Source organism: Perognathus longimembris, chromosome 24 (assembly GCF_023159225.1).
Source record: "Perognathus longimembris pacificus isolate PPM17 chromosome 24, ASM2315922v1, whole genome shotgun sequence".
Lineage (NCBI taxonomy): Eukaryota > Metazoa > Chordata > Mammalia > Rodentia > Heteromyidae > Perognathus > Perognathus longimembris.
The window spans coordinates 33,822,606-34,110,963 of record NC_063184.1 but is presented as its reverse complement, the minus strand read 5'-3'; positions in this window follow the sequence as shown (position 1 = coordinate 34,110,963).

Sequence of the window (288,358 nt, the reverse complement as noted above, 5' to 3'; positions counted from 1 at the left end):
TGCAGTCCAGTGCTGGGCACGTCCCCTGGGGTGACACCCCAAGCGACACCCGTGTGCAGAGGCGGTGTCTGGCCCCCGCCACGCGTGTCCCTCTCCACGCGTGTCCGCTCTCTGTGGCTCTGCCCTGGACGCAGGGATGTGCGTGTACAGACACTCCTGGAGTAAACGACGCAGCAAATGAATGAGGCCCTGTGACCTGGCCGGGCGCTGTCTCCGTGCCTCGAGCGTGCGGGGTGCAGGGGTTGCTTCAAACGCGGGAGCCCAGAGGAACTGCGGTTAGAAGGTAACCAGGAGCTGCCAGGAGGGAATACCAAATTGGTTTTGTTTTTCAAACAAGGGGAAATGTTTGCTTTCGAACATGGCCTGAAGGAATTTTCCTTTCGCTCTACAAGCAAATGAATTCAAAGGGAGTTGGAAAACAAAGCAAAGTAAAGTACTGTGTAACTATTCAAACCGGGCACAGTAGCGTACTGAGAATTAATATACTACAGCCACAACATGGGAGGCGTATTTATATGCTTTTCCTTTATGCTACTGGAGTCTTACTCAGGGAAAAAAACAAAAACATCAGATCAAACTAACCTGCAACATTCGATCACCAAGCCCATGAAACACAGTGCATTTCGGAATTGGGTCCTGGATCAGAAATTGAAAATAAAAATGGGTGGAGAAGCGAGTGAGCTCCACGGTTGATCAGGTTTTGATGGGAGGATCACCGCCCTTATTGTGTGGACAGCGTGGCCGTGTCGTTAGTCCCTGGAGTCTCGGGGGCGGTAATGTGCCAGCCTGGGGAAGAGAAAGGATGAGCCCCAAGTCCACTTGGTTGCTTCTGGTCTTGCAGCCGGCATCGACCCCACATCTAGGGGTTGCCTGGCCCTTGGCCTGGACAGCGGCCGGGTGCTGAGACCACACAGCGCCTCTCAGAAGACACAGGAACCAGAGTGTCCACCTTGTGGAACCCCGGGCCAATCTGGGAACGGTTTTCTAGTCACGGAACCAAAGGCGAGAGCACCTATAAACTCCAAAGAGTTCAGTCTTAAATATTAATGGCAAATTTGTTATGGGAAGCTGGGTTGCTAAGAGACCAATTAGGAGAGAAATGACATCCACATTTTTAGAGTCATTGTTATTCTGCTCAAGTAGACAGAAGTTTCCAGCGTGTGCGAGTAGGATTCAGGGACAGCTCAGTGCAGACGGAGACCCTCCCTGACACACACGCGTGAGTGCATCCCTGCTCCTGACCTCTAGAAACTTCTCGTCACGCTTAACAGAAACTCTGCACCTAGGAACTAGAATTCCCGACGTCACCCTCACCAGCGTTCTGGGTGAGAATTGGTCGATGCGTTCTCTCTCTTCATCTGAGGTAAGTGGAGTCAGGGCACATCTTGTCTGACTTGCTCAACTCGGCACAATGGCCTCCTGCTACTCGTTCTAGAGACTATCAGAAAATCCTTCCCTTCAGCTGGAGCAGATTCCATTTTACTTGCATTCTACATTTCACTGGTCTACTCATCCTGGCTTTTGAGTTGTTCTTGCTTAAAAATAAAGGTGCTCTCACGATTGGACGCTGCCCTGTTTTCATTCTTTGGGCAGGGACTGGGTAACACAGTGATGTATTTGTTGCTGTTGTTTTGATCTAGGGGCGTGAATTTAGAGCTTGGACCCTGTCTCTGAGCTACTTTGCTCCAGGCTAGTGCTCTACCACTTTCAGCTCCTTGGTGGTTACTTGGAGATAAGAATCTCACTCAAGGATGTTCCTGCCTGAGCTGACTTTAAACACAAATCCTCAGATCTCAGCCTCCAAACTAGCAATGATTACAGGTGTGAGCTACCAGCCTGGCTCTTCTGGTTTCTTTTGTTTATTTTGAGGAACTGGCCTCGTATCATCTACCAGTTCTCTTTTAAAGAAAAATTACTCTGTTTTTGTTTTTCAGTATTATTTCAATCTAGAAAAGATGGCAACACATTAACACAACCTTTTTTTTCTATTTTTGTTACTTTTACTCTGAAAATCATAGAAAACTGAGTTATGAAAAGAAAAGCATGATACCAGAGTGTACCTCTAACCTTTCTTTCACGATCATTTTTATTTCAGAGATATTAAAATTTATTACTTACAATTAAATGTTTAATTTACCCTAGGTAATGTGTCAAGCATGGTCATTCAAGCAAATTATATACTGTAGTTTGAGTATACTAAAAAGCTCTGAGTAATTTAAAGAGCTATTTTAATCATGTATATCCTAAATCTCACAATTCGCTTTCTTTTACAGATTTAATTTTGATTTTACTGTCCTCTCTTTCAGTAGACCGTTCTCTCTGCAGTGTATAACTCAGTGATTAGTCACTTCCAGGGTTGACTTTTGGATGGAGTTTGTAGAGAGCTTTCTTTTTCTTAGCCCTTTGCCACATGAATAGAGATGTACTGGTGAAGGAAATCTACTTGTCACCCATTGTTAGAACGACAAAACTGTGGTCACCAGTCCCTTGGGATCTTAGTGCTCTCGGAATTTGTTTGGTTTTATGCCAGCTCACAGGCAGCTTCTTTGCTAGAGTATTTTCACATATAATGATTTCATCTGGCCATTCCACTTCATGTATTTCTTTTAGGACGTATTTCCAAGTGACAGGCCTACTTTGGTGCGCAGGAAGACTTGAACGAAGCCAGGACTACGGCATCATTTCACTGAAGTGATTATTGGAGGAAAAAAATGTCTTCTATTTGGAAATTTGTGTGCTTTATCAGCAAGGACAATGGTCAGTCTAGCCAGGTTATTGCCCCCCCCCTTATGTCTTTCCTTTGATTCTTGCTTTCTGTGGGTGCTGGAGTCCTCACCGAGGGCACTGGTCTTGTTAGGCAATCATGCTATTACTTGAACTTCCCACCACCCGACTGCACATTTCATTACAATCTAAAGTTTTACTACAAATAAAGGTTTCAAAGAAAACCATGGAAGAGAGGGAAAAGAGAAATTTATAATGTTCACTAACCTTTGACACGTAGTCATATTCGACTGCGTTTTCTCCTCATAGACGTGGTAATGTATGACTCATAGTAATGACATGACTACAACCACAGTGATTGTGAGTTGTGAGGCATACTTTCTTATATTCTCTAATTATTAACCACGAGCAGGAGTTCCTTTATGAATTAGAAAGACAACGTAAACAGTAAGAAAAATGTCAACGGTCATTTTCAGCAAAGCGGTTGGTCTTTGATAAGCTCCGTAGAGTTCAGAAGAAGAACTGAAGTACGACATGCCGGCTAAGTCTCTGGCAGAGCTGTTGGATTGCTGGCACGTGAGCTGGTAGACGCTCCCGTCTGCAGATGGAGAGCGATAGCTTCCCAGATGAGAGGCGTCGCCCCCCGAGAGGCGGCGGCAGCTCTGCGGGGCTGTGAAGACGATTTACAGCGGGCAGCCGCGGAGACGGTGCCTGTCGCACTGACTGCCCAGCCAGGCCGTGTCGTCTCCTTAGACTCGCTACTCATAAATTGTAAGCCAAAGACCAAACCGGCTAATAAAAACGGCCCAATAATGACTAATGTCTACATTTTATAAAGATGATTTCATTGCCTCTTCTTACATTTTTCTCAGCCACAAAACCTCCTTTGATTTGCGATTCTGCAACAGTATGCGTTTCAGCTCTCCATTTCCTAAATTGTTGTTCACATAATGTGCAAAAATCAGGAGCAAACTTTGAAAATTATTCTATGGATGTTAGCTAGTGCACAGTAATCATTGAAATAACTCAAAATACTGAAAATAAGAAGACGATGATTAGATTCCAAATGTACATTTGATACACATAAATATTGATGAGCTAGTTAGGTCATATTTATAATTCCATCATGTGTCTGTGTGCACAGATTATGTATGCATATGCAAATACGTGTATATGCGTAAATATAATGCAATGCTATTGTAATTCATAACACTTAGGAAAAGAAGTACTATTGATACAATGATTTCACTTACTGTGTTACATTTGTACACATCATTACAGATTTGTCTTTCTCTCCTAGTAGTAGCTTTACAGGATACCTACATTTATTTATCCCAGGAGATGTCATGGTTCTAGGACATAACTGATGATATTCTTTCCGTTTGAAGAGCTTAAACCTAACCTTCTTGATTAGAACATCTGGAACATTCCCATGATATCAAGCCTTTGCAAAGTATTTTCCACAAAAATAGTTCAAGTTTATTTAAATGCTTCCCCCAAACTCCTGTGTTATATATGTGTATAACTTTCCTCTGTTTTGAAAGGTGTGTTTGGTATATTAACTTTTATTTAAAAAAAAAAAACAACTTTGTGATTTACAGCACTGCGTTTGTCACCATAAAAATAATTTCCTTACAAGCTTCTATATGTATGAATAATCTTTAGGGCATGAGCATACTCAAATGTATTTAAAGAAATGATTTACTTGATGGTATTTCAAGCATTTCCTCAAAAATGAACCTTTTAATCTGAAGAACTCACAATGCTTGAATCATATAACAATTGTGCATGCATTTACACAGAAGCGCAATTGCTATGTCATATTTACATCACTATTTACATATCTATGGAAGATATACTAGAGCCAACATTGATGAAGAAGCCAAAAGCAGAAAAATTACAAATTTCCTTGATATGGTTTAACGTTTTTTTTTGGGGGGGGGGAGATAAACACAAATAACAATCACATGTGTCTTATCTCATACACACACACACATACACACACACATATACACACACGTACAGCGAGGGAAAAACAGAGCTCAAGTGCGGTGAATGTCTGACCTAAGGAAGCACCATTGGGAAAAATGAAGGAAGTCTCAAGAGAAAGATGGCACTGCAGGTAGGTTGGACCAGTGGATTGCAAGAGTCTATACTCCTCATCAAAGGGAAAAGGTCTACAAAGATTAACTGGCTATCCAGGGAACAGATTGGCTTTCATCTGTGCTGTAGCATATGGTATGTGATAAAAACCAGACAGGGATCAAGTTTGAAAGCCATGATGTAGCCTGTAGTGCCAGAGAGTTTGTATTTCATATGGCATTACAAAATTATTTTTTTTCTGTGAAGATTAAGCATCACCAGAAATTGTCTTGCAGGAATTTAACGCTTAAGGTCAAACAAGGAAGAGTCACTCATCAAACTTAATTCTCCTGTGTACATCTTTACAGATATGTGATATCTATTTGCACACGTTTTTCTGTCTGTGATTACAGATGTGAGTTTTGGCCATCTAATTCTTTCCCTTCCCATGGAAGATGAGTTATTCTTGAGTCAACTTGAACCCACTTGGCATTCAATGCCTGCTGGCTGCTCAGTGAACACAAACCAGGTGTGTGTCCCGAGAGCTTGTCTTCATTTTCTGTGATGATGTCAGCCTGCATCTAGCTGCTCAGAGATGACAGCAACCGTCGTCTGAACGATATTCTGTAAACTTCATTGGCACGTGCCAAATTGAATGTAACTGAGGGGCATTTCTATACCTGCTTATCAGGGGAACTTTTAATTAAAAAAAAATCTCTGGCCTCTATTCAAGTCTGTTTCCTAGTTCTTGTTTCAACGCAATTCAATGTGTACTCTGCCTTGTAAGAAGCACTCTCCTGCGTGAATTCCCATATTTCACGATTACCTGTCATAGGAATAAGATTTCGAAGTAGCAGTTGTTGACCTTATTTGTTCCAAATTCCCCAAGGTTCTCTTTTGCTTTAGGATAAAGAACCACACCTCTGAGCTTTGCAGGAAAGACCCTGGCAGGCGTTTCCTGCCATTTCCATGTCTTTCCTGCCTGGCTCTTCTGGAACTTTCCCCTCCCACCCTGAACTCCTGCTGAGTTCCCTGAAAAGGGTCCCCCACGTTCTCCTCGCTGGGATCTGCACTCAGCAAGTGCCCTTTCCTGCCTCCAGCCGTCCAAGGCTGCTCCCGCCCTTCCTGCTCAGAACTCTTTGTTCTCTCTCCATGATGGAATCGCATGGCCACATTGTGGACAGCCAGGGACTCCGAACATTTCTTCATGCATTTATTGGCCAGCTGGATTTCCTCTGAGAAGCGTCTGCTTAGCTCCTTTGCCTGACCAGGGTGGAGTGGACACATAAATGGACGTGTTACGTTGTCACTTCCCGTACAACTGTTTGAAAGTCTAAACAAACAACCCAAAAAGGAATCCGCTGGGTGCTAGTTGCTTACTCCTTCCTGTACTTTTGGCTACTCACGAGGCCAAGATCTGGTGGATACTAGTTTGAAACCAGTCCAGGCAGAAAAACATCATGAGGTTGCCTCTCAATGAAACAGCACAATATCAGCCTGAAGACAGGGCTCACGCCCAAGGAGGCTCACGGAGCAAGCCGGCTAAGCAACCCTGACAGCCCAAGACCCCGAGTTCACACTCGGAAGATGTGTGCGCCTGCGTCTGTGTGTGTGCACTAACACACACTTGATAGATATGAGAGAGGATTGACACTTCTCCAATTTGTACACTCTTACATATATTCTTAATCATAAATCACTGTTAGGTTATTTTAAATGTATTGAGTGAGTCAGTAACAAAATCGGACATCTAAGTCAGAAGATTGAGCTAAATTATTTTCAAGGGAAAAAAAGCAATTATTTTCAAGAAAACTGCAAGCTAGCACATTTGTATTATGGATTATTATTACTTTTTTCAGCCTGAATAGTTCATATAAAATATTATTATGGAAAAGACAAGCCAGAGCATGGAAAATACAAGTTAATTAAGAAAAATACAATAGAAAATGAGGGATTGATTAGTAGTAAACCTGAGCTTGGTTAACACTAGTTTTATAATGCTAATAGACCATATTTCTGTAAAATAAAAAATTTGATAAATCTTCCATGAATTATTCGATTTATTGATTTTATATATGTAATTGAGAATTAATATGTCTGGCAAAAATAGTTTTTAAAAATGGTTTTAGTACATTATAGGAAATACCATCTCCACTTAACCAGAGCACATTTTTTTTTTTTTTTGGCCAGTCCTGGGGTTGGACTCAGGGCCTGAGCACTGTTCCTGGCTTCTTTTTTGCTCAAGGCTAGCACTCTGCCACTTGAGCCATAGTGCCACTTCTGGCCATTTTCTGTATATGTGGTGCTGGGGAATTGAACCCAGGGCTTCATGTATACGAGGCAAGCGCTCTTGCCACTAGGCCTTATCCCCAGCCCCACATTTTCTTATAATATCTCTTGCAAAACAGTTTTGTTGTCTTTAGTATATAGTGCAATAATAAGAAAAACAAAACCCTAATAATGTCTATTGCTTTGCTTTAATTAGGGAAATTTTGTAAATTAATTATCTCTTTATCCTTTAAGTTTTTGTTTTTTTTTTTAAATTCAAGGACTCACTTCCAATCCACTGTATTAAATAATTTGAGAGATGGGAAATATTTCAATTTTATATGGGTTTAAGTTTAAATGGATTTAAGTTTAAATGTACTTATTAATGCAAAATATTATGTTTATGACCTCTTGGATGCTGATTTAAAATAAAGTGTTTTTAATCATTTATAGGTAGACATTTAATAGACTTTATAATACTTTTTTTATTCCTTTAAATAAAATACTGTGGCATTGAGCAATAATAATTTTGTTTTCCAATAAGTTTTAATAGAAGGCAGGTGCCCTGGGAACTTTTGAAGACATAATGGCTCCTATCCTGTACTATCACATACATTAGTAAACGCTTCTTGTAAAAGTATTGGTTTATTCATAGCTACTAAACAATTGAAGAGAAAATTGTTGTTAGGCATGTGTGCTAAACCACATAGTTATAACAACTAATTGAATTTATGCAAACAGTCCTGAAAGAACTCTCATCGAAGGAACTTCTCTGTGAGTTATAAGTTCATGTATTTATGCTTAGCCTATTACTTAAGAGCCATTTACAGTTGTAACTTTCGTAAAGTATAAAGATTTGTGAGTCGAATTTTTTATATACTGTGATAGTTTACCAATTTAATATGATATTTTAACAAATAAGCGTATTCATAAGTAAGGGATAAACAGCAATTACTTAATGTTTGGATATGAATAGCAAGAGATTGACTGACTATTTATATCTGAATTTTGTACCGAGTATCATGGAGGCTAGATTTGACTTTTGCCATTTTTCACAATCGTCTTGAAGTGAACACACAAAAGCACACTGAAACAACAAGAATCCCAGGGTTGAGAGCCATGCCGTGGCAACCGTGCCCAGCTCCAGGATGCTGGGCTTGGCACTCTGTGTGTGAAAACTTAATCACACTCAATGTCCTCAGTTCCACGGCAAGGTCAGGATCGCGGGTGATCCATAAAGAAAAAGTGGTCTTCAGAAGAGCACTGAGGGTCTAGTTGAAGCCTACCAAGATGGGAAATAGGAGGCATCGTTCACAGTGGAAACAGGAAGGCACGATGCAGTACACAGGACCTCGTGTTCTAATCAGAGGAATCTGCCACGGGAAGCAAGATGTCAAGCTGGCGTGTAGCCACTCGAAGAACAACAGCGGGAGGGGAAGTCCTTTAGGTGTGGCACAAAGGACGCAGGTTTTGAAGTGAAGTTGCCGCGCAACGTTTACGGCTTGTTCAAAAGCATCCCCATGCAGGGAATGAATGGCTCGCTGCCTTACAAAGCAAAGCCTTGGGTGTGAACGGCCACACAGCCCGCACGTGCTCCGGAGGCCTCAGCCCAACTTAGTGGCACCGTTAGGAGCTGATGGGCTGTGAGCGGGTGAGCGGCCAGGGGATTAATCCACCTGGATGACCCGTCCTCAGCCGTCCAGTCCCTCACCAGCCAGCCACCCCTCAGGTGCCCTGAGCGGCCCCCCAGCAGGCAGTCACCCCTGGAGACACAGAGCATGCAGGGGCTTCTGGGAGGGGACGGTTGTGATTCCTGCCACCACCAGGAGAGCAGGGCTTTTGTGTCACACATTCCTCACCGCGATTCACGGTAGGATTCCTCGATACCCGCACGACAGACACGGGGCCCAGGGACGGGGGACTGACATCGCTGAAACCACCAACGGAACTAAATACTTCCTCCTTTGAATTTGTTTGTCCCTCCTTTCAATTGAGTATTTTGTCAGAGTGACGGAAGGCAGACTGAAGGCAAGCATCAGGAAGTTAATGGCATATTCTTGTCTCGGGCATCACTGTGCATGTGACTATTCTGGTATAAATCTAATTATGTGCCTACACAGATACCTATCCCTCTCCAAATTTACCCCCAGACCAGCGCCCATTATAAGGGCAGGCTCCCCAAAACAAATATACAAAATATGACTTTGGTTTAAAGCTTTCTGTCTCAGATTGCAAAAATGTATGTATACCAGCAAAGGTAAGTTATTTGCAATATGTAGTGGCAAAGCAAGCTGTAGTCAGTCTAAGATGATGATGGTGGTGGTGATGATGACTAATATGTATGTAGTCAAATAAAACTCACACAGTAGGTCCAATCAACTAAAATAACTGCAGCATGTGAAAACCAAATGAAAGAACTGGAACCTCCTGTTCCATTTGAGGATTATTCTGGAGGTTACTAAATAGTGACTATATTACACTTCAATATATATTAGTCATCTGGTTAAGAGCAGCCCAACATAAGTACTTTTAATATCAGCTCATACCATGAATAGGTATATTAAACCACATATCAGATGCATAGTGTTCTCTTTAAAATCTAGAGGACACTAGTAAAAATAACTGACAAGAGTCCAATTGATTTCCAGTAACAAACAGGAGTTAATCTTTGCACTAATTATTTTTTGTATAAATCATATTCCTCTCAATATCAGTCCAGATCCCTATTGAAAAAACTCTGCAAAACAATCCCTCAGATAATTAAAATCAATAGTATATTTTTCATGCAGTCTCTTCTCTGACACATACCGTGAAGAATAGAAAAACATTTCTACGAGAAGATCAAAGTAGAAATTACCTGGAGCTATTAATACCTCATCAAGTTTATGCTTTACCAATGCCTGTCCGCTTTTCAGAAATCAAGTCAATGGATTTTAAGGAGGACCCTGGGCTTTGCCATTAAAAACGCTATGGGCTTTATTTAACAAAATATTCACACTGAAACCCAGAGCCCCACAGTCCATCTGAAAGCCCATGTGACTAAGCGGAAAATACACAACACCAAGCCCCCGAGGGAGAAGGACCTGGGAAGGATGATGCAGTAAGCCTCTGCGTTTATGATGTGGAGAGACTTCTGGAAACGGCGGACAGCGGGAATGGCAGTGCAGCATTCCGAATGCAGTTGCGGTTAAAATAATCACCTTGTTGTGTTTTATCAGCATAGACAATGGGCAGTCAGCCCGGCCGGTCCACAGGCCTTGTCCCGCCTGGTCATCGCTTGTCACTTCGGGTCGCGTGGGGACCCTCCGAAGTTGCGTGTGTGTGTGTGTGGGGGGGGTGTCTGCCTTCCTAACCCCTTCTCGCATCCGTTGTTGATGGCTTGGCATTGCCCAGGAAAAGGTAAAAGCCAGGCCTGGAAGGAGAAGGCTGGCCTCCCCTGGGTGCCCGGGCACCAGGCGGTCAGGCCAGGAGGACCAGCTCCCTGGGGAGTCAGGGTGCCTTTCCTAGACCCACGAAAGCCCTCCAAGTCTGCGCGGGCAGGGAGTCACTAATAGGTGCTTCCCGTCGCCAGGCAGCCCTGCAGCTACTCCTGTGAGTACCTACTTAGTGAATGTGACTGTCAGTTCCTGCTTCAAGGAGCCCTGGGTTCCCTGCACCCACCCATCAGACGCCTGCAGACCCAGCTGCGGGGCGGGCGGGGTGGGAAAACTCGTCTTCCCGCACACGCAGAGCATTTACAGCAACCCCCAAGGGGACAGGTCAGCAGTGCCGTGGCATGGCGCTGGAGGGAAGCAAGCACGAGGAATCTCCTGAGCTCGAGAATGACACCGGCCTGGAGAGCCCGAAATGCCAGCGCACAGGTCAGCGCAGGAGAGGCCCGTGTCCGGGGTGCCCGTGTCTACCGTGAGCCCCCGTGCCCGCTGACACACCCGCTGAGCCGGAGGGCAGCCGCCCCAGCGGAAACACACGGGCCGCAGTGGAATCACCGTGCGAGGCAACGTGCCATGCCATGGTCATTCCCGGTCTTCTGGCTTTCTCTCGTTTCCGTTTACAAACCTACTCCACTGGAACATTTTACCCTTCTAATAAAAATATTTGTATAGGGACTAGTTTATAAGCGCAATAAAACATCCCATGCTGTGAATTATGGCGTAATAATTCAGGCCGGGTGTGTTAACTAGAGCTCGGTACAGCCTTATCTTCCACCATGCAAAGGATGTGAATTACTGCGCCATAATTCACTTCCTGTTGTGTGAGGCTACTTAAATTTCAACTCTTTTGCTGAAAAAAAAAATGCCACTTTCTAATCATCTATCTTCTTCTACGGTTTGGATGAGGATGCCTGCCTGCGGAGGACTGTACAGGAACGCAAGACACCCCATAATTCAGTGCTGTGCGGGACGGGGGGTAGAGTTTCTATCACACGTGATCTGCCGCCATGGGCTGATTTAAATCAAAATGGATGACCGTAATAACAAAAGCACTGAATAAGGAAATCATACTTCTTTTCCAATGCAAACTTACCCATCTGTCAGGTTGCCTTCATTGTTGTCCGGAATGTAATATTTGGTCTGTGTCCAATGTATTTTGTAAGTGGAGGCGTGGATTGTACGTAAGTTGTCTGGACGTTACTCAGATAGTAAGTAATGCGTCTTTCACGGGTAGGGATTTATGTAGGTGAAGACTTCAAACGTCCCATTTAATTGTTACCTCTGGACAGGCTGTGGTGTTGTCAGTACATTTGTCAAAGTACACACATTGGAAACCTGTCCCAGTGCCCCTGTGTGGAGAGAATTCGCCACATTACATGAGTTACTTTGGCCATGGGCTCTGGAGAAAGCCTGCCCTCCTCCTCCTCCTCCTCCTCCTCCTCCTCCTCCTCCTCCTCCTCCTCCTCCTCCTCCTCCTCCTCCTCCTCTTTTTCCTCCTCCTCCTCCTCCTCTTTTTCCTCCTCCTCCTCCTCCTTGTCCTCCTCCTCCTCCTCCTCCTCCTGCTCCTCCTTCTCTTCCTCCCCCTCCCCTTCCTCCTCGTCCTTGTCCTCCTCCTCCTTGTCCTCCTCCTCCTCCTCCTCCTCCTCCTCCTCCTCCTCCTCCTCCTCCTCCTCCTCCTCCTCCTCCTCCTCCTCCTCCTCCTCCTCCTCCTCCTCCTTGTCCTCCTCCTCTTCCTCTCCCTTCTTCCAGAGGAAGATGTAAACAAATCCCATGGAAGCTGCTCTTTGCCCTGGGAATCATCGGGCCCTGTCCTGGCTGTCAGTTGTCTCCTGACACCTGAGTCTCAGCGTGGCTCTCAGTCTACCCCTGATGCAAGGCCGAAGAGCCTTGGAGGCCATATCCTTCTTGACTTATGCTTGTTTTCAAAGGTGCCTGTATCGCATGCTACCGTTTGCGCCTGAGTGTATACATAACTTAATTGCCCGGCTCCTGAGTATAGTGCATTTAGTGTGTTGACATAAAATGAGAGGTGGCAGACCCAACTGCCTGCTTGTTTCCTCCCCGCTGACATCCCAGCACACATGAGTCATCTAAGGTTAATGTAGGCCCCAATAATCCAGGTATTTTGATATTTTAAGCGTAAACAGCAACAAAGACTAAATATGCAGGAAGGTCATTTTGGCACCAGTAATAACAGTATATGTAAAAACCAAGGGTTATTACATATTTTTTTTCTATCAAGAGAGCCAAAATAAAAAATGCAAATCCTCTCTCACAAGGTTATGGGGCAGAGAAAGACAGGAGAAATCTAACTGCAATATATCCTGTAATGGAATCACGGCCTGTGTAGAGCTGATTAAGGTTAATTTGAATCGCATCAATTTGAATTAACGTGGCCTTTCTAGAATGAATGACACCTTAGAGCTAACATGATCAATTAGTACTTCCAACTCCATACATCTGCCTGGAAAGGTGAGATTGATTAGTTCCTGGGGTAACATTTTAGAATGCAAACCCACGTGACTTTGTTTCCTCTTACCCTTCCCACCCAGGCACCTGGTAAGGCTCAGGACAGCGTGTCTGTCAGTCACAACTTCCATTAGGGGAGTAAGAAAATCAAGGCCAGAGTGGCTCCGTTTTCCTTATCTGTGAATGTCGTACAAAACGATCAGGTTGCCCACTTATGTCAAAAATCATAATTCAGGACGAATAATTATTAGGCACAGAGTTCCTGGTTACCCTTTTTTTAAAATTTCAGACTTTAGACTTCTAGGATCCTTTAGGCTTTTAGGGATGGTTTGTTTAGATTTCCTTATCAATTAAGAGATGCAGTAATTTGGCTATAGCAGTGCAAAAAAAAAACCCAGGCCAAAATTCAGGTCTGGATAACACATGTTTTTCATTACATAATTTCTACTGAACCGGGTATTTTATGCCGATTATGTACATGTGCACATATGCTACTGCAAAAAATGCTAGACATTTTTTTTAAAAAAATCAATACATTTTTGTGGTATCAGCAGTGAGGTTATTGGTGATGTTCTCGGAAAAGCCAACTTTTGCCTGACTTGTAGAAACTCCCAGAAAACGTACCTTGGTGTGGGCCAATGCACCTGTCGGTAGAGTGTGGCTTTCCTGGCAGGCTGCCTTGCAAGGCCATAGGAAAGGACAGCGTGGTGGCTTCAGGGTCTTCCCTGTGTCTCGGGTTGGGAGCGCAGGCCTGGCATGATTCTCAGGGGACATTGCAGACAGGACACATGCGTTAATGGTGTCCAAAGGGATTAGAAAGCCCGAGACACCGCGGAGGTGGAGGGTCGGATTTAGAAATAGTGTCTGTGGATCAGAATATTTGCTCGAAGAACACACGGTGTCCTGAAACAAGGTGTCAGGGTATGTCCCCCGGAGACAGACTGATCTCAAAATGGTTTATTGCTCCAGGTGGACTGAGACTTTGATTCTACAGGCTGTGTGTGTACCCCTGCTTTAATGACAATAACTCATATATTTGTTTTATTTAGTGGCCGTCTGCATTTGGCCCTTGTTTGTATTTATTCTCATACATCTTCATGAATGTAGGCGCTTTAGGGAGTCAAAGAAAGGCAACTATTGAGCGAAGTGAAATTTTCCTTGGGGCAAAATGTCAGGACTGAGACGTGAACAAAGTGAAGAATTCATCAAGCTGCAGGCTGACTGGCACACTCCAGAGGTATGGGGCTTGCTCCCTCCAGCAATCCCCTCCGCCTCTCCATCCTCTTCCTTCCTGAGAGAAACGGTTGCCAACCTTCGGAAACAATCCACGTGGAATGGTGCAGGTTCGTGAGTGGACGCTTCATAAAACCATTCTTTAGGACCGATTAGTAACCACCATTTAATGCTCCCTTGCTTGCTTCTTCTTCTCCTTTCCTTCTTTCCTCCTTTCTTTTCTTTTCTTTCTTTCTTTCTCTTCTCTTTCTTTCTTTCTTTCTTTCTTTCTTTCTTTCTTTCTTTCTTTCCTTCTTTTCTTCTTTTAAGCAGCAGGGGTAGGTTTGCTGTTCATTCTTCAAACATGTGACACAGAGAATCAAGGACCTAGATGAATAAAACTTGCGTCAGAGATCAGAAGGCCTGTAGACTAGATGTTTTGAAACAAAATATAATTACATATAACAGATATTTTATACACACCTTTTTAAAAGTCTTTAATGTATTGAGAACTGGCTAGAGACAGAAGAGACCTTGTTTTCCACTAGGAATTTAAAGAAGGAAGAGATTGTGTCTTGCTTTAGCCATAGCCTTGCTTACACTCACTGGGATTTCTCAATTGTGAGTTTCTCAATTAATTTCATTAGCTTTCTATTTCTGTTCATTATGTTGAAGGCTGTGAAAAAGATCTACTTGAAATGCGTCTCCAGAGATACCTTTCTCTCAGCTACAAAATCATTATAATGTGAAATTTATCTACTAGACACAGTGCCTGGATACAATAAACAAACTCAGAACATATATATGATATATATATATATATATATTCATAAGATATAAATTTTATAACAGAAGTAGAGGGGGAAAAAAGCCAGGAAAAATGTTTTCATATGGGTTAGAAATGACCAAGGAAGCGAAAAGCTCGATGCAGAGTGAAGGCTTAACACGTCCCCCCACCCAAATAGAGCAAAGCGTGCCGTAAGTGGGACTGCCAAGGGCAAGCTGATCATGGAAATGGATGTGGAAAATGAGGAGCGCTTGCTGACCAGGAGTCCACTCTCTGAGATTGGACCCTGATTGAGGATCACAGAGGAGAGCGCAGTGTAGGACAATGGTCAATCAACATCTCTCTTGCTGTGAAGATTTTCTGGCCCTGATAGTTACCGTAAGGCTAGTGTTCACGTGGCCGTATTTGACGCATTCTCCATGTATAACTATGCAGCATAACGCAAGACAAATATTCTCATAATTATTTTTTATTAACACCACAGATTTTATAATAGTTTCTAGCAGTCGATATAAAAGTTGATAAAATATCACGAAAATATCCTTGAGCAAACACTAGTTTGTGAATTTAAAATATTGACATCTAGTTTTGAAATATGTTGACATAAACTTCCTAAAATTAAAATTGTCACAGATGATCATCTGCACTTTATTTGGCTGAATATTTTTCTGTTTTCTTTTAATCTGGTATTCAAGGAACATTCATGACTTTTAAAAGATCTATTTCCTGTCATTCTAGTTTAATAATCATGGCTGGTGTTTCTTCGTTTTAACTCATTTCATTTTCACCAACGCAAATAGCCCGGCTTTATTTGTGGGACTCAAAACGATGTCAGGGTAAATATTGAGTGTTTTATTTAACCCAACAAATAATTGTTGTGTGTAGCTCTGTTGTTGCTATTCTATATTTAAAATGTACAATTTTATGTGTGAGTATGTATGCTCATAGACGCGCATATATATTTGCGTTTAAATGTGAGCACTTGGACCGCTTTGCATTGTCTTTCCGCAACATCCGTTTGAAATGCTATGCGGTTGCGAGCTGCTTGGTGCACCGCACCGTAATATTAATGAGTTCCTCTTGAACAGATTTGAGAAAGTATGAGACAAAGTTAGACATTATGGAAAATAAACCAGCCATGAAAAAAAAATGTAATGAAATTGGAAAAGGAAAACAAAATACAGTTCCATTATGCACTATACATCTGTGAAAATGGAACCAAGCAACCTGACAGGAGCGGGGGGGGGGGGTTGTGGGAGATGGGGGAGAAGGATGCGAGAGGCCACAGTGGTGGGGCCGCATTGTGCTCATAAATCCATATGTCAGATCGAATCCCCCTCCTTAAGTACCAAAATAAATAATGTTGGTGCCGTGACAGTTGTTAGACGGTATTAGCCGCACTCGCTTAGTAAGCGATCGGAAGCCTGCGGTCTGGATCATGTTGTTTCCAGCCCCCGTGGCATGGATGTCAGAAAACTTCAGATGTACGGTGCCACTTGTAGGACGATTCAATCCCTGCCAAGCTTGCTGTGGACCAGCTCGCGTCTTCAGGACCGGCCCGAGGGACTCGGCAGCGTCTCAGTGAGCCGGCGTGGCGTGGGCCAGGTGCGGGAGGGGAGGCCGGGGAGGGGCTGCATTGGTGAGATGGTGGCAGGGACACTGCGGGGGGGGTAGGGTGTGGGGGGGGTCTTGACATGGCCTGTGCTCAGGGCTGTGTGGCCGCAGAGGTGGGTCAGTCAGTCAGAAGCCGTCTGTCTGTCTGTCTGTCTGTCTGCCCATCAGTGAGGAGGCCGCCCAGCAAGGCTCCCCCCCTCCCCCCACCCCCCCCAACCGAGGCGGTGTCATCCACCCTCCTGGGGCACAGGAGTCCTCCCCATGGCCAGCCACCAGCAAGACACCTGTGAATGGCCTGTTTCCACCACCAGCCCGCCCACCGCAGAGGGTGGTCAGGGGAGCCCAGAGCGAGGCAGAGCGAGGGTGAACGAGTGTGAACACGAGCGTGCGGGGGAAGGTCACTCTGGACACACGCAGAAGCCTGGACAGTCAGCGGCCGTCGGAGGCACCGCCTGGCCTCCCGCCCACCGTGGGAACTGCAGAGGGTGCTTCGACTCAGTCATCCTGGGCAGGAGGAGGGAGGACGTGGGGGTGGAGGGGACTGAGAGGAGGGACTGCACCAGGGCACAGACCAAAAGAGAAAGGCGCAGCACTTTTAGTGAGGAAAGAGGGAACTCCAGCTTGCAGGCTTTGCAGGAACGGGTGCCGCCCAGAGCTCTGGCTGGTTTGCCCGTCGTGGGGGGACTATGAACACTTCCCAGTCAAAGTGAATCCACGCCGACCCGAGGTGGAACCAGTTTTATTGACAGGCGCACCTGATTTGCCACTGCTGAATCCTACGGCCATCGCTTAGCACATGGTTCTGTAGTCCTCTCCCTTTCGGGCACTAAGTGAACGAGCTCTTCCCGGGGAGGGGCCCGCGTCCCTCCTCTCCCCCTCCTCTCCCCCTCCTCTTTCGGGTTTGTGATCCAGTGCAGTAGCACCCAACGGACAGTTTTGCTGGCCGGTGGAAGGAAATGATAAATAAACACGATGTTGCTTGACAAATTTAATTCTAGATTAAGGTTGACTTTCCATAGTATTGCGAATAACCCGAGGGGAAGGAAACTCAAAGTGAGGACTGCAAGCAGTGAGGCAGAGCAGAGAAGCCACGTCAACAGCCCCACAGGTTTTGTTGGGGTTGAAGCCCCGGGAAGGGCACCCGAGTCTCCTTCAGCCTGGTGGAGGGGAAATGGCGCCCGCCCCTTCCAACCAGGGTCTCTTTAAAGATTCATTAGGCAGAAACGGTGACCACCAGGGGCGTCGGCGCCCTGTGCGGCCTTGGTCTCAGGCTCTCTTCCAGGATTCCCGGGTGCGTGTGTCCAGGGCAGGGAGGGGAGATGATTCAGGGGTGGCAGCGAGGGATGGGTGTCGGGGCGGCTTTCCATCAAGGGTCATCGAGGAATTTACTAAAAATAAAGGAAACAGATATTGTGAAGTTCACTGAGGCTGGCATTGTGATGAGTTATCTCTCTGCGCTATCTCCTTTAATGCCCCCCCCCCCCCCCCGCCATCCTGGTCTCTCTTCTCAGGTAGGATAACCAGAGCCTGTCCTGATCGAGTCAAAGGCTGGGAGGAGGGAGGCTTGATCCTGACATGCTCACATCTGTTTTCAGCTAAAGCCCATTTCCAGCACCTCCCCCTTCCTCTAATCTCCCTTCCTCCAGTCCATTTGACCTGGGAGCTGAAATTCGATCAAATCCTTCCAAGGGATCTGCGTGAGCACAGCACACGTGCTACGGCATCCTGCGAGACGCCAGGTTCTTCTGGAAGGAACTCTTGGCCTCATTTGTTCTGATCCACACTGCCCATATACCGCTAAGAAGCTGATAGGGAAGGCCAGGTTTCTTGTGAAAATTATGAAAACAAGCCCAGCATCTCTTCTATACAGTAGTTATTCCTAAGTATTTACTGAGCAAATACACTTCCTTAGTATCATCGAGTGAGTGGCGTTACTGCCGTGTGTTTGGTGATGGGGGGGGGAGGTGACTTCAGCTTCTTTGTTTTGCATAATCTCACACCTTGCACGTGAACAGATGTCTTTCACTGCCCCCCAGACGGTCTCCCTGTAGCCTCAGTATATTCTTAAGGTCTGTCCTGACCAGCAGGACACTAACTCCAGAATAATATTTCTTTTATCTTGTTTACACTTGCAAGGTAAAAGAGATAAAAAAAGAAAACTCTTGGCAGGTCACATAAATTTATGTCCTCTTAAGTATTTTTCTTCTTGCACCCTAACAGAAGTGCAGGCCACCACACCGTATTTTATTGACATTGTAGATAATGATTTAAAAGCAATGGTTTCTGTCCTTAGGATTTTCTCCCTGCTATGGCTGTCCTGAAGCTTTAGGGGGAAAAAAAAATCTAAAAATAAATACATCCAAGTAGTTCTCTCTCTTAGCCCTGCTACCTTATGACCTATCCTGAATACTCTCATTCGAAACATGTTGAGTTAAACTAACAAGACCGGAGAATTGAGAGGACAAAGAAGCACAAATGTAGCTAGAGCACCAACTAACAAAATGATTGCAAGGGGAGTGGCAAGCGCTAGGGACGGCCCATTAAGGAGCCCTGGGGCGAGGCTTGGAGACAATGCGTGGCATACCTGGGTCTTCAGATATGTATGCACTCAGATATGTATGGGGGGCAGCTTTCACCTGACATTAATGAATGGTGGATGTCTCCAGACTACAGGAGGACGCCGCAAGATGCCGCCAGCCAAGGTGAGATGCCTAGCTCACGAACGGAGATCGCTGCCTTTGCGACCCCACCTTGTATCTTCCCCTTAACACATCCAGGAGACACTTGCAACGTCACGTTGGATTCGAAGTTCCGCCTCTGCGTACTCTGCTGATTAGTTTGTGATCTACTCCAGCACCTAGATTAGAGTAGGCAGACGGTAAAGGCAAATGAGCCAATAGTATAAATTGGATCCTTTCTAGAAATATCAAGTGTTAAAAATGATCTCCTCCTCATTTGTTCAGACACCTTGCTTTTCTGTATTTTGTATCACCAATGTCACAGAGGCTAGCTTAGGACATTTGTAGAGGGTGTTTTGTAAGCATGAAAGCGTAGGACATAGGTACACATGGGAGAACTTTGAAACACATGAAAGGGTAGTGAAAAGGCACAGGGGAAGTTTCCAGTAGAAGGCAAGTCAGAAATACGTGGCTCAGTGTCTCCGCTTGCTTTTCTGGCTTTTTGTTTTCCCATCGTTCTCATATTTCACCTTCACCATCCTCTTCAAGAAGATTAGAGCCTCCATGTCATATTTACAAGGTGGAATAGAACTTAAAACAAAAAATGATTGACTTTGTTCTATTTTTATCCCAGGAATGCTTTCTCCTTTCTATCTCTGCTGCCCATTGTTCTTAGCACCAGCCAGCTCAAGAGATTCCATTGTGGATCTCACAGTTTTGTCTTCAGAAATCAAAGGACTGAGGTTTGGACCCAAATGGCAACTTGGTTATCAGACCCTTTTGGAAGCTAGCTGAGGTCTTTTATGCTCAGGACCTTCATACAATATATGTCAAAAGCAGCCAACTGGATACAAAAGTATAAAGTTTTCTTTAAGAAAAGTGAGCCATGTCCTTAAATACAAATTTAGTTTGAACAAGGGTTAGTCGTACGATTTTCTGTTTAAAATTTAAATTTCAATCACCTGTTAAAAAGGGAAATGCTTTTCCTTCTGAAGAAGCACAATGTAATTAAAATGTACTTGACGAAATTTAGATGAACAAAACCTAAAATGAACAAATCACCCCCTTCTGATATTAAAAATAGGTGGACATCTTATGGCAAATGAAGCTTAAATCTGAACAGATTATTAAAATGATCAACTATTCGAAAAAACAACAACAACAACAAAAACAAACGACTTTGACCTGTATGGGAAATTCACTCACTGGGACCTACTTGGTGATCTATAGTCGTGGGTGATTTTCAGTCCTTGGGTGATTTTCATAGTCACTGACTCCAGGGATGGGGAGACTATTCCTGGGGGAGGGGGTTACCATGAGACAGGAGTCATAAGTAACAAGGGGAAGCATTTGTGGAACATTTTATGCTCTGGAACAAAACGCCTTTCTGCTAACGCCGAGTAGCCATCAAAGCTCTGCTTTGACAATTCCTAACTCCAGTGACTCTACCTGGACAACTGAAGATGGGAACTGGGCTGAGCCTGCCCTGGCTGTTACTTTAAATCCAAGTGACCATAGCAACAGATCTACTCAATGCCCCCCTGCCCCTTCCTGTCCTCCAGTGCTTCCGGAAGGGCTTTGCGCTTGTGCAGACCTCAAACATAGGGAATGCAAAACTGTGAAAAGAGTTGGGGGAAAATTAAGTATGGAGATAAAAAACAGCAAATAAAAATACATAGACATATCTCAATTTGAATTTTTATTGCCAAAAGTTTGTGCATGCTAAGAGAATTCTTTAACATTATTTGTATACCTTTTAATATAGAATTGTTTAATGACGTCATCAGTATAAAGCTGTAGAAGGGAATAGCATCAAAATTATGAGACCCATCGGATGCCTGATTCATTTTTTTCCCATAATAGGACCCTACCTCCACCAAAGATATGTAACTTTTCACAAATCTCAGATATCAACTTAATTTTCACTTTATCAGTTTCATTTTTGATTAAACGCACCTACTTTTCCCTTGTTTTATGGGTGCCATTCTCCCTCTGGGAGTCAAATCTTCACAGAATGAGGTAGAAAGGAACCCTTACCTGTTCACACAGTGACTTTCATTCAGTTGACAGCAGGACGCAGATCCGGAGGGCGAAGGGCATCTCCGTATCATCTTACCTGTGAAACGCAAGCACGGGGAATTATACATCCTTTCTACGTTTGAAGCTTCCTTCAGTTTTTAGAATTCCTTTCTATTTGGCCCACACTTGGTATAATATTCCAAGAATAAGTTGGGCTTGTTGCACACGTATGTACTTGCATGCACACGTGTGTGCACATTTGTGCATGCATGTGCCTGTGTGTAGATGTGAATGCCCAGCAGGTGGCCTAAATACCAAAAAAAAAAAAAAAAAAAACAACAACAACAACAATGTAAAACATGCTCACCTTTTGGGAGGGGTATTGAGGGAGAGGAGAGACATTTATAGACCTGGCCCCTGTAATGACTTCGTCAAAAGTAAAGAAATACTATCAACCCATGAAACTTTTGATGAGCTTCAAAGAAGCAATTGAACATACTACTTAAGTATGTTGGAAGAAACCTGTCTTGTAGTAAAACTCAGATGGAGAATGCGTTATCTATGTGAAACTACTGGGTATATGCATATGTATTGGAGAGTGAACTTAAATTTTAAATGCACGAAATATATCCTTTCATTCATTAGGGTAAAATGATGTGAAAATTTGGACCAAAATGAAAAAAATAAGATGAAATATAAAATGAAATATAAATATATGAACTATAAAAGATAAAAAATAAGATGAAAAAAAATAAGACATATACGGTATGGAAGATTTTCTAGCTTATCTTGAATCATGTAACTACAAAAATAATTTTATTTCAAAATGTATGTAAAACTGATCTCAAGCATGTATTTTGAATCTAAAGTAAACGAAACTAGAAACAAGTGAAAATTTTTTAAGCAGTACAGTCTTTGAGAGCTAGATGCATTTAATACCTTTAATATTTGGGGTGGAGCTATCCGTATCACATGAATGCCAGTGGATCTATAATGGATCAACATTTATATCTGTATCAAAAAGTGCATGAGAGTTCTTCAAGATGCAGAAGTAAAATCTGTCCCCCCACCAAGGCAAAAACCAAGTAATCACAGCTCTATAATCTAAGCTTAAAATAGATATGTTTAGTGTACGTCAGAACTATACAGCCAGTTGTGCTGTTAGTAGTAACTTACTGTATGATAGGATTCACTGTGAGACAGATGACTGGTATGCGGATGGAGGGCTTAGCCTGCACTGATGATATCAGCTCACGTCCTAATAAGAAATCTAAGTAGCTCCAAAGCCATGCATGGGCTCTGCCCTTCTCCTTTCATTTGTTTTTGCCTCCAAGCTAACAGCTGACTTTATTCGCTTTACTTTTTTTTTTTTCTTTTGAAGATTAAAGACATGGCTAGCTTTGTACCACCACTGCCGGGACAGTTGACAGCCTATTAAACTAAAGTCATACAAGCTGTACATGTTAACGCCTGATTCCAAAGCACAGGCAGAGCGACGGAGCTCTGTCTGCAAGGAAGTGAGTTTCTGAAACATTCTGAGATGGAGAACTAACAGTTTCATAAAGCACTCTTGGCCTTCCGCCTTTTTAGAAACACATCTAAGTCAACGAGGCTGATTAAGGTCTTTTTATATATTTTTCTCTCGCGGGACTTCTAAAGGAATTTTAGCGACAGAAAGCTTGCAGTTCTGATTTATTATTAACTCTGGAATGACTTGGAGAGTACAGATATAATTGCAGAAGTCTGAATCGAATGTGAGCTTCTGTAGATGTGGCTGGAATCAATTACCTCATAAAGGTAAAAAGTCTCCTAAGATCATGTAGTAATAAAAACATGGATCCTGAGAAGAGACCCTCACCCAATCACATGATGATCAGTCGACTTCCTAATTCAGGACACATGCTGTTTTATTGTGCACCTGGGATGATAATGCCGTAATTTACATTTATTTCACATCACAGTTTAATTTTACAAAGTCTCCCCCTTCCAGACACTTACTGGTCAAGAGCGTTTTTCGTGTACAAAGCATGTTGTAGTATAGGGCATCCTTCCTTTGCAAGACTCCCCCCCCCCCCCCCCCCCCCCCAGGAAGTGAAATCAGCAGAAGGAAAAGTGGAATCTGCAAGGACGCTAATGTGTGCTTCAAATAACGCCAGGCTTTACACCTGGAAGCAGTTCTCGAGCCCGCTCCAGCAAGATCTGCCTGCTCCTGAAATTGCCCAGGTGGATGTGTGGGGAGGTGGGGGGTGTTGGCTGGGTGGCCCACACTGGATCGCATTGCGAGGGCGGGGGCGGTCCTCCTCTGATGTCTCTGGCACCCCTGCCCACCACCGGCTCTGAGCTCCACTCCACAGCCAGAACAAACGGCCCATGAGCTTCGCAGCCGCACCCATTGGAAGTGCTGAATTTTTATGTGTTGGCACTCCATAGATAAAAATTTACATAACCAGATAAAAGGAGCCGTTTGTTTTTTTATTTAAGTGAATAAGTGCGAAGGAAACAAGTAAATTTGACATAAATAGCAACACTTGTAAACACGAGTTTAACAAGTCTAAATTATAATAGCGTATTTTCCAAAGCAATGAAATGTACAAATTGATTTTTTAAATGCTGAAACTAAATTGAGGACTTGAGAACCTAAGCTATATAGTTTGTGGAAATGATCAAAGCATCCAGCTTTTCGGCTCACTCTTCTTATTTATTAAACGAATCAAACAACAATGATAAGAAACCATTGAGCGCTAATTGGAATGTAGTACATGCAAATTGCCACATGTTATTTTGGGGTTGGAAATTTCATTCAGGGGAAAATAAAATGTTTCTGTAGAGGATTCTAAAATAACAGTCATATTTTTGAACATTTGCACGTAGTCTATGTCAATTGATTCTATTAAGCTCCATTTGTAAATATTTTCAGAGTTGTTACTTTGTGCAAGACATAATGTTTAGAAAATTACCTACCAATATAGTCTCCACATTTTCTTATTTCAGTTACAAAATTAGGTAGCAACCTCAATTAATGTTAACCACACCTGACAGTCTGCTTCTCTTTGCAAAATGTAACGGACTCACTTTCTGGGAGTCTGCACAGATTCTAAAACAACTGAAAAATTTCAAAAGGTATCAGGGTTCTATTTTACATCTTAAGAATAAAGGGAATTTAAAAATCTATTTTGAACAACCTGAGGATGTGTGTGTGTGTGTGTGTGTGTGTGTGTGTGTTCATTCAAATTATCCACAAGGATTTGTTAGCATTCCTATTGGTAATAAAATGACTTAATTTTTTTTTGGCTAATTCTACATCTCTATGTGGCAATAAATGAACATTTCTTTATTCTGACATTACTGGCTGTAAGTATTTAATGCTAGTGGATGAAGTATCTTCATGACACAACTTTAGTTTGGTAATTTTCTACTTTCTGTACCACGATTGAGCATAATTCTCACTCACAAATTACTTTGTCATCCTGTTTCCTTCTTTCTCAACGCAGATTTCAGGTTTATGCTGTCGGAAACCCTAGAATATTAAAATAAATAAGTAAATAAAACGGGAACAGAAAGACCCATGATTTTGCTCATGCTTGGGTCTGAAAATGTTGATCTCACGGAGAAGTTGAGAGCTGAGCAGAGTAGGCGGGAGTAAAGCAAGGAAGAGAGAGTGCAGGTGCTCAGCAGATAATTAACCATAGCTCGGTAGGTAAGATAGGAAGCCAGGAACTTTCCCACGGCCCGGAGAATAAATAGCTGAAATGCACCGCTGCCCGTTTCACAAAGCTAGTAGAAAGGATCTTTAAAGGGTTCACCATGAAGAAATGATAAATGTTGTAGGAGACTTATGCTAAAATTGATTTAATTTTTCAAATAGAATGTATACATGTATGGAACCATTGTGTGACAACTGTATAATAGCTACAATTGTGTATTCAGGAATTAAATAAAACTTAGGATTCAATCATACTGCCCAATTTTGTATAAACTATCTGCATAAGAAACTAGGGAAGGCCAAGCGAAGGGCCACAGCAGTTACCAGAAGCTTCTGTTGTTTGAGTGTTCAGGGAGGTGTTTCACAGCCGTGACTTCCGTGACGTGAACTGAGTTTGCGAGCTCATGGGAACTGACGTGGGGTTGCTCTGCTCCCCACAGCCCCCCAGTGGGATCCTTGCGGGCTGCGCTCTGCCCCTGCCCCCGTCCTCTGTGGGGTCTGCCCATCCTGCTCTTCCCCCCTCGCCTGCCTTCCCCACGCTCTCCTCTAGCCACCCGGCCCACTGCCACCCCGCAGGGCCCACGGGCATGGTCTGTGGATCTTCGCAAAGCACGGAAGCGTAAGGTGCGGCCCCTTCGCCTTCCTCTTGCCAGCGATGGCAGTCCACAGCAGGGGAAAGGAGTGGACGCAGCCGGAAGGAGGGAGGGGAAGGCGTCGGCTTCAGAGGCCTGCACTGAGCCTGCGCTTTCTACCGGGTGCAAACTCTCCGTTACCTGCACCAGGACGTCAGGGCCCATTGGGCCGAGTTCCTGCCCTTGCTGACACACCTGCTACAGTGCCACCCACCTTCGCTTTGGTTCTGATACAGCGTCTTCCGAGGGACATATGTCCCTCGAAGGCGAAGGTCATGAGTGTGCAATTCCACACGTACACAAGAAATAAGCAAACAATTGGTATATTTCAAAGAGTGCATTGTATACACACTATACGAATCCTACTTCAACATATATGTGGACAGAAACTCATATACTAAAATGATATCTCTCTAGATAACATACTATTTCCCATCCCAATGTATGTATATAAACTTATCTATTAAATATAGCTATAACATAATATTTACTTCTATTAAAACTTAATGCATACATAAATTAGGTACGAACAAAAATCGCGATACATGCTGCGTGTTTCTTCCTCTCTAGGTGTGGAAGGGAAATACACCAGGAGTGAGGTGTTTATGGAGACGTCTCCCTTCCTCCTAAGCTACCGGGATGGGGTGGGGATTGTCTGAACGCCTTCAGCAGGGAGGCTCTCACAGGGGTGGGGTGGATGCACGGGGACTCCGCCTTCCTCTGAGGAAGCCTGCAATGCCAGGAGGTTTGGACCCGTCCCCTGTCCCCTGTTGGCTGTGCTGGGTCCTGGAGCCGCTCAGCCCCGCCCACACCTGTGCCAGCGATCTACAATAGCTTCAGGGGCAGGAAGCCCATGGAGAGCAGGTGACCGCTTTTGTTTTTAAGGAAATCATCTTTAACTTGTGTGTGCCAATCTTTTCCTGACATTGTCTTCACTGGACGTGCATGTGTAGGATGAGAAAATATTAGCACATTTCCGTTTCTACATAAATGTGGGTCTATTTTTAGTTAGGCTATTTCCATTTTTTTATTGCATTTCTAGCCACAAACTTCGAAATCCTTGCATCTTCTATGCAGCTAAGGTTTCTTATGCATATCAGCGTTGATGCTGGTTTCGTTAATTGCATAAGGCTATTTTAATTTGTGTCACTTATACGAATTGTGTGAGTCCATTTCTGTTCTTAGTTCTTGCAGAAACATGTTCATACCAACACAGTATTGACAGCTTCCTTGAAGTGCAATCTAAACCTAATGAAATGAAAAGGCTTTGACCTAAGAACAACTAACCGGTATTGCAGGTTGTCAGTACTCTAACGCATCTGTTAAGTTCTGGCTTTCGTTCGGAATGGAGAGTGTTCTAAAATTAGCAGCTCTGGATGGCTTAGCAAGGGAAATCAGGTTTGATGCCCCTGTACTTAACATTTCAAGTTGAACACTGAACCGAGAGACTATTGGTGCTGTGCTTCAGCGCCCTGCTGGCACTGAACAAGAAGCAGGATGTGAATGTGTGCAGGCAAACCTTCCAGAAGCCTCCAGGTACTCTCCTGTCTTTAGTCTAACATGGCAGGCGCCAAATAACAGCCAGGCGTCAAGCAAAACGTACGCTGTCACCCAAGCTCGCAGAAACTCTACTTAGCCATGCAACATTTACCACAAACACCCAACAACAAAACACCCTGCCAGTGCTCTCTGTCACACACACACACACACACACACACACACACACACACACACAGGATGAGCTCTTAAAACTCGCACCGCTTTGCATCGCTCTCAGGCTCTTGGAAGCCTTTAGTCTCTGCTTCCGCTGAGTGTCTGCGAGGAGGCTGAGTCCCAACCTTGGTCTCGGTGCACCGGGTGACAGACAGCACGCTGCAATGTGCAACCCATTCCACGAGACTCAGCTGCCCGCAGGGAGAAGCCGATCCGGGCTTCCCAGAGAGGCCCTCATTAACTCGAGTCTGGCCATCATGAGGACACATCGGGGGCGGGAGGGGGGCTCTCGCTTACGAGATGGGGGAGGATTTTCTCCTGTGTACTGTAGGAAGAATGAGCAACAATCCTTGTTCGAATTACACTCGTGAGTACAGGGCTTAATGAATGCGTTGCTCCTGCGGGGACCGAAGAAGTCCGAAACTATCAGGAAGGAGGTGGACACGGAAGATGCTGCTCCTGTGGTTTCTCGTGGGATAAGCACTTGGCTGGAAATGGGAGAGCAGGCCATTGGGATGGCATCCTGCCATAGAAATGGTTTGTCTTCTTTCCCGACATGCCGTGAAAGGCTGGATTGGAAGGTGAGAGGTTAATCTGAGAGGAGAAGCCCATAGGCTCTTGAACCATTGAGGCTGTAGCTTGGTCACTGTCGGCTGCTCTTAGGCCGATTTGAGGTGAGAATCAGGACCGGACGAGGCAGAGCCCGAGGGCCGGAATGAGGTGCAGAAAGGGGAGGGCTCTTAGGGTGTGATGAGAAAGAAAGCAAGTGCTGGGTACTGGGACAAGAGGAAAGGCCGTGGGGCTCACCCATCGCAGCCAGCGTGGGAATGGGGTCCCCCTGAGGAGGGAGAACCTCATTGCACCCTGCTCCCAAGGGGCTGCCTGGGAATCAGCCAGCCAGAGGGAGCACACGCGGCAGCCACACCCCGACTGCCTGCCTGCCGGTGCTGGCTCTCGGGAGGGAGCAGTGTGCAAGGGGCCGTGGTACGCAGGGGGACGTGCACTCAGCTGGGTAGACGGGCAGGTGGCCATTTCCAATGTCATCTAGAAATTAAAGCTGAATTAGCTGGCTGTGGACACACGAAAGCTCTCTCACATGTCCGGTACATCGTAGTGAATCTGTCCCATGGTGGTCTGTGTGGAACGTTCTGTTGGGCGTGTTTTGGGTTTGTTTCTTTGCTTAGCTTTTATTCTACTTTTTTTTTTTTTTCTCAACAAAGGTCTGAACTTGGGAGGTTTGACGCTGACTTGAGTCATCTACACATCTGACAGCAAGAAAAAGTTGACTCAAATAATTATTGTCCTCGAATTTTGTGACTGCAATCACCAAACCACAGGTTGAGGCTAAATACAGAAAAAAATAAGTGGAAACATAAAAAAAAAATGTTTAACATCTTAAAAATATGACAAGCAAGCAAGATGAAAATTGTAGGGAGTTCACCCCGTATTCTCTGCTCTCAATGTACCTCATTTGCGAAGTTGTAGGTTTAGAATAGGTAATCAATGGGAAATCAAAATAAATGCTGTGAGGACATTTTTTAGTATTGAAATTCCAGAGAATTTTTCCGTCATATGTTCTTAATGAATATTTATTGAGTACAACTATACATCATCTAAGTACTAAAACATATAGTTGTATCTTTATTCAATCTATATAAGAGGGAAAATACACTTTTTCCAACATTTTGAAAATCCTGTGTCTATTCTCTTTTAAGATCAAGTGATAATATGTAAGATATTTTACTCAGAATATAAGAAATTCATATGCATGTCCTATTATGCTTCTTTTTCCAAATCATTTGCTGTTTTTAAATTGAAAGTAAACACACAAATGTTTGGATGATACGTGCATGTATCCATGGTATTTACACACATATGTGTATGCATATTTACACGTATTTATTGATCAGATTTTTAGATTTATTGTGCGGCTCACACTTCAGTTACTCCTGAGATTTCATATGACATTTAGAAACCTGATTTTAGTTTAAACAATGTATTTACTTTCACTCCTAACACTAAGTTTAAATTTAAAAAGTATGCAATTGTTTTACATTTCTGGTTTAATGGGAGGAACTTAACTTATAAACCAACGTCACAGTTGACGAAGGATCCCCAAATCCCACATTCTTCGAATAATGCATGCCTCATCTTGACCACAGGAAGAATTTCTGAATTCTTTACTGAGTATTTCTTTTTTTTTTTTTTTTTTTGGCCAGTCCTGGGCCTTGGGCTCAGGCCCTGAGCACTGTCCCTGAGCTTCTTTTTGCTCAAGGCTAGCACTCTGCCACTTGAGCCACAGCGCCGCTTCTGGCCGTTTTCTGTATATGTGGTGCTGGGGAATCGAACCTAGGGCCTCGTGTATCCGAGGCAGGCACTCTTGCCACCAGGCTATATCCCCAGCCCCTACTGAGTATTTCTTGCATCCTTTTTTTTTCGGGGGAGGGGGGAAACTATGCATTTTGCTTATGTGAATTACTGCAATACTTTCCAGGAGCAGCTCATATCTATTTTCTCTCATTCCTCTGTCAGCCCCACCTTGCAGTCCAGAAAGAAAGAAGAGTTAGAAGTGAGGTGGACCCTGCCCATACACTCACCTATGAGAAACTAGCTGAAACTCTCTCAGCCGAAATGTACTAAACAAAATGCTCCATGCTTTTCGTCTTAAGATGGGGAAAGCAGGAGCAGTATTTGTGCAACTAAATGGGTGTGTAGGTGAATGGGAAATGCCTCATTCTCTGAAAGAGACCCCAGGTTTGTAAAATGTCATTTTCTGTAGTTTTTCTATGCTGACTCTTCTCACTTCCGCTTTCTACAGTAGTAACTATTTTTCTATAGCCTCATTACTTAATATCTGTTTCGCTTTCTATGGCATGGATGTTAGACTCAATGCAAATAATAAGAGAAGAAATAAAAGCATTCCAATGACATGATCAAACTGACTTTGCCATTTTATGATAATATAGCTTTAAAGATGTCACTACAAGAAATAAATTCCAGGAGGAAGAAAATATTGTTCAAAACTAGCAGCGCCTGAAGGAGAGAATAATTAAAAAGTGAAGAAAAGACTACAATATAGAGCTTCCTATGTATTCCCTGTGATAAATGTTTTCATTCAGGAAAAGATGTTAGAAAGAAAAATCAAATAATAATTGAGCTGGGAACTTGTAGGCCAATTTTTAGCTTGGAGCAAGTATGTAATGTAGATATATAAATCTCTCCAAAAGGGTGTTTAATGATGAAAACCCTTAGGGTTAAAGTCTACCAGTGGTAATTTACTACTCTATGTAAAGTGTTACACTGTACTTTATTTATAGCAAATCATGTCTAAAATACTCAGACTTTTTGGAGAAAGTGAGAAGAGAGAGGAGTCTGTTTTCCTTGGGAGACAGATATGATTTATTTTACCTTTACCTAAACATGCCATTTTTTTCCTTTGTAATTTCCACTTAAAAGAATGATGGAAGAAGACCAGAGAAGAAAGGTATGGGCTGTTAGGAAACCCAGTAGCTTTAATGCAAAGGATGGGCCTTGTTAATTTGCAAGATGCTTTATATCTCTGCATTTCAGTTTCCTTCACTGTAGAGTATGGAAAACAACACAGTGAGGACTAATATATCTTCCTTTCTCTCTGATTTGTGTGTTACACGAATGAATTTAGACACTTTTCACATTAAATTTCACACAATATGGAAACTCAAGTTGCATTGTATTTCTATTTATACTAGGAAAAATCTGGGACAGAAATCTTCTCCATTCCTGACTCAAAGTCGCCAGGATTAGCAAAGCACGAAGAGACGTGGTTCAGAGATCTGGTTCCTGAGCTCATACCGACGATGTGTTCCACACTTGCAGAAACAGATGGATACCAAACCCCAGCACTGTGCTTAGTGCTCAGGAGGTGGTCAAGCGACCCTAGGTCCGATTTTATATTTCTGAAAGTCCTATGCTAAACACTTGCACTATTTTTCCATTCAAAATGATCATTATGCATATTCTACAAAGCATTTTTGATCTGTTCATGCGATCCTTTATGGAGACATGCAGAAAAATAAAGACGAATTAATAGAAGGAGGAAGACACGGTGAGAGACTGAGAGATGGTGAAGAGAAACGTACGAATTGAACGTACATAACCATCAGGATCTGTCCTTCAGTATCCACCAGCTATTAAACTACACAGGTGCCCGGTGGACGCACATCGATCTTCACTGTCACCTTCCACAAACCGTGATTGAGGAATAGATGAGTATTTGCATAGAGCTCTATATTCCATCATTGCCTGTCAGGCCCCTGTGCTGACTAAGTGAATCGTGTTGCTCTCTGATTAACTTGAAATAAAGAGCACTATCATTTCCATCAACATTTATCAGAGCCTTGTGGTTCAGGCAAACAGGTTTGTGCCACAACTATTTTTGGAGTTAGTTTCAGAAATTCTCATCTATCAGCAGAATTTGTTGCCCAGGATTTCCGAGTCGCATTCGTGAGGACTTCATTAACTTCTGCATAATGTTCTCTAGCTTATTTTCCGAAACCTGTACCTTGATCCATAAAATTACCTGGGTGAAACACAGAGCCGATGGGATTTTTGGTGGCTTTTAATGCTCATGTTGCACTAAAGAAATTAAAGAAATTAAAAAAAAAAAGGTTACCAAAGAGTTTTCCCATAGCTATGATTGTGAAGGGACAAGAGCAAGGGCTACCGATTCTGCACTGCAGACGAGCTGACTATACGTCAACAAAGAGCAAAACACAGTGTGTTATTACAACTACAGAGAAACTGCTTGAGCCCTCCCCAACACTGACGCCGTTCTAGTCTGTTGAGCGGGGCGTCCGTTTGTAGCTCAAGCCATCCTGGAGCTCATCACCTCCTCTCGCCTGAGCCGCACAAACTGGGATCGCAAGCATTTGCCCCTATTGCTGCCCTGGGTAGTTTTCCTTTCTCCTTTTCTCTTAAGCCAAGGATCAAAGTCGGAGTTATTTCAGAGACCGAGAACAAGAATCCACTACAGAATGTGAAGTGGCATCCCCCACCATCACCTTACTATGCAAAAGCGCTCCGAGGGGCCTTTTGAAACGTTTCTTCTGGAATAATTGCCTTGGCTATTTTTTCTGATTGTTTGATCTGCTTCAGTCAAATGGAACAGGCCCTCTGTTAATAACTAACCTCTGAGGGTCTCTTCCTTTCTTTAGGATGTAAAAAGCAATAACAGTGGTTGCGAAGGTCATCTCCTGGTCACATTTCACAAACTGTGTAGCACAATATCTCCAATGCTAATCACCGAGGGGAGAGAAATGGCCTGGCCTGTGCTAAAGGAGGAGCTCCGTCAGGGCAGCGTCAGCAATGGTACTGAGACTCGCGGGGACCAGGGCAAAGCCCACCTGCCGTCCCAATGCCTGGTGAGCGTAGCACCTCTGACTCCATGGTGGAACGAGATGGGCAGTACCTCTGTTATGCTCGGTTGGAGATAAGACATCCTATTCGGTACTACTAATCCACATTTAAACAAACTCCAATATGGACTCAATTGAAATGCTAAGTCACTCTATTATTTCAAGTAAATAATATATAGAACTGATAGACCACGTATTATAGCTTAAGTTATTGTTAGTACATAGTAAAGTAAGTGTAAAGACAATTAGAGTGTAATACAAAGATAAATGAATTTAGAATTTCCATGGGTAAGGTTAAAACTTACTTAGAGATGATGCGCAGAAATCTACTGAGCTGGAAGATAAAGAAGGAGCGTACTGTGAAAGAAATAAAGAACTGTCAGAGATGGAGAAGTTGATTAGAATTTTGAAATATTGTATTGCTAAGAAGTGAGAAAAATTTAAGAAAGGAAAGAATAGTAAGTGGTTTCAACTGGCACATGAAACTCAATAGCATGAAGCCAGATGTTAGTGGCTCACAGCTGTAATTCTAGCTACTCAGGAGGCTGAGATGTGAGGAACATCGTTTGAAGATAGCCTGGGCAGGAAAATCAGTGAGACTCCTATCTCTAACCAGCAAAAAGCCAAAAGCGGAGCTGTGGCTCAATTGGTAGAGCATTAGCCTTGAGTATAATCAAACAGTGACAGAGCCCCGGTCCTAAGTTCAAGGTCCAGGACCAGCCAAAAAGTTAGCATGACGTCTGGAAAGGGTCAGAGTCAGAGGCAATGTCTGATGTCTTTGGCAGTGACTTCTAGGGCACCTTTGGCGGTGCTGAAAGACACTCAGGTGTGTAGGAATTTGAGAAAGTAAGTATTATGAGGAAAAGTAGTGGACACTCTTTTCTGAGAAAGGTATAATTTTTAAAGGGAAGGGAATAGCTGAGACAGGAGAGATGCTGATTTTTATGTCAGTCCATGGTTACTTCACGAAAACAAAGCAACACTTGGAGAGAGAAGAGCTGAAGAGAAGAAAGCATGGAGGGGGAGGCTGGAGTTTCTGAGTGATAACACACAGTCATGAGGAAAGGTTTTCAGTAGTAAATCTAATTGAGACAGGAGGCAACTACAAATCTCAGTGGGGGAGCAGCAGAGAACAGTTACAAGCTTGAGAGCTGAAGGAAAAGAATTCTTGAAATCATTTTCTCTTCCTCATATGCTATGTTTTAGATATTGTATCACTAATGCTCCATTTTTCCAAGGTGATTACGTGCTGATGCATTGCAGCAGCTGAAAGAATAAAGGAACATACAAATCTAGGACTGTCTTATTTTGTAAGATGGACTGAATCCTAAAAGAATTGGAGTAGAAAGCCAGTCAAGTTGGCAGACATGGGGCTGAGGCAGAACACAGATTGATTGCAGGTTGGGTCAGCATCTCCTACCTCTTTACATGTTCCATGTCCAGCAACCTCAGGGGATTTGCTCTGTCACTGATTCCTTCTATCGTTTCAACATCTTCACTCTGAAACTCTTAACTCATCTATAACTGACATCTGCCGGAACATTGCTCACCTCATTGGCATCTGAGAACTGTATGTTTCCTTCAAGAAATGGGTGCTGTACGCTACATCATGATACATTGGGTTGGTGGATGGAAAGGTAAACCAAAGTGAACTGACGGAGACACATGCTTCCTAATGAACCAGGGGGCCTTAGACTGAAACGGGGCACGGAACGCACTGCTGCTTCACAGAGACGGAATGTCAAAGGAACAACAGGACCTTTAAGTCCGCGTTCTCTAGCAAAGTGCTAGTAACGATGACAGCTTCCTTTTCTTTTAAACTTTGCTTATTCTCTCCTTTCAGGAAATCGAACATAGAGGGTTTCCATTATTCTGAAAAGAAAACTTTTGTGTTCTGATGTTCCAAACTAACACATGCCATGCCAGACAGACAGAACAGATAGAGCCCTTTTCAAGTTTGGAAACAGTCAGTGTATTTTACCATCACGATCTTTTTTTGCTTAGTTTACTCAAAATGATTCAAAAAATAAATTTACGGACGGCTTTTTGTGTGTGTCTTTGCACTAGGATTCAGCATACAAACCTTTATACTTCAGCAATCATAGCAAAAGTAACATGATGTATCCACATTTCAGATTCAAGCAAACTAGTAAAAATAAAGCTTGTTCATGGTAAGCCAAAGAAAGACTCATTAATGGTCGTAACTGAAATCCTAGGGTCTTATTTTAGCTCATGGAGGCCAACGTGTTCTTGAATTAAACACAGGGAATGGAACAGAAAGTCAACGTCCACCCATTTTGACGTAACAGCAATTCATGAGTGGATCAAGAAGTAACACAGAGAACCGTTGAAACGACTTTCTCAGGAGTCAAAATCACAGTTGATGTAACGGTCAGCTGAGCACCATTCTCCTAGAACGTAACGTGCTTGGCCATGCATGGCGGCCCTCTGTTGCAGAGGTGAGACAGCAGAGCGCGTCTTAGAACCTCATCCATCGCAACGAGATGAATCTCACCTCATGTCATTAATGCAGTGGGTCTTGTTTAAAACACTCAGCCTCTCTTCATAGCTAAATATTAAAATATTAATATTAAAACTGTGACCAAGGAAGCTGAAGGGCTAGAAAGGGAGAGGATTTTGGAGTGTCTCAATTTCTGATTTGACCAAAAACTATTCTTTCATGAAATGCAAAAATAAAATAAAGTTTCTAAGCATTGAATTTGAGACTTCCAGGGACGGAATGTAGATAGATAATTAGTAGCCCATGGATGCAAAATGACATCCATAGTCATGAGGAATTCTAAACAAAATTATGCTTATTTTCACTTTCTATAGCAACCATCATGTAGTTTAGAGTATGCATCATGAATAAACATCTAATCATTTCCAAGGAGACCATTTGTTGAGGCAGTTAAACCACATATTGTCTATCACCTAGCATCAACATTTTATTAAATTAAAACAGGGCAAAATTTCCATGCCTCTTCCATACCATTAATATCATATAATGCACTGTCACTCACTGATTCAATCATCCATTCTTCATATATAAAAGTATTAGAGGCTTAACATGCAAGCAGCATTTCCTCCCCAAGCGCATTAGATTGGAACAAAATAGTACCATTTCCTGACTGCAGAGAGGGAAACTGGAAAATGTCCATTTATTCTTCCCAGACACAGAGGGACATTTTATGGTAATGATCAAAGAATTGGAAATTTTCTCCTCCGTATGGAGAACGGTGGTGGGGGGAGGAAGATTTTTCTTTTTAGAAGTATGTATTGCATAAGTGTGCTCAAAACTGTGCTGGTTCATGATTGCCAAGAAGGCAGTGTTGAACGACATCTTTGCTGTACTCTTCAACTTAATTAAACTTCTGACAAAAATCAATGAGATTGGACCCCTTAAAAGGTATTGACTATTTTTTTTAGTCAAGAGCAAAATAATTCTGAATTTGTGAATCGTATATGTCCAATTTTCTACATTAGAAAGAATTTTCTTCCAGCTGAGCTAAGAATGAAAGAAAATTTGTATTTCTTACTCTAGAAATGATTCGGTTGTAGCTACTTTTGCTCATACATAATGAAATCGTTATAGAAAATAGCATACACTTACTGAGGAGAGCAGTGTTCCAGAGAAAGGTGAGTCTTTAAATGCTTTTTTTAGAAGAGGTAAATTGCAATTTCTTCGGCTGCTCTGGGAGGCATGGATAAGAGAGGGGAGAGGTCAGGCCAGCCCAGAAACGAGGAGCAGGAGGCCTCCGACGGTCAAAGCCCACCCTTCTCTCCACCGCTTGCCTCCCCGGACTTCACAGGACACAGAGGGAACTCCTGAGAGCTTTCAGACTGCGGAGGAACAAGCAGTGTGGATGGGATCTCAGAGAAGCCGCTGGCCACGGGCTGTGGGACTCAGGGCTTGAGGGCTCAGGCTGATCCATCGCTAAAACAATTACTTTGTTCCGGAGCAGGGTGCTTGACTTAGCTGATTTCGGTAGCTTGGGATCAAATTCGCAGACAAAAATACAACCCAACGGCTTCTGAGCCCATGAGATGCATGCATTTTTTTTTTCTCCTTTTGGAAATGGCTATTTAAAATGAATTTTGCAGGGTTGCATTTAAGAAAAGAATCTGCGGATTGAATGACTCCCCCCCACCCCGCCCGAATGTGTGCCTCAGTGGCGTATCTCAGCTTTCTCACATATGTGAGAAGGAAGTGAGCTAGTTTATGCCTAGAACATTCTTTTGTGTCATTATCATCATTACAAACAGTAGCTACGGCATTAATACTTACAAGATTTATCACGTGGGACTATTAACATGATTTTTCTAGCTGCACTGGGCTAATTTGTCCCAAATTTGGTAAAAACAAAAAACAAAAACGTGTTTGCAACCATGTCTGATTTTTTTTTTTTTCCAGAATACTCTACGGCTCAACTCTTGTAAACAGATGGGAAGCAGATATAACCTTTCTCTCTTTTGCGAAGTTTTCTTCCTGGAACAAGAGAGGGAGAAAAAAGAAACATGAGAAAATAACATGTGTTATGGTCAGATGAGAACAGACGTTGGCTCCCGCCGGGAGCTTTACAGGGCTGCTAGGACTTGTAGAAAAGCAGACGAACGGAGTAGCACTCTTGGTGGTCATTTCCTGGACTGTTCACCAGTTTATGGGTCATGTTTGCTTTTTTCCTATTTTGTGTATCAAGCAGGTGAATGATAAAATGCCATTTTGTGGTTCATGAAATGTTTCCAATGCAGGAATTTATTATTCACATGTATACAGTAATTTTTCTTCCCAGAAGAATGACTCTGACAACCTTCAATAATCATTCATTATTAACAAAGTTACCAAGTTATGACATAAAACTCTCTTTTAGGGAGAAAGCTAATTACAGAATCTCCAAAGCGTTCCTAACTGAGCTAGAATACTTAATGTCTAGAAAATAAGATAACTGGTTTTAAGTCTCCTAAAAATTCCTCCCACAAATGCTTTCTAAATTAAACTATAATCCCCGCTCCCTCCCAACCATTTCCCTTCTTTGTAGAATTATGAGGGGGAAACTGCTGTACTTATACATGCTAAGATATAATTTCCCAAACTTGTGTCCCATCCAATTTTTCTAATAGCTCCGAGAGCCCAATATAGTTCTCATATTCAGGGTATATAAAGCCTGTCAACATCGAATTGTCTCTTTCTTGTCTGTCTGTATCCTACCCCAGTCTAACCTCCCTCTCCATTCTTAGTTGATAAAGTATTTAGCTCTTAGGACACTTCTTGATTTTTGTTTTAGTTCTTTATAGTATCTCAGAAGCAAGACTTTCCCTTTTCATTAAATAAAAGCTTATAGTCATTTAACCAGCATTTCCTCCCATTTTAAAAATGAATCACTTAGTAGTATATTTAGATTTGTCTCCTAAAGTGAGATATCAGACGGTTCTCATCATCAGCATATAAAGTGATATCAACTTTTATACTATTCTGGATTCTACCCACCTGTACTTTGACAAATGTCTGTTTTTTAACTTTCTTAAAAATTTATTCATAATGAAAGTACACTTGTATTGTTATTACATATAATTTATAATGAATACTTTTCACCAATATTTCATACGAAAAAATTCCATAGATCCATACATGATACATTTTAGGCATAATGGTTATGTAGGCACGTATTTTGAATTCTTTATTTTCCATATTATATTTCTAGTCCTAGACATAAATGATAAGTCATGTTTGTCACTTAATATTTTGTGTGTCATACAGTTGGCTAGCTAGCTTCCAACGTTGTTCTTGGAGAACCTCGACACAAACACTCCGATGGCCCGAAGCTGGTTGTGAAATATCTCCTAGAGATGTACTGTGTGGACACCGCGAAAGAGTGCTAGCTGCCCTGATCCACTCCAAGTTTTATAAATGTATATCAAGATAGATGATATTAATCAGCAATTAATTTGCCCACTTATCTAGTCTCTTTAATAATTACAATCTTCTTGGATATAGTTCAGGGAAGAAATAAATAGGAATGGCTAAACAATGTTGTTCTTGTGAATTTTAATGCCATGATAACCAGTCTCTAAACCCCAGTCCTCTAGATCTAACAGCAGAGAAGTGTTTAGATTACAAGTTGCTCTGGAGACAGAGGGGGGTGGGTATAAATGTCCAGGGTCACGCATGTGTGTCTCAGGTTATACATGGGCAATTCAAAGCCGGGTGACCCGCTAGGCTTCCTAACGGCCGAGTGGGAGCCGTGTCTCCACACGCAGCCTGGCTTCTCACGCACTGGGGTGAGGCACGTGCAAGATGCAAGGTCTGCCGTGCCTTGTTAGTAGTTCACCCGTCTCCCTACCACCGTTCCTAAGGTGCCTCATCTCCATAGCCACCGACCCATACGCAGTACCGCTAACCCAAGAGATGAGCAACTGTGCATGGGCTGGATGTGGCTTCTTGGTGCCTGGAGAGACTAGAGTTAAGGCAAGCACCGAGGTAAGCAACTTTATTTCATGTACGTATTCATTCAGATTTATTTGTGTATTCATTTTATTATTGTGTATTTCCAAGTCTAGAGGTTTATCCAGATATAAAATCTTTTACCTATTTCCAGTAGCTCACATGGGCCATTAACCCCTTCGTTACTCTTCTGTCCCATCAGTGAACTCGGCCAGCTCCTCCTCACGTTAGACCTCATTGCCCACGAAGCTCCAGCGCCCTGTGGTCTTCCTTCCCGAAGCCCAGTACTCTACAGGGGGTTCCTAATAGCCACTTTTCTACTTCTTTCCTACGATTTTCACTTCCAGCAAAAACCCAAGTCCCTCTACACTCCGATTTCAAACTCTGTGATAATCTAATTACCATCTTCTCATCAACTCCCCCAGCTAATCACACAAGAAAACTCCACGCAAGAGCTGACATCTTCCTCTCCTTCTCTACGCCACATCCGTGGCTCGCGCGTGCATCTGCCTCTCACCGAGTGCAGCCTCGCCCCGCGGCTTCCCATGCGGACAGGATCGAAGCCTGTCCCTTCTGCCCTTGGGCGATCGCCACAGCCTCCCTCGGTCTGGGTTTCACCACCTCCTCTTCCCACCTTCTCCCCCCTCCTCCCTCGCACCTCGGGCATATGTGCCGGGCTGTGGCTGAGACACCCAGACGCCCCTCCTTCTATTCCTGTCAGAAGAACAGGCAGAATGTATAGCTGTGTTGTAAAAATAATTCAACATTGCAAAGCGAGGCACCGCGCGCCATCTGCTCCCATTCCCAGAGCCAGACCTGAGGAATCCGCACCGAGGGTTTTGGTGGTTTTTTTTTTTTCTTTTTACTGAAACATATTTATTTGTTGGGTTTTTCAGGAAGGAAGAGTAGGAGACCATTACCGTGCATATCATCACATTACAAGGCATTGATACCTTTCCTACTCCCTCCTATCAAGGGTGGGTAGAATAAAGTATGCCCACCGTCTTCGCACTGTTTAACGAGTTCCTGACCCTCCAGTGAGCTTAGAGGAGACGTCAAGCTGCCGATAGGCCCGTGTGTGCAGGTCCTGCGAGCTGTCGGGGGGGCGGGGGGCAGATAGGAGAGGCGGGACAGAACACCCACAGCCAGAGGGTGTGACCCAGAAGTAAACGTGTGTTGGTGTGGTACCAAGGCCATTTCCACAGGAGCAGTGGGGGGGCGGGGGGGATCCAGAACCCCACCCCACCCCAGCGTCCACCGGAAGCATTTCAGTGGGGGCAAACACTGCGTGCCATCTGGAGGCAGAGTTGGATCCAAACAGGCCTGTAAGCAGGGGAGAGGGGGGACGGGCCACAGGACCGGCAGGTAGCACACGAATGCTTTTCCTACCCAGGCAGGTTTTCTTAGTCCCCTTGTGCTCTTCTCAGTCCTGCGTCCCCAGAGGCTGCCAGGGGCGGGGAGGATCTCCAGTGGGAAGGGAATACAGAAACTAGGTTCGCATGCTCTCCTCGCTTGCTGGAGGCTGACTGGCTGGTTTAATATGAAACAGTGCTTCAGATGAAGGAGTTTAACATGAAGGAAAGAACTGAGCTTACATTTGAATATTTATTCAAAATGAGCATCTTAAAAAACTAACAAATGCCTCGAGTACAAAACATACATCTCTCTCTCTATATATATATATACACACATATATATGTGTGTGTATTATGTATATATATACATAGTATGTGTATACTTAATGAGGTTTGAAGTATGGAAGTTCATCTTAATTACTAGATTAAATACTGTGACATATTTGAAGCATCATTAGAGATGGTTAATTCACATTGGTGAGATCTATAGAACGACAGATCTCTACCAGTTCCCTTGTCTAAGTATTTCCGTGGGGAAATAGCCAGCCTTCCCCCTCCTCTCTGTCACTTAGACTCTTTCCGGTTCAAAGATCTATGAACACAGAGAGCTGCCTCTACAAAACAAACATGCAGGCCACAGATACTGGCTCTACTTTGTTCGTAAGTGAGCTTTTCTTTGGTGAAGACATACTCTGACATGATTTGGATCTCAAGTGCACCCTCAAGCCCTTTGGTAATGACTGTGGAGCAGCGAGCCACGGGGAGGCGGCGGGTAGTGTGGGCGGAGTCTATCTGGAACCTTCAGGGCCTGGCAAATGCCATTCAAGGGCATGGAGACCAGTTCTTCCTTCTCCTTTCACTGCCTTCGCAGGAGGTCAGCAGCTAGCCCAGCCTCACCTTCTGCCCAAAAGACAATGAGCACATTTGATTGTGAACTGAAACTTCAAAAACTATGACACAAGCCAGGGGCTGGTGGCTCACGCTTGCAATCCTAGCTACTCAGGAGGCTGAGATCTGAGGATCATGGTTCAAAGCCAGCCCGGGCAGGAAAGTCCATGAGACTCTAATCTCCAGTTGACCAGCAGAAAAACGGAAGTGGCGCTGTGGCTCAAATGGTGGAGCGCTAGCCTTGAGCTGAAGAACTCAGGGACAGCGCCCAGGCCCAGGAGGAGGAGGAGGAGGAGGAGGAGGAGGAAAAAGAAGAGGAGGAGGAGGAGGAGGAGGAGGAGGAGGAGGAGGAGGAGGAGGACTTTCGTTTTCTTTTTTAAGATTATGGCTTCAAGCATCTTTTAGAGTACAATGAAAATAACCTGCTCAAAGTAAATATATTACATGAAAACATTCAAGTGATATTATTCATCCTTATAGTAAAGATTCTTATCGTATAAATTCACAGAAAGTCAAAATCAAAGTTCAGCAGAACAAAATACCAGGAAGCAAGTACGTACATCAGCTGGGGTGTAGTCAAGGGGAAAACGGTAGAAAAACTGAGAGAAGGGGAGAATGTAGACAATAATTCCACGTACATCCTACAAAATTCACCAGAGTGAGGGATGGGGTGGGTGGAGGAAGGAAGGGTAGGAATGTTGAAAGCGGTCACAGTGGTCAAAATATATTGTATTTGGAAAAATGCTTTGTTACATGAAAACTCCTTTGTATTTAAAGATGCAATCTCTAAATCAAAACATGAACTATTCTCATTTGCATGTCAAATATAGAGCTATTTGGAATAATGGCAAGAGAAATCAGTAAAATAATATAACCTTAGTCCTAAACTTCCTATAACCCAGCAGAGAAATGTGACATTGAAGTGGTCCTTGACATACGGATAGAAATAATAACTTGTTTATAGAAAATGTACTTTGATTGGTCTTGGATTAAACTTCTGAAGCATGAATCCCAAAAAAGGAACACTGAGGGCTGGGGATATAGCCTAGTGGCAAGAGTGCCTGCCTCGGATACACGAGGCCCTAGGTTCGATTCCCCAGCACCACATATACAGAAAACGGCCAGAAGCGGCTCTGTGGCTCAAGTGGCAGAGTGCTAGCCTTGAGCGGGAAGAAGCCAGGGACAGTGCTCAGGCCCTGAGTCCAAGGCCCAGGACTGGCCAAAAAAAAAAAAAAAAAAAAAAAAAAAAAAAAAAAAAGGAACACTGTGGCTTATTAATTTTGATTCAATCTCTGCTACTTTTGATGAATAATACAACTTCTTGTCGAACACACATAAAACGGAATCTAAAACTATTCCAGCAGTGTGTTTTAATTCTTCTAGCTTCTGATTTTGCTTAATTTATGTTTCTTCCTTCTTTATATTTCTTTGTTCGGTTATCTTCCTAAAATCCTCTACGCAGTGTCTTGTGACGTCTCCTTTAGAATCTGGGCTTCTCTCAGCCGAGGCTTTATACCCACCCGTTTCTAAACCAGCTTCCTTTGGTTTCAACTGTCACATCTGAGAATAAATTAGAGGCCTGACATCCACTGGCTGCTGAAGTTCATGAATTAATTGACTTGAATGTTTTGGCTTTCTTTGATCTAAGCTATTTTCTCAGTAATACTGTGATTTACCTGACATTAAAGGGCATCCTGAGAAATGAGCTTGCAGACCGACACCGTGAAAGGGACCAGCGTACCAATGAGCGGCATCGGCCCCACCGGGAGCGTGCTCGGGCGAGCAGCACGCAGGAGGAACGCTTTCACGACTTACTCCATACCGGACATGATCGCAAGGGTGATGGTGCTGGGCGGGGCACGTGCATGAGTTCTACTGAGTTAGCGTTCTTTGACACCGACTGTATGCAGGTATTCTGGAAAGGACCGGAAGCAGGTTGGGAGCAGCAGTGGGGAGGGGTGAGAGTGTCTGAAGTCTGACTCAGGCTCCCAGTTCCCACATCTCCACCTCCTTCAGGGTGCTGAGTCGCATCCGTCCGCTATTCCGCTTCTCTGGTCAACATACGAAGGCAAAATAGTGTGAGTAATTGAAGACATAACTCACCCAGCTTCACAGTCACTGAAATGGTAGCGTCTTAACTTCAGCCTGGGTAAACAGATGTGGAAAATGCAATTCTGACGGCATGCCTGGATGGCGGGGAAGATCTTGACGTGCATTTACATTTGCCACCGGGGGCATCCACTCCCCTTGCTTCCCCACTTGTCTTCCTGACATATTCTCTGGCTTGCTTGCCCAGCGCTTTGCTATTCCTGAAGGATTAAAAGAGCAGAGTTAAAACCACAGGGAAAGCACATGAGCTCCTTGCTACATTCCTTTCCTTTGTAGCGTTCTCTGCACTCCTTGATATTGCATATTTTCTCTTTGCTCTCATAGACCAAACTCTGGCAATTACGTAGCGAACTACATTACATTTTTGATGAGTCTTTCATCATGTAAAGCCCCTTCTAATGACCTGCAGTTGTGAGAGTCATGTTTTTAAAAAAGTATTAGTAGGTGGAGCTTAAAGAGGCAACAGTTGCAGTGATAGCACATTCACACTCTTCTTAGCAACTAGTGAGACTAAGCATGAGGCTGCCCGGGGGGTGTGAAGGCAGGAACGGGGGCTCGAGGGAGCCAAACACGACCTTTAGGTGGAGAACCGAGAGACATTTTAGCTGAGGTTGGAGGTGCGAGACTGTGGTGTCAGCGCACAGGGGAACGAAGGCAGGGCAATCGTCCTACTGAGGCCCCTCCTGTCCACATAGCAAAACCCGGTCCTCCGAAACAGACAGACATGCGAGCAGCCACCCCCAAGCCCCACAGATTCTCCTTCACTCGAGACCACGAGCTCGACACTTCTCCATGTGTTCATGTGACAAGGATTCTGTTGTTTCCTCTCCTGTTAGCTAGCGTATGTGGATCATAGGAATGGTTTTCACTGTACTATTTCTGTATATGCACAGGAACGACCGTTGACTGCAGTTGACCAGATTACTTTTTAAAATTCCTCCCTCCCTTCCCTGCAAACTGTTGCCTTGGCTTTCGTTGGCTCCGATTTCCCTTCTGAGTCCCATGGCTGTTCTTCACCCTCTCATTGCCCTTCCCTTCCCTGATGGCTCCCAGTCCCCACCAATGCCCCCATTCTACGCTGCGGGCCCCGGGCAGAATGTCTCCAGGGCCGTGTGTGGGGCTTCGGAAAGAAGGGAGCAGAAACCAACAAAGCAATAACAGAAAAGTCAGCGGCGTGTACTAACTGAAAACTTCAGAGATTCAGGAACAGCTAGGCCTAGGTTTTAAACAGGAAAAATTATGACTCAGTCATTTGTCTTTTTTGGCCAGTCCTGGGCCTTGGACTCAGGGCCTGAGCACTGTCCCTGGCCTCTTCTTGCTCAAGGCTGGCACTCTGCCACTTGAGCCACAGCGCCCCCTCTGGCCACTTCTTGTATATGTGGTGCTGGGGAATTGAACCCAGGGCCTCATGTATACGAGGCAAGCACTCTTGCCACTAGGCCATATCCCCAGCCAGTCATTTGTCTTTTCATCACTCGGAGTAATATAGTTTACAGTGCCACTTCTTTTTACTATTAATATGTGTCTCGTTTAAGATAACGAACCACACTTCTATAGGACCTATCATGAATGGAAACTGGGGTAAGTACTGTGTAGTGGATACTGATTTAAAAGTCCTCACTGTCTTATGTGGTAAAAGTATAACTGTTACACTGTAGTCACGTGACACCCACAGAATGAAGGTAGACCACAGCTTATCTTTTTACGGCTAAGAACACTATTGGCCATACAAATGGCATTAAACTATGCTTTAGCAGATGACACTAGAATGTGAACAGAACCCAGGGCCTGGAAGTTTGTTTTAGCAAGTGCATCATTCTCCTATTAGAACCAGGGAATGTGTGCTTGCCATGATGGAATGACACCCTTGCCCCCTTGGCTGAGGTGGGCAGCGGAGCGGAGCCTGCCCGCCCTCGGCCTGGGCTTGGCTGTCCCCAGAGGCAGGCGCGCTGTCAGCTGCCCACGGTCCCTGCTGGAGGCGCTGCACGGATGCCCACCCCTCCACAGGGTACAGTCCTCGCTGCTTCCTCTCAGGACTCGCTTCACTGCTAAGGGCCTTGCCCTACGCCGTGGGGGCTGGCCCCTCTTCTGATGGTCGGCAAAGCATGAACGAAACCCTGCTCAGAACCGAGCACTTTTCCTGTCCCACCTCTTCTCTCTCCAGACGGAAAGAGGCCCCTGATTTTCAGAGCTCACTCGATTAGACTGTGGCTGCCCACAGCACCCGGGGTACGCTCCCTACTTGCCGTTCCACATGAAATGGCACCCGGCAAAGCCCTCGGCCATGAAGGCCATCTGTTCCCAGGTTTCGGGCCACGGCGATTTTGAAGGAACATTTTGTTTGTCACACCGCACAGCCGTGTTTGTGTTCTTTATCGCATAGCATAGCGAAAGGAACATTCCTGCGCAAGCACCGACCCTGATAACCAAAATACTTCTAATACTATGGAGTACACGAGCATGGAAGTAGCTCTTGGTAAGAAATGCATGTGGCATCTCCATCACTGGCTTTGCTTAAAAGTAATTTCTCAGACAAGATAAAAATAGGCATGTTCAAACACCAGCAAAGACGGTCCTCGCAAAGTAGAACCGTGTTCAATTCAGTGGTCATCTTGACAGAAGTTTAATAAGTGCCCTGATGACTGAGATGAAAGACATTGTATCTTTTACAGGCATTTTCCTCAATGAACTTGAAATGCAATTATAACATACATGGTTAAAGCAGATGTCAAGCAAAACCACTGGGACCTTAATACCCAAAAAAGGATAAAGTAGCCACTGCACACCATTGTGAATTACCCTGCAGATTTCTTGTTCTCCCTTCAGAAGGGTAATCCCTTCTTCTTATTTTATTTTTCTTTCAGTTCTGCTTCCTGTATCTTGTCTTGTAAGTGAGCAGCTTAGATCTTACAGTTGGCGGTCGTTAGATCTCACCAGTCCAACCCCTTCAATTTGTAAGGAAGACCCAAACCCTTTTCATGCTTTTTAAGTTCTGTAAAAATATGTACTTAAGAGCAAGAAATTTTCCTTTCCTGGCCAGCCCTGTGTATTACTGTAATACATCTTCCAATGAGAAACTTAAAAAGACCACGACTGTACTTTAGAGTTTCTATTTCACAATACCCGAGGCACGCCTGCATTATGCATTCCTTAGTTATTCTCTAAATTCCTAAACTTTAATTTTTTTCTGAGTCCCTGAATTAGTATTATTTAGAGTATCATGTTTCTTAATCTTCTTTGTTCAAGACATAATACAACACTTAATCTATCTGATGCTGGTTTTCGCAACACTCTGAACTAAATGCTCTGTCACTGGAAAAATCAAAGCTATTGGAAACATAGTTCTTTTTTCTTCTTGTCTGTCTTGGGGCTTGAACTCAGGTCCTGGGCACTGTCCCTGAGCTCTTTTACTCAAGGCTCACACTTTGCTCTATCACCTTGAGCGACAGCGCCACTTGTGGTTTCCTTGTGGTGAGTTGGAGGTGAGAGTCTCTTGGGGACTTTCCTGGGCTGGCTTTGAAACAGGATCCTCAGATCTCAGGCTCCTGAGTAGCTAGATTCTGTGCTTCTATTCACACAGAGAAGGTAGTTGTGGATTCAACAGGTGTTTTGAGCAAACAGCTGCATCACAAACTCAGGGATTTCCAACTAAGGATAGGGAAGAAGGCAATTCCATGGATGCTACTGAACTACCAAACTGGTAACTGGGAAACGAAATAGTAGAAATGATGCATTGCCCATCTTAGGAGAGAAAGTGAGAAATGGTTTGCAAAATGCATCACATAGACCAGTATACCAGTCTGGAAAAAAAGAAGAGAAAGCCTCATGGTTTGGAGACAATCAAAACGGCTTAGAAGTTCTATTACAGAATACACACCACAAAACCTGATGGTCAGCCTAGGTAAGCATGCTTTTATGTGGTGTTGAGGACTAGAACTGTGCCTTTCAGGTCCTTGTGCAGAAGTAGACAGTTTCACCCACCATCCACTGCTGAAGTGAAGGGCCCAATGGCTTCTACAAGATGCCTACTGTAATTGCAATCAGGGACTAAAAAGCAAACAGGAACCACTTGGAGTCCACATGACCACAGATTTGAGATACTGGTCATTTTATAAAAATCATATAATAAGCTCGATGCAAATTCTGTGCTTGGAACAGACATGAGTATCAAATATGAGACCAGGAGCCTTCTTGAGAAACCAGTGAAGCAGGTAATAAAATAAGGGTCCATGTGAGCGTTAAGATCCTCAGCGAAAGCCAAGCATTAGATAGAATGCTGAAGCCACGACCCCAAGCTTCCAGTTCCTTGCAGTCGCCATACGCAAAGGAATGACCACACCGTGACAGCTCATTCTGATGCAGAAAGCTGGGAGAAGCTAGAGGTTATGACCCCATCATGTAAATGGGAGATGCCATGGCAAACAGATGATGCTGTTAAACTCAGTGACCAACTCATGTCAGCTCCTGCTTGTGCCTGCCATCTGTGGGCTAATGGGTAGCTGAACTAACAACATAAGCCGGTAACGGGCACATTCACGAGGTCCCTTTAAGTCAAGTGAACTATTAGAATAAGGCTTACTTCACCATTTAGAGGAGGACAGAGTAAGCAGTAGGCCGAATAACAGCAACACAAATCACTTGAGAAAGTAAACTGAGGGTGTGACCATAAGGCAAAAGAGGGAAATATTAGGATAAACCTACATAAACTGAAGAAAGGTTTAAATCTTCAAATGGATAGAGTTCCCACACTCCAAAACATTTAAAATAAATCCAGGATGACTCACATTGCTTCAGACGGGGTGGTCGAAGTCTGATACTAACCACGCCAAATCGAAGGCCACAAGTGGAAACCCTAGTACTGCCAAAATAAAAAAAAATAAAAGCAACGTAGAATGTCATATGAAATGTGTGTGGCGTGTGCGTGCGCGTGCATGTGCGTGAATGCGCGTGCACTCTCCACCACTGGAATTAAGAGTTCAGGAAGCTTTCACTGAGTAGAATCCTAGACTATGTGTAGGCAGAATGAAATATTCTCTAAATACTCAGAGTCATTGCTTTTGGAACCATTTTTGAAAGTAAAAATATACCATCACCACCACTAGCAAGCTCAAAACTGCCTGTTATTGTGGCCACGGCCAGGGAACGGAACACGTTCTGAGTTCAGATTGTGTCTCACAGAAGGGAAGCTCTCAGAGGGCAAACAACTCCAACAGAATGCTAGGAACTGGAGCCTCGGGTCCGCTACACCTGGCACAAGCCACCAGACGCCTGCCTTCCTTCAGAGATGGCGGGGGGAATGCCCCCCCAAGAAAGTGATGTCTAGAACATGGAGACTGGGCAAATAACACACACCCACTATGGGCACAGATGAGGCAATGGCAGGGAGATTAGAAACGAATAAATGTGCACATGTGGATTCTTCCTGATGTATGGAAAATAAATCTTAGGTTTCTTTATTTCCTTTTTTTATTTTCTTTTCTAGAACACACAAGGGGAAAAGCCCAAGGGCAGGTAGAATAAACGAGAAAAATGAAATGACAGAAAGAATTAAGTCTCAAGTGGCTTGGCTAAGCAAATTTAAATGCCTTGCTGTGTTTTAAAGAAAAAAAAAAAAGACTTGACTTTGTTCTGTATTTCTTTTTCTGGGGATTTTGGTCAGTCAGTACTTAATTATATTCTATTACGGGACGCAGTTTCGATTGGTTTCTTTCATTTACGTGGGTGGATCTGTTTAGGTGCATTCATTCAGCAGCAATTCACGTCCATACATCTGGGGAGCACAAATGACTTCTTTCCCCCAGTGTGTACTGACACAAATGATGGGGATTTTCTTTTCCTTTGGGTTGCTCCCCAGCCAGCCACCTGGTAGGAGGAGATAGTTCCTTCCAGGTGGCCCGGCTCTTGCTGCGTAAGAACAGAATTGGACGGGAAACGCCTCGGTCCCCGGGAGAAGGGGCTTTCAGTTTAAGGTGACTCCTCATCACGTTGCAGTTTTGTCCTGATGTCTTACCACAAGATGCTCTCGTTCCCGTGCAATCTGACACAGGAGTACCTGATGGCCGGGCTGTCACTTATCACCTTGACACCTGCGTTCCCCGAGGGGATTCAGGACGGCTGTGTTCTCACCTTCCTCACCCACTACAGCCCGGAGTGATGTCACCGCCTCGGACGGTCAACCTCGGCTGACAAGGAAGCATCACTTCCTGGAACCCACGGCTTGGGGCGTGACAGCCTCCTATAATCACCTCAGCAACGCGTCTGTGTAAATAACATTAATCAACGTCTTACTCGGTTAGTTTTCTATTTGTTTCATTATTCATCACCTATCTTGTTTTTTACTTTATTTCGCAGATTGCTGCTTTGTGAGTTTCTATTGAAGATTGATGTCGACTCCTTTTTTTTTTCTGTTGTTCCATATGCGTAATAGCAAAGTAATAAATCTTCATTCTCCAGATCAGCAGAACTAGCACAGACGAAGAATTTGAAGGCCTGGGTTTGTAAAGTTTAAGTTACTTTATAGAACCGATGAACCTTTAGCAGGTTTTGGTGATCACAAATATATGGTTTCAAGAGCAATAACAGACAACTAAAGGAAGAAAGGAAGTAGAGGAGATAAATTAAGGTGTAGATGAAGAGGATTAAATGTTTAAACTATGCCTTTACTCATATACAGAGACAACTGTATTTATGTTTGTGACCCAAAAAAGGCCAAGGCAGTGGCCATGGATTTTTTAGTCTCCTACACCATTCCTGCCAACATTAGCATCATTTGCTTGAAAAAGTCAAAGGCAGTACACATCACTTCTTTCCGATTAAAATTTCAGAATGATCCGTACATTGAATGCATGCAAATCATAGAGGTGAAAGTCTCCATCCCCTAATTTGAAAACGGAAAGGACATTTCTGATCCTCTGTCCCTCCCTATATCCTCACTCCGCTGCCTCATTCTCGTCCCTGACGGCAAGCTCTCCAGCCGCGGGAAGGACCACGGAGCGGGGGACCCAAGAGACAGGGACGGATGCTGACCTGAAAACACCTCTCACAAGGAGAACCAGATGGAAAAAAGCCACGGGCCAAAGAAACTCGGCATGAATGTGTTAGCTGAAAGTATCCAGTTCTTGCAAACGCTGGCCCAGAATCCTTCCCTCTTGCCCACAGTCTTACAGAGTTGTAACCCATTGCCAGTCGGCACTAAGGAAGTCGTCGGCGTGAGTCAGGTCTCAGGGCACAGAGCGTCCACGTTGTGTCCACCAGGGGCGTCAGTGCCCCGGGTGGCCTTGGTCTCAGGCTCTCTTCCAGGATTCCGGGGTGCGGTGCGTGTGCTCAGGGCAGGGAGGGGAGACGATTCAGGGGCGGTGGCAAGGACGGGGCTCAGCCATGGCCGTCCGGGAGGCTGGGGAGCGCTTCCAGTTTCAGTGATTTCCCCTCAGTGACACCTGGATTTCAGATATCAGATTTCCAAAAGACAAGTTCACACTGTCTTCTGCTGTTATAAATTAACACGCTATCCTTAGTATTCTCAATACACAATACGACCAAGAAATAAATATTATAAAAGTAACGCTGTACTGGGAGAAAACCAAAGGCATTTTCATTTATGTTTCTGGTGCTGATACTGGAGCTAGGCTGTTGATGCTCCAGGCTGGCGCTGTACCTGTCAGAAGCTTCCAGACTTTCACGTGTTCGTTAGGAATAAGAGTTGGCTGTGCTCCTTGATAGGAGAACACACGTGTATCTGCACACAATTGAAGTCGACTGAAAATCAGAAGACATAATGTAAAGTTAACCTGGGTAAGCCACTTGCCAACCAAGCAAGTTTGTGAAGTAGGTGCGTCAGATGATTGTGGCTGGATTTGCGGTGGAACGCCAGAAGGTGACAAGGGAGACAAAACCCCGGAAGCCAGGAAGCGCATGACAAAATGGTGGTAGTCATTGTCCACTCGTTAATTGTTTTCCTAAGTATAAGTGAATTGAATATACATTTGGGACCTGGCGACAGAGCCGGGCGTGGTGATACGTACTCGTGATCCCAGCTCGGAGGGAAGCGGACCTTGGAAGACTGTGGCCTAAGAATCCAGTCAGGTTTTAATTCACAACTGCAAATCCGTTACAGCTCATTCTGTTGCCTGTTTAAAGCTTATATAACCCTCGCCAATTCTACATAAAATGAGATGAGATCAAAGGCCTCTCTTCTAGTCAAAATGTGTAATAAACAGAACAAAAGGAAATAGAGATTTCATGTGGGAATTTGGTGTAATTTGATTCTTTTATTTCATTGTAATTTGACAAAATCATTATGTCAAAGTAATTTCTCACTTACTTGCAGGAATAGTGGAAAAATACTGACATGAATAATAAAGGATAGCAAATTTGTGATGCTTGTACTCTTAGGATAAGTCAGTCAGTACTAGGGTATCACTAAAACCAAACAATGTGTGTTTCTTTTGGCAGAGAGGAACTGGATTGCTGACATTCAACCCTTTCTTTCCTATAGAAACAGCAACATCTTATTGCTCGAAGTTAAGACAAGCTGGCAGAATTGTAAGTTTCTTGGTTGGTTTTGGCAAGAGATTTAAGTCTTGGGGTTATTGGACTGTTGCATTTTGTAATTACAAAGGAAGCCTGCAGAATTGGAAATGGATGGGGAGGAAATGCATGTAGTTGAGGTGAGGAGGAGGAGGAGGAGGAGGAGGAGGAGGAGGAGGAGGAGGAGGAGGAGGAGGAGGAGGAGGAAGGGGACTGAAGCTGAGAAGATGCATCTGCAGCCTGGGTCTACACTCTCAGGATAATAATGGCCAGAGCAGGTCCACAAAGGCACTGACAACATCTGGGTTTCAACTCACCTCCAAGGTTGAGCAATGCATGTCTGGGAGCACTTGGCATATTTTGTTAATCACTAAAGTCAAAGTGTGACAACCATAATTAGCCCACATTACCAACTCTCTCTCTCTCTCTCTCTCACACACACACACACACATGTCCTGCCCTAAGTATCTATCTTTACACTCTCAGCTCTAGGTAATTCATGCGTTCTTCTCAGCCCTGAGCGTGTCACAGGGTGTGTGACAGGCCTCTCCCCTGTGGTTAGGGCTGGAAGCTCGTCCTTGAGCTCATCTTTGGGCACATTCCCTTGCCTTCCTTGGGCTCTTTCTCCTCTCTCCAGCCTCTGTCTAAATGTTGATAGTAAAGCAGCCTGCTAGGGGGTAGTATGTATTTACCCAAGGAGTGGAATGAAACTAAACATAGGATAAAAGGTGATTTTAATGCAAATTATTTTTCCTATTGAAGACCATAAGTAATGAGGTACCACATATATATATAAAGAGAGAGAGACAGAGAGAGAGAGACAGAGAGAATACATATATATGCAACTGGGATTTTAATTCAAATAAAACATGTCTTTCCATTCAAACGTTTGTCAGTTTTGAGGGAGGGATTATTATCCATGTTCACCGTGTGGTTCCCTAGCAGACCAGATCTTGCGCCTATCTAAATGTAGGGAAATGCCTCTGTCACTCCCCTCCGCCTCTCCCTGGAACCAGCTCTACCCCGCCTCCTTTAACAGCCTCTGTTCTCCGGCTTTCTTCAGGGTCCATGTGTGGATTTCATATGTGAGTAGGACATATCCGGCATACATGTCCTTTCTGTCCCTGGCTTATTTTATTTACGTCGTGATCTTGAGTTCTACAGAGGTTATTGCACGTAATGAGATTTCTTTCTCCTTTTATGGTTAAGTACCATTGCCGAGAGTTTGTATCGTGTTGATCCATTTCCTGTTTGATGATACTGAAGCTGTCTGCGTTTCTCGACTATTAAACATAGCTGGGATGAACGTGGCATACCAGGTGTCTCTTTGACAGACTCATTTCATTTTCCATGGATATACTCCTGGGAGGAAGTTGTAGTTTTATGGCTGCAGAACTTTCATTCTGTTTTCCGTAGCGATTGAACTAGTTTACATTTCTGCAAACCGTGTGTGCACCAGTTGCGTTTTCATTAAGTCTCTGCTCACAGTTGTTATCTGAAGGGAGAAGTTAAAACATAATATTCTTCAGTGATTTGGGGGTATTCCATTGACAAAATGGGAGTCTTAAAACTAGAACTGATGGAGTTCCTCTCATGTATTTTATTTAAATTAAATTTGCATTCATTTCCTAGTAGTCTTATACATTTATATGTTATAATTCTTAAATAGAAATGTTTTGTGTCACACATTTCTATGAACAGCAGTCAATATAATACCATTCATAGTATTTACTCCAACCTTTAAGAGTGGGAATATGAAAGGTTAACAGAATTAAAACAGAAAAATTGAAGAAAAAGTTGTCAGCGATACATAGAAAAAGGTAAACAAAACTCTGAAAGTAACAAAAATTAAAAACTCAAATGACAGCACTTTTGCCTAGCAAAAGGCTGGCTTTGAGTTCAAAACCCAGTATGGCAGAAACAACACAAGATTCCAAGAAGAAACACAAATGAAATGTACTCCTTTTGTGAGAGGAATTAAAATGAAACCAATGCAACTCAGCAACAACTGGGAGCTAAACGATGAGACTTGATTCATGTTTAAATATCATAGCACAGGGACTTTATCCCTAGTTTCTGTCCTTCTAGATTTCCACATTGTAGAATGTTGTATGAAGTGAATTATATATGTTTCTATTTTTCAGTATTAAAGCTCTGATTAAGCACTCTACGTTTTTTTTGTCCCACAGTCCAGCCCTTTTCTTTTGTTTTAGCCCTTTTCTTTATACTTTGTTTCTTGAGACATCATTAAGCTGCCTTTTCCCCAAGAAGAAAACCAAAAGCCTCTACAATTTTTATTTTCCTCAGAGAAACTTCTGTAATACTTCCCTCTTTATCTATCCTAGCCTTGGATGATCAGGGCCTATTTATATTGTTTCTAATCAAGCTGTAACAAGTTCAGTGTTCGTATCATTACTAATGAATATTTTTTGTGGGTAAAAGAGTCTGGAGGACTTGTTGCACAAACAGACTAATCACAAATGGATGTGAGGCAAAGTTCGTGGGGCTTTCATTTCAAAACCTTCCTACTTGTTGTGATAATTCATTATGCTGCAAGTGAGTAATTTTTAAGAAAGGAAAAACCTGTGAGTTGATTTGTTAATTTGTACCATATGAGTCTTAGTACAGGTTCATTGAATTATACATTATGATGTCCACCAATACCAAAACAGGATGAAATCAAATACAATAAAGAGTCTTCACATTTCACTAGTGATAGAGTTTAATTTTGTAATTATGATTTAACCATCACAGAATATTAATCATACTCAATTGATAATGTGTGAATATCCATACTGAATTTAATTTTAGTATATGCATATTTAATTGAGGGAGAGGATAGCACATTAATATTTATAAACTTTGACATTGCCTGTTTCTCATTGAAAATACCAAAAAATAACCACTTCTTATCCATAGGTAATCTATTTTGGACTAATCTTTGAAACAGAAAGAAAATCTATTCTTATTTCATTTCTAGTAGCTGGAAATTGTTCTTTTTCCAAGAAAAAAAATGGACTTTATAAACATAAAACTTTCATTTGTATACAATTTTGTTTGGGGTTTTTCTATAATGGTAATTTCTGTCTACCTTATACTATTTATAGTTTTCCCTCTGGTGGGATGAGGTAATTAATTCGAAGTAGGCATGAGGTGGAATAAGAATTTCATAATATGAAAAGCTTATTTACTCATCTGTAAAATTATTTCCTTTATCAAAAGAGAAAATGTGCAAAGAGTCCAGGGATTTTCTTTTCTGGGGGCTGAAGAAAGATACTCTTGAAGGCATTCTGAAATTATCAGGGGATATTTCTTTTTCTACCTGGAATAATAAGAAGCCACATAGAAATACACTTGAGCATACCAAAGAACCCAGCAAAGCATAATTTTTCCGATTCTACTTTTATTTATATTTCTTTCCAGTTTTAATTCGTTTGGCTCTTCTTTCAGCCCATTCTGTACTTGTAGAATACGAATTGTTCTGAATAAAGAGTCTTGTGCCTGGTTTGCAGCTATTGATTCTATCCCTTCCCCTGAGCGGGTGTAGACACTGAGGTGCCAGACTTTGAAGTCAGGCCCCACCACGTGAACCCCATTTTAGAATCGAACCCTGAGCCAATCAGATTGGTACCTGTGTTCTAATCTTGCTTGCACAGCTGATTGTTGTAACCTTGTTCTTTGCCTTTATAAGCCCTGTGTAATCACAGCTCGGGGCTCCCTCCTAACCTCCGCTGTGTCGGTGGGTAGGACGAGGCCCGAGTTGGCAGCTCGTGTTAAATAAACCCTTGCCTTGCTTTTGCATTTCGGAGTGTCTGAATCTCGGTGGTCTTCTTGGGGGTGGTCTTGCAACTTGGCACAACATTTGGGGTTTCGTCCGGGATAGCCCCAGAGACCCCGAGATCCCAGACTCCGAAGGTAAGAAAACAGCACTGTTCATTTGTCTTGTCCTGTAATTTGTCTGTTTTGCTTTTGCTTGTAGGGCGCGAGTCAGTTTGGTTTTTGGCCGGAACTGACCAGGAGGGCCTCCTAAACGAGACTCAACCCGCCCACCTTGTACTTGGGTCTGCTCCTTCTGCTTATCTGGCAGGAGGTTGTGGGCCAACTCGGGTCCATTCCTTCTGCACCCTTGTAGGAGGTTGTGGGCCAGCTTGGGAGATCTCCAACTCGTAACTTTTCTTAGGCCTGTGTGTTTTCCTCCTTTTGTATTAATTGTTTTGTTTTTGTAGCCTTTTGGAAGAAATTTGGAAGTAAAATTGTCCTAAATAATTATTGCAAAGTGAGAAAAGGAGAATTATGGCTACCAAAATGTTTAATTGCCATTCCAGCTTCTTTGTAGGTTTTTTTGTAACAGTTTCCAGCAGGCCCACAGAGAAGCACAGGTGATTCCTACAAGTTTGTCAAGATCTAATACTGACCCTTAATAAGTTCCAGGTAAGAGAGCATGCTTAAAAACTACTTCTGTGTGGACCACCTTGTTGCTTATAATTGGAGTAAAGTGGCCCCTTATAAGACTCATTGATCTGAATCTGCGGTTCGAAGCCAGCCCGGGCAAAGAAAGGTCCCTGTGAGAGGCTTGTCTCTAATCAGCCAGCAGAGTGCTGGGAATGGAGTAGTGTGGAGCTCAAAAGTGGTACGGTGCTAGTCTTGAGCTGGAGAGCTGAGGGACAGCACTCAGGCCCTGAGTCCAAGTCGAAAGTCACTCCTCCTGGGACAAAAGTGATGGAGCATCCAGAGGCAGTAAGCCACTGCTTGGATGGCAGAGATGGTGTCAGATCCTAGAGTCACTACTGTTGGCCTTTCAAAAGTTAAAGCCGGGAAGTCCTAGAAGAATAGTTCATAAGCATGCCTTTCCAATGCCCATGTCTGTCTACTGGGCAGGAACTTGCCAGTCATCTGTGATAGTGGTTAGTAAGGGTAAGTTTGTCAAATGAGAGGATAGATTAAAATCTCACCCCCCGCATTTACTCAAAGCCCTGACTGGCAGTGAGAATTTTAAGCTCATACATCTGTTTAGTAAAGAAAGCTTGTAGACCTGAGATTGTGTCCTTATTGAGATCTGTTAAAGGCCTGCAAAGGTATATTGTTAAAAATTGCAAGATCTGTCAGCTTACCAATGCCCCCAATCAACAGATTACTAAAGGAGCTCGCCTCTGTGGGAATAGGCCAGGCGTGTATTGGGAAGTAGATTTCACAGAAATTACAAATATTTGCTAGCTTTTGTAGACACCTTTTCAGGATGGGTTGAAGTCTATCCAACAAAGCATGAGACTGCGAATGTAGTGGCTAAGAAGATCCTGAAAGAAATCCTACCCAGGAGACTAAACTCCTTAGAACCACGGTGGAAGGGACCCTAGACGGCATCGCCACTTGGGTTCATTGCTTCCACGCCAGGCCAGCTGACCCCTTTGCCCTGGATGACAACTACCGTGATGGAACATGGGAGGTCTCCAAGCACCCAACTCAGCCGCTTCGCCTTCGCCTCAAGAAAAGAAAGTTAGACTGAATATTGTTATAATTTTCTTTTTGCCTTCTTTCCTTACTACCCTGGCTAGTGTTGATGTCATTTTGGCAGCTCACTCCAAAGTGAGGTGACCCCCTTATTTTAGGTAGTTTTGAGCTTGCTCAGGAATACGGGTATAGCCACCCGACCCTTAGAGCACAGTTGAGAAGTTTATGTATTATTTTGTTGCTTACATTTGGATACTAAACACTATAGAGCTAATGGTAAGTCTGTATAGCTGAAAGTTAATTTTCAGTTTGCAGCAATCCTGCAGTCCCTTGGAAAAGTAGACTAAGGTTATAGGTTCCTGGCTAGGTAAGGTCAACGCCCCTGAGTCAGCCTGAAGAAATTACAGAAGATGGATGATCTTCACCCATCAGCCCCCCTTTAAAATCAAGGGACCAGAGTTGTTTTTGGGAAGATGAGGCAGGATAAACTAGAGACATGCAGAACAGAGGTACAGAGAATATTCTTGTAAGAAATGGTGACAGGCCCTTTGGTTACTACATTGGGTCCTACTGGCCCATGCCTTACCTCTATATCATCCCCTAGACATGCAAGCCATTGAAATGGACAGAATGGAGCCATGATTGGCTCCCAAGGTACCAAAAAGAAAAAGGGGGAAATGAGGTGCCAGACTTTGAAGTCAGGCCCCACCACGTGAACCCCATTTTAGAATCGAACCCTGAGCCAATCAGATTGGTACCTGTGTTCTAATCTTGCTTGCACAGCTGATTGTTGTAACCTTGTTCTTTGCCTTTATAAGCCCTGTGTAATCACAGCTCGGGGCTCCCTCCTAACCTCCGCTGTGTCGGTGGGTAGGACGAGGCCCGAGTTGGCAGCTCGTTCAATAAACCCTTGCCTTGCTTTTGCATTTCGGAGTGTCTGAATCTCGGTGGTCTTCTTGGGGGTGGTCTTGCAACTTGGCACAACAGACACAATAGTTCCTCTGTTAAAGAGAAGAAACAGTGGCACCAAGGAGGAAGAAGAAAAGAGACAGAGAGGGAGAGACAGAGGCAGTGTGATGGACAGACAGAGACAGAGTGAGACAGAGAGATAGAGAAATAGATGTGGAATGAGACAGAGAGCGCCAGAAAGACAGAGACGGTGAAAATGGTGGGGGAAAAGGGTGAGACAGAAGCGATGCAGAGAGAGACAGTGAGACCGAGATGGAGGGGCAGAGACACAGGGAACACGGGGCAGGAGGAGCCAGCAGAGGCCGGCGAGGGTGAGGGGTGGCTGGAGGGACCCCGCGCTGGCTCGCTCGCTTGCTGGTGGCTGACCGTTGCCTCCAGGCCCAGTGTGGGGGGCTTCTCACCCAGTGTTTGATCTCTGCATCTCATGCACGGAGTTATCTGTGATGCTGAAGTGGGTCTCGCGGGAGGTCCCCTTGTGCAGGATAGCAAGCTTCTAGGAAAGCTAGCGCCCCACGGAGTAGACCGGCCCCTCCCCGTGCTCTCCACTGCTCTCTCCCAACTCCTCATCTTACCTCCTCTTACTTGAGGAAGATATTCATGCGTTTAATAAATGTCCGGGTTGAATGAAACACAGGAGTGGCAATGTATCACGAGTATTAAAACTGCAAGAGAACACACACGCATTTCCCTTTTTGTTTCCCCTCCTGCTTCACTGAAGAATTATTTGGCTTAAAGTTTCAAAATAACCGACTTTGCTAAGAAGGACAAAACCAAAACCTACTGCCTACTTGCAAGTAAATGTGTGTCTGCAAGATGCCTCTCCTCTCTCTCTCTCTCTCTCTCCCTCTGAAGGAGAGAGAGAGAGAGAGAGAGAGAGAGAGAGAGAGAGAGAGAGAGAGAGAGAGAGAGAGAGCCCTGCACAGTGCAGTCACCGGGAGACAGAGAGGAAGGAATCCCTGAGGATGGGTCACATCCTGGGGATGGGGTCCCTGCCCGGGGTGGGGCGGGTCCCAGGGGTGCACACCAGGTCTTCCTTCTGGTACTTTCTAGTCGCCTGGATGCAGACAGAGAGAACTGGTTGGAAGGCATCCCAGCTTCTCGCCTTCCCGGCCGCCTGCACCTTTCCTGTTACCATGGTGACATGGCTTCCTTCCTCTTCTCCATGTTCACCTAGTGCCCTGATAAACAAACAAACAAACAAACAAACACGTCGGGGAGGATGCTGGGACCTGTGAACTGCTAGAATTTCAAGAGAGGAATTTCCTGCAAGTGTTCGGGGTTTCAACGCCATGCCAACTTCGTCCCCTGCGACTCAAGAGAAGTCACTCACTCACACACAAGGAAATCCTGCACAGTTGAGACTGGAAAAGCGCAGCACTGAGATCATTAATAAGAAGTAACCGCTCCCCCACCAACACAGAGAACACTCAACTATCTCCAGTCCAGAAAATCTTAATCACCTAACCATGTGAAAAGTAAAAGAAGGGGGGGGGGGGGGAGAAAGTCATTTTTCCGGCTGCTTCTCTATTGCTTATAAAATAAGCCCTGGAGTACAATGATAAGTTAAACGCTACTTTTGTATTCATGAGAAAGGAAGCAGTTTGAAAAGAGTGCAGCTGCTCCAGTACTTTCAAGAAAACCTTTTATCTTTTGCATAATCACACACAGATTTCAGTGCTGGCTTGTGTATGCACACACACACACACACACGTCTGAGCAGGTGGGAGAGATCATTCTCTTGTCTAATCTTCTACTGAAACACACTTTTTCTTGGTATCGGTTAATGATAAATTGATAGGTAGCAAGGAGAGAAAAGTTTTTAGTACAGAATTTTATTTTAAGATGGTTGTATAATTTTAAGATTTGATGTAATTTTTCAACTATTCCAAAGACAGTAGGGAGATGCGCTTTATGTGTAATGATGAAGGTTGTGATTGTGGCATTTAAAATATCCTCAGGCATCTTGCACAAATATTTTCACACTGCTCCAGTGAAATCAACCAATTAACCTTAAAAGTCAAGTTATATATATATATATGTGTGTGTATAAATTTCAAAATCTACAAAAATAAATAAAATATTGCTGATACTTTGAGTGTGTGTTTCATATACTTAATCATCTATTAATGGAACCATGAACTTTTCTTCTCTCTCCTCTTTTCAACCAAGAAATTCTCATATGCAGCCAAAGCTTCATTTTCTCCGTAGAAATTCCTGCCCAGAAAACACATTTTCTAGGGTGTTCCTCAAGCTTAAACAAGCCATCACTTACACTGACCCATATCCAAGCCTTATAACCAGAGAGTATTTCAAATTCTATGTATTATTAAAAGCCTCCAAACTTCTGTACCACGTCCCATCCCTATATCCCAAGGCCATTTCCCGTGGCAGAATTCCACCAAGCTCTTTCCTAAGAAAAGCTACCTTCTCTGTTTCTATCTCTTGGAGTGGATCAGACTCACTGATTCAAAGGGGGAAAAAAAAATCTTCTCAAATCCAATTCTCAGGCCCTTCTGAGAAGGTTTGCTTCTATCTGGATTATTATCTACTTGTAGAATTTCCCCCGATGCTCGTTGCTAACAATAATTACTTACTTTCAAAGCTTTTCTTTACTCTGCTTTTACTGACGCAAAATTTTACCTATTTTTCTATTATTGTATTTTCTTATGGGAGTATGATTGGATTATTGTGCCTCATAGAATTCAGTTAGTTCATTCTCTTAGGTTTTCCTAAGTAATAAATACTGTTTTTGTTATTATCTATTGCTGTATTGACATTTTTATCTGGAGCGTTAACAATACTGTACTGGAATTCACTGTGATGTTGCCAGAGTCTGCATGCAGTCTCGCCTGTTTACCAGGGATTTTTAGGCAGAAATTAAGTTATTTCTTGATTTTGATAAATAGAACTTATGTATCTCTTTGGTACTTATAAAGAAGTATCTATTCCTTTACCTAAAATGTTTTTCATGTCCCATATATATGTAGAACATGATTTTCATGGAAGTTCCTTCAGACTTTCCAATTATTTATACAATTTGTCTTGTGTTCAGCATTGTGTCTATCATATAACAGAAGGGAACCGCGAGCTGGGAGTGGCTCTGGGGTAGAAAATCTGTCCGGCAAGGGCAAGGCTCTGAATTCAAACCCCAGTGCCACTGAACAAATTACTTTTTTTCTAGATAAAGCATCTGAACAAGAGTATTTATGGTGATTATACTTAATTAGTTCTATCAAAGTCATCCATTATTGTGTATTTAAAGAAAACATATTTCTACACATCGTGATTTAGCTACCCAATAACTGGCACAATAGAACAAACGGCATAATGATAATAATATTTTAAATTTTAAAATAGAACTAAACTTGATGGCTAAAGGAGTCCAAACCCTGGTGCTGTATGGGAAAAAGACACGTTCAATTCATCTCAGCTCAGTGCCTGCAATTCCGCTCCCGGTGCGCGTCTTCCTAACCACTCTGCCTTCAGGTGAAGAAGTTTGAGACTCATTCCATAGAGGCCCGCCTCCACTCTCTGATCCCGATGATAGGACAGGAGCACCTGCCAAACTCGTGACCTACAAAGGGCCCACTGTGCCGCTCCATTACAGTTGCCTTAATAGAAGGAGACAAGAAAGCCAAAACTTGGATTTCAAGGATGAAGAGGGAGAAGCAAATAGGAACCTGATTCCAGCTGGATTGGGGCAACCACTCAGCCTTACTTCGTAAGTTTTGCTCATGCTAATAAAGAGTGGGTATTCCTTTACCCAAAAAGTGTTTCTTGGTGCCAAAACTTTTAAGTAAAATAACCTTTTATTTGGTATCAAAATCTTAATTCAATGCCAAGGTATCTAACAATGTATGTTAATCAACTAGGTCTTCCAAAGTGAAATTGAACATCCAGGTTGACTTGTAAGAAATTAGCTGATTCTCATTGTTATTTTACCAGAGTGTAGGAAACCATTGCTATAAATTTGTGATATAAACACTTAGAGTCAGCAATAGATACTAGTTAATCTCTTTCCTAACAATTTGAATAGTACTTCTACTTATAAACTTGCATTTTGACAATTAAATTCACACTATACACATCCGCGTATCCACTAATTGGAGCTAAAGTAATCTATTTACACTATTAGATTTAAGCAGTTGCATTTTATACAATTAGAGCTTGAACGTTGAGTGCTAGGAGAATAAAATATCCATATTAATTTTCTTCAAATACTGGGAAAGTCCTCTCTTGGAAATGATGCTACTACTTTGGAGGGTAGGGGAGGTAGCCACGACACTGCCATGGAGTAGGTGCGGTCCCGTTGTGTCTGGTCACGTCGTGAAGGTGGTTGAGTTGTGCATAATGTGTATTAGAAATAAGTCACTATAAATGGCCCTATGTATCCAACTAGGACATGGGTATTTGTTAGCCTTCTTTTCAGTATATGAAATAAAAAAAATAGAAACTTTATTCCTTTTTTTAAAAAAAAATTACATAAAATTTGGTTGTGAATTCTTTTGTTGTTTTCACAGAACCAAAGCTGGTTTTGAGCAGGTGAGTTCAGATTTCTATGTTTTACTTCCTTGGAGTGCTTTGTAGGAATATTTGTAAATACTGCGGTGGTTTGGATCTGAAGGTGCCTCTGTGTGGGCTTGGCTCTTAGTTCCTGGTCCTTTGTGCACAATTTGATACAGAGAGCTCTGACTTAAGGGATGCTTTGTTGCCTGGTCAGTTCGCAGCTTGATGAATGATTGGGAAGTAGTGGGCATGGAGGTGGAGCTACCCGAGGAAGTGGGTGTGGCCAGAGAGGCAGTTCTATCTATATTCTAACTATCAGTCTGTATTCTTCCACTCTGTCATTTCCTGGTTCCTTCCCTTAGATTTCTCAGTTTCTTGACATTGGGAGGATTTTCTGTGTCCAGCAGGTGGCCAAAACACATTTGTGCTTCCAACACATATGTGGCCTTCATATTTACAGGCAGGTTTCAAACTAATGCTAGTGTGTGCGTGTGTGTGTGTGTGTGTGTGTGTGTGTGTGTGTGTGCATTGTGGAAAATTGAGGATATGGAAACAAATGAGCTCATCCTGATTAAACAGGCGTGGGGATGGCGTAGCTGCATCACGCCATCTGACAAGGAGGTAGGATTTCTGTTTTAAGTTTGTGCCATTATGTGCATAATTGAGAGACCTGAGTATCTACTCTTTACTCTGCCTCTGTAAGTAGAAACACATCTAAAAATAACACCCAGGACCATTCTATACCAATATCTTATGAATAACCTAAGGTAAGTGATGTTTTCATTGGATATTCTACTTGATCCTCAGGCAATTTTATCCTGCTTCTGGAAGCTCTCAAAATATGGGCAGCCCTTTTGGTTTTCAATCAGCCTTCTTGTAGTAATGATTTAATTGAGCCCACCCAAACCAAGAAAATCCTCTCATGTCTTCTCCACTGCATTGACATGTGCACAGCCATTTTGGTAACAGGTGTGTGTAGCCTCAGGCTTGAAAGCACGGTGTAAGCGTTGTCCCCAAGCTTTAGAGCCACAGCAGGACTCTGGCTTTTTTTGGGTGGTTAATTGGAGAGAGTCTCACAGACATTCCTGCCTGGGTAAGCTTCAAACTGCAGCCCTCAGATCTCAGTCTCCTGAGTAGCTACCGTTATAGGCATGAGCCAACAGCACCGAGCTTTGCATAGCCATCTTTTTATGCCACTGAAGCATTTGAACATGATGATATAAATCCCCTCAGGGTTTTCCTAATAAATAATAATATTCATTTTGATTTGAATTTTTAAATATTGAAATTATTTAGTCAGATTGCAAGCTCTTTGAGGTTAACATGTCTTATAAAATGGATGTAATGTCTCCACTGATTAGAGCAATGTTATTTTTATAAATACTTAGCTTTGGGAGGAAGATAAAGTTTCAAAACAATGAGATGCCAATATTCTGATTAAAATGGGTGGCAAAAAAACATTTCTTTCTTTGAAAGGGATGCCTACGTAATTTGCAGGGAAAGGTATTTTGCCCCCTTGTGATCTTCTGGAGTGAACATATGGAACTAAATATAAAGCTAAATCAAACACTGAGGACAATAACTGTCCTTCACTTTTATCTTTTAACATATTTTTTCTCCCTTTTAACCCACATTGAATCTTTTTCCATATGTGGGTTTCTGTTTTAAAATAGCAACAATTTTCCCTAGATTGCTTTGATTTCACATTAACAACCGTAGAGTATAAATGCCATTAGCTATAGTTTGGGCCATTAGTTTCAGCCCACATTGTACAAAAGATGTACCATAAAAAGTTGTCTGTGGGGGTAATAGTGACTAATTTATCTCTCAATAAAGAAAACGTCTCAGAATGACTTGAAGGGCCATGAGTTACCTTAAGTAAGCCTAGCCAGGAAGGAGAAATTGTGAAGTTACAGCAATTAAGGATCAAGTCTGAAATGAATTTCCATACTTTGAATTTAAAAGAAAACAATTATTAAGAATTATATATATGTGAACTAGATTTGTTTCCAAGTTTAAAGCAGTGGAGTTGACAGAAAGAAGGTAAACAGCAGAGTATACAAGAGAAGGGAAATATAGCAACTTTGTTATATGATAAAAATAGAAAAAACAAACACCAAAATTGATTCACAAAGTTCAAAAGGATTACATGAGTATATAATTTTATACACTAATATGATACATAGATTTCATGTCAATGTATGTTATTCCTAATGTTTCATTCCATGTGTTTAAATTTGAAAAGCAAAAATTTTAAATGTGAACTTGATGTATTTTCTGATTCAAAAAATATTTTCAGCCAATATTTCCTTAAAAAACAAGAAACAAATGACTATATCAATTTAAATCTTTTAATAGCTATTAGGAGACCCCACATTTCAGTTTTAGGTACACACACACACACACACACACACACAATTTTATCTAGGCATCAGACTTTGTAAATCTCAGCTCCCAGGAGCAAAGAGTAAAATACAATCTATTGAAATGCCAGACCCAGCGAGCTAACTAAAAAAGTTGTATGGAATTTGTTGCTCAAACAAAGGCACATACCAACATAAATATCAAGCAAACAATCAAACACTCATGGAATACTGACAGTAAACAAATAGATGGACTTATTTGGTAGAAAATGACAGATTCTTTACTGAATAAATAAATTATTCTACAAGGCTCATCCCTTGGTTAACACGTTTGGGAAGAGGTGAGGCAACTCACAATCATTTATCAACCATTTCCATAGCCAAGTCAAATGGAACAGTCAACACAAGGCCCTTAACAAATAAACTTTGTCCTAGACATGCTAGGGAATCCTCCTGTCTGCCGTTCTTGCGCATTGGTTCTAATGGCAGATACTCAACGTTGATCGGAAGGTCCACGGCATTGTAATTCTGTAAAGTAATGACATATGGGCAGTACCATGTGAATTTCATGCCTTGTCATTTGTTCTTCACCCCTGTGTCTTACTTTCAGGCTCTGGCTTTGCATCGTCGCTGTTCTGACTGTCTCCAAAGGTAGACATACCTCATATACTGTGTCAGTGGTCCTTGTTCTTCGATGAGTGTTTGCTTCCTTTTGGAATAAGGCACTATCCACATTGCTCACTCTCTCCCGAGCTGTTACATGGTATCAAGAAGGAAGGCAGATTCCTCATTGATTTACAGAGAACTCTCCAGAAAAAGCAGAGTGGGCATAAAAATGGTGGTAAATTATCTTTCGACAGTGTGTAGTCTAACACACATGTATTAGAGCCCGTGACTTATGCAAAAAAGTGGAGTTTTACTTTTTTTTGTTATGCCTCCTTAACTACACAAATACACATATGAGTATAAAAGATTCCCCCCCCAGGGAAGTCAGTGATGAAATTGCCAATTCTTTTTATTAGGTTGATTTTTAAAATTATAACACTTGCCAATACTTTGGGATAATAAAGAAGGCAAAGTTTTAAATATGTTATAATCTTCCTGTTTTAATTAATTCTTCAACAGTTTCTAAAATGGTAGTATTGTTATCCTTCTCACTATCTGCATAAAAAATCAGGCAGGCACAAAAGTCTTAGACAGTATTTTCACTGACTGAGGTAGGAAATTGTACAATTGGATTCTCAATTGCCTTCCAGGATATAATGATTCAAATACATCACCACAGAGATTAGCAGTATGCACAGTTGCAAGACTCAGAGAAATATCTATGGCTCTTATGAACTAGTGATTTAGAGCCTCTTTGAGACTTGAAAGAACTGAAGTAAAGTTAGCAAACATATTCTTTCTCTTCCTTCTACAAGCTGTGTATTTCTGACAAAATCTAAGACAACTCTTCTTGAACTATTACTTATAAATAAGTCTGGTGACAGGTCTGATAAATATGGTTGTTTTAAAGTCATAGTATAGTTCTAGTTTTGTTACATTTCCACTTGTATGGTGTTTTATAGCTACAATTTTACTATTATTTTATACATCAGACAGAAATGGAAGTATAATTATTTAAAGAAAGGCAATTTTCATCTATATTTCATAGTATCATAAAAATGATCTTTAAATGTTTCATAGATGATATCTAATTTCTTTCAAAAATTAAAATGTACATCTGTTTTAAAGTGACCATCTGGGATCACAAGGCAGATAATCTTGAAGCTGTTCTTCCTTTTCCTTATTTCTTACCAAGCTATTTTGGCATTAGATTATTCACTGGAGAATAATCAAAGCATAATAGAAAGGCATATAAATTTAACCAGTCATTGCATTTTCCTCCTTGGCTTCATTTACTCTATAAAAAGCCCTGCAACATTACTACACTTGAATACAATTGTATTTGCAAGAATGAGTTCTATTTCTCATAGTTCTATGATTTCTAATAGTTCTGTATTTGTAATAGTTCTAATAAGCCCACCACTTATTTTTTCCATTATCTAACACTTATTTACTTCCGTTAGTTCACTTGATTTTTCATGGGTTTCCTCATGTGGGTGACATTTCTGCTTCTTGGCATAACTAGTGATTGTCTCTTGGTCACACTAGTTATTGTGGAGTGTTCAGATTGTTTCTGTTTATTTTTTATTTTTATTTTTTGCTTCATCTAAGGACTAGTGAAATTGGCTTTAACAGACAGTTACAAAGGAGGACCTGTTTTAAGGTTTCTCTCTTTTGCTTTTATTTCTTTTAGGAACTTTGGGGTAGTCTTTAATCAAGAGCTGCCAGTACCCAGATTCCTCTTGGCCCTCTCCTTTTCCACAGTGCTCTTTATTCTTCCCGGAGAGTATTTACATGGCTTTCATCCTTCCTGTAATCCAGGAGTCGCTAGCTAGTGCCATTTCACCCCATGCTTCTGTGCAGTAATTCTGGGTGGTATTGGGGGCAGTTGGTGGGCACCATATGCATTTCCGAGTTCCTTTCTTTCTCTTATTCTGTGACCATCAACACTCTCATTCTCCACAGACTCCAGTCCGTGTCTCTTCAGGACCAAACCAGGCCGCTGTCTTTGCTTTTCTCTTCTTGTTTTATCATCAGTAACTTACATAGGACAATGAAGAGCTCTCTGGCAAGACCGTCCCATGCTCTGTCACTGTAAGGAATTGTGCATGGCTTCATGCACTTTGTCCAGATTTCCAGTTGTTTGTGTTGGATGAGAAGCATTTTAGTTATTCCTTTAGAGAACTTGTCATGAGTCCTGATCAGAGAAATGTTGGGAGAACACTCATTTCTGCGTCTTTTTTTTTTTCTTTTCTGTTTCAGGAGGATGTTGGCATGGGTGGACCGGAGAGGATGGGAAGGAAGGCAGAGGAGGAAGTTTCAGGGAGGAGAGAGCTGTGGAGTTGGCCCGATCTGCCCAGTGGGAGGCTGAGACATTGCGCTGTCACAAAGGGAGACAGAAAGGCGGCCGGATGATGCTCGGGCATTAGCTACCTTTTCTCCCAACATTGTTCCCAAACTATTTTTTTTTCTAAAAATATGAAGGATTTGCAGAGGTGGATGTAAAAGCAAACAAAGATTTGCGTGATCCTTTAAAAGAATTATGCAATGTGCTAGCACTATTTAATACATCAATGACTGACGGCGTTTTCATGTAAATTTATTCTGGAGGGCAGCGCTGCCTAGCCCGGTGCGGCCTGATGAATCACCGCGCACCGCAGCCGCAGAGGGACGGTCTGCTCCCAGGTCTACAAAAAAGATCCAAGGTCAGTGCCGGGCTGACTCATCCTCTCCTGTACAGAGAGATATTTAACAGAATACAGAAGACATTTAAATGGAAACTAAGTATCTTACTTCTGGAATAAGCACTCAAAGTTCCTATTCATGAGCTTGATACTTTACATTCCTAAAGCAGGTCCACATGTTTTCGTTTCTTCTCAGACTGAACATAGATATATGGATTAAGAGATAATTCACATACAGCTATTACTGTGCTGAAAAACGTGTTAGCACTAAACCATCTTCTTTATCTTCTTTACCATTTGCAAATTACATTTTACCCATTTATTTTCTCTTTGTGCTATCTACCTCTTCTTTTTCAGAAGAAGAGGGCCTAGTATTTCCAGTTTTGAGTACTACAATTCTCTCTTCAACGCACTGCAGATATGATTATCATCTTACTCTTTCTAGTACTTTTCACATATCTTATAAGAATTTTGAAATAAATTGTGTACTTAACATCATGTAAAATATTTAATGATACTTGTATATGTTAACAAACACAATTGGTCTTATTTAACCTATCACACAAACAGCAATAATATTTCATGAATTAATCATTTCAGACTGATTATAAACAGCAGTAGCTTCAATGGTTTCTAGATCAAACCATCAAAAAGGAACTTAGGAAGCCAAATCACTGCTTGCTGCAAAAACCCAGGTCTCCTGTTTTCATGTAGTAAAAACATAAAGGTCCAAATGTGAACAAATACACTGGTCAAAGAAAATGAATTGAAACATTTTCTTCCCCAGCTGATAGATATTTATGGTTAAGACCAGCACAACCAATTCTTCTTCCTTCATCATTGAAAAGAAACTAAAAGCATATTTTCATAGCTGCTCTAGAGTTATCTTCTTGCAAGAAAATAGAGTTTCAGTGAAATCAGTTCTCAGAATCCTGATGGTTGAAACATGGCAGCCAAGGAACCTTCTGGTGCCTGAGCGATCAAACGCTTGGAAAGGGTTCCGATTCCACTCACCGGTCTTGGACCCGAAGCTCCCAGTGTTGTTGTTGAAGAGAGGTCAGATTCCACTCTGAACAGGCCCCTCGTGCTATTCGGAATGTGGCTTTTAATTCTAATCTGGAAGAACAGATGCCCAGTGCTTTGGTTTTGCAGGTTTTCATGGGTGATTTTCTGCCTCTACTCATTAAATGACAGGGAAGCTTAGAAAATATCATCGATAATATATCCTTTACTTAAATTGATGTGCAGTGCAGTCCAGAAAGCGGCCGTCAGAAATAACATGTAATTCCACTCCTCCCAAATTAGTTTGACAGATTGATGAAGAGAGGGGGGTCGTCTGAGGTCAAGAAGAGAAGGCTTTCCACACCCACGCAATGGGAGGCTTCATCATTTTGATACACACTGAGAAATGGACAGTAAAATTCAAGATATCTAAATATGTAGACGTTTGTGGCAGATACAGGAATGGCAAAGCCCTGTTATTAAGTTGGAATTTTGATGTTGTTCTGACATAAGGCCTTAGCAGTCGCCCTTGTGGATGTTACATTAATTTCTCAAAAAAAAAAAAAGAGAGAATATAACCATTACAAGGGAACACTGCAGAAACATTAGTGTGTGATAGTTTCTGAAGGTCTACAAATACTTTGTGACCGTGGCGATGTTCGCACACCACACGGCATGTTCCTGGGAACTTGGGTGGGGGCTGACGCCTGTGTTGATGGCGGGATCATTCAGAAGTGAACTCTATGCTTTACCCTTTTCCTTTGCCATATTGGCGACATCAAGGAAAAACAAATCATTGGGTTGGTTGACTTGTTCTTTAATTTCAGTGGTAAGACGTATTTTAGTGAAGATACGAATTTTCCAGCTGATTTGTGTCTCATCTATGTCAGCCAATGATAGTGCAATTTAAGGGGTAAATAAAACAGGAATGTCCATCGCATGGACAATGTGCTGAAATCAGGTTCAGTGGTTTCCTCAATACAGGTCGCTACACCACAGCCCCTAAGCTGAGCCCAACTCAACACCTGGTTTACAGTGCCAACAAACGAAGAATGACTTCACGTTTTGAAAAGAATACTGGTATTTGCTGATGTGTGAAAATTATGCAAATGTAAAAATTAGCATCCCGAGCTACCCGTGCAGTAAGGATAGCTGTATGTCCGGGTTCTGTTTCTGTCTACTGCGATTTCCTTACAGTGATCACAAGGGTGAGCAGCTGCCTAAACACCATTTGAACCTCAAAAGCTGAAGGATCAGCTGCCTGGACCTTTGCAGAAAAGCTCTGCTGAATTCTGCTCTGTGAACGAATGGGGCTGAGAAATGTAAGCCACATGTTACGTTCTAACACAGTGCCTGCCCTGTCTGCAATAATTTGAGACTGAAATCCTCTCTCGTGACTGGAATTTGCTACCTGGATCCGGAGATTCAAGGTGGTGGGCACCCACTTCTCCAATTCAATACCTCATTTTTATGCCAGAGAAGTGAAGTTTGCAAGGAAATTTGCCTATATGTATCCAGTTAGATAACAGTGTCACAATATATCTCAATCCAAGTTAGAATATAATAGTTGCCAGCATTATGCGTTTCTGTCTCTGTTGCTCCTTGATTTTGATGCATAATTCTGTAAGTAATTCACATCCATCTTGGGCAAGCGCTATGATCACCACTCGGTAGCTTAATTAGTTGAGCATCTCTGAGTTATTCCTCTATCACTTAAAGCCAGTAAGAGGTCGAGAGCTGTCCTAACTCGGATGTCTGTCTTGTAGGATGTGGAATGTATTACCAACTGAATGCCTGCCTGCCTTCAAGGGAAGTCTTCCTGTTTCTCCGTAAGGCTGTCAGCACATGTACATGTCCTGAGAAAGCAAAATTCGTCCAAAGAGGATGAATACGAGGGAGGGGTGCGTGAGCTGTAGCTCAATTTTTGCTTGAGGGAAACAGTGCTCATGGACGAGAAGGCAGTGCTTTTCCTCTGTTCCCTGATGAAGCCCTCGTCAACAACAGCAGCGTAAGCAGCTGAAAAGCGGCGGGCTCAAGGTCTCAAGCCTTTTTCCCTAGCGCCAGCATGGTGGTGCACCTTTACACAGTCTCAGGAGTGGCAGGATAGAAGCAAGAAGAAGCTTGTGGCCACCTTCCGCTGCCTAATGAATATGGGAACAATTAGGGGAGAACACTGGCAAGTTATCTACGCAAAAGTCACCATGGGAAACCAAGTTGCTCTTCCAGAGAATTTTTTTTTACCTCAATTTAAAAGAAAAATATTGCATATGCCTTTGATCATTTCAGCATAGCATCAATATATCCCTATGCATTGTATGATATTTTTGAGCCTATTACTGTATGTTTTTTTTTCCCTTTATTCGTAGATGAGGAATAGGCAGTGAAATAAGGTCACGATATGGCAAAGACTGAAGGTTCGAGCCCTATCCCACAGTACATAGGCCGACATCTAGACAACTGCTTGAGCTGGAAGGAATTCCATGCACAAACGTGTTTCCTTATTCACAGTGATAGACGGTGCTAACTGACTTCAAGATGAGCAGCATGTAATACAGGTGACTTTAAAGACAAATTTGCATACTCATTTTTTGTGTGTTTGTTTTGATTTACTGATGCAGATTTCTTTCAATTTGGTATTTAGTAAATAAATCTACTGTTTTTACCTGGTGTCCAGCCCCTCCTGAAACACATACAAGTACGAGATTAAATCTAAGTCGACAGATCTATTTTCCTGCCACTAATTGAATAGCATGACTTATTCAAATGTGTAGGCAGGGGACATTTTTCAGGAGTATTTTTCTTTTATTCTGCCAATCACGAACCCTCCCTGCTCAAGTATGAAAGGCTTCAGATGCAAAACAAATACGTCTTTGATTGGCCTGGTGGATTCTGTAGTGAGAGTTTCAGGGAACAGGTAGGCAGGCTTGATGAACTCCATTGTTCCCATTCTGAGAGCCTGCAGGTCTTCCTCAGAACAAAGAAGCTATGCCAGCGGCTCCATTTCCAATGTGAGCTCACAGATTGCAACCTTTCTCTTGCAGTGCCCAACAGAATACATTGAAATAGTTCTCACAGTCTATTTATTGGCTTCTGTTAAGAATAAGAAAAGGCATTTCTCTGAATAAATCCAAGTGAAATTGAAATCATACAAATGTGGAATTAGTTTCTCCTTTTCTTTAAAGCAACAAGGCGCTGTGGTCCACCCTAACTATCCTGAGACAGGCTCCTAGGACTCCTGCTGGCATTTAAAAAGTTGCCAATGATAGTTGTTATTGCAGTTGTTCATCTTTGTTCCTTGTGTTGGTGCTGAGGCATGTAGCGTAAGAAAATTAACAAATGAGGCTCTTACAAATCTAGAATCCATTAAAAAAAGAAAGCAGATTACATTGAACTGTCAATACTGTCCCAGGATAAGAGTTACAATAGTATAGGCTCAAAACTGACTGGAGAAATGTGTAATTACTTACTTCGAAGAAAGAAGAGGATGAGATTCTGGGAAGAAAGATTTGTTTTAGCTGAGTTGGCTTGGGAATTTGGAAATATTTTTCTTCAAAGGAATGCTCTGATGATTGAGTTCCAACTTCCACATTTCAAGGGAAAGAAGAGACAGTGATAACTGGAACCAAAAAATAATACTATTATTGAGTTTTCTGCTAGGCAGTAGTAGACATCAAAATTGAGCTCGACTCTATGGTAAGAGTTCTATGGGGACCATGCCTCAAGGGAGGTGGCCTGATGTCTTTGAAAGGGGAAGGGAAAGGGTGGACATGAAAGGTGGGAAAGCCTAAAATAATGGTTGCACTGTACCCAAGGAAAGCTGTCATTGACATAAAGTTACAGGTAACATTTGCAGAGCCTAAAGCGGTACTGTCCCGCAGGCCATTTCACCTGAATTGTTGAACCAGTGTGTTAATAAGGTCAAAAAGCCAGTCCAACCAGTTGTCTGACTTGAAAGATTTCATGGCTGAAATGCTTGGTGACAAGAACTACCCCTCAGGTATGCCACGCACCTTTTGATGCTGAACTCTTCTTCTTCTCTCTTCGCCATCTCCGTCTCCATCCATCTCTCTGCATCTCTCCATCTCTTCTTTTTCATGTGAAAGTCATTCTGTCTGTAGGAATCTTTCTCCATGCTTTGAACTCACAATTTCGCCTCAAAGCACGGGAAATTGCCTTACCTCTTTAATATTTTCATCAGATTCTAATTAAAGGAAGACTTTCCATTGGTGAATGAAATAATTTTGTTAACCTGATGTGACTGAAAAGCTTTCATTTCACTGTGATTCCACCCCACCCCAGTTAGAATGTCCACTATATGAAAACAGACAACAACACATGCTGGTAAAAATTGAAAAGGGATCTCTAAAACCCAGTTGGTGGGAACTTAAGCTTGTCCATCCACTCTAGAAAGCAGTGTGGAGGTTCCTCAGAAAACTAAACACAGACCTTCCATACTAGTCAGCCATTCCACTAGTGGGCATTTACCCAACTAACCACAAAGCAGCCACTAGGACAACCATGTTCATTGCAACACTGTTTACCAGAACCAAGGTATGGAATCATCTCAGATGTCCCTTAGTGGACAAATGGATCATGAAAATGTAGAATGGAATTTTATTCATCTGTTAGAAAGACTCATATTACAACATTCATAAGGAATTGGAAAGACTTGGGGAAAATTATATTAGGTAAAGTAAGCCAGACCCAGAAAAACAGAGTGTGCATGGTTTCCCTGGTTCCTGGTTGCTAGAATGTGCCTATAAATCTACAAACAAACACATCTGGTGGTGTGCAAGTGGTTACAAATGAATTAGCTGTAGTGTAGTAGGCTCAATGGAGAGCTCAAGCGTCATCAAGTTTTAGAATGACTAAGTCAAAGGGGGCGGATTGGGGACAAGGGGAGAAAGGGGGAGGAATGAAATGGGGAATGGAGGGGGAAAGCAGTCAAGAATGATCGCATAGACCACAAAACCAACAAAAGTAAGGAAGGGGGTGGGTCAGTGGGGGATGAGGTTGGTGAAGGTCTGACACAGATCAAGACACACTGTAGTCACAAGCTGCTTTGTTAAGCGACATCTCCCTTGTACAAGATTGCTTTTGCTATTTGGGTTCGTTAATGCTTCTGCATGATTTTGAGGGTGTAATTTTCTATGCTTCAAAGGAACATGTTGAGTTTTTGATGGGGAAATGCACTGATTCTATCAGTTCTTTTCATTCTATTTGAGGAAACTCTCAGCTCATTTTCAGTGGATATTATTTCCAGGAGGAATGAATACCATGACAGACAAAACATGGGGAACTGTCTCACCGGGTCTAACACAATCTATATATTCTGTATCCAGATTTGTAACAAATACAATTTTAACTTATTGTTGGCATAGTCAAAAATGCATTGTATTCAAGCCCATGAAAGAGAAGAGAAGAGGCAAATGACCCAAGCTGTGAATGGAAGTCTAGAGCCAAAAAGGGAAATAAGAAGAAAGATGTAGGAGACTAATATTTTCAAGAGTCTAACAGTAAATTTGAGTTACATTTTATAAGTTGCTATTACTTACGTTTTATGAGCACCTATTTTTTTCCACTAGGGAGATGGTGCTAATAAAGTATTTGGCTAAATTTTTAGTGTTAGGTTAATTATCTACCAATATCCATCTGGGCGGTATTTAAGATTTTATTGTTGTTTTTTCATGCATCACTTATTATTTTTCTTTCTCTACTTTACATGAAAATGGGTCCTAACCTCATCTGATTTACTACAATCATTTTTAATCGCACCAAGATGAATGTTATTTTAAAAATGATACCCCTTGGCCTTTATGAAGATAAGTAAAATGATTGCTAGATAACTTTAATAAGCAGAGTGAGATGTAATTTAAAAGATTCTATTACAAACATTCAGTTACAACAATGTATGCTACATTAGTTGAAACTGCCTAAATGGACAAAAAACATTATCAAAGCATTTATATTTTTCTGTTTCTCTCTTTTTATTTTTACCTGTAAGTAGTTGTAGAAAGGAATTGCCATTTCTAATTTCCAATTTTTACAAAGTCTATAACTTCTGAAAGGTATTTTGAAAGCCTGTGCTTCTAAGTACTATAAATAAATCTAATTTCACCCTAATACTTTTGGATGTGTCAGACTGAATCTTATACATCTATATTGATCATTCTACTATACTTGGTAGATGAATATTTTGCAAGCAATTTAGAACATTCCTTATAGAGTATGAAAAATCTATTTATGATGTCTCTGATGGATTTATCTATCCAAAATTTTGGTTTCTACTCATTTTCATATATTATATCTCATTTTACTACATTCCACAAAACATAAATTAGCAATAAGAAGTTGGAATCACATGTATGATCTATAATTAATTCATCATTCTTTTTTATGGTGTTTCCAAGTTCTGAGATTGTAGTAATTTGTGCAGAATTGTTAGTCATTCATAATTGACTGAATAAATCTTCCAAAACTCTTCTCCAAAGCTGATACACCTGAAAATGAAAACCCCAGAATGGTAGGCCAGGATTTGATTTGTTTCTGCTTAAGATATAGTCCATAGTTCCTTTCTTGAGAGCCTATAATATTTAAAATTCAAGTAATTGCTTAGTTAATCCCTGTCTATGCAGAACCAGAAGGATTAAAAAAATACAAATGTTTCTATCTTTACACCTTTATTTGGAGGGCTGTTTTTGGGGGCGGGGGATAGACTTAAACTCAGGGCCTGAGTCCCTGATCTCTTTAGCTCAAGGCTAATGCTCTACTATCTGAGTTACAGAGCCACTTCTGGTTTTCTGGTGGCTAATTGAAGGTAAGAGTTTCATAGACTTTCCTTTCTGGGCTGGCTTTGAACCTTGACCCTCAGATTTCAGCCTCCTGGGATTCTAGGTGTGAACCACCGACACCCGGCAATAATTGTTTTTTAAAATTCCTCCTTTAACTGACAGAATATAATTACGTACATTTTATACTCATGATTTCCAAATGAACAAATGGAAATCCTATCTGAAACTTTCCACTATTAGCATTTATTGATTTTTCTTATGAAGGATTATGATTTCTTAATTCCACATGTAATATGTATCAAGGATGTCTGTGCTTGGCATTGTAAGTAGTTCAATGATGCGTAGTTCAACCCTTGCAAATATTAAAAGATGGCATTATGGGGCATTTTGTGAGAATCTTTTTCCCATCTGACAAGCATTTGGTCACAGAGAAGAAACCATTCAGGACACTCCCGACTCCCGTGTTGGCACCGGCTTTTGCAGATTCACTTATAAACTACACCAGAAGCATTCTCAAGTATTGCAGCATTGACATCTACATAGTTACTAAAACAAACGTCAATGCAAGTTAAGGAAGGACAATGGTAAGGGGCTCTTGACTACTTTGTCAAGTCTGCCCATTGGCCAGACTAATTTTCACTTAAAATTTGGATAATGTACAAAACACCTGATATAACTGATAATGCATGTGTTTAAAAAATTAACTTAGTGTGTTTTATTTGATAAAGTCACATATTTATTTTACTGTTGACTGCTCTCTATTGGTCTTGAAGATAATAATTAACCTTAATTCTTATTGGAAAAACTCATTTCACAGAATTATGAATAGTTGATGAAAATCAGTAAGTCACTTGAAGAGTTTGTGTTTCCTCATCCCACCATATTAATAACAGTGCTTAAAACCCTTTGCTAGCTTTTTTTTTTTTTTTTTTTTTTTGGCCAGTCCTGGGCCTTGGACTCAGGGCCTGAGCACTGTCCCTGGCTTCTTCCCGCTCAAGGCTGGCACTCTGCCATTTGAGCCACAGCGCTGCTTCTGGCCATTTTCTGTATATGTGGTGCTGGGGAATTGAACCTAGGGCCTCGTGTTTCCGAGGCAGGCACTCTTGCCGCTAGGCTATATCCCCAGCCCCTATTGCTAGCGTTTTAATTGGGGACAAGTCCAGTTCCTTGGTGCAGCCTTAAGAATTGCTATTACTGGGCAGTGTTTCCCTCGCCCCCTTTCGGCTCCTTTTATCCTGAGGCCACAGCAATGGCTTCCAGTCCTTCAGAGGTGCATGTCCTTTCACATGTCAGAGAATTGTGTACATTCAGTTCCCCTTCAGCTTTGTGCCTCTCACGTCTCTGACAACATCTGCCTTCACCATTCTCAACTCTACCACGGGTAGCCACCAGGAAGGCAAGCACTGCACCTCTATCCGCAGAATTAGAGCCGTTGCCACAGCTGATGGAAGGCATGAGTGTAGTCATGACCTTTCTCTAGGTGGGCCGCAACACCTGGCCAATTTCTCCCTTTCTGAATCTTGGCTTGACCCCAGAACAACCCCTTTACCTACATGGTAACTTTGTAATTCTTGGAGGCAAGGATAGCATTCTTTAGTTTTCAATGTCGGAATTGAGGTCTGAAGGTAGCAGCAGTTGTAAAGGAAACATGACAAAGAAAACCCCAGTTATTCCAAAGCTGAACCTACTCCTTCCTACACGACCCAGCAAAAATGAGTTCTTCCTGATTCACAAACGCACCTGCTACACATTGAATGAAGAGACCTATAAGCAATGGAAACTTATTTTAGATTTCAAATTAAATATGATCAGTGTCACATAAATGTCAAGAAATCGTACTTCGCATATCTGGTATGCTTCCTTCACTGGTATTACACGGTCTTCCTACTCATGGCTAATGGATGGCTTGAGTCAATATTGTTCAACGAGATTTTTCCAGTAATAAAGCATAGCTTTGTATAACACTTTCAAAAGGAAGACACATGCATTCCTCGTTTGCACTGATTGCTACAACATAGGAAAAAAAACAGAAAAAAAGGGCAAGATGAACAGGAAGGTCCTCCCTGTGTTCACAATTTTGCATAAACGAAATAAAATTGCAGATATATTACAATTTTATTATATGACCAAAATGACGTTGTTTACAAAGTCTGAGTACAAGTAGAATTTTCATTTTAAGTAATTCATGATTTCAAGGAAAGGCAAACTTCACAATTTAAGAGAAAACTTTTTTGGTCAATTTCTGCATTATTATTTGTTGCAATGGAAATAGCAATAGAGACCCTTAGAAATGAGATATATAATAATTATACTTTATCAAATCTAAGGTGCCTCCAATGGAAGGATAAAACATGTTTATATTTTCCATCACACCTAAGAAGCAGCTACCTGCCAAATAAGCAGTGACATACTCGGTAAAAACAGTCCCTCTGAGCTCTCGCGCCAGCCTCTTGCTGCTTTGAATTTTCTTTCAAGTTTCTAGGGAATTTTTCAATCTTTCTCTTCTGATTTTATTGCCAGACATCCTGTATCCAACCCCCACAGCCTGTCAGCAACAAAACATAGGCTTGCTTCGCCCTCTTTGCAGCACACCTCCTTTCAATTCTACAAGGAATTGCTGCTTTGCAAGCAAGTGTAGTGGAAGACCAATGTTTACTTGGCCTGCATTTTCTTTACTGCTCTTCCAAATTGCATCCTTGTTTACCCCTGTGCCTTTACATTTCTTCATAGGCATTTGCTATAATACCAAGTCACACAGTCATCTTCTTTAAACTATGGAACAACCATTAAATACAAAATGTATGGCAAAAATTGCACATAAATCGGAGTACGAAAAAAGAATGAAAACACTATGACTGATTCCCTTTCTACGTAGCTTGCCAACTAATTCACAAAGTTCTATAAGGCAAGCAATAATTGTTAGCTGTCATAGGTAGTAAAAGTCTGAGATGCAGAAAAGGAAGAGCTCTAAAATGCTTTTATAGAAAAAAGAAGGAAGGAAGGAGGGAAGGAGGGGAGGAAGGAAGGGAGGGAGGGTGGGAGGGAGGGAGGGAGGGAGGGAGGGAGGGAAGGAAGGCAGGGAGGGAGGGTGGAGGAATAGAGAGAGGGCGCAAAGAAAGGCACTTGGAGAAATTGACTATATAAAGAAGGAAAGTAGATACAAATTACAGATATAAATACAGCCGTATTTATAAGAGGACCCTGCTCCTGCGCCCCTCAGTTCTGTGGCTTGATCTCAGAGCCTGGGTGCTATCCCTGAGCTCTTTTTGCTCCAGTTTATGGCTCTACCATTTTGAGCCATAGCTCCACTTCTGGTTGTTGAGTGGTTTATTGGGGGTAAGAAACTCATGGCGACTTTTCTGCCCAGGCTAGCTTTGCACTGGAATCTCAGATCTCAGCCCTCCTGAGTATCTAGGGTTACAGATGTGAGCCACTGGGGCCAGGCTGATGATCGTATTTTGAATAATACTGCTTTCAATTGGAAAGTGAGTAACAAACTATAAAAATGCATATTTAAAATATTTTGTTTTTCATAAAACATTTAGAAGATATAATAAAACATTATTTGGATTGTTGAACTCACATATATTACATATATGTGAGGTCCTATACAGAAAAATCATAATAAAATTGGTGGAAGTAAGTATCTTCAGAAATTTTAGCTTTCTAAGGGTAGCTGTCTAGATATATAGATCCTGAAATGTGCAGGCAAGAACAATTTCATGCAAGTCAGAGTCTTATAAAAAAATAAGTTTAAACATCTAACACACTAACATATTTATTTTTCAGAGGGACAAAAATAGCTGTGAATATGCAATGTAAATTGCTGCGATTACTGTGTTGCTTGTTCATTGAGAGGATTTACACGGCAATCAGTGTAACTTGTTTGCATTATTCAGAACTCAACACATAGGACTGAACGCCATCGTGCCTCTCATTCTAGATAGATTCTAGTCTGCTAATGGTGAGTGATTGCCGAGCTCTAGGGGGAAAGTGAGTGGTGCACATTAGACTTCCAATGACACAGGTAAGCACATATTCCTAACATTGCTACCAATTCAAGTCTTTCCAGAGGCAGGGACTCCTTTCCAGCCCCAGCTCTGTCTCAGAATTCTCATCTCTGACCATCAGAGAGTCCCTCGCCATCCCTCTCCCTTCACCAAGCTGCAGTGACAACCAAGGATCGAAACTTAGTATTTTGTATCCCCAGCAAATGGAATCATATTATATTGCTTATCCTGAAAAATGGCAAATAACTCCCGAAACCAAGAAGTGGATAAAGAAACCCCATATCTTAAGATACGGGGAGAAGTCCTCTCCTTAATGCTTCTTTACGAATGGCAAAGCTTTTAAAAGTTGAAACCTCCCATTCCAAAGCACCTGCCGGTCCCTGCTTCCTGTTTCTTCATCTTCAGAACTGCACTCTGGGCTGTATTAATGTTCTATAACTTCAGTTTTGAGGGAGTATTATTCAAACTCTTTCTAATAGCTCCTAAACATTTGCAAGCAGAATGATCCGGAATAAGTACTTTTGCCAAATGTTCATCTACCGCAAGAATTAGAGTCCCGTTTGACATAATATTCACATTTAATATTAAAATTTCAATTATGAATCTATAAAAGATATATAAGTACATAATACCTCTGACAGCTCTCTCCCATCGCCTCTCCTGAAGCCTCGTGTTAACATATGCTAGGAGCAGGCGTAATGAAGCAAAGTGTGCATAATGAGAAGATGTAGTGCCCAAGTTGTTTTAAGATACATATGTTTATGCACATTCTAAAAGAACCCTCCATAGTGCAAAATGAAGCCATTTATTCATATGTGTGTTTTACCCCTTGGCTGCCGGTTCATTCCATTGTTTGAGATGATGCCGGTTTCTGCGCTGGTCAACTCAACGGCAGAGGTCATCGTCAAGGACGGACTCTTGACACTAGAGTTGCAGAGAACAATACTACAGCAAAGATGAGAGTACAGGCGAACCCACAGATTTCCTTTCAGCCATATGACTGTTTTTAAAATAAAGAGTTATCAAAGAAACACGTAAGGAACAGCGCTTGGAAATGTGTCCTAATTTCAAAACACACCAGTACGAACTATTCAGATGCGAGCTGAACACCAAAGTCTGGAGAGCATTTTGACTGTAAATCTGGTATAGCAGAAATGTAAAGGATTGATACACGGTTCACTGTATAAAGTAATGCACATTTCAGTGTAGGAAAAAATAATTGGGGGAGGTTTTGTACTTCAAGCAGTAAAATGCACTGAAAGAATGCTAGCGGGCAGCAAGGGTGATTGGCAGGAGGACTGGCCACCCCGGAGCCGGAGGGAGGCCGTGGTGAGGACCCTGGAGGCACGGGCGGGCAGAGGGGGGCAGCTGGCCAGGGCATGCGGAGAAGGTGCTGTTGAGCAGGACGAGTCACTGGGTGCTGCTGGGGTGGGAAGGGCGGGCCTTCTGCGGGGCCCCCTGTTATTCACACAGTCCTGGGAGAGCCCTGCTGGCCACGGCTGGCCGTCCCGACAGTGAGCAGGGCACACCGGCCTGGCAGGGCGCAGCACAGGAGGGGGCCCCAGCCCTGACATTGGGGTGCCTGAGTCCCTTCTGCTCCGCCCCGAGCCTCCCGGGGACCCTCACAGCGCACGGCCCAGGGCAGGCTGTGATGCGTGACCTCCTTTGTGGGGTCCCCTCCACTGGTATCCACTAACTAGCCCAGGTCGGCACACCTCATAGACAGACCTCGTCATGCAATAATCCCTACGTAAAGTCACCCACTTCCCCCTTACTTCATGGGACCACGTTCCCCATCAGGGCGCTTGGACAGCAGCCATGGACCGTGTCTGTCTCCAGCGTCCTCCTGGGTTGACTCACCAGGAACCGCGCTAGTGACAACAAGGTTCTGACCTTCCCACCGTCACTTGTGGGACAGTGGCAGGATCATTTTCAGCATCTTTCAAGCCAGAAATTTCCTCCCTAGGAAAACAAGAGGGCAGCAAGGGGATTCTTTATATCAAGGACAATTATTCGCTGAAATGTTTTCTGAGTTTTAAAATATCCTCTCCTTGTGAAATCAAGAAATTTACACATTTCGACAACGTGGCCAGATAGAAATTAGACACCTGAACCGAGCTTACAAGCCCTGAGAAATGTGTCTGTAGGGAGAGGAGATGCAAGGTGAGGATTAGAAGCTTCGAGGATGTCAGTGTTACAGTGCAAGGCCTCAGTGTTGAATTTAAGTTCTAATATTGAGATGACTTAGTCTCTTGAATCCCCCCTTTTCCTTATAAATAAATGGGGTAGAACTAGTACTAGCTCACAAAGCTGGATAAACCATGCAATATGATAATGCATCTTGAACACTTGTTATGGCTCCTGGATAATTTACTCACACTCTGTCACCATTTCAAGCCAGGCAATAAAAAGCTACATGTAACCATAATCAATAAAAACCCCTGAACTATGTTGTGGGCTGAGAGATATCAGGTGTCTTACTCTACCTCAGTTCCAAACAACTTCCTTTCATACCTTCAATTTTAAGTAGAGGCTGATTTCGCCTCCCATTTTGAATAGTTACATAAAATTTTAAACTAGCTAATCCAGACTATATAAACTCTTAAAAGAGATGTAATAACTTAGAGTTATCTCTTGACATATTTTATTATGCCTTTCCATTCCCAGTAGGTAATTACTCCATCCTAATGTTAAAACTCAGGCTTATAAATGATGTTTATAAGACTATAAAGGCTCTTTTTTTCCTTCTGTGATCTTTCTTCTCTGTCTTGGCAGCCAGTTCAGTCTCTCACTATGAAAAAGAAACAGACATCAGCAATGTGGGGCGAAGCAAGTCTTAGGAAACAGAACACTGTCTAAAATTAAATAAAAGAGCTTGGTGTTAATTACTCACAATTACTCAACCTTTTGGTTGAAATCCATCCAATGCATAGATTAATTGGCCTGAAAGAAAGAGTGCTTAGACTCATTGTCTTAAAATATGCATGTGCACGTGTGCGTATATATGGTGTGTGTTACATGCATGTATATTATGCATAAATATGTCAATATGTTTCATATACCTTGTATAGATTTTTCTAGACTGCCTAATTTTTTACAAATACAGTTATTAAAATGATGACAACTTTTCAAACTTTATAGCAATACCTGTATTTTTAGAAAATTCTACCAATCCACTCTGGGATATTCCATAAAGATTTAGATAAATTGGACTAAATTGGCTTATGGAGAAAAACTATGGGGAGTCTTCAACATTTCCACATTAAAGTAGAGAGTCTCTGAGACATAAGCAAAAATACAGTGCAGATTTTAACTTGCACCATTTTTCCAGCTATGTGAATGAATAAGATAAGCTCCTTTGGTACAGTTTAAACATATGCAGCAAATTTATTGTCTAAAGATGTCTCACAGACTGAGTTAGGAAGCGTTGGTACTCTGGAACTCAGAAGCAGTGCAGTTCTATGCTTGTGTTCATGGCACTCCTCTGTGACGGCCACGGAGACTCAGCCTGCCATGCCTTTTTAGTCAATTTCCTTTCCAGTAAAAGCGACTTTTCTCAGGAGACCTGGACTGTCTGGTGGTGACTCACACTTGAAGTCCTAGCTACTCAGGGTGTTCAGATCTGGAGGAGTGTGCTATGACACCAGGCTGGGTAGAAAAATTTGCTAGACTCCATCTCCCAATAAACCAAAAAAGCTAGCAAAAATCAGGGCTGTTTTCACGGTTCAAATGGTAGAGAGCCAGGCTAGATTGTGGAAGCAACTGACTTCAAGGTCCGGTACTCTCCTTCCCAGAGGAAAATATTGTAACAGATCTATGTCTCTCCACCGTCCTGCCCCACTGCGTCTGCCTGCCAAGATATTACACACACAGTTATGCACCCTATGATTTACCTGTGAGAAAGCGAATGCACACTTAGTAAACTGCCATTCTTTGCCTCCTAAGTGATGAAAGACCAGGATAAAATAGCTGTTATCTTGACTTGACTTAACTTTTGTTAGCTTTTTGTCCTTCCTTCTTGCTTCTTGAGCTTTCGCACACCTCTGAGCTCAGCCGGAGCTTGCATGGCTCTGTTTAACAAAGCTCCGGCTCCAGGACGGCCCTCGTCACCCCCACCAGTCTAGCCCAGATGCTGCTGTTCACACCACGCTGCTGTATCCAGGGCCTCTGTTTACCGCGAGTGTCTGCGGATCGCCTGTGTGGAGCCCTGGCCTTCTGGGTGTGGCACCGGCCTGCCCTTGTGCCATCGCTGAATGAAGTCTGTCCTTTCCTGACAACAGAATTGTTTACTCCTTAAATACTTAGTAAACAGACTCACTGCAGTGTCCACCCTACAACGTCATCATGCTCTGTCATTGTCGAGGAAATGTAATCCTTATTACTGAAAGTGTAATCAAGGGGATTCTAATTTGAAAAACATGCAAGTCTCAAATTTGGCACACCTTGCCCCTAGAAAGTTTTTGCTATTATCCCTAGTCATCTCCATAATGTACTCATCTTGGGATAACGCCTCTTGCAAATGGATGACACACGAGTCTCGCCCTTCCTTTCCCGCTATAAAAACGGGGCGGGCCGGGGTCTCCTGGGGGGGCACGGCCACATGGTCAAGTCTCTTCACCTGAGTTTGGAAGTCATTGCCCTCTGCCGTCCGCACCCCAGGCTGCCTCCTTCCCGAATGCTCCCGCGTTCCTGCACGCGGCTTCATTACCAAATGACTCCTCATCAGGACCCGTGACCCTGAATTGTAATTATCTCTTTTACTTGCTGGCAGCATGTTCATTCCTTCCAGGGGGAATAAACTCACTAAAATAGGATGCTGACAAAAGTGCCTTCTGCAAAGCTTGAGTAACTCGATCTAGATTGCCACCACATCATAAATATAGTAGAAAAAGACCAGAACGCTTTGACATTGCCAGTCTGGTCAACTCTACTGTGCCCAAATAATGTAAGTTCAAGATTTCCTGCCGATCTGCTCCCAGGCTCCTGAAGAGAAGACGATTGCTTCTAATAACAATTGACACAGGAGCAAAGCCCAAATTTACAGCAAAGGGGAAAGGTTGCAGAAGGCAATCACATTTGAAAGATGTTACCTATTACCAGGCATACAATAAAGAAATCGGTTCTTCCTATTATGCAGAGCAGTTAGCATCCCATTGAACAAGCTTGAATAGGATCTTGATTTCAACTTTGAACAGAGAAGGCCCCGAGAAATGTTTGATTGGAATAAGAGACCCTTTTATTTCAGCCGTTCATAGAAGCACCGCAGAGCGGTGTCTGTGCTCTTCCTCCAGTGCTCCTGGCTTTGTTAGGTGAATCTTCTCAGTCTTGACAGCCTTCAAGCCTCTGCCATAGACTGCTCTGTGTCGTTTCTCCCTGTCTTCCCTAAGTTGATCCATTCCCGCTCTTATGTTTCAATAAATAGCCACATATATGTGCAAAAAGGGAAACCTCAAAGTGCTCCTAAAAATACTCAGTCAAAAACTGTAAATTCAATTCTCCACTTCTTTTCTTCCTAGACCTTTGTGGTACAAAGTTAATGGCAACAGATAAGCTGTTGCACAGGGCACAGCTTAGAGCAGAAATGGATGTAAAATTTGAATCTGATGCTTATCATTGAGGACCGATAGATAGCCTTGTGAAATAGAGTACAATACTGAGAATATGAACATTAACAAAAATTCAAGGATATTCTGATATATTTGGTCACGATCCTTATGAAAAATTCATACATAATTTTCAAGTTTATTGCTCAAATGACAGAGCACTCACAAGTAGTATGTATGCGTGCGAGTGTGTCTATGTGTTTGCGTGTGTGAGTGTGTGTGTAAATTTTGAACAGAGCAACTGCAGAAGACAACACTTCCTTTGTAAAGAATAAAATGTGGACCAAGCAGGAAATAATGGGTCACAATGTAATCAACAGGTGATTGCACAGGGGCGGAAGTGTGGTCTCTGCATCTCATACACAGTGATTACAAGAGAACCACTTCGCTCCCCTCCCTTGTGAACATGGAGTCTTTGCAGGCAGATGCCTATATGGAGGAATTAATCTAAGCACTCTCTCATTTTCCAGTTAAAACAATGGCACAAAAGAAGCACAAACACAAACATAGGAGTTGTATTACTTGAAGTTTACCCTTCTTTGCTTTTGTTTGTTTTTCTATACTTTTTTACCTACTTAGTTTACTCAAATATGGTACACACACTTACCTCAAATTTTCTTCAAATTAATTAACCAAATTATTGCTTCATATATATTGAATGAACATTTCAAACTTCACAAACAATGAAATAATTTTGGGAACAGGAGATTCTGATAAAGCTATTTGTAAGATATGTAACCAGCAATTCTATACATAGAAAAGCACCATCTTCTTTCACTGTATTTCACTTTCTGAGTTACGAGGCTCTATCTTTCAGTGTGCATTTTCACAAGTAATATGATTGCTTTCTCTTTACCTTTCAGCCATATGCCATTACGTCTCAGTGGAGTGAGGTTTAGCCCATGTCCTATTAGCGTATTGATTTTCGATGGTCTCCTGTTATCCCGACAGATGGCACTGCAGTGAAATCTCATTGTGGGACCTTGAGAGATGAAATATCCTAGTTTCCAGAAATAGAAGACTGCTGCATGAGGGTGTCTCTATAGATGCTTTGTTTCTAATGAGGTGAACACGTGGAAAGCAAATACAGCTCCCGTGTACTGCACATAAACAATCAGAAATACTTCCCTCCGAAAAGCAACGATGGGGTTGAAGTGACATCGCTGCACCTCCTTACAGAGGCAGGGGTTTCCAAATGAGAATATTATTTATTGCATGAAAATACCATTAACTACCTTAAGGAGTGATTTGACTTGTAGCCTCTTCTGTGAGATGCACACACACAAATGAGTAAGAATTCAAAACACTAAAGATACCCAGACTCTGTTGATGTTTGCTACAAATTGCCAAGAACTTTCATGGACTGTAAGGAAGGAGCTGACCATCTGAATAAACAGGTATAAACGTGAAGCAGGATTCAAACAGAATATTTCCCCTGAGTATTTGTGACCTTAGCCTCCCAGAACAAAGTGATGAATGCTGTTACAAATGTATGTTTGGAGTGATGTTAATAATAGCTCAGATAATGAGATGATGGTTTGTAAATGAACTCTGTGATTCACATAAACTCTACCGTAATCAATGCAATGCCCATCAAGTGCCAGGTAAAACCTCGTCACATTAAATTAACACATCCACCCCTCATAACATAACCAAATAAATGTAAAAACTTGTTGTACAGAATATTGCAAGAAAAAAGTGTGAAAATATCCATTAACTAAAGTATTTCCGACATCAATATATAGCTCTTTCAATGTGACAATGAACCGTAAATGTATGCAAAATGCACTACGGAGCGCTCGTTACTTTTTTTGGTATTAAAAACACTTAGAAAGTACTTTTTATAGTTTTTAGATAAAAATATAATAAAAGATCAAGAAATGGCCTCAAGCAAAGTTGGATGAAGAAATATAAGCCCTTCGTGTTTAACGAGTTATTTTTAAGTCATTCTTGGTGTCTTTACTAATGCTACTTTGAAATTCTTCCCAGAAAGTGGCTTACATGAATACTCTTAGGTAGGAAATATTAACTGCATTTGTGAGTAATTTGATTAGAACATGTTTATAGCTGTGAGTAATTTGAACTTTTCTCTTCTCTTTTCTTATAATACATTCATGATTGTGGGGATTGGGATATTTTTTGTTGTTGTTATTTTGGGTTTTGTTGTTGTTGTTGTTTGGTGCCAGCAAAACAATTGGAATTCTGGGTGTCGGTGCTGTCCCTGAGCATTTTTTGCTGTAGGCAGTGCTCTACCTTTTGAGCCATAACTCCACTTTTTTGTTTTTTGTTTTTTGTTTTTTGCCAGTCCTGGGGCTTGAACTCAGGGCCTGAGCACTGTCCCTGAGATTCTTTTGCTCAAGGCTAGCACTCTACCACTTGAGCCACAGCGCCATTTCTGGCTTTTTTTGTTTATGTATGAACCAGCACAGTGGGCTCATGTTTATGTTTTAAAGAAAAGAGAGTAGGGGGCTGGGGATATAGCCTAGTGGCAAGAGTGCCTGCCTCGAATACACGAGGCCCTAGGTTCGATTCCCCAGCACCACATATACAGAAAACGGCCAGAAGCGGCGCTGTAGCTCAGGTGGCAGAGTGCTAGCCTTGAGCGGGAAGAAGCCAGGGACAGTGCTCAGGCCCTGAGTCCAAGGCCCAGGACTGGCCAAAAAAAAAAAAAAAAAAAGAAAAGAGAGTAGAAGCATTTTTCATGGATTTAAACCTTGGTTCTAGCTTCCTAAAATTGTGTAAATTGTGATAGTGATTTTAACAATAATTGTTTCCATAAGCTTATCTGTAATGATCATCATAATATATCTGTCATGGAGATATTGTGATCAAAGAGGATAATTTATATGAAACTCATAAAATATCTTTGAAATATTTCTTAGGGTTAGTCATAATCCAATCAGGGATTTTTTAAAACTAAATAATTGTCATGTTTTTAACGTTGAAGAAATATAGTGTTTAGCAAAGTATTTTTTAAAATCCTAAAAATACATAAAATTATGTCCAAATATCCATGTGCTTGGAAATCATATTTTAAAATTAAAACGTAAATTAAATTTAGTTTCATTAATTAACACCATTCCTTAGAGGAAGACTGTCAAACATTATCTATACTACTAAATGAGGAAACACTTAGGGACAGCTTTTAATGCTTCAGGAATTTTGTCAGTCACATATCCACATTAATTCAAATTAGACAAGGCTGCTTTGAACTACTCAGAACCGTTGAGAAAACAATATTTTGGATCATGATTTAGAAATGCAGAAAAGTCTGCATCTATGCTATGCATGCCAACCTTCAATGTACGTGAGTGACAGTTCTCAGTCTGCTCTGGAATAAACGCACCATTTATCAAAGAATAAAGACTAGGGTAAGTCACATAAATATAGTCAGCACGTGTTTTAAACAAGTGTTTAATCGTGCGGCGATAGTCTTTGCAGCTTTTGTCCATGAGTATGAAACATGTGTGTCTGAACATAGACCCTAACCTTCCATTAGCAGTAAGTCAAATGCATCAGAGACCAAACATAAAATACAAACCATGCAATGCTTAGAAAAGCACTCATGGGGGGTGGGGGCAGGCAGGAAAATGGGGAGGGGGAAGGTGGGAAAGGGGGGGAGGTAACAAGTTGGGTAAGAAATGTACGCCCTGCCTTACATATGAAATTTTAACCCCTCTGTACATCACTTTGACAAAAAAATGAAGAAAAAAAAAAAAAAGAACATAGATGCAGATGACCTCGGGTGTGAAGGGAACCTTTAGATACAAAACCAAAAGCAAGTTCCATGAGTGAAATCGCCCACATGATCGTCCTACAGAAACCTTTGCTCCGTGAGGTAATGTTGGGGCAATGAGAAGACAAGCATAACTGAGATAAGATGTCTGTGGTGGATAGACCTGATTGAGGCCTGCTAGCCCAAATAATAAACAAAGCGTGAAAATAAACCAGCATGAAAATGAACAACTGAGTGAAAAATTGGCAAGGCTTTTTTTTTTTAACCAGCAGAGATAGAAATATAAATTACTTGTTATTTTGCAAAAATGGCGACTACATAATGTTAGCCCATGTTGATAAAGGGTAGATCATAGTAACAGAATGTAAGTGTGACTTCTGGTCTTTCTGAGTTTCTGAAAAGTAGCTTCTCCATGCCATTTATTTTTTTCTAGCACAGGTTCGTCTAAGAGCAATATAGTATTTTTAAAATCCCGTTTCAAAAGTATTGAAGATATAAGTTTAACAAGACACGGTAAAATCCCATTAGCAAAAGGAATCTTAGATTCCACACATACATAGCTAGACAGCTCTGCTGGCTTTAAACAATAAATCATGTCAAGATTTACAAACATTTAATTTTTCAAAATGAAAGTTAACATGATGTTAAATTTCATACCTCATTGATATATACTGAATTTCTATAATCAGTCATATCAGATGAAAGAACACGAACTAATGTTGGTTTTGCTTCATTTTCAAAAGTGCCCCGGAATCTACAGCCTTTTAGGAACACTTTTAATTCAGTTTATTTATTTGCTCATTTATCTTACCAGTTAAAGGAATTTTAGTGGAGAGATTCTAGAAAGGTAAAGTATTCTCTAAATGCAAGAGTACTCCGCAGAGACCGCACACATCACTAGCCATGAGCAGCAACCAATGCAGCAATGTGTGGAACTTACCAAGTATTTCTGTTCATGAACCTAGGAAATCCAGAGGGAGGTTAAGGTCTTCAAAACTATGCAAAGTGGTTAACAGTTATGTATAAGATCTGAAAAGGTTACTAATTGCAGAATTACTCAAAAACCCTCTTCAGATAATAGTAGGTTTCATTTCGATCATATGGTTGTCAAAGGAAATCAGAAAGCCATGCTTCTTAGGAATAACGAATCTAGAAATCCAAAATGTAGGAAGAGTCTCATGTCCTTTCCATTGTTAGGAAAATTATAATTAAATTCCTGCATGAAAAGGCAACCCCAACATTGTAATGTTTGTAAACATAGCGAAGAAAGAATAACTTCTTTATCTAGGCCATATGTTCTAGAATATTCCTCTAGTTTCCTGAAGAGAAAGTAGTGGCTACAAAGAAAGGTTTCATTTACAACTGTTACCACACCTGCTTTTAAAAAGACACTTAGTCAATGAAGTGAGTCTTCCTGGAAATAGAATAGTAAAATTTAAGAAAATTAACTCAAATGATGAAATAGTTTGACAAAGAAAGCAGGGTGTGGTCAAGAGATCTGGAAGGAATAATAAAATAGAACACAAACAAAACAAAATCCTTGAGTTAGAAATAGGATCAAAATTCTTGAAAGCTAGGAAAAAAAATAGGCTATTCGGGAAAGTCTTCAATTTTTCATAAGAAAATTGCAAACATTTGCAGAGGTTTGTTACCCTTCTCTAAAATAACACAATTCAGGAAGATTATGATGTGTTTAGAAGAAAAGAAATTAAATCCAAGTTGAACATTTCAATGGAGTTCTCACATATAGAACATTTAATACCCATTTAGCAATATTTATGCAGGTTACACTCTGATAATTTTGTAAAAGACAGCAAGAGAGGAGGCCAACAAAGCGCTGCCTTCTGTGAAGAAAGTCCAAATATCTACCTAAAGTATCTCTTTACAGGGCTTTCTTCTACTGAACTTGCTGGTGTTTTTGTCCCTAGCCTACTGAGTATATTTTTCTCTTAGCACAAAGCTCATGTCTGATGGTTAAACATTTTTCTTGGTTAATGCTTAAGACAGAATGTCACTCAGACCTTTGAGTCATTAGTTGCTTTCACAGAAAATAAAAATAATTAAAAATTAATTTAAACTAGAACATCAGATTTTAAACCAAAAGGAGAATAAAATAAATCATCAGATGTTTGAGCATCCAAGTTTGTGAATTATCAAATTTTACCTGACCTTCTCAGTTGTAATTTGGAGAGTATTAGGTAAGGAAGGGAGGCTAACATTGATCTACCAAAGAGCCACATGCATAATCGTTTTTGTTCAAAAAGACAGGCTGTCTGTTTCATGTAAGTATTAGCATAGAATCTGAGTTCGCATCTCAGTTTCAGATCCCCCTCACACTGCTCATTAGCACTTGGGTCCTCCCTCTAAATGGCTAGAGTGCCAGTTTAATTACGTGTGGAATAAGGATGAGAATAATCGATCTGGACACCCCCAAAACCTGTGAAATTGAGGTGCTGTGATGTAGGGGAAGTCCTATAGAACCTAGAAAGCAATATGCCAGTATGGCGTTATTCTGCTTTACCAAAGGAGAAAATAATTGCCATTCGCTTTAGATTGTGTTCCTCTGATATAATAGAGTAAGTACAGCAGACGGGGAGGCTGCCACACAGAAACTCTCAGATCAGAAACTGTCAGATCGCTGGAGGTGAGGAGTGACCGGTGAACTTGGGGGAAGCTCGGTTCTCTCCTAAGACTACAGGAATCTGCACCACCAATCCTCGAGCTTCTGGAAGTTTGCTGGCAACATTTGGCATTCTTAGCCTGCTTGGGTGCATTTCTATAATCTTGGTCATGTCAGCCTGACATTTTTTATGCATAATTGGTGTGACTTCTCTTTTTAAAAGACTTTAGGCATAACTGGATTATGACCACATGTTGATCCGCTATATCCATGGAGACTCTGCTTCCTACTGAGTCTATATTCTGAGGTACTAGAAATTAAGACTTAATACATATTTTCTTTTGGAGGCAACATGATTGAGCTCATATTTGTTTATCAAGAAATGGCTGTAGAGCCAACACTGTAATTCATCAGCAACAGCCCCTCAACACCACAGAAGTAATGCATCCCTGTCCCTTAATATTGCTGTGCTAGATGATAATAATAAGAAAAAGAATTTCACCAGTTCCTTCTCTATGTGCACAATTCCTGTGGATTTAGGAAACTTAGACATATTCAAATAATGGTAGATAAAAGTTTCTTTGTAGATCTATTACCGCAGTGCATTTTTTAATGATCTTTATCTTCCAAACAAAATGAGAGTGTGTGCAACTACCTTGGAATCACTAAGTCGTAAAGCAATGGGGAAAAATCATGTTTTCAACATTTCATATAATTTTAGAAAAATCTTCCTTTGGTGGGCTATACTAATAGTTAACAACCAATATGTACATTCAAAAATGAATATCTATTAACTATCATTTTTATTTAATATAACAAAAGCCAATGATAAATATTTACAAAGTGTGACCTATTTTAAACTAGAGTTTAGGGAGTATGTTGTGGAATATTTTTTTCTCAAACACACAACTATAAATACATAAAATACTTGAGCATTTAATTTTCCCCCACATTTCAATGATGGCCCAGGACTTGTGTGCCTTTTCCTGCCCCAGAGCCTTTCATTAAAGCGCACTGGTTCTGCAGGAACGGAGCACATTCTGGAATCGAGCTAGTAATGGAACAAGTAGGAATTACATAGCACACATCCTCGAGGTAAGCAGGGATGGGTAATTTAATTTCCAAGGTGACAAATTATCTTATCATGAGTGAGCAGGCAGCTCCTTCCTTGAAATAAACGAAGTAGGCCGGGACAGCTTTAACTAGATGGAATCATTATCCTTTTAAAAGACAGAAGTGTTGAATAAAGTTAATTTTCTTTGCTTTAGTGTGTTGGTAGAAACTGGCCTTGGAAATAGTGTTGCCTTCAGATAATGGTAACTTGTTTAATTTTGGTTTTAGTAGGGGAATACGATCAATATTGCTTCACAGAAATGTCTTAGTGTATGCACATCCATCCATCCATATTCTAATTAATTAGACGACAGTAAAAGACAAATTGTCCTGTGGGTGGGGGCGTGGTCCAGGGGAACAATCCTCATTTTGGCATGTAAACGTATTTACATCACACACACATATACATATTTACACACATGTTCATTACACACACACATATGTACATACATCTACACATACACATACCGCTTCACCTTACAAAATAGAAAGTAAATAAACATCCTTATGCCTCATCACCAATTTGAAAATCATTGTACAGGCTATACCTTTAACCATCGATTGATCCTCACCACCTTCCACTGCAGAGCATGCTGGGAACATCTCCTTGAGTGCGAAAGCTACCATCAGCACTTCCCTCCTCACGATTCCTCAGACCTTCCGCATACCATTTCTACCAAACACTAAAATGTATACCTACGTCTTCTTAGGGACCTCGATAGCAACGATTTCTCTCTGTCTCTAGAATATTCAGGATTCTATGCTTCTTACATTTCCTTAACCTTTTCTGTGAAGGGTTACAGAACCGAAATTAGCTTGGATTATGTGTCACGAAGCATAGTAGATTTCCGACGTCCTTAAATCCAGTACACACTGGGAAGGGGAAACTGAGGGAGAAAGCCACCCTGGAGCTCAACCATGCTTGTCTCTTTTCCTGTCATACTGAGAGCTCAAGATCCACTCAAGGTATCTCTGCCCAGGGGTCCCACTGCCCACACCCCACCCTCCCATGGGTTTCTTTCTTTAGAGAGTACTGGTTGTGAATTCAGCATCCTGTGCCTGCCAGATGGGTACTCTACCACCTGACCCACACCCTCCGTCCTATTTGATTTATTTTAAGGATGGGGCCTTGAACTCCAGTCCAGCTCTGGCGTTTGACTCACTTTCTCCTACCGGGGGCCTCATTCCACCCATCCTCCACGAGGCCCAGCTTGTTCGCATGTTTTGCCACCTGGGCAGGCCTCTGACCTCGGTCCTCCGTACCAGCCTCACCTTACAGGAGAGTTTTCAAGGTGGCATTTACTGCCATTCAACCCCAACCTCAGAGAGGAGACCAGCGCCTAACGCTTGGTCCAGCCAGGAGAAGAGCAGGTTGCTCCGGTCACCACGACAGCCAGCTCCTGCGGATCAGGACACACGGCCTCTGGCGTATGCAAGCATCCTCCAGGGGCTTTCTGCTTCACTTCTGGGGACCTGGGAGCCAGGGACAGGGTCCCCACCACGACGGATGCCCCCTGGACCGTGTGGATGAGGCTGGAGAAAGCTGGGCCTGTGGCCTCTGGCATCTGCAAATCGCAGGACAGTTGCTTCTTCGTGTTGTCATGGCAGGAAGGACGCTCATGGGGGCCTTCCTAGGCCAGTGTCCCTCTTGCCTGGCAGGCCAGAACTTGAGGGGGAGCTGCGTGTTTGAATGGGGCACTGTCTCCCTTGCACACACGCGAGGAGGACGTGAGCTGGAGAGCCGCACCGCTGTGACTCGTGTACAGCTACACAGTGTGGACTGGGTTTCCTTCGTGCTAAACGCACACCGACTACTGGGGAGCAACGCCACTGCTGGCTTTTGAAAGCGAGAGGGAGGAAGAGATCTTTCAGTTCATCAGTCAAAAGTCCTCTGTGACATTTGGAGTGACCGTATTTTCCACTCAGTACTGAGTTTAGTAAGTTGTTTGGATGAATTACAAATATGGAAATAAGTAAATGGAGCACAAAACCAGAATGTCTTGTCAAATGACTACTTAGTAGAAAAATTCAAAACCCAAATGGCATTTTATTCATTTATAATTTTAATATAAAGAGCCCCTCAATTATTAGTCATTCCACATTTAGAATCACAGTGTTCAATTAAAAGGCCTGGCAAGAATTCAAAAATGATTATAAGTTATCTGTCTTACACCGTATATTTTAGGGAATGAAATAAATCATTCTTTCACATTTCAGCTCTTGCATTTAATTCTGTGATGTTTTCCTTCCTCAAGCTCAGTCCACCTAACCTTCCTACACGTTGCGGATGATGAAATAGATCTCAGCAGAGAAGGTTGAGTTAAATTTTGCCAGTAGAAAAGACAAACATCTAATTGCATTTCTTCCTTAGGGTTTGATGTTTATTCATGAATTATATGTAGGTACATTTTTGCTACTACTCATAATTGAGTTTTACATCACATCAGCTAGATGCTTATCTCTAAATGACTTTGCTCTGTAAAATTTATATGAGTTATATGAAATATCGGTCTAGTTATGTTTCAGATAACACATGTTTTGGAGAATTTTCATACATATAGTGTATCTTAGGCATGAGATAGAATTCTGAGCACTAGATTTTTTTTTTCTTTCTTTTTTCTTTTTTGCCAGTCCCGGGGCTTGAACTCAGGGCCTTGGCATTGTCCTTGAGCTTCGTTTGCTCAAGGCTAGTGCTCTACTACTTAAGCCACAGAGCCACATCTGGCTTTTACTCTGTGTGTGTGTGTGTGTGTTTAAATTGGAGGTAAGAGTCTTATGGGCTTTCCTGCCTGGGCTGGTTTCCAACTGCAGTCCTCAGAGCTCAGCCTCCTGAGTAGCTAGAAGTAGAGGCGGGAGCCACCAGTGCTTCGCACTACAATATTGTAGGTTTTACAAAACCCATGTTCACAGTCCAACAGTGATTGTGCATAGTATTGACAGTGCAACTGTGTCTTACTGTTAAGTTATGGTAGTCTTTTGCTGCTCTGAAGCACTTCCCATTTCAGATTGTCAGGTTAAGGGCACTGATGGTGCCACTGAATAGAATCTGATTAAAAAAGCAACAACAACCATACATGGTTTTCCTTAAAATCATTAAAAAATGCATATCCTATCACAAGTTAACTTCTTGCTTACTGATGACTTCATGCTGAATTTCTAAGTGTTGGTTAAAAAGCTAAAAAGAACCTAATAGCTCTAGTACTGCGAAATGGCTTTTGTTTCTGTCAGCCGTATGATGGGAAATTTCTCCTCAAGAATGAGTCGATAGTATTTAATATGGAAAGCATCTTCAGAACAACTTCGAACCGAGAATGGAAATTAGTTGTAAATAAAGTGGAAGGTAGCGTTTCTGAGACGACTTTGTACCTTTAAAGGCGTTGACCATGCAGGTGTGGCTAACAATCAGATACTGTGGTTCCGTGTCTCTGTTTGGGATTCAGAACTCCGTGACTCACAGGGAATGACGCCCTGAGCGCGTCTTTGAGAGACTGCCGAGGTCGGCGACCTTGTGGCAGGCGTGCCTTGTGCTGGGACTTCTTCACCAGCTACGATCCAGAGCAGGCCTCTCCTCACAAAGCGCAAGAAACACGCCACTATGAAAACGTTCACGGGACGTCTCAGGGAGTCCTGGTTCCATCTCAACCCACTTAGCTTTCAGAGTTTTAGGAAATGCACTCCATTTTAGGATTTCGATTGGCTCGAATGGGGGCCTTGAATTCTGGGCCTGGAGGTTCCCCGGCAAGGACTCTCCCACTCGAGCCACAGCATCAGTGTTTGTTGTTGTTTTAGTTGGTTTTGACAGAGTCTTGTGATGCTCTCGATCAAGCTGAGCCAAACCACGATCCTCCCTTCTCTGCCTCCTGAATAGCTAGAATTACCGGCAAATAACAGCGGACCTGACCTTACCCAGAGAAGATTTTTAAGTGTTATGAACTCTAAAGATTCTTTATTTAGGTCAGACATTTTGTTTATAAATGCAGAGATAAGGTGGAGAGTCTTACTATTAGATAAAATTATGTATGAAAAAGGTAGATGGGCTGGGAATATGGCCTAGTGGTAGAGTGCTTGCCTCGTATACATGAGGCCCTGGGTTCGATTCCCCAGCACCACATATATAGAAAACGGCCAGAAGGGGCGCTGTGGCTCAGGTGGCAGAGTGTTAGCCTTGAGCAAAAAGAAGCCAGGGACAGTGCTCAGGCCCTGAGTTCAAGGCCCAGGACTGGCAAAAAGAAAAAAAAAGAATTTTCCTGGAGTGGAGATTATATAATGTGATAAAAATCTAAGTAAAAATGTGAAAGCTATTATTTAATAATATCAGTTCATACGAAGAGATTTTATTAGTTTTGTCATAATACGATTGGATTTTAATTATTCTCTGTTCATAATTTTATTATATATTCTTACATATTATATTGTATATCTTATACAATAGGTACTTCATATTAGGCATGTATGTACACTCTCATTTATATTGGTACATTGGCTTTTTCAGTTTATTTTTTTCTCCTCACTGCATAAGGAAGTAAACAATTTTGGATAAAGCAATTTCTTCTTTGATATTTCAACAAAAACCTCTTTAATGTACAATTTCCTACATTAGGTTCAAGTCTTGGTGTTGATAGGAAAGAAAAATCTGTTACTGAGGGATGATGAGAAGGAGTGGAATGCCTCCAAATTGCATTGCTGCCTAGTATTTTGGGGCAAATCGAGTTCAACGCTGTTCTAACTTAGAACTCTATTATGTTGTCCTTCAGAACTCTATTACCTGCCTCAAAGAGTACTGGCTTTGGAGGGTAGAAAGCATCCAGGATAGGCCCTCCTTTTCGCATCTTATTTCTCGAACTTGTGTGTTTTGATGTGTGTGTGTGTGTGTGTGTGTGTGTGTGTGTGTGTGCTGTGTATGCATGAAAGATTGTTGTTTTCGGTCACATTTTGTGTAAAAGTGCTCAGTAAGTATTTTTACAAAGAAAATATGAGGCTGCTCTTTCTCTCCTCTGAGTCTCTAGGCAGAAATCTGGGACAGTGATTGATGTATCAGTTTTGAATCTGCAATGGTCTTTATGGTTTTCGTTATGAATATGTATGAAAGATCATCTTTAGTAACTCTGCTATTAGAGAGATGGTCTGGGACTATAATTCAATAGTAATTTCCTTAAAAGACAAAGGAACTCGAATTACAATGGAATAAGTGTTGATAATGGAATGTCTTCTTGAAAAATAGCTTTGTGTGCTCTGGCACATTCTGAAGTGGTGACAAGGAGCCGTGAGTCACGGGCGCAGACCCTCGCTGGACCCGGCCCCCGGGCCATGCTGAGATCCTGTGGGCCTGTGACTCAGTGTGGACACCTTGCGGAGCCCCCATCCACACGGCACTACGCCGCCTTCACCGCAGGGACAGTGCCCGCCTCCCTCCCCTCTGTGTGCACACTCACAGAAACGGTGCGCGTGTGCTGGGCACGAACCACAATCACACGGTGCACAGAGGGCGCACACCGTCTGTGCCTGAACCGCACAGTATGTGTTGAGGTGAACGTCTTGGTGCTTCCCAAACAATGGCCGTCGATGGATTCAATGCGTTTCAGATAAAAAAACAATGCCATTCAATTGTCTGCAGTGAACACGGACACAAGCTTACTTTCTTGCCACCATCCCTCCAACAAATACGGTATGACGGGAGATTTAGACCACCTTAGACACCTCTGGCGCTCTAGAGAAGCTTCAGCCTGCCTTGGGGGATGTGCCCGGTGCTAAGCACACACCATGCCACAGAAGAGAAAGGTCAGGTGTCTGTGGAAATAGTGCACACACTCCCGCACGCCCACTGACAGGTGGGAGTACTTGGGCCTACAACAGTTTGGTGCTTCTACTTATTTGAAATGCTGTAGTAGCAACAGTGCATACGTTCATCGGCAAATCAGACTTTCCTTTACACTTGAATGCATCCTTTTCAGGATTCGTTCAGGGAGACAAAGTTCAAGCTCGGGCGTGCACCGAGGCAGCCCGGTTCAGCAGTGGGTATTTCTGCACTGCGGTTTCACAAATAGGTATTTGCCTCCCTAACATACTTTCCATTTTGTTTTGATGTTTTGTTGAGATTTGTGTTGCTGCAAATTAGTCGAGTTTCTTGACAGAAACTCAGATGCACACGAAGATACCAGGATTAAAAAAAAATATCTTTAAGTCATTGTACATGTCATTTTATGAGTCCAATGCTTCTTGAACAACGTTATCTTTTCCTCCATCCTGGCTCTCTTCCCCAACTGCACTTAACCCCTCAAGCTCCGGGTCCCAGTTTCAGAGGCATGCATGGGGACATGAAGCTTTGATGCATCCATCCTTCCTTCCTCCAGCCTTCTGCTCCCAATCCCCTTCAGAGCTCCTCAAAACCCCTGGATTAAAACAACCCCTCTGCAGATGCAATTTAGGAAGGACAGAAAACCCTTGTGCTTACTGAATAGCAGGTACTTTATCATGTCCCGCCTTGTATGGAAATAATCTCATTTGCTCCTATGAATACCTCCTAAGCTGTAATGTAGCAAAGCAGAATAGATTTCTTTTTCCTCTAATGTTCTAAAAACACACACACACACACACACACACACACACACACACAACCATGGTGCTTTTCAGCTGCGAATGTTCCAACGTAGCTAAACCAGAAGGAAAATAAAAGGAGCAAGCGAAGCGAGCAAGCACAGGGCCAGGAGCCGGGGCCTTCAAGGTGGTGGGCGCCGGCCGCCAGCCATGGAGACACGAGCAGCAGAGTCTGTTTTCCACGGCTGGGCCAACTGCACCGCATCTATTATTTAGGACACAACATAAAATGTTAGAAGTACATAATGGAAAGCTGTAAATGACTCGACCTCCCTGACACGCAGACTCCCAGGCACCAGGTTAATGTCACGGGGCAAACTGGCCGGGCTCTGCTCGCCACCAGGAGCCAGAGGCTGCATCTCGAGAACAGGGGCCGCAGGAGGAGACTCGGGCAGGCGGGTACTCAGGGCAGAATTTCAGGGCGGCGGCAGGGGACCAGCCGAGCCGGGGAGACTTGATCTCAGCCCTGGCCGGGAGGGGCGGCAGTCAAAATAACAGGAGTCAGCTAGAGATAATGCCATCATTGCTCTTTCAAAGCGATTCTATGGAGTGAAGCCCCACGCTGTTGGTGTAATGTGCCCACGGGTCACGTTAATTCCATTTGGGGCAATCTATCTATCTCTATCTCTATCTATCTATCTATCTATCTATCTATCTATCTATCTATCTATCTATCTATCTATCTGTCTGTCTGTCTGTCTGTCTGTCTATCCGTCTATCTATCCATCCATTCATCTATCTATTTATCTATCTATCTATCTATCTATCTATCTATCTATCTATCTATCACCTATCATCATTTATCTATCCATCTTCCTATGTATTTATCATCCAGCTATCCATTTATTCATCTATCTCTATCCATCTATCTTCTATCTATCCTCTATGTATCTATCATCTCTCGATCGATCAATCAATATATCCTCCCATGACCACATATGTTCTCATTTGCTTAGGCTGATTCACTTAGGATCACATTTCCCAGAACCTGATGAAAATGCAGGGCTGCTGGTAAAAATCCCGACCACTTCAGGGCGATGGTGTGCCTTCACGAGGAGACCCCACCCTTCACACTCCATACAAAGGTGCCAGTTCACGCCATGAAAAATAACAAGCGTGCAATGTGCCGGGTGGGATTTCTTTCCGCATGTGAGCCAGCCGTGTAGTCAGGGTTTCAGGCGGCTCTCCCGCGAATTGATGCTCATGCCAAGTTTGTATATTCCTAAAAACACATGTTTTCTTTTTTCCTTTTCATTCTCAACTGTGTTGGTGTATGTTTGCACTGACTCTCAACAGAGTTACATATATGTTACATGTGAATAAAGAATCCTTAACAGAGGGCTATTGTGACCAAAGGACTACATGAATAATTATTGTTTATTTAAAATTAAATTCAAACACTAAAATGTGACTTTACTTCTAAGTACAATTTTGCTGTATTTCAAACCATTGATAGGTCTTCCCCTTATTTCTGATGCAAGATATGCATCTGAAGAATCATAAAAAGCCTGTAAGTTTTTATGTACTATCGTATAAATAATAAATTCACTAATGAATTTTATCATTCACCAATAACTTCTGTATTTATTACAAATAGAAATAAAAAGTTTATGTGAATTGAATTCAATATAATGTATGGCTAAGGCTAATTTTGCTGGTTTCTTGATACAGCTTTCAATACGAACAATGAGATTTGATAAATTCACATATGGCTCATGTCATACTTTTTGTTGGTAAACAGAAGCATTTGTCTTTTATTTTTTATTTTTTAATATATTTGTATTATCAAACTGAATTACAGAGAGGTTACAGTTTCATACATTAGGCATTGGATACATTTCTTGTACTGTTTGTTACCTCGTCCCTCATTCCCCCTTCCCCCCTCTGCATTTCCCTTCCCCCCACATGAGTTGTTCAGTTGTTCAGTTCATTTTCACCAAACAGTTTGTAAGTATTGCTTTTGAAGTTGTTTGTCTTTTTTACCCTGTGTCTCTTGGTTTTGGTATTCCCTTCCAATTTCCTAGTTCTAATACCAGTATACCCAGTTTCCAATATACTCAGATAAGATACAGAGATAGTGTAGGTACAACCACAGGAAGGGGATACAAGAACATCATCAATAATAGAAGCTACAGATACACATGGGACGTTGAAAGTGGTTACAACTGTGATATAACAATCGTTTCCATAACATGGAGTTCATTTCACTTAGCATCATCTTATGTGTTCATAAGGGCATAGCTATTGGGCCTTGTGATGCTCTGCTATGACTTGCCTAAACCTGTACTAATTATTCCCAATAAGGGAGACCATAGAGTCCATGTTTCTTTGGGTCTGGCTCACTTCACTTAGTATAATTTTTTCCAAGTCCTTCCATTTCCTTACAAATGGGGCAATGTCATTCTTTCAGATAGAGGTATAAAATTCCATTGTGTATATGTACCACATTTTCCTGATCCATTCATCTACTGAGGGACATCTGGGTTGGTTCCAGATTCTCGCTATGACAAATTGTGCTGCGATGAACATTGTTGTGCTGGTGGCATTATTGTGATTTTGTTTGTGGTCTTTTGGATAGATACCCAAAAGTGGGGCTGCGGGGTCATAGGGGAGTTCTATATTGAGCCTTCTGAGGAATCTCATACTGCTTACCAGAGTGGCTGAACCTGTTTACATTCCCACCAACAATGAAGTAAGGTTCCCTTTTGGCCACATCCCCTCCAACAGTTGTTATTGTTAGTTTTCTTGATATATGGACATTCTTACTGGGGTGAGATGGAATCTCAATGTTGTTTTGATTTGCATTTCTTTTATGGCCAGTGATGTAGAGCACTTTTTCATGTGTCTCTTGGCCATTCTCATTTCCTCATCAGAGATGTCTCTTTTTAAGTCTCTAGCCCACTTCATGAGGGTGCTATTGGTTCTTTGCGGTTTTGTTTTGGATGAAGTTAATTTTTTTAGTTCTGCATATATTTTAGATATGAGGACTTTGTCCGTTGAAAGGCCGGTAAAGATCTTCTCCCAGTCTGTGGGCTTTCTATTTATCTTGTGAGCTATGTCCTTTGCCCTGCAGAAGCTCTGTAGTTTGATGTAGATATTGAACATTGTGAAGTCTTCCTCACAATATTATCTATTCCTGACAGAATAAGTAGTTTTCCCCCCAAATATGGATCAAGAAATTCCTAAGAAAGTGGAAATAGAACTCATTTCAGAGTCCAGTCACTACTTCATGGACTGGAGAGTGGCTTGGTGCTATAGAAAGAGGACAGGTGACAGAGTATGTGTAGAGTGAGCCCAGGGCATCGAGGTTTTCCTCCTCAGTGCGATCCCATCGTCATCTTTTTTAAAGATAAGAAACTGTCACTGTTGCTTGTCTGATTTTCTATCATAAATGATAGGACAATTTGAAGAAAATTAATTGATATGTCTTAGAAAATGTTGCCTTGCTTCCATTAGCCAAATTAGAAATGAACGCCGCTTGAGTTATTGCTATGTTTTTATCTCAGCAGACACTCCTGCGGAAGGCGTTAGTTGCGCTGACTGGTGGCAGGCTTTGGGCTGGGGTGACGTGAGCGGAGCTTTCTGGGTAAGGTTTGTACGGCTCCAGGCATGCCCTCCTCACTTTGTCCTTAGAAGGAGACTCCCGTTGGGCCTGCTCTAACATTTCTTCCGTTTAAACAGAAAAGTTCATAATTACTGATCTAAATCTTCCTTCTATGTAAGAATGGTCATAAATGTACCCCCTCTAAATTAAACAGAAAATAATTTCTAAGGATTGATGCCAGTCTACTTGTTTTTTGCTCAATTTGGGTTGATTTTATATTCAACACCTGTCATATACTTCAAATAATACTATCACACTTTGAATATATTGCATTTAAAGAAAAGTATCCCAAAGACAATTATTGTTTTTAACACAATGTAATTGCTTTCTTTAAATACATTGACTATCATTCTTACCTTTTTGCGATTCCTGTATGAAATATGAAATGATTTTCGTTATTTCTCAGTTCATCAATATATGCATGGAACTTATCATAGTGACAGACTGCATGATGACATCTTAGCAGGTAGTAATGCTTTGCGCTGTTAATAAAAATTTTCACTTTAAGTAGGTAGAAAAGTCAGAAAATATTGTATTCTTGTCATTTTAACAATGCCAATTGCATTGACAAAACCTAACATATAACTAAGGTACTGTGTCCTCTACAAATTTAAGTGAGCAATTTTAATAAACAAAGACTTGCTTAAAACTTTCACACATTTTCTTTTTCCTTTCCTTTTGACAGTATTAGAGCTTGAGCTCAGAGTTTCAAGTTTCCGAGACAAGGTCCATTACTACTTGTTCCATGCCCTTGCTCTGATTATTTGAAAATGATATTCCTATGTTTCTGCTATAGCAGGAATGACAGGCCTGAACCACCAGAGCCAGTTATTGGTTGAGATGGAATATCTTGAACTTCTGCCTCAAATAACCACCTTCACGTCCCAACTGCCTAATATTAGAGGTTCAAAGTTAGCATAATTGTCTTATGCAAATAGTATTATACGAATAAAATTTTGGCATTACTTTTTACTGTTAGTTGCCCACAAATCATATATATATAGAAAGACGATTATATATTACATATAATTACAACCAAAGAATAATAAATGTTAAGCATTCTCTACATTTGCAAATCCTTTAAAAGATAAGGCATGCTAAACTTGAAGTATATTAGCTCTTTCCACTATCTGCAGAATTAGAAATCAATCATCTTTTACTCTTAAAATAGTCAACTTTAAATATGTACATTAAGATGCATACCAAATATGAACTTTTTAAATTTGGTTACATCTGTCTAAAAACTGGATCATCTTTCTTTTTGGAAATTTTAACAGGAGTTTAATTTTAAATATACACTGTAAAACTGACGTCAATTGTGAACTGCAATTTTAAACAATACTCCAATATGTGGGTTGTGTTTTGACACAGTCCTGCAGTGAACCCACAGGGCCTTGAACATAAACCCTCCGGTATCAGACAACAGCATGTCCGGACATCCACTTCGTTTATATGCACAAACTGGAGACACCATGAAGTCATTTAAGTTTTACTTTTAAACACATATGGAGAATATGTGCTATACCACTTTCATCCCATTTCAAGGAAAATTTTAAGAATAACTGAAAGCACTCCAGTGAATGAGACCCAATTTAACTGGGAGACACTCCGGGAACAAGAACACGAATTAAAGCGCCTAGCTTCTAGCTTCCTTTCAGTTCATGGTGTGCCATCCAATTTCAGGCAGCAAAAGACAGTGTAGAATTTGCTCCTAAATTTTACAAGGCTGAGCATATTCAGACCTACCCTGTCTTTGTTCATGTTTCTTTTAAAGGCTAGAATACTGAAATTAAAATAGTCACAGTGATCATTGCATAGAAGAGTCATATAATCCCAAATGTGTGACTCTTTCCAGACTTGGGAGAGCCAATATTACGATTATTCAGGAAGCATGCCATTTTGTGAATATTTTCTTCAGCCTCTTTGTTTCTTATACCCACGAGGTTTGGTTTCCCTAGAGTTAATTCTAGAGAATCAGATCCACAACTCTGAAACTCTTAGGAACTTTTTAACACTCCTGGCATTTGATGCATTTAAATGATCTATCTCCCTGGGTGGGACGGTTTTCACCAGGGGGAGGAGTAAGTGCTACAAGTCGGAGCATTTTCCCCAAGAAGAGCTTGAGCACTTTCCTGCACATCTCGTGACATCCGGTCCTGGGGGTGGACTGAGGTTTCACCCGGAAGGAGTTAGGACATTACTTTGTCCAGTTGTGACCTCCACTTTGGTCCTGCAGTGCTCTCCTAATGTCCTCACTGCCCATGCCTGATTTTGAAATTCAAATCACTCGTATGTGGAATCAATGGAGCTCCCTGAGAAACACTACACATATAGGAAATGCCTTCCAGGTTCTTCGCATCAAATCAGGGTAAAATCCATCATTCCTCAGCAGAGTTCTAGCAGGGCTGTAGGTGCCTGAAGAATGTGTAGGTCCTCAAGAGAGGGTAAAAAATGCTCCTGCAGCGCATGTTAAACAACAAAGGGAAACCAACGAACTTAGCTCCAGCAAGCACTGCGATTGACAGCCGACTTCTTGATGATCATTGACAATGCTCAGAATGATTTTAAAAAATGAGCAAAATGGGAGATTTTTGTCTCAGCCTCTCCTCGGGGACATTCCGGTCTCTTATTTCAGAGACCATCACCATGGACACATGGAGAGCAATGACGCAGAAGCCCACCCACAAGCTCATTCCACACAGCGACAGGCTGATGAAGCACACAGGGCGCAAGGCAGAGGATACACTCCGGCCTCCCTGACGATCTCACCCCCAGTCATCGTGCGTCCCCCCCGGACATGCCGTTCACACCAGGTTGACTTTTTCTTGTCGAGATTTCTACACAGGGTTCAGCAGAAGGAAGCCAACTGCGCCTCAGGTCGACTTTATTTCTAACTACAGTTAATGTTAAAAGTAATTATTGCGTGCTGCAGGAGACCTTCCAGCAGTAAATTTGACCAGGGAGAGAAAAAGCTTGAGGCCGAGACGAATGTCTGCAGATAATTGGGAAAGAAAGCTGAAATGAGGGAGACCCGGTCCTCACAGGGCAAGCCCGGCTGGCTTCTTCCTGCTTTACGAACAGTCTCGTGTGGGACTGGAAGAAAGAGGAGGAAGGTTGATAGAGCAAAGACGAAAGATGATCAACAGAAGGAAGAAAGAAGGAAGGGAAAGGAGATCCATTCTCAGAACAGGGAACATAATGTCGCACTAGGCACGTGTTGCGCTTAATGATGAGAGGAAATGATGATGAGAAAATCAGTGCATTGGCAAAAGCATAGCTCTGCCAACGTTTGAGGAGTGGCCGCGAAAGAGTAACTTGGCATGCTGAGTTTCGAGGCAAGACCCTTGTGAGCTGGTTCTACAGAATATATACTGGTGGTAGGAGATCTGGAATAGTATCCATAAATACAATTGCAGTGCTTTCTTTAGAGGTCTCTGACCCAGTCTGTACCATTTTATATTGCACTTAACTTGAAGAGAAAATTTCATATTTCATTTATTTTTATAATGTCATTGACATCATTGAATTTACAATACTTATGGGAGAAAATCAAAAACCCACATTAAACTTTAGAATGTATTTTTATTAACCTATTATGCATCATTGGAGTATTAATTTTAAATATGCAAATATAACCAATCATAGATGAATTTAATGGCTTGTATCAAATTACACTGAATTCGGGCAACTGGTTATTTTCTTCATCCAACTGGGAATTGTGTTAGATTGGTTTGCAAATGTTACAAACACAAGTTTTATTTATTGAATATGTATCTAATGTTAAATGAACATAACACGAGTATTCATTTGCATAACTTTTTGAATAAAGTATTTTGAAATAAAGAACATCTGAAGGAAATTTAAAATTGGATGCAATGATTCTCATCAACATCTTTCTTGGTGTATATTCTTTTCATAAGTAGATTTCTCACAATGCTTTTCTTTTAAATACCTTTTTAATATTTTCTGTAAGATTTTCAAAGCTTTCCCAGTTTGAACCATCTGGAATGCTTTTGCATGTATGTATGGCGAGTGAAATCTTATTTTCACATGGTTATTTTAGAACAAGGCTGAGTTTTGCTGTCCCTTTTTAAATTTCCACATCTGCAAATATCCACATGTCCATGTGTGTTCTTCTAGATGCAGATCTCTCTTTTGCTCTGCCAGATCACACTGTATAAATCACTGTATTTTCAGTGTGTCTTGATATTTGGTATGATAATTTCCCATCCCTGTCTTTACTTTTCTTGTAGCATTCTGCATTAAAATCATTAAAATTTTATATCCATTTTATAATTAGCACGTTGATTTTCATGAATAATGACTTTGAAATATTGGTGAAGCTTGTAAATGAATTTATAGGTTAATTTAAAGAATTTCAAAATATACAATTTGTAATGAGTATGGTATACATCCCCCAAACAGAAGCTTTTTACATCTACTTTCTAAGAACTCAGGTAATTTGCAATATTTGACCTACATAGCCCTAAGGAGAGAGGGAGAGAGAGAGAGAGAGAGAGAGACAGAGACAGAGACAGAGACAGAGACAGAGAGAAAGGGAGGGAGGGAGGGAGAGGTGGAGGGGGAGAGGGAGAGGGAGAGAGAGGGGGGAAGGAAGAAGGGAGGGAGGGAGGAAGAGTTTATAAAATTCCTTCAGCTCAACATACTTAATTTTATGTTGAGATCCAGAAACAAAGGAAATCCATTTCTGTGGTTTCTAGTACAATGCAGAAAGTCACCGATGGAACCATGGATGGGCTGCTCCTGCCGTGGCTTCCATCTTCTTTACCAGGAAAGCCTTCAACAGTGTGTGAGCAAACAAACCTGCGCCAACAAAGCAAGCTATGCAGGTACACCGGGGGCGATATTTCTAGAAGTTAGGAGCAGAATGCAAGACTTTAGAGAGGAAAATGCATGAATCATTGCAAGAATTTTCAGACCACTGAGCCAGACAGGGAACACTAGGAATACCATCACAATGTTAAGTGTTCGGATTCTCTCTAAATGAATTTTTTTTTTAATAATCACATGGCTTACGAAGTAACTTTTTTTTATTAGAGAAATTGCAATTGGAATCCCAGATATTTGGAAGCCTACTGTAAGAAGACTGAGAGTAGTGAGTCAGACTGGACACTACAGTGATATGATATCCAGTCTCCAAAATAAGTAGATATGTAGAGTCATCGAGTGGTAGAAAGATAGATAGGTGATAGATAGACAGTAGAGGTAGGTTAAAGATAAATGATAGAGACAGATGGTAGGTGATAGATGGATGGTGGATGATGGACACACGTGGTGAATGATAAATAATAGATAAGAAACAGACAATAAACAGATGATAGGTAAGAGAAGTCAGAAGGCAAAGAAGAAGTGTCAGTGGATAAGCAAGCTCTAGTCAATGAGAGCAATAGCTGTGAAAGTGAGGAGAAATTGTTTGTTTACGAAGCACTGCCATGAGTCCCAGGAGACTCCTCATTCGTTCCTTGTTCCCAGAAGTTGGAAGATCACTCACCTTTGTGTGTGTGTGTGTGTGTGTGTGTGTGTGTGTGTGTACTACAATGAGCGTGTGCACACACAGAAAGGAGATGTACTTCAAGCTAGATGATTGGAAAATTTGTTCTATGTTTTTACCTTAGCGAGTTTGATGTGTGAAGAATTAGTTCTGAGCTTTTTCCTGACTACATTTCTGATTTTCTGGTTGGCTCTATTTTTCAGCTGATTTTTACTTTTGGAAGTGGCTTCTTTGTCTTTCGTGCATTAAAAATGAATTTGTGGACCTACACAGTATTTTCCAGGGTTTATTTCTGTATGCCAGCTTAATAAACCTTCACACTAATGTTATGCACCTCCATTCTGGTTATTCGAATGTGAGCAGCCCACCCAGGGAGACCTGGAGACGGTCTCGGGAGAAATATGGCACGCTTGAACACATAGGAAGCGATAACAGGGATCTTGCCTTAAGTCAACCGCTGTATCGTGCTCCCCAAAAGTAATTCAACGAAATTGACAGCGTAGTTAAACCATTTCGGAACTAAGTTTGGTGGCGGTCACATAATCCGGGCGTAGCAGGGAAGGTAGTGCTCCATGAAGAAGCTGCAGTTTCTTTTGAGGATCTTATCACATCACCATTCCAGAACCTTCCACACATGATGAGAAGTAAACGTGAGGTTAGACTTGTGAAAGTGTGTTAGATTTCAAGAGGGGCCAGGAGAAAAGATGCCTGCTAGATACTACCCAACAATTCAAATTAGCTGTGACAAGATGGATTTGAGAACCTGGTACATTTTATCATTCTATAAAACTACTGACAAATAATATGCTTCTGTTTTGTTCAACTTACACAAAAACAAAAAAGGGAGCATAGTTTTTCAGTTTTGTCAGTGTTAAAAAGTTATGTAGGGGGCTGGGAATATGGCCTAGTGGTAGAGAGCTCGCCTCGTATACATGAAGCCCCGGGTTCGATTCCTCAGTACCACATATATAGAAAAAGCGGGAAGTGGCGCTGTGATGTGGGGCACACCTGGAAGTCGACTAGCTGCCCCGCCTGTCTCTCAGTCTTGGGGCCACGTGTGGCTAAGATGGCACCTCACAACAACGCGCAGCTGCTACACGTGTCTTTGGTGATAACCCAGAGGCGGTTCTGTGGGCGGTGACGCTCCCCGGCTCTTCCGCCCTTACACCCTCCCCTTCCTGCCGATCTTAGACCTGATTGGCTCCTGTGCCTTATATTAGTGGCACGTACGTCCCCAATAAACGAGATCTTGCTTCGACTTGACTCCCAGGCCGTCTGACTGTCCTCCGGTGAGGGAGGGTTGGGTGGGGCGGCCTGCCGACCCTTTCCTTGCTTGGCTTCTCTGTTGGGGGCGTGCCTTCCCCGTCTCTCCCACGGGTCGGGGGAGCGCGGGGAGGGGGGCTAAAAACCCGGACAGTGGCTCAAGAGGTAGAGTTGTAGCCTTGAGCAAAAAGAAGCCAGGGACAGTGCTCAGGCCCTGAGTTCAAGGCCCAGGACTGACAAAACAAAAACAAAAACAAAAAATGTTAGCTGTGTATTTATTTAATTAAAATCGCCGGTTACTTGTTAGTTGTCAGCTGGAGTTCCTGGGAGGAAGTCCACAGGTGCAGTAGATCACTCCTGTAAGTTTTGTTCTTCAGTCAGAATGAATCATCACTTGCTCAATGGAAACAGCTGAGTGGCCAGTTGTAAAGCTCTGCGTAACCCTCACTGTCTGCATCTGTGATTCATTGTGTTCCCATCCCAGGATTTTCTCAATATTCTTCCATTTCTCCTGTTGCTTGCTATTTCCGAACCTTTATTCTGTCTTTCCTTCAGTTCATATTTATGCAGCTACTATCCTGTGTATGTCATGAGAGACACAGTTAATGCCATAATTGTTTTTAAAATACCTTGGGGATGATGAGATTCAATTTTATCTAGTTAATAAAAGGAGAATATTCTCGATCATAAGCTAACATAATATTTATTAGGTAAGGCTTACATGTGTGACTGATTTAGGAAGGAATATTTAAAATCACACGGTGGCATTTAAAAGAAGAAAATGTATGCAGAATTATTAGAATAACCAGACTTAAACAGACCTTGTAATAAATATTCATAAAATTCATAACATTTCAATAATTAATATATACATTTAAAATAAGCAAAATTCATAATACGCTAATGGGAAAAGAAATTATTAAAACTTTTTGTGTAAATACTAAATTGTCATTTGTTCTTTAAGATTTAATATTGTAATACTGAACTCTAATATAAATAAATGAGACTGGAAAAATTTGCCTGAAATTAAAACTTACATTTAATAAATAAGGAATTTTTCTCTTCACGAGAATCTTTTTTTTTTTTTTTCTGATTTAAAGGAGCACCTATGTTGAAAAGTCCATCAAGGGCACATGTTTTGAATTTAAATGAGATAGGATGTAATCATGTCATCATTTTTACTCAAAATGTATTAAATATAAGAATATCTGGATTAGATTAGATTGAAATGCTTTAAAATATAGAGATTTATTGCATCATCTAGAAGTTTCGTAGTTTTTTTTAGTTTCACGTTTGTATCAGCGGTTTGCTTTGAGTTCTGTGTGTGTGTGTGTGTGTGTGTGTGTGTGTGTGTGTGTGTGAAGGATATGAAGTTTATACCCAGTTTAACATTTTTGCACCTGGATATCTACTGTTCCAGCTTTTTTTTTTTTTTTTTGCAAAGGTTCTTTACTCACTAATTTCTTATTGTTCCCTTGTCAAAAATCAGTGAGCTTTCTTCTTGTGGTTGAGACTCTGCCCCTCCAGCCACCTCCCCGTCCTTCCACTCACACTGAGCTGCTTGGAACACAAAAGCTTTGAAATAAATCCTGTAGTGAGGTAGCGTCAATCTAATGACTTTCTGTCTTTCTCTGTGAACTTTATAACCGCTGCACTGACAGCCACACAGTCATTTTTCTGAGGTTTCATTGGAATTTCATGAAGTTTATGAAAACGTAAAAAGCTGACGACCAAAACATATTGATTCTTTGTAACTATGAACATGAAATATCAATTCATTTACTCAAGCCTTGTATTCTCTAATCCACTTCCACATAGTATACATCTATGAATTTCCTTTAGTTTTATGACATATGAACCTTATTGGGTTTAATTTCCATTAAAAATAAACCTACCAAATTAATTAAATGATTAATATTAAACAAATATATCTTATTGACACGTATGCACATGTATGTGCATGTTTACATGCATCTTTTTAAGCACATTCAGATTTTGTAGTTAGAATAATCTATAGACTCTGCCATCTGAGAAGAAATATAATTCTATTTCTTTTTTTTTATTTTATTTTATTTTTTTTTTGGCCAGTCCTGGGCCTTGGACTCAGGGCCTGAGCACTGTCCTTGGCTTCTTCCCACTCAAGGCTAGCACTCTGCCACGTGAGCCACAGCGCCGCTTCTGGCCGTTTTCTGTATATGTGGTGCTGGGGAATCGAACCTAGGGCCTCGTGTATCCGAGGCAGGCACTCTTGCCACTAGGCTATATCCCCAGCCCTCTATTTCTTTTTTAATTTCTTTTTCTTGTCATATTACAACAGCTAAGGTTTTTTAATATGCTATAAATAGTTATATGGAGAAGAGCCATGTTTACCTGTTGATGGTGCTAGATGAAATCATCAGGTTACTCATAGGTTTAAGAATTTACTTGTACTTTTCTATCTTTCCTTTCTCTACGCTGTATTGTTTTAATAGAGCAATATTCCTTATCCACTTTAACTCACACTGCACTATTGCATGTGTGTTTTCCTCTGTCATCAATAGATTTTTCTAGGTATTTAATGTACATTAAAACTGAGATACAAAATGTAATTCGCAGGAAAATTTGAAGTTATACAGTACTGTCATATGCGATTCATTCTTTTCATATTCGAAACAATGAACTTTATGTGCAGATATATTCCTTTGTAAAAGGGAAATGTAAAAGCAAGGCTACGCCTACAAGCTTCTCAGAGAGGCGAAGAGCTTCAGAAACTCCTTATTAAAGACAGGAGAAAATAGTAAAAGCTCCAACATCAAACTCTGCAGGGCCCCACCTCTGAGATTCCTGCACAACGTTGGAATGCCTGTGAAACATTCTTCCATTTCCATGCTTTTCTTGAAGACCACTGTATCACTTACACTTACACCTGAACTTTGTTAATAAAGACGCAGGATATCTGTTTTCCAGATAGGAAATGTATTCACTCTTTGGCGGTTCACCGAGTGAAGCCGTGCAGCTTTGTCAGCTCCTCGGGGGTGCGAAGCTCTGAGTCTTGGCCTTTGTCCCTTCCTCGGTAGTGCTGCTCTGCTCGGATGACCGGAGCGTTCATGATTCCCACACCCTGCTTAACAATGAAACATTAAAATCAGCGATTATTTATGAGGTACTTGGTGTGATTAAGTTTTCTATTGATGAAGTGTTTTGGAACTTCTAGAATGCAGACACGTTCTCATGGATTGCAATTTGATCGCCAGGTATTAAAAGCAGAAGTAGAGGGTCTCAATCCCCGCCATTAGTGCCCTGCCTGTAGGCGTAGGTGAGCTGACAGTGCTGACTGGCTTGGAATATTAAATCTCAAAAACCAGTCAGATCATACAGGGGAATGTACTACTCTTTGTTTGTTTTTCCCCCCTATAAAATTATTTTGGCTCCTTTAGAGGGCTCATCGCTTTAGCAAAGGTTAAATCTTAAAATAATTGAAGGAAAATAAAACTACTTGTGGGCCGACATTCACTCATAGGGAGACGGAATATCCAAATGAGCTATGTTGACCTAGAAGACATGCCGAAGATCATGTAGAAGGCTTCATTAGGCCACATCGAATCCATTATAATCGTGTCTCTGGTATCCAATGGCCCCCAACTGCCCCCTGGCACTGCAGGGAGCCTGCTGACATGTGCGAGCTTCAGGGCCAAGGCTGAGGTGGCGGCTCTGACAGGAGAGCTCCTTCCTGAGACTCTGCTCATTAGGCGCAGGTGCCCCGTAGTGCCCCCGCCCCTCCGCCTGAGTCACACACATCGCTGGGTGTCACCAGGCAGTCCCTGGATAACTCACTCAAGGCTTCCAAGTCCACCTGCCCGGGTCTGTAGAAGAAGAGGATGACTTAGGCCCAAGGATGTTTTCCTTCTCGCTGACATACATATTTGACACTTTCACCAACTCCTGTTTAATAGCCGTCTTCCAATTCTGTCTTAAATAGTATTTACCACACTACCGTGACCCCAAGTGCTTCGATAGAAGAAAGATGCTTTTCGATATGACTGGACCCTTCTTGAGACAGGTTTCTCCTGGAATGAAAATATTAGCAGATTATCTGTCAGAGTGGGGAGAAAAGGGGGGGAATCGGGTATATTACAGGCAAGACCCAACAACACAGTCCTTAGCAGCGACTTGTGACACGTTCAATTTTTCTAACTGATTGGTTCCATTCCCCTGCACTTCATGGTTTGTAGTCCACTACTTATATTTAGACTATTTCTAATGTTTCTTTTTTTTTTTTAATTTTTTTTATTATCAATTGAACATAAATTTTTTTTACAAGGTGCTGTGCAAAGAGGGTGCAGTTACATAGTAGGGCAGTGTGTACATTTCTTGTGATATCTTACAACCTGTTTTCCCATCCCTTGTCTAGGTCAGGTAGACCCATATGCAGTATACAATGTATCAAGCACATATACAGTGTTCACAGACTTGGTCTCTACTGTCTCTCCATCTCCCTTTGTTAACAGTCATATATCAGGGAGATCATGCCCCTTTGTTTTCTGTGTTCTAGGCTTGTCTCACTCAACATTATTTGTTCGAGTTCTGACCATTTCCCTGCAAATAACAATATTTCACCATTCCTGATCGCTATGTAGTATTCCATTGTGTATAAGTACCATATTTTTTGGATCCATTCATCTGTGGAGGGGCATCTGGGTTGTTTCCAAATTTTGGCTATTGTGAATTGTGCTGCGATAAACATGGAAGTACAAATGTCCTTTTGATATCTTGGGTTTTGCTGTTTAGGATAGATGCCTAGGAGTGGTATGGCTGGGTCATAGGGTAGGTCTATATTGAGCTTTTTGAGAAACCTCCATACTGTTCTCCAAAGTGGCTGTACTAATTTGCACTCCCACCAACAATGGAGAAGGGTTCCTCTTTCCCCACAGCCCCTCCAGCATTTGTTGTTTCCTGAGTTCAGAGTATAGGCCATTCTAACTGGGGTGAGGTGGTATCTCAGGGTTGTTTTTATTTGCATTTCCTTTACTAGCAGGGATGTTGAGCATTTCCTCATGTGTTTCTTTGCCATTTTTATATCTTCTCTTGTGAAGTCTCTCTTTAGCTCTTTTGCCCATTTCCTAATAGGTTTATTGGGCTTGGAGGGGCTTAGTTTTTTGAGTTCTCTGTAGATGACAGATATCAGGCCTTTGTCTGTTGCTGTGCTGGTAAATATCCTTTCCCATATCGTTGGCTGTCTTTCTATTTTGGTGGCTATGACCTTAGCTGTGCAGAAACTTTTTAATTTGTAGTAGTCCCATTTGTTGAGTCTTTCCCCTATTTGTTGTGCGCCTGGGACTCTATTCAGGAAGTTCCTTCCTGTGCCTATAAGTTCTAGTGTCTTTCCTACTCTGTCCTTCAGTAGTTTCAAGGATTCAGGTCTGATGTTGAGGTCCTTGATCCATTTTGAGTTGATCTTGGTGCATGGTGATAGGCTTGGGTCTACTTTGAGTTTTCTGCATATGGCTGCCCAGTTCTCCCAGCACCAGTAGTTGAAGAGGCTATGTTTACTCCATTGTATGTCTTTAGCTCCTTTGTCGAATATCAGTTGGCTGTAAGAGTGCGGTTTTATTTCTGGGTCTTCAATTCTAATCCACTGGTCTTCCGATCTGTTTTTATACCAATACCATGCTGTTTTTGTTATGATGGCCTTGTAGTAGAGCTTGAAGTCTGGTATGGTGATACCTCCTGCACTATGTTTTTTGCCTAGAATTGCTTTGGCTATTCTAAGTTTTTTGCTGTTCCATATGAATTTATGGATTGGTTTTTCTATTTCAGTGAAGAATGTGGCTGGGATTTTGATAGGTATTGCATTGAATTTGTATAACAATTTGGGCAGTATGGCCATTTTCACTATATTGATTCTGCCTACCCATGAGCATGGGAGGTCTTTCCATCTCCTTGTGTCTTCTTTGATTTCCCTTATTAGATTTTTGTAGTTTTCATTGAATAGGTCCGTCACGTCCTTGGTTAAGTTGATCCCTAGGTACTTTATTCTTTTTTTGGCTACTGTAAATGGAATTGTTTCCATAATTTCCTTTTCTGTCTAATGTTTCTTAACTTCTCTGACAAACAGGCTAAGGAAATGAAATGTACACCTGCATGTTCTATTTCTGTTATTGATAGATAAAAAGAGAATGCTCTCCATAGTTACAAAAATATAGAAAATATTTAAAAGTACGTAGGGTAATAGGGAAGATAAAGCCTATATATGTATAGATTATAAGAAACAATAATATAAGAAGCATATAAATAAATATACATATATGAAGCAATCATGACTGGCGTATTCAAATTTTTGGTTACTCAAATAGTGAGACTAGCATCTGCTCTCTGCTCTTTCTCTGATTTCAATGAGAAGATACATTTTCTCACACCTAAACTAAGCTTCATATTTGTGTTTTGAGACTTTCTTCCTCTAGCCTGTCACTGAGTAAACATTTTCATATAATTATTTATTCTGAGGGATTTTCCTTTGAAGCGTAAAGAACCAATCATCCTAACCATAGACCAATAGCAGCAAGAAGAAGTCCATGCGTGATAACTTAACATACTTACTGTCTTAAAAAATGTGGCCATTCTTCCCAGTCCCCTTCAAAGCCCTGTGGCTTGATTGCAATATGTGATTTCTCAGTTTTCAGGATTCTAAAAGTGTATATGATATCTATTAGGCAAACTGACTACTATATAGTGCTTTCTTTCACATTATGTATCTGAAAATGAGGTGCTTATGAAAGTTCAATAACCTTTTTCTCAGTCACATATAATTGTGGAGCTGGAATAAAAATGCAGGGAGACTAGATCAGTGACATAAGATCTAGAAATTTCACTATTAAATCTATATTACTACTATTTTGTATTTCACAACTAATAGAAAAAATGTTTTCTAATTCAGGTAAGAAATTATTATTATTGCCAGTCTTGGTGCTTGGACTCAGGGCCTGAGCACTGTCCCTGGCTTCTTTTTGCTCAGTGGCTCTTCTGGCCTTTTCTATATATGTGGTGCTAAGGAATCGAACCCAGGGCTTCATGTGTATGAGGTAAGCACTCTTGCCACTAGGCCATATCCCCAGCCCAGAAGAAATGATTTTTAAAAGTTAGAATAGAAACCTAATCAAGAAAGATTTTAAAATATGGCCTGGGAATGTGGCTTGGTGGTAGAGTGCTTGCCTAGCATGCATGAGGCCCTGGGTTTGATTCCCTGGTGCCACAAAAACAAAAATCTAATTTAAAAAATCCTAGTTTAAAGAATGCCTTAAGTTATTTTTCCTGTGATGATTAATTTGTTAAATTATTACAGATATTGGAATACATCATTAAATAAGAACTAAATTCACTGACAATTATCTAGTGTGAGTTAATATTTTTTATCCACCAAAAGGACACACATTTATGTGAAGGTATAAAATTTTTACCAAAATTAGTATTTTTTGCCAGTCTGTTGTTCTGAAGTAAGTGAAGCATTACAAAAATATTAATTCTTATTCAATTTTAACCTGTGTCATTTGACCTTCAGCTACCCTAAACACTTTTAAACAAAGTATTTAAAATATATTTTAGGTTATTTGATTTTTATATTCCATTTGCTGAAATTTATTCTGATCTCAATGGGAATGACTCTACCTCTGAGGCAATGTATTTTTATGAAAAAAAAACAGATTTTTGAATGAGTTATATTTTTAGGATGAAAGCATTCACATTATTGTAAATTCTACATTTTTGTTGTGTCTCGCGGTTATGTAATTCTCTGCAAATTCAAAAGTTTGGTTTTTCAAATATACAAAAGTTCTTAAAAATTAAATATTTTATTATTTAGTTATTGGAGTTAATAACAAGATATAGCAATATAGCTTTATATTTACATATTTTGGATAGTACAACCCTTTATGTTTGGTAAGCAATCTGTTATTTTTCACAAGAAACGTACATTAGTAAATCTAATCATGAAACCATGATGATATGGCTAAGAACTCTTAACTTCTGAGTTTCTATTTAAGGTATACTTAAGTAGAAGAATGATGTACTCAAGGTAATCTCTCTCTCACCCTCTATGTGTAGTAGTTTTCAAAGGATAATTCTCTGTGCAGTCTGAAGCTAGTAGGTAATTCTGCTGGTTCCTCTCAGGTGTTAGGTTTCTGAGCGGGAAATCCCTGTGGCTGGATGGGAGCCCTTCCTGGCTTTCAGACAGTGGGAAAGTTCCAGGCCAGCCCCTCCCCAGGGGGAGTCCTCTCCCAGCACACAGCAGGCCAGAGCCTACTCCTGTCTCTGCTGTAGCTGCCTCTCCTGGTTCTCGTCTGTCTTTTTGCTTGGTGTGCCCAAACTAAAGATGAGCTGGAGTTTGGCCTCTGGAAGGTTTACCAGATGCTCCCTGGGCCCTGTGGCCTTGGTCTTGGAGTTAAGGCTAAGCCATCTTTCAGCGCTTCAGGTTTGAGGTCTTTCATAGCCATCACAGTCACCCGAGGTCCAAACTCTACCAATCCCCGCCGAACGCCAGAGCAGCTATTAAGTCCGTGTCTGTATGTATCTATAACTACCCGTGGATAGATCCCTATGCACGTTTAGACGGATAGACACACACATCCCACTAAACACAGTGGCTACTTTGAAAGTTTCATTCTTCTACCGACTCTGAGTGTTGAAAAGATTTGCTAAATAGTGTTTCATCGTGTTTGAGTTAATTGTTATTAAACGAGAAGAGATGTTACAAGATGATAACCTAGTCTAACCAGGCTCTCCATTTCCTTGCTAGATCTTTAACTTCAGGGTGAAGGGGAATGCAGTTATTTAATATAAAAGCATGCATATGCTACTCTGGATCGTACGAGTAATCTGTGCTAGTTTTTACTCTGTGGGTAATATTAGCCATGAGGAAGAGCTGACAGAAACTAGCCATATACATATATATGGACATATATATGTTAACCCATGCTCATTCATATTTATATGATAATTAACTATATTTACTCCATGTAACAAAAGAGTTGGCAGGTTATTCCTTGATTATAATATCTGAAGAAGAAAATTGAATATATTATATATTAATCACATTTAAATTTCTTAAGGAAACTTGCTTACCTAAGGGCAAACCCTTCAAATATGGCTTTTTAATTAATTTCACTAGATAAAATATTAATTTTTAAAGAAAAGAAGGAGAAAATATTTTGTACCCTGAGGCCAACTTCAAATACACCAAAAGGTAGGTTGGCAGGGAAAGTGCCAAATGTATAATTGAATTGATAGGATGATTTCTCACGCACTTAATTAGGTGCTTTTGATTGCTTTAACACTATTAACCAGTTTCTTTGAGAAAGCAGAAAATGTTATGATTAACTGTTTTGAATTTCTCATTTCATAGTACAAAGTCATGTGTTGTCATTTCGTAGCAAGTCTTGCAACAAAATGAGCAGCGGTTCTTCACTACTACCTCAGTGTTCCTCGAGGTCTACTTGAAAATGAAACTGTCAGGTCTCAGAGAATGCACCAGTACCTGCAGCAAGGCTACGGAGCTATGTTCCTGAAGCTTTTCTCATAGATTATGATCAGAACCATGCCATCATTTTAGGTAGCGTTAGTCACGATATTTTCCACCATCAATAACGTGCACACACACGTATGTAGGATGTCAGCGTGTGCACCACTTGGTCGAGTCGGGTAGTTTTCATTCAGTCCCAGCGGGGAGGGGCTGGATGGGTGGGGTGCTGGTGACTGTGCGATTCTCAGCCGGGGTCAGCTCAGGGCCTGGCACGAGGTGAGGGAGGGATGGTTCAGGTGCGTGCCACACACGTGCACGTCAGCTGAGCCACACTGGCGGGCAGGGGGTGAGGCGAATGGCAGGACACCTCACGCACAGGCAGCGTTGTCAGTCAGTTCCGGCTGTTGGCTGTTAGTACTGTGCTCAAGCAGGAGTAGAAGGGGAAAGGGAGGGGTCCCTGCCCTCCCGGGCCTGCCCTCCAGCTTTGATTTTGTTCTTTCCGGACGGATGGAGGTTTCCTATAGCATGCATCTTCTTGAATCACCAAGAATCCCTGCACAGAGCTTGTGTGGCCCGAAGTCCAGTCCCCGTGTCGAGCTGGCCACTCTCCACCTGTGCTGGTCACCGGGCCTCCTGTGGATGAACAGGACGTTTTAGCTCCAGGAGAGAGAAGATCAAGGACTCGTGTGAGGTGAGCTTGTAGGAAGGAAGAGAAACCCACGATCCTATTTAGAAAAACAGTGAAGGACTGTGAACAGAAGGAGTGGGGTTTGTAGAGCAGCTTAGAAAGTCTTGCAACCAGCCAACCTAACTATGGCTCCTCAGTGATGCAGAGGCTCGGCTTAAAGACTTTGCAGCCCGGGGCTGACGTAGCACCGTGTGTGCTCCGTGTTCACCCTGTGGTCCACTGCGTGCTGTTTGCACGGCGGGCTGCATTCCCAGGCAGGCACCCGGGGCCCCAGGGAACTCCAGGCTGAGGACGCGTCCCTGGGAAGAGCCCTCCGCTGCGCGCTGGGGCTCGCACCGTAGGGACAGCTCTCGTGGACCAAGGGGAAAACGTGCAGCTCACGTGGGTTCAATGTGTCTGTGGACGCGCAAATGCACCGGCTAGTAGGAAAACACAGAGGGAAAGCCGCACAGCCGCCCTGACCAGGACTGTCCTCCACCTGGCAAAGCGGGTGAGGCAGATCTGCTCCGGGGATGTGCGTGGATTTGAGAGTGTATGCGGTCCCGTCATGAATTCAAAGCGTGCGGAGAGGAAAGGGTGCTAGCCGTGGAGTTATTGTACACATGTGATGCCCTCTAATCAATTCTGAACAAAGAGCCCAAGATCGTGGTTTGAAATTATTTCTTTGTGGAGGGCCAACCTTTTCCTTGACAGACAAATGTTGTCACCAACCTTCTCAGAGTGACTTACAAAGTGTCACTCTTCCCTGTGAGTGAAAATGGAGAAGAAGGCCCAACTGTCGTGGACGATGAAGGCCTGTCTGCCTTTCCTTTTCGGAGTCCAGGGATCAGGGCAGAAGCATGATACTGCCGTCCAAGCCAGCTCGTTTCTCCCACCCTCTATATAAGTATGTGTGTATGTATGTATGTGTGTATGCATGTGTGGATGTATTCATGTGTGTATGTATGTGTGGATGTATGTATGTATGTGTGTATGCATGTGTATGTATGTATGTGTATGTATGTATGTGTGTGGATGTATTTATGTGTGTATGTATGTGTGTATATATGTATGTATGTATGTGTGTATGTATGTGTGTATGCATGCATGTATGTATGTATGTGTATATGTGTGTATGTATGTGTGTATGTGTGTATGTATGTGTGTATGTGTGTGTATGTATGTGTGTATGTATGTGTGTATGTATGTGTGTGTATATATGTATGTATGTGTGTGTATGTGTGTATGTATGTGTATATGTATGTGTGTATGTGTGTATGTATGCATGTGTATGTATGTATGTGTATGTATGTATGTGTGTGGATGTATTTATGTGTGTATGTATGTGTGTATATATGTATGTATGTGTGTATGTATGTGTGTATGTATGTATGTATGTATGTATGTATGTGTATATGTGTGTATGTATGTGTGTATGTATGTGTGTGTATGTATGTGTGTATGTGTGTATATGTATGTATGTGTGTTTGTATGTGTGCATGTATGTGTATATGTATGTGTGCATGTATGTGTATGTATGTGTGTATGTGTGTATGTGTGTATGTATGTATGTGTGTATGTATGTATGTGTATATATGTGTATGTATGTATGTATGTGTATGTATGTGTATGTATGTGTGTATGTATGTGTATATGTATGTGTGTATATATGTGTGTATGTATGTGTGTATGAGTGTATGTATGTGTGTATGTATGTGTATATGTATGTGTGTGTATATATGTGTGTATGTATGTGTGTATGAGTGTATGTATGTGTGTATGTATGTATTTAGTATACACTCCATCCATCTGACTCTGCCACTTCCTTACATTCTTTGGGCTTCCAGACTGATTACAGCCTAACTTTTCTGGCATGCTGTCTCTATGTCCCTGTCAGAATCACTGGGCCCTTCGGCTCTGCGTCTCCTCGGGCTCCCTCTTGGGGCTCCTGGTTTGTCCTTTGTGCCACCCGTTTCCCTCCAGCTCCGTGTCACCAGGTCTTAGCTGGCATGGGAGCCTCTCAGCCCACACCGTCCACCCGAGTCTCTTTCTCTGTGTCCTTCCCACCCCGCCACTCGTGAGCCAATGATAGGTGTTCCCAATTCAGAATCTCCCCTAGGTGTGCAGGATGCACCTCCGCTGCAGCAATCTCCAGGCCTGGGCGCTCCCGTCATTAACCTCCAGTCTGTGTAGTCTGCCTGAAGCCCTGCCCTACCCTGCTTCTGTTCCAGGTCTCTCATCTACCTCTGTCTCACCTGTGTCAGTGGCCTGCGGGACCCCCAAGGGCGAGTCTGGGGGATGCAGGGAGGAGTGGCTACCTCCAGGCTTCTGGATGCAGTCAGCCTTGAACTCGTGGGGACAGGGCAGAGCAGGCAAGGAAGAGGTGATAGAGACACAGTTGTCTCCACAGAAATTAAACCTTTCGCCTAGGCATGTGCTAGATGGAATTGCATGCGCAATCTGCTTGTGTACATTGAACTTGGCCTGGGGGCGGGGGGGGGGCGGGGGACCCACTCAAGGCCCTGCCCCTCAAGAGTCCACGCGCCAGGCTGTCCTCTGCCCCCAGGGCGTCCTCCAAGGCACCAAGTGCCACCAGATGACCACGTCTGTCCCCCCTTGGGGTTCTGCGAGTCTCCTGTGAACGGCTGTTATTCACGAGGCCGGACCTACTCTCCGTGGCAGGATGGGAGCCGTGTTGAGTGATGAAGTCGCCCTCACCAACCACTGCGCTCTCGCGGGGAAGGGCAGGGTGATAACTCAGGAAGCACTGACACTCTGTGGAACAGCATGCTGAGGAGCATCGTGTGCACCAAGTCCATTCCGATTCCACAACATTCTGTGCGTGCTATGCAAATCCTTTAGGTAATTTTCAAGCTAGTATAAATCATTAGCTCCCTATAGCATCTTTTGCATTTTAGGTATTTTGGGGGGATTTTATGAGGGCCTAGTGATGTTTAAATCTTTCAAAACACGATGGAATATATCACATATTTTATGCAAACATTCTTTGCAGTCTCTGAATTTGAATAACAATACATCTACAGAGTTCCTGACCAACTATCAAAAGGGAAAAAAAGATCTGCAGTGAAGAGCTAATATGGTTATTTTATAGCCTACCGTTCAGATGCCCGAACTATGGGGAACTCTTGGGAATAATTAAATTTCCATACCTTATGTGTGGTGGCCAGTAAAGAGGAGACTGCTATTGTGAACCAGTTAGAAAGACCTGGGCTTCTAGCACTTTCTATTGTAATCCTATCAATTTTAAGTTCTACATAATTTGCAATTCATGAATTTAAATATTCTTCCTGCATCATAGACTAGTAATGGTTATTATATACACAATATTAGTAACAGTAGTGAGAAGGAGGTTTAATACTAAATCGAACTAACAATTAATTCTGAAACTTCTATTGCTCTACCCTGTTCTTTCCTTCTTCATTTGGAGCTGTTAGATTGCAAATTTTGAGGTACTAGTAGGTTAATTCTCAGAGGATATGAATATACCAAGACAGACTTTTGGTCATTTTCCAAATAGCATGAACTCTTTTGTGTTCTGTATTGCTATGGGTGTGGAAAAAAATTCTGAAATATAAATAAAAGGAGAAGCATCACTTGTAAGTTCAAAAATGTAGAATGTTGGAAAAATGGTTAAAGATGAGGTGGGAAATGGAGAGATTAAAACAGGCGGTGAAAAATCAGAATTTTGGAAACAGCAAAGTGATATTTAAAACAGCATTCAGACAGTTCTCTTTTCCAAATGATCTTACTAAACTGAATTCCAGCTGTGTTTGTTTTTGTGTTCTCTAACCATAATCCCCCCTCTCTAGTCATGAGGCTTAATTTCTTTAGTCCAAGTGAAAGATTTGGGGGGGGGGAGTTCTTTTCTTTTATTTTTTTTTCCAGTCCTAGGCCTTGGACTCAGGGCCTGAGCACTGTTCCTGGCTTCTTTTTTTTTTTTTTTTCAAATTTTTATTACCAAACTAATGTACAGAGAGGTTACAGTTTCATACGTTAGGCATTGGATACATTTCTTGTATTGTTTGTTACCTTGTCCCTCATACCCCCCTCCCTCCTCCCCCTTTCCTTCCCCCCCCCCCCCGCCGAGGTGTTCAGTTCACTTACACCAAACAGTTTTGCAAGTATTGCTTTTGTAGTTGTTTGTCATTTTTTACCCTGTGTCTCTCAAATTTGGTATGCCCTTTCAATTTCCTACTTCCAATACCAGTATACACGGTTTCCAATATACTCAGATAAGATTACAGAGATAGTGTAGGTACAACCACAGGAAGGTAATACAAGAACATCATCAATAATAGAAGCTACAGATACACATGGGACGTTGAAAGTAGTTACAACTGTGATATAACAATTGTTTCCATAACATGGAGTTCATTTCACTTAGCATCATCTTATGTGTTCATAAGGGCATAGCTATTGGGCCTTGTGATGCTCTGCTATGACTTGCCTAAACCTGTACTAATTATTCCCAATAAGGGAGACCATAGAGTCCATGTTTCTTTGGGTCTGGCTCACTTCACTTAGTATCATTTTTTCCAAGTCCTTCCATTTCCTTACAAATGGGGCAATGTCATTCTTTCAGATAGAGGCATAAAATTCCATTGTGTATATGTACCACATTTTCCTGATCCATTCGTCTACTGAGGGACATCTGGGTTGGTTCCAGATTCTAGCTATGACAAATTGTGCTGCTATGAACATTGTTGTGCTGGTGGCATTACTGTGATTTTGTTTGTGGTCTTTTGGATAGATACCCAAAAGTAGGGCTGCTGGGTCATAGGGGAGTTCTATATTGAGCCTTCTGAGGAATCTCCATACTGCTTGCCAGAGTGGCTGAACCAGTTTACATTCCCATCAACAATGAAGTAGGGTTCCCTTTTGGCCACATCCCCTCCAACAATTGTTATCGTTAGTTTTCTTGATATATGACATTCTTACTGGGGTGAGATGGAATCTCAATGTTTTTTTTTTTTTTTTTTTTGGCCAGTCCTGGGCCTTGGACTCAGGGCCTGAGCACTGTCCCTGGCTTCTTCCTGCTCAAGGCTAGCACTCTGCCACTTGAGCCACAGCGCCGCTTCTGGCCGTTTTCTGTATATGTGGTGCTGGGGAATCGAACCTAGGGCCTCGTGTATCCGAGGCAGGCACTCTTGCCACTAGGCTATATCCCCAGCCCTCAATGTTGTTTTGATTTGCATTTCTTTTATGGCCAGTGATGTAGAGCACTTTTTCATATGTCTCTTGGCCATTCTCATTTCCTCAACAGAGAAGTCTCTTTGTAAGTCTTTAGCCCACTTGATGAGGGGCTATTGGTTCTTTGCGGTTTTGTTTTGGAAGAAGGTAATTTTTTTAGTTCTACATATGTTTTAGAGATGAGGCCTTTGTCTGTTGAATGGCAGGTAAAGATCTTCTCCCAGTCTGTGGGCTTTCTGTTTATCTTGCGAGCTATGTCCTTTGCCGTGCAGAAGCTCTGCAGTTTGATGCAGTCCCATTTGTCCAACCTTTCTTTGATTTGTACTGGCTTCTTTTTGTTCAAGGTTAGTACTCTACCACTAGAGCCATAGCACCACTTCTTTCTGGCTTTTTCTTTTTTTTTTTTTTTTTTTTGGCCAGTCCTGGGCCTTGGACTCAGGGCCCGAGCACCGTCCCTGGCTTCTTCCTGCTCAAGGCTAGCACTCTGCCACTTGAGCCACAGCGCCGCTTCTGGCCATTTTCTGTATATGTGGTGCTGGGGAATCGAACCTAGGGCCTCGTGTATCCGAGGCAGGCACTCTTGCCACTAGGCTATATCCCCAGCCCCATGGCTTTTTCTATATATGTGGTGCTGAGTAATTGAACCCAGGGCTTCATTTATGTGAGATAAGCACTCTACCACTAGGCCACATTCCCAGCCCTGAAATTTTCTTAATTATTACATAAATATTACTTCAATTGAGTTTCTGGTTTTTTTTTTAATTTATAGTCTAGGTCTGGTGTTTATTCAGTGACACAGAATGCTTTTCATTTAGACATTCAATTTTTTTATTTTATTTAATTTTTTTCTCAAATTTTTATTATCAAACTGATGTACAGAGAGGTTACAGTATCATACGTTGGGCATTGGATACATTTCTTGTACTGTTTGTTGCCTTGTCCCTCATGCCCCCCTCCCTACCCCCCTTTCCCTCCCCCCCCAGGTGTTCAGTTCACTTACACCAAACAGTTTTGCAAGTATTGCTTTTGTAGTTATTTCTCTTTTTTTACCCTGTGTCTCTCAAATTTGGTATTCCCTTTGAATTTCCTACTTCCAATACCAGTAAACACGGTTTCCAATATACTCAGATAAGATTACAGAGATAGTGTAGATACAACCACAGGAAGGGGATACAAGAACATCATCAATAATAGAAACTACACATACACATAGGACGTTGAAAGTAGTTACAACTGTGATATATCAATTGTTTCCATAACATAGAGTTCATTTCACTTAGCATCATCTTATGTGTTCATAAGTGTATAGCTATTGGGCCTTGTGATGCTCTGCTATGGCTTGCCTAAACCTGTACTAATTATTCCCAATAAGGGAGGCCATAGAGTCCATGTTTCTTTGGGTCTGGCTCACTTCACTTAGTATAACTTTTTCCAAGTCCTTCCATTTCCTTACAAATGGAACAATGTCATTCTTTCTGATAGAGGCATAAAATTCCATTGTGTATATGTACCACATTTTCCTGATCCATTCATCTATGGAGGGGCATTCAATTTTGAGGCCATAATTTTACTGTGGATAAGTGTACTGTATTAGAAATGTGAAAAATATTAGCACTATTAATTTAAAATTAATATAGAAATAAATGCCTCTCCCTTTTTTTTTTTTTTTTTTTTTGCCAGTCCTGGGCCTTGGACTCAGGGCCTGAGCACTGTCGCTGACTTCTTTTTGCTCAAGGCTAGCACTCTGCCACTTGAGCCACAGCGCCACTTCTGGCCATTTTCTGTATATGTGGTGCTGGAGAATCGAACCCAGGGATTCATGTATACGAGGCAAATGCTCTTGCCACTAGGCCATATCCCCAGCAAATGCCTCTTCCTTATAAGCAATGGGGCTACAGAATAGGATAATCTTTCCACAGACAACTAAATTTTAATTAATGTGAGGAAACATTTCTTCAGTAAGAAACAATTAAAATTCTAAAACAAAATATAGTTAAGACATCCTTTTTCTGGTTTTAAAACCAATAAAATTCACCCAAATCTTGACAACACACACACACACACACACACACACACACACACACACACACACACGATCATGAAAGTGAAGTTATGATTTTCCTTTTGCGAATGGTTTTCTCTTATTTAGTATATCGAGGTTTGTAGGTTAACTAGTTATTATATATTTTACTTATTTACTCAGATGTTTTGAGTCTTAGGTACTTCTTATGCTATTTATCTGTAAGCATTCTCCAGCACATTACTTTCCCTAGTTCTATTTACATTTCCCTTGTTTGCTCATTTGTATAGTTTTCCATTTACCCAGGCAATGCATTGGCTGACGAAACCGTAAGACATGGATCACCAATGATAACTAATGAGCACAGTGCTCATTGCCAATGTCAGCACAGGGCTACTGCTTCCTACACTCATCACGGAGGTAAATCAAAATACTTGAAGTGGAAACGGAAGCTCCAGCTGAGAGGGGAAGCAGGCTCCTGGAGCTTTGCTTGTGTCCTGCGATTCTGAAGCATCTCTAGCTAATTCAATCAGGATACCAGTCCTGTCAAATTCACTCCATGTCATGTCTAATGCAAAACACGGTCATATTTTAGCACAGGTAACGATCTTGGTTTCTTAAGGACAATTCTAAAATGTGTGTGTGTGAGAGAGAGAGAGAGTGAGAGAGAGAGAGAAAGAGAGAGAGAGAGAGAAGCATTGACTCACTTGAGAACACTACTTGGTTCAAAGTCTTTCCAATCATATCATTAGAAATTCTGAACTGTGGGCTTGGCAGGTGAGATGCCAGTGAAGTGGAAAAGCGGGGAAAGCATCAGGCTTTCAGAGAAACATCAAGAACTGTACTTGCAGAAGTTTAATGTATCAGCAACCCGAGCGTCAACTGCCAGCTCTCTGAACCTGCTTCTCAAACTCACATCCTCCCTTCCCACAGAAAAGTAGAAGGCGTGCTTCCTAAAGAGGCGACGGTTTGATAACTAACTGGACAGCGTATGTAAACCAGTTTTGATCAGTAGTTTCCAATATTGTGTTGCTGGGCCTAAGCAACATGAGGAGAATAAACTTGAAGAGTTGGCTAACGCAACGTCAATCAAGTATGGGCTAAGTGGTCAGACAGAAGGTTTGAATCGAATTCAGATCTGAAGCTTACTAAGTGGCTTGCTGGGGGTCTGGCCGTGGCAGAGCGTTTGGGAGTGGTGTGAGGACTTTGGGGGACAGTCACTGCAGGTCTGGGCGGGGGACCTGGCTCCCCTCAAGCTGACGCTGGACTGTCCACCCTGGCTGGCCTCCCACGCTGCACATGGCTGCGTCGGAAGATCTCCCCCTCCCCCTGCAGAAAAGCCCCAGGCTCAGATTTCTTTGTTCTAACTTCTTTTTCTCAGCGCCTAATGCCTTTCACTTCAAAGCTGTGAATTTTACATCAAAACTCCTCATTATCTTTGTATTTCTATTTTAGATTCATCTGTGGATTTTTTGCCCAACCGATGTGACAGTAAATCCTAGTCTGACCCATATAAGAGGAGCAATTGAAAAGTATCTCTCACTCTCTGATGATTAAATTAAAGAATTTGATTAGGAAAAAAAAAGCACCAAGAAAGTTCAGTTCATATGCCTGAAATTAACATTTGTCTCAAATCCTGTTGATCTTCTCACCTTGTTTGTGCTAAATATGGGTCTGTCTTCAAGTAAATGAATAATTTTATCCTCTGTAGACTTCAATTCCAAATAGCTTCAAAAGCTAAAATTAATTATAAAAATGAAAAGAAGACACACATCAAAGATTCATTTTTAAAGTTGGTATTTACATAGCATTTTAATTCCATTTAAAACTGTTCTAGCTTATTCTTTATTTTTCCTCACAATTAAAAGTTTGATATATTGTAAAACTGCCCTGAACTGTAAAGTTAATGTTATGTAACTTGATATAAAACACTCTTTGACAAAAACATTGCAGATACATTATACTGAAACAAATATCTGACTATTTTATTTGTATTCCTTAATATTTTGAAAAAAGAATAATTGAACCAAAAGTAAATTCTCGGCCTTCTACATAGACAGTTGTGGTATTTGACATGTTTTTAATGTAATTCTTTTTAATTTGCTTAAGTATTGGGATATTTAAAGTGATTGGTTGTGGGTTTAATTATTTACCATAACAAAAGATATGTTGAAATTCTGCTAATAAGTGCCTAAATATGTGTCCTTATTTAAAAAGCCAATGCAGATTCAATTAAGTTATGATGTTTGGTCTGTGATAAATCCTAAATTCAACACAGGTCATTGTAGGAGTGGAAATCAAGAAAGATGAGTGAGGTCAAGAAGATTAAAGAACATTGTGTTTATGTGTGTGTGTACCCCCTGCATGAACATGTATCTCTTCTATAATTATCATCTTTTTATCTAACTTCCTATCATCTATCAAGTGAGAACAGAATAAAAATACAAGTAACATATTATGAGGAGAAAATGTTTTTGAATTATGTATCTGAACTACAAACCTCTCAGAATGGTGAGACTCCAAATCCATTATGACAGAAAATTCTTGTAAGGAGGTTGAAGTGTCCTTAACACTCACTGGTTTCTCTAGAAGCTCTAATTTTGATATTTCTTCAATTAAGTTTCAAATTTAAATATTATATAATTTGGGCTCACCATAGGCTCTATTATGCTTCAGTTAATTCATTTGTAACTACTTGCATACCACCCAGTGTGTTTGCTTGTAGATTTATTTATGGGTACATTCTAGTCACCAAAAATGAGGGAAACTACAAAGCTTGACTTTCTGTGGGTCTAGATTACTTCACCTAATGTAATTTTCCCACAACTTTCCATCCCTAGGGATGGTACAATAACATTTTTTCTGATGGATAAGTAGAATTCCACTGTGCATATATACCACATTTCGGGATCCATTTGTACATTGCGGGGTATTTGGGCTGTTTGCACATTTTGGTTATGGTAACTAATTCTGCAATGAACATTGTTGTGCTGGTAGCTTTGGTGTGGTCTTGTTTGTACTCTATTGGGCAAATACCCAGGAGTGGAATGGCTGGGTCCCAGGGTAGTTCTAGGCTTTCCAGAGTGGTTGAAAATGCTTACATTCCATCAACAGTGCAATAGAATTCCCTTTTGGTGAGATCCATGCCAACATTTGTTATTGTTAATTTTCCTGAGATTGACCACTCTTAACTAGCATGATGTGGAATCTCAGTGTTCTTTTTATCTTCATTTTCTTTCAAAAGCCCAAGTTAAGGCCCAAGAGAATAAGTACCAGGATGTGGACACTTGCCACAGGGGAGGGGAGTAGAGCATGAAGGGGGGAAGGGAGGAGAACATATACCACAGAATGGAGAAGTACAAGAAAAGGGGTAGCTGCTAGTAAAGGAAATGCAAATAAAAACAACCCTGAGATACCACCTCACCCCAGTTAGAATGGCCTATACTCTGAACTCAGGAAACAACAAATGCTGGAGGGGCTGTGGGGAAAGAGGAACCCTTCTCCATTGTTGGTGGGAGTGCAAATTAGTACAACCACTTTGGAGAACAGTATGGAGGTTTCTCAAAAAGCTCAATATAGGCCTACCCTATGACCCAGCCATACCACTCCTAGGTATCTATCCTAAAACAGCAAAACCCAAGATATCAAAAAGACATTTGTACTTCCATGTTTATCGCGGCACAATTCACAATAGCCAAAATATGGAAACAACCCAGATGCCCCTCCACAGACGAATGTATCCAAAAAATATGGTACCTATACACAATGGAATACTACGTAGTGATTAGGAATGGTGAAATATTGTTGTTCGCAGGGAAATGGTCAGAACTCAAACAAATAATGTTGAGCGAGACAAGCCTAGAACACAGAAAACAAAGGGGCATTATCTCCCTGATATATGACTGTTAACAAAGGAAGATGGAGAGACAGTAGAGACCAAGTCTGTGAATACTGTATATGTTCTTGATACATTGTATATTGTATATATGTCTACCTGACCTAGACAAGGGTTAGAAAAACAGGACGTAAGATATCACAAGAAATGTACACACTGCCCTACTATGTAACTGTACACTTTTTGCACAACACCTTGTAAAAAAATTTATGTTCAATTAATAAACAAATAAAAAAAAAGAAAAGGGGTAGGTTGAAGGTGTGTGAAGAAGTTGTAGTGATGACACAGACCAAGATGCACTGTACACATAGACTGCTTTGTGACATGGTAAAAACTTTGATACATAACCTGAAAAATAAAAAGGAAGTGAGGGAAGGGAGCTTGTGAGGGATAAGGGAGGGTGTCGAAAGGGGAGACATCGTCAAGATGCACTGTAGTCACAAACTGCTCTGTTGATGGCAACTCCTTTGTACAACTACTTCAAGATCATCGAAAGTATTCACAAAGTGGTGGACCTTTAAATACACACAAAACCTCTCCACCAATATTTTAGTGGCTTTATTCATTCACAACTTCCAAAACACAGAAGCAACTAAAACGTCCCAGTAGGTACGTGGATTCACTGTCATATGTGCTTACAATGATTTTCTTTGTTTCTGAGTTGCAAAGGTAATGAGCAAGCGAACTCTAAAAGACAGGAGAAAAACAATTTTGCTACGAGAGAAGAGCCCAGGGAAATGCCACATTCTCTGACTCCTACCACGTGGCGTTTTGGAAGTGGTGAGGCTGTAGCATCCTATCCCCTGGGGGTCAGGGTTGGGAGAAAGGAGGAGAGAATCTGCAGGAGCGGCGCCAGGTCTGTGAGACCCAGGAGGGCTGAGTGCAGAAGGCCTTGCCTGTGGCTAAGCCCCCGGGATCCACAGCACCATGTGGGAGCCCTTGAGCCCCCGTGGCCCCTCGGTTGGAATACTGTCGCCAATTTTAAGGGCTCACTGGTCCTGCTGCCCGGGGCAGACAGGGCAGCACCCTGCACTTGCAGATCAGGGATTAAGTCAGAGCCCGCAGCTGCACTATCCATTCAACTTCGCTGTGAGCCTGGAATGCTCCAAAAATTAAATACATAGACATGATAGAGACTCGCGCAACGCTTTATGTCCAAGAAAAGAACATTACCAACACAGGTGGTGAAATCTCCTCACTAATAAATAGTGTGAAGTGTCGGTCGCATCCAGTTTTGACCTCCCTGAATGCATCAGCTGTGAGCTGTGCCAGCCACCTCCCTGGCTCCCAGTTGTCACCCACCAGGGCAAGGATGGAGGAGTTCCCAACCTACGGCCTTGTTGACTCCCTGGCCCCAACGTGAGAGACCACCCCAGGCTCTTCCAACACCTGCTCTGCCATCACAGGAAGAAAATGCATCGCTAGGCGCCAGCCCTTGCTGTCAGAGCACAGAACAAGAGAAGAAACTATAACCTATGGTTCTGAGATGGTTTCACAATGCTGCCCAGGTTCGTGTTGAGCCCCTCAGGCCAAGCTGCTGGGAATAGAAGCAGTCGGGAGCCCGTCTAGCTTCGAAATTTAATGTTTCCATGTTAGATCTCATCTACTGACGCAATTACAGTGCACTTTCTTAGGAAGGATAAGTAAACGCATGGAGAGGGGTACTCAAAATAGGGTGGGTGGGGTCGAGGGGAGAGGGGTGTACAAATGAGGAGAATTCACAGTGTGTCCTGTAGAATGAAGGACCAGGAAGGCCCTAGGGGGTGCGGGAAGGATGGGTGAATGTGTTAGAAGGGGGACCTGATCACGATATATTGCACCTCCTTTGTGCAATGTCAACTCCTTTGAATAACTACTCGAAGATAATCGATTTTTTCACTTTTATATTCTTTTAAATTAATTTTATTTTTATTGTTAAGGTGATGTGCATAGGGATTACAGTTACATGGGTGAGGTGTACATTTCTTGTCAAACTAGTTACCTCCTCCTTCATTTTTCTCCCACGAACCCCCTCGCCCCCAGTGGAACAGTTGATTTACAGCATACTATCTTGTAAGTATTGCTGTTACATTGGTTCACCTTTACCCTTTGTCTCACAATTTTGAGGTTCCTTTCCTTTCCAAGTTCAGATAATCCTATAGACAATACCCAGGGAACCAAAATCAAATGCAATGACAGCAGGTGCTAAAAATCCATAGGGAAGAAAAACAAAAGAAAAAGGCAGAATTTCACATAGTATGTTGAAAATCGAATTATATAAACTATCTTTTTAGTTCCCTTACTTCCAAAATATTACATCTATATTATATTTATGCTAAGGTTTTTCCTTCGATTAAGTTCTTGAATTAGAACACTCTTTACCTTCTTGTTTTTACCTCTCCTGTTTTCATTTCTATCTCTATAATTTGGAAGGTTTCTCCCCAGGGTATTCCGTGCAAGCCTGCACTTTCAGACAGGGCTACACACAGAACCACTAAAGCAGATGGCTGACTGTCTCATTCCTACGGATGCGCAGGGAGAAGTATCAGCAATGCTCCCTTGGTAGTGAACTTTTGGTGTTTGAACAACCCTTAATGTCAATACGTTGTTTCATACATCGCACCTGACTGGCCCATTCTCAAACACAAGTTTCTCCCGCTTTTGTTTTACGCTCCATGGAGAGCAGGGACAGATGGTGAGTATCAAGTTTTGAAAAAATGGTTCGTACACTAGGAGACAGTTGCTAACAAGACCTTTTGTGCGATCTTAAATTTAATTATTTCTATTCATTTAATGCAAGTGACAGGAGTTATCAGAAGTTCATCCAGACTAAGAACTCAAAATGGAAGGCAGGCAGGCATTGTATTACTATATATTGTTATGTCTGAAAATATGTTAACAATATCTGATAATTGATGATGTCTGGGAGATTTATAAGCTTACTTTCAGGTTAACGTTCCACAGAAACTGGATGATAAAGCAAATCTGTTTGAATTTTCCTGGCTCTGCAGTTTTCACCTCTTTCTTGCCATCACCAGTCTCTCTCCTGAGACTCCTAAGCCTCACCTGCCCGGGCCACTGTGGCCATGCTGGCTTTAGTGTTTGTCATTTCATTGCCTCAGGATTAGATGAGGAAAAGCCCAGAAACAGTGCCAGTCACTTAGCTTGTAGAACACAAGATGCACTCCCACGATACAGACATTATGTTAATAACCATCAGAAAACCTAAACACACTTGTAAAATGAAAACGTGCTGCCTTTATTTCAGACAATCTCTATCACATAGCGAATAAAATGTTGGTAGTTTAATGAAAATAGACCAAGGTAGCAGAACTTAATGTTTTCAAAATAGACAAAATAAGATTGCAGCAATAACACTCATATATCTTCTGGATTCTGATTTTTTTAATAAACATAATTGAAACAATTGGGAAATTGTGTTGTCAGATAGAAAAACGTGGGCAAATATCAATTCGCAAAATGATAGAATTGGGAAGAAAGGCAGAAATTAAAAACTTAGCAGAGGTGGGTTTAACAGAACATAAAAAACCCAGCTAGAAAGAGAATGAATATTGGAGCGGGAAAGGGGAGAGAGCAGAGGAGAGCTAAGAAAGGGCTAAATTTAATGGTAAGAGAATATTGAGGGGAATGACATCGATGAAGACCCACTGTATACTGCTTCGTATACTACTTAAAGATTTAAAAAAAATAAAAAACTAAACTTGAAAGCCTACAATGTGTGTATTTTGAGTCTCTGTGACTCGCAATGTATTCTTTAGTATGTATTCTTTAGTAATACTATGCTATTTTCTATAGTAAGAACATAGGGCATTGGGGATATATTTACTCTTTGGTCCTTAAATATTTTTACTATGTATTGTATTTTATAGAGAAATTCACAAGCATCTAAACTTGTGAGATAACCATAGGACTCTGAAGGTAATTCACTGTGGTAATTGTTTTCTGTTTCCAATAAGATATAGTGTAATGAAGAGTATGTATCATCTTGTTGTGTTTTTCCTCCTATGTTGATGCTCTTTATTCTGTATACTCTAGTATACATTAATTTCATAAGTTACAGTAGTTATTTCAATTTCAATACTTTGTAGCCTATTCAGAATTTCCATTTGTTTTTATGTTCGATAAATATATGCCATCCTCATACTTCTTTTTCCTTATATTTCCACTTAACCAATACTTCTGTGAAATAAATATTTATTCACTACTCAAGATGTCATAACATTGAAAAAAGTTGCCTGTTATGGTACACCGTGCCTTTGTTTCCTGGACCTCTCTTAACCACGTAAGTTCTGATTAAATCTATCCAGATACTTACACAGAAATTCATTCATGTTTGTGCCTTGACTTTTCCAACATCAAGCCTAACTTAGCTCACATAGATTTTACTGATACCAAGATAAAGTTTAATCCAAATTCAATACACATCACCTAAACTATGCAAAGAGGATGATTTCTTTCTATATCTTGTTTTGCTTAAGATATTTAATTTCTGAAGGCCACAAGATCTCTCCCCTTTAGTGTAACTTCATACAATGCACTCTGACCTGAGATAAGAAGTATTTTACTCTCAGAGCTTAATCATGATTCCTTTAATATCCCATAGGCAAGTTATTTCCAGCGATTACAAGTAAGCTTTATAGTCTTTCCGAATAAGATGACAGACTGAATTCAGGACAGGGCCTTGAGTTATTAAGGAAAACCGGTATGATTTTGCCTAATTTCTCCCAGGCACTGTCCCAAATTTAATGTGTACATCCCTCAATGTCGCAGGCTGGACTCCTCATGTGTGTGGTGGAGCCGTTAGATGGGAAGGAGCAAGCGATGCCGACCAAACCCCTTCTGTGAGACCCAGTAGCCCTCTCCCCCTCTCCCCCATGGAAATGCAGAGAAGATGCCTGCCAGAGAAGATGCTATCACGTCTTTATTTTCAGTCTAAATACTTGTAATATTGCAATGAGTCTCAATATGTACAATATTATAACTAGTGAAAATATCTCCCAGATACTAAGAGTTGGCTGCTGACTGGTTGTGTACAAAGAGTAGATGTGGAAATCAAGAGGAATTCTGAATTTCTCTTTCACTTTTTCACCTCCATCAAGGTGTTGAGGGTGTGATGTAAGTTGTCAGTCATGGGTCATGCTAAATGGCCAATTCTGCATTTTGATTTAATTTTAAATGCTCAGCCTCCATTAGAGAAAAGTCCTGAGCATAAGAGATTTTCTCTGAATGAGCACTTAAACTTCCCTTGAATTCTCTCTCCAATATTCGATTTCCAAATCAGGCACTGGCAATCAACAGTTTCCATGAATACCCAATCAAAAACTCACACTGCATAGGTAGTGATAGACACAGATAAAGAGCGACAGGAAAAGAAGAGGCTGGTGACCGCACTGAACACCAAGGTAATTTACTTGGATATAAAATATTCATTCCAAAATAATCGGAGTAGAGAGAGGGAATAAAAACAGCACATGCTGGTGTGTGGTGTTCCTGACCTCAGGCAGCAGGCCGCGGGACGGACTGACTTTAAATCCAAGTGTGAACTCCTCCTCCAGTAAGTCGGCCTCTCTGCTTGAGATGCAGATCGTGTGGCGTTCCAGCCAGCAGGGCTGTAGCTTCGTGTTTTCTGTGCTGTAGCTACGGCGAGAATCTGTTCACTAGAGAAAAAGGAATGTGCCATTTTCTGTTCTTCATGTTTGAGAAGTCTCCCCGGGGACTCAACCAAGTGGATTTTTTTTCAATATAAAATATACACATAATTGAAAGCAATTATATGAGATACTTTTTAAACGCTGTTTAATAACCAATGGTAAATGGCTGAAAGGAGGTAAATCTGTAGGTTCTGTTTTGAGTTTATTGGTTCCTGGCAGAACGCTAGGCAGGAACTTAGCTGGCTTCACATTCCCAAACAGATTTCTATTTCACACTTTGGCTCTTCCTCTACATTTAGGATATGGGTACTCTGTTAGGATTTTTAGCTGAATTTTTCAACATGGAATTTTTTCATGACCACGGTGAATGGATAATATCTGGTTAGTTTCTGATGATGAGTTTTCCTATGACGTGCCCAGTAGCTGTAGTAGTCAGTAGCATTGTTGGCTCAGCCTTTGCTTGTTTGTAAGTCAAAGGGCTTCCATAGCTAATGCCCTTGGGATTATAATACCATTAAAATACCCATTATACTTCCCATGGGTTTGTAAGGGACCAAACAAATCAAACCACTGGGCTTGTATGGAGTCTACCTCCATTTTCCAGGACATCACAAAGGACAAGCCTGAACAAGGTCATTGGCCACAGTGGGGACAGAATGCACAATCCACAACATCTCCTTCTACAGTTTCATTAAAGGAAATATGAATAAAGGTAATAACTGCTACAGCTTGCTTTATGGTTGCTGAAATATATGTATATACATTATATAACATGCAATGAAAGAACTCTGGAGTTAAGTCGATATAAACACATTCACATTTCAGTGCTATATTTTCTCGTATGATAAACTGTATATTAGGTCTGTACTTTCACATATGGAGGTCTGTACTTAACAGCAACTCCGTAGTGATTTCTCATATAGATAATATTTGCTTATTCTTACTTCTACACTATGATAGGAATGAAGAAGAAAAAAGTTGGTATTTCTGTAATTACACACACACATTATCTATCTCTCCCTATTCATCTATCTATCTATCTAGTATGCCTGCTTTATGCACAAACTGATTGTGTGTGGCTTTGACCAAACATAGTAACATAAATATAAATAAGTAAATGAAGACACAAATAAATTTCAAAAATAAAATTTATATTCCCGTATGTGCATTCTGAAGCTCAGGTGACGTGAAGAAGTTTTCAGTCAGTCTGAATGATGTCCGGTTGGGTTTAGTCAGTGTGTGATTTGTTGAGTGCTTCTTTGTCTTTAATCTTATGAAAATCCACCCCTAAAATATAATAAGCTGGGCAGCCGTGGCTCAGGCCTGTAATTCTAGCTACTCAGGAGGATGAAATCTGAGGGTGGAGGTTCAATGCTAGCCTGAGCAGGAAGGTCTGTGAGATGCTTATCTGTAGTAAACTACCAAAATGCCAGAAGAAGTGGACTCCAAAGTAGTTAACGTTGTTATTACTAATGATAAAATCTCTAAAAAATTATAAGTTAGAGCATTCCTGCTGTTCACATGAATTAATTATGTCAAAGCTTTTTAGTATATAATTAAGCTTTTTTCAGAACATTGTTTTTACATTCAATGACACTTTTATTGAAGGTACCTATAAGTACAATTTTATTAAAATTTTGTGATGAAAGATTAATCTGAACTTACAATTACTTCTTTCAAGTAATATTATTTCCTTCTAATGATTGTCAATAAACTTATGCAAACTCTTTCACAGAACAAATATAAAGATGATTTTTATTAGATAAATATTTTTCTATTCAAATGTTCTATCAAATACTATTATTTTCATTTTTGTTAAGTAAACAGTGTTAAATTTTGACATTTAAAATATTAGGCAAGGGAATTGAAATACATTTTAAAAGAAAATTAATGGCAGATCTTACTATGTTTTTCTGCCTTTTTATTATTTAGTAGTAGACTTAAGTGATAAAAGAGTTGCTTCTTTTTAGATGTCAAGGATTGAGAAATGAATAGTGTTTTTCTAAGATGATATGATGATAGATGATTCATTCTTTTCCTTGCTTTCTTTATGCAGCACACATTTAAAATTTTTATTCTTTTATTGATTAGATATTTTCTACTGTGTAAGGAGCAATCATTTGTATGTTAATATACATGTACCACACAATACAATGATTTTAAGAAGGCTTTAAGTTTCTATAATGTTACCACAATTTTTAACAGGAAATACTAGACTCAAGTATTGAGTAGGCTAAAGTTTAAACATACAAATACGTAAATACATACGTGCAAGGAGTGGTCATAGTGAGAAGATTTTATGGATGAGCTTTTCAAATTCCATTAAAATTGTCAGGAGACTGCTATTCCGTCACTGGTCAAGGCTTATGGATCGATTCTAGTCAGAACCAAATATATCTCTTCCTGAACTGCACGCTAAACTGCATTCAAGGCACATGGAAGAGACTCTGATGATAAGCAAACAAATTAGTCCTTGGGATTCCACCAGCACTTAACTATGGTTACTGATGCCACCCTAATCATGCTTCAGGACATTTTTTTGTCTGAGTGTGCGTCTAATCACTGAATCTCGAGCCTCACATCTACCATATAGGAACTCAACCACCTGAGCAAGGCACACAGCCCAGGACATGTGCTACTGGAAATGAATTTTATCAAACCTGTACATGTTTGTAGTTCTGTGATATTTATGTCTTTATTGCTGTAAACAGAGCATCTTTGTCAGTTTTACGGCTTATGTTTTTTTTTTCTTGTGTTCATTATGGAATGAACAAGCTTTCAAAACTGGATAAAATATTTTCTTGTCTTTTTATTTTGAAAAACCTGCCTTTATTTCTGTGCTTTCGTTTCGTTTCCTCTTTATTGAGAACAAGACTTATGTGTACAGTGCAATACATGGGGTCATTTGCCAATTATTCCACTGCAGTTAGGAGAAAAGAAAGAACTGCCCTTTGGAGAGGAGGGAGGAAGAAGAGATCTGGCAATGCAAGCTGCTTGAACCCTGTCCCCGCGTCACCCCCGGATGAAGAACCGTTTATCTGCAATCACAGAGAACGAAGTGCGATTCAATAGTTGCATCCACAAGGATGTTACTGTAATGAAAGGGGCTGGCTCAGAGGACAGGAATAAATTCATTGTCTTCAGGTCACTGATGTGGTTGACACGCAGTCCACCATGGCAGAGTAGGCCAGCATGGAGCTCTCCACTGGGTGGAAGGCCGCTTCTCTGAACTCAGCGCACAAAAGGCAATTATGCCTGGCGTGTTAGAGACAATGGTGAAACCCATTCTGCTGCATGTTTGATGAATTAAACGACTGTGGGTATTTTGTCTTCATTCTCCTTGCTATGTAGTGAAGCCCTGTCTTATCCCAAGACGGGGAAGACCTCTGGACCCTGCACAATGATTTCTAGGCCACTGGACTGTCTTTTCTTTTCTTTTCTTTTTTCGGCACCTACACAGTGAAATGATGTGTGTAAAGAGGATTTCGTGAGAGCAGGAAGAGTTGGCTTTACCTCAGAAGGATCTGGAGAAAAAGAACATCAACCCTACCCTGGCCCCAGCAGAGGCCTGAGACATACAGCATCCATGGGGACTCGTGGGGACTGAGCTCCTGTGCACACTCACATAACAGAGCCACCAGGCCAGCCCTGATGACTTGTGCCCACAGGTGTGGGCACATACATCCATGAACATGTACACATGTGAACATGTGTGGCAGTACACGTACGGCGCGTGGAACTGGGAGCCGAGGAAGCTGGTGTTCGCTGCTTCCCTGGGTTCCGACCTCTGAAGCTGTGCTTCAGCTTGAAGTCTCATGGGGCCCGGTGAATGGTGTGCACCCCACTGAAGTGGAATTCAAGAAGAGCCTTGTGGGGTTCTGTGCTCTAGACTTCCCTTTGGTGTGGGACGCGGTCCATTTTGCCTGAGCTGTTAGTGGCAAATTGCAGGACCCCGGTGCTTGTTAATAGGCGGCAGCCCACAAAAGTTTCTGGAATGTGCTGTGCTGCCAATGAGAAAGATGGCTGGATGTGGAGCCAATAGTAAATAAACAAACCTGTCTTTGAAACTGCCTTCTGAATAGTTCTATTCGAACATCTTGTTCTTAAAGCTATGAATGCATCTACTTAGGCAGGCACAGCCAGAAAAGTAAAAGTAAATTGCAGGAAAAAAAAAAGTAGCAACTGTATTTTCCAAATTGTACCTGGCAGAAAAATGGAGAAACTCACATCTGTTCCTGGGAATTAATACTCCCTCGTCACAGAAGAGAACTACCGTAGGTTATTTGTTATAGCTGTCATGAAAGAAAACATCGAAGTGAAACACAAATCGAGTGCTATATTTTGAGTCCTTGGGGAATATTCTCAAGTGGCTGCAGGTCTACAAAACAACAAGGAACGTACTCACTAAAATGAATAAAAAGAAATCACATAAATGGTGTCACTTGTCAGATTTGGCATAAAATAAATTTTTCTAAATCAACTATACAAGAATGGGAATTGTTCATTAGCATTCTTGTCTTAAAATAATGTGCCCACGGAATATTTCATATTGCTTGACATTATCATATTAACCGCTCACATTGTATCAAGTTTCATGATTTAGGTTTCATGGCATGGGAAAATGGATGCCTATATTTTACTAATTTTTAGTTACTAAAAGATTGTGGATTAAGGTCACAGAAAAAGCTTTTACTTCAAATGATATGGTATGTTGCAATGAGAACTTTTTGCCTTTCCAGTCTAGCATAAAGGAACTAGGAGTAGTTGGAAATAAAAAAAGGACAAACACTCATATTAGCAGATAAAATATAGACACTGTGAATGCATAAACATTTTCTCCACAATTAGGAGTCAACCTCCTCCTAACTTACATATCATAAGGCTCTTTTAGTCAAATAAGTATAAGCTGTTCTCCGGGATACCATACCAGGTCATTCTCAAAATAGTTTAGCTTCAAAATGACAAGCAAAACAATAACGGGCATCTAGGATCACTAGAATGAGAACTCTGCTCCCAAAGCATTTCAGAATGGTCTGTTTTGGTTGGCTTCTGGCACCTTTGCACGATGTCATGACTGACCCAATAGTTGTGACCTGAAGCGTGAGGGAATTTCTGTGACTTCTTCAGGAGCTGTAAGTGCTTCCCTTTATTACAATGCTCACCTTTGAAATAATGTTGGGAACAATGCAGCACTGGTTATGGTTATCCGGCTGCGAGCTGTCAGAGTCCGCAGGGGTTCTTCCCAGGCAGGCTTCTCCCTGCCCGGATGAGAGGCCTGGTCCTGCCATCTCCACTCAGCTAGGCTGTGGGCACTGGAGGGAGGTAGTACGCTTTCCTCTGCTTAAAAATAAACACACACACACACACACACACACACACACACAAAACAATGATGATATTATCAGGTGAACATCATTTTAACACATTTTAATTTCTTAAATGAGAAGCTATATGAAAGAAGCCACACCCAATCATATTTCATCAACATTTCCAGTGCACTGTTTAAATTGTTTTGTTGGCCTATAAACCTGATTTTATTTCCATATGATAGTATCTCTTGACTATCAGTATATGAATGCTGTAAAGTATGAAATACCCAGAATGTAATTAAGTGACAAAGGTTAAAACTTATGTGTAAAAATGGTACAGAATTGAAGTTCTTTAGTCAATAACCCTTATCCTCTATGTTACGTTTTGTTTATTTTTACATACAGTGTTTAAGAATAACCTCTGCTCAGCCTGCGGGGTGTGATGCTGGTCTTTTTCGGGGGGATATCTAGCTCACACTCTGTCTCCATCCCTGTCTCCATTTGAATTCTGCATAGGACGTCGTATGACCTCGCATTCATTGGTGAAATAGCCACGCCACTTGCTTAATGTTTTTCTGTTTGGAGCCAAAGTACCTCAATTTTGTTATTTCCAATTCTGTGCCGCCTGTGACTTCTATTTGAATATTTTTTTTTTTTGGAAGTGTATCATGGAAAGTCTCTGAAAGAAGATTCTCCAACGAAAACATAGGCGGTCGATTGCTCTGAATGAAGAGGGCCCTGAGGTCAGGAAGCGCATCTGGCTGAGAGATGGCCGCTGTATGGCCAGCACATAGCATCACAGGCAGCTTTCGGTGAGATTATCCCTCTCTTCCATAACAGAGGGCCTAAAAGTTTCAACCCTCAAACTTCACTAAAGGTTCATTGTGTTTTGTGAGGACTTACTCTTTAATTTTGTCGCTATGATATTTAAGACCTACATGCTTTATGTTATTCATTATGCCTCTGACCATCCAATCTCCTACAGCACGTAGGTCAAGCATTGGAGAAGCCCTGGTTGGTGATGGACCACACAGGCAGAGCGTATAGGAACACAGAATTAATTGGAAGGCATGGCTGTAACAATGACGCTGATGGAGTTACTATTCAGATTATACCCTTTCCCGTAACTCATGCGCTGTGTTTACTGCCTTGGCCTTTGGGACAAGCTAGCCGCTGCGGGACCAAAGCTCACAGCGCACCGACTTACTCTGGTCACATGTGTTCAAGTCGGGTTTGCGTGAGAACAATCGTGTGTGAAAATCACGGTGTGAGCATTAAATGCAGGCTCCTTTCTCTGTTCGGGGGCACGTTTTGATCATGTTTTCCTTTCATAGTTAAGATGGCAGTCTCTGGAACACGGAAAGGTGTACGTGGGGAATTTTCTCCCCTTGAAATAATTTCAGCTTGGGAATGTGTAATTTTCCGGGGCAGGAGCCGGCCGGGTGGGGACCGGTGCGGGGTCTCATTACAAGTGGCGCCCTGGGGTTATGTCACCAAGAGAGTGACGGGGGCTGGAGAAGCGCAAGGGGGCCGCAGGTGCGCTCTGCTGGGGCCTCCTCCGCCTTGCCCCTGTCCCAGGGAGGAAGGCGAGGGCCAGCCTCGGAGAGCGCACGGCACCAATGGGACCCCGCGCGCACGCCTCCTAGGCTGTCCACCCCCACGCGCGCCCGAGCAGCTGGCTCCATCTGAACCCACAGGAGGCCCTGCGGCGCACGGGGGTCGGGAGTGCATGCGTGCGTGCGCTCTCCTGGAGCTCGCCTTTGAGCTCTGAATCTCCCCTTCCCGGGGCTGGGAATGGAAAGGGCGACCTTGCACCTGCCAGCGAGGTGCCCTGCTCCTGCCCAGCCCGCCCCCACCCCCCCGGGGCCGGTTAGGGTTAGGTTTGTATTTTGGTGCTGAGATTGGCTTTATAAAATTTGCCCCTGCCCCGCGGACCTGGGGCCGCCTCCCCAGGGCGTTCCAGGGAGGGTGGCCCGCCCAATCACCTGCAAGTTTCCATTCCCCCATGAAGTCACCTTCTTTCATGAAGCTGCTCAAAGTCTCTCCTGGATCCTCAGGCCACCTAGCAGGTGTCGCTCCGTTTTGTGGGGGTGGGAGTACCTCATTCGTGGTTCTGTATTCTTTTTCTTTTTTGCCAGTCCTGGGCCTTGAACTCAGGGCCTGAGCACTGCCCGGGACTTCTTTTTGCTCAAGGCTAGCACTCTTATCACTTGAGCCACAGCTCCACCTCTGGCTTTTTCTATATGTGTGGTGCTCAGGAAAGGAACCCAGGGCTTCATGTATTCAACTCGACACACTAAGCCACATTCCCAGCCCTGTGGTTCTGTATTCTTTTTTTTTTTTTTTTTTTTTGGCCAGTCCTGGGCCTTGGACTCAGGGCCTGAGCACTGTCCCTGGCTTCCTTTTGCTCAAGGCTAGCACTCTACCACTTGAGCCACAGCGCCACTTCTGGCCGTTTTCTGTATATGTGGTGCTGGGGAATCGAACCCAGGGCCTCATGTATACGAGGCAAGCTCTCTTGCCACTAGGCCATATCCCCAGCCCCATATTCTTAGGCTCTGAATTGGCTTCTGCGGCAGTGAGCGTTCAGGATAAAGGTGCCTACTTGTGGAGTCCCACGCGGCTTCTGTGTGGAGAGCCGGGAAACTCGGCTCCTACCCACGGATTTTACACACTCTCAACGTGAATCTCAGTGTCAACCATCAACGCTCAGATTCCCGGCTACTTCTTCTCATTGTGGCATCCAGATGAAAAATCCTCAATTGAATTGCCCGTCAAATCTCACCCTAAAATAGGCACTAGCCTAACTTCAGCCAAAATTCTGAACACTCTACTTGTCTAAGTTACATCCCAACCTTAACTTCGTTATTAGTTGGCAATAGTGAAGCATTTCCAAGGGGTTTTCTTTAAAATAACGACATACTGCAAACTACCCCATATTTTCAGCTGGTGTTCATCTGACCTTTAGAATTGCTGAGTTAGGTTTAGCATTAAAGCAATTAATCTCAGTTTTTCTGTCACCCCTTACCTGCCCTGAGCAATCTGGGTGTGTTCGAATACGTGTTCGTGCAAGGAAAACAGGATCTGACACAAATTAGGCTTTCACGGCTCCTAAACGATGTTGTGATTTTTAGTGAAATTCAGGAAGGAGAGTTATAGGCAAAATTTTAATGTCATATTTATAACATTTATAAATTATTCCACTGAAATTGGGTTTCTGGGCTAACTCTAGCTGACAGTCTTCTTTAAATACTTAGGTGCCAGCCACGTCCTCATGCAACTCTGGTGCCTTTTGCAAGGCTCAGGGGTAACTTTGCAATTTGAGGGTCTGCTCTTAGATATTTGGGGAGAAAAAGAAATTCAGGTGCTAGCAAGCAAGTGTATGGCGCTGAAGTAGAGAGCAATGAGCGGGGAACCCTCTGGCATTAGGAGGTGCACGTATACCTCTGAGTTACGAACTGTATTGATTCTGTGGGGAGGGCAGAGCCAGGCCTCCAGGCCTTCTCCCCTGGGGTCCGTCCCCTCTCCCCTTCCGTCACTGAGAGGGGAGTTGTATTTACTGTTACTTGCATATAGAACTTCACAACAGGGTCCATTTTCACTGTAAGTATAATTTGCTTGAAATCCTCCTGGCAGAATTCACAAGGAATGTTTCCTTGACCCCATGCTTCTTCAAGGCTGTGAGTATTTCCACTTGGCAGATGTCCTTCGTGGATGTGGACATTTTAGCACTCTCCAAACACGGTTGTTAACTGCAGAACACAATACTTTCATTAAGCACATAAACAGAGAACAGTGACTAGTGTTTGGGGAAAGGCCAGATACCAGCTTTTCTTCATGTTTTTTTCTCCCATATAAAGGAATTGAAATGCACCTTGGCCCCGAACTGCCTTCATAATGACAATATAAATAATGTGTCCTGAATCATAATCAAGTATAGCCAGCCTTTATTCAATAACCCAGACAACTAATTATATGCCATGCTAGATAAATCAGTGTAAATATAACAGAAGCTAGAAACATCTGGGGGACTGTCGAGGGATTTTTGAAGCTTTCCCTTCTACGGATAAACTCAGCCTAGCATGGACACATTAACTTACTCCAAAGAATGTGGGACTATTGGAAAATTCTACTTAGGAAAAACTGTAAATGAAAGGTATCTATTTACTTCCTCATAATAGTATCTTGGATGATGACACAATATAATGTCTAATAATAAAGGAAATGTGAAAATTAATGGAAGAATGGCTAGTTATAGAAGAAAGCCTCTGTAAACAAATGTGTCATTCTGGGTGGTTTTCACATCATGGTGAGCAAATTTAATTTTTTATCTGTCTCCAAATACATGAATGCTTTGAAGTCTGCTGCTCTGAGGACGGATTCCACTGGCACCCACACAGAGACAGCCCCGGCCTGGGAGCCCAGTGTATTCTGTAAACGTCTTCCTCTCGTTTCCCATCGCTACGATTCCTGGAACTGCTGTTCTTCTTCTTTTTAATATTACTTTTTTCTAGCATTTACTGCCCTATTAAAAACTATTACTTGAAGCAGATTCTCAAGCCAGGATGGGTGAGAGAGGAGCCTTTTCTTCTGCATGATAAACAGCACTCACTTTTTCCTCTCGCTTATCTCTCTTGCACCCACAGCCAGGGAAGTGAAGCATTTAGAAGGGCTGGGAAAAAGCATTGCATTTACTCCCCCATGGGCCCCGCCCCCCGAATTTAGCTTTGCTAGAGTAAGAAGCTTTCTTATTCCTAGGATCCCTTCCATTTCTTCGGGTTTTAGACTCTTTTTCCTGATCCTAACCTCAGGATGCGGATGGAGAAGCGGCAGAGCTGTAGACAGCCAGCAGTCTGTGGATGGGCAGGGGTGGTGGTAAACCTGGATTGTGCCGGTCCCCCGAAAGGAAGGCTGGCCACTGAGCTTTCCATTCCTCGCCAGGTTGGAGATGGAGAAGGAAGTCTATACTGCTTTATCATCCCTTTGTTGTTGTTCACTGAGATGGGATCATGGATTTTGCTTTTTCAGTTAAAAATATTCTCAACAAAATTAGGTTTTAGAACACATTTTGTGGAACAACATTTCTTCGCTCCACACTTAATCTGGAAAGCAGATCTAGCCGACGGGCCAAGAATGTCCCAGTTTGACATAGGCCGTGTCAAAACACTTTTCTGCTTCATTTCATGGTTTTAATGAGAAATCATTTGGCATCATTTGCAAATTTGTACTTCAAATTAATAAAGGCAATCTTAGTGACCTTGCTTATCTCTCATTAGACGTGGCAAACCGTGACCTTTTCACACCTCACATCACCTAACTCGTTTCTCTAAGAACCGCGGGTGGGGCGGGGTCCGGGGGATTTCTTACTCAGTGTCTGAACTGCGTGTGGGTCATCCGCTAGACCCGCACCTTACCACCTGGGCTGCAACATGTCTGATCCCGTTCTCAGCTGTGTAGAATTGGAATTACACTTGACCCCAACTCATGAGGTAAAGGAGTGAGAATAAAAATAGATGAGGATAACGGAGATGATGATGGCAATGATGATGAAATGTTGACGGTAGATGATATCCATAGATAGAAGGATGGTAGGGAAACAGCTAGCCAGCTAGATAAGAGGACAGGTTGCACAGAGCCTGACACAATAGAATCTAAGCAACGTTACTGTTGTTTGCCTCCTGTCTCTTCCTTCTTTTCCTTCCTCACCTCCTTTTCACTTTTGCTTTGTTTCTTTCGGTCAATGAAACGTCAGTCCCCTCGTTGTTACAAGTGCAGTTATGAGTGGGGTGTTTTAGGCCTTTCTATTATTTTGCTCCATCTAAACTAATTTCGGATGCATTCGTACCTGCCTCCGATGTATATTTGCAGTTGTCGACTGCAATGGTCTCAGGAGCGCTTCGATGACACTCACGTTTTTCTAAGTCAGTTTGCGTCACCTCACTTTTAGTATCAAACCTTCAGCATCTTCCCAACTCATAATGAAGTCTACCTTTCTTGCTTCTTTTTCTAGTGATGCTATGGGATAAGAGAGCAGCAGTTGTTTCAACATTAGAAGAGTTGATGTTTGCCGCTATGATGGGTTTTCCGCAATTGTGCTGATGGCCTGCACCTTGCCCATCACCTGCACTGATGGACACGCGTGGAGTGGTGGACATGCTAGACAGACGATGGAGAATGACTTAGCTAAAGCACTCACCTTTCCTTTGAAGGTCCTATCTGTAGTCAAACAACACCCAGAGGTGTCACGGTGAGCTCAGCATGGGGCCAGGGCACAGTGTGGGAGAGAGAAGACAGTGGAGGAGGACCTGCTCCTGCTAAGCCCCCAGCCCCGGGAAAACAGTGCTCCACTGATGACCTGGGTACCAAGACCCCAGCACCCCCATGACCCACCCCAACCCCTCAAGACTGCTTCCATTTTCCCATGAGCTCTGCTGGAAGAAGCAAGTAGTTAAACCAATAGCCAGAGCAGTAGTTAAACACATCGGAACCATTAGCCTTATTTCTCTTTCTGATACAGGTATATTATCCTGTATATAGCTATATTATATGGAAATTTATTTTGACCAGAGTTTTACATATATGCCACGGGGCTTGATACTTGATTATTACTCCATCTTATGATTTGTATAACTTCTGTTTCTTTATTATTTGTTTATTATATGTTATTCCATTACCTTATAGTTTTCTTATTTAAATTTCATACTTCAGATTCTTTCATCCTAATTCTATTTTATGAAACCTAGTGATGTTTCCTTTATACCCTAGCACATAAATTTTAACCTTTCCGTGCATGAGAATAGTGTATTTTATTCCAGAGGTATAGATTTAGTGAACATTCGAAATTATCTTATGTGTTCTAAAGACATATTTTTTAATTTAATTTTTTTCTACTAGTCTTGAAGTGACAATATTACCATTTTTGTGGTATAGTTCTATTTTTTTGTTTTTTGTTTTTGTAACTGTTTTTTCTGTTACTTGGTGCATATATAGTGAGAAAATGTATTTTCATTGAAGAACGTAGCTATAAATATCGACTTATTTCCCTCAGTGAAAGCTTTGTGGCTCAAATTACAGTTTCTAAAAATCTTGCCACCCATTCTTATCTCTTTGTTTACTGTTGTTGGGTAAATAGATGCCTCCTCTTGCATTTTTTAGTCTTTTGCAATGGCAGATTTAAATTGCTATCTTGAATAGAGCATAAAATTGAGTTTGTTTTATGAACTAATTTGAGACTCTGTTTTGTTTGCTTGTTTGGGGGAGGCTAGTTAGGGCCAAAAAGTATTTATTGGCATAGCTATCTTGTTTGGTCTCAAATCTGTCTAACATATGATAATTACTGAGTGTTATAGTTACTGTGTTTGATAAATATTTTCTTGTGCATGTTCCCTGAAAAATTTTTTACTGCCTGGAAGGCTTTGGATTTTTATGTTAGGAATTACTTTTGTTTGAGTAATTTTAAAGGATTTTTCTTTCTAAACCTTTAGCTGTCATTTATAGTATTTTATATGATGTCCTTCTATAAGCATCTACTGGGTTGAAAACATCAGTTAATTTATTCCATGTTTTATTCCACGTACCTCGGGCCATGTGGAGGAAATAGACTCATTGTTTAGTTTGTGAAGTAGCATGGTGATGGAGCAAAGAAAACTCAAGTTTCTTAACTAATGATTCTTGTTAATTACTTATGAGACACCTCTGCCTTGACATTACAAAAGGGATATGCATCAGACCTCTCATGTGTTTAGACTTAGATTTGTACTGTAAAAATCTGCAAAGAATGTTAGCATTAGGCAGCTTGTCAATGAAGCTCCCTTGCATGCTTGATCAGTAATACGTATTTAGCTTTCAAAATAAAATAAACAGTAAATTAAAAAAAAACCCAAATCTCATTTTCCTGTCCCAGTGTTCTATAACAGTAAAACAATCATGGTTTTCAAGACTCCTGGGATAACTCAGGATTTTTCATTAAATATGTAATTTCATTAGATATGAACCAAATGCAAAAACAAGATGACGGTTATTAAAATCAGGATTGTTTACCTCCTGAAACTATGAAGCTGTTTTCCATCTGTAAGTCCCGGGGCCTGTTGGAGCCATTGGCTTCATTTTCAGTTTTTCAATCTGAAAAAACCTTCCCAGCACTTGGGGAATTAGCTAGCCACCTTGGACACATTCTCTCTGCAGATTATTATTTGCACTGTAAATTTTAATATATAAAAAAGGAGTCCAATGCAAATATATGTGATTCACTTTCAATCACAGACTTTCTGCTTTTATTCGATGGAACAAAAGACATAAAAAGGAGTTATTTTAGGCTCATGTTAGTATGACTGATTCATTACTGTTTCCACCCACTGCTTTTAACTATTACTTTTCAGTTCTTTGAGATTCACCCAATTTTATGCAATAACATTTTATATATCAGAACGATGGCTCCTGTGGAATACCGTGCTGCTAGGAAGTGTGTTTGTATTCCAGTTTGTTTTATTTTGTCTTTCCCTTCGTAGTGAACGCTAACTTTTGCCTACAGAAGACTTTTGCCTACGCAGGACAGGAACGGAGGGTGGGTCACAGCGAAGCCACGCGGAGAAGCCACCAGCACCGCTTCCTGCCGTCACCCGGAGGGCCAGGCCCCTCTTCACACTTCCCCATGACTGCCTTCCTGGACCACGCCTTCAGACGTCACCAACTGTCTGAAACTAACACACACACACACACACACACACACACAGGTGTGTATACACGTATATGCATGATTATATTATATTATACATGTATATGTATATAATACTGTCACACTGCTGTCAGGGTAGAATAACATACTCTCCATGCATTTTAGTCGAGTGAAGGTTCTATCTCTGAAAATCAAGAAATCCACCCAGGGGAATATCCATGTAGCACTTTTCCTGGCTGCAGAAAGCATCGAGGCAAGGACACGGGCCTTCAGCTCTGCTTGTGATGCAGACTAGCCTTGAGTGAAAGGCGACACGCACACGTGACCACAAGCACCTCTAGCCTGCTCATGCTCCCTAAGTCCAGTGTCCTCTGGGTTCATTTCAAATACACATCACTCTTCAGACTAATGTCCATAACTTTGTAACTAAAATGAATCCTACCATACTCGCCTTCGTCAGTAGATACTGGTCATGGGCTGGAATGTTTTCTCCCAAAGATAGTTGTCTTTACAGAACAGCCTGTTGTGCGCTTAAAAATAGCAAGTTAAAGATGGGCTATATCTCTGTTCTCCATGCATATACTATGCCATGTAAGCCACTGAAATACAGAGTCATAAGAAGATAGGGAACACCACAAGTTAAAATTTTCCCTAACATACACCAAACGCACTCTCCGTGCCCTGCCATTGAAGGAGAAACGCAAGAGTGTGAACATTTTCCCCACCGTGTTCAGTCATGGTTGTATGTTGTCAACGAAATACTACTATTTACTCTTTTCATTATTTGATAAAGGGTGCTTTTTTGTAATTCAACTGATACTTTCAGAAGCAATGAGCTCTAGGAGTAAAATCAGAATAGACTAAATTCACAATGAGCTGCATGGTTTGTCTTCTTAAAGGAACTGTACTGATTTCCACATGGTACTGGTAGACGTTTGCCCTCCACATGAAAGCCGCCTAACACAGCAGCGACACTGGAAGACACACAACACAGGCCCTCAGCTCTGCCTCCAGGCTTCGCATGAAAGGAGGCTGTGCTGGAAAATGATGACACAGCCCCTGAGAGGCACAATGTCCATTCCTGTGACTGTACCGTATCATGAGCTATTGAAGTTGCTACCGTGTTCTTCAAAGCCAATTCCACCGACTTCAATGCTGAGAGAGCGAGTGGATTTACTACCTTGGCTCCATGCGCAGATGACAACGTTGTAAACAAATTATTTCAACTTCTGACCCATGCCATCAGCTCTGGAGAACAGAAAACAGTCATTTCCAAACCGATGGACGTGGTTTCTCCAAGCTTTGGGTTTCCAGTTGTGGTGAAGCGGTTTCTCCCAGCTTTGGGTTTCCAGTTGTGGTGAAGCCTGTGACTCCGCTGTTAACGTCTGGCGTTTTAACAGGATGGAAGTTCCTCACTTTGCCCACTCTTTTATCACATTCAGAGAAAAGAGGAAAGAAGAAATCACAAAAACCAACAAACCAACCAACCAACCAACCAAACAAACAAACAAAAAAACTCCAAAAGAATGCTTCCCCCTTTTCAGTGAGAATGGTATAACTTACAACATGGAGACTCTTAGGACACAATCTGTGATAAGCCATTTTTCCTGGAAAGCAGCTCATTCACTCACGATATCTTCAGAAAGGTGAATCAGTATTTGTGAATGAATGCTCACAGAATTCACGGCATGCGTCGAGAAGTTACACATTGAATCATAAGGAATAAAGCTCTTTTATTGGACAGTTTGCATACCATAAATTAACACTGTGTGAATGGTTACAATACAAACTCTCATGACAATGAAATCTCATTTCTTTAGATTGTAGAATTAAAATATTACTTGAGACTACTAAGTGGGCATAAGATGCTATTGAGCATAGTGCATTCTAGAAAGCCTGTCAGAATCTGGCCTTGGAAGACAAATGCACAGGAGGGGTTTCATGTTACAAAGGAATAAAAAGGAGAACAGAATTTACAAAGAGCATTTGGATTTGGGCGCCCAGCTGAATTGATTTATAATCATCTATGGCTTGAATAATGGTGTGAATATAGCATTTCAGGGAGCATACTATGATATGAAATTGATTCTCAAATAATAGATGTTATTCCATTTGAAATACATCTCAAAAAATCAAATAACTATAATGTGCAAGTGGTATTTCCTCTGAACAACTAATCTCTAGTTTACCTATCTGTACATGTGTTCTGAATATTAAGTGCTCACTCTACCACAAGGATAGAATTAGGAAGCACACAAATGGGACGAAGTAAAATAATTTATCTGGGCAAATATTTACACAGATATAGAATATAACAAACTCCATAACAATTCGGTAAATCAACCTGAGCTACTTAAATAACTTGGTCATGAGTTCAAGGCTATCTGTGAATATAGTTTACCATAGGAATTTTTCACATCAAACATTCATTTTTAATCTTCACTTTAACCATGAAATGCAAAAATTATCATCGCATTTTTTTTAGATACAAACACTTAAGTATGAAGCTGGAAATTTAAACACAGATTTATATGATTCGAAATTCATACTGATAACCACTGTGCAAAGACATTGCCAGTCATTCTTTCTGCCCTTATGGAAGGAAGACACATTGAGAATGCACAGTTAGCTAATAGTTCAGTCTGGTTTATAATCCTTAGTGCTCATTTTTAATAAGAAATTTAAAGTATTTGTAAATTTATTCATGCTTAATTCGCATAAAATAACATATGCAATTTTGTGAAATTAAGACTCATGTAAATATTTCAGAAAAATAAACCATTTAAAGTTGAAATAATTGCTATAAACATTTTAAATGTAAAAATTCTACACAAATTGGGTATGCAGTCTTGAATATTTCATTTCATGCAAAATGATTTTGTCTCCACACAGAAATTCCTAAACCTGTGAATTATTAGTTTTAAGCAGTGCAACATTAATTTTCTTTTCCAAGAGACTTTTAACTTCTGTTCCCAAAATCAAGAGGCTTAGATATGTGGCCCTAGTTAAAATGCCAACCATTTTAAAACCAAGTCTGTGCATGAAGAAATGCTATTATGTTTTCTCACAAACAGTATTTAAATTGCTCAACTGGGTAAATTTGATGGTAACAATGAAGACAGTACGTTTACAGGTTGTCCTTGAATGAATAAAAAGTAGGTATCCGAAAACAAAAAGATCTATTTGTGAATGAACACCCAAGTATGGGCGGGGCCCTATAACAAAGATCAAAATACTACTTTTCTTATTTTACACTTTGAGCAGGAGATAAGGTCCGTACAGAACTGGTCCACATCTCCACCCTAAGCTTCCGTGTAGTGAACATGGCACAACACCCCGGTGCCCGGGTGTTTGCATAGCGTGAAAGCGTGAATAATTGATTGGAGAAAAAAATAAACAAAATCCTACTAGCAATAAGAATTGTGAGGCATTAAATTAGACTTAAAATGGGTATTTTTGTGTTTAAGTGTATTGAATACTTTTCAACCACTGAGGACTTTTTTTCTGAATTTATATTTAAGTTTTTAAAATAATAAATGAAAATTAATAGATCAGATAAAATATGTTGGATAATATGGAGTAACGTTGAAACTCAGAATATTACCAATGCTTCTGGAAACCAGAGCTATAACATTATAATACTGGCACTTCAATTTTATACATCTGAGGGAGAAATAGGACTCATACTTGAGGAAATGCCAATAGACTAAAGCTCAAGCCAGTGCAACATAGAAGATATGTAATTTTACTAGAAAAACATTGATAAAATTTACCCCTGGATGTGGGGTAAATGCTAAAATTAACCAGCAATAAATATGTTTAATTTAACCAGTTTTAAGGATCCCTCTTGTTAACAAAATTACGAAATGGATAATTCTCAGTTGTACAAGGTTTTAACAAATTGATGTTTTACACTATCACCTTTTATTTATGTGAATCAATTATTTGAAGGGTTTAACATGATGAGACCTCATTCAAATAAGCAAAGTCAAAAAATTAATCATAAATGAGAAAGACAAATTGCATTTCTAGGAATTTTTTTTACAGAAAATAAATGTAAGGGTATTCCTTACAATAATTCCTTCCTTTTAATACAGATTAGTTTAATTCCCACAGGATACTTGCTTTTGTAAGCATGAAACCCAAATTCCAGCAAAGTGAAATGAGATACGGGGAATATGCCTATGTGGGTTTTCTAAGAAGGCAGGCTTGAAGGTTAAGCTGAAGTAGTTGTGACCCTAACCTTGCCAATCATTAACTCCCCTTGCAATGTCTCCCCTCCCTGAAAGCTGCTAATCAAATCACAATACACACTTTCAAACATCTCATGAAACAGTCCAGTGGACAGGCTAATTTTGAAGTAAAGGTGTATAGACAATCTATCCCGTTTTCTCTCACGCTGCCTGTTCTAATAACCAGCTACTGGGAGTCCTATTTACCACATTTTCAATAAGGGAAAATAAATTTCCCCTGGAAAACTCCTGTGGGCATAGATGAACAACCTTCTTTCTGGTGCCTACTGTAGAATGCCATAGCGCTTCTGGAAGTTTCTGGTCATGAAGGCCACATCCTACCCCATCGCCAGAGCCTTTCTGTGAGGTGTGTTAGCAGCAAGATGCAGAACTGGGTGTCCTCCGCAGACCAGGCTGGAGAGGGCGTGATCAGCCCAGGAGGAAGTCATCCCAGCGCCTGACTTTCCCTTGTGTGCACTGGGTACTTGCAGAAGTGAGCCTTGGGTTTAGGTGGTAATAACAGCTATGAGGAGTGCTTTACGATTTGCCAGGGCTTCTTACCTACATTGGCATTGTCATTCCTCACAGCAGCCTTGGGAATTAGGGAAAATGGCAGTTTCTGGCCCATTTTTCTCAGTCATTATAGTGAGCAACTTTAGCTGCAAGTTTAATAACAGTATTCATTCAAGTACCGTAAGTATTGAAAAGATTGCTTCATTACATTAAAAGAGTCTTTCTATGGCTTTAGCTGTAAATAAATCCAAGCATGCTATTTTAAAACTTCTGCATAAATACACATGAACAGATTTCTCTGTGCAAGCATAAGAAAGGGGCCTAAACATGATGAATAAATTAATACTAGCATTGATAGATGAGGGGAGAGAGAATGGATTTCACAGTGTAGCTCGACTGAGCCACTTTCCTTGCAATCGTATTTGTAAGGTCAGGAAACAGTTGTCTAGAATGTACTGCAGAATTAAAAAGAATAATGATATTGATTCTTCATTCTAAGGATTGCAGGTCCTGAATCTGAAACCTGCACAGGCAAATGACACATATTTCTGTTGCTGTAGCTCTGTCACATAAAGAAGCAAGGAAAGCAAACACCCTCGTACTGTGAAATGACACTCCTTTAATCTTTCAGTAACGCGGTTAGGACACAGTGACAGCAAGGGGCCCAGGATGTGGGTGGATCCAGGAACTTCACTGACACACAGAGTCCGGCCCTTCCTCATGGACATCTGGAAAGGCAAATCCTCAGGTTGATGAATCTCTCCTGTGCTGCTCTCTCGCAGAGATTTGCAACAATAGTGTTGAGAAAGGAGACGTGTGGTCAACAATTCATTGTGCAAACAAGAAAAGGAAGGGAAGAGGTGGGGGGAAGCAGGTGAGGATGTTGGAAGCGATGACCAGATCAAGATGCTTGGCATCCATAGACGGCTTGGTCCAATGGCATCTCCTTGGTACAACTATTTGCAGGTAATTGCAAACAAAGAAGAAACCAATGAGCGGAGAAATGGAAAGAAGTCAGGATTCATCAGGGTAGCTTTCTAGAGCTTATGATATTTGGTCTAGCAAGTTAGTGGTTAAAAAGAGGTATGCTCAGGTTTACCTATTTTCTATTTTCTCTATCCCAGGGCACTTTCTCGGATCATATCACACTGCTCGGCTCTGATCTCCTAGAAGTTGCCCAATATGAAAGTTGGTGTACGCCTTTAATTTAAGTCCATATTATTTCCCCTGGGAAATTTTAGCAGTGCTGGGTGGGATGTTTCAAAGTAGATGGTGAGAAATGTAGTGGATGGAAACTTATGAAAGCGAAAAACAGGTGACTTCTTATAACTCTGACTTATTTGATGGTTAAGTTTCCGAGATAACCTTCTTTACATTCACCTTCCAGAGGGAGTAACACAGAGTTTCACATTTACTGGTCATTAGAAAGGTTTTCAAATCTTATAAAAATGTTTTATGCTTTAAAACAATTGAAGCATTTATGGACACAGTTTCATATCTATTCTGTGGTAAAGGAATCTATCCAGATTAATCATAAACTCTGCAGTGTGAAAGAATTGCATGCAAACTGATTTCTTACAACAACATCTCAGTTTTAATGTGTTTTAACAAATAGCTGTTTAAACCTTCAATGATATCAAACATCTTCTATTACTTTCCCTGGACTTGTTGTCCATTTGTTTATTTCTTTTATAATTTGGCTATTCACCAATGGCAAAATAAGGCATTGATGACCTTTAACAGTTTTAAACACATTATCCAAGATCGTAGCCAGAACGGTGCCTGATGAGGTTTTCTAGACTAAAAGAGTGAAGTTCATTTGCTGTTTTTGTTGCTGTTGTTGTTGTTGTTTTTAAACCAGGCTTCCTCTCCTCCTGCCCCATGACAGAGCAGTTGCAAAGAGCAAGGGAGGAAAGGACGGCTCTGAGACGGGGGACAGCCAGCGGAGCGGGAAGACCCGTCCTGCCAACAGGCCACCCTTCCCCTCCACCCCCCCCCCCCCACTTCCCTCGTGCTCTGGAAGGCTTTGCTCACGGTGCTTGTTCCTGAACGAATGCAAATGTAATGATAACTGGACAGGTGGGAGACTGTTCTCCTGCTTCATATAGAAAAGAGGATTCACACACACACACACACACACACACACACACACAACTGAATACACTTGTTCTGTAGGTGGTGAATTCCTTAAGTCAGAAGTTCTGTCTGATTTTTTTTTTTTTTTTTTTTTTTGCCAGTCCTGGGCCTTGGACTCAGGGCCTGAGCACTGTCCCTGGCTTCTTCCCGCTCAAGGCTAGCACTCTGCCACTTGAGCCACAGCGCCGCTTCTGGCCGTTTTCTGTATATGTGGTGCTGGGGAATCGAACCTAGGGCCTCGTGTATCCGAGGCAGGCACTCTTGCCACTAGGCTATATCCCCAGCCCCAATCTGTCTGATTTTTAGCACCATGTAGTAGCTTCTTCAACCCGAGTGTCATCCCACTTCTTTTTTATTTTTATTGTCAAGGGGGTACACAGAGGGGCTAGAGTTATGTACATCAGATAGTGAGGACATTTCTTGGCCAACTTGTTACTCGCTCCTTCATTTTTCTCACACCTTTCCTCATGCCACTTCTTACCAATGCTACCTGCCCTGGCAGATAATAAAGTGTTACAAAACCAAGTGATGGCTTTCATTGTCTTTCTAAAAGAAGGAGTTCAGTCCTTAACATAATAAGGATTTAATAACTGGTAAATGAAGAATGTACCTGCGAATAACGTAAGGTTAATTATTGAAAACAGTAGTGCAACTTGACAAAATGGGAATCACTTTACCTTTGTTCTCTGAGAGGACATAGTTGTCACAGTTCTTTGATGAAAGAATTCGTGGATCATTGTTCCGCAGAATTCTCTTCACATAGAATTGAATCCTTTTGTTTGTAATAGAGCTGCATAGATTTGAGTGCACATGACTTCCTGCCTTTTGAGAAAAATCTTTGGCAGGTTGGTATAAATGGAACCTCCCCCACATGGTGTTTGCCTGAGAAGAATCAGTTACATAATTATGCATGATTAATAGGAATGATAAATGGAAGTTAGGTTGGTCCAATTCCCTGGTATCAGTCAGTTTTCTTTTACTATAATGAAACACCTGAGCTATGTCAGTTATACATAGGTATACATGATTATACAAAGGGTTCTGTAGCTGCTGGTTCTGGAGGCTCAAGCTGAACATTATGAGCACCGTTTTGTTTGAGCCTCTTGTGGGGATTCCTTTGTCTAGCAAAGCATCGGACCTGCTGGCCAGTAAGCAAGGGAATGAGAACGAAGTAGAGGGTTGCAAAGATATTAACTGAAATAAGGTAGAGTCAAGAGAGAGCTCAAATTCCTCTGAAAGGCAAAGTCGAAGCCCAACTAAATAAGCACAACAAAATGTGTTTTTGCAGGGATGGAGTGGCCACAAGGGAAGAAGGGTAGATGAATGAGGAGGAGAAGGGGGGGTGCAGTCAAGAATTCAGTAATCTTCTCATTTGGCATCTCAGCCCCTGTATCTGGGAGTGATAAAGATTCTGAGACTTCCAGGAGCAGTAATATTTCCTAAGATTACTTAGCAAAAACCAGTACTTCTGGCTTGAAATACAAGTTAGAATTAGGACTACAATTATTGTTAAAATAAATAGATCAGCATGAATAAATCTCTACCCAAAGAGAGGCCTAGAACTGCAGAAAATGTTGTCTTCCTGCCTTAATTCTTATCATTTGTGAAAATCACAGACTTTCACTCACTCTGCATTCTGCAAGATTGTATCAACTCCAGAAGTATCACAAACCTCTGCTTTCATCAGTAGTATTCACAGAAAGGCTATGAGACTAGAGAAGAACTTTCCATTTTTCTTATTATTATCAAAATACATACCCACAGGAGAGGTTACTATCAAATATTTTTTTTGTTGTTGTTGTTGTTTTGTTGATCATGGAGCTTGAACTCAGGGCCTGGGCACTGTCCCTGAGCTCTTCAGCTCAAGGCTAGCGCACTACCACTTTGAACCACAGCACCACTTCTGGTTTTCTGGTGATTAGTGGAGATAAGAGGCTTCTAGACTTTGCTGCCCAGGCTGGTTTTGAACCACGATCCTCAGATCTCAGCCTCCTGAGCAGCTAGGATGACAGGCCTGAGCCACCAGCACCTGGCACTACCCAAGATTTTAATAGTGAAGCTAGATGATCTAGAGAGTAGTGATACCCTTCTGAACAATGGAAAAATGTGAAGATGATAAAGTACTTTGTAAATAAGTCACTTCCTTATCTCACCTAAAATAGAAGTCAATTGAAATTTATAAACGGGCCTTCATACCTGTCTCTAAATTCAGAGCAGTCGGACACATGGAAGCTGTAGTTCTAGTGATACTTTGTAGCTGTGCAGGACCACCCTAGCCTGCAAAAATGTCCATTTGTGACAGGTTATATCACAAATGTTTCACTTCACCCCATTTGCATCATCAATGATGCCAAGGAAACAAAATCTACGTATTCAACGTGCTCCTCAGAAACATGCTGGTGACATCTGTAGTTTATCTTTAAAATGTGTGATGTGTATATGATGATCTTTAGAAATTACCGAAATTAGTTATTACTCATATGACAATATAAATCATTGCAGCACTTGTACCTATGAAAAATATTGATGAACACTCTGTGCTTGCTAAAAGATGCATACAGATGAAACAAAAAAGAACAAAGTCTATCCTCCCATTGCAGCTAAAATATGAAATCAGCCACATTTTCCCCAACATTAATCCATCGAATTGTGGTAAGCACCACTTTAACTATACATTTAAGAATGTTTAGAGTTGCTGAATACCATGTTGTGATTAGCTTTCCCTTCCAGGTATAAGAAGAATTTGATTTTTACTTGTTTTAAAGATTCCAAAACTTGCCACCCTTTTCTGAAGCCCAGGGTGAAGTGGTGACTGAGGAAGTCCGTGAGAACGTCTCACAGTCCTGCTTTCAGTGACCATGCCACCCACATGCATGTGAAGAAACACAAATTCAGGTGTAAAATATCTACCGCTCGTTACCTGGTCACACGGTACCAGGTTGTGTGAGATACTTACATCACATGTTAATTAGTCAGGACACATTAGCTGTCATTGACGGAGATATAGAAACAGCACTTACTCATGAATGCCATAACACATTCACATAACTGCACAGTGTGCTGTGGAAGGGATTTCTGCTTCACCTGTCCGGAGTTACTCCTGCCTTGCAAACTGTGGGTTTAAAATGTAGCCTCATTTTCACATGTGCCAACATGCTTCTTATTCAACGTAACCATTTGCTTGATTTTTATATAAGCCCTATATTTCCAAAAAAAGAAATGTTTACTATATAATCTTGATATACCATGAGTTATATTAAATAATTTATGCCTGAGATTCACTTTGCATGACTATTTCTCTTAATACCCAACCTACCCTTTATGGAATGTTTAAGAAAGCCCTTTATCTCCTATAATGACAGTAATCCTAATCACTGTCATTCTCCTTCTCAATCCATCGTATAGTCATTTTTTTTTAGCATAACTCACATATGTGGAATCACACTGGAATAATAAGACTTCTTTCTTTCTTTCTTTCTTTTTTTTTTTTAACATATTTTGCTTATTGTGTTTCTGATTTCTGATTTTTAGAAGGCAGCTCATAAACTACAATTTGGGCCAAAAGAAAAAGCACTGATACTTACAAATATTATTACAAATAGAAATGCTATGTCTTTGTGCATTCCACTTCTTTTTGCCCATATTTGGTAAACAATGGGTAGGGTTTCTTTTGATGTTGAAAATCATGGTTTTCCAATGATCCTAGTATGTTAATACACCTTTAACAACACAGCTCTCCTCAGCCATCCTGCTTTTCAAGCTGACTACATTGAGTGTAGTTTCCATGGACATTCAGATTTGTGTGCACACATTTCAGTTAGACCAACCATTTTAAGCCCCTTTCTGTAGCATGTGGTGCAATTGCTGAGTATGTATTTTAAAGTTTTGTATATTATCATTTTAATAACAACCGGGACAGGTGTACATTTTTTCTCACATATGAGTTGAATATTTTGCCAAACGCCATGGAGTAAACCAAGGGCCTAAATTTCACTGTACTGTTCTTCTTCACGACTATTTTTCTGTATGTGAAATGATGCAAATAATAGAACTCCTGCCTTCCTTACCTTCGGTGCACTTTTGAGCATCATCACCAACTGATAAAATCAAATTCCTCGTATAGATTCATGAGGATATTATCTCCCAAAAGGAATTACCAAGAAATGAAAGAAAACAGGTTTGCTGGGACACTGTGATAAGCTAATTTCCATGCATAAGGAATCCAAGTGTTCATCTAGGGCTCATTGGCTGGGTGACCTGCGGGGGCGGGGGGGGGGGTCATAAATGCATGCTGGAACTGTGGCCATCCCGTTGTCCCTGTGCGGAGAGGGATGTGTGCTCTGCTTGCTAATCCTGAGGAACTCTTTAGTAGTCAAGCCAAAGGAAGAAGGTAAAGTTAGCAGCCCAAGGAAGCGTGCTAATGCCCTACTGCGTAGGCTGCAGTCTGGAGAGGTCGCAGGAAGACCGTCTTGACTGACAGCTGTCTGGTGGTGAGTGCAAGGACACTGCCCAGGAGTCGTGAAGTCTGCAGCAAGCTGCTCCGCCCAGCATGGAGATGCTGCGGTCCCCGGTCCCATCTCCATCAAGCAGCAGGGAAGAAGGGTGCGGAGAAGGGGCAGCAGGACAGGGCGCCATAGGGCCCCCGGGGTGACAGGCACCGAGATACCAGGCCATCTGGGGTCCCGCGGCTTTCCAGGGGCCACAATGGCTGCGATTCCAGGCAGAACCCCGCAGCCATCGCGGGGGGGGGGTGCTTCTTTTCATGTGCCCAGGTGTTTCTCCACTTGTGGGGCTTTCCATTTGGCAAACCCTCTTCTCCTTCCTTCTTGGAACTTAAGGATCATGAAAAAGAATGGTTTAGCTTCCTCCTTTGGAAGGAATGGCAGACCAGGTGTGCCAACGACTTGGGGTTTGGGGGACGCCCCCCCCCCCCAGGCCTGCGCTGGGAGGCTGCAGGAAGGGTAGGGTCCTCGGGGCTAGTAGTTCAGGGCCAGGCTGAGGCAGGCTGTTAACCGCCTGGCCCCCAGCCAGCCGTGGAGGAAATCCTTCCTGAGAGGCGTTGGGGAAGGGAGATGGCGCGGGGCGAGGGGTCCCTGCTTCTCGTTGAACGCTTTGGAATATGATATCATTCCGTGTCCTCACTGTTCCTGCTGATGGACTTGGTGGGGAATTGTCACCCTTAACATTCTTCTTATTTATTTATTTTTGGCTGCTTAATGTCTCCACGGGTCACGAATTGGATGGGAAGAACCAGACAGTCTGACTCCAGAAAAGTAGAAAGCTTTTATGAAAGGATTTCTATTTACTGCAAGGATTTCTACTTAGCCCGCGGTGGCTAGCCCAGGCGAAGTCACTGAGCAGTTATCATGGTGCCCACGGTTAATGTCACACACACGTGCACACACACACGCACACACACACACAGTCCTTGCAAACAAATACTGAGATTATTAGTTCATATTTAATTTGTACAAAGAAAATATACAATTGCGTTCACTTCCACTTGATAGGTTAGCTACAGAATAAAGTATTTCCAGAAGACTTTTTATCATAAAGTAATTGATGCTTTCACAGCCCCCCTCCCCCCCATACAGATCAGCCTAGTAGATTTACATGAGAGCTTTTGGATGCGCAGCACACAGATTTTTGGCTAAGAAGAGCCAGATTACTGCTACATCAACCAAGGTAGAAATATCAGAAACTTCGCCGGTGTTACCAGCTCAACATAGTGCTCTTGATTCACACGCCAGGCTATGCTCTCCGTGGCTTCAAATACGACTTGCTTTTGTGCTGTTGATTTACCAGTGTCCTGAGGACAATTAGAAGATACTTCCTTTAGTATGGCCCTAAATTATTTTTTTTTAAAAAACACATATTTTGTTATCTGGGGGCAAGAGTTCATAAAGGAAATGATGTCTGGGTTTGTATTGATAGATATGCACTGTTACACACTGTGGAGAGAGAAGATGAATTCCACACATGTCAAAATTCTGCTAATAATCAAATCCTCTGTGATTCATTACACAAAACACGGTGGTGGAAGCTTCACTTGCGAGAAGTAACTTTTTAAAGGAAAGAATACCATACCTTATTTTGTTAGTATTTATAATACCTCATATAATCTATAAGCAGTTTCTCCTTTTCTAAGATGACTTGTTAAATATTTGAAGAAAACATGCATACATTTTAAAAGGGATTTCACTGAACTTAGATAATAATGATTCGTTAAGTTTAAATATGACCACCTCCTTCAAGTTGCTTTATGACACACATTCCCTTAATAAATACTTTTCCCTATAAACTAAATAACTCAGTAACATTTTGCCTTTTGAGACTGTTCCTCAAATATTACCATGGCAAAGAAAAGAAACAAAATGTTCAAGATCTGGGTGTTAGTTCATTCCAGTACATTTGAATTCAAATTACCTCCTGGAGTAATGAGAGTTTTGAGATTGTATGTGTGAATAGAACTGTCATGATGAAACCATTACTATGTTTAATTTAATATATACCAATTAAAATTAAATAGTAAATTATAGGTAATATCTAGTTGAAGAATACATGTTTGAGAAGTCTTAGACGCCTGTATCTTTGAATTTTTTCCATTTTCCTGCTTATACTTTATACCGAGTATTGATTAGATAAAATTCTATCTGCCTATAGTAATTACTTCAAGTATGCTAGGGATTCTGCTGAATGATGAAATTCTTTTTTTTTTTTTTTTTTGGCCAGTCCTGGGCCTTGGACTCAGGGCCTGAGCACTGTCCCTGGCTTCTTCCCGCTCAAGGCTAGCACTCTGCCACTTGAGCCACAGCGCCGCTTCTGGCCGTTTTCTGTATATGTGGTGCTGGGGAATCGAACCTTGGGCCTCGGGTATCCGAGGCAGGCACTCTTGCCACTAGGCTATATCCCCAGCCCCCTGAATGATGAAATTCTTAATCATCATGAAGACCACATAGTTCTTGATGCAAGGCTGTTCGACCCCAGTTGGCTATGGTTTAAAGAGAATATTTACAAAGAAATACCCTTTGTACAATTAATTAATTCTAACAAATAATTTTAAAAGGAGGTAGAAATTCATCAACATGAGAGGTCTTGTATTGCACTATCTGTGCACAAAACCTGTAGGAAACTGGCGAATAGTGTACTGAGGAATTGGTAAGGAGAGTCTCATGATGTTTCTTCCTGAAACACTGAGGCAAATTTGGTAACAGTGTAGGAAACAGGATTTGGGTGACATGTTGTAACAAATACATTGTTTTTGTTTTTTTCCCATATTGATATTAGAATTAATTTCTTGAATCCAAGGTTGACACTGTAACAGATGATACAAATATAAAAAGATGCTCTGTGAGGTTGTAGACACACGGTCCCAGCAGTGACTGTGTGTGCATGTGTGTGTGTGTGTGTGTGTGTGTGTGTGTGTGTGTGTGTGTTGGCTTGCAGACTGGGAACTAAGACAAATATTGAATACTTGTTTTTATTTTTATGTGTCTTTTTGTCTCATAGGGTATTAAGATATTCTCTGAGTAATTCGAAAGTGGTATAAAAATATAAGGAAGAAAAGGGCTGCCCCACCAGCAATATTTCAGTCTTTGGTGTAGAGAAGAACCTCCCTTCCTGGTTCCAGAGTGGGTGGCCTTCCAAAGAATGCAGAACTAAGCTAAGGCCACTTTTCTTCCATCAAGTGATTTGTTCACGATCTCCTATGCATACGATTGCTGTGAAGCTTAAAGTAGGTCCATTTAGGAAATTGAGTGTTTTGGATATGATGCTTTGGCAGTTACTATTCATCGAGAGCCTATGTTTAAAGAAGAAAAACTATTCACTGAACAATAAAAGCAATATCAGGATAGAACTGACGAAAATAAACAGAGTTGTAACTCCTCTGTATAGCAACTCTACAATAACAATAAAAACTGAAAACTAAATAAAATAAAATGTACACAATAATAAATAAATGGAATAAGAAAAATGGGCAGTGTGGCCTGCAAAGCATGCTTGTGTGTGTTTGTGGAGTTTGTGTGTCTGTGCTGGTGAGTGGTGGACTCTATGTGAATTTGGTACTTTGCTGAGGAGGCATGGAGACCCTAAGACAGGAGAACGAGTTTCCTACTCGAATAAACAAAAGGGGGGAAACAATGGAGAATGAAGACTGGGCCCTGGGTGAGGCCAGAGGGCTCTGCAGTGTGGAGGTGCAGCCGTGTTGGGCACACTCTGCCCTGAGCGTTCACACGGAAGGCCATGGGAAGCTGGGAGGAGCCACTGGGTTGAGCAAAGATGTGATGTCACCCACCTTGTAAGAGAATCACTGTAGAACCTCTACTGCAAACAGGCTGAAAGGGCGGAGGGGCAGAAACATACTCTAAATGCTATCTGAAGATCTGGATGGATTTAGCTGAAGGGGGGAAGAGGTGGGCTGAGGGGAACGTGGAGATCAAGATGCGTGGGTCCCAGAAACGGACAAGTGGAACTGAAACCCCTTTGTACAACTACAGTCATAATGAGTTATTATTTATTACAAAAACGGTTAATAAATAATACAACAATTGATAATAGTAAAAATAAATAAACCTCCTTCCATACGAATGCTCAAGTCCAAATGGATTCCATGGAGAGGGGAGGTAATTTCATTTGCTGACTTACGAGATTTCTCCTATTTGCTGATTTTTTTTTTCTGACATCAACTTTCAGATTTGGAAGGCAGTTACTCAGATTATCTAAAATTGTTACAGAAGTGAGGCTAGTTTTCCAGCAAGTGTTCATGTATTAACACCAATGTGTTCACAATGTTCTTGTTTCTGCTTGCAGACCAACTCAGTACAGCAGGATTGATCAGTTCACAGTTCTAGCATCACTTACCGCGGACCACGAAAAATGGTCGCAGCTCTCCTCCTTGCTTTTAGCTCTCCCCATGCGACACTACAGCTTTTCAGGACTCTCTTAGGGATTTTTAACGTGGATTTTGTAATTAGTTGTGCGGCAATAATGACTTCTGTCAAAACACATAGCTTCCTGTCTGCTATGATTAATGGTAAAAATTTGAGACCCAAGCATGCAATTTTGGCCCACTGGCCACAATGAAAAGGCTTGCCCCATCATTTATACAGCCCAAATCAATAAACGCCCCGCCATACATTAACACAGACACAGTCTTCGCTGTGGCTTTCTCTCAACATCTCCCGAGGATCTCCACCACACGATACATATCTGCTCTCTTCTCGTGCTCTTTGATTTCCATTAAGATAAAGATGGCACCCCAGCAACCTTAAGATGTAGCTGGGCAGCAGTTGAGTATCCATCATCGCCGTGGTAATGAGTACAGCCCCGTGTCCCCTGCCAGGGGTCAGCTTCGGAGCAAAGTGCTTTTAGCCCATTTTGTCACCAAGCATACCCTGCAGAGAGTACTTACACACATGCCACGACTCACATACTGCACGCCTAGGCTCTGGGCTACAGCTCACTGCTCCTACACGAGGAAACAGCTGTGGAAGCTGTGGGCAGTGGCAGGACTGTGGCCGTGGTCTGTGCCTCCCCTCGTCCCCAGGTAGCCAGGGCAAGGGTTTGGGAGGGCCCGTTCAGCTTTGCTCTAACCGTACGGGACCACAGCTACCTGTGGCCTTGTGATAGATGGAAACACCGCTGGGCAATGCAAAAGTGCAGGTGGGAAGTGTCCCGCTATTATCGATTATTTACATATTCATTGATGACTGTTTTTATTATACAGACTTACAGGGATAAAAGTTTACTGTTAATTGTTAAATAAAAAAAAACAACTTAGATGGGAAGACATGTATTTTGCTCTTTGCAAGACATGACAGACATGGCCTGAAACTCTGTTTGCATCACTAATTCTGGATGAGCAATCACATGAGCTATTTTGATGCTTTCAAGAAATATGATAGACTATGCGACATGAAGGAGTCTAGCAGGAGGCATTGAGTTCAAAAGTGCTCCCCTAGTTGGATTTTTCAAGATTGCAATTTTTACATAATGATATATATATATATATACATACATACACACACACACATATCTCGTTTGATGTTCTGAGTGTGTCTGTATGGTACATGTACTTGAAATTTTTTAATACGTTCACGATTATCCCAGGTGCTTATTTCATGGGAACAACAGAGTTAAGAGAGAAAACCAGGCCGGTTATGAAGGAGCAAAGCATCACTTATTCTAATGAGCTTTAAGCATTTTAGAATCTTCAAAATTAAGTGCTTTTTGGCATATAATAGTATTCAAAGAGCCTATTGCCTGATATTTTGAAAGCACATCATTGGCCAATTTATTTCTTTTATGTGATAGAGAACCTTTATGTGTGTGTGGGGGGGAGGGGGAGAATAGTTCAAATAGCCTTTCAAACAAAGAGAACGTCAATGGACCTTCCAATGGATCCTCAGAGGACAATCTTCAATTTCTGCTTCAGAATACTCTTGCTAAGATGCTGTGGACCGGTGGCTTTCCTGTCTGTCCCACAGGGAACCCTGTGCGGGGCTCCTCAGATACGTGGGTGCAATCTGAGCACCTCCTCACCCTGGTGCAGGAACAGAGAAAGTCTAGAATGTGAAGGCCAGCTTACATAAACATAGTCATGTATTTTTTGTTTACCACTTTCTTTAAAAGACTGATAGTATCTTTAAGTAAAAGGAGGCGCCGTATAACACAGCCGCTTATAAATTCAATGCATCCTGATCGATGCCCTCCAACATCCTCTCCTGGGTGCCGCCCACCCTTCCTGTTCTTAATTCTGTCGTGTTTACAAGGTCCTCGTGACTGCATTCTCCCCCACTTTCCCCCTTCCATCATCCTACACCCTTCCCAGTTCCCCAAATGACAAAAGGACAAATCGATCAAGAAATGAAATATATCAAGAGCAAGGAGAGAAAAAATACACACAGACACAATGGAATTTGATTCATGCATTAGAAAGAATGATATTGTACTATTTCTCAGGATATGGAAAGACTTGGAAAGACACCGTATTAAGGGAAGTAAATCAGACCTAGAAAAATGTATATTGCATCTTTTTTTTTTCATTTTTGGTAGCAAGAACGTGCCTATTCATCTGTAAGTAAACACACTGGGTGGTATGCAAGTGGTTAAAAGGAATTAACTGGATAATAAGAGGTACTATGGAGAGCTCAGGTAGCATGATCTTTTAGGAAGATTAACTTGAAGGTAATCATAATTGTCTTTTTTTTTTCTTAAGTGGGTCCATGTCTTCCAGTTGCTTCCTGTGGACCAGTGTCCTCTCTCAGTGTGTCAGGGGCGTGGCTTGAGGAACTGCACAGAGCCCAAAACCCTCGTAGAAAAGGGTTTATTCTGTGCACATATCCAGCATAACCTGAGCAAATTCTCACTATACATTTAATCACCTCCAGGTTTCCTGTAACACCTGATACAAGGCAAGTGGCACACACGTAGATGATATATTCACTAAGCAGGCACGAGTAGCAATGTAATCATTCGTTAGGAAAGAGTAACAAGCAAGCATGTTGCACACACCCCAACACACACACAATATACACACAATGAAGAAATAAATCTAAGCTACAGTCATAAGTGAAGTCCAAGTTGCAGAGTCTTGTTTAGATTTTTATCACTTATGAAAATATATATTCATGAATTATCTCTGTATTTGGCCACCTCTCCATCACTTGAAATTTAAAAACAAATAAACGAACCCTTACTAGATTCACCTGGTCAAAAACCGAACGCATGAGGTTTAGCAAAGCCCCCTCTGCAGGAAGGAATTCAAACATCATTCATATTATGTGCATATGTTCTTTACTCAGGTTTATTTCATCTTTATGACATCATAATACATTATATTATGTATGCATATATTACAAACCATGTCTATTAATCATTTCAGTATCAAAGAGTAATGGCTATATAAGAAACAGGCCAGGTATTATAATATGTCTTAGATGAGTCTCATAAAAATTTTAGTTTTATATATATATATATATATATATATATATACATATATATTTAGTTGAGTATTTGAAAGATCAAACACTTTGTGGAATTCTTGCATTTTCCTTGATAGGGCTTGAAGCTGAAATATTTCTAACCGATTTCAAGTATTTGCTCCTAACGACATCATTATGTTGCCTTCCAAATTCCTATGTTATTGCATCTCTGAGAGATTTAAACGAAGCATTGTTCTGCACCTAGCAGCTCTCTGCAGAGGAAGATGTCAATATGTGCTTACATTGCTCTGTGGGAGTCAGGTTGACAAAAGTTAAAGCAGATGGTATAACTGTGCCATTAACGCTCTTCTGCTGGTCCCGTCCTGATTTTCCATTTGCAATTGCCACATCATTTATTTGCCAAGTAAAAACCAACAGCTTTCAGAAGAGAAATGTCTTTGATGAATCATCTGAAGAAATAAGAAGAGAAAGAAAAAGTGATATGTACAATCTTTGACTTTTTTTCACTTATAGTATTTGTTTGTATAACTTTGTATTTAAATTTTGAGAAAACTGTTTTTACATAACATTTCCCTGATTGGAAATAAACTCTCAACACTCGAATTGGTTCTACAAATCTATCTCTGTATCTAAGTAAAGTCTATTATGTCTTTATCTGTCTGTCTGTCTATCTATCTATTTATCTATCTACCTATCTATCATCTATCTTTCTATTTGTCACCTGTCATAGTCATGTGTTTATATACATATCATCTATGAATGTATCACCTATCTCTATTATTTATCTTTACATCATCTTGTTATATATGACATCTGTCCATCTATTTATCATCTTAATCTTTCTGCCATCTATATATCTATTGATCTACTTTCATCAATTACCAGTATCTATTTATCTATCTCATCTATCTATCTATCTATCTATCTATCTATCTATCTATCTATCTATCTATATCACCGATCTATCTACATCATCCATCTATGTTTATCTTCCTTCCCTTCCCTCCCTCACTTCCTCCCTCCCTCCCTCCCTCCCTCCCTCTCTCCCTCCCTCTCTCCCTCCCTCTTTCTTTCTCTCTTTCTTTCTTTCTATCTATCTGCCTATCTAACTGTGTGTATTTCCTGTCTCTCCATATCATATATCTATGTATCATCTATCTATGTATCTACCTACCTACCTATCTATGGATATAGGCACATATACATATATATGTACATATAGGACAAATTTAGAACCAGTCTACATTTGGGGGAAGGCTCTTCCCTGATGCTAATCCCGATGAGAAGATATTGAGAACCCTTCTTTCTTTATATAAGGAGGCATATGCTCTATGTATTAGATAACTTCTTTTTGTGAGGCATTTTGAATATTTTTTGAATTAGATGCTATACTCAATTATTTCTAAATTGAGATTGGATCTTATTATTTGTGAACTTGTCTATAATGAAATTCCTTTCGTAATAAAATGGAATTCCATAAATGGTTGGAGAATGGCAAGAAACCAATTAAAATTTCCTTTGAATGGAAAATTGAATTTGCACTTTTATGAAAATGTATGTTGGAAATAAACCCATTAATAGTATAACGATTTATTTTCATGACAAGCTCTCATCACTTTTGAACTGAATAAGATGAGGCTAACTTAAGAGTGTTATGGGAATGTTGATTAAGTCAGTTAAAAGTTATCAACAAATATTTTGTTAGAAGATGACCAACAGTATATTTTACATTTACCCATATGATTTAGGTTAGCTATGTTTGACAGGAGTGCCAGTGAGCACAGATATTTGTGGATGGCAACAGTGAACTATACAATTCTTGCCTCTAGAAATTCCTCCTAGTCCTCAAAGCAATACGGTATTTGCAATGTCCTTGTTTCAATGAACAAACCTGAATTTCACATCATTGACATACACTGATTTTTTTTGGGGGGGGGTTAATTTTATACTCTGGTACTTAGCTGAAATTTGGGATCAGCTCAAGTAACTTGGGAAAGGAATCTACAGGGTTCTTTAAACACAGGATCATGACCTGTGAAAAGAGAGAGCTTCATGTTTTCCTTCCCTGTTTGGATCTCCTTCATCCATGTGGGGCTCTAGTTTCCTTCACATGCACAAGTAGGTTGTCAAGTTGTGACTCCGAATTCGCCTGGTGCTGGCTCTTTGTTCTTTTCACATGAAGCCTGTGGACCCCACTCTTGCCTGCCAGCCAGGCTAGGGCTTGCCCCCTGTGGGAACTTGCTTTCTTCTGCTCACCTGCCCCTGCTGCGTCTTAGCGAATGTTACCTGGTGGATATTTCTATGATCTCCTACTATGAGCAAAAGTCACCATGCAGAGTCCTAAACATAAGAATGTGACAGTGAAAACGTATGAAGTATCGTTCCGGATTTCCTTATCCTGAGTTGGAGATGCATGCTGGGCTAGATTTGAAGTGCATTGGAGTTGCCAAAGACAGATGTATCTATCCAGTACGTGGGTTTCAGTCCACACTCCATTCACGGTTCAGGATTTCATCATTCTATTGCTGCACTCAGCATGTGGAAGACAACGTGTAAGGGAAGGGCCTGTGGTAGGGGTGTTCTAACTTTTGGTTAAAGTTTCTATGTCATGAAACTCTGTGATAAAGATGCATGGCTGGATCTCATAGCCTTTCAAATACAGCCTGTGGAAACTTCACCTACACAGGAGGAGGGCAGTGTACTTGCTGTGCTAACTTGAAATTTATACTCCGTGTAAACCACTCCCTAGAAGGGAAATAAGCCTTGGGCCTATTTCATTATCTGCACGGGGTTGTGAAGCGCAGACAGGCCTGCACGGGAAACCCTTCCCCGTGGGCGCAGGAAACCGGGGCTGCCAGGGCCGCTGACAGCAGCGCTTTGCCCTCGGGTGAGGTTCCGCACAGGTCCTTTCAGTTGATTGACTTTCAGATCTCAGGGCTTTCCGTGCAGTGCTAATGCCATGAAGTCAAAGGAAGAAGCAGGGAAAAACAAAATCCCAACAGACCGCGTTCACCTCAATCATGGGCTTTCCCTGCCCCGAAGGTGTTCTCCTCTAAGTGGGGACTGTGAGCGTTAAACGCCAGGGCAAGCCCGAACCTACAATTGCAGGCAGGTGAGGCCAGAAAACACTTCCTCCATTCTTTCTAATGACTTGAAGTACCAAGAAAACAGAAATACAAGGCAGAAAACTATCAGCTGCAGGTTTAGCAAAGTAGAAACCTCTCCTTGGACATAAAAGGCGAAATCTTTGTCCTATGAAGGATGCCATTTTTTCTTGGAAAGGGTCCTTCTTACTTACCCATTTGACTAGGAAGAAAGTATTCATACACACACACACACACATACACACACACACTATATATATGTGTATATATATATATATATATTCCCCTCCCCCAGGGAATTAAGTTATTCACAAATGTCTGATATGGAAGAGTTTGAAAAGTGAATCTAAGGGAGGCATAAGAAGGAAGGAAGAATAGGACATCTAGGAAACAAAGGTGTGTTAGAATCTAGAGAAACAATTGTCCCAAAATATTGAACACCTAAAACTTAGTACTGGCTTCTTGTTCTACTACAGCCATCCAAAAAATAGTCTTAACTTGAACAATATTTTGTTGCTTGAGTTAAAATTGTTTAAGTGCAGTGTTGTCTGTTGTAATACGATGTGTTACCTTTGGTACATCAATCATATTCATATATGTGCAGGCTGTGTGTGAATATAGCAACTGTATTTTAATTGGAAGCCTCTATTAACATTGCATGCCATTTTACTAATATTCAATTAGATACCACATTCTTGAAATGGCAAACTGAAAATAAAATTAGCCCAAACTACATTTTAATTGCCTCTTTTTTTTATTATTTATTTAGAATAATCATAATGTCGGTCGTTGCTGCCGCTCTTGTTCTTGTACCTGAAAATTATTTCCCTCATCTATCTTTTAGATGACAGATTCCAAGTTTCTATTGCAGTGAGGCTGAACGTTGGTTAGTTGCTTTGTCTGGACAGTGTATTCATGTATTCAGACTCTGCGTCTGAGGCCTTCGTTCTTAGTGCTTGGGGATATTGCAAGTTTATCAGTGCTTTTAGTATAAGACTCAGTCAACTTTCTGTGCGATTGCTTGCTCATGTTCCCACCTTCCCTGGGCACCAGAGCCGACCTAGCAGGTGCGGGATCCAGCTCACCCATAGCCTGAGGAGCACCGGGTGGCCTAGGCCATCCTGACAGCCCTGCATTCTCTGAGATGCCGTGTCCTTGTTCAGAAGAGACTCCTTCCCATGGACAGAGAGAAATGAGCTCTTGTTTTTTTCTTGTAAGGGCACTAATCCCATCCTGGGGCTCTCCCCCTCAACATAATTATGTAATAGCGTGCTTCACCTCCTAAGTCCACCCAGTACATGCATTCCGAACGGTACTGACCTGCTGTCCAGAGCGCACAATTGTACGCAGGACGTGGAGGAACCACCCAGGAACACAGCTCACACATTTCATTGCAGAGACAACAGTCTGACTATTAAATAAAGACCCAGTAACTGTCAGCTTTTATTGTTGTCTTTAACTTCTTCACTTAAGGACACTTATCTGAGAGGAGAATTATTCATCATAGTTTCCCCTTGGCACATTGTGAGTTGTCATAAACATCGGACTTGTGCTTGCATCTCTCTCTCTCTCTCTCTCCCCTCTCTCTCCTCTCTCTCTCCCCCAATTGTTTACGTGTTGTCTGGGTGTGAAGGGCTTGCATTCTGAAGAAACACATGCTCCTTCTCCACACAGTCACACCATAAAATTCCTGAAACCTCACCTCCAGTACCCAAACATATAACAAGTAGACGTTAATTTTAATGGCACCTAATGCATAATACAGTTATGAGACAAACTTTGCAATTATTATTGGGAGAAAAAAATCAGTGGAGTAGTGGTATTTTCCAGAGAAAACAGGAGAGAGCAGCAGGAAAATCAAACATTATGGGGTCCACCTTGCCATTATTTCTAAGCCCTAGTGCAGACTTTTAAGACCAGGAGTCTGCAGGGGTCTACAAACGCAAGTGTCCCCCCCAGGTCTCCTCCCCGCAGAGACGCGCACCCTGCAGACTGCCTGGAACTTTCTCAGAACTCGGTGGTTTCACGTTGTTAACAGTTGTCTGCGTCCCCTCTCCCTTGTTCCTCAGGAAAGGCATGGAAAACATCGCCTCACATGATCCAGCTGCCAACCACTGCTCGGCACCCCGACTCTCGCTCCTATTTGGCAAACCGAATCACCTTGAGATCCCGGTCTCAGCCTCCTTTCTCCATCACTTCTTCCCCTTCCCCCGTCCCGAGACTGGCCCTGCTGAGACTGCCCAAGCCGGGACATGTGGTCTCTAGATCATGTCCATGTGTTACCCTCCTGAATTCTCTCCCGAAGACAACCGGAGTGAAGAGCTGTCCCGATGTCGTCCTTCTGCATTGCACACCTGCTCTGAGCGCTCACCCTGAGCGCTGAGGCTCTGTGTGGTCACCGTGTGGGGAACCCTGAAGGCGGCTGCCGGGCCGTGAACCCCTGCCTTCCCATCTCCCTCCTTCTCTCCCGTGTCGCCGCCTTCTCCACTGGAGCCCCAGAAACCTCCCTGAGTGCGCTGGGTTCCAGCGGGATTGCAGAGAGCACCGTATTTCCAAGTCGCTGCAACTGTACCTATTTTCAGGGGCGGGGGGGGGGTGTGAGGTTGTTTTTCTAATATTTCAGTGTCTCATGTGTTTTTAAATTGCTGACATTATGCACAGGAGCCGAAAGTCTGAATTTCTTGATTGAAGAGGTAGCCTTTAGGTCCTGTTCACAACTCTCGTATTTAACCCACAAACTATTTCCCCCAGATTTTGCCAGAATTTAAATTAATCGCTCTACGTGTGATATTGGCATCTTTGGTCTTGTATTCCGATTTTATTTCATTTAGATATATAAGACTTTTATTATGTATATAAACCTTTGTTCCACTATTCTATCCCATTAAGAATATAACTTACTGGTCACTAACTCAAGCTACTCTCCTCGGCCTTCTGAGTCTTATTTCTTGTACACTTTTAAGCATTTCCCAAGGCTAACATTCATGCTTCATGCAGGTTGAGCATACATATCGTTCAATTATTTGGTAAAGATGTGGAGAATCCATTTATTTTTCTAGACAAAAAGAGAAGTAGAAATACAAAGCCTTAGGGAGAAAATGGGGCTATCCTGTCACTGGACAAATGGCTACTAACCTGGGGGATCTATTGATGGTTTCCATCCCCTCGGTGGGATCAAATCCTGACTCACATCAGGCTCAAAGGCAGAAAGATGTTGAATAATTGTATTATTAAACACATATCTACCAAGAACCCAAACCAAATGAAGAGTCATATACAAACTAAAATTATTTGCACAAAAATAATAGTTCTGAAAACACAATGAATTTCAAAAACAGAAACTGAAAAAGATTGGTAATTTACATGAAGAGTAGCTAGCGTATTGATTAAATAAACTGACAATTCAAAATAATCAAAGAGCAATAATTTGATAGGATGCAAGAAAAACATATTTGCCAAGAGATGAAGCACAAACTCCTTTTAAAATATATAAGGAAATACCAGGCATTGATGGCTCACATCTGTAGTCCTGGTGACTCAGGAGGCTGAGAGCTGAGGATTTCACTTTGAAGGCCAAGAGGCTCTTATCCCCAATTAACTACAAAAAGCCCCAAGTAGTATATATGCATGTACTTTCACATATAATTTGTGTGGATTTCAAATGAGAAGTTATAAAAAAAAAAGGAATGATTTCTTCAAGACAAGAAAAAAGTTGTATTTATTTTGTTAAGGGAAAAGTATTTGAAAAAAATGAGTAAATTTGTTGCTCAAATGCCCTTTAGATTTATTCCTATCCTACCTTCTACTAATGAAATAATGGTTGAGTTAAATTTTCCTTTCCTTAACAATTTCCCACTTCAAAGTTTCTCTGTAATTTATTTTTGATATGATGCTTATTATTGTTTTAGGATATGATACATTTTGTAATGACAAAAAATTTGTGTTCATTGATACAAATAAATACATAAAGAATTGCTCAATACTCTTAGGTATAGTAAATCAAACTTATAAGAAGATTTCCTCTCACCCTACTTTGAATGGCAATTACCAGGAAGGCAAACAATAACGAATGCTCATAAAGATGCAAGGATAAGAGACCCCTCACAGATTTATGATGGGAAGGAAAACAAGTGCATCTACTATGGAAGGCAGTATGGAAGCTTTTGAAAAAAACCTAAACACGCACTTACTTCATGACTGCAACATGTACTCATGTGTACATATCTTACGGAAAATAAACCAACATACAAGAAAGAGAATCATATACTCACAGTTGTCGCTGATTTTCCCACAGTTTTCATACTGCACTGTCAATGTGGCTAACCAATGATGATTGAAGTAAGAAAAATGGCAAAATACAAACACACACACATCCAAAAAACGAACTAAAACTGAAAATGGGGAAGAGGCGGATAAAGAGAACGCGTTGTAGAACATAGTTACTTGAAGTTAATCTTACTGTCCTAAATGCACCTATGGAAGTAGATCAATGAAACCTCCCGATTGTACAGATGTTTTCTAACTTGAAAAAGAATGCAAACTAAAGCAAAAGAAATGAAGCCGCACACTTTGGCTTGAAACAAGGGTCACTGCAGTCTGCTAGTTTGTAAATAGTTTTAGGCCTCTGAAGTGTCATCAAATTTCACCCACAGTAGAGGAGTGCATAGAAGAGGTCTCAATGAAGATGGCTGGTTTCAGGGTTAGTTCAACTGGGGAACCCGTGGTGATTCCGTGGTGAGATATGTATGCTTAGACACAAGATGCCACCTAAAACTACTTTTGGAATGTGAAACAAGAAACTATTAATTGGCTAAGGACACCCATTTCGTTATACTGACAGTACTGACAATTATATGTCATTCTATTTTTTTTCCTTTCTCATCAACAAAAGTGCATCATGAATACATTTACATGTGATAAAGGCAAGAGTATTAGGAACTGCAATAAGATAGCTGGATGAATTGTGCTCATATCAAAAGTGAAAAAGAGCACCCTTAATCGCAAGTTGAGTCCACTTAATGAGAAAGATAGCATAAATTTATATATATATGTATATATGTAAATGTGAAAATTCTACTAGTGTGACATTTTAGAACCTATCCTAGCAATTCAACTTACAAAATAATTAAAAATGAGGAATCTGTCAAAATGGAGGTCTCTGGAGATTCACAATGAAAAGTGAGCTAAGATATTTAATTATACACTTTCATGTGCTTTGCTAAGTCAACCAAGAGATAGGATCATCCCCACTTGGTCTCAGGGGCCGCTCCCTAAGGCTGCAGAGAAGGGACCAGAGCGCTCTGGGCCTGTGCGCCTTCCCTCCGCAGACCCGGGGGCCCCTGGATCCAGGGAATTCTTAAAAAAAAAAAAATAGCTAGCTAGCTAGCTAGATCTCCACTTGGATGCTTAGAGGCCTCCAGGACACCACGACCTGTGACGCTTCTTCCAATGCTCCCCCCCACCCCCCAATCCACAGTGAGGAGCACCGGGAAGATACTGGCACAAGCGTGCGTGGAGAGTCAGGCGCGGGAAGCAGAAGGGAAACCAGAGCCGCGCGAACTTCGTTAGATGCCCGCCTGTTTCCAACATCCTGACAGTGCTGGGGGGGGAGGGGGGAGGTGGAGGGCTAGGACTCCTGTGTGGTCACTTGGCTCTTCAGGGAAGGGCTGGGGCCGCCATTCCTGTTCCTTCCTATTTCTCTTCTCCTTACCCTAAGTCACAGTCCGTCACCCCCCTGGAGGTGGTAGGTAGGTGTGGTTACACCAGCAGGTCGGGGGGCCTTGAAGCAGGCAGGTTCCTCCTGCAGGGAGAAGGCAGCGGTGGAACCGGCGGAACCCATGCAGATCACCCCTTTGTATTAGAAAAGGAAAAGCAGAGCGAGGTGATCTTGAGCAAGGGGCGCGCCCGGCCTCAGGATCCCCCGCCAGCTAGACTCCAGCTATGTTTTGATTTGTTTCAATCTGGAGTAATTGCATCACTTTAAACATTAATTTTCTTTGCACGTATAATAATTAATCAGAATGAGAGACAGAGAGAGAGAGAGAGAAAGGAAAGAAAGATGCCACTTCAGATTTACACATTTAATGTCCCTTGCACTTGCCAGTCAACAGGAGGAGACGGACTTACAGAATCTCCCATTGCAGGAAGCCGAAGCAGCTGTGGGACTGTGCGCGCTCACCTGGTGCTTCGGTGCCTTGACTACGGCAGCGCGGAGGGCGGACGGGACGGGGCGTCCGGGGGGAGCGCGCCGGGTTGCACCTGCCCGCAGCTGCCGAGACTCGAGTCGGCTCCGGCGCTTGGGGCCCTGAGGCCAAGGCGCGACGGAAAAGATGACCCGGCCATGCCATCCACGTTCATAAAACAAGCTAAATCCTTTGTCATCGAACGACTCCGCGCATTCTCCCCCTTGAAGCGCACGGTATTCCCTGACCTTTCCCCGCGCCCTGTAAAGCAAAGCTCGGCACGCGCCTCTTGGCGAAGCTGAAGCCTTAGACATGACGGGACAGAGCTTATTGGGCAGGCAATTAACTCGAGAGAATTCTAACACACCTGGTTGCCGTTCCACGACATCTGACTAGAGGAACTACAATCACCGAGCTATCCCTCCATCACCCACTTTAATCGTTTGCAAGGATCGCCTATGAGGTTATCAGATAACCAGCTGCAACTGCCCTCACCGCAAAGCGCAGCAAGGTGGAAAATGGCACAGCCCACCCGAGACGCCCCGGCAGACCAGCTCGCAGGCCAGGGCACAGGCAAGCGCAAAGCCAGCGCTTCTGCTTTGGTTTTTGGTTCCCCAACCCCCCCATTTCCACCCCCCCCCCCCCCACACACACACCTTGTTAAATTTTTGCTCACAGAGCTTGTGTTTACCTCACGGGATGGCTGCCAAAAGACAAAGGTTCAATTCTAGGTTGCTGCACTAGATCACCACGGTTGGGCGTAATTGTGTTCCTAATGGGCTTTCAGAGACGGGAACGCCTGAGTGCCAATTACAGCGCCGTGCAAATGAAGCATTAGCTTGTGCTGGGAAGAGGCTGGGCCCAGGCGATGGAATCCATTACACCGCCTCTCTCGGCTTCCGCCAGCCAAAGTCCCCTCGACAGACATGTTTCACTTTGAAAAGACTCAAGTACGATGTGATGTGATTATCCTCAGACCTAACAATGTCTCTGTCAATAATGTATATAAACAAAGAATGGAAAGTATGCATTCCATTTACAGGTCTACATATATGTACACACATATGCATACATATACATATATAGTACACACAAATTATATATATATATGTATGCCAATAAATATTTACCACCCATTTGGCTATAGCATTGAGTAATATAATCTCTGCATTGAAAATCACAACTAAGAGTTAACTGAGTTTAGCTTGCAGACTAATTTGTTTCAAGGAAATGAAACAAATATCACAAGAAAAACTCCAAAAGGGAATGTAGGGAAAAGATAATGCATTCATTTGAAACAAGGTGTTTTTGCTTTTTCTTTTTTTTCTCTTTGGATGTTGGAGAAGAAACAATAACATTTTGGTCAAACAAATGATGTTACATTCAAACAATTGTTACATTCAAAGATGAAATAATTATATTTCTTAATTTCAAAACCGGTTAAAGAGCTTCGTCACAGTCTTGGGTGTAGTTCAGTGCTAGAGCCATTGCCTAGGACAAAAAAACGAAGCAGAGTGGTTGCAGGTGTGTCAAATTGTGGCGGCCACTTCACTGCGCGTGCAACAGTCAAAATCTACCTAAAACGTGCTTGTTTGGATTACATGGACAAACCAGGAAGCAAGCACCTGATTTCTTACTTGATTTTTTTTATTACTAAGATTATTTGCCAGTATGGTATTTGACAATAGTAATACGGCACCCACCCAAAGAGACTTGCTGCTTTAGGAATCCAGTTTTAGGGGAGATAATTTATAGTACATGAGAAGCTCAAATGGTGTCTATATTTGAAGAGAAGAGAACTCCTCACAGGGCTCTTGCTCCCCGAGACCCACCATGTGACAGGCTTCATAGGCGCAATAATTTGGTAGGACTACAAAGCCAGAGAAACTCAGCCCTAGCGTTCTCAGTTTCGTATAGCCAGGAACGTGTGCCGGACCCCATCACTATGAAAGAGGCATTTCTGTATTGTCGATGGACGTTCAACTTTCAAACCCTTACACTTCTTTCCACACTTGCATATTCTCCCACTAGGGCAGGAGTCTCGTCACTCTTCCATGCCTGGGCTTTTCTTAGTGCACACTCTGCTTTGGGACATGATGAAAACCCATTATCTACAACACTGTCACTTACATCTTGTGTGCCGTGAGAATCGAATGACAGTATTTGAGCTGGTGGATGTGGCCAGAAGAGTGAACGTCATGAGATCTCATGTTTTATAGCATCTCCTCATTTTAAATGGGCTTTCATGGCCCGGGGGTTCATATTTCCGGCCTGGTGTTTGCCTAGCATGCCTGGGTGCCAGTACGAACTCTGAGGACTGAAAAATCGGGATTCTCATGGTTCTTTACCACCCAACCATGTTCGATTTTTTCCGCATTGAGCATGAAAATAATCTTTTATGGTAAGGACAGTGTTCAACCTTTTACTCTTTGACCTCTTTACTCCATTGACCTCAAAGGCATTATCTACCTTTCTCAATCTAAGAGACACATTCTTCTCGTTTCACAAAGAAACGCAACATCTGCCAACCCAGTGTGCCTGAATTTCCCATAAGGTCATTTCCACCCCTGCATATCCCAGATTCCAGTGAGCTCCTTCTGATACACATCCCGAACATTGCTAAAGTTGCAGAGAACAACCTTGGTCAGTACTCTACATCCTCTTTCTCTCCCGGTACCCTCAGCACCCAAGCAAATAGAATTATTCTCGTCTTGGTGTTATATCTCTCTACCACTGTCTTCCACGTGGCCATTCCTATCTGTAGAAAAAGTATAATCTTTCCCTGTTTCCTTTGGACATCAATTTCTTTCACCCTCTTTTCTCCTGTACCCAGTGTAGACATTATTTGCAATTCTTACCACTTGAATATTATGTATTTTCACAAAGTGACTAATGATTTCTACATTAATAAATAAATAGTCCTAAGTGCATAATTCATATCCCATTTGCATAATTACTCATTTTCTTTTCCTGAAATACTTTATTTATGACTCCTTTGATGCCATTCTTTCTCTGACATGATCTTGGCTTATTGTTTGTGTCTTCTAAGAATGCTCTTTTGACACTGTAGGTATGGAAGTGTCCCAAGACACAATCTGGATGATCTACTGCACATGGAGCTCCTTGGACTTACAAATACTTATTATATGGATTAATTTCTAATTTATATTTCTGGCTTGGCCCTTAATAGTAGATTGGCTATTCAAAGAGTACTACTAATTCCTAATATTCTTACATTTTTGTTGTCATTATTACAATAGATTTATCCTCTTCTTGCTTTGTCTACAAAATTCTGAGGTTAATTAGATTTTTCATGCGTTGAGTCCTACCTTCAATGTCTTAGGAAATACAGAACTCTGTGCAATTTTAAAAATCTTCTTTGCCAAGTCTATTCCTCTAATCACTATGGAAGCATCTTCACGACGGGCTGGGTAACAGCAATTTCTTTAAACCTTTCACCGTTTCCCAAGCATTCTGTGAAGCAGAGGCTCATGACCCGCCGGTCGCTTGGGCTATGTGGTAAGGCCACCGACGGACTAGAAATTAAGCAGAGTTGTTTCACCGCTTCTCTGCTCGTCATCCTTGCTCTAAGTAGTGAATGCATTGGTAAAGGTCCCGAGGAATCTTTGTGAGTTTGTGTTTTGACGTAGCTTTAACTTATTCTGGCAGTTTGAAAATGTTATTGCCATGAGAGGTTACAGTTGCATAAATCAGATAAGGAGTCCATTTCCTTTTGAGGAAGGTCACCCGGTCCCTTCTGCTCTCCCACTTTGGCCTCCTATCCCAATCACAGGTTGTATAGTTCAGTTTCAACTCAGTGTCCTGGGAGTGTTATTGCATGTTAATATGGCCGTTGAAATCACATCTTGCCTCTCCTCTCCTCCCTACTCAGCCCCCTTGCGGCTGTAGTGGTAAGCAATGAGGGGTAGTACCTAGTCTGCCATCTCGAGGGTACTTGTGAAAAATTCTCTGGATTCTGAATCCATTTCTCTAAGAATGTTGAATCTGAGTCATTGTCAGAAAATCACTCCTATGTGTTGCTTTGTAAGTCCTAGAGCTTCTTTGATCCAGGCTGGGCATGGCTAATGGAATCAGCAATACCATGGTTAATGGAGTCTATAGAAGTGTTCACAGCTGGAAAATACATTTGGCGGATATTTATAATAGCTCTAGTAATTGATTGTTTTTATTTCATACAAGTTCTCTTTTCTAGTTTATTCAGTTCTTTGAGGCAGAGTTACTCCATTTGAAGTTGTATTTATCTTATAAATAGCTGTATACACAGCATTACTTTGAATTAGTTTTTAATTTGTAGCTGTTTCTTAGTGGTTTCTGGGACCAGGGAGGAGACTTTCAGTACTTTTTTCTATTATTTTTTTTAATGAATTCATGAAGTTGAAAGAGGTGACGATTAGTAGAGCCGAAGATTAATTCCAAACAGCCAAATCTCCAAAACAGAAAAAAAATAATCACAATAGAAAAACATAATGGCAAATAATAATACAGAAAGCTAATTTCCTGTTGCAGTCTCAGGTTCTCTCTCTGAAAATGTCAGGACAAAGTTACTTCATAATTTTAACACAATGGTGGAGAGCTGTTATAATGGAGAGAGTATTTATGATAATTAGGTTTTGCTGGATAATGTGGTTCCTCAAAGATGATCGTTGGGGATATTGATTTTCCAAATGGACTGAGCCATTGATTGAATGCATTTTGAAGAGGAACGAAATTAGTCTCTTGAATTTACCTGAGGCTGCTCTGGGTGGAATCCCATCGCTGTTGTTAATAGGTCAAGGGCTCTGTGGGCTCACTTGTGGATGCCTTTCCTAGTTAATCATGTTTACCCATAAAACCACAGGTGACTCCAAGGATGTTAATCAGTGATCGGGATCCTTTTCTCTTCCTGAAGATAAACAAAGTCTGATGCTGAATAAGAAGCATGCGAAGTTCTTTTTGGTTCACACGCCAAAGTGTAGAAGAAGGATTCTGCTGGGACAGTGCGCTGTAAGCTATGACAGGAGAGGTGGATATCGCAACATCTATACACATATGTGTTTGCAAGAAGCAACCGCAACAGCAAAACAAGTGCCACGTCGTCATGGAGGCAATGATACGAAGCAGCTTGGTGGGGAAAGCTGGGAGTCGTTCTTCCATGCTTAGTGTGCAGAGAAGCCATGCTCAGAGGAGACCAGCCAGACGGCCAGAGGAGGTCTGACCTGCCCGACGCTATTTCGTGATTTGATCCTTGGGGCAAAGAACAGGAGAAAAGCATCTTAATGGACAGAAGGCTTGCTTTGTTCCCAGGTTCTGTCTGCGGGAGGCTGGGTCCACACTCGCGGCTCTGTGTGGGGGAGCCCCGGCTTGTGGTGGGAGAGGAGGAGGGTGGCATGGGAGTTTTACCTTGGTGAATTCTGCAGCAGAGAGAACGACTGGGGAGGGGGATGACGGGGACCAGACGCGGCCCCCACTGGGCGCCAAGGCCTGAGGTTGACAGTGGCTCGAAGCCCATGAGCCCGGGGGACACCCTGTGTTCAAAGCAGAACCCCGGGAGGCTGAACTCCCTCCCAGCTCATCCTGCAGTCCTCCTGAAAGTGGAGCCTTAAACCTTCCTGATATGTGTGCCTGCGTGAGTACAATGCTTGCATACGTTTACGTTTGTATCTATCGTAAGGATATGCGTATACATTGTGTACACTATAATACGTAATTATTTCCGGGGGAACAGTTGTCATTCTTGTGCACCGCTCTACATAATTATTAGGAGTGATAAGAATAATGAATTAGTATGGAAATAGATGTTAATTATGCACATATTAGATTCGTTCAAATTTGAATATTGTAATGATTTGATACTGATGTACATAATTAGCATGTGTGAGATATTTAAAAAGTAAGAATAATGGAAAGAATTTTAGGTTCCACTAATTTGGCAAGTTGTAAAATGTGTATTTATCTTGACTAGGATGAATAGACTTCATTAGTTTCTTTCTATTTGCATTTATTGGTAAGTACGAAAGAATCTTAGTTCATACTGTGCATTTTGGATTATTTTATGAACATAAAGATAGTGGTAATACAAAGACATATCCTCAAGCATCACAAACTCGTGGATTATTAGACAAAGGATAATTATGTGTTTTCACAGAGAATAGTGGCGTTGCTAAAAATTCATATCAATCATTTCAAACGGCAGTTCTAAAATGTCAAAAGATCTTCTTTAAAAATAATTGAACATGAACAAGTCGAAAAGATACTAAATTTATCTAAAAGTCACAAACGATACAAACGATACTGAAAGATACAAATATATATTGGTAGCTTGAATTTGTACTACATCACTTTCTTTGCATTTGTTCAGCTCATTCTATTTGATTGAAATTCTATAAAGGAAATTTCAAGCTTGAATGTCACATCTAGCATATATTGCAGTTAAAATGTTTAGATGGCAAGTTCTTTATTTGCCATCTTTACTTATCGATTATTTAAACTGATTTAAATATCTAACGGTATAGCATATCTCAACTACTTTGTGACTACCAACAAACTGGGCTTTTCTCTACACAATTCTTGTTCATGGCTCACATGGAATTCTGAGCATTTCTTAAATCTTAGTCATGAGAAAGCCAAAGATGTTTGTATGTCCATGACATTGGAGATTTAATTTATCTATGCACGTGTCATACTTTTACTGTACCTGAGGATACATCATCATAATACAAAAATGGTAAAATAGTAAAATCAGGTTTTTTCTCTTGCCAGTACCAGGGTTTGCACTTGGGCCACACACCGGCTTGACTTGCTTTTTAGGCTAGTGCTCTACCACTTGATCCATGCGCCTAGTCTACTTTTTGCTGGTTATTTGAAAATGGAGTCTTGAGAAATTCATGTTTCAGCCAGCTTTGATCTTGAACAACCAGGATTAAACGTAAGAACTACTGGCTTAGTGCATTAAGTCCAATTCTAATTTCCCATTAAAAATAATTAATGTAGTTGCTTCACAAAGTTCTTTGAAGTATACGAATGTTATCAAGTCTGAAATTCAAACATTTAGAAAGCAGGCACTGATATTCAATTCTGGTTTTGAAAATGAGTTCCAGAATACCAAAAGCTCTACCTACATATCCTCCCAGAATTATCTGTGCCATGGAAGCATTGGAAACAAACACGCAGAAGAGTTGGAGTCCTGAGTCATCAAAACTGTCTTACAAGCAGCCATGCGCATGCACAGCTGCTGTTTGATTTGCCCACTGGGGCACACTGGGGAATTGTGATTCATAGTGCACCTTATTGCAACTTACATTTACAGATAATTGGGCTTCGTAGGTTTTGAGTTGTGGTTTTCCAGGTAATCCAAGCACAGCACTGAATTGCAAGTTGGCAAGAATCAGACGAACAGATTTTTGACTCAAGAATTAACTTGTGGAATTCTCATGTTGTTATTAAATAATCCATGTTCAGTTATCTGACACATGTCTGTTGCATCATTGTGTAACACCAAAACCAGAAACTATTTTTTCATTTAATAGAAAAAAAAACATTTTTCATTTAATAGAAAGTAGAACTATTTTATGGACTTTCACTTTGTTTTGGCATTGGTCAAGGCACACTCCTTCTGACTTAAATTCTACTAGAGAAAATTGCAGCTTTACTTCAGGTTTTCAATAAGATTTATCCTTGGTGAATTCATTTCGTTAACTACTCCATAATTTTCCATATTTTCTGTTGTACTTGAAAATGTGAGTTGTAATTATAGATTTACACAGCAGCCTTTGTGTGTCACATCGTCGTATATTGTTTGATAAAAGCCTATTATTAGCTTTGGGGGCTGTACTTGGGTGACTGTAGTCAACCATTTTTATCTCACCTATTTCCAGTTCTTCTCATTAGGAGTACTGTAAATGACTTTGTAACAAATTCTTTTTCATAGAAAGTAATTGTACCTTCTGAATTATAGTGTGTTAACTTTCAGCACAGAAAATTAGTATTAGAAACCTTAAGTCAGTAAGACATAAATGTGCTTTACTTCTTGTGAAGTAGAATGGATTATTGGGTCACCAATTTTAAAACTATATATTTGGAACCTGATAAAGGTAACCGTCCTGGAACTCTCGTGATGACTCTCCTATTATGTGATAACCTTTTAAACTGTCTGGGCGCAGTGTCAGACGCTAGTTTGCTGGTTTACTTTTTGTCTCTTTCAGTTACAGCGTTTAAATGAGTCCCATGTGACGGAGGCATTCAGGACCCCGGGGACCTTCCCGTGCGCGCTGGGTGAGGTGACAGTTGCTGGACAGGTGATTGGCAGGTCGGGCACCTGTGGGCATGCAGCCTCTGACAGCCGAGACATTTTTAGGAAGGTTAATGAAGGTCACACTCATTGTGACCTTAATACGTCTAGCATCAAACTAAACTATTGTTAGAGCAAGCCAGGAGCTTTCCCCCTAAGGAATCGATGGGAAGAAAGGATGCACTCATAGGAAGGAGACGGCGTGTGCGAGCCAGTTGCAACCCGCAGACGGGAGGGAGGACAGGGCTGCTGGGCAGGTCTAGGTGGGAGCCGCTGCCTGAAAATGCTCCAGGCCCTCGGTTCCCCGCTCCCCATCCCCCCACCCCACCCCCCGACCTGCTGAAACGGTGGATTCCTACGCTGATTGGCTTTAAATATCGCATGGCGAGCTGAGTGCCAGGGCACACACCTGGCATCCTGGCACACCTGGCATCCTGGAATCCTGGCACAGCTGGCATCCTGGCACACCTGGCATCCTGGAATCCTGGCACAGCTGGCATCCTGGCACGCCTGGCATCCTGGCACGCCTGGCATCCTGGCACACCTGGCATCCTGGCACGCCTGGCATCCTGGCTGGTCAGGAGGGCAGTGGCTCAAGGCGAGTCAGGGCAAGGGGGCCCGTGAGACTCTTCAACTGACTACCGACAATGCCAGCATGCTTAGGAACGGTACCCAGGCCCCGAGTTCAAGCCCCAGGACTGGCACGGGTGCGCACACGCACAGGCGTGCGCAATTCAGGTATTCCTTCTCAGCCGGATGAAATGGTGGAGGGCTGCCACCCCGGGAAGCCAGGGCGGGATCCTTCTTCTTTCCTCTGCGGCAAGCACAGGGCACGCATCACGCTCGGTCCCACAGTGGCCCGAACCCCGCCTCGGTCCCTGTGCTACCCAGGCCCTGTGATTGCACGCCCGCCTCGCCCAGCAGCTTCACAGGGACCCCGACCCCGGGCGCGCACGACGGGGGCCTTGTTGGAAGCCAAGTGGGAAGGACCAGAGCCAGCACGAGAAGGCCCGGTGCGGCCTCCCGAATAAGCAGCGGGGCTGCCAGGGCCCTCGAGGCCCCGCGAGCTCCAGAGGGCTCCGGGTCCGCCAACGCCCAGGCTTCGGCAAGAAAAAGGAACTTGGACTACGAAAGTCTAACTTCTCCTCGCTGTAACAGAATGCTGCTAGGGAAGCACAGTAGAAGACTGGCCGGCGCAGGTGGATGTGGGTGAACGCGGCTTCTTTAGGTCGGGTAACATTTACACTATGTTGTCTTACAAGTGTGTGCCCCGTGGTTTAATTTCGTATAGCATCAGCAAGTAAAGCTTGTGTTTTATTTAAGCCTTCACGACGCGCTCCCTTTGGTGGACAGTTTTACCTTCCAAATTGCTATTGGCATCATTTTACTGTAGTCATTTAACTAAGGGGCAATTTCTCATCTTTCTTTTTATAAAACGCCTAAATCATTTTTCACGGTATTTTGTGTGTGTGTGTGTAAAATTTGCTATTGTATTCCCAGAGAGCTGTAGAGGAAACTTCCACATGAGAATTACGAACAGGATGATAGCTACTATTATAACTATGTGGGTAAGGCTAAAAGCACCAAGACCAAGTCCTTGCTCCTCTCTCCTAACTTAGTAGGGTCATACATGATGGAGGAGAAACAAATCAAACTACTCTTTGTGAACCACAATCTGCCTTTACAAATTGCCAATACCTTTATGAGGAGGTGGAAGAGAGGGAGTGAAGAGAGAATCAAGAGAGATGGAAAAAAATCCCCAAACATCCCTTAATTATATTATACATGTTCAGGAAAGAGGACGCTCATTTTAGTTTAAGAGAGGATATCACAAAATATATGAAGGAAAAACATCTTGGTGGCCATATATTTTAATTCATGATTGTCCATGTTTTCCTTACTACTAATGTGGAATAAAACAAACATATACCAGCTAAAGAACTGAAAAAAAAATAGAAACTAATACTTTTTTTGCAAGTCCTGAGACTTGAACTCAAGGCCTGAGCACTGTCCCTGAGCTTCTTTTTGCTCAAGGCTAGCACTCTACCACTTGAGCCACAGCACCACTTCTGGCTTTTTTGTTTATGTGGTGCTGAGGAATTGAACCCAGGACTTCATGCATGCAAGGCAAGTACTCTACTACTAAGCCACATTCCCAGCCCCCTAGAAACTTGTGCTTTAACATAAATTCTTTTTGATGTGTGTAACAGATCAGAGCTTATTAAATTGTCTACTTTTCCTATATATTCCTTTGTAATTACTACCATCCATCCATCCTTCTATCCACTCATTCAGTTCAACCACCATGCCTGAGCAATGCTTAAGATGTCTGCTGGCTTGAATTCATAGTGTATTCTACATTATAAGAAACATATCTTTTGTTATTATCATGGAGCTGAGTTTTATAATAGACTTTCTGTTTTCCTATGTTCCAGTTAAAATGTGATACAAGGTGCACCTTGAAATATGTTAACTCTATTAAACTTTTTTGTCTTTTAAACTATTTTAGTCGACCGAATAATTTGACTTTTCAAGTACCTTTCTTATAAATTAGCATGTGTTTAGTTTGGATATATACTACATCACAGTAAAAGAGATAACCCTTTCATTCTTGGAAGAGAGCATTTGATTATGATATTTGCTAAATAGATGTTATTATTAATAATTTAGTATCTTCGATGTATTTCATGTATTATAATGACAAACATTGGTACTGATTGAATCTGAGCTGTTGAGATATAACTAGCTATGAAGACTAAGTTACAAATTAGCCTGAGTAGTCTGGGATCTATGAACCCTGTTCTGAGAGAATGATTGTGGGAGCTGTCAGCTAACACACATCACAGCTCATATGCATCTTGCCACATGTCCTTTGAGTTTCATGTAATTACGATGCCTCCTGCCTGGAACATTATTTTCACTATCATTTTATCGCTAGACTTGATGCTTTGTGTTCTTGTCTTTCCCACATTAAGATTTGTATTTACATTTAACAGTATATCCTGAGTAACACCGTGGAATTCTCTAGCTAAAAGTCAACACTTGTGTAAAAACTCTGTTAGCCATTTCGAGGACTGCTTTTCACTGTAAGCGGTGCAGAAAGCAAATGCAGGCTGTGGGAACCGTGTGGCTTGATCACCGTGAGGACAACCGAGGAGAGGAAAGCGGGCTGAGGGAGACGGGCCCCATGCCAGGGCGGTCCTCGGGGAAGGGGGACCGGTGTCCGGAGCAGAGGGAGAAGGGCCGCGTCCGGCAGAAGTGTTCACCATTGCTTCGGCTCGCACGCTGGGGGTGCCGGCCTTCTTAGGACAAAGGGAGAGGAACTGCATTCCCAAGGTGACTTATTTTCTTGGGAATCTGAAAAGATAGAGTTGTCACAGGTGTCCCTGATTGTAGAAATAGTACACGTTGCGGACGAGGCTCATGAGATATTAAATTTGAGATGTATGATAGTGAAAACAACATATGTTGACTAAGATTACAAATGTAGATGGAATAGTCTTTATCCAGTTAGTACACAGTTGGCAGGTATTCAGAGATTCTTTGTGGAAAATGATGACATATATTTTCTTTTACAAGAATTAAAAAAGGAACATATGTTTTCTGCTTTTGCTCGAGTATTAATTTGTAGTCATGTTTATTAAATGGAAAAAAAACAAATGTGAAATTATATATTGCATTTGAACTACAATGTAAGCCTCAGAGCCATAAGAAGAAATGCCTTTGTATAGATGGATAGAGATTGGTGATGATGATAGAGAATGGATAGATGCTAGATGCACCCACAGAAAGATAGACATAGATGACAGAATAACGCAGATAGAAAACAGAGATAGGTCAAGAACTTATCTCAAGGACGCTGGGAAAATCTTCAGGACTTTATTGCTGTATACAAGAAAAATCACATTTTTCCTCAGGTGATAAGAAAATTTTCTAGGAATGTATTTTTTTCACTGTAATCAAAGTTATATTTTCAGCTCTCCAAATCTCCATGTTTTATCTAGAAATGAAGACAAAAATCCCATTTTCCCCTCTTCCTCTGACATCTGAGCAGTAATATGCATGGAAAAACACCCAGGTTTTCTACAAGCAGCAGAGCAGATCTAGGTGGTTCAGAAATCAACTTTCATCTTCATGCACACAGACAGGCTCAGGTTAAGGCAGTCTTCTTAGGACTGGAGGTATTTCTTTTAGAAAACTAATTTTCTTACTCTAATAAGTTATTGATTAACTGTAGAACTTAATATAAACTTCGTACTAAGTATAGAATTTATGTATGTATACGTGTTTCAAACATACATGGATGGTCAAATAGTTGTCTGTGTCCATAATTCAGTTGGCTAACCATACCCATCCTCAATCACAGGATACTGAAAGTTCTGGGTAAAATAATTACATCTACCCAGACTACAAACAAGCTTCTTACTTATCATTATTCCAAAACAATACATTAAGACAGCTATTTGGAATGCATTTGCATTTGGTGCTATAAATAATATAGATTGACTTAAGAACAAGGGAATATGTGTAGACTCTATGCACACATTGCACCAATTTCAATATGGGGTGTTTGTTTCTTCCCTGGTCCTGGGGCTTGAACTCAGGGCCTGGGCACTGTCCCTGAGCCTCTTTGTGATCAAGGCTACCACTCTACCATGTGACCCACATGCCATCTCTGGCTTTTTTAAGAAGTTTGAGAGAAGAGTCTCACAGGGACTTTTCTGCCCAGGGTGGCTTAGAACTGTGATCCTTAGATCTCAGCCTTCCATGTAGCCGGGATTACAGGCATGTGTTTCAATAAAGGGCTTTGGCATCCATGGATTGGAGTACCTTCAGGGACATGGGACAAACATCCCCTCATTACCAAGGGACGAATGCATGACATCTACATCATAAGCTGCCGTGTTTGAAAGATTAATCAAATCATACATTTTGCATAATTTGTCTTCATCGTTTGATAAGGAATTAGTAATCATTCCCTTCACAACTTCCTCACCTGTGTCCTCCATGCATATTTGAATTTTGCATGTAATAGTTAAATGCTATTTTCCATGAGCAGCGAAATAGACTTTTACATTACTCTCCAACACAATGGCAGTTTTACATATTGCAATTAATGTACTCACTCTGTGCCTTGAAAACCACATTTGATTTTATTTGTGAAGGTCATTGCACATTTCATTAAATAAGTGATGAGATATTTAGAAAAATATTTATTTATAAGTGTCTATTACCAGTATTTAAAGATGTTAAAGCAATCATTCACTGGATATTCATGCATGGCAAAATCATTAAAGCATGACAAGCTAAATGATTAAGAAAAATCTATCAAAAAGCAAATTGCTATGGACATTTCAGTGATGCTGATAAGAACTATTTTTGTAAGGGGATTAGACGCCTAATGGTGTCCACTAGAATCTAACAGAAGTTGAATTATTTTAGTCTTACTATTGACAAATTTTAATGCATAAGTTATGAGAATTGAATTTGATTATGTGAAAATTAGTTCGCATTTCTTATTTTTTTAAATTTCATACATCAGACAGGTGGCCTCTTCTTAGATATTAACTATTCTTATCCATGCAGGAGATATTCTTTCATACATTCTAAATCATGAGAGAAAGAGAGTTGCTCAGCAAGTTACCTGAGAGTTGTTAATCCTTTGGAGTCATGGTCCATTTATAAAGATGGTAATTAGAATTGTCCCTCAGTTGAAATGGGGTTGAAGTGTTCAAGGACATGCAGCTAATGATGAAGCTATAGTCTACACAGACCAAATACTTCATGGTAATAAGTTTCCAGTCATTTATGTTCAAACTACTCTAAAAACACCGTGATATAAAATTTAAATAAAATAGATGATATTGTAGCTCCATGGTTAGTGTGAAATAGTGTTTTCCATATGTGTGATGATATTAATAGAAAGTGGAAAAGTGAAGATTGCATTCTGTCATTTCTGTAGGTAGAGAATGGATAAATTCTGAAGCCATGGGTGGTATATTTAAAGTAACAGAAATACAAGACGTGTAGTCACACAGCTAATTGTGTGCCTTCACTTCTACCTTTGAAATCTATTTAAGGATTTTATTTATTGCTATTATTTACAAAAAACTAGAAGGGTGACCTACGAATGAAGGGAAAAGATATAAATAGTTCAAAATCATTTCTTATATCACCTAAAATGTACATGATAAACGCCATGTTAGGACTACAGTTTGAAATGAAAGTAGCCAATCTACCCAGAAAACACTGGATACACAGATTTACTACATATTTTAGTCAGTGAACAACTCTGCCATTGAAAGAACTCACAGGTATTTCCCCATGATTATCTTTTCTACGTAATGCTCACTTGAGACAGGTAGCATCTGCGATAGTAGGGAACACCTCTTTCTTGACCACAGTTAACATGGCCGGGAAGTACTTAGTGTGCCCCAGCAGAGAGGAAACAAAACAAAGGAACTAGAATTTGCTCAGCACCTATGAAAGCCACGTCAGAGGTCCGTGAGACTTCCTCCCTGTTTTTATTTGGTGGGATCCTGGGACATAGAATATGTCGATCCACAGGGTCAAACAGCTGTGCCTTAGGTCGTTGGAGAGTATTTTATTAATATCAGATTACATCCAGCTCTCCCCTTCACCTGCAGAAGAAGGAAAGCACGGAGCCAGCCATTCCATCAAGTTCACAGCACGGCCAATGGAAGCAACCCATGTAGTAATTGTTTATTTTTGTACTTATTCGATCGTTTTCCTTATTTGTGTCTTATGAATTTTCAGTTTTCTCAGTGAACAAGGGAAGGGTTATGTATAAAATGGCTTGAGCGTCGGAGTGGATGCCTGGCACAGTTCAACCCCAGTACCGTTCACAAATTCTAAAAGGCACAGACTATACCTCCTACTGCTCACTCTTAGCTCATTCTAAGCAGGGAAAACTTCTAAATATGCATCCTCGTCCTAAGCTGGAAATCACTTCTTGGAAAACTCAGCAAGCACGAATTTAAAAAACAAAGTTACTTCCAGAAAGGTGGAAGAGACTGAAAGAAAAAATAAAATTAACAAGACACCAAGAAGCGGGATACGCATAGCATGTAATTACGTAGGCATGAGAAAGAAGTCTAAGTAATTTTTATGACGTGCCAGAGATTTGACTACAAAAATAATTTAAAATAACGCACATCAAGTGTAAAGGAAACTGGCTAACTGAAAACTCTTGAAATGCATAAAGTAGAAACAGTTAATATTCTGGATTTATTAAGTGCTCTTTAACCGCCAAACCACAAAGCTAGAACACTTCAAGTGCAGAAAACATCTCCAGAAGACAATGTCAGATTGCTTTATGTGTCCATGTGAACGCTTTCTAAAGTGATGGAATCATAACCACGATGCTAGGTGTTCTTTGTTTGTTTTTCTTTGTCAAAAAGAACAGTATATTAAGCTAGAGAGGAGGCGGCGTCCACGTCCTAGCTGAATATGTGATCCAGTGTGGCATGGAAGGAAAACTCGTTTCCTGAACTTGAAAGATGCTTTCCGCCCCTCTTTCTGCTTCCTGGGGTGATGGTAAGCTCTAGCATCTCGGGCTGGGAGGAGCCGCAGGGGTCAGCCGTGGACAGTCCTGGGCAGGGGTCTCCCGCCCTTGCTCCTGCTAACAGTGAGTTCACAGGTCCAGCCCCGGGCGGGCGCACAGCTTGGCACCCCTCCTCCAGATGCGATGGGGCCCCCGAGGGGGAGCTATGGGAAGGTGGGGCTGCTGATGGAGACCTTGGCAGCCGGGGGAGAACCCCTCTCAAGAGGCTCCACCGGCTTTCCCACCCGCCACACTGCCACGTGGAGACACGGTGGCAAGTTCCCTGCCCAGGGACGGCGAGACACACTTCACCACTGTGGAGTGCGCGGGACGGAGGGCGCAGCTGATGGAAATAAATGGAAGCTTAGAGAAGCCGATAGAAATAAATGGCTGAGAGTCGAGCATCTCGCCCATGCTATGCTACCCTCAGAGGGCAGCTCCAGTCAAGGAAGAAGACTCTCCTCTTCCGTGAAACTCGGGGAGCCATCCCATTAAGATGCATTACCTTTCCAGCCATCATCACAAAGAGCCTCTTAAACTAAATATTACCATTGCCATTTATAAATGTGAAGTTCATGGGAATAGCTTGCACAAATGCAATTCAAGTGAAAAGTTCAGGTAGTAATTTCTTTATTATGGCCATATAGAAATATTTAGCTTCTGTGGAAAGTACCTCTCTCTGAGGCTAGTAAGAAGCAAACAAAACCCTACCTGAAGGCAAAGGGGACTTTCTGTTTCCCCTTAAAAATTCCATATACTGCTTATCCTTTTTCTCCCTTTGACAATGCTGACTAATGCAGGCCGCTTGAGATGTCATCAGATTTACTATTGAATATTTGACCAGTAATGAATTTGACCAGTAATGAATATTTGACCAGTAATTATTCTTTAAAACAAGAGCAGAATGGCTGCAACCAACATAGGGTGACTTGTTTTCAAGTGAAAGTAAACAATTTTTAAAAGCATTTATACTTCTTCCACTATAATTTCCTATCGAATTATTTATGTTTAGGATGACCATGAGATTCTGTTCTTCTTAAACCAAAATACTAATTGTTCCTTCTTTTCTTTTAAAAAGAACTCAAATTAGGAAAGTCCCGACTTTCTTTTTGTTACCTCTAGGTGAGACAAAGATCAAGAAAATAGGATTATCGTATAATAATTTATATGTAAACTTTGCATTTGAATGTATACATACATGGCATTGAAATAGAATGTAAATTGTATGTTGCCAGGTACATTAAATGAAATATGTGCTTTAGCAACAACAAGCAATGTTATAAGCATTTCCTAATCTATCTGCAATATTATCAATGGAAAAAATGGTAATTTATGAGTGAAGCAGCAAGAAATCATCTTTTTCACTTCCTTTTTCCTTACCTCTTCCAATCTCTTTCTCAACTGCCTCCTCAACCTCATACATATTCAAGCAACTTTAATATCCTGCTTTCTGTTGTTTCCTAATCTATTTCCCCACATGCTTTTCTTTTGCATTGCAATCTGAGGAAATGTTTTTAAATTAAAATTTAGCCAGTCAGCAGTAGCTTTCATTACTTAAAAATCTTCTTTGGTGGTTGTCCCCATAAGATTTGGATTAATGTCCAAAAGTGCAATCATCAATCATCAATGTATAATTAATCATGTTCCATATTGTACTTCCACCTACATAGATTTCTGAATGCCTAAAATGTTTTTATTTGAGGTCATGGAACCTTCCTTTTTCTTCTACCCTAAGAGTTTGCATTATGGTAGAATGGATGTAGTCCCTCTTGTCACACTGTATTCTGCAGGTCAGGAGACTTCAAACACACACACTCACACACCAACCACCACACACACACACGCACCATTACACACACTCACACACCCCACCACACACACACACAATGCACCATTACACACAGAAACACACCACACACAGTCATACATACACACAACCTTTTGTCAAGAATAACTAAGATTTCCTGATGTACATACAACCATACAACCTGAGGGCACAGATTCTTTTATTTATCTTTTCATGTTTCATTCCATTTTCTTCCTTATTACTCAAATCATAATCTACTGAGAGAGAGAGAGAGTCAAATAGATAATAGATTGGAAGACAGACAGATAGATAGGTAGATAATTAAGAAAATGTGTAATAGACGATGACAAAAATAGATACATGATAAATAGATTGATTGATAGATTGATATGTAGATGATAGATACTGCAGTTTGAATTCAGTGCCTTTCTTGGCAGGTGCTCTACCACTTGAGCCATGCTTCTAACCCAATATTTATATAAGTGCAATCTCCCGCACCCCCAGAGAACTATGTCCATGCAAAATTAGAAGGTAAGTTTATTCTATAGCAAGTCAGAATGTCATTGGCTGGGGAAATTAAGTACAATCTGACCTGGAAAATGCTCTTAGGAGAAAGATTCAGCCATGATTATTTGTGCAATCTCCCTGCTGGATATGAATGACAATAATGAAGGACAACTAATGGTATGCATACAACATTATAGTCGCTGAAAAATTTTATGGGATTGTTTGCATCACAGAAAGTCAGAACCCAGCAAGACTTGGGAAGACAACAAGCCATTTTCTCTCTTCAGGACAAAATGAAGTGTGGCTGCTTTAGAATCAAACTTCCCACGTAATCAATCCAAAGCCAGATTTTAACAGAGACAACAGTTTGCTTTATGGGTGGTCCCTCTTACAGTCTATTCTTTCTCTTGTCTTCAGTAGTTTATCCCATAATATTATCTTTAATAGAATCTTCAGGTTCAAGGCATTGTCTTCCCAAAACCAAAAAAAAAAATTGTAGCCACTGCTTCCTACATAAAGAATTTGTCATTTTGTCATCATGACTCCCTTCCCCGCCCTCCCCCCCCCCCAGCCCCAGTAACAACTCTTCTGGTGCAATGACAGAACGACCAACTAAAATGATGACCTCTTCCCCCTGCTGGTGGACACGCCTGTGGGCCCAGGGTCTGTGGTGTTGGACGCCTCGAGCCAGCACCAGTACGCTCGGGTGCATCTGGGATGGAGCCTTGGTTCACTTATGAGGGAGCACGGAGTGGGATGTGGCAGGACCACGGTCCCTACCACACATCATGTGTCAATTGCAGGACGTTGGTTTTGTCTCTGACCCTTCATATTACAGGGTTGTCCTTAAAAAGGGGCCTTCACTGGGAAGAATGTGACTTTGGGGCATCTGGGAGCTGGAGTTTTCTGCTGGTCATTTTTACTTTCTTGCAGAGTTCAAACAATGGGTCTAGAATCCACGGTTCTTCCGGGGGCATGGTTTACCTCCCTAAGTCCTGCTGGGTTCCTCCGTTGTCATACTTATCAGGGACAATGTCAGCAACCGCCAGACCTGGCTATATTCACTGCGGACACTTAGTATGTGCAGAAGGCTACAAATATCTGCAAAGGAAATTACCTGGAAACTGCATTGTCATGATATATGCGAAGCTATTCTCTGGTCATTATCAATAGGTATCATTAAATATGCCTGTAAACTTATTTTGATTCTGTACAGCACAGATGGTGAGTGAATATGGATATCATCAGTAGTCCTGGTGGAAAGCCTTCATCTGACCCTGGGAGCAGATGTTATACTCAGTTCACTGCAGCCAGAATCACAAGTCACTGATTGGTTCTTGAGTGAGGCACAAACATATGTCCGTATCAGACGTAGGAGCAGGAAGCTCTACCAGGGAAGCGACTGTTGATTGGTTTCTGGGTATTAAAGGGGGAAGACAATGCTTGTTTTCTATTCTCTTCTAGTAGCTAATATATATATTGTTCTGTATTTTTGAAAATAAACTGTAAGAAAAATTAAAAAAAATTATATTTATTTTTCTGGCTCTTATTTATCAGATTGTGTCCATTTCAGTAATATTTACTTTATTAGTAGCTATTAATATCAGTAAATACATTGCTTTATTCCAACATAAGATATGAGGGGGTTACAATTATTTCTAAAATCACTCTGTGGTATTAAAACAGTTTTTTAACTATATTTAGAATAAGAGTGTGATATAGGTCAGTAAATATTATTATATGTATATTTGTCACATTAATTTCCACAGAGCTTATTAAACAATGGTGTTGATATCAACAGTGCTTTTCTAATTAGGGATTTTACACATTCTCTTTTTGAAAATAAGTAATTATATCTTCCAAGTAATTTTGTTGTTGGAGTTGGCATAACACTTTCATAATGAAACAGATTAAAAGCAAGCAGGGCTTGAACTCATGTTCCTGCTGGATAGACAGGCACTGGCCATCGAGTCAAGAGTCCAGGATGTGGGCCTGTGACAAGAGCTGCCTATTTGCGTTGTCCTATCATAGTTGGAATAAGAGGTGTATCCATCGTGTGTGTAACCTCTCTTCAGTTTGGGGGGGATTTTTTTTCCAGTCCTGGGCCTTGGACTCCGGGCCTGAGCACTGTCCCTGGTTTCTTTTTGCTCAAGGCTAGCACTCTACCACTTGGGCCACAGTGCCACTTCTGGCCGTTTCCTATATATGTGGTGTTGGGGAATCAAACCCAGGGCTTCATGTATACAAGGCAAGCACTCTACCACTAGGCCATATTCCCAGCCCTAATCTCTCTCTAGTGATACGGAATTTCATGAGCTTCGCTGCCAACTTCTCTGACATCCATAATATTCCAACCTGAGCCTCCCAAGAAACTAGGATGACACACACAAGCCATTAGCACACACGCATAGCCAAGTCGTCTATTCTGTTCTCACACAAACCATGCAGTCCCTTCTCTCAAATAATTTATTCCTTTCTCTACTTGCCGGAATTTTCTTGAAAGAAAAGTCTCATTTTACAGTGGTTACAAAGGACTTTCTAGTACTTTATGTATACAAACATATATACTATAGGCATTTCAAGCAGACTTTGTTTTCAGGATTTATTTTGAAAGTAGGTTAGTGTATAATTAAATCTTTATTCAATATTCCCTCCAAGAACTTCTTCAGATTTTATTTTTTAAGCCATTTAAAAATGTCTCGACAGTTTGAGCTTTCAGTTTGAGATACATTCAGCATATATGATATTTATTATCGTGCATTTGCCAATTGCCTGTCTCAGCCTCGGTTCCTTCTTAATGGTTCATCAAATGAAGACAGAATGAAAGATTAGGCTGGAAAAGAAAGCTGAGTCTCTTTATAATATACAATTTAAGTTTTTTTGAATTTCATTACGTGCTGAGTACGAGCCACAGGATTTTATTAATGCTAAAGTTCTAGAAAGTTATCAATTCCTGGGGGCGTGTCTTCAAATCCTTGGTGTCCAGGGTTTCTTCAGGTGATGTTACACCTCTGTCTTTTCATTTCTATCAGGAGACATACAAGATTTGGAGCAAGTACGCATGATAAGCAAGTTTGGAGGTGTCGTGATGTCACAGGGGCTGTTCTAAAATCTACTTCTGTCACACAGTGTCAACTTCTACGAAGCACCGAGTTACACAGATAAAAGTAGGAAGGACATATGAATGACCACATGGGGAATGAAAACTACATTGTACCTTTAATTAAATATGGCATGGTAGTTGAATCAAATGTGTGCATATGTATACTTTAGGAACCTGCTTGATATATTAAACTATAACATCCTTCTTCACTAACTCTTAACTATGCAATGTTTAGTTTCATTAGAAACTTTTGGATCACGTTTCAATATAATCTGGAAAATCAAAAAGTATTCTAAACTTTAGGGCCACTGGGAGAAATATTCCTTATGCAGAAAAGAGCAAATAATTCAATTATATTTCTCTTTCATGTATTATTTCATTACACTACATTATTGCATTAATATTTCATTCATATTCAAAATTAACTGTAACAGGAATTAGCATACTATTCATTATTTCCTGGTAGTAAAGGCAGAACATCAGAACATTTACTGAACTTCTCAGGTCATTACATTACTGTTTCATTAAATTCTCAATTTTCAAAATAGTCCAGACTTATTTCATTTACTGGAAGAAAAACACAATGAAACTAAAAATGTATTTTTAGAAATGTGATTCATGTCTAGAACTCTTGCACTCTAAAATCCATGGCCCCACATGCAAATTGGTTGGTATGACTAGATTCCTGAGTAGCTCAAGTCCCCTTCACCAGGTCTTTGAATAACACGGGCCAACATAGGCCACATCATCATTCTGTTCCATTAAATACTCACCAGCAATTCTGGATTTGTTCTAAAGCAGCTTTCCAGGCTCCAAATGGAGCCAAGCTTCTAGCGAGGATTTCTACAAGGCTCTTATTCCTACTCTCTTCAAAACGTTATGAACCAGTATATTTAATTTTTCTTTTTCTGTTTGACATTAAAAGTCAAATATAACATTTTAAGCAAAAGAGAATTCAAAATTTTTATCTTACTAAAAGAAGAAAAATTCCGTGACTATAAAGTATTTTCTAGTGCTTTATGTATGTGCACATATACAAAATAGTCATATAAAGCTGACCCAGCAGAGCAGTTATGTGAACCTAAGATGAGACAGGAAATCTAATCACAGTAAGATTCTCAGGTTATGTGTAACGTTACAAAGACAGAGTTTGATTAAAGTATCACAACTATCAGTCAGGAACTCGAAGCGTAGGTCTGGATTGGAATGATGACCACGAGAGTAAAGATTTATGTACGGTTTATCATCTGTTGAGTGAACAGTTAAGAAGATGTATGTAATAATATCAGAATGCCACATAACTTACATTATACATCATGTAATGCTTGGAAATCAAGAGAATAAAAAATAGTTTATATCTAATAGATCCAACTACAACAGGAGGACCGTGATGCAGTTTAGACCACAAGAAAGGCCAATAAACAGCATTCAATGTGGGGGGGAAATCTGAAATGCCAGTAAACCAGAAACTCCTAAGAGAAGCTTTGCCTGCATCTACACCTGAGTAAATTATTATTGCAAGTTACAAATAGAAAAATAATTAATCATTTTTCTTTTCTGCCTAGTATATCAGTATGTTGGAAAATGAAAGGAATTCTGAAACTCCTACAACTTGGACATAGCAATATACTTTACTCTGTATAATATATTAAATAGTATTATCAGTACTAAAATATTTGAACAACTTTTATAACAACAATAAGATCAGTCTTTGACTGTTTGAGCCAAACAATTCATAAAAAACAAGGATATGTGTAAAATGAACACAAAATTGAAAAGGGTCTTTGGGATTGATTACAAAGAATGTATCTAATTGAATGTCCTTCATCTAAAATACCTTAAATAGATTATTCAATTCTATGCTTTGTCATATAGTGTAATGTTACTTTCTTTTTCTTCTGCATGAAAATCCTTCCTTCAAATGGTTCAGTTCTTCTACTGGCTTGAGCAGTGTCTGTCTACAAGTCATCTGTAATAATTTGGGGACATAATGCCACTTCTGAAGAAAGTATTGTTTATGCAATTTCTGCAAAACTTCTTATGGAAATTAATACATAGGAGTTGTTGTTATTGGCTTTATAGTTCAGTTTTGGAGCTATAAAAATTCTCACTCATGTTGCAATGCACGTAAACAAGAGCCAAGCGGGATGATTGGTTTTCCATAAGGAAAACAGGCTCATTCTCCTAGAACAAGTGTAAATGGGGACCTAAAGGTGAGAAGAATGGAAATATGAGCATGTGATGAAGGGCTGCTTAAAATGGGCTCAATATTCACCAGTCCAGCAAGTTTACACAGAAGAGTCTCAATCCAACTACTCAAGATGCATTTATCTATGTCCCTCCATCTTTCTGTCTTCTTATCATCTATCTATCTATCTATCTATCTATCTATCTATCTATAATCTACTTACCTACCTACCTATCTATCATCTATCTATCTATCTATCTATCTATCTATCTATCTATCTATGTAGCATCTATCTAATCTTTGTCTCATTCTATCTACTGTGTGTGTTTGTATCTAACACATACACAGGTATCCATCCTCTCTTCTGTTTGTCTCCTCATTTATTTATCTATCATCTACTTATCATCTACCCATCCATCCTTCATCAGTCCTATCCATCATCTTCCTAACAACATTTTCTACCTGTAGAATGGATTATTTAAACTGAAGATACAATGATAAATAATAAATTAGCTTCACTCAAAAGAAGACTAGGTAAACGAGAACAGCAATTACAGTTCAGTGAACTAAGAGCTTTGATAGAAATATGTTACTAGAGCTCAGAAAACACACAACTACATTAAAACGAGACATTCGTGGTAATCAAATAAAAGCTATGCTGCACCTGTGAATTATAGATGAGCTCACAGCTAGTTCAAAAAGAAGGCCAAAGAAATGGCATACATAGAAATTGTGAATCATACTGATGGGTGAAGTGAAGGATATTTTTATAGCACAACCATGGCAGCCTATTAGAGGAAGTGAGTGATAAATTTGAGTTTACATTTTGCTTACTAGGCCATGGATTTTGAAGAATAGTTATAGATCTGTGAGATACAATAGAACATACACTTGAAAGTTATTGTTTCAACATTGCATTTCATTCATTTGTATAATATAGTGTATACACACACACATACAGTATTCTGCAGGGGAGAAGAAAAAGTAGGCCTTGCCCTTTCTACTAGGGCCTCCATATTCTAGAATATAGATACAAAGCTGTATACACAGAAAACAATAGGAAAGGTAGATCTGACCACTCAGCCATAATATATCACAAAAGTGTCAACATTTTACCTATGTCTGTTGGAGCAAAGATGAGAAAAGGAAGGCGATTTTGAGAATAGAGACTCTTAAGTATATCGTTGGTTAAACTTTTACGGATCTGAGCTGAGGTGGGAACAGAAAAGGATTTTAGTTAATACTTCAGCCCTCTAAGGTTGCCAGAGACGTCATACACATAATAAAACAAGAATGAACACCAATAGGTCCCCGGTGGAATGCACACTTTAACATCACAAAGACACCCAGGAATGCTTCTCCTCCATCTTGAGGAGATACCAGAGAGACTCAAATGGAGAGATTTTCTATGAAGTAATTGCCATCACACTTGGAACACATCAGCGCTAGGAAAGTGAAAGAAAACCCTAGGGACCGGAGTGAAAAACATTCATGCACATTTTGTATCCAAACGAATAGCAAATGGAAACGATAATGCACGCAAAGAGACAAAACCAATTGACAGGGAAAGAAAAAGACATCGAGGGCAAAGGGGGATGCAAAATTAGGCAATTCATTAGTAAAATGGGTGAAAGAGAAATAATTTCAGCTCCGAAGGAAGCTAAAACACGTAGAGCTTCAACCTCAGCATTTTACCTTGCTGCATCAAATGAATATAAAATGATGCTTCGTCAAACAAAACATTATCAAGCACAATGACATATAGGATGGTGTGTTCTGGAAATCTGATCTGGGGAGTACATCCATTATCTCCCAAAGTAAATTGAACAACTTTTTCATGACTGTAATCTACTTGAAAATATTTCAAGATTTCAGCACTTGGACACAAATACTGTCACAGTTTGTTAGTCTCTCTGTAGCACTTAGTTTAGGGTTCTCGTCTAGGGGCAATCAGTTGCTTCAATAAGAAAAATGCTCTACAGTCTCGAGAGTGGCTGTCTTGTAAGAAGAGCCACGTATGTTTACATTTTCTGTAACTAGAATAACGATTTGAAGGTATTCTACTTAGAACTTCTAAAGCAAAAGTAACATTCACTTTTTAGGGAAATAATGGACATTTTAAGTAAAATTATGAGTGTTAAAATAATTTCCATTTTCAAGCTACAGATATCCTAGGTTTCGAATGAGGCAGATGTTTTCAGGTTTATCGGCATTTCTTTAAGGATCTAGGCAAGTGAAACACCTGATCCCCAAGTAGACCTGAAATTAGGTTTGAAGGAGGATTTCTATTTCCCTGATAACAATTTTGCCGTTGAAAGGACTGACTTCTTACATGAAGTTGCGATCAAAGAGCTTTGAGGACAGAAAAATCTGGAGTTTTTACCCAACTCCTAGATTGATGAGATATTTTTATTTACTCAATAAAAATTGTTTGCAGTCTGTATGTGGAATGATATTTATCCTTGGATTTATCTGTGTGTTTGTGGAGTACTGAAGTCCTTTAGCAAGAAACTTCCTTGGAAACTCACAGGAAGTGCTAAAAGATAGGCAGGCACAAGTCCTGGGGAACAGAGCAAGTCAACAATATACCCCTTGAAGGAGGGGGAAGCACAGATTCTCCAGGCTCTATGGCTCATGCCTACAACCCCAGCTACTGAGGTGGCAGCAATCTGGAGAATGACAAGGAGAAGCCAGCTTACACCTCAAGCCAACTCCAGTCCCCCTCTCAGCCAATCAAGGCATGAAGCTGCGATTTAAATCCTAGAAACACACACGCACACACACATATACTCTCATACCCATGCGCGTGAGATCTGAGGATGGTGGTTCAAAGCCAGCCCCGGGAAGAAAAGTCCTTAAGACTCTATCTCCAATGAACTACCAGAAAACCGGAAGTGGAGCTGTGCCTTACCTGGTAGAGTGTTAGCTAGCCTTGAGCTGAAGAGCTCAGGGGCAGCGCCCAGGCTCAGGGTTCAAGCCCCATGACTGACAAACGACAAGAACAAAACACACAAAACTAGAGATTTACAGGACTTTCACTCAGAAATGAAGCATGCACAGGGCAATTATTTCCAGCCACTGTAGATGTCAGATAGGCAGCAGAAAAGGAAAGGTGTGGACGCACTTCTTAAGAAGGAACCGCTGTTGAACAGGGGAATTCAAACAGAACAAGTAGATGGAGTGTTTCTCAGGTAGCCCCAGACAGCCTAGCAGGCATTGGAGTTAATTCAATGAAGGGACAGGACAAGTGAGCTTCTCAGGCTTTCTACTGATACCCAATGCCAGCACAGAGAATTATCATGGTGGAGAATACCGTGTCACAGCTTCCAGAGAGAAGGGGCAGACGTCCTCGGCTATGAAATCCCTGTGGATTACTGAGCCATGTCTTTAACCTGGCCCCTGACTTCAACAGCAGCCCTGCATTTTAAATGTGCAAAAAAAAAAAAATTCACAGAAGAACCACCAGAGATTCTGAATAAAAGAAGCTCAGAAAACACTGAACGCGAAGGGGAAGGATCAGATGTGTATACTAAAACCTCTACAGAACTAGAAATGATGTCACACATTGTAGGAAATTGCTATCAGAAATCTATGGAATGAAAGACAGTATGATTTGTCTCTAGCCAAAGCCCAAGCATCCTAAGGAAAAATATGCAAGAAGCAAATGGTGTATGAATGACTGATTGTTCTCCATCTTTCAAGGCTAGATCAAAAGGTGGCTGGGATTCCATCACTACACGGCAAAGATTTCCAAACTTTCTTATATCCTTCAATCGTATCATTTATTGTCACCTCAGAAGGCTGTTACACAGAATGTTATCAATTCAAATCGGTCATTCTCCCAGGAGAGTTTGGTAACTTCATAACTTAGTGTGTTTTCTTTTCTCCTCTAGACTCCAATTTAATGGTGTTCAAAATATTGAGGAAATTAACCTTGGCTATAATTGTATCCTTCGATGCATTGTTACAGTTTGGGTGCTACTTTGATAGAGGGATTTATTTTGCTCACTTAATGAAGTCTGTTTTCTTTTAAATGATTTCTCAAGGACATAATTTTAACTCATGGGATTGCGAGGCAATTCACTTTTCTATGAGTAATTTCTAAATTGCTTTTTAAAATTTATTATATGCAGGGGGAAACGATTTGAAAAGTTTATAATAAATTTAATGCATGCCAGCAGCAGACTCTTGTGGGAGGAAGAAGTACATGTTTTGTAGCTATTGTGGCAATTCATTTGGAATCTTCATAAACTCCTTGGCATAATATAGATTTCCATTTTACTTTAATAAAAAAAATAAGGACATGAAGCTGAAAATATTAGGAAAATAAAGACAATGACACATGTAGAAATACATCACATCATAAAGCCTAAAGTAGCATATATTTAAATAGTTATTATTTGGGGTAGTTCAGAAACATGCTGTTTCTATGCTTCTATGTATCTGGCTAATCGATTGGACGATTATAGTACACTTAAGCTCACCTGTTTTTCCCTTGCACTTTTACAGAAAATAGGAAATTCCCGACAAATGTCACTGCAGATCCCAGCTACACACTCTCCTTTTCAGCTGGAATGAGGCGGATTCATGATATGACCGTACCCGGAGTCAGTGACTTTTCAACCTTGCGAGGAGACAGCAGAGATCTCATGAGGGACTTCCTCTTCCCTCTCAGACATTTGGAGGGAAATTGCAACTGTCCTACAAAACAAGCTAATTGCTTCCCTGCTATCTTTTCTGTGGGCGGGGAGTTTATCTGAGGCGAGGGCTGCTGATTGTGATGGGAAATCTAGACTTCCCCTCCTTCCTGCACCCTCAGTCTTTGGTTTTCTCACATCTCTAACTGGGGACAGGGCGCTCACGGCTCACGGCTCCCTAGCACCTGTGGGTAATGAAGTAGTTGTAACACTGAAGGACGTTTCCCACGTCTCACGGTGATGAAAGGAAACGAGAGACGCTGAAAGAAGGCTTGCCACGCGTGGATTTGTAAAGTGGGTTCTGGTACCCTAACATCTCGGGTTACTGTGTGGCCCTTGAAAGACAATAGGCCAACTATATTTATTAATCTGAAAGATTCATGATCTTTTTGGTAATTCATAGGCCAAACTAAATGCCACGAATGTAGGTTGTAGAGTATTTTAAGTAGGATCACATGTGGTAGAACAGTTCCTAAGCTCTTCTGTTCAGACACAAAGTGAATTTTCATATAGAGGTAAAGCGGGTTTAGAAGTGTGGGCTGAAGTGTGGGTTTAGAAGGCACCAGTCCTCATCATGATTAGAGAGAGAATGAGGGAGGAAAGGTCGGTGATTCCCTCACAGTTTTTACTTTTGTGGGTGTGTATGGATGGATGTGTGAATGGGTGTGCGTTTTCGTGATTTGGGGGGAACGTATTTGCTGTTCTGGATCGTGTATTTAGTACCAGCGCTCTTTTTATTTTTTTGCAGTGTTTCACAGCCGGTGCCACATTCAAACAAGCTGAAACCATCCTAAAGAGATAATTCAAAAACCCATCATCCTTAGGGGCATCCCTGGGTGGTAGCATCAAAAGAATCGTTCTTGGCCCTTCTTTAACCAGCCATGAGTTTTTGTGCTTGGCTACTTAGAATTAGCTAATGTTCAATGAAGCCATTTATACATAAACACGGAAGGGGTTCCCAGATCCTCGTTATCTGCTGACCTGTGTGTCCAGAGATGTCCTGTGCTCGTTACTCTCTGCTTATGCCCCTCTCCTTTTACAGAGTTTACTTTGCAGACACACATTTTACACCGTTCTAATTCTCTTACTGATGTATATACTTCTGTCAGTCACCTTGTATTAATTATTTATGCATTCCTTTATAATTACAAAAGATATTTAACAAATGGCTAGAGATAGGATGGTATTTATGTAATGTAATTAATGAGAGATTAAAGAGATTGGAATTGAAAACACAGAGTTTTAATAGTTTTGAAGTTATTAAATAGTGGTTAATATTTGAACTAGATCTTGATATATTTGTCTCATATTTCATTTCTACCTTCAATTTTCTTTAGCACAACATAAATCACCTTCCCAGGTAGCTATTAAAATAGAATAACTATGGAAAATGAATTAAACAAAAACGAATTCCTTACTGATAATTGGAAATTTTTGAAGGAGGGAATCAATGAGCACGTGACTTATCCTTGAAATCTATACAGGATTCTCAAGCAATTATATTGGTTATTATTCTGATTTTTACATATGACATTAAGTGAGAAGACGAGCTGGACATCAGCGGACCTTCAATTCAGTGGACAAAGGAAAAACAGGATGAACTGAGAAATCCACTCTATCGAGGTAGGCAACTCAGTGTTATTTGAGTAATACTTTATAGCTTACACTCTCTGTGCTTCAAGAATAAAAGTGCAAGAGGAAATTGCAAGTGATGACAGTTTTTCATGTAATATTTATGGGAAAAGCCGTGGGACAAACTGCTAGTCGAAGAAATAAAATAGTTTAGGGGAAACTCCCCTACACACACACACACACACACACACACACACACACACACAGAGAGAGAGAGAGAGAGAGAGAGAGAGAGAGAGAGGATATATAAAAACTTTTGCAAATACATTTCTAGGGAAGATGACAAAGAGGGATGTTGCACAGAGGAGAGATTTCATTTTACGTGAAATAAACCTGTTGACATGGTGCTTGTAAATGTACATAAGCACGTCCCACACGGCACAGAAGGTCAGGGACACACACAAAGAAGGGACTTGGAGCAATTCCTTATTTTTACTTTTAGTTAACTCATGAGAAGAATGCATTGGCCTCAAAACCTGTCTGTAGAAGAGTGGAGATATGCAACAGGTACAAAGTCATCCTTCTTTGGGAAGAAATTCTAAGTTGTGATCACAGCACAGGATTTTGCAAACGTTTCCATTTCTGGAAAGTATTCGTGCTAGTCTCTATTCAGGGGAGGATGATAATAATGTAGGGTCCGCAGACATCTATTTGATGATTAACTCCCGATCCCCCAAGGTACATTTGGAAAGGGGAGTGATTTATGGGAAGTATGACTGGAATTAGAGGACCTGTGTGTTCGTTCTCCTGGAGTCTAGAACCAGGCTCCAGGGTCAAAATGTGGCACCCAGAGGGGCTGTCAGGACAACTCAAGACTCATCTGCATATGACAACATGACTCCTGAATCAGGGTTACACGATAGGGTAAAATCCAAGCACATTTAAGATTCTCCCCTTTGAGGCTACTGTTATTTTTTTAAGGGGAGCACTGGAGCTCTGTCGTTTCAGCAGAAAGGCTGAGATGTGCCCAACTGACGAGGTAGGAGAAGAAGGCAGAGAGCAGGCCGTGTGTGGAGAGGAACGCCACCCACGGCGTGTGCCTGCGATGTTCTTCTCCAACGAGTGCAACGCATGCGGGCTCTGACACGCGCGCTTAGAAACGTTAGCAGCATGTACGGCGACACCTGGAAGTAGCTGAATTTGTCAAGCAGAAGTCACACTGCTTTGGTCTAGAGAAAAGAGCCCGTCTTCTTTCTTATGGAGATGAGAAACCCAAGGCTCAGAGAATGTGCGCAACTTATCTGATGGAACCAATAATAATCTCCAGGAATAATGTCCTCGTCCTCTCTTCCTACGAACACGACATCCCATTATCTCAACAGTGACATTTTATGCTTATATTTCATGGGAAATGAGCCTCGTTGGATGAGAAGTCAATTTCAGAAGTATGTTGGATAAAATGAGTGACAGTGGAACAAAAATCTGTGCCAGCAAATGCACGGACTGTGTCTGTGTCAACAATATACACATTGCCTGTACCTCTGTACCCCACGAACCCCAGCTTGGTTCTGCATACCGCTCTCCTTGGTGATTTTTGTCTCAGATATCACCGCATACACATGGGGCCCTCAGAGCAATATTTGTTCAGATGTATTCTTAGTTCTGCTGTGCACACACCGCATCTCTCGGCGGTGGGACGTGCTGGCTCGCCGGAGTTCACGACTCATTTAGGAGATAAGTGATCATGTCACCAGGATTCATATCATTACCTACTCGATTCCAGAGTAGCCGTTCTGCGCTGCGGCCGGGCAAATGTGCAGTTCACATTGTGGTGTGTCCATGGTGGAGACCGCGCTGCTTTCTTAAAGGAGCAACTGCAAGATTAGTATTGTTGACACTTGCAATCTTCTAGTGAGTGGATTCCCATACTCATTACCTCCTGAACCTTCCTACCCCAAAGTCGCTCTGCATAGCAAGAGGGTATGCACTGGGAAGAAAGCTCAAAGGAGGAGGTTGAATGAATGAAGGTTTAGAACGCTGCGTTGAAGATTCCTAAGCATTTCTGATTTGGGCATTTCCATGCCTTTTGGGACATAATATAAGTTTATAAGCGAGTTTATTTTACATCGTTATTAATTTTCAACGTTCCTGTCACTACTCTGTTCTTTTAAATCACATAATAGAGCCTCTTAAATCCTGGCATCCTGAGGTTTAAGGTCAATTTCTGTGCATACTCCCTTTTCAAATACTTGGAATCAATTTTTCCTCCAGCAACAACATTCCTCTGTTGTTCAAATTAAATGGAATTCCAGTGTGTCTTACACTTTCGGTTGCCCACCATGAAAAAGGCAGCCCATTGCCACTCTAAGTAGGGAATGCTTAAGTTATTTGTGTGCACTCAACACCAGCTATCTCCACCAGTTAAGTACAAGTCAAATATATATTTTTGCATTATATATGTATATATGCATATACACCTACATATATACATATATCCATTTTTTTTACAACACTTATTTTCAAGTAGCACCTCAGAGTTGACATTTCCAGGAAACAGTATAACCCAGTAGCTAAACAACACTCATGTAGAGTAGACAGAAATGAGTGCAAACCCTTGCCTTTCTACTTGTGTGCCTAAGGCAAGTCGCTGAGCATCTTTGGGTCGCTTCTGTTTATGTAAAATGGCATAGAAGAACCAAGAGACCGGTGTTTCCCCTTGGGCTTTGCCACCAGCAAGGCCCTGGCTACAGGAAGCCAGGCCTGCATCCGCTCCGATGCTTTTCCTGGATTTCTGTTTCCTCAAATGAGGTCATCAGAGATATCCAACTCGTCTGCTTGTGAGTTTTGGTCAATTTTATATCTCTTGCGTCATTTCCTGTGTTTTCTGCTATCCATCGTCCAATCCCCCAAAATGCTTCTGCCGCTTAGACTCCAGATTGCACAGATGTGAGATCTCATTATGACATATTATCTTGCAGAAGTTGGTGCTAATATGAATCATACATGCGGGAAACTATCTGTGAGTTGTCCAGTGTAAATTGCACAGAGAAAACCAGCGCTGAACAATATTCTTGCTAAATGTTCCATTTTACCAAGCAAAAATAAGTGAATATACAGTTTTGGCAAACAACACGGTCTTGTTTAACAACAGTTGCATGTGTCCATAAATAACAAGTGAATGTTCACATCAGGACAATAAATGTCATGGGTATATTTACACATAAGTATAGGACAAACAGGATAATGCTTTTAAGCATTCCACCTGTCCCTTCTCCCAACTCTTATTCTCTTCTCATCACATTTGAATATTTGGCACATGAACTCAGTCACTATCACATCTCTTTGGTCATTTCTACCATTTGATCACACAAAATGTATATAGGTCCTTGAGTTGGGAACATGTATTAAGTGGTATATCATTTAAATCTGAATACAAATAGCTGAAATCAAATCTTTTCTCTATGGAGACATCTTTTTCATATCATCATCATCATCATCATCATCATCATCATCATCATCTTTAAGTAGTGGTCCAAAGGAGTTTCAATTCAAAAGGTGGGCGTAGGAATACAATGAATCTTTATCAATGTCACTCCTGCCATGGTTCTCCCTCATCATTTTCAGTCCCATCCATACTGTCAAGTTATGTAATTGCAATGACTGTTTACTGTACTATGAATAGAGTGAGCTGTACATAGGCATGCATGTATGCATGTATACTAGCATTTATCTTTTTATAAAAAAGAGCTGGCACAGTTATTTTTTTCATAATCACAGGAATTTGCAAATGTGTAAGGCTGTATGGTGAATACAGATGTGCGTTCAAGGTAAAATATATAAGTGGCATGATGTGCGGTTTATTTAAAAATTGTTCCGGGAGTTTCCATGGAAACTAAATTCATAAAAAAATTAATTATTTAGTTTGACTTCTCCTTACATATGGGTCAGAGTCAGTATCGCTCAAAGAGAAGAAAGAATCACTAAAGTGTGCTCTACATATATATTGCTTGTTAATAAGTACACTCATATTTTTTAAGTGTGCATTATTTTAGTTTGAATAAAAATTTCTACACAAACTACAATGATGGTAGCTGCCCAAAGGGGTATATATTGTGTTTTTACCCAAGTAATAGAGTTGTTTCCCACCCCCTAACTTATAGCCCATTGCTGAGCAGCACCTTAGTCGCTATGGCAACTCCTTTCATTGAATACAAGTTTCTCTCCATGACCCTATAATCTTGAACAAGGTTCATAAATAATCCATATGGAAGAGAATCTTGGTGTCACATTAGTTTCTGATTAATCTGGTTTGGGCAAGTATATAATTACATTTCTGAAATTGGTTAAATGAATTGCCTGCACTGTCTTCAGTGATGATGTCCTGTGTCCAGACAGAAACAACCAGAAAAGGGACTTGAGTGTTCTAGAACTAGATAGTACTGGTGGAGCTGGAAAGGAGGTGGCAAAGCAGCCAAGTTACTAAGTCAGGTTTCCATGTTGTGCCATGACTTTGATGTTCATTTATATGTATTTCCATCCTTTCAAAATATTTACTTGTAAGTGTATTTAGAGTGTGTAAACTTACTTATATACATATATGTGTATGCATACGTATGTGAAGAATATATATGGGTATATGTGTGTGTCTGTATGTGAATATATCTATTAGTCTTTAGAAATTATATTATTAAATCATATATTTGGTATCTTTTTCTAGTCCATTCTTAGTACTTCCATAATTTTGCATTTTTTACCTGAGTAAAAATGAAAACATATTATGTCATTAACTTCACAACTACAGAAATATTCTCCTTGTTATATCCTAGAGGGCAAATTTCTTCATTCAGTGTCCACAAATTTGACTAGTTATTATGTTAAATATCATAGGTCATAATGTCCTTAATTAATTGAAATATACCTCAAACAACAGGCAGGGAGGTTTTTTGTTTCCCCAGAAAATAAAATGACTTGTCATTTTATAAATCATACTAAAATGTTAAAAAAAAATCTGACAAAGCGAAAGAAACATTGAGTTAAACATTGTAGTAAAACCATTTTGTTGCCATTATCACAAAGGAGCACCTTAAGACCCGATTCAAAATCATGTACAAAAGAAAAGAATCTCAGATCGGTTACTTTCTTGGGACAAGAGAAGTCTCAAAAACACCTTAACAGTAGTTTGCCTCCCTGCAACTGTTCCATGAAAAATGTATAGTTCATTAAAGCGATGGCATTTATGGAGCATTATAAACACTATGATGTTCTTAGGAGACAGTACTTGGGATGTATTCCCCTGATGCAGAGAATACAGGAACCCTCTTACTCATTATCACCTGAAAAGTCAATAGGCTCTCCATGGAGCTCCGAAAAGAGAGAATGCTAAGCAGGTTTCCAAACACTGAAAAACCCACTGAAGAAAACACTTGCAACACCTGTTACTTTAGGTATATAATATTTTAATGTCTTTAAATCTACACGCCAGGAATGTATTAAGCCAAACAAGTTCTAAGATAACCTAAGTCCATCATAGTATAAGGCTAATGAAATATGCATGAACAAGTCTTGAACATGGGTTATTTTCTATTCAAACGAATGCATAAGACTGTGTGGGAATCTGCTTTCATTAAGGCAGCTGGATGCTTTTGGATGTGAGTCTCATGCTCACACTAAATCAGTCTTTGAGGAAGTTCTCCATTCTCCCACTCACAACCTCTCTGACTTTACAGAACCCTGAATGCATAATGTCTCCCAATGAGGAGTGACTTAGATAGACCACATTTTTTTTTCACTTGTACCATTGCTGGGTAGCTCAGTAAATGTAGATTGAATTTTGCCTTTGGCAGACAGTTAACCGAATGCTTTAAGCTCAGTCACTATCTTCTCCCCTTCGGGGAATCCTTTTATGGGCTGAGGAGCAAGGGTTGACTGTGCTATGGGAAATTACTACGCTATTGTTTATTTATTTATTTACTTGCTTCTTTATCCATCCATTTGTTGGTCATGGAGCTTGAACTCAGCTCCTGGGCGCTGTCCCTGAGCTTTTTTTTTTTTTTTTTTTTTTTTTTGCTCAAGGCTAGCACTCTACCACTTTGAGCCACAGCGCCACTTCCTACATTATTCTTTATTGTGAACTCATTATTCAATCTTGGAAGCCCGTGGCAGGAAGCTACACTTTGCTCTCTCATGGCGTTGAGAGTCTAAGGCTTTGCTCACAGAGCTCAGCATAGCAGATGTAGTGGTTGAGGCAGAAGGGCCTGGGAAAGCCAGGCAAAGGTCCGACTTGCATCAGGCGTCCTCTCTCCGTAGAGCCCCAGATATCCTTCACTCCCTCAGCAACAGATGGCAGCAGCACACAAAGTCTTCCTTACCTGGGGAGGCCTGAGCCCTGCATGCCCAGTGTCCAGCCAGGGTCACGTCCCCAGGTGTGCAGCCTTTGCAGACAGGGCCTCAGCGGTGGCATGCCTCCCGTTTCTCTAGGTGGTTGTGGAAAGGGTTCCTTCCGTGTGGGTTCCTGGACCGGGAGTTGTTAGGGGAGGACTACTTTCGGTGCCTGGCCACCTGAGCCTCTCCCCCCCGCCCCCAGAGCCATCCATGGAATCAAGGCAAGAACAAGAGAATGGCAGCGAGAGAGGAGGTGCCACCGAGGCAAACGCCAACATCTTCACAGCCCCTCGAGGGAAGGAACCTCACAGGGCTGGAGCTCACGGGGTCGAGTGCCTGCCTGGCAAACAGGAAGCCCCAAGTTCAATTCCCACTCACTCTTCCTAAAACAGAGCAAAGATTTTACCTAGGCAGTCTTACCTCTTATTTGAGCTTGGCAAAACCCGGTGGATTTCGTCTGCGCTTCTGCCCGGATGCTGTGCACTGCTGGCCTGTGGTGGTGCTGGCGTTGTTCTCTGTCTCACTCGCTGACCTGTGATGGCATGTTTGGAAGGGACAGCGTGGTTCCGTCTTCTGTGGGGCGAGTAAACATCGCAATGAAGCACATACATATGTGATTTATTTTAAATCACTTGCTGATAAAACTAGGTTGTATTTTCATACTTGACCTCTGGATATTGTTTCTGATTCTTCCCCCCCCCCACACACACCCTTTTCTCTCTTTTTCTCTTCATCTTCCTCCTTCCTGGCCTACGTGTCTGTCTCCTCCCCTTTTACAGCCTCCTTCCTGAACTCAGTATTGGCTTGATGTCTCTTGTCTATGGAATCTCTTTTCTCCAGTATGATTACTTCTTCCTCAAATGTGCCTGGGTCTGGAGATAGCCCTCTTGGGCATTGTGTGGAAATTTTCTCCTTGATAGTGTCAGGAATAAAGGAACTATCTTTCACCCTAGGTTTCCTGGAGACATACCAATGATTGTGTATACCAGGTTTGTGTATCTAGGCAGTAGTCTGGTTTAAAATATGATAGTTCTATAGCATGAAAACACAATAGCAATATTCTGTTGTTTTACAGTCTGGCTTGTCATTCAAGTTCTTACAATGTGTTTTCTTAACTTTTCAAATACATCTGCAAATGATTCACACATTCTTTCCATGGCAATCCCGATGGTCAGTCCCCAAATGCATATACATGCACAAAAGAAAATATGTCTCCAAACCCAATTTGTCTGTAAAATCTTCTTTTCCAGAATAATTGTCTAGTGATCTTACCTTCTGAGCCTCTAGACACTATTATCTAAATGCAGTATGAAGCTGTCATTCTACACTTATGTATATTATTTATTTGAGCTGCATTTTAAACCCAGTACACAAAACATGCTTGTGAAGATCCAGGAATATTTATCAACTTGTTAAATTAGCAAAATATAATGGCAGAGGAAACCTTAAACTACCCTGTGTTAGAAATAGCTCACTGTGGCACTTGTGAATAGGCTGGTTTCATCATTTTCCTTCCTCAGGAAGTAGACCTGGAGCTAACGAATACAGGCCCAGTGGGTTATTAGGGAAGGAAACAAGAAGTAAGACAGTAATGGATACAGAAAAAACCCCTGTGGGCAAATGGAGCTCCTTTCTGTGGCAGAATCCAAGGGAAACATTCAAAATGCAGCCTGAGTACAAAATATGAGTGTGAGCATCAGGACCCCTTGCTCCTAGGGCAGGCACAAGCATCCACCACTGACAGTCAAAAGAGGAAGGCATCAATCCCCAGGAAATGCCAGTGTGTGTTGCTCTCTGGGCTGATTGACAGAGAGGATTTTGGTTGGCTGAGAAAGTCGGTAGGTACACTTTCCAGTGGGGAAACCCAGACTGAAGAGGGTACAGGAAGGCACGAGCACCATCTGCTACAGGAGGCAGTGGAATCTTGGAACATTTTTAGAAATGTAGCTATAATGACAAAAGGTGGTACTAATTTTATTCATTGCAATTGATGAAAGGCCTTCTCACAGGTAAAGAATTTTAAATAAGTATCTCTAGAAATAGCTACATGATGGCAAATGTGATCATTATGTTGATTCACTAGTAAAATTATGCACTGCTTTGCTGTAGGATTCTGAGGGACAATTTATAAAGCAAAATATAATACTAAATTAGGCATAGATTTTAATTTGTTCATCTTCATTTTTCTCCATAGGAGTGTGTGCATACAATCTAAGAACTGCTTGTTGAACAAGAAGTATGGTGACAGAAACATATCTTATTTATACATATTTTAATCTAATTTTTATTATTAAGTAGTTGGATGAATAGGTTACCATTCTGTAAACCAGATTATCAGCACAATGTCACGCCTTCCATCCTTCTCCACCATCCTTCCCAATCCTACCCAACTCCTCAGTTTCCCTAGGATTTGCAAAAGTACACAAGAGCATAGAGAAGCAAAATAGTTTCACAAGTTAATACTTCTCAAAATAACTGGTTCATAAATTCTTTTGTTCCTGGCTCAGAGAGATAAGAAATTTGTGGCAGCACATAAATTGAAATGTCAGCTGACTCGAGTGCTCTCCTAAATTATAACGCACACCCCATCTCTTAGGGTTGTTAACACACTGCAAACCACAAGTGGATGGCAGTCGAACAGGAGGAGACTGTGTTTCGCAATCTACATGGGTGTGGATGAACCTGATCTTCTCATTGTCCAAAGCCCTCTGTAACAGATTCTCAAATATGGTTGCCATCCGAAGAAGAATGGATCTTGAAGGACGGTGACAAAATTCATCCCTCTTTGTTCGTTGAGAGTCCAGCTTATGATGAGAGTTTTAAGGGTTTATTGATTATAGTTAAACATTGATAAGGTAGCTTTGAAACCTTGTCCCAGGTTATTAATTAGCAAATAAAAGATAGGTAGCCACCAAAGTGGCATTAGTGATATAAGTGCATTTAGTTAGTTGAAGAACTAGATTCAAGGTTTATTAAATCCCTTCCCCAAATGCTAGCAATTAACTCTTCTGAGCAGAAAAGGGTATGTACATTTGTGGGCATATTTTACAATCTTTAACAATATTGTTTCAGATATTGCAGAGTGAAAATATGGCCGAAAGGAAAAGACAGAAATTATACAAATGCATGTTTTGAAGCACTTAATTTTATGCTAGCTGACACCAAATGCATGATGGTTTAAAAATCTAAGAGATAGCTTACAGTCTGAGTGACTCAGACTCTGGGAGTGAAGTTACCATAGCTGGTTCACTGTCTAAGGGACAAATCCCTGAATAGATATTCATCAAATATACATGATGATTTCGCAGTCCAAAATAGGGTAGGATTTTCCAATTCAGTGTTTCCATGCTAATGAAAGGCCATCCAGAAAACTTCTTATGTAACCTTCCAAAGCAGCCACACATCTTTGATTGGGAGAAAAGTCCATTAATATAGGAGACTAATGGTGAAATCTAATAATGAAATTATGCAAGCATCTAGTTCATTGGGATCTCCATATCATATGCTAATTATCAAAGAAATAATTCTACTATGAGCTACTAATTCCTCACCTGGAAATTCATGTTTTGCTTCCTGGGTCTAGATCAGCCTCAAGATAGACTCGCTGAGTGGCATGGGAACATGAACTGGAATACCAAAAATTAATTAAAGAATTCTAGGTGGAAGGCTGGGTCTCACTTTCCTAATTAAAAATAAAATAAAATGTGGCACATGATGGCATTTTATATTTTCTAAATCAAATACATTGTCCCTTAGATACAGTCTCTATTGATGTCGATCTGAACTCGAAGAGTTCTAACTCAGTTCTAAATCCCAGTGATGGATAGGAAGCTAATGGTGTGTGTGCTGATGGCTGAACACAAAGTAATACAAAAGTGTCAAAGTGAGGGGATCCAGTGTGCGGAACTTCTGCCCTCAGTCTTGGGAGCAGTGAGTAAAACCGAGCTCAACAAGTTCCAGAGTGGAGTGTGGGTTATTCCGTCTGAAGCACATTTCCAAAGGAAGACACTGAACTGAGCAAGCACCTCACAACATGGGGTAGGGAGACTTAGATTCAAGAGAAAATGTAGTCTGTGCTTATCTACTTAGAATCTGCTAACTCCTAATTTATAATAGCCACGATGTCTGACTTCATTAACTTCTTTTAAACATTTTTTAAAATTACTAGTTTCTGAGATAATATAGTCTACATTTTACTTACACTCAGAATATCACACACACACATACACACACAGAGTTGATTCTCAGAAAACGATTTCTCAAAACCTTTAGATAAGCTTAATATAATGAAGTCCTCATATGCATTTTGCTGCTATTAATTTAGTCGTTTGTTATGAGAAAATGTCAGAAAAATACATAATACCATGTAAGACTGAAATGCCCACTCACTCCCCCACATGAACAAGTAATGTTTATTTTGCTCCTCATCGCTGATTCTAGAGCAGATCAAAACACTCAGATGACCTTTGAAACAGAGGCCATCAAAGTGAACGCAGAGTCAAGATAAAATTCCAGAGAATTTTAGAGACGATGTTGGGTATCTGAGAATTCTGTGAGGAAAGGTGAGTTGTCTATTTTGATACCACATGGGGGAAAAAAAGCATGTTTTTTTTTTTTCACTTTAAGTTATTGTGTCTGTGTGTCTTCATGTCAACAATCCTTCATTATCTCCCCCAAACTAAATAACACAGCCACATTACTACTGAGTCCTGTGTAGGGATTTTAAGTGGAAATTCAGTGAACTGGCATAGTATACAACAGAGGTTAAATTAGAGAACACAAATGACACAACTTGTGAGCAATTTGACTGTGAAAGGGTTTGGGAGGGACGGTGTGTGATAGAACTGGACCCCCTTCCCCCCGACAGGCAGCCAAGGAGTGATTGGTACAGTCGCCACAGGGGAGGGACGCATGGACTATGTCATGGAAAGGGTGGTGGCATGCTTTGCAATGGAACCTAGCAGGAGCGGAACCCCAGGGGCCCCTGGTACAAAGCAACGGAGAGCTTGCAGACTTGCCCTCCACACAAACGCCGTCTCAAAGCATAGCCAGGGCGCAGCCCTCCATTCTCCCACTTTCATTCTGTCACTCCTTACAATACTTTCCACCAGAAAAGAAGATACTGAAAAGGCATGGTTTTTTTTTTTCCCCTGTACATTTCTTGGAGTGGATAATGGAATATGACTTTAATTTATTCTCACCTGTTGACCATGGATGCATTTTCCCTGCCGTCGCTCCATGAACCTCCCCAAGTAAACGCCTTGAAGGGTGCGTCAAGTTGCTGGTATAATCGCTGCATTAAATGGGATATCCCTTAGCTATTTAATTAGTGATTTTATTAAAATATAAAGATGTTTTCATCTTATTCCATCTCTTTCATCACTCTCTGGCAAATTGCTATTATTAATTATCATCATAACATGTTTTGAATATGTTTGTGCTCACATTTTAATAAGAACTATTTAATTAGGAAAAAAGTACATATATATAAATATATATGCAGTGATCATAGTATGCAGAACATTACTTTTCTTAAAAAGAAAAGAGAACGTCTACTATCATCCCAACATTCCTTATCTTGAAAAGATTCTACATTATTTTACATCTCAATAGTAAAATTTTATTATACCTGCTTAAATGGGTGGATTTTCAGCATATTCAACATTAAGTTTGCATGTTCATAAACATTATATATAGCAACCACTACAAAATTTGGAGTCTGGTGGATTAAGACTAATTTCTTCTAGTTCTCTTTTCTTTTTCTTTTTTTTTTTTTTTTTTTTTTTTTTATTGCCAGTCCTGGGCCTTGGACTCAGGGCCTGAGCACTGTCCCTGGCTTCCTTTTGCTCAAGGCTAGCACTCTGCCACTTGAGCCACAGCGCCCCTTCTGGCCGTTTTCTGTATATGCGGTGCTGGGGAATCGAACCTAGGGCCTCGTGTATCCGAGGCAGGCACTCTTGCCACTAGGCCATATCCCCAGCCCTCTCTTTTCTTTTTGAACTTGAAATGTTGTACAAGAAGTTCCCATATAACCTGTTCCCTGAACTATCCAGTGTGTGGGAGCAAAGTCACTCCTTTAGGACCAGCTTTCCTCTCATCTGTCACAGTTTACACTGTTTGTTTTCTCAGTCATGGGACTTGAATTCGGGGCCTGGGTGCTGTCCCTGAGCTCTTCAGCTCAAGGCTAGTGCTCTACCACTTTGAGCCACAGCACCACCTCTGTGTTTTGTTTTTTGTTTTCCTCATGATTAATTGCAGATAAGAGTCTCACAGACTTTCCTGCCTGGGCTGGTTTTGAATTTCAATCCTCAGATCACAGCCTCCTGAGTTGCTAGGATGACAGGCGTGAGCCACCCAGCTTATACATTATTTTTTGACCTTATAGAGACCAAAATGTCTCACATAGATTGCATCTAATCCTTATACATTACATTAAAATAAGCAGATGTCCAATATGGTAGGATACTTACTATGTCTATGACAACATTTTAGGAAGCTTTCTATCTCTCTAAGGTGGTCATTGACTGCACTGAATTTAAATATCAAAGTCACATATTCAACCGGTAGGAAAGACAAAACGAATTCAACGTGTAAAAACAAGATACATACACTTCCTATTATTCATTAAGACATACTTTGAGTTCTCATTTGATTAATTACCAAATTCATGATATTAACATAATGAATTTTATTTCCATAATGAAAATTAAAGATCCTGATTGCAAAAACGAAAAATGATTGAAATGTTCATTTGAAAAGTCTATTTTTATAAGAAAAATGTCTATTAAAAAGAGAGGAAAAGAGAGAGACAGAGACAGAGAGAGACCAAGAGAGCGAAATGGAATCCACTCTAGGAAGGCATAGGTAGACAGTGCTTCAACAGGACAAAACAAAGAGAAGAGCAAGGGGCAGCTGGAAAGGAATCACAAGAAACAGAATCCAAAGGAACGAAGAGAAGCAAATCAAGGAGAAATTGCCAAAGTATCAAGGCAGATGAAGATATTAATGACAAAATAGGCAAATATAGGAATAAAAACAGATTTGGCTTGCTTCAGATTTTATAGAAATTCTAGAAATGCATCAAGGCACGCGCAAAATTCACAATTAGCATATGGGTTATATATGTAACCACCTAAATTAACCAACAGAAATGAACTGGAGTCAAGGTTCAAGGGGTAGAGCACCAACCACGAGCAAGAAAGCAGAGGGAAAGGGCATGAGACCTGGAGTTCAAGCCCCAGTATCAGTAGCCCCAAAAGTTATCTCTGAGGATAATGCATGTGACTTAATGTTAATGTATCTTAGACAGGTGTGGAGTGCATCACACAAAATATTCCCACTGAAAAGAAGTCTAATCGTCGTGATGGCTATTAGGGCTCATCAGAAAAAGAAAAGAAAAGAAAAGCATGAAGTAGATTTGAATCCAGGCGCTCAAACTGCCTGGAGACGTTGGAGCCTTGAGCTTGCCTCCTAGCCCTGCCTCTGACACCTCCCGAATAGCTAGGGTTTACAGGCATGGGCCGCTAATCCCGCTGCATGTTTTCTTTTATTTCCCTTCTTACTAAGCACACCCTTTCTGTCCTGTCTTGGGTGCAGAATACTCTTCTCACTAATGATAACTCACACTAGCCTGGAAGACCACAATAGCGGGCTGATACTGAAATCATGGGAAGTGGTGTTATTTTTTTTTTTTTAAGCATGTACTAGGAGATATTATTTTCCACAGCAGAATGTTACCTTTCTCCCACCCCCACAGAGCCTTAGAATAATTGATACCCAAGAATACAATGCAATGGTCGGATGAACACCCTACAGTGGTTCCTTACATTTTGAATGGGCCTTGGGCTGTTTGCATTCTGTATAGAAATCAGGCAGCAGCAAAAGGTAATGTCCTGTGGATTCTGGTTTTCATTTTAGTTTCTTCCCAAGAGAAGGAAAGCAAAGACTAGATAGACATACATCCAGGGCCCTGGGCAGCCGACTGTCTTTATTCTCCTTGCGTGGATCTGAACACCCGCCTTCCTGCTCTGGAACGAACTCCACTTCCCATGGTGTGAGGCGAGTCCACTCAGCACCGTGGGCGGGGTGGCAGGGGCAGGTCCGTGGTTCTTGATTGCCGGGGGGTCTGCCGTGGTCAGCCATCTGCCGGAATCGGCTGGCTGAGGACCGTGGGTAGACTAGGCTCGCCCTGGAAGGCCACATGTGCTCAGTGACTTCATGCCTTCTTAAACTTGTCTTGCATATCTGGCTTTGGTTGCTGATGCCTGAAAATTCTGTGCACAAAATCCTTCTTTCATCTTCAAGATGCTGCTCACTTTATTCTCCCTGAAACTTCGTTTGCAGTGGAAAATCCTCAGGAGATTAACTCCCCCCCCTCCCCCCCCCCCGCCCTCTCCCCCCTCCCCGCCTGGCTCAGTGCTTTGCTTCTCTCTGCTCAGGGCTATTTATCCATAGCTGCCCTGATTCGGATTCCCAGGGCCTCCGCCTGGGACCCAGCGAGCCGCTTCCTCTTTGCTCTGCTCTCTGCTGCCCTCACCTGACTATGGCTGTCCTTTAACCGAGCTCGGGGAAAAAGAAAAGAAAAGAAAATGATGGGTGAAGGGGTATCACAAACCGATAAATTAGAAATCCCTGAAAGATAACAAGGAGGAAAACAGACACAACCCAAAAAGGGCAGATAAATAACCCCCCCCCCCCAGTCATAAATGACGACGCTGATCCTGGCACCAAGCCCACCGCGAGTCACTTCAAACATTTATGCTCAAAATCTCTGTTCCTTTCAGGTGCATTTTATACTTTTATCCATACTGTCCTGTGCCATCAGCAGTTTTTGAATGAGTATTATTTGAGATTGTTTACATATTTAAAAATAATAATCACTGAGAGTCACCTGATCCTTAAAATAATACCCATCTCCGCTCTTTTCAAGCACTCTGTGATCTCTAGCCATAAATATGCAAATTACATAATAATATTTACATGGGCTATCTAATGTAACATATAAAAACATTTCACAAAATTATAAAATGTGACATAGAAACCGATATGTCCATTCCTGTGCATCAGTTATAATATTAAAGAACTTTGAAGGTGAAAAAATTCTGAAATTTTACTGTTTAAACCTTCTTTTTTTTTTTCCCCAGTTGCAGTCTGTTGACTAGAATGCAGGCCAGGCTGTGGGAAGCTCGAGTTCCCCAAGAGGGTTTCTTCTACGCTGAACGCTGGGGCGCATACGTTACGGACCTACTAAAATCCGAATACTGTGTGTCTCTCCATGAAAACGCTCGCCATCTCTCAGAAAGAGGGGGACAGTGAGGGTCTAAGGTAGCTCCATCCACAGAAAAATGCTCATTAGCACTCTCATCTTCCATGATTAAATTACTGGGACAGTTTATAGGTTAACGTAAGGCTCACGCAGCTCAACACCTGCATTTTACCAGCATGCATTGGCATACAGCACAGGTCGGATCAGATGCGAGCAATATATAGTCGTTGATGGTTAATGCGTTCATGATCTCCCCTTTCCGTACCCATGAAAATGGTTACGTGTCAGCCATCACCATCCGTTCTTCTAGGATCTGTTACTTGCGAATTGGAACTGACATATATCCACTTCCCCACTAGCCTAAGGAAAGACAAAGCGAGCAAAGGTGGGGCTGTGGGGAGTCAAGCCATGATTCACCCGTCTTTCCATCCGGATGACATCTGTCTATCACATGTTTCCCACAGTGAGTGTGGGATTGGAAAAGACTTTCCCACACGTGTGGAAAGGACCCCAGCACACCGCAGTGCCAGTCGATGAACACAGGGCCGTGGCGACCTTAAAAACCAGCCGAAACCAAGCAGGATCTGGAGATATAAATGGGGACAGGACCAGCCAAGATCGTGGGCTGTTAATGTGAGAGGTTGGTTTGAAAACAACCTGGGAAAATCTGGAAAGATAAACATTTCCACCATACCTTCCTAGAAAACAAACTCTGAGTGACTAATGTGAAGTAAACGCACAGGTCCTGATGTACAGAGAACATGAATACACAGTTCAAAAGCGGTTTGAGAGGAGATTCTGTTCACCACTGAAGTATCTTGATGTGCAATTTCAAAATTGTCCATAATATTACTGAGGACGAACTTTCAGAACACTGAGTGATGTCTTCGTTCTTGTTAAAAACGCAAGTTTATATCAAATGATACATTTTATGGCATCAAAAAGTACAATTGAATGATGATTGACATCATAAAAATTCAGAGTCAGCTAAAGGAATACATTTGTGTCAATTAACCTCACACATTTTTCATTGAAACAACTCTGAAATGGATTCCTTTTAAGGGAATGAAATTTGTCAGTTGGCATTTTTGATAAAAGGTAATAGGTTTAACACATTGCACTTAAGCATTTTATATATGCAAAGTTTTCAAATGACTATAAATATAGATTTATTGAAAACCTCTCTTGACTTTAAACAGCACAAGAACTACCCTAGATAATTAGCAGGGGACTTTTAAAGACCACAGGATAGTTTGTGTCAAGTATATTCTTCTGTAGACTATATTGCACTCAAATGCTATTCTAAGATCAGATCCCTATCAATCTCATTATTGTAAAAAAAAAAGAGTAAAATACATTGTGTTAAGTATCATACAAACAGCTACAACTTTATTTTAAATTATTTTCTCAGCAATATACCTAAACAACAATAAGAGTCCCTGAAAACATTCTTCTAATATGGGCATTCATTCCTCTACAATGGCCGAACACTAAAATCAGGGAACTTGGACTTGTCAAATAAAGGAACCCCTTTTACTGAGGAAACACAGTTCTTTGATTCAGACATTTATGCTGTTCTGGAATGTGTCCTAAGAAAGCCTCATAGTTTTCTCAAAATCCCCCAAATGTCCTCCGTCTCTTTCCTTCAATAACAGAAAAACAATCCCTGTGATGGTTGTTAGGCGATTGAATTAGTAATGGGTAAATTTGCCAACGATCTGAAGAATTAAAGAAGAACGAGTCCTGGAACTCCGGTGGCGATACTGCGAATGAACCCTGCACATCTACCCATGCATCAGGTGGGAAAACGAAGGGAATCAGGAGCGTACATCAGTCACCTAAACAGAGGACTCTTACGGAGGAGAGACTAAGAAACGTCAGCGCCAGGACTTCTCCTCAGTGGGAATAGGGAGGTGGAAAGTCTCCTAGCAACCCCAGGATGCCTTCTGCAAGGAACTCCTGGGGCCTCTGGAGCTTTAGTGGAAAATACTCTTGCTGGGGACACCCAAGGAAATCCCCTGCACAGCAAGATGCGATCGAGCCAACCTGGTTCCGGGCAGCAGCTCGCAACAATGGCTCGCTCTTTTCTTGTGCCTTGGGTGACTGATTTGAACACTTCTAAACCTTCGCTAATGGAACACAGTCATCCACAAGTCCAGAAACCCAGCTGGATGCTCTCTGACGTTAGTTGGATGCTCTCTGACCTTAGATGGATGCATTTGGGAAAGTCAACTTGAAATGCTCAACAGGGGACCAGAGGTACCTCTATAACACATGAAACTGTTTCTGTATTACATATAAAAAAAGTTTATCTACACTGCAAAGACCAAGGAAGTAACATTTGAAAACCATGGAGTTGTTTTGTGTACCTTATATGTAATTTGTGCCTATGAGGAAAGTATCCTGAGGGAAAAATCCATTGTAACTCACGGTGAGGGACCACAGAAATGCAGTTATTCTTCCACCTCCTAGTTGAGAGCGGCCCCAGAAAGTGAGGAGTCCTAGCCTCACATGCCTCCATTTTGATAGGCAGATAGATAGATAGATAGACTGAAAGACAGACAGACACATGGATAAATGCTAGAAGATACACATACACATTGCATTTTTTCTCCCATATCTTAAGCTCACTGAAGAGAGATATGGTACAGTGCTCTCTTATTTTGTGACTTATTGGGCTCCAAGTCTCCTTGTGTTCATCACTTCATACTTCATTTTAAACAGAAGCTGGCATTCATTTTTGTTAATTTCACTGAGCTGAGGTCTCCATTCTGAACAGCTTCATTTTAGACAAGGCATGAAAGGTCTTCTGGCTTTAAGTCTGCACCCATTGCACCTGAAAGCAAAACAATTAAAATTAAATGATTCCCTCGGTGCCTGAGAACTACAGCGGTGAATAAAAATAGCTTTTCATGACGCAATTCAGTGTGGGGAAATCTGTTTACCACTCTAAAAAATCCTCCAAGGAATGCTGCCTGTGTTGTGCCTGAAGAAACACGTTAGCGAGATTCATTTTCCATCTCCCTAGATTAGCAAACAAAAACATTTTTTTTTTTTAAAGTGAAGGCATCGAGGTGCCCCGGTGGATTTGGGGATGAGGGCAGCACTCCACAGGTGCACCTGGCTTTTCTACTTGGTGTGAATGCTTCTGTTGTTTATTGAAGGTTCAGGGCATGGTGACCCCGAAGGGCCCCGCCCACACCGCCCACCTGTCTGCAAAATGCCCTGCCCGTGGATGTAAGTGATGAAATTTCTCTCCACTTTTCATCACCACATCGACACTACGATACCTGTAGAGTTGGGGACAGTATTCTTTCACTTTTTTTCGTTTTTAAATTTAATTTTATGGTCAAGGTGATGTGCAGAGGGGTTGCAGTTACATACGTGAGGCAGTGAGTACATTTCTTGTCAAACCTTGTTTTCAGGCAACACCAGAAGTCATGTTTGTCCTGGGTTTAGAAGGAAGGGAAAGGAGGACAGCCCTTGAGAACTTTCCGGAATGGAACAGTTTATTCTACTGTAAGTTCAGTCAGGTGCCTAGCAGCTGACCCGCAGGTGGGAATAGTTAATTAGAAGGGAGGCAACAACCAACCCCTCAGGGGAGTCATCTTAACTCCCTGGGCCTTTAATTTAGCTATTAGAAAGCCATTTCCTTGTTCGTGAGCGCCTCTTACTGGCAAGTGGCAAAGATTTCTGTACCTGCAATATTCTGTCAAAACTGGCAATTGCAGCCTTTAATACCATGATTTCACGGTGTTGAACTAAAATCCCAAATGCTTTAGGACTCGATAGTCTAAAGCAGGTGTCCGGTGTATCACGAAGTCTAACTGGTATCCCGTGCTTCTGTAGAAAACCCAGAATGGAGTTAATTGGAGGCACCGAAGGTAGACGCGGTCTGTTCGGTAAATATTTCTATGTTTTTAGGGAAAAAGAAAATATAGTAAGGAAATTCTTATGTCCTGAGGATATGATTTCACAATGAATGTGTGGATTCTTCATGTGATATCACCTGCTAGGATTCCATTTAAAATTTCTGTCTCCCTATTCTGCCATCTTCTGGTTTGAAGGAAAACTGTTTTGCATTTCTTACTTGTACACTGGGATGTTACTGTTATATGTCTACTGTGCATGTAAGTTCTCCAATGAGAATCCCCGCCCACAACACCACTCTCCTTATCTTCCTCCCGCTTTCTTAACATAATTCCATTACTTTTTAAATACGCGCACACACACATATATGTTGTTACAGATAAATCTATATACACCTATACATCTCTATCTATCTATCATCTATCTATGCCATTGAATGATTTTACCTCTTTTGCCCCCTTCCTTGGCCCTCAGTCCTGCCTAAGAAAGACATGGCACTGTCATAAGGTAGAGGCATTTTCAGTTTTTGATGAAGCCTCCATACTGCTTTCCATAGTAGTTGCTTACGTAGCAGTAGTTATTATGGACTGTCACATGCACATGCACATGCACAGACATGTGTCTGTCTCACATGGGCTTCGAGCTGTGGGGAAATAAGAAATTTTGTGTTGCTCACTAACTTAGCTCAGGGATCTAGGAATGGAGCTAGTACTACTAAGCATTCATTGAATCCTTAGAGAATACGTAAAACCTTACTTTAATCAGTTTGGCCAGTTTTTACCTTTAATTCTATAGCTTTTCCAGCTGATAGCATTTGTACAGCGCAACCCACTGGTGTATTCTCTACTACCCAATGTAGTTAATGAATAAATGAACAAACCTAGAAAAAATCAACGATATGAGAGAGAGGTATAATTATTCGCATTTTAGAAATAGACAGCCCAAGATTTGGGAAATGTTTGTGCTGCGAAATGTTTACCAAGAATTATCAAACTTTCTTAACAAGATTCCTTGACTCACCAGTCAACCCCACTCAACTTCCAACTCCAATCCTGGTCTCATCTGATCGTCAGTGTCCCAAGTTTTAGCATTCTTGCATAAATTGACTTGTAACAGCCATTCATGCTTCAGTCAAAAATTGGCCCAATGATGGTAAGAACAAAAGATACTCTTCATTACTTTTATAGATACTTTCTTCCAAAATACCCACTTCTCCTTGGACAGTATTTGTCAAACCTACTGTCGTTTCTAAAGTAAAATTCTTATTTTCATCACTATTGTTTTCTTGGGTTCAGTTTTGTGTACAATTTGTAGCAGTGTTTTTGTTTGTTTGTTTTTAGCAAAGCCATTTCCCCAGTTGCATACTTTCTTTCCTTGGAGAACCACAGTTTGGTTTTGTTCTCCACCTGGAAGTGTGCAAGGAGTTTTCTCATCGGCACAATCAAGCAGGAATATGAATATTTCAGTCACATACAGAGAGCAGAGAGTCACACTGAATCTCACGGGTCAGGATTTGGAGAATATTTGAACCTTAAAGCCAGATGTTCAGCCTCTAATGTGAATTCAGGAACAGTAAAAACCTTTTTTTTTTTTTTTTAGCTGGTTGTGATTTGTGATACATTTAAAAAATTGCACAGAACTTCAGTGAATAACACGACTCTGAAATTCAACATGAATCAAACCTAAAACACTGTAAGGAAAAAAAAAATCTACCCATTTCCACAAGGATCTTACCGGTTTGAAACAGGACTTTTTTTTTGTTTAATTCTCCAGTTTTGCATGGCAGGTTTCCACTATTAATATTTCAGCTTCAGATACATTACACCATCGAGGTATCAAAAATCCAACCAGACCAGGTCCGTGAATGGTGGGCCCCACAGTCAGGGCAATAATGGACAGAGAAAGGAGCTTCAATACCAAGTCCTTCTTTTTGAACCGGTTTCAGGGTGGCTCTAGTTCCCAAACTGATGAAGTGAATGCATTCGCCCTGCATTTGCACAAAGGCCGCGCCAGCAGGAGTTTTCCGGTAGACGTGACACGGCTAGGAGTTTGTGCCATCACCGCCCTGAGCTCCTTGTATTTCCCATGGGGAAGTGTCAGTCTTAGGTTACACAAGCAGGGCCCAAGCCAGACCATGCAAACAAGCCAAGCCGGAGGGTGTTCTACCGAAGAACTCTGATTTGTCTGTTGTTTACACACGCATGCGAGCGCGCACACACACACACAAACACACACGGTACTTTTGAGCCTTATTTTAGTCTCTTTTGTTTTTTACCTTAAGGTAAGCATCATTTTACCTGTTATTTTTAAGATCATTAGGCTTACATTTTATTTTCTCTGAGACACCAAAAGTAAGGCAAGTTGGTTATGAGCTAATAGTTTGTTTCATTAGACAACTGCTCACTGATAGTAAGTAAAACAAAACAACTGGCAGATGTGTTTACTCACAATATTCTATATTAGACTTCAGCGATTGCTAGTTGTAGTTTAAAAAAATAGCTGCTAATTCATCTCAACAATAAAAACACATTAATATTCACAGTAAATTAGAAGATGCCAGATTACAAAATCTGTGATCTCAAGGATGGTACAGTGTGTGTGTGTGTGTGTGTGTGGGTGTGTCTGTGAACGTGTGTATGTCAGACTCAGTTACAAAGAGAATGACTCTTATTTTGAATTTTATGATTGAACTTTATTACTAAAAACTTCGGCTATATAAAAAACACTATGGTGATAAGAAGAAAACAAGACCCTGAGTGGAGGAAATATTTGGGGGTCAAATATTATACCAATCATATTCAAGTAGGTTGGAAATACACAAAGTTCATTTGAATCCACCAGTTACTTCTGTGTGAATGTAATGGAAATCATTTAGACCTTTTAAGCCCGGGTTTTCTTTTATATAAATAATAGTATTTGTCTCTCAGATCTATTTGGATGATTACAATAACGTTTCAATTACAGTTCTTAAAAGAAAATAGGCGCTAAGCAAATATTATCATTCTTAATTATGTCTAGCTATCCCAGTAATGCGCTTGTTAAAATACAGCTAAGGAAATTCCTCCTCTACCACATGCAAGTCAGGCCCCTCCCTTCTGCCAGGAATGGAAAGAGGAAGGAGATATTCACGGAGAGAGTCGCAGATAGCAACACAGCTAACCAACCCACAGCTTAAAACAAACAACAAAACTTTTAATTATGCAAAAAGTGAACAGGCATCCACTGAATGCCCATTACCTGCAATGGATTTGCTTGAGAAGTAAGCAACAAATTCAGTAGTCTCTTCCCAAGTAGAACCTTTATTTCTAGGTGTTAGCAATTACTTTAAGGTATATCATTTCTCAAGGTTTTATAGTTTATCTATAGGATTGGCACAGGACACTCTGCAGAATGGGATTCTGTGTGGAAGAGTGGTGTTGGTGGGGATTACCTCCCTGGCTCTCGCGTTGCAGCCGAGGGCCCCATTTTGCTTCTATTTAGGCACAGCATCTTGTGTGGAAACCCAGGCTCCTAAGCCCTGAGGAAGAGCACTCTCCATTATCACTTGCAGCTGTAGGGATAAAGCGAGCAGTAAATGCTACTTGAATTTCATGATTTCAAATATCCAGGAGAGATGAATTCACTTTCTGCACCTGCTTGTGGCTTTATCATTCCATCTCTCATCTCCCTTGTGGATCGGCCCACAGACACAACACCTATTTAAAAAGATTGGATCTTGGAAAAAAATGTAAATTGATATTTCATACCCCATAGGTTCTTCTGCAATGGTAATATCTGTGCTACATTCACATTGAAAATTAAATCATTTTTTAAGCCAGTGTAGGGTCTGTCTAATAAAACCCTTATGAAATCCCACTGTGTCTGCTCGGTAACAGCTTTGCACAGTGCAACATTTAAGCTTTTAAAAAGCAACAGAACAAATGTGATTGATTATCAGCTCCCTTGCCAGATTCCACACTGAAATTAAAGAAAGTAAAAGCTCTTTTATGAAAGTCATATAACCACCTGCAACATTAAACCAATAAGATGTGTGTTCCGCTGCTTATGAACTGTTGTGACCCAGATATAGAAAGTAGCCCTCCCGCGCAGTAGCCTGGCCTAGAAGTCCCCAGTTCTTCCTCACAGTGGCAAAGGAGTAAGGAGCATTCCAGAAGGACTAAAAGGCCAGAGCCCTCTGAAAGACTCCCTCCACTGAAGCAAATCTGATGCTAGCCACCCTGGTAATGAGCAGAACAAATAAAAAAAAAAACAACAACAACAATAATCAGCCAGTGTGTATGTAGGAGGGAGGCATGTAAGAATTATTAACTCATTGAAAACAAGTTCCCAGTGCCTGACACAAACTAGATTCGAATGACAATTTGCTTGTTTTCTGCTGATGTAAATATTAAGCAATGCCCTGATGATTTCGAATGAGCTCATAATCTTCTTTGCAAAGAGCGACAATGTCTATAAATACCTCATGCCTTCTCCGTGCTCCATTTTGAATCCCTACAGATAATATTTCTGTTAACACACACAATACGTACAGCTCACCCAGTAGCGCAAACGTCTCGGAAAGTCACCTTGGGATTGAAGTTAAAGAACAGCCGGCCTGAAGCTTGCTGGACTAGTTGAGAGGTGTGTTGTTTTTTTGTTAAGGAAACCATCAGCCTAAAAAATGGCCAAGTAGACCAGAGAGCTGCCATTCACATCACAGACTCTCCCTTCGTCTTCACATTTGAACTTTTTTTGTCATCCTCTGTGTAAATTTAATAGATGTAGAATGAATTATAAAGTTTGTGTGCTCGTTAGCAGGCTGACCATGGTGAGGAAAGAAGTCTTTGAGGTGTAGAGCCTGGGAAGGAAGCATCCACACTGAAAACAAGAGGGAAAGACAGAAGGAAATGGATGGGAATGTCCAAGTGAAGTGGACGTCCATGCAGGCTGGGGTCATCGACCTTATGGGAACAGACGAAGGTAAATGGTGGAGGGATAGAAAGGACACGGAAGGGGGATGAGGAGACAATCCCCAGCCAGTGTCAGAGCACAGACACACAGAACATCGTGAATCCCTAAAAAGGAGCTGTACAGGTGCATCACCATCAAAGTGCAGAAAATTACGATGCAGCCATGAGGCAAGCCAGAGATAAAAATGAACCTTCCCTGTAGAAGAGGTTACGTAAGAATCACACCTGAGTTTCCTGACGACAAGAAGACGACGCCACATGTTGAGATAAAAGCAGCAACAGTAAGCAAGAATTCTTGTTTTGTGAGCTTGTAATTCCAAAGTAAAGACAAAGAAAGGCTTACTCAGATCAAAGAGATTGAGAGGGATTGTTGCTAGTAGACCTGTCTTCCGAGAAATACTACTTCTTCAGGATTAAAAATTTCCTGACCTTACTGTTAAAATAAAGCATAATATATAAAATCTATGGAAAGAGAAAAACAATTGTATCAATGTCTTTGTTCTAAATGGGATCATTTGTCTAACAATGTGTAAATGTAGCTACCTCAATTGTTATTGTTGGATATTTCTATCATATGTACATATGCATATGGAAAATATCAGTCTTTAGAGCGTATTCATTTCATATATTGGGAAGGCAATTTTGTTGTAGATTGTCAAGCTCTTCCTCACAATAAGTGCTTTTGACAAGGGCTCAATAGTACACTGTTATTAATGTTTCACCTACCAATACACTTCTTTTCAGCCCAGTATTTCAGAGGCTAGTAACTCATTTAATTTCATATATGATTTTCAGACAAAAGGTAGACAAGAAAAGACATGTTAAGAGATAAAATGCAAACTTAATGTTAGGGAAAAAATAAGTCAGTGAACCTAAAATGGTAGCTATAAAAGGATATTATTTATAGAAGCTAGAATATGAAAGAAAGTACCAGGTGATGTCAGAATGGATTGAAACACTCAACCTTGACAGCTCTGAAATTTGCAGGTTGAATACCTGCCACGGTTTGTGAACCATCCTCTCTATTCTTAAACAGCTGGGTTTAGCTGATGTTCTGACAGAAATGGAGACCAGTCCTAAGATGGAGCTGAGTGCCATTTTATTCCTGAAACTTGCTTCCAGACACGATTGTGCAATGAGAACAGGCAATAAGTCTATATTTCGAGGTTTATCAAAGTTTTACCATTCAGTATCTGCTTTTCTGTGTTATGCATGGATAAGTCCAAAATGGAAACAGCTTCAAAGAACTTAGAAAAACAGTATTCCTATGTAAATGATTTGACATTAACACATACCCTTTTAATCACTATACTTATTTATTGCTGTTGCCCATTCTTGTGGGTTTAGGTGTGTATATATTGTATTGAAGAATGGCTTGTTAATCAAGAATGGATGGGTTGTATAATGCCATGACAAATTAGATAAAAGAATAGTTAATGAAAATTGTCCCAAATAAATACTGAAAAGACAATCACTCTTGCCTAAGAAAGGTCTACATGTAGGTTTCACAGCAGAAACCTACAAGTGGGAACATTTATAACAGTTAAAGTGATAAAAGTAATATTAGTTGAATTTAGTTATAGCAAAGCAAGAAAAAATGGTAGAAAAATGAGAGCCTGGTATTGAGGTAGAGAGATTCAAGTTTCGCTATTCCCACTCAAACTTTGTATTCTACATATCTTAAATATAGAAAAAACTTACTTTAGGTAGAAATATTGTTGTAGAATTTAAAACTCTCTCTATAAAATTACCTAAGTCAACCCAAAAGAACACAAACCTGGCATTGCAAGAGTCACTGGTTCAAAACTGCCTTATGTCTTCATTGTAAATATGATAGCAATTTATGACATGATGATGCTACAAATTTGAAAAAAAATCAACAAATCAAAGTGTACAAGTAGTTTTTAAGAAACCAATTGACATTAAGAAAATGTACGACATATTTAGCGTTGATCTGTGGTGGACATTACAGATAATTTTCTTGGTCTTTTTCATAGAGACTAACAGGAAGAGAGGAGAAGTAGAATTTTGAATGTAAATAAACCATCTCACAGAGATAGAGCGGTCTTTTAAAATAAAATTAGGAATTGAAAAATGAATGTCCAGAAACATTTATTTTTATGAAAGAGATATTGGGTGAGGGGGGGTCAATGATATGTAAACACTAACATCTGAACTACAACTAATGAAGAAGATCTGATTGATCATTTCCTTCATCAGCAAATGAAGCACTGACTGAATTGTACTCAGAAACTGTATTTTCTTGTGGTCTTTAAATGGGGGGTAGAAACAAACTAATAATCTTAGGAATTAAAAGATTATGAATTAAAAATTAAAAGAACTAGAGTCATAACCAAGGAGTTGATATAGGCCATAGAACACAGCAGCGTCTGGGGCGCTCAGCTTTCCTTGGGGACGAGGCCTCTGTTGGATGGACTCTCCTGCTCACCAGCCCAGTGTGTGTTTTCTCCACTGGCTCTGTGAACCGGCTCTGCTGCCTGCCACACACCCCAGTGGGGTCAGGTGCTTTCCCTGTGGCTTCCTCTAAATAAGAGCAAAACCTGGCTGTGCAGCACTTCTAGACGGTGTAGCACGCATCAGAACTAATTTACTGAAGGCCGAAGTGAACGATAACTCAGTAACGTCTCAACGCAGCCCCGGGAACTAGAATCATCCAATGAGAGAATTTTAGCTCTTTGCATTTTATTAGGAGTTGAGCTTCAGGTAACAGAAGGACGGTGAAATAATAGAATATAATATTTTCAGTGGATTCAGTTTTCAACTTTGGTATGTCATTTATTGCTTGGTGATAATTTTGGCATAAATGAAGAGATGAATATATATATATATATATATATATATCATATAAATAAATAAATAAACACATATACAACATATATGCTCCCTTTCTCCCAGAAGAAAACATATTCATTGGTCTCTTTAGTTATTCATTTATTTTTTTTATCTGTCTATTTATCTATTTCTCTGCACGTTTTATGTTTAAATGTGAGATGAAATCCAATCTGGAGGAATACTAAAAGAAAGTTAGCAATTGAATATCACTTTGGGTCCCTGAGGAGGAGGTGCCGCAGAGGTAAATATTTTAAAACTCAAGCAGTATGTTTAGATAAGTTAAGGACAAAATAACCCAACCTACCTCCTTCACGAGGACACTCTGGGGTTTGAACCAGGACAGGGCCACCGATGAGTTTGTAAATCACACATGAGCCCGGAAAGGAAAGACTCAATAAGTGTCAGTGGCAGGGTCAGACTTGAAGTGCAGAGCAGTCTCTTAAATTGTTCAGACGTCTTTTACCAAAGTCATATTGATTTAAAATAAATAACAAATACTCTTTTTTTCTTGCCTTTCCTTCACATTATGTATGGCTGACCAGAAGATCTGGAATGGCTTACGGTGTCGGAAATAAATACATCTCTGTCGTAATTCACCATGGAGATAGCAGAGTGTGTTAAATTAACGTGGTATGCAACAATGAATCAATGCAAATCTTTTGTGAGAAATCCTAAGAAGTTAATCTAAATTTAATAACTACCAAGAAGTAAACAAATACTGATGGGAACATTATGATAATACTGGTAATATTATCATCTGAAATTTATAGATATGACCACTTCTTAAATATGCATTCGTGTTGTCTAGAAGCATTTAGCTCATTTCTGCTTTGTTTGAGAAGAATATATAACTTCTCAGAATAGACCACTTTCTGAGGTTTCTACGGTAAAAGCAAACAAAAAGAATTATTAACTTTTATATGCGGTCTAATGAAGGAAGCCTAAGAGAGACAAACAAGTGAATTTTAGATTTTTAAAAAAATATAGTATTAATAGTCTATGCTATATGTAAAAATCAAGAATCAACCCAAACATAGCCTACACCAGTTTTTACTTCAAATATTTTTCACTCTACTGCAAGTCAGAAATGACTACATTATATGAAATAAGTTTATCTACTGGACTTTTCTCTTTCTTTTATTTGCCTCTCCCTCTCTCCCCTCTTTCTCTCCTCTCCCCTCCTTTGTCTTTACATATCTAGAGGTAACTTTTGGAACCATTTTTAGTAAAATTTGACAGCAATCCATAATTTTGTTTTCTCTAAATGTCTGTATGCATTGTGACCTCAGTTGGGGTACCAACCCAAATATTGTCTCTTCACCGTTTTTGCCTTTATCATCTTGCCACTGACAGCAGATATAATATTGCATTGAAATGAAACATTTGTTCCCCATCTTCTCCACTGGGATGTACATTTCATGAAGGTAGGCAGTTGTTCTTAGGGAATATGTTGTCTTTAGTTTTGTTTTAGACCTTGATTCATGATATTTAGGAAGCAAATGAAAGAGAAAACAGTAAAGTAAATATCTGGAAACCCTTTCTTCTAGGGGTTAATTATAGCACTGTTATTAGTTGTACCTGGGTGATTTCATTGTGTTGTCTCCACAGCTGTTTATCTTCTATTCCAACCATCTCGCCTCCTCTCTCAGACTTGTTCCTTTTCCTCCCCAGAAACAGTATCTAACGGGGGCTCCCACGGGCCCCCACACCTCATTTTTCCACAACTGGATTCCTTGTTTCAACTTCCTAGTTGCCAATAATCGATCATTACACATGGGTATTTAATATCCATTGACTTTAGCCTCCCTCATCCTTCCTGCCGGGACAATTCTGTCCTGTTGGCCGCCACACGCACACACGCGCACACACGCGCACATACACGTACACACACACACACAGAGCACACACGGGCATGTGCTTCTCCGCCCCAGTCCCCCCACCCCCCCATTGATCAACAGCTTCGGTTCTGTTCTCGGTGCTGCTCTTCTCTATACCTGCAATGGATTAAAAGCTATTTACCCCCGTTCACTCGCCTTCTCCCTGGAAGTTAAAATTACATTATTTTCTACCTCCAGTTGCCCAAAATATAAATCTGCCATATCCCCTTGCCTTCGTCTACAAACATCTGAGTAAATGTAGAGTGAAATATATGAAGACAATCTCAGTAAAGAAGACAAGGTTCCTGCCACGGAACCTCCTTGGGTGGCCACAGGGGCTCTGCTTACCTGGCTACAGAGCAACTCTCTTCTCCAATCAAGGACTGGATTGCCAACTTGATCCTAAATCAAATAACTGCCATGAATTTGGAGGTTGTTTTAAAACACAGCTGGAATTGTTTACTCTCTAGAGAAGCTTTGATTAAAATTATAGACTTGGGTTTTTTTCTTTCTCAGGTTTTCATTTCTTGGAGAGAAGGGGTATCCAGGCAGTGAGTCATGAGACCAGAGGACAAAGAAAGCAATAGTGTTTTTCAAATGGCTTGGATTGCGATGAGAGTACATGAAACACAAGGCACGAGGAGAATATGGAATGCCATAAAATCTCATTCTGCTCAACTATTAAGTACTGTTTCTTCTATCAAACACTGTGGCTTGTTCCTGACATCTCCTTTGATTTTTGGATGCTTTCAAGTACAGTTTATTGAGGCAAACATTTGAGTTAGCTGGTTGACAAGCTGGTAATCAATTGATACTGCAATATGGGTAAGCTGTCTCTTACTCATGACTTTTGACCAACACATAAAGCTAATTTTGCTCTTAAACATGTTTGGATCTCATTCTCTATTCAGGCAGGAAGATGATTAAGCAGTGAAAAAACAGAGTAAATCAAAGAAAAGTATTTTTTCCCCAGAAATATTTCTCAGGCCCCATAATTGTGAGCTGATTTCCTATTATGTCTCGAAGTTAGAGAGAGAAGAACGCATTGTGTTGGGGCTGGGAATATGGCCTAGTGGCAAGAGTGCTTGCCTCGTATACATGAAGCCCTGGGTTTGATTCCCCAGCACCACATATACAGAAAATGGCCAGAAGTGGCATTGTGACTCAAGTGGCAGAGTGCTAGCCTTGAGCAAAAAAAAAAAAAAAAAGAAGCCAGGGACAGTGCTCAGGCCCTGAGTCCAAGGCCCAGGACTGGCAAAAAAAAAAAAAAAAAAAAGAACGCATTGTGTGCATGTAGTATACACATATATACACACACACACAATCACATATAGAAATAAAGTACCTTACTTCTTTGGAGATACTGATAAACAGTTATTGGTGAGAATGAAATTTAATGAAGTGACTTTCAGCCGTGGTCCTGCCGATTCTGGAACTGGCTCTCCATTCTGCTTTGATGTAAAGATAATAACGATTCTACACCCTCTTGTAAAGCAAGCTCTACAACCTGTTGGCATGTTCTGACAGTAGAGGCCCACAGATAACCACATCCAGTACCTAAAGATCAGTAATCGGGGTAGATGTATAGATCATTCTTTCAAATGTTTTTTTTTGACAAATCAATGAGATTTATTCCTAACATGTTGGAAGACAAGGGAAATGTTATAAACTCCATGGTTCAAATCGCCAGCTCAAGTGTCGCCTATGTGATCAAACCAAACAAAAATCCTTCTAGGAGGAAGACGCAAGGTGTCATTGTGAACCCAGCTCTTGTCAGGGAGAAGAACCAAACAACAGCATCAGCAGCACGAAATAGTAGCAGGTCAGGTGATCAGTGGAGTTGTAGCGAAGGCTCAGCCGACCGTGGGCCCAGTGCCGTGTCCACTGCGGTGATAGCTCAGCTCCTGGGTGAGCATCCACCCACCGCTATTCTCAGGAGAGGTCCCGGCTTCCGTGGAGATTCTGGACTTGGGAGGTGGAAATGGAAAGAGCGCAGCCCAAGCCTTCTCTTCCTCTCCACCAGCAAAGGGTGACTCCCTGGCTAAGGCAGGCTTCTTACGTGTTTAACCCAACAGGCAGAGACAGAATTCACCGTCGGAGGGGTCCTGCCTACTAAGGGAACTGGAGGGTCACCCCACAAAGGAAGCAGGGGATCGTGAGGGTGACGACAGGAGACAGCAGCGTTCCTCTTAGAGCGACGTCCCTCGGTGATGACAGTCAGTAAGATATCTCCATCTCCATCCCAGCAAGACAGCCCACGACCCACAATGGGGAATGAAGAAGGGTGGCTGAAAATACACATTAGCACACACAGACCATAGATCAAGTGGAGAAAACGAGGATTGTAATCGTCATGCATTCCTTCCTTATTTTTGTGGATTTTTTCCTTATGTTTGTGTATGTGTATATATTTATATATATTTATATATATATATATGTACACACACATATATAAATGATGTTCAACCATGATGTAAATTATAGAACTTAAGTTACATGGTACCAAGCAAGGAGACAAGTGAATCTCACTCATCGACCTTCCCTTCTTGGAAAAGAGAAAAGGTATTTTTGGTAGTAGACAGGACATCTTCGTCTTATTAGGTGAATGATGACATTGTGTTGTTGAGTTTTTATATCAACTTTAGTTTTCGGAACAGTGCGTAAGCACTCAGCTGAAAAGAGGTGGACCGGTGATGGTGAACCAACTTCCGCTGTATCCACTTCAATGGGTCAGTAGCACACATGCATTTGTCCAAATATTATTCAAAGTGTATCTGTCTAGCAATTTTGGTCTGAATCACAAAAGCAAAAACAATCTCGTATGTGTGGGCTTTTTCCACACTCGGCTTGGAATCAGTACTGGTTGTTGTGAACTTCTAGCTTGAAGTCTGAAAATCTAGGGACTTTTCCTTTGTAATGATGTGAGCCAAATCCTGGCGAGTTGTAACCCACCCAGGTGATATTTGATATTTCCCTCTAGTAGTTTACAATCAAGCAGGAGACAAGGATAGCCAGGCAGAGAGATCACCATCACATGTTATGAAAATTAATGAGTCTGCTTTCTGCGCGTGGAGAACACGGATGCAAGAGAAACGCTGAGGCTATTGGCGTGATCCAAATGAGACTTGAGTGAAAGTGAATTTGGGCGGGGGGGGGGGGGGAAACAAAAACAAGGAAGGGGAGCGGGTCCCTGCGGTTTGGAGAAACGCTTTGAAGATCATGAAGCTATTTCCCTGGGGGAGGAACTGGGCGCCAGTGTCACTCTGCGGTCAGGGAGGCGGTGGTGGTGGCTTTAAAGAAATCGCAGCTTTCCCGCCCCCCGTGGTCCACTCCTCTAATCTTCCCCACGGATGCAGCCACGCGCCGGGCAGGGCAGGAAAATCCTAGAGCGCTGAGCCCCAATAAAACCAGCCAAAAGGCAGGGGTGGAGGTGCAGCTCAAGTGGCGAGGCACCAGCCTGAGTGCGAGGCTGTCCCTGGAGACGCAGGGAAGGAAGCCTTCGCCCCTGGCCTGGCCTCGGGGAGGGCGAGCGATGGCAGCCCCTCCTCATGTCTTCTTCTTCGGTGAATTCCATCGTGTGGGAGCTCAGCACGCGTGAGGCTGGGTGAAGGACTCCAGACAGTTTGACGTTTCGTCCACCATTCCCAGAGGGTTATGAGGTGAGAAGAGCAGGGAGGAGAAAAAAAAAAGAACAAGGGAAAAATGCCTTTTGAATTGATGGCTTCCATCCCTATACCCAATAATACAATTCTGAATCCAATTTAAAACTCTTCACTCTTATCTCCAGAGTTCGGGGCAGGTCATGGCCCCGGCCCCTGAGCGTCTGCGTGAGGAGATTCATGCCTGGTCTCTGGCTCAGACACCCCCCCCCCCCATGCCTCCCTCCCAGGACATCCTCCGGAGGGGTCCAGGGCTTCCTTCATCACGGCTGAAGGACAACTGAAGGACAACGCATAGCAGAGCTGCTTCTCCACGTCCCGCTCTTCTTTTGAAATCCATGCAAGACATCATCCAGGGTTCTCCTGGTACTTATTTTGTTATGGTTAGCTCTGTGTTTTTGTTTGTTTGTTTTTTACTTTGTTTTCTTTGCTATTTGGTTTATAAGATAAAAAAAAAACCAGACTGGATTTCTGTAGGCATTCAGGTAAGATTTTTAAGAATTCTTATTGTTCATCTTTTTATATCGGTGTTCTTCTCATCCTCAGCCTTAGTCTTCCAATGGGTATCTTTCTAATAGATGTCTTAGAGCATTCGCTTTTAGTTGGGAAAATTCAGCACAATTATTTTCTTGTTTCGGTAACCTTTATCCTTTCTTCACCAATTGAACATTTTTTGCTGTTTTTTTTAATCTATAAGGTTGTGAGGTAAACAGAGTGGGAATAAAGTGATGAGAAAGAGCCACGACTTAACCCTCAGGAGGAGCAGCTTAGTAGCACACGTGCGATGAACTGTAACAGGAGCTGTGCTGGCCACAATGGCACTGGACAGGCAGACATCACCTTGCCACCTTGTGTTTGATAATGGTGACTTCAAGGAACAATCGGAAGGGTGAAGGCCTGAGACTAAAGCATCATTTCACTTGATTAATTTGAGTCACTTTGTGTTTGACTCTACTGAGAAGCAATTACTAAGTCTGTTAACTATTAAGAATATTTGCATATGTTTCAAGTGATATCAATACTATGTTTTTACTACATTATGTCCCAATAGACTCTTAAGATAAAGAAAAAATACACAAATGACCATAGTGTATAAAGAAAAAGTATATAAGATTTACATTGAACTTATCCCACAGAATAGTTTATCAAACGGATGGACCAAACTATAACCATAGCTGACAAACTATTTACAAGTTGTTTTTTTATTTTGCTTTCCTAATGTCTCTATTAAAACAAAAAAAAGTTCCATGAATTGATATTCCAAGCTTTGTAGAATTACATAGGAAGTTTAGGGTTGATATAGATTTTGCCAAAAGTCAAGTACTTGTAGCTCCAGCACCGGTGGCTCCGGTGTGGCCAGGTCGGAATGAAGAAGCCGCTGGGCCAGGGGGCATTGGATGTTTCTTCTACTGTGGAAAAGGGCATGGTTTGAGTGTGGAAGCATCGTTTCCACCAAGGGAAGCCGTCCCTGAACACACAGGGCACGCAGCCTGCAAGAGCTCTGGGCAGAGGAACGTTCCAGAGCTCTGAACACACCGCACTCCTCACAGGCCAGCGAGACCTGGGAAACCGTGCCATGCCCACGTTGGTCGCTCTCACCGTCGGGGGGCGCGGACTCTGTCTCCTGTTGAATTCGTGGAGGCCCTGTGGACGAAAGGTGTTCATGCGTGGTTTTCACCGGCCTCCTTCAGTGCTTCCCCTCGAGCATCATCACCACGCGAGGGACAGGTGCCCTGAAGTCTGAGTGCTTCTCTAAACCTGCAGCATGAGCAGGCCCAGCACCAGTGCGTTCTGTGCTTTTCATGTGCTCATCCAGGATTTATGGCAGAGAATTGCTCTCCCTGTTAAGCCGGCATCGGCATGATAGATGGGACATGGTTCTGCTGGGAGGCTGAGTCTTGCAGAGACTAATAATAGATGACAGATTAAGAATAATTGACAGTGTCGTTGTGAAATGTTTATAATAACGGAAGAAGGGATGGAGGCAGGCAGCGGGAGGAGAAATCCCGATGCTGTCAGAGGAAGTGGCTGCTGGCGTCGGCCTTAGACATCAAATCTGGATTTAATAAGCTCCCAATCTTGAGGAGAATGGAAAACGTTCTGTCGCCTTTATACTGAAAATCTGTCTTCTCTTTTCCTCACATCATAAGCCGCAGTATATGCTTCAAAAAAAGTGGAAAAGACAGTGTAGGTTTCTCCTTAGAATATTTGTGAAAGTGATCAGCAAGCGGTGTACATATTGTGTCATTGCTATAAGCACATACATTGTGCAGCTACCAGCTGAACTTACAGGCTCCATTTCTGAGCTAGACTCCTGGGTTTTAATCACGAAACCATTCAACAACATACAGTATTTTCAGAATCGTATAAAAAGTTCTTTTTTCAACTAATGGTTTTGATCTTATCAATATCTCCTATGTTCATTCAGGTTAAAATAAAAAGTACCTTAATTTCTATTAGCTTTGAAACTAAAATGTACACTAGTTGATTCATTTTTGGAACTCTTTCTTTCTCCCCTTCTATCTTCCTGTCCCCCTCCTCTCTTTCTCCCCCCCCCCCCCCCCCGCCGTTGGCTTTCCTTAGTTGTCTGTATATACCTGTGTTTCCACCCCAGGGGTCTCTGCTGACACAGACCAATAGGCAACGCTCACTTTTTGCCTCTCAAGGTATGTTGCTAACAGTGGCTCATAATTTCACATTTTCTTACTCCGATGCCTTTGAGTTCATTGGTACCAAGCCTCCATCTCTTCTACCGGATCTTCCTCTCAGTGCCGTTCATCTCCACAGAGGTGTCTCCACCAAGCAGGGGCCCTGTGCGCTCCGGACATTGAATCACCCATTTCCGCCCCAGCTGTATAACACCGCACACAAGTGGGCCTTGCTGCCTGCATTTCTTTGCCCTGTCCTTCAGAAAACACTAAAGAAGGCATTCTTTCTGTTTTAGTTTCAGCAAAGCTAAAGGGAAGCTCTTCCATTCCTAATGAGACCACTAATTTCATGCCAGGAGAGGATAAAATATGCATACTTCATGTGGAATTTTTTTTTTTTTTAGAAATGAAATCGAATTAAGAGGACAGAAAAAGTAACTGCCCACGAGGGATAATCCTTTAATTCATTAAATGACCGACAATCACTCACAAACCACTAAAGTTTACAAGCTTAGAAGAGAGAATTTTCTTGTGCATGCAACATCCATCTTCATCCTAAACCTCAGCCTATACAAATTTAATTTCCAAAGGAAGAAAGTAATATCTGAAGTCCAGAAGTTTCAGAAGTTCCATAAACAGTAGACATAGCATAATTAATTTATTAACAACCACAGAGCTTCTGACAAAACACACACACACACACACACATACACACACACACACACACACACACACACACAAACAACTTTCAAAAACACGAAAGAAAATGCGCTGACTTCTTAAGATTGGTCACAGAAAACATATTGACATGCAAAATGAGTTCTCCCGAGTTCCTCAGTTGGGCATTTCCACTGATGCCTTGGCATAGCCACAGTGGAGCGCAAACCGCCCAGGGAGAGGGTGGGCTTTGACGCTCAGGTGTTAGAAAAGACCACCATTTTGCAATTATAGATGAAGTCAATAACTGCATTAACATGCAAGCTGCTTTCCTGACAGAAACTCAATACGCGCTTGTCTAACCCGGGTCGCACACTGAGGAGCTCACACAACTTCATAACCTGGGAGGTAAGGCTGTTAGGACAGAAATCCAGCAACCTTGTAAGCAGTGTTTGAGAAATAACTCCAGGGACATAGGTCCAGATTATGTGTGCATATTCATACCAAGTCTATGTTCATCCACTTGACAGAGCCTATCTGTGGGTGGGCATTACACAAGAAACAGTTCTGAGGAGATTTGTTCTGATTACCTGAACTCACACATAGGCACTATCAAGGCCTGGCATCTGATTAGAAGCAGTAGATATTAAGAAAATCAATAACTGTGTAAACAACAGACTGCAGAGAAAAGTTCAAGGAGAGAGGAATTTAATCTCTCTTTTCTGTTACACATAATTTTAATTGCAATCAACCCATCTTCATAAATATACATTAGTTATCGATTACATAGGCATATACCTATACATATTTACATATATATGCATATATGTATATATTAATTATATTTTGGTGCCTGCAGAAACCTTGTGAAATGAAAAGCCAACTTGTTTTCATTTATTTTATAAGGAGATTGTTGTCAAATGTCTAGACTGTGTAATGCTCTTCCAATAGCCAAAGAGTTTTTCTCTGATAGCTTAGAGCATGGTATAAATAGGCATCTTCAGTGTGGTTTAACAGGTGCAAAAAATAAGTGAATGTTCCTATCTCATACTGAACCAAATTTAAATGCTCCAAAGTTGCCAAAAATTATAAAAAGCAATATTTTATTAAAGAATAACAAACAAAGGCTCTCCTATCTAGACACACATTTCTCCAAATGCAGTAGATTTGCCAGCGTAAGCTGAGGTTTGATGGATGGTAATCAAAATACGTGAAAATTGGAACAGATGAATCCTGAGCAATATTAAGTAAATATTGCTTTGCATGAATGTGGAAATAACACGACATTGTGAAAATTATACCAACTGTGAAACCTGAAGTCCTGTGAATTTGTTATTCTATGAGTTCCCATATAGAGAACCATTGACAATTACTCCATGTTCAGTGTAATGAAAGCAAAAGTTAGGCGTCAATTGTATTAATATGATTCAAGTGCATAGTGCACTGTTTGATCCATTTGTCAATGGTTTTGTCTAAAGGAAAACACGGGTGTACAATGGTGAAGTCTCATATCATCTATATTAAACACTTAAAACATGTTCCCAGTTGATATATCTGTGATATCTAGTGAAATATTTATCCAGTGGATTATATGTGTCTTCTTAGTTTGCGTATATTGCCGAGGACAGTGCTGAGAATTTCAAGCAGCAAAATGCGTTCAGATATTGGAACTTGAGCCAAAGCAATCACCCAAGAAATTATGAAGAAAACAAAACACAGTTTGGGGAGGGGGGCTTTTAAAGCTCAGGAATGAGCTAAAAATGAAGGAATACTTGTGAAGCAAAGTGCTGTTGTTCATCAAGGTCTTTACAAAAATAGATGAATGAATTGATAGTCTTAGTTATAAAATTATGAATAAGAATTACACACCAGATAGAATAATGCCTGCCATTCTTTTTTTTTTTGTCTTCAAGCAAAATGTGAATATAGAAATGACATAGTGCGGGGCATATAACTTTGGTGTCTTCTGTCATATCATATAATACAAAAATCAATGCCTTTCAAACTGGTACATCCCCATCTTAAAATGTTATTGCTTTTCCCCGTGAATGGTTGATTGGCAGCACACATTAGTGTTTGCCCTTGCATCCTCCCCCCTCCAAGTTCTATCCCTCACGCCCAGGCCTGTGGGTATCTGCTTACTTGCGTCCTCTGGGACCGGGCTCACTCAGTATCAAGTCTCCCCTGGTAGCACGTGTTCTCAGAGTTGGGAAGGTTTACAGGTGCACGGGTGAATGACATTCTGTAACCACTTACTATATACAGCAAATGTGATCCGCTACATGCTTGCAAGCATACTTTGTGAATAAGTGTTCAACTTTTTATTTCACCCCATTAGTAACGTGATGGTCTCCATGTCATTTATTGTAAATATTGATTGCTTTTTTGAGTCACTTATGGCAGAACCATTAATGAGGATAGCATGTGACACTTCAAATAATAAAATTAAAAGTTATCTACATGTAAAAACTGGAAAATAGACTTGTATAGGTATATCTTTGTTTTAGAAACAGTTTCAGAACATTCCCATTTGCATACGGAAGATTCAGTTTAGAGTTACCCAGAATGTCATCCACATGCCTCACAAGTACTTTGCTCTAACAAGACTTGCCACCCTCTACAAAGGGACTCGTGTTTCCACGCTTGAACGCGAGCAGCGCTGGTGCCTGCCACACACGCGGAACCAGCGTCACCAAAGGTGTAAGAGTTTTACTCATCGTGAGAGTGCGTTGTTCTGGACATTTGATTCTATGTCAGACTCCACTGTCATCAACACACACCATGAAAATAATGCATTGTACATATGGCCTGCGCAGAGTTGTTTATCAGCTATTAGAAATTGCTCATAAATTAAAGCAGAAATAGAAGACCTTATTTTACACAGTAAAACAGACTATCTTCTAAAAATCGTGACTATTTTATGTAGGCTCTGGAATCTGTTTGTAGGAAGAAAGTGTTGCATTAATATCATTGATCCTAGGGATGGCTATTAAATAAACAGTGACTCCAAGGGTTCAAACTTCATTGTTTTTCCCATAGCAAACAGTCATTTATTCAACTTTAAATGTTATATATATATGTGTGTGTACATATATATACACACACACACACACATATATATATAACGTTCTTATTAATTTGAATTAGCTCTAGTATCTGGCAGTTCATGCTATACAAAATATCTCTTTGGAACTCCTAGGGAGGGGTACTCACGCGTCATTGCTAGATTTCAGACAATAGATCCTATGCGCATCATCCAGTAAACCTTCTTCCTGAAAATGCCTCACTCTCCCACAAGCTCGTATACTCCCTCGGGATTCCATACAGGAAAATCTATGCTGCTAAGATAAAGAGATGCATCCCGCGGTCTGGTGAGCGCCGCTTTACAGAGCGATCACCTGCTCCCCGCCGACCCCGCCAGGCCCAGGGACAGGGCGGCAACGTTCCTGGGGAGTGACAGAGTGGCCCTCAAAGCAAGTCACTGTAACTCCACACGAGTTTTAAATGCCATTTTCATGTCTCGTTGTGTTCTCCTGGTGAGTAGCGAGCTTGGGTGTGAATTTATTCCTTCACATTGCATGGCAGGGCCGTGGTGAGACCCCGGTGAGATCAAGGGATTTCAGAACAAAACTTAGGCCCGTTTTCCCCAGAGGAATTTCATTCTCTCATTTGATTACCGGTGTTAGAACAAAGAGGGCACAACAGAGTTCCGGGAGGCGCACACCAGCGCTGCAGGGAGCCCCTTGCGTGTTCTCCTCAATGGGCTTCAAACAGATTTCAAGTGAAACATTAGTATTTTATATGTTCTTGCAAATGACCACATTTGGGGTGTTTTTTTTTGGGGGGGGAGGAAGGGGTTAGTCTTTCTGCCATCCCTCCATGTCTTAGCAAGTACACTTCGATAGCAGGGTTGACTTAGTGCAAACCGGACCGAAGATGCCCTGTTTTCCGCGTGTGCTCTGCCCGCGTGCAATGGGAGTGTTCACGGGCACCGCCAGCCCCCACTGGGGCGGTGGACGTGTGACAGTTGGGACGTCCACACTGCAGTATTGTTTGGCCCTCCTCTGCTCCGTAATGCTCATAGCTTCCCCCCTCCCCACCCCACCCTCCAGCTCCTCTCCCTCTGATCTTGCTGTGTCACCAAAGATCACCTGGGCGCCGTTTGCTGGTGCCGCCGCATTTGGAACCACCGAGGCTTTCCACCACCCCAGGCTTTGCCATTGCGGCCCTGCTTTAGCCTCTCAGGATGAGTTTGCAAAGAGCATAGGTGTGATGCAAAGGAAGACAGAGCATAGTTGATGATTGGACTGCAGTCCTAGTCCTAGAGCCTTCGATGGGGCATACGTGTTCTAACTCTAACCAATTCAAAGCAAATGACAAGCAGTTTCATTAGTGTAGTCTACGGCCCTTCGTGATTATTTCTACTTAGAATTGTTTCATACACTGATTTGGGGTTGTCTGTTGTATTTAAAATGTATTTAAAATTGGCTGCTTGAGTATGCTCACGGGGAGAGGTTTTACTATTTGTAGCAGTTTGCTTGTTTCGTGTTCAGCTAGTTTAGATCTCCGTCAGTGTTGATATTCTACCTTTTGTTCTCTTTGGAGGGCAAAACAGTGTCCTATTCATCAGCATTTTTGTCATTGATTTCGTTCACTTTTAGTGGCCAGAAAAAAACATAAGGGGGATAATTGGAAAACCTGAAAGAAAGAAACCGAGTCTACCTCCAAAGTGCTGGTGTTGAGTGTTTCCACTATTTTATTACTTATAATAAAAAATGTCTGGAAAGGTTCCAGTGGTAAAAAGGTTTAGCTACAGGAAATACACTGGGAGGAAAAAAATGGTCAAAGCACTTATAGTTAAATGGATTTTCTCAAGAACAGCAGTAAAATTTACTCACCCAAAGGAGCTCCTTCATGATACCCAGCACGAGCAGATTTCAGATCATAGGCTCACTGTGTTCAATACGTTTATTCTGAAACACAACCATACTCCTGGAAATACATTTTATTATATTTATTAACTACATTAATTTTTTAATTGTGATGGCTTGTTCATTCAGGTATCTTCTCAACAAAAGAACAGATGAACATTTCTAATTTAATAAAACAGAAAAAGATTTTGCTCTCCCCATAATATATTTACTCCAATTGTTTTCATTAAACTATCTGCCCGGTGTGAAACAAATCCTCATTGCAATGGAGACTTAAGCCAAAGTGGCAAGAGTCACAAGTCAATCGACAGAACATGGAATGGACAATACGAACATGAAACCCTGCAGAGGAAGATGCACACCGGGAATAAAAGATACCAGAAACATTTACTACCTACGCTTGATTGCACATATATTTTAGACACTGAACAATGGTCAATGAGCAGAGAAGAGTTTTAATGATGAGAGCAATAGGACTGATCCAACCATGTCTCACATTTCACTCCAACCGAAGAGTGGCTGGAGTTTCTATTGGCTAGTTTTGGATGAAACAATTAAGAGCTAGAATCATCCAAACTTTCCATTTGAATAATAAAAATAACTTCTATTTTATTGGGTGTTCTACACCAGGGAAATCCATTTGTTTTGTGTGCTCTTGTCTATAGAAGGAACCAGAATGTCTGAATGTACTCCTTGCCAACCTGGGTTCATGAATTTGGAACACAAATTTTATTTAGTGCTTTAAAACGTTAGGGAGAACCTCCTGAGTCCTCACGTGTTCAATCAATTACGTATTTTCTATATAAAGATTTCTTTATTTTCTACACTTTTCCTCCATGTTGTGGAAAACACCGTCCTTTATATCTCCGTATCATCACAGTGTATAATCTCACAACGATGTAATCACACTAGGATTGATTAAACAAGATAGTAGGCTGGGTATTTCAGCTCCAACCCGTAATTCCTTCTAGTAAGGAGACTTACACTGGGATGATGATGATTAAAACCAGCTTGTGTGAAGCCATTCACAAGATGCCGATATCGCAAACAAACTGTGCACGATGGCTTGTGTCTGTGGTGTTAGCCATGAGGGAGGTGTGGGTAGAATGACCATCTGAGCGTGCCTGGGGGAAAAAAAATGCAACATGCACTCCAAAAACTACCTACTACATGCAAAATGGATTTGGGACATGGTTCAAATGAAGTAATTTGGAGAGAGATTTGTGCCTAAATATCAACCAGATAATTTACTTAACACTCATCTACGAAGATGCATTTTTCTTTGTCTTCTTCAGAAGTGCCTCTTTCACTTGACACTGTGATATATTAAACCATTATGTCTCCAGTGTAGTAAACATGCACTCATAGGTAGAGGTTTCTTCAGTATCCATGTATCACACTCATCTGTAATAAATGTTATTAATATACCGAGAACAGCAACACATCTTAATAAATTATAACAACTGACATTACTGAAACATGTAAAACATTAATCATAGCACCCTGTTCCCCGAATTCTGTCTACAGTAGCCTCCTAACTGTTGTGACTCCCCAGTTTTAGATGTGGCGTATGTGGGCAATAATACTTCAAAAAACACTTAACAAGACATTTTCCATTATGGAACAGGTGTTCCAGTGTGTGAGTCCTCACTCAAAACCGTGGCTCCCTCGTCCTCCCTCTGTTCCAAGGCGCCTCTCCTCTGGCCAGACCTGTTGAGCGTCGGTGTGGTTTGCTTGCTCTGCGTGGCGTTATTTCTCCTCTCCAGACACATGGTCCCCGGGTCCCCATCAGAACCCAGCTCCGATCTGAGGAGTTTGGCTCTGAATGGCAGGTGTCCTCGCTGCCCCGTGTCTCCCTCTGTAGAGGAAGCCCGGAGCACCGTGCTGGAGCATTTCTGTATCTTTCCCCAGCCGTGTGCTCCCGGAGTGAAGGGGTGTCTCCATTCTAGCCAATCTATTATTCCACGAACGCATACCTCCCCGATTCTGAATCAGAAAGCCACATGGACTGAGAAGCACGGAGGAAGCTGAAGAGTGTGTGCTCCACATCGCTCCCCAAACTGTCTTACGAGGACAGAGAATAAAAACGTAATGAACTAAGCCTAAACTAGACTTTTGCTTTGCTATGAGAACACACGAAGGCAATAACAAACAGAAAGACTAGAAAAAAAAAAATCTTGTTAAGTACCTGTTACCATATGCAAATTTATCTGAGTACAGAAAAAAAATTTAAGAACAAAAACTATAACTAAAACGTATCATCAGTGTTTGTTCTTTGTCCTGACCTGTCTAACATTATTATTTGAAAGCTGTAAAAACATCAACATGTAAAATGGTATCAGCTAATGAACTGGTAGAAAGAAATTACCAGTGAATATGAAATCATACTTCTTTATTATGTGTGATGAAATGGATGTTAGACTTTCATTTGGTTAAAAAAGAAAGATTTCAAGGGTGTAAAAATGAAATAAAACAACGAGGGATTTGAGAGGAATGTTTGGAAGGAAGTACCAAAGCATATAAAATACAGGAATAACCAAAGGCAAATAACAAAGAGACAAAACAGGTAGATTTCAGGTGTTTCTGATGGGCCAGACCTTGTCAGAAAGCCCATTTGTGTTCTTACTAATAGCCTATTAGTTGAGACCCAAAGAAATAGGTTATATATAAGTTCAGTGTCAACCAGTGTGTTTTATAGATTTTAACTTCGATCAAAATCATGGCACAAACACTTTCACTTCCAATCTTGGGAAGTCGTATGGAATTTAAATGAACATTCTTTCCTCTTGACTTGCTACCTTCTTTCCACATGTAAAATGATTGGCTTTATAATTGAGGAGATGTGTTATGCCATTTTATTGACAAGCCGAATAAAAAGAGCTCACTCAGCTACTCTAACAAAGAGAAAAGTGACTTTGCAGATGGTGACTCCTTTGAAAGCATGACTGGCCAGTCCCTGTGCATGGAATGGGTCAGGAATGAGAACAGTGCACCTTGATCCTCTTTCCCTCTTTCCTTCCTCTCACCAAGCTGGCCATTTCACTTTCAAACATCCTGAGGCTAATTATTTCCTGATTGATCATCTGAAATGAGCCTTCACTGCCTAGTCTAATGGATGTGAACCCCTCCCTAGACCCTTTGTCAAACTTGATTTTATAAAGATAGATCACTGAGCGGCGACTTTGCCTTTCTGTTAGGTAGGTCAGTCTGGATCAGAACGGAGACCAATTATTGAAGACTGCAGAATTCCAGTCCCTTCTTATGTCTGCATTCATGTGGTTTGTGTTTCTCAGGTGAAGGTGGGCATGGACTACTAAACAGAAGTGCAGCATTAACTTGGGGCTTTACCTCGACCAGAAGCGTGCTGAGGACTATCTGCTTTGAAAGCCAGTACATTTACATTCGGTTCTCGATACTCATTAAATTAACGCTATGGCCTTCAATAAGGTAAGGGTCCTTGCCTTTCATGAACTTTCAACAACTGAAATTCTATCATGCGTACCTCATGTTGAATTCATAGAAAAGGTTTCTAAAATTCCAACTTATATTAAATTTTCACATAGGGATTGAGTTTGTGTACTCTGTTATAGGAAAAACAACAACAACAGTATTTCCAAGTGTTGTTTGACAATGCATAGAACTTCTGACTATAGGCCTGTGGTTTTCTTTGGAAATGCTGGGTGCCTTTTGCTGTGGGGATTTCAGTTCTTATTAAAACTCACGTCTAGGAAGAACTTCATCTGGCTCACAGAGGAGTCGCGCTGTCTCTCGGTGAGGATGAGTTCTGGCTGCTTCCTTTGTGGTCCAGGCCTTTGGGATCTGTTCTTCTTGGCCGCTTCGGCCATCCCACAGGGTGAGAACTCTTTCTTCCAAGCAGGGCGGGGGCGAGTCTAGCTCATTATCTCCCCGTCCCCTCTGTGGCGAGGCAGCCATGGGGGTTAGAGGGTTGGGAGTGGACAGGCACCGTGCTGTCTTTGGCATCTGGCAGAGCTGGTGGGGGCCAGTCCTCGTGTGAGGCACTACACCAGGACTCGGGGCACTTGGAGGTGATCTCACATCAGGACTGCAAGGTCAAGCAAGGTCAACCTTCCCTTCGAATAGACAACCATTCTGAGCTACCGGGAGGGTCTGCCCGGGGGTCTGTGTCCACTCTTGTGAATTAAGGAGCATGGCCCTAAATGCCAAATAGTAAACGCTGTGAGGAAGGCTCTATTGTAAGTGACAAAACAGATTCTAAACCTCCATTCTGCACAAGCAGCAGATATTCCAACACTCAAGCAAGGTATGAAGAAACAAGGTTGTACAGATCCAGAAACTTCAAAGAAGTTGTTCACACCGACCAGGAAAGTCCATCTGAAAGCCTGCCTGTCTCTCAGTGCATCCAATTATCAATCACAGAATTGACTCCCGAGTGAAACGTGGGTTCCGTGTGTGTTCCTTCCCTTGCTGTCCCACGAGTGTGCAAGGTGTGAGCTGAAATACACATAGAAGAGGAGGAATTGGCAGGCAGAGTTACTGTGTGAGAAGGAGGTTGATGAGGTATCTAACATGTATTTATGAAAATGTGTCCCATTGTATGATTAATCTATGGGAATAAAAGGTGAACAAAGTAAAGTATTATTTTCCTACGGCTTAACTAGTCTTATAGAATTATGTTTTTCCCTCAAAATGTGTCCTTCATAAGCAAGCATTGGGAGGAGCGTGGAAGAATTGCAGGCAAGAACCTGACTGGCATAGAGCATCTTAAGGTTCACTTCGTAATCCAGGACAGAAACTGATACGAATGTCACAACTCAATACCCAAGAACTCACTCCACATAGAAGCTGAATAAGGCATGTATTATTTCCAGAAACAGCTTATATCTTAGAGATAGCCAACATCAATACTGGAAATTATTCAGTGAAAAGAAATACTTTCTGAGGTTTAAAAGATGAATATGATTAATATCCCTGACTAAACTTTGTCATGTACTGAAATTAGAACATGTTTCCAGCAATTAATTCATAGTGTCATAACTACAACTTTTACATCATGAATTGATGCCCCACAGAGTTAGGAAACACATATAAGCTCTTCTGAAGAATATTAATAATAAAAAGCAAAACTGAGAAAGTAAATATACAATTACATCCATTATCCTGGGAGAGACTCCTGTATACCAATTCCATTTTTGTATTATTACCACCCACCTCCTATCATAAACTCCCACACAAATGCATATCAGTATTTGCTTTGCTCTGATAGATGGTACAACATAATTCAAGCATTGTGAATTTCCAATAAAATGCAATATTAAGTAAAAAGGATGGTAGTATTTGTTAGAATATTTATGGAACATAAACAAATCAAGATGCTTTTTGACAAATGATGTTGAGGTAAGTATATTTATGTTTTGAATTTTAGATTTATGTCTTCCCAAATATTTTACATCTTTTCCCACTTTTCTGTACAATGACCAGTCAAGTCTAAGTAGCAGTCCTAATACTGTTTTCATTCATTTCTAACTCCAATGAGGATATAAGTTTACTAACAAATATATTTGTCTATATATTCCTTGCCAGAAAATCTACAGCAGTTTTCCAGAAAGTCATTGGTTAGTTTCAAGTGCAAAGGGAAATAAACTTGAGCTAACCATGGCTCTTAATGCATAGATTCAACGTACCTGCTGTATGCCTTATTTAAGGGTCAGTGGGATGTTTGCATTGTTCAGTAAAATTGGAACTCACTAACCAATCAATACATTTTTGCCTTTGGAATTAGCTTTGATAACTATAGTTAATCTAAATAATAGTGGGAGTGGCAAAATGAATTATTTTTATTTTGTTGAGTGCTTTGTTTATTGTCAGGTAAATTTAAGTAAATGATATCAACATAACTGAGTTTGTAATTTATTTGGAAGATATTCTTCTACTCGAGTAGATATGAATATTTACAACTGTAAAAATGTTTTAAAAACATAGCATTTAAAGCAAGGCATTTTTAAGGAGCTTGTAATTTCTACTCAAGTACACATTAAATGTAGTACAAAATCAACATTTAATGATTATGGTTAAACATCAAAGAGAAAAGGTATACCCTGGAATTATAGAATCTACATCTTCTTTTATTAGGAGTTAAAATAAGGTTAATAGAGGAGTGAAATGAGTTTGCTCTAAAGTTTAGCTCCTGAGGCTGCCAACCAATTATGCATGTTGTGGTGTAATTATTTATTAGAACCTTGACATGCAGAGTTAGCCACCTTGGTTTTATGAGCTTCTCTGGATTACGTATTGCTTTGAAGAATTAGAATTCTTAGTGATAAGTTAATCAGAACTATCTCTATTTTTTTTAACCATGTCATGCCCTTCTTCATGATAATAAATATTCATTAAGAAGACAAAGTTCAGGGGCTGGGGATATAGCCTAGTGGCAAGAGTGCCTGCCTCGTATACATGAGGCCCTAGGTTCGATTCCCCAGCACCACATATACAGAAAATGGCCAGAAGGGGCGCTGTGGCTCAAGTGGCAGAGTGCTAGCCTTGAGCAAGAAGAAGCCAGGGACGGTGCTCAGGCCCTGAGTCCAAGGCCCAGGACTGGCCAAAAAAAAAAAAAAAAAAGAAGAAGACAAAGTTCAAGGAGCAATGGGTAGGAGAAACTGAGAATCAGTCTAATTTTGACTTCCTATGAGTCAGGAGAGCAGCGGGCACTACACCTCAACAGATGATGTGGACCATAAACAAACTAATTCATGGTAAGACGCTCGCTCGAGTTCACAATGCCATCAACAGTATAGACAGGTTCCTTTATCTCTGGACATTTGCTAGAAAATCTTGTACTTGGTTTTATGGATCAAGACCTTAAAATATCGTAACGCCCAGATTTCGGGGTCCCCAAAAGACCACCAAGGAGCCGAAAACCGTTGGAATCACAGGAGAGTCTTCATTGCAAGCCTGGGCTCACCAGCGTCACCGACACAGCGGGTCTGAATGGAGAGCCCCGACCCTCCATTCAGCATGGTCATAGTAGGGTTTGGGGGAACATTCTATGCATCACATCATCACACAGCAAACCATGTCACACCGTGGAAAAAGCATAAAAAATCCTTAAGAATGATTGGCCTAATCAGTGGCAGGAATAGGCCTGGTGAAGGTGATTGGCTAGCTTATGGGGTTCGAAATGACTGGTTTAGACACATGATCTGGGTTGCAAGGGTGTCGCCCGAGTCATCCTTAATGAGGGGACATCTGGGACTTCAGATATTTCCTGTTATTTCTTGATTACTGGTCATTATGAGAGTTTCACTGCCCAAAGGAGTTACTGACACTTTCTTGATTACTTGGTCATTATGAGAGTTTCACTGCCCAAAGGGGTTACTGACTCTTCTCCTGGAATCTCTGCACTTCTGTATTTTGCCACAGGGTCAGGTTTACCACTGGGAGTGGGCCTTATTTCTCAAAAGTGGCTACTCTCATTGATGAGGGACCCATTAACCATGTTTCAGGAGCACAAAACACACTGGCCACACCTCAATGCTTTTCCTTTGTGTCACAATAGCTAAAGCATTCTGACTTTAACTGACCTCTGGTCAAATGAAGTCTCTCTGGCTACCTTGGTTATTTTAGATTATGTTTTGTTCAGGCTCTTCCTGTAGTTATTCCAGGAAGCTTCAGGGCCCGGCCAGGCCCAAGCTACAATATAGAGGTGCAATGGCTGCTCAGATTCTTCACTATCAGACCAGAAACTCCGTGTTGAATTGGTCAGTGTTTGTGTTTTTTTTTTTTTTTTTTTTTTTTTTGCCAGTCTTGGGCCTTGGACTCAGGGCCTGAGCACTGTCCCTGGCTTCTCTTCGCTCAAGGCTAGCACTCTGTCACTTGAGTCACAGCACCACTTCGGGCCGTTTTCTATGTATGTGGTGCTGGGGAATCGAACCCAGGGCTTCATGTATATGAGGCAAGCACTCTTGCCAATAGGCCATATTCCCAGCCCCTGATTGGTCACTGTTGGTTTCCAAGGCATTTGAAGATGGTGTCGACATTGGGTGTACTGACACCTGGTGCCTAGATTTTTACCTTTTCCTGCACATAGGCCTTTTTGGCCACCATTTCTTTGAATATGTCTTCTAGTCTTTTCTCTCTTCTTTTAGGTAGACTAAAAATGCAGATTTTCTTTGTCATGAGAACAAGAAAGAGACTTCTCATTCCTAAGAATTTTTTAATCTCTAAGGTAATTCAAAAGGCATATGATTGAATTCAGACATTCTTTCTCCCGCTTGACCCATGCTCTTCACAAGTGTGTGGTCACTGACATTCTCTCATCATGAAGACATCTCTGCTGATGGCGTTCGTTTCCTGAGACACTCCAGTCCCCCCTCGCCTGTGTAAAAGGGTCCTCCCTGGCTGAGGGCGGCAGCCACCTTGGGATTTGATTCTCTCTCTAGGGTCCTTCTACTCTGAGTCTCCTGTGCTCCTGCTTTCCCCTTGCTGGTGAGATGTGCCAGGAGTCGATGCACAAGACTGAAGATTGTGTCTCTAGAACTGCTGGTGTGCAGCGGTGAAGTCTCCTTCAGAGGAGGGAGAAAAAGGTGATGTCCATCACAGTTCAAGCAATCAGTATTAAAAATATATATACATTTCTTCATTTCTTGGCTTAAAGAAAACTTTCAGGTTTTATCATTGGTGTCGTCAGGAGTAATTAACTGTCTTGTGACCAATCCAAAATTCTCTTCTCCACATTTTTCTAATGTGTAGGAACGTTTGTTTGGTTGGTTGGTTTGGTTTGCTTTATTTATTTATTTTTTTGCCAGTCCTTGGGCTTGAACTCAGGGCCTGAGCACTGTCCCTGAGCTTCTTTTTGCTCAAGGCTAGCACTCTGCCACTTGAGCCACAGCGCCACCTCTGGCTCTTATGTTTATGTGGTGCTGAGGAATCAAACCCAGGGCTTTGTACCTGCAAGGCAAGCACTCTACCACTAAGCTATTCCCAAACTTGGGAAATTTTTTTTTAAATGAACATTTTCTTCTTTTAAATATTATGTGATTATTATTACTAAGGTGTCATAGATATGAGTTAGCTTTTCATGAATCTGGTACATACATTTTATTTGGACAATGTCACCCCTTTCTTTGCTTTGCATAGAAACGGTTACACAATGTTTTTTTTATTAATGATGGCTCCAAGAGAGTTTTTAAGAGAGTATTTGTGTGGAACTTCACATATTTCCTAAACTGCTGACAAGTGCGGATATGCCAACGAATAGTATGTCCTGAAATTATGAGAACGTAGACAACTTAAAAGTGTGTGTAACTGTGGTTAAAGAAAACCTGTCTTTCTTTCTAAGTATTCTCAAACACAAACAAATCACACTTCTATAAGCCACAAAATCTCAAAGAACTGTTCATTTGTCTTTTGTATTTCTTATTAGGATTTGTAAATAAATTAGGATTATCACATAGTGAATTAGATCAGGAAAGTGAAAAATGCACAGTTAAGTAGCTATTTCAGTAGAGTGTTAAGCTTTTAAGCAACAACAATTATTTGTACCTGGCTCACCTTGGCTTTCATTCAGGATAGTAAGGTGTGCAATTTCCTAAGCTAGTAATATGTATGGTGAAAATAGGATTTAGGAAGTAACTTTAGGAAAGCGTTAGTAATGGAAATTCCTGAAATAAAGAAATTTCTCTCACCTTATTTAACTCACTGTTGGCCAAATTTAATCAACTATGGATTCTCTGACTTCATAGATCTTTGCAATGCAGAAAAGCAAAACAGACGTTTTTCTGTGTCTCTTAGATCAACCTTCAGTCCAGTGTAGAGCCATCCTAAATTTGAAAAGCAGTGTCTATGCAAACTGTAGATGGCAAACTGTAGTCCCCTGGAACCCAGTGGTGTATACACTAAATTTAGTGTCTTGGAAAACAAAAGAAGAGAGAAAGATGACAATACTTGTTATAGTTTTTCAACTGTGGCTAAAATTTTGAGGAAACACCTTGTAATACCACAACACAGACAGAGCATTATGAAGATTTTACTGTGTTTAGTCCTGTATCCACATTATAGAAGGTTTCACCGGTTTTTCGGTTTCCTGAAAAATGGAATCTGGTTCTATTTGTTTCAACAAATAACAGCTTAGTTCCCCATAACTAAATGTACTTACAACATTTCTTTCTTGCCCTGTTGGCTCTAGGAGTTAGCAATCATTTTCTTTCTTTTTTTCTTTTGTCAAGTATTTAATAGAGGCATTAATGAGAAGGCTCTACAGACAGAAGTCAGCTTTCTTGTGAGCTTTGATTCTGGATACCACTGTAAAGACTTCATTGCAATTCAAATGGGGAAGGTAGAAAATTTCCCCAAATTCCTTTCTCCTCTGACCCCATTTAACTTCTCCCCTCCTTCTGGGCAGCCACCGACCTACTTCCAATCAACACAGAGACATTGAGGGGTTCCACTTGGATTTATCTCCACTGACTTTATGGGCACAAAACACCACGTTGACTTTTGCATCTGAGTTTTCTTTCATGAACCCATTTCTCTTCCACTATTTTTTCAGAAATGTGGTTTCATTTTGTTGTTTTTACTATGTTCGTGTTTATCGCAATTAAAACCTCTTCCATCATCCTAACCACGATTCTTCATTTTTACTAATGACTTAAGCTCTTTATACAGAGAATCTTCTAAGTAGCTCTTTCTTTTTATTAATCTCATGTTTTCTTTTGGCTAACAATATGCAGATGAAAAGCATCTTATTCAAATTCCATATCTCTTTCACAAATCCAGACCTAGAGACTTAGTTGAAAAGAAAAATTATTTACTTCATGTCAGATATTTGATCTATAGCAAAGATCAAAGTGACAACAGCACTATCAAAAGAAAAAAGCTGCAGATTCCCAACCATTTAGCAAGTCAACCAGTGTCTCAGAGGGGAAAAGAAAAACCATTTCATGCAAAGTCATTTTTTTTCAAACTCCCAAACTTTTGAGATCGTTAATATTCTAATTTGTATAATAAAGATGCAAGAAGCACAAATGATATATAACATGTCACAAAATTATTTGGCTATAGAGGACAGATTTTGAGTAATACCCTTTGGAGTAGTGTTGTGGAAAATATATTTTGGGAAACAGTAAATTAGATTTTACAATTCCTGTTAACAGGGAATTGGAATGTTGTCATCAAACTTTCTGAATACCTAAGTAAAGTTTCTGAGCACAAGTCTCCTACTTTTAGGTCTGTTTATGCTAGGTGGCTCAGAACATGTTAAAATTGCTTTTAAAATAGAACATTAACTTTGGAGGTTTCAGATTCCTGCACACAAACTGTGGAATAAAAAACAAGTAGTAAAGTGAAATTCAACGGCATACTAAACTGTTCACAGGAACATTTTTATCAAGTCACTATCGGTCATTTTCGTTTTATCCTAGAGCTTCCGACATGCATAGTTCAAAGAGGATGCACAATGTCTAGAAATGAATCAGTGACTCCATGAAGCAATATGTCAATGTTTCCTCAATCTCAGCCTCCTGCGTAGCTAGGATTACAGGCTTGAGCCACCAGTGCCAGGTGTCAAGTTCATTTTAATACCTTGACATATTGTTTCGTTGATTCACTCGGGATCACAGTTCAAAGCCAGCCTGGGCAGGAAAGTCTGTGAGACTCTTATCTCCAATTAATGACTCAAAAACTAGAAGTGCGTTGTGGCTCAAGTTGTAGCCAAACGAGCTTTCATTTAGTAATGAAAAGAAGTATTTCTAGGTGCACGGTGGCCAGAGTCAAACGAGCATTGTCATTTAGTTTTTACTATTAGTGGCTTCACAAAATCTTTGAATAAACCTGGATTTGTTGGCAGTTTAATACCCCAAATTTTACCTTCATTATGGCTTGGCCTAGACATGCAGTTGAAGCTTTTCTATTACACTTGTTTAATTGCAACTTATTTGGAAGTGAAAATGTGACTGAAATCATTGTACTAAATCCTCAGGTCATGACCTTGGCGGAATCAGGAGCTTAAAACTTTAAGCTCTAGTTAACACACCCCACTGTGATGGCAGATACGGTCACTGAAGTCTCCTTTGCGTCCTGTGTCTCACTGGTGGGATCCTCATGGTGAAGTGAACCTCATTGCTTCCCTTTCAGCAGTGGCCTTGTTCTGTCTGTCTTCGGTCTGGACTGACTTTTCATGGCCCTCCACATTTTGTTTACACTTCAGTACTTGTGTTTAAAGCAGAAAGCGTACATACTGCTGGTGGCCATTCAACAGAGAAGCACGTGCAGGAAACCCTGACCAAGACTCCAAAAGCAAACTCAACTCACTCTAGCTGAGGATTTTAAAAAGCACCTCAACTAATCTCTCTGATCACTATGATAACCTAAGTGCATAAAATAAAGGCCTGGGCAACGGAATGTTTTTATATCTTTCACATTGTCTGCACAGGCAAAATTCCAGAACATGAGCCTGAAAACAATTTAAAAGATCCAGAGATGATGAAGCAAACTCCACACCGGGTAAAAACCTCTCTAGAACGAGAGTGATAATGAGGAGAGAGGGCAGCCTGAGAACAGTCAACAATCTCTTTGCTCTTGTGGTGATAATATAATAAAAGTATTTATTGTCAATTTTCCCATTTTAAATGCTCACCACATGTAGTGCCAGATTGTCTAACTCTAGACCATCAATGATTCCAATCTGTAAATAAGTGACGATCACAAAGACTTTCCTTGGGTAAGAATTGGTTCTCAACATAAGCAAATAGAAATCAACTCTGAGTTCCACATAGTTTTTCTAAATGTCTTCTGGATCAGTAGATTCCCCGTATATAATATATACTTGAATAAATACAATTAACATGATGGAGGACAGTTTAATACCCTTAGCCCTTTTGGGCTTATTTTTATTTAAATCAGATACTCACTTTTCTCTTTGAAATATCGTTATGCTTTCTAATATTGAAATCTCCTTCCTGAGTTTGTATCTTTGACGGCACAATCATTTCTACTAACATTTTACCGGGCTTTTTATTACTGTTTCTCAAGATGAATGTGTGTAATTATCTGTTTGTGGTGGCTAAAGACAATGTAATTAATGTTAAAATATTTGTGAAATTTCCCTAAAGTTTCAGTTAGAATAATTAAACCACCACATTTTAAAATAATACTCAATTTCAATATTGTCTTTCCTAGAATTTAGACCTCAAACTGAGTATTCTTCTTTTCCTGAGCAAAGTTACATGTAGAATAAATAGAAGTGTCAGGATTTGTAAATATTATTTTGAATCCTTATAGGTGAACTGATATTCAATAAGGTTAAGTACACAGCAATTTGTTTTCAAAGGAGATGTTTTTCTCCTCTCCGATGATTTCAAACTCACATTCTTGAATTTATGTCAGTCTGTGTCATAATGTGCGGTAAAATATAGTAAGAGACAAGTTCAGTGTCCTCCCATAGATGGTCTGTTTGTTAATCTCTTAATTAGAGGAATGAATCAGTCTGAAATCTGATCATTCTTGTGATGTCCATGATCGTTTTTTCTTAAAACTTAAAGACCATAGGTTTCCTGCTGTGGAGTTGTGGTTTTCTTCCCCAGCCTGAGTGGGGCAGGCCATGCTGCAAGAGTTCACTAAATTCAATGGCCCTCCAGAGTGCGTTTTACTTTTGATTATTCTCCCACTTGGACCAGGACTTGAAAGAATCTGAATGACAATATGACCCCTCAAACCTGTGGACATTTCCCATGGAGATAACGAGGAGAAAATTGTTTTCTTACAACAGTCCTCTTTTTCAAAGGCAAACTTGAGCTTTGAGCTTTGCAGATCCTGTTGCTGTATGTATTCAGGGACACAATGGCACAGATCTGTAGTGTTATTACTTCAAAATTCGCCTGTGGCTATAAATCAGGAATAAAAGTCCATAGCCTAGCCAATCATACTGCATGTTTTTAGACACAGAAGACATGAAAATATCTCTTCCTATTGAATATTCTCAAATTATAGGGCATACAATCTACCCTTACAGGATTGAACACAGACAGCTTGTGTTTAATTAGATTTAAGAGGAGAGAATTTCAGTCCGTCCTCAACGAGTCTTTTGAAGTCCTGAATTTTGAAGTGTATAAGTCTTAGTGGACAATTTTAATTTTAACTAGGCCTGGCAGGGAATAAAGACACAAATGGCAAACAGAAAGCTGTTAATTCATGTGAGAAGAGGAATTTGAGAAAACAAGAGATCAAAGCAGTTGGTCTGTGTTATGACTACATGGAATCAACAATTCACATGGGGGCCGGTGACGAAGCAGTCATTTACTGCAGTGTCAACACATGTATTCTGTCTTTCGTTAGGAAACTCGCCTGCTGGTTTGCACACTGTCAGATGTAGACCACCTACAGAAACTCACAAAGGTGTGGAAAGGGGGTGGATTCATAAATGTGTTTTGTTTAACTCTCTTCCTTGTCCTCGATGAGGCCAATATTTCCCTGCACTTTTATAATAAGTACAATAATGGCAGGAAATGTTTATGTTTCCAACGACTTGCTTTCCTCTTGATCCCCTCAGGGCTTCTAGAGGCTCTCAGTCATAGTTGCCCCCAAATTACCCACGCTACTCCTCTGCACAGTCTGCCCACATCATCTGTGAATAAATAACCATCAAAAGTAAACGGAGAGGAAAGACATGGTATCCATCTCCCCTTCTTTCTGAAAAGTGTTCTACTGGGATGTTGGTTAATGATCTAAAGACTATTAGACAAAACGTGTCTCCTACCCTCCTGCCAACTACTCCCCAGATAAACCTGCTCAGTCCACCCTTCTCTGCTCTGGAAAAACGTTGCTTATAGGCAGCGGTTCTGTAAATCAATATTGAATAGTCATAAATAAAGTCATGCAATATAACTATGCAGAACACCAAGGGATGGGAATACATCTAGTTATGGAATTATTGCAAACAATTTCTTTATATATTACTACTTACAACCCTGAGATAGGGAGGTGATGCCAATTTTCTCACGATTCAGATTCATAAGATCTAGGTAATTTTATGTAGACTATTGAACAGTGGGCATGTTAACCTCTGAAACAGTACCAAACTCTCACTGGTGCTTTAAGCTAACATAATTCGCTGAAGTATGTGCTTAACTGCAATTTTAAAGCCAAATCTGCTGTACGCATTCTAACTTTACAGGGTTTAAACTTTTCATTTTGCAGGGTTTTGCTATTTTTTTTCTATTGTTTAACTTGATTTTCTGTCTACTTATCATGGGAAGCGCCCCCCCACCCCGCCTTTCACTCTCTGTCTCTCTGTGTGTGCATGTGATTCTTTAAATTGATTTCAGCATTCTCATGGGAAACTCTTGTGTATAAAATACCCAACTAGAATTGGAGAAGCAAAGGGGAATCACAGAAATGGTGTGACAAAGGGTGAAGTAAGGTAATAGTGAAACTTACCAGACATTAGGTTGGAAGTGAACTTTACAAGTTGGGGGAGAGGGGAGTCTGGGTGGAGAGAAAGTGGAAGAAAACCAGGGAGAAGTTAACACTGTTCGAACATAAATGTACTCCTACCTTACCTGAATAACTGTAACCCCTTTGCATATCATCTTTACAATTAGAAAAATGTTACAAACGACTCTGTGTGTGTGTGCACACTTGCGTGTCTGTCTGTGTCTATCTGTGTTTAAGATGACCTTCTGTGGAACACTGTGGATTATCAGATGCTTCTCCAAGTTCTCCTCACCTTCCGTGGAACACGGTGAGTTGATCAGACACCTTTTCCAGTTCTTGCCCCATCCTTAGCCTGCCACACCGCAGCTCCACTTCTTGGAGAGCCACACCTCGATTTCTTTTGCTTCGTCTCTCCGGTTTCGGTGGATGAGAAAATGTCTACACAACAACATTCACAAACACCTCAGTGTGCAGCTCTGCCACTGGAAGAACTCTTTCTTTCTTTCTTTCTTTTTTAATGTAGCAACTATATTTTATTCATAGCAAGGAACTGTAGCACAAGAACAACAACAACAAAAGCCAGACACAGTCATCCTATTATTAAGTACATGTTCAGACAAAAAAAAAAAATCTGTGTATTCCAGTTATCTACAATGCATAATGCAGTATTATTCAATATGTTACAATAAGCAGTAACTACAGTATGAAATCAACCCGTGTCTATCATTGGAAAGATGGGAATTTGGCATTTTTTTTAATCTAAAAATAAAGAAAAACGATGGTCAGCCCCTCCTTAGACTCGCCCCGCGCAGACGCCACCGACTTCTGGGAAGCGAAGCCTCGCCAGAAAACCACAGAGCCGGCCGGCCTGGGCCGTGGCCAAGCTCAGAACCATTTGTGGATTCAGATTGCAGAACGCGCGCGTGGGCACAGGGGGCCCGCGGAGCCCGGCCGCCCGGCCGCAGGCGGTGGAGCCGCCCGGAGCGCCCCACGGCTGGCTGGCTGGCCGGCCCGGGACTCGGCCCCTGCACCGAGGGCCCCGCCTGCCCACCCCCGCAGGGGCGCATCCCAGGGCCCCGGAGGACGCGCTGAAACCCGGCGTACCCCGCCCGACGGTCCGGGAACTTTGAAGGCGTCACTACCGTTTTCCCCAAGAAGAAGCAGGTTTTGCTTCTTTTTGTGTGAAGCTTTGGTTCCCTATAAATTAATGGGCTGCAAAATGTGACCTAAGCCAATGATTGGCTGAAACAAAAACAACCTAGAAACACCCACCGAAGTCGGTCATGGTCTTCCTTAAGTCTATAAAAAATTAGTGATGGAAATACGATGTGATGCATATAAATTTTAGTGACTTTGAGGAATGTAAGCGGTGTAGAGAAATTGAATTTATATCATGAGAATGTTCAGGGAAATGGATCCGAAGGGAAGCAATCAAAAGGAACACTGTAGATATAACATGTGACACATTAGGAAAAACCTACCGTATAGGAGTTCCTATCTATATGTAGACAGAAGCACGCATTTGATTATGATGTGCGTAATTATTCCATTTATAATGAGACATCTCATAAGACTTAAATTTAAACAGTACAAAATGGTGCCAGTAGAGAGATCTCTATGCAGATTAAACTACAGAAACCTATAACAAGTTGCAACTTTAAGTTTTAAAAAAAAACATTCAAAGAAAACCACTCTAAATAAAATAAATTGTATTTCATTTTGTTTGCATCTCTAATGTTTAGCATGGGAGGACAACCAGATGGCATTCGAACGGAGCAGAAGAATCACTTTGTTTTCCTTGCTCTCTGGAGTTTCAGACCCAGTGCAACACAGGCTCCGCCCCTGGCTCGCGCCCCCCAGGGTCTGACTGGGGTGCTCCCATCCCTCGCCTTGGCTGTTTGTGACTTCCCTCTGGGACTGTGGTGCCACCTTAGCACGCTGCGCAAAACGTTAGCGTTTTCCATTTCTCAAGAAACATCGAAGACAGGGGTTAAGGAGTGCCTGTTTGAGAAAGTTAGGAAAAATAATTTCAATGTTTACACAATTAAGACACAGTAACATTTAAGCAGTGGATAATTTGACCTAATTAGACCACACACACACGCGCGCACACACACACACGCTCACACATACCTCTAGCATCAGATGGTTCCACACACATGCGTGCATATTTTATAGTCTTAGGTGTTGAAAGATAGAGAAGCAGAAGAGATTATTTCCTGGAGGGCACATATAGATATTTGCAAACATTTATGCTAGGAAGCATTTATAACATGTATCTGGAAGCTGTTAGCAATTTTATTATTTAAGCCTAGGTACTTTAATGCCTTTAGTAAGGATTTATTTTGCAGATTTGAGTTTTGTGATTAGGTATTGCAGCAAATGCATGTATTCACTTTCCCCTTCTGTTTAAATTACTTTGACTACAATGTCATCAATTGCTTTGAGAGATACTTGTTTGCATTAGTAAAGTTACATACATTTGCCTACATCCAAATGCTACTTTTTAATGCCTTCATTAACTTGGTTTAAAAGTAGAGTCTTTACATTCAAATGAGAACATTTACTTATATTTAGAAAGAAAATACTTTCACATAATGCATAGCATGTAACAGTAATAAATTTAAATTCTGCTCAGTCAATTAGCAAGATAGCAGTAAAGAAAAAGGATAAAATAAATCACTTCTAAGGCTTACTGAATAATCTCCATAATTTCTGCATAAGTATATGCACTAAATGTGTTTATAAGTGGTAATGTACTGTCTATGTGTATCTGTAAAGCTATAGCAATTGGTGAACACATAGTTGAATTAAAGTATTATTGTTTTAGTATACGAGCTTAAAATGACAGACTATAACACAGAGTCAGCCTCATCCATAATTACTTTCAAAATATAACTGTGTAGGTAGGCATAATTTTGCACACATTTCGAATAAACACTGATTGGTAATGGTGTGCAGTGATGACTGGAATTGCTTTCAGAAAGGTGTACTGAATATGGAAATTTACCGCATAGCTTTATAAAATATTTTATATTTCCATATATAAATTGTAGAAATTATATTTAGTGGGATGTCTCCATATGTGTCAGGTAAACCTAACAATTTCACCCCTCTACTACCCCTCAACGTCCATTTTTATAACAGCTTCAGCAAGTTTCTTTCATCTTCTTGTGCCCATGTATAAATATATATATATATATACCATATTCTACACTCACTTTTGTGCCTCCATTATACTGGCAAACAAGCCACTGAAACTTCATTTTGACTGAGAAAAGGAAAAAAAAAAAGAGAATTGAAGTTATAAATACAACCTATTGTTTGTGACCCCATGTACAATGTTCTGAAGCTTGGCAAGTTTACGAAAAATATTTTAGACATATTGATTCTGTATTAGATACTTTGCTTGACACTTGTATTCTCAAAGATTAAACGTGTTTGCCAAATAATTTGACAAGATATAGACAATATGATTAGAAAATCTGGCATTACAAATGTGTTCACACCAGAGTAGCAAAAGCACAGAGGAGGAAAGCACAAAAAATTAATGTGTCTCACATTTAAGCTGGGACCAAAGAGACATTTAGTCCCTTTTGGAGTCAACACTTGCTGCCTAATTACCTTACAGAGACTATACTTGCTTCACTTTTTTTATCCATGATGGGGGGTTGTAGAATATTGGAGCTTCTTTCTGAGCTCTTTATGCATCAAGGGAGTTGAAGCCTGGAAAATGCCCAACCATTCTTTGTGGGCTAGGGGATAGATTCCTATACACAGTAATAGGGATATATATATATATATATATATATATATATATATATGCAAACTTCAAAGTTTTATGTTTGTAATAACACTTCCAATGTTGCATCTAAATTGTCTGTGGGTAATTTTTTAGCCATAATCATTTTTCTAGCATTAGCTTGTGCTCAATAACTTTCTTTGAGGTATGTTTTGCTTCCTACAATACTTTTTTGTTTATTTCAGTATTTATAAACCTGCAAATAGAACATTAATTAAGAGATAGTGGATGGAAGAGTTCCAAAACCATCACAGGCAACGATGTGTGTATGTGTGTTTGTGTGTACCTGCTGGATAGGTAACATTTTTATAAAAGAGATAAAAATATTCTCATTATACCAAAACAATTGAAAAGAGTTGTAGTTACTTTAAAAGGAGTTTGAAATGCTGCAAATTATTTGCTCATGGACATATGGGTAAGATTAATGTACCATACATGGCTTAAATCTGTGCCAATTGGTTGTATTTATTTTGGACAGAAATCATTTGATGTTTCTTTCAAATGGGAAGCAGGCAGTCTTTCCTTCTCCACAATGCAGAAGGATTTATTATTTTTGAAAAGATGCTATAGATGAATCTCTTCAGTGTGAACAAGCAGTAGGGCTCTAAAATACTAGCTTGCATTCACTGAAACATAAGTATATTTATATAGGTTTATGCTACCAAGAGTATTCTCTATATATCTAATTGGGAAAAATAGTCTATTGATGCTAGAACTGTGCTTCCTTCAAAAATCACACTGGTAAAAGAAACAGAACAAATGTTGTTCTCGTGGCTCACAGGACAGTATAATTTGAAATGAGGGAGAATCTCTGGTTGTCCGTGTTCAATTGAATGGAGAGATTACTTCATGGGGCTAAGGAATGCTTCACCATTTCATCTCAGTGTCACATTATTTTTGGTCTTCTGAAAAATTTAACAAGAATATTATTCATGCCTGAAGCAAGTTCCTGAAATGTTCGCTGGATGCTTGCTTTCTAGGAAGCGTTTGAGGCTGACAGACAGGGAGGTCTTGTCAATCTCATGTTCCCTTGAGGATTACTGGCCCCAGTGGGATTCAAAATTAGACTCCGTGCCAGCCACAGAGGATGGCAGAACCACACCCAGCCGCAGCCCGAGGCCCATCGCCAGCATCATTTGTCATGGAGCGATTTCTATGACCTAGTGCCACCTGCAGGGTCCCACATACTCAGGTTCCATGTGGGGATAAGCGAAAGTTTGGACTCTGTGCACCAATGGGTGTCAAATGGAGAGAGAAAACATAACAGGGACAGAATACCTGCCCGCTTTACCAACACAACCCAAGGACTGGGTGGGAAATTTCATCGCATTTCAAGTATGCAGCATTTTTACATCTACGAGCACAGAGTCATTGTGACACAGATACAGTTTATACTTTACACTCATTGTATCATCAACGTTTCTGTTTTGCTCTTGAGAGAACACACGTATACAAGGGTGGAGTGGTTTTCTATGTAAATAACTGCTGAGAACTTCCATCGTAGATTTCTGTATCTGCATTGCTTTGATTGCTTTGGAGTTGTTTGACACTGAAAATTAGTGGACAATTAATTAACATTAACATATAACTAAGTATTTGGTGAACGTGTTATCAAGTGTAATAGTGACACCAACCTATGGAGTGTAGTTAAGTTCTTTCCAAAGCTATTGTTTGTGGAACCAGATCTGCAAAAATCAGAGAAATGGATTGCAGGAACTCATTTTCCAAATCTTCAGCGAGACAGCCACTGCCTAAAATATGACACAATAATGTCCAGACAGTTTTATCTTCCATTTATTCCCCAGAAATATTAGAAACAGAATACTGGACTGTTGAAGGTTGGAATAACAGAGTATAAGTCTTCTTCATAGGAAAAAGCATAAATATTTGTAAATGTACTTACTTTTTAAGAAAATATTGAAGCATACAACTATTTTATAAACCCATGGCTAGAAAATAGATGTTTTCCACCTGCTTCGGAATATCAGTCTTTTCTTTGAAGGAAGTAAATGAAACTAGCAGATTGGAACATAAAAAAATGGTGAGGAATGATAGATTGATAATAGATTTTGGATGGATAGGCCAAAAATTGATAGATGATAAATGGATGGATAGATAGATAGATAGACAGATAGATAGGTAGGTAGATGGGTGGATAGATGGGTAGATAAATGACAGAAGATCTTTATAGAGTCGATTGATGTCTTGCACTACTAAAGTAGCTTACCACTTCAGGTGCAATACCTTTGCAAAAGCCCTGAGCCTGACCACAGTCCATACCACACTTTCTGCTCATCCTCTGAATGCTCTTCTCATTCAAAACTGGGGCCTGAAATCCACACGTGCAATGTACTGTTAGCAAATGAAAAGCGACTGGCTTTTTTTTTTGAGGTGATGGGTGGCTAGGTAATGAGGCAGATTCATGATGAATTAAAATGGTTGCCTTCACAGGAGAGACCCCAATCAGCTGGCCTGTCCATTCCAACTTAGGAGCTGGCAGCAGGAGGGGAAGTCGGGCACACCCAGTCTGCAGCACCTTGATCTGGGGTGCTTCAGCCTCCCAGACTGCGGGGGACACCCTTCTGGGCTTCTGACTCCTGCTTGATATTTGGCTAAGAGCCACCAGAGGAGGCGAGGATGGCTGAGACCAGTTGAGGAACAGCAGGCAGCAGACAACATCCCTTGCGTTTTGTCAAGGTTACGTTCAATGCAGAGGGACGGCATGTTTTTTAATGGCGTCAAATACTGTGGAAGATCTGGTTGCTTCACTGAACAACTCGCTCTGTGACATAAAACACATTTCCGGTTGGATTAAAGATGGAGGTGTAAAAGTGCCAGGCCAGAAGGGAGAAAATTGCAGGACGTAACCAAAGGCAATAGGATCGGGTGACTGTTAGAACCCAAGGGCAGGGAGAAGCGCCTGGCCTGGTTTGGAGTCCAGCCCGCCTTAGAAGGTGAATAACGCTCCGGACTGTCACTGAGATTGCTTGGAAGTTGGTGCTGTTCTTACCCAAGAATTTAGGGGCTGCTCAGAGCAGGACAAAAGAATTCAGAGTTTGCAAATGAACAATAGACTGCCATGAAATCTGGTTGGAAAACTAAATAAGGACTTTACCATTTCTGGCTTGTCAGAGGTTTTCACAAAGAGATATGAAATAAATTCTTCTTCCAATTTGTCTTGCCAAGATACAGATATTATTCAGGCATTGCACCATAACTTTGAGGAAATTCATAAAATGTATAATTTAAAATATACAGCGCCTGTACAGGTTTCCAAAGGAAGCATGTACTCTAATCTCCAGGAAGTTATAAAGACAGCAGTTTGTTTGTCATGCTGTGGAAGGCTTTTGGATATATCTGGTTGATATCAAAGAAACTTTCATTAACATAGCTCTAGCAAGCAGATATATATTTTCTCAAGGATTCAGAGACATTTCATCAACGTTTTTCCCCAAGAAAAATTTGATCAGTGACTCCTACATCAAAATGTTGTTCTATCTGGTTTGACATTCCTTTTATATTTCTGATACACTTCTGTATATTTATGCTTTACTTGTGTACAGAGAACCTATTTCATTTTAAAGTCTCTAACTCAGAATCTCTCTGTTCTTTGGCTCTACAGAGCCAAGTTAAGATCTATTGACAGAAGACAAGCAGTTGGCTGACCTTGGAAACAATCCTGCCCCTGACGAGCCAGTATTAGAATCAGGGCACAACAAAACCAAACCACAGCCAAAAAAAAAAAAAAAAAAAGACAGAGGAATCTTAACAGTGTCAGACCAGATTTCGAGTATCGTTATGGAAACAAGAGGTCCTGGTTACAAGCGTCTATATTTTATTACTAGGAAAGGGAGATGCCCCTTTAATAAGAAGACTGGGATCGCTCAATAATTCCAGTTTTGCCTATTTCCCATCAGAGCTGCCACCGTTGTTAGGGCTGTTTTCTTGTCGCTTCAGGATGATTTTCAGAAGGTAGGATAGCTCTCTGACAGATCGTTCTCATGTCCCGATTCCTCATTATCATGGTGACGGCCAAGCCTTAGAGTGGTTATGGTATAGATACTGATCAGCTCCTGCCACGTGAACTGTTACATTTTCTTATTTTCACATAGAGCTTTTCAGTTTCTGTGAATTTTTGTTAACTTGTTGCCTCTTTCTAGATGCTCAACAAAACTTCATCAAATCTCAATTCTCTTAAAGTTTACAATCTATGCAAATGAATTAATGCAATTAAACAAATCCACAGAAGCAAGGACAAGAACCACACAGTCACCTCAATAGATGCAGGAAAAATTTATGGGATGTAGGGCTGAGGCTCAACTAGTAGAGCAAAAAAGCTCAGGGACAGAGCTCAGGCCCTGAGTTCAAGGCCCACGATTGACCAAAAAAAAATCAATTAATTTAAAAAATAACACCTCTTTATGATAAAAGATTTGGAGAAGCCCAGGATCCATGGAACATTCCTGAATATAATCAAAGCTAGGTATGACAGACCAACAGCCAGCCACTGAATGGTGAAAAGTTAAAACCATTTCCTACAAAATCAGGAACAAGACTAGAATGTCCACTCTCTCCACTCATCTTCAACACCATACTGGAATTCCTAGCCATAGCATTCAGATGAGAGAAAGGCATGAAGGGACCCAAATAGGGAAAGGAGAAGTAAAAGTATTCCTGTTGGCAGATGATAGGATCCTATATTCCTGTATTTCTTATAGGAAATTGATTCCCAGAGAAATAGTAGAAAGACACACCGCTTCATGTAGTGCTAGGTAGCAATCATTTTCATTAATGCTGTAACAAGTTACCACAAACTTGGTGTGTTACACTAACAAGAACTCAGGGACTCCTGTCTGAATAAATCTTTTGCACAAATCTTGTTGGGCTGAAGTACTAGAGTCATCATCAACAGGGCCGCAGTTTTAGGCCTTTTATAGAGTGATTGGAAAGATCTTGTTGTTTGTTTCTTTGTTTTGCTTTTTCACTTTTCATTAGATTCCAGAAAATATTATTGTTCATTGCTTAATGGCTCTGTATCTCTGTCATTAAAGTCAACAACACTGCATATCTGATTAGTCTATTCTTGTCAGCACAGATAAAAATATTCTCAGTCTTTAAGGTATCATGTGGGGGGCTGGGGATATGGCCTAGTGGCAAGAGTGCTCCCCTCCTATACATGAAGCCCTGGGTTTGATTCCTCAGCACCACATACATAGAAAATGGCCAGAAGTGGCTCTGTGGCTCAAGTGGCAGAGTGCTAGGCTTGAGCAAAAAGAAGCCAGGGACAGTGCTCAGGCCCTGAGTCCAAGGCCCAGGACTGGAAAAGAAAGAAAGAAAGGAAGAAAGAAAGAAAGAAAGAAAGAAAGAAGGAAGGAAGGAAGGAAGGAAGGAAGGAAGGAAGGAAGGAAGGAAGGAAGGAAGGACGAAAGAAAAAAGGTATGCGTTTAGATACTCCAGAATTAGGTCTTTTTATCATTTATCTATCAATCCATCCTTAGCCAAAATTCATAATCTCATAATTGTATTTTAGGACATATATGATATATAGCTATATATCATGTGTGTACACAAATTATAGAAATATAAACACATGCACATTGGTTCACCAATTAGTAATACAATTTGTGTTATTTTAACATAGCATAACCATAACCTGTTTTTTTTTCTTATATGTATGTGATACTATCAAATCATATAGGCGTAACTGCCACAGGTGAACCTTTAAGCACTGACATGATTAGGCCATAATTAACATATTGGGATTGCCTAGGCTGCACAGAATTGCCAGAATTTCGCAAAGCTGCTTCCTTATGCATACGGAGCCTGATATATTGACACCAAAATCAAAGTAGTCTTCTATCGTGAACAATTCTAAATTATATCCAAACGATGCTGCTTTTATTTCGCTGAATGTTATCCATAATATGCATATATATGCACATGTCTATATTCATTGTAGTTACTCAGAAGAGTGGAGAAGTGGGGCGAGCCAGTTGTAAGAACAGAATCAACACTATCTGAACATTGGCTGTTCAAGTGCAGTGGGAGCGCTGGGTTTGCTTTCTTTCCTTCCCGCGTCGATGTGTCTGCTTGAAACAGCTCCCACGTTCCGTGCCGGCGGCGCCGAGTGGCTGGCAGCGGTTCCAGGCTGTGCAGTGGCTCTGGCAGAGTGTTAAGCACTTGATTGATGGGCCCATGTCACTCCGTCCCCTGTCGCTGCCGTCGCTCTCCTATCGCTTGTCATCACCTGAGAGATGGATTTGTTGCTTCATTATCTGAGTGCCACACTAGATTAGCAGGTCCAGCAGAAGAGATGACTGGTCCCTTTTGTCCTGCATTCGATCTCCTGTGACTATAGTGACCAGAATACAGTAGGTGCTCAGAAAACAAGCGATGGAGAATTACCCACATGCTGAAGATATCGAGACAGTGTCCAAGCCCGCAAAGTTTCAGGAGAGATCATCAGAGACTCTGCGTGGCCCTCACAACATAAAACCTCGTGCATGGGAATTGCTGGCTGGGTAGACCTTCTGTGTTTTGTTTGTCCGGTGTGCTCTCTGCTGGGGGCACAGGGACAACACAACCACACTGCGTGCGAGTGTACCCGTTTCACCCATGAACTCCATTCCCTGCCCAAAGTACCATGGGGAGAGCTGCCTCCTGTCCACCCATTGTGATCTCAGGAATCATTTTGAGTATGTTTGAACTTGGGTGATCCCTAACATTTACCATTGAGTTCCTACAACTGTCCAATGAATATGCTTCCTGTCAATCACTTCTGTATTAATACAACCGTGTTAGTGTAAATTGATCCATCAATGTAATGATATTAATATAAAGCTGGAGAAGGTAGTATGAAAATAATTACACTAAAGTTAAATGTGACTCACTCAAACTATCATAACAAATAGCCTTGCATTATGTTGTCCTTTTTACAGATTGTGGAAAAGTAGCAATTCTGCATATGCAAAGATCCAACTTACTTTGTTTCCTCTTTTAAATACCTAGTTTTGCTTATTCTCTTATACTTAAGTAGTTGCACCAAGGATTTCAGTTAGGTTTTTGGGTACTGTGCATTGTGATTACAGTCACCCTTTTCTAAACTGAAGTATCATATAGTATTCTTCAAGAACAAAAGTGCTGAAAGATTTTGGCATCGTGTGAGTGTCTGCTTGTGTGCGGAACTGGGTTTGGCTTTTTGTCCTTGTAGAAGGACAAAAGACCTTCAGTAGACGAAACAGGAGAGACTACCAAGTGGCACTAAAGAACCTCTTGTACAATGAGCTTTATGTGACATGAGAGGAGAAGCCGGAGTAGATCCCACTTTATTATAAAGGGCTTTGCATGGGGAGATAGGAAAGCCCATGCTATTGTAATCTATCAGAGCTTTATGCATCTGTACAGAGGAGAAAGCAAACGATGGCTATGAATCTGTTGCAGGAGCAGAGCATAGGAAGTGTCTCTCGGTGTTCATTTGCTTGGCCTGGTGATTTTAACACCAGAGACTGCATGGTGTGTTTTTCATGATCAGGTCAACAGTACGGCATTTACGGTGAACTATTATGAGCCTCTCTCATTGTGATCATTTTTAATACATTAACAATCATTTGCTTAATAAGTTAACAAGAATAAAGAATAGAGAAGCAATCACCATCTGTTAATTAGGCTGTAAATAAAAAAATAATAATTTTAAAAAGGCTTTGTATGAACCGAGATTGGGCCAAAGCAGTAACCATTGGTGTAACCTACCTGTAGCATTAGAATTAAACCATGCCATTTTCTGTTCTTATGGCACACCTTTCAGCCATAATTTTTGAATTTCTAATTATGTTCACATAAGGGTCTTCCTTTACCTTTAATTACCATAATACATACAACATGTGTTCATTAGATCTCTTTAATTCTTCCACGTTTGGGTTTTGGGGACTTGTGTGTGTCGCTGGATTTATTTGGTGGGTACAGCTCTTTTCTCCTGGAGCATATTCGGGTATCTCTCCCTGTCCCCTCCGCTAAGCGAGGGTCAGGTGTGGGGAGGAAGGCCAGGGGTTCTTTGCACGTGTTGCCTGGGGCCATTGCACACTGAAGGGGACAGGCAGGGGGACCCCCCCCCCCCACCTCGCCCCGGTGCATCCCAGGGGCACTGCGAGCTCACGGCTGGGATGCTGGGACACCCGGGGCACCTGCAGAGGGGCACGGGCCAGGCCGCCGAGCCCCAGGCCAGGGCTGGGGATGGGAATGGGACTCGGTGGCAGAGCCGTCGTGTCACCTGAGCCACGCACCCAGTGTGGCTTCCTGCGGTTATTGGGGATAGGGGATTCCCAGGTTTTTCTGCCCCTGTTGGACTTAAACTCGGGTGCTTCCAGTCTCGGTCTGCTAAGTAGCTAGGATTCAAGTCAGGAGACACAGATGTTCATACTCTGGGTTTTCATTTCTCCGTGTAATATTGTTTGTATGTACGTAATGCACCTGAAGACCTTGAAGTACATGAACCCAAACTGGCAAGTTTCATTGTGCGAATCCGACTGTTAGTCTAGAACCACTTCAGAGAAATGGGATGAAAGGTGTGAGTAATGAACAATGAACAGATATTCAATCAGACCAGTTATTACGGTATTTTACCAGTGAAATCCTATGCCACTCGATATGTTATGTTCTATACATGATGAGAGAGGAAGGAATTCATCACCAGGTGTGTGTTTAGTGGCATTATTATTTCAAACTTTTATGAATTCATTAATTTAAATAGACTTACTAGATATCTATAAATTGGCCTTGTTTTAAGAGAATCTCCCCCCACATATGTAATTATTGAAGAAAGAAACCACTCTAGAAATGCCGATAAGCTAGAAAAAAATAAATTATAGTATTTCATTTCTTGCTACATAGTTATAGAGTATTTACCCCCAAAATGTAGTTAATTTTTATGGTCTTACTCTTCCAAAAATATGAAGAGGAAAAGTTTTACAATTATTTAATTGAAGATTATTTAAAATATAAAATTTCACTTCTTTAAAAAGTAATTAATACAAGTGATAGCTCCTATGAAGTTTATATTTCTGCTAAGATGTAATATATCATTCATACTGTAAAAGAAAGGTACATCATAGGAAAATAAGAGTATCTATGCAGTTTTAAGGCAATTGTGAGCCTTACAGCTTATAGATACCCATAGCTCACATTTGCTTTATGTGTTATTACTCTATATTTATCAATAGGTATGAACATGTATGAAATCATGGCGGTGCATGCATCTGATACAATCAATATATCATCAGTAGCGTGTTAGTTATTAGTGGCATTCTCGTAAACTTAAAATCATTCATAAAGTTATTCTGATAGGCAAAAGGTTACAGAAATAATTTTATTTTCAGATACACATGCAATATTTGCAGAAAATATACCCTGGCCATTCCACTTTCTAACAGTCGTAATACGGTGATCCCACTGTATTACTTAGGCAGGTGGGGACCTTCTGAATTCAAGTGTTCCTTGGCTTCAGCCTCCCGTGTGGCAGGGGGTCCTAGTGCCTGACACAGCTCCGGCAGTCACAGTCTTCCAAGGAACCTCAAGGAAAGGCCAAAAAATCCCTTTTGTTGCTTTGTAAGGTCCCCTCCCCTCCCCGAACAGTATGTAAGGAACACATTTTTTACTAGTTAAGTTTATATTATACGTACCACTTAGGGATTTTATTTTGTAAATTTGCTTTTCACTTAATGTTATTATTTATTCACTTGTTTTTCATTGTTGAGATTGAAAACTGGGCACTGACCACGATAAGCAAGTACTCCACGAATGAGATGCATCCCAGCCCTATTCGTACGATTCTGAAAATATAGGGGGATGGGGGCTAGGCAATTTCACTTATCAGAAAAACTCAGATTGATACCATTTTAGATTGTCATAATCCAAAAGTTTAGTAACACACCTGGTTCAGAAATCTGTGGGAGTTAAAAATCATGAAGCTCCTTTTGAGATGAATTTGACATCTAACAAGTTTATCTTCCTATATATAGCCATCTATAATTTGATCAGCAATGCTACTCTAGTAATCCATTCTGAAGTTACACACCTGCAACAACAAATTTGCTTTTTAATGGAGAAAAATTGTAGCAAACCCAATGGCCCATCAATGTCTAAAATGGGGTACGCTGTGCTAAAAGTCATATAAAGCTGTGAAATGATAGAGCAGCACCTCAACAATGTTTCAGTGAAATGTAAAGTGACATAAGAATATGCAGAGATATTTAGACTTAAGTACAATCTGTTTACTTTTATAATAAAACATTAAGTACTACTGAGACACTGATGAAATAGTTACCAATAAGACTCAAGTAAAATTAGGACCAACTGGAAGGGTAGAAACGAGAATGAACATGGCATGTACTTTCTATAGAAATTAATTTTCAGAACTCATAAAGGTTTTTTGATATTTTTTAATAAGTAAAAGAATAAATTTGAAACAATACTCCATGGTTCTATTTCAAATAAACTGGGGGAAGAGAAATTTTCAGTTCAATAAGGCGCATAGAAGACATATAATTATTTCTTCCCCTCCTGAGAGCCAAAAGAATTAATTTAAACACAAAGTCAGCAAAGTTCCTGGAGCTAAACCAAGATGACAGCAGCGCAAGGGACATTCCAGTGTCTTTTCTGGAAGAATGCTCGTGTCCTAGCAGAGGAAGGGCTATCACGGGTGACTAGTTCAATGCCTGCACTGTAGGAAGCCTTCCAACCAGGGACTTCTTTCCGACTCTGACAGCTCACTGGACTGTACCATTTTTAAGGGAAGCTATCCTTGTGTCTGTGGGTTGACTTGGCTCTCTTAGGGAGTGGACGGAAGCCCTTTCTGCTGTGGGCAGAATGCTTCCTTGGGACCCTCTCAGAACAAAGGCTGCATTCCAGCAGGACAATGCTAGAACTGCAAGAACAAGAATACCGCAGAGCCTCGAGATGGAAAGGCAGAAATCCACTCGCAATATTGACCAGCCTCCTACCACAACCACAAGTGCTTCCCGGCACCTTGTCCCGTGGAAGCCCGAGGTGACACGTGGACTTCCAATGTGTGTGACTAGCTACTTTGTCCATCCAGAGAGACTGTGCGGCCATGACATTTTAGTTAAGCAACAAGTCAGAAGTCCCAAACCATGCTCCACCCTGGCCGTTGTGGCTTAGGCTCTTGAAATAAAGAAAATTTTCACAAGGAGAAAGAGATCTAGTCAGTACCAGAATCATGAATGGAAATCCAGAGAGCAGTGGGAAGTTCTTAACACAAAGAAAAAGAGCGTAGATGGTTAAAAAACAAAGTTCTTTTTGGATCAAAACAATGGAGTCCTAAGAAGTTAGATTTCAAGCATAAAGAAAATCGGGGAAAGAAAAGGCTACAGAACTGTTGATAAGATGTTGAAATAAAGATAGAATGGAAAAGTGAAGTTATTAGAAGTCTAAAGAAAAGAAAGAAAACCTGAAAATGAGAGCATGATCATAAATAAATAAAGAAAACCATCACATTTTTTTATAATTAGGGGAACATAAAAAGTAATTAAGTTTGAATGTTAAAAACTCTCCAAGTGTATTTGAATTGGACCCCTGGAGTCTAATTTATTATCATAAGAAATGGTACAGAAATGAAAATCATTGATAGTACCAAACATATTTTATGTTAATAGTGGTTTGTAAGTTTTGTAATGTTAAAGATGGCTTAAGAATGCTTAATTATCATTATTCATAGGTGGAAATACACCTCATTATCAAGACATGGTTTTCTGTTTCTCCTTACCTGATGAATCTAGAGTCAGCAAAAAAGGCAGATAATGTAAATGTTGACATCACCTAATTTTTATCCTACAACTTGAGGAGAACAGGTGATTGTTACAGTGTAAGTATGAAATTTAGATATGTGGTATAATATTCAAGAATTGACCATCGTGACAATCATGATCCCACATATATGGTTGTGATATTTTAAAAAGTCAATAATTTCTACATTTATTATATTAAAATAAGATGAACTTACATATAGTTTAGATTTGAAATGACAGCCAAAACTACTAAGAAGAGATACCTAGAATTATGTTGGATTTCCTCCAGGGAGACAGTGAAAGTTAAATAGGTAAATAATACTTTTCTCTTTCTAATCTAAATATTGGGTACTGCTAATATGTTACTTGCAAAACTTACTTAAAATTTTCATGACAGAAAATAATATAGCGATGATTAAAAATCTTATTGAATTAATTAATTCTATTCAAGACACTTCTAATCAGTACTTTGAAAAATATGAACATTCCTGAAAATGTCTACACAATTCTAGAGCTTTAGGAAAACTCTAGTTAGCTAACTTCCATTAACATAACAATTACTGAAAAAGAAATAAGTGTTATTTAAGACATAAATGGCAAGTTCTAGCCGACCTGGCTGGTGACATTTTACCATCTTGTCTTACTGTTCAGTTTTGCCCTACATTAAATTCTAACCGTGCCTGAATCTCCACAGGCCTTTTCTCCTCTTAGTCTTATTCTTCAATAACAGAAAACAAGTTCATAGCAGGGTGCATTTCTACTTTGAGAATGCCTAAGTCTTTACGGCCCTTCTATTTTTTACCTTTCCTGGGATGCTGATATCTATCAATAAAGGGCATGAGAAGATGACTTCTGAAGAGACATTTATGTTTTCAACATTGCCTGTGTGTTGAAAAACTCATGACACTTAAAAAAAGAGAGAGTTGCTCTTTTGTAGTATCAGTTCAAAAAAGAAATAATCACTTGGGAAATTTTACTCTGTATCTGCAGCAAAGAAACCCAACTGAGAAAAAAGGCATGTGAAACTATAGAAGGCATTAAATGTCAGAAAAGGTGGGCCATTCTTGCTTGTAACTGAGGGGGCATTTCACTTATGCTTTGCCTCATTGTCATGCTTAGTCAACTATAACCTTCTGTCAAGCTGATCTTTGCTCTGTGGAAGTCCAGAAGTACAACCACAGGTAACAAAGTCTGCGCCAGAATTCTGTAGGAATTTAACTCTGAATAAAATTTAATTGCAGTTCAAGGACAACTTTAAAAATAACTGGTTGGATTTCTTTGATTCTAAGTTGGGTAGATGGGGAGTTTTTCCAACGCAACTTTCACATTCATTGGTTACTGTTTTAAATTGTACAAACACATGTATTATTGATATGCTCACATGTGTGTATGAGTGTGATGTGCTAGGAAAATTTAGGAAACTGACATGCAATATGACATGTCTTAGTCTGTGCAACATCAAATTAAACTTTGTATTATGAAGAAAGAAATGGACTGTTGATTTACAAAGGTAATAGAGGGGTGAGACCTAATTGAGTATATTAAGGGAACGTGTATATTAACTATACTTAATTAATTGTCGTGTACAGTTAATATATACTTCATCCGGCCACACCCCTGAAGTAATGAGGTGAATTTCTGCACTTTGCTTCACTGTTATTATTATTATACCACCTCTTACAGTCAACAGAAAGCTTCAAGAATTAAGCTTTCGAATGCTACATACTAACAATGTATTTGTACATGCTTAACATATCATGTTAATTATCATGTTAATATCATTATAATATATTCTTCTAATGCTATTGTGTTTTATTCTCTTCCCCCCTTCTCTGTGTGTGTGTGTGTGTGTGTGTGTGTCTGTGTGTGTGTGTGTGTGTGTCCCTTATCCTGGAAGCTACATCCACAGTCCTTTTTTCTTTATTATGCTTTGATTACATCACACTCAGGTTTAGGATTGGGTTTGAACCAGGATCTTTATGATCTCTGATTTCCAAAGAGTATGAATTTCAGACTTGCCCTGTCATACATGGTTATGATTCTTAAAATCTAAAAATAACCCCATAGCCTCATTTATAAGAAAAATACAAATTGGTACTATGAAATAAAATTTCTGTTTCATCAGATGCATGCTGTTATAATTGTCTAGCTCCACATGAAAAAGTGACACGTACGATAAACCTAATTTATGAATACCTTCATTCCAATTGTCTAAGTCTCCCAAAGATTTTAGAAAGGAATAATGGAAACATTTCCTGCCTCCCCCCCCCCCCCGGCACTAAAATTCAAGATACAGTTAGTAGCCATGGAGAAATGAAACAACACTTCTGCACTACTTTGTTAATATTTCCTTCATTTAGGGTCCTCAGGGCAGATATTGCTTTTTTTCTCTTTCTCTTCTTTTTTTTTTTTTCAGATCTCAGCCTTCTGAGTAGCTAGGATTACAGGTGTGAGCCACTAGTGCCTGGCTGCAATATTTCTTTTGATTCATTTATATCCTACAGATGTAAGAAGCTGGGTGGGAGTATAACATTTAAAATAAAGTTTGTAGAAATTCATAATTTATACATTTTAAGATTCCAACTTTTATCTTCATCATAATTGTTGACAACATGTTAACACTGAATATGTATTTCCCAAGAAATATTGACCTTAGGCAAGCAATCAATGTATAAAATCTTGTGATACCTTGAAGTTAATTGACTAGCCATTGAAATACCAACTTCATCATTAAAAAGATATGAAGAGGAGACTTGAGGTTTTGTTTTTAATTGATGTTAACACAAATTCATGTCAATAAGGCACTCTAAATTTTACCATAAAAGTAAAAAACAACAAGCATATCTTATCTCTTTTGTAATTTAAATAATGAAACCTTTTTAACATTCTATAGAATGGTCCAATTTATTTGCGATATTATTACTTGCTTGTAAATTTCCAAAGGTTTTATGTACAGGTCACATAGATGGAATAAAAATACCCTTGTAACCATGATTGTTTTATGAAATAATGATTTTTACTTTTCAGGTATTCATTTTCCTTAAATTATATTTAAAAGATAACAACTTGGCAATTTTCTAATTTTAATTTAGAAATATTACACAAAGGCTAAGTTGTATTTATGTCAGTCATTCCACAGCAGAGATGGAGTATATTTACCCTTGAGAATGCAAATTCTAGTGTGTCTCCTCCATTATTTCTCTTTCTATTTTAAACCCAAGAGTTCTTAACTGTGTATAGTGTCTATCTAGGCAGGTGTTTAACACTTTAGATCTAATTGCAGGATAATCAGTCAATATAATTTTCTACTTAATATGTCATTAAGCATTTTAAAGTATAGAATTATCTTTTCCTGCATACATAGCACATAGAAATGTATCCATTAAGCTAATGCCTACTAATTTCCACCTAACTCTGGTCCGACCGTGGACCCACTCCAAGTCTAGCTGTCCTGTTCTGGAGACACACACAATGCCAGAATGCATGTTATGGAATTCTGCAAGGAGGCACTGTAGCATGCTCAACAGGAGAAGCTGAGATCTCTTCACTTCCCACCGTGAAGAGAATGTTTAGAAAAATGCCTTGTTCCCCCACAAATCGTGACTTGCAGGGGTCAGCAGGCTGTGCCAACTGCCTAGGCTGACCACAGTGGCTCCTTGGTCAGGCCTAAAGGTCACGCAAGGGCATGGCTGGGCTCAGGCAGCCCACAGCCGCAGGTACAGTTTCACTGCTCAGAAGAGTTCTTCAGCTCACCACGTGAACACTCAGAGAGCCATAACAACCCCGAGAGCCAGAGAGGGCCTCCATCTTGAAAGGAAACTCGAGCTGGGTTTCAGCCTGGGCCATACAGTCAGTCATACAGTGAAACTCTAGACTCGTGTGTGTGCATGTGTGTGTGTGTGTGCGAGAGAAAGAGAGAGAGAAGAGGGGGAGGGAGAGAGAGAGACTAAGAATTGAAACCAAGATCTCATTATTAACAAAGCGTAATTATTCATTCATGAAATTGTTGGTAATAACAAGACGGTCAGTTGTTTTCTGAAAAAAAGGCATTGATGTGGATTGAGAAAGACAAAATAAGATAAATGTGTTTATTTTCAGCACACTAATATCAGAGCTAGAAGGTAACAGGCTCCAAACATAGACATGGAATTTTCAAATGTAAATTTGTGACTCCATTTCCACATTTAAAGTATATTACAGGGATTAGGTCATCAGGATGTAGAAAGTAAAATAGAAACAGTTTCAAGGGAAATTTTATTAAGAAATAGAATGTGAGATAGCAAAAACAGAAAAAGAAAAAACCCAAGAACAAAAACAAAATACCTCATTTACAAGGACACCAGAATACCATGCACTCGGCCCCTGGGGTTTCTGATATTATGGTGGTGGTACTGAGGACCAGGGATTCCCACAAAGCCATGCGTGTGGTAATGAACAAGATCGGATACAAGCTTCATGGAATGGCTGTTATCCCTGTTGGTGTGCATTTTCCATTTGATAATGTATGTATTACACGTGCTACATATTCACGTATAATAGACAGACCTCATATCCATATTCTGTATACCATAATGCTTCTCAAATCTGTAGAATCATACACATATTTATCACATTTTGAGAACCTAACATTCTCTGTTTCTGTGGCATTTACCTGTGTTGTTTGGTAGCGGCTTAGATGGGTTTTCATGGAGGGAGGTTCATTTATTTAATAAAAAATGTATTAGGAAAAGTGAACACACCAGAGACAGGTTAACAGCATGAGGGTAGCAAGCATAGCACTGTGTGATTTGGGGATGCTTTCAGCCCAATATTTGTGGTTTGAATATTTGATGAAGAGAAAGGGAAGAGAGAAATTTAATTTAGCATTGTGTGTTCCCTGGAGAATACCTTGCGTGCAGTGTCCCCAGAATGTCTTCTGTAAAGGGAGCTTCTCTGTGGTAAATGTGGGAATCTCCTGCCAGGCCTCTGTCATGTATGCTGACCTTGAGCCTAATTCTGTTAGAAAGAATGTCTTCCTTCACCCCAGTGCAGGCTGGGTTGCAGTCATTAGATAGATCTTGAAAAACATCTCCACATTCAGGCTGACAAGTATTTGAAACCGCTTTGAGACCATTTACTCAAGAATATGTTGGAGGAAAGCTATCTTATGCGGCTCATGTATTCCGTTTACGACTGCGTAGCTGCACATTCTTACCCTCGGAGCAGAGAGAATTAAAATATTTAAGCTAGTTTGCATTTCCTTCTCATCGACCAGGTGTTGCGGCATCCGCCAGGAGCTTGAGCACTCTCTCTGTGTGTGTGTGTGTGGAGTTGGAGTGGGCCACAGCTGCGCGGCTCTTGTTTCCTTCTTACACGTTCAACTGAGTTCCGATCCTTCTCTTAAATGCTGTAATTGCACAGGCACAAGGGACAGAAGGGAAACAGCGCCGAATGGAGGGAGCCAGGCTCTGTGTATCTGTAAACGCAAAGCAGATGTGCAGTAAGTATCGCGAGCTCTGGCTCAACGGGGCACGATAGAAATACAAAGGAAAGAAAGAAGAGAGAGGAAGCTTCCAGATTTCTGTTCACTAGCTCTTCTGTAATGGAGAAGGTATGATAACGCCTTCCTTACAGGCACAAATGAACAGCTTTTCATACACGCTTGGTAGTATGGCAGTACTTCTGATAAGGAGCCGGTTAGTATCCTATTAACCTCCAAACATTAGCAAATATGAAACACATATTTATGTAGTTTTCGTAATAGTTAAATGAATTTTGAGGGCTTTTGTCCTCCCCCTCACACACCTTTTTTTTGTGGTTTTTTTTTGTTGTTGTTGTTAGTCCTTGGGCTTGAACTCAGAGCCTGTGTGCTGTCCCTTAGCTGTTTCAACTCAAAGCTAGTGTTCAATCACTTGAGACAGCCTCCATGTCTGGCCGCTTTCTGGTTAGTTGGGGATAAAAGTGCCACACACTTTCTTGTTGGGGCTGGCTTTGAACTTGGATCCTCAGATCTCAACCTTCTGAACAGCTAGGATACCATATGTCAGGCACCAGCTTCAGCCCAGGGAGGCACTTTTTTTTATTTTTATTTTTTGGCCAGTCCTGGGCCTTGGACTCAGGGCCTGAGCACTGTCCCTGGCTTCTTTTTGCTCAAGGCCAGCACTCTGCCACCTGAGCCACAGCGCCCCTTCTGACCGTTTTCCATATATGTGGTGCTGGGGAATCGAACTGAGAGCCTCATGTGTAGGAGGCAAGCACTCTTGCCACTAGGCCATATTCCCAGCCCAGGGAGGCACTTTTGAGGATGAAAGAATTTTCAAAATACGGTGTGAGTGACAAAGCGTTCCTTCAAGAGTTAGAGTTTTTATGAAATACAGATAACTTAAGAATGGAAAACGTGAGGCACTCAGCCATTAGACTGCATGGGCCGCGTCTGATGCACTGTGGTCCAAGTCCTTTGGCTGGCCATCTCATTGATGGATATTTTTCAGTCCTCTCTGTCTGCTTTACTGTAACATTTTCCTAATTACATCTCCAAGTTGGTTTTACATCTACAAAAATAGAATTTGCTTAGCATACTAGCAATCATCTGAATGACATTTATTGAGCACATATTGACCAAAGTCTTTGTTCAAAACATTTTTAATTGTTCTTCAGTTCCCTGCTCAAGTAATTTTCCCTGAATACAAAGTCTTCCCATACCATAGATGTTTCCAGATAGCATAATAACTTGTAAAATAGATGAAGTTAACTTTCTTTAAGTCCATTCTTTTGGGCTTAAAGTATTTCTGTGTCAAATTCTGATGTTTAAATAGCCTTTTGATTAAATCATTACAAGTTAATTCCACTCTTCTGAGGTCTTGCTGCTTAATTTTCTCAAATTTTCAATGCAAACATTGTCAGACACAGTTTTATTGTAATTTTTAAAACTGAATGAAAGAGTGAATGCTGATTTTTATTTTTAATAATATATTCACCATTAGATCACACTTACCACATTTGCAGTTGGAAGACTCTAAACATAGGGACAGAGTTCTTTTCGCTCCATGCAATCCGGAGTC